This window comes from Geotrypetes seraphini, chromosome 10, assembly GCF_902459505.1.
Source record: "Geotrypetes seraphini chromosome 10, aGeoSer1.1, whole genome shotgun sequence".
NCBI classification, from domain to species: Eukaryota; Metazoa; Chordata; class Amphibia; order Gymnophiona; family Dermophiidae; genus Geotrypetes; species Geotrypetes seraphini.
This window is the reverse complement of record NC_047093.1, coordinates 136,303,420-136,591,777: the sequence shown is the minus strand read 5'-3', so window position 1 is coordinate 136,591,777 and position 288,358 is coordinate 136,303,420. Positions and strand designations below refer to the sequence as shown.

Below are 288,358 nucleotides of genomic sequence, written 5' to 3'. Positions count from 1 at the left end.
TTTGCATTTTGTAAATATTTCATATATTAATGCTCACCTTGTCCTGCCTGCAGGTTGGTTTTGGGCCTGTGGAACGCGGAATTATATTCCTGCTAATTTAACACATAATACCCAATGCTGCTTAAGTAGATTGGTCCCAGCATTAGTAAATAAACAGCAATTGATTAATCCCACGATTGCTAGAGCAAGACGCTCTGTCTCTTTAACCTCTGATAGTTATGCTTTAAATGATCAGTGTGATAGTAATGTTAATCTGCTCTCAAAAGCTGAAATTATCTCTTTGACAATCTCTTTAGTTGGTGTACCTGGATTAGCATTATATAATCAAAAAACCTTATCACAATTAGCTTGTGCAGTAGCTAAGGACATTAATCAACCTCACACGCACTAAACTTGCTAAATCAAGAACAAAATGAACTATGGACAGCTGTGTTAGACAACAGAGCCACTATAGGCTATCTATTACTATTACACCATCACGTCTGCGAAACCATTAAAAATATGTGCTGTTTCAACCTGTCCAATTACAGCATCCGTGTACACGACCAAATTCAACAACTATATGAATTGGCCTCTGATATGCGTCAAGACATCTTACCTCAGTGGTGGAATGCTTTCTGGGCATGGCTCCCATCTGGCCAGTGGATCCGGGTTATTCTGCAATATCTCCTCATTGGAGTAGGTCTCTTGATTTCTCTTTGTTGTTTTATGCAATGCATGCCTGCATTGTTTAACTTGCTCATAAATCCATTGTATGGTCGCTTTCGCAAATTATCCCGAGAAGATTTGCCTTACCTCCGTAAAGCCCTTAAAATAGTAAAATAAGGGGAAATGAAGGGATGCAGTTCTGAACCAGGGTAAGGTCATTCTGAACCAGGGCAAGGCTAGCACACAGGCAAGGTCAGCACACTGATCTAGGCCCTGTGTAAGGATCTAATGCCTTGTGTGAGGATCTGAGGCCCTGTGGAAGTATGAATCCTTTCCCTCTCCCCTCCTGCCATGTTGACATTCTAAAAGCAAGGAAAATGTTTGCACCTTGCTGAGGCATTCCCCTCTCCCTTCTTGTCACATATTAACCTGACCCAAGTCTACCCTTATCTTATTCCTTATCTTGTTTAGTATTCCTTATATGGGCGACAATCAGACCCTGCCTAAGTGCAAAAGCAGGCCCTGAGTTTAAGGCTAATCCCGAGAGGCTTAAGGAGCATGCATTATAATCTTTGGACTGTCACATGCTATAGTAAGATTTTAGACATATCAGAAGTGTACACATTGGGAATCACTTTATTGTAACTGTTATGATGTATTCAGATGTCACGTGAGATAGTAAGCCCGAGGTTATAATGCCGTTGTACAGATCCATGGGAAGACCTCATCTGGAATACTGTGTTCAATTCTGGAGACCACATTATCAAAAAGATGTGCTGAGAGTTGAGTTGGTACAGCGAATGGCCACCAGGATGGTCTCAGGACTCAAGGATCTCCCGTATGAGGAACGGCTAGTTAAGTTGCAGCTATACTCACTCGAGGAACGCAGAGAGAGGGGAGACATGATCGAGACGTTCAAATATGTCACGGGCCATATCGAGGTGGAAGAAGATCTCTTTTAACTTAAAGGACCCACGGCAACAAGAGGGCATCCGTTGAAAATCAGGGGTGGGATATTTCATGGCGACACCAGAAAATATTTCTTTACCGAAAGGGTGGTTGATCGCTGGAATAATCTTCCACTACAGGTAATTGAGGCCAGCAGCGTGCCAGATTTTAAGAAAAGATGGGATTGGCATGTGGAATCTCTTCTTAAAGGAAGTTAGGGGGTGGGTCATTAGTGTGGGCAGACTAGATGGTCCGTGGCCCTTTTCTGCCGTCATTTTCTATGTTTCTAATCCACACTGTATATGCATGATGAAATTGTAACCTTGTAAAGCATTAGCTAAGTATTTAAGGGAGCTAATATTTTCAATAAAAGGGTGAGAGACTATCCATTAGTGCGCCTCATCCAGATCTGAGCCTTGTGTGAAGCCTCATTCCTACAGTTAACATACAAGAAAACATTCTAAAGAACATTAAAGATTTTATTAGCACTAATGTGTGAAACTAACTGAAAAAATGCCTGGAAAACAAGGAAGTCTGCAAATGACCTTAAAATGATACAAAAAAAAAGTAAGGAGAAATTCCAAATAAATGAAGGAAAAAATTGGGTAATAGCAAGGAAATTAAGTGGGGATTCAGCGGGTAGAAGCATGGTGACATAGGGTATAAGTGTTTAAACTACATAGTTTAGACATTGTAAGCCTGTGTAAAAAGCCATGGGGCTCATAATCGAAAGAGAAAAACGTCCAAAAACCGGCCTGTCGGCACTTGGACAAAATACGCCCAAGTGCCGATAATAAAACATGCCAATAATAAAAACCCACCTAAAGTGACCAGATAAGCACTGCAAACATAATACAGACCCCCCCACACTACCCTAGTGATCACCGACCCTCCCATAAAAATATTAATCACAACTTGAAAATTGTGCCTCCAGAATATCACCTGGCAGCCTGGCATAGGAAAGCCTAGTTGTGCTGCACAGAAGTGTCTTAAGCCATCTTGGGGGTGGGTTAGGGACCAATGGAGAGGAGGACCCATGCCCATAAGCCCCTGTAATGACTGCACTGATATTGAAACATGTGCACTCCCCTATATACCCCCAAAACCCTTTTTTAGTGGAATTTAAGTGGCTCCTGCAGCCATAAGGGCTATTGGGGTGGTAGATAAGTGGGTCTAGGGGATTCTGGAGGTGTTTTTTTGGGGGGGGCTCACCATAATCTATAAGGGAGCTGTAGTGAGGAGAAGACATGGCACCCTTTTTGTGAAGTTCACATCAGTGCCCTGTAAGGTACCCCCACTATTTAGGTGCCATGTCTGTGTGTTCAGTCCATCACTTTGTAGACCCCTCCCATGTCCAACAGGGCTTGTTCTAGGTTTGGACGAAAAGTTGGACAAAAATGTAGTATTAAGATGGACGATTTAGCGACTTGGACAATCAGATCGACAGGATGTATACTTAGACGATTTTTGAAACGAAAAAAAATATGGACGTATTTTTTGAAAATCTGTTTTTTACTTTGGATGACTTGCGACTTAGATGAAAATGGACTTAAACGGTTCCTTTCGATTATGCCCCTCCATATATTTAACTCAGCTTTGAAATTCTTAAAAGAAAGGTTCCTAAATATGGCGATAAAACAAAGATACTTACCTATAGCAATTGTTGGCCAAGAACATAAAGAAAGAGCTATGTGAACTATGGTGGCAAAGAAGATGGTGCCACTGGTGATAAGCAGTGTTCTTCCCAGAAATTTTTTCCAGCCATGTGGCATGAAAAAGTAGCCGGGTGGGGTGGAGCGAGATGGGGAAATTTAGTGGTGCTGAAAATTAAATGTGTACTATTTTTATTAGTTAATTATTATTATTTTCCAATGCTCAATATGACTTCCTTTTTTTAAGGTTTGACACTTATGCCAGAATATTTTTACTAAATTTAAGAAGTATCCAATTCTAGAAGTGAATAATTAGATATTTGCCCTCTTTCAAATGGTATAGAGGTTTAAAAAAGGGAAATGCGTTAATGAAGTCAGATTCAATCTAGCCATTTATTTCTGCATGAATTTAAATAGCTAAAAAAAAGATAAATATAGCTCATCCAGTCATACAGGAAAAGGCTCTACAGCACCTCTAATAATGTTTTGATCACTAGGTTCCTTCCTGAGGTCTCAATGAGGATATGTTTTTCTTTCTTACTTTATCAAGCATTGTAACTTTTCCCTATTTTTCCCTCACGATTCACGTTAGTTTAACCCACAATGTCAATGTCATTTTGTACGTCAGCACCTGATACTTATTTGTAACCTTTTATTATATTGTACATCGCTTAGCAAATTAAATAAGCGGTTTATTAAATACAAATAAAAACTTGAGAAACTTGAAACTTGATGCAATCCCCACTTCCAGGCCTCTTCCACATAATTTATGGAGAGGTGTTACTGAACTTTGAAGGAGACCTATATGATTGCACTACAGCAAAATAAAAAAGTAGCAGATAAAGATCAAAGTGGGAGCTAGGGCAAAATAGTTTAGGTAAAGATGCAGGTAATAATTAGCAATGTATTAAAAATATTTTATTTTTATTTGCTTATAATGTCATTTGAAAGCTGTTTGATGTTAATACAACTTTAATTTAATTCTTTATAGTGGGGGGGGGGAACAACACCTACATCAACAGTAAAGTTAGAATAGGGTCATTAAATCCAGTGGCGTACCTAGTATATATGACAGTCAGTACTGATCATTTTTTTAACAACTCCCTCCTCTATATAAAAAGTTCTTTTTAGTAATAATCCATGAGTCACACACAAGGGTACACCTAGGAAAAGGCAGCATCTTAAACACTGCAGTGAGCACTAGAACACCAACACATGCATTGTAAAACTAAACAAGCCAGATCCTACAGTCAATTGATCCTGTATAGTCGATACTAATAGAAAGCCATGTCCTTTTCATACACACCAAACACAAATACACCCTCGCCCAATATGGAATAATCACAAACTAAAAATAGCAAGAGCAGCAAGTTGTAAGCTTCCCTCTGTCGCGGACCTTTCTCCCGCCTTAGCCTGTAGCGAACTCATGATCCGGGGCACTAATGGTAACACTGTGCGTGCCAGCTTCCCTTCTCTTCCCTCTCCCCCCTCCCTGGGACATAACTTCCAGTTTCAGAGGGAAGAGAAAGGAAGCCAGCACACACAGTTTTACTGTTAGAGCCCTGGAGCATGGGTTTAAATCACTTGCTGGGGTTAAAAAAAAAAAGTCAGGCAGGATTAAAACACTGAACTTTCGGCAGCGATTCAGGCTGTGCTTAGTCAGCCCGGGAAATCCCCAAGCCGGTGAGAGGGTTTTTTAAAAAAAAATATTGAGCAGCAGAGGCAACAGGATTCCCGACCGAGATGACAGCCGGGCAGTTACCTAAATTAGCCGGGCACTCAGCCCGGCTAAATGGTGCTAGGGAGAACACTGGATAAGTGATGCATGTGAAAAGGGAAGTAAATACCCAATGGTGTCAGCATAAAGGGAATGTGTGTAGAAATTGAACCAAATCCAGATGTTGATAAGAGGTGTTTTATAATCTTAAGCATCGATGGAAGTAAATATCAAACTTGGTGTAATTAAAACGAGTGTGGCGTTGGAAAACTATGTGAAAAATGAACGTGTCATGCGCGGAAGATGAAAAGTGTGGGGAATGTGAGATGGGAAATGATAAGGGGTGGGAACCCGAAGGGTAGAAAGTGCATGAAGTGATAAAAGTACTTGAAGGAATGACAGCTACTAAGAGAAATGTGATAACGTGTGCAGCGTGTGAGGGACATTGATAAAATTGTGTTGTTTCTGAAAACAATTCTGTTGTATCAAATATATATATATGAATAGGAAGCTGGTGAATAAGTAGCAAAGTAAAAATATGATGAGGTGACCCAACATGGCATTGGAACATGAATGTGAGAAAACATAGAGGGTATAAAAACAGTCAGATTTTACCTTATAAAAACCTATGCGGAAATGCTGATCAATGTTGCCTCCGCATGCCTTCCCGGTTTTTCAGACAATGTTTTTTACCCATTATTTTAGATATTTTAATTAGCGTTATCACTAATCGTGATGTTTTTTGCCACACTCGTTTTAATTACACCAAGTCTGTTCCATTTTAACCCTTGTTTGTCTTTTCCCTTTTTTAGCTGTTATGTCTCTCTTCATAATTATTTTTTCATAATTATTCATTCTCTTTTATCTTTAAGAATTTTTAGTTATTTTAAACAACCATGTTGTCCGCCACATGACTCTACTTGTGATACATTGGACACTTCGGTATGACCCAGGTATGTACCATGTACCATGCCTCTATTGCCTCTTATGTGCCTCTTCCCCAGCTTTTCATCAACAACTTCTCACCCTATCCCGTTGTCCCATATTCACAGCTTTTCACAATTCCAGTATCCACCCACATCCATGCTTCCTCAATGGTTCTGATGGGCTTCCTCCCTAGTTCATTGCCCAGCAATATTTTCACTTCACTTTGTTTTTCTCGTTTTCACAGCAATCCTATAATTTTGATATTTACTTCCATCCACGCTTCCATCATCTTTTTTACATCTAGATTTGGTTCAATTTCTACACTCTAATCCACCAGGCCAGCTGAAAGCTAGTTGTCTGGCCGCCCCAATACGTAGGAACTATCCATTCCAATCCCGCTGGATAAAAGGGGTATAGCAGGCCCAAGTACCCAAATGATCTATTGGGCTATACCAGTACCTGGAAACCTCAGCAAGTACCGCCAAGGGACCCACATCGGAAGTCCATCGTCCACTGGCCTGAAGGGCTGTAGCTGGCCATCCTGTGACGCTGAAACCCCCTCCAACTCCACAACTGATGATCACATCTCAACAGGCACCGCGCAGAAGAGACAGCGACAGGCCTCAACTCTGCCACATAGTTCGTGGACACATTGTGTTACATACCTACCATATTAATCCCTAACAAAGCAGCTCCCCTAAATTATAAAATATGCACACCAAAGTGGTGCCTACAGCCATTCCAGTCCCACTGGAAAGGAATGAACCACGCAGCCGCAATCCACAAAGACCCAGTGCATCCCCATGAGATAAAATGAAATGCAACTGCCCCAACCAAATTGAGGTAACGCCCCAGTGAGCCATGCACCTAAAATTCCCCATACACCAGAAATGAGCACTAGACAAAGAACCGCACCAGCGCAAACCCCATCCAAAGACCCCCGAGGCCCACCATGACAGCTAGGGCCAGAGGGTCAGCAAGGACCTCCCCCTCTGGGTTGAGCAACCTTTCCATCAACTCTTCTCGAAACCCCTCAACCCTCCCTACTGAGCGCCCATGAAACCGAGCAGGGTCTGCCAACCCAGCGCTCACATCGGGGTCTGCCCAAAATAAACCACCTGGCCAGAACTCGGTCCTACCCCAGAAAACCACAGAACCACCCGGGTCAGAGAAACTGCTGATCTGCCCGGTCCTGCCCCAGAGAAACTGCTGAATCTCCAGGTCCTGTCCCAGGGAAACCACAGCACCACCCAGTCCTGCCCCCAGGGAAACTACAGAATAGTTTGGTCCTACCCAAAGAGACACCGCAGCACCCCCTAACCCTAGAACAGCCCCCCAGTTCTGTGACTGGCCAGCAAGGGCGTGACACTGGATCAGTGACATCATGGCAGCAGCCACCTTAACCTCTTCGACCAAGCACCGGAGCCTAGTGGCACCATCCATCGCTACCACCTTGTCAAGCAAACTGCACACCACATACCATGGTGACATCACAAAGAAGGGATGCCCTACTAACCGCAAGACCTGAAACTGTGAGGCTATAAGTGGAATACCACAAAGTAGTGTCCACTTCCATAATAGCCAAGAAAGAGTGAAAATGAGGACGCCTAGATAAGCAAACACCACCAGAAGAACCTGCCCACATGCACCCCTGAGCCTCGCTATGCCAGCTAGAGCCCAAGGGCCGCCCTTAGCTTCCCCGTCACCATGTGGAGCCCCCAGCCCTATGCTAGCGCACCAAAGAAACCCCCAAACCTACTCCAGCATTATCACAGACCCTCCCAGTTTTGTCCTCCCCAGGGAGAACACAACCCCCCCTGGTCTCTGCTCCCCAGGGAGACTACAGAACCACCCAGTCATGCCCCCCAGGGAGACTTCAGAACATCCCAGGTTCCACCTCCCCAGGGGGACCGCAGAACTACCCAGACCTGCCCCCCATGGAGAACACAGAACCCTCCAATCTTGCCCCCCCAAGAGACTGCAAGACTAGGCCCTATTAGATCCACCTTCGCTGCCACAGAACAGCCCCCATGTCCTGCGGCCAGCTGGCAAAAGGGCATGCCATCAAACTAGTGGCACCATGGCAGTAGCCACCCTGCCACCACCAATTCCAGTTCTAGAGGCAAAAAATGGCATCATCCACAGCAACCACCATGTCTGCCATCTGCCGACACATGCTACTCCACCCAGGATCACTGGTACCAGCGGCTCTGAACGCTCCTGGGTGTCACCTGGGACCTGCCACCAAGGTCTCTGCAACTGAACTTGAAAGAAAAATAGCAAGAATAGCAGCATCAGGCCAGCAGCGCCCTAGGCCAATACCAGAAAACGTGCATCACTTGGAAACCCGTGACCCCCCGTGCCCCCTGCCCCCTTCCACCCCATCTGCACCCCCACTCCCTTGTCAGACCTAGAGCACAGCCTACCTTGTGCCAAGTCTCTGTCCATCGGCTGACTATGTACGACCAAACCTCCCCCCTGCTCTGATAACTGCAGTTCAATCCCCTAACTGGAACTTGGAACTCAGGATAAGGCTCCTTCAGACTCCTGTCCAACTCTACCATCCAATGACTTGCACCTCTTCCAGTCTGTGCACAGGCCAGCCCTCCGGAGCTTCCAGGCATTCCCGGCTCCACAAAATCCAGTCTGGTCCTGTAGTGGAGGAGACACTGGAACCGATGCCATATCACAAAAGCATAGGGTATAAACCTTGCAAAGTTGCCTCCGAGGACAGAGGAGAACCCTGTGACAAGGAGGCTTGAGTCATTATAACCCATCCCATAATACCTTGCATCCTTTTTCAGCCAGTCGGCGGGAAGCGGAGTTCTCTCACACTTCCTGCTGCCCCTAACCTTCGGTACCCCTCCCAGCAGCCCTGCAGAGCTGACTCCCCAATGGCGACCATCCAGCCCATTGTTGAGGTCACCCATCGAGACCAGCTCTCGGGCTTTTTCTTCTTCAATAGCAGCAGAGCAGAAGTGAGGTACTGAGGCAGCCATAGCCCACAAAATATGGGCTGTCACACGGCATTGAAGAGTCAGCCCAGCACGAGCATACGTGAAGGAGACACAGTCCGCCAACCAAGTTTATTTATTTACTAGGGATTAACTACTTTTAATGAAGAGACTACAATAAATAGGGTGACCAGGTTACCCATTGCAGAAGGGAGACTTCTCGATCAGCCCTGGTTTTAAAACTGTCCTAAAGCAGTGTGGGATATGTAGTCCATGATTCTATCCATTGAAATCAGGTCCCATAATGCACCAGGATGAGGTTGGCAGATATCCAGGACAGGCCAAAAAAAGTCTCCCTTCTGGAATGAGTAAACTGGTCACCCTAACCATAAGACAGTATGAAAATACTTACCGTATATCAACACTGAAATGCAGTATCAGTATATTACTTTAAAAATGCCTAATAAGCACACATCAGAAGATTCAAATAACTTAGATACGATGCTAATGCTTACAGCTAATCATATACCGAGAAGCCAAGTGCAGATGTTAGATGGGGACATGGTAGGTGGTACAGAGTGCATTGGGATAAACAGATGGGAGGCTAAACTCTCACACAAGTAAAATGCAAAAAACATATCACCAAAGAAAATATGTGTTTATGAGTTTTGCAAATTTTTAAAATAAATTTACAAATTGTGAACCATCTTTGTAAGAAGCTTTTGTGTCTATTCCGCCACAAGTGCAGTGGTGACAAAAATTCAGAAGTAATGATTTTCTGGGATGCAAAAACAGGCAAAACTGCATATGGAAAATGAGTTGGTGGTCAGGTTTTCACAAATAGACACTAGACGTCTATGCGATGAAGCTGATGATTCTAAAGTTTCATGCAAATGGTTGCTATCTAACTCTTTTCTAGGTAGCTAGAGCTGACTTTTGCAAAATGGCAGAAAGTTCACAGGAAACCCCTTATATTGCCGATTACCTGAAAACCGAAGGAAAAAGGCAGTTTACAGTGTAATGGGAGTTCCCTCCCTCACACCCAACTTGAGTGCGAATACTTCACAGTTTACTGGGGCAGTTTCCCCCCTAAACCCCCATTCACAGCAGTAACAGGAACACTTTTTATCCGGCGTGCAGAAGATCTGCGCGGGATTGTAGGTGCGTCAATATTCCGCACAGTTTCATTACGGATACAGCATGGTGATGTCATACAAATGCATGCATATGTGTGATGTCATCATGTCACATCTCCATATGCACAGAAGCCCTTCCGACAGAGCTCTGAGCAAGAGAAGAGGTTGGCGGCAGGGCTGAGGCATGACTTGGGTGGAACAGGGCAGGACTGGGTTGAACTGGGTGAGCCTAGGGACTGGGGTTATGGGTCCAAATTTTATATTAGTAAAATCTGGTAACCCTAAGCCTGCGGAGACAGCACAAACTATGTTGCTGCTGCCACACAGGAGACGAGGCACACCAGGAAGGGGAGTTACTGGGCTGTAGGCAGGAAAGGTTAGTGCATCAGTGGCTGAAAACTGTTGACACAACTGCACAGATTTACTATATGTGCTTTAGATTTAACTGGATATTCAGGTACACGATTCACTGGTTATGTGCAGTAAAGGGACAGGTGTAATAGTCTGTGTGGAACCCTAGTCCCTTCTGGATAGTCCTGGGGCATTGGCCAAGCTCTTTGGGATGGGTACCAGGATGTATTAAACAGAGATCTCAGTTTCTGATTGTCAAGCTTAGTACAGGCCAGGGATGGGTTAAATCCCTATAGGTCATGGGGTTTAAGCCACCACCTCTCCCTCTCTATGCACTCATTCCAGAAATGATTTTAAATTTATAATCTTTTACTAGAACAACTTCAGCAAACAACAAAGTCTATACTCGAAGGTAATAGATCAAGATACTTTGTTTTCCCTGTTAGTGTTTCATTGGGATAAACCCAGAATATGGTTCATGTAAGACAGGGTTGTCCTTGAGGGCTGCAATCCAGTCAGGTTTTCAAGATTTCCCAAAAGAATTTGCATGACATCTGTATGCACTTCCATTGTACTTCCATTGTACTTCCATTGTATGCAAATAGATTTCATGCATATTCATTTGGGAAATTCTGAAAACCCGACTTGCTGAGGGCCAAAGTTTGACGCCCATAATGTAAGAGTTAATCCTCAATGTGCAGCTATTAACAAGAGTCCAAATAGTCCTTCATTCTCCACCAATCCCATCCAACCTGACAAGGCAATCCAGGGCTGCATCAGGCAAGCATCCCACTTGAATTCTCCCCAGCTGCCTGGATGACTCACGACCGAACCTCCCTGTGTGCTCTTTCTCACACAGAGGAGCAGTTTTCCTCACCCAACTCTGTTCCTGAACAGGTCTCCCCATGTACCACCCTCAGGAGGCTCATTCTCCTACTCCCAAAGCTTTCACTGAAACTCTGCTTAACCACCAGGAGCTGTTTTTCCTTTTTCTTCAGCCCCCGATTTAAAAGCCAGTCTGGGATAAGCCCCTTCTCTCTGGCAGAGGGTTCAGGCCACCAAAGACCTCCTGGTCCCTGTTACAGCTACTTTTATCCCTCATTTTTCCTCCCCCAGTATCATTTTACTATCAGTCATTTACAATAACCTAAATTCTCTAACATAACATAACCGACTTAATGCATGATTTGCTGTCAAATCATATCTATCCAGTAGGTTCACTTTTCCAGACAAACATTGCTCCTCCCCTTCTTCTCAGGCATAGCCTAACCAGTCTCAGTAATAGGGGTTACCATAAAACTCCAGAGAAAGGAGGACAGATTCAGATAGCCAGGTTTAACTGAGGTTGTAGGTTCAAGCCCTGCACTGCTCCTTGTGACCCTGGGCAAGTCACTCAATCCTTCATTGCCCCAGGATGTTAGATAGATTTTGAGCCCACCGGGACAGATAGGGATAAATGACTGACTACCTCAATGTAAACTGCTTAGACAATTGATAGGTGGTATATAAATAACTAAAACAAACAATGGAAGAAAGGAGGATGGATCGAAACATCTGGATTTTATTTCCATTGAAAGCAAAGGAAGTAAAACCCAGATGTCTCAATCCATCCGCCTTTTTTGGAGCCATAAGGTAACCTTAGAACAGGATGACTAATACATGCTGCTCATGCCAACCCCACAGCCTTCCTTCTGATGTAACTTCCTGTTCTGAATAGGTGGAGTATGTCAGAAGGAAGTCTGGGACTATTGTGTTCCTACCTTGGTAATCCAACATCTTCTGTTGCAGAGCAAATCGATCCCCCTTTTTACCATCCTGCACCCCAATTTTTTTTTATCTCTAACAACAAGGCTTTGTAATAAGTAATACAAATCTGCTTGCTACAGACTTATTCAGCAGGTCTAAGCTCAATGAATAAATCCAATGAGGCCATCACTCCATCAATAAATTAAGTCCTTCTACCTATACAGAGGGTTGAGGCAGCTGCTCTAACCACTAGGCCACTCCTCCGCTCAAGCCACTCGTCCTACAATCTGAACATTGATTCTAAGTTTTGGAAGAGATAATTGAACAAGGGTCAGGCTGTTTTTATACCTCCACCACTGCCTGCACTGGGGACCTGAATTCTGTCATTTTTCTTTCTCCCTCATTCTCTTCATCCCTCTTTATTAACTTCCATGCCTTTTCCACTGGCAATGCTATGAGGGGTCACAGGTCAACCCTTTATTGGCTAAGGACCCACCAAGGCAAATCAGCAGTGGCTGCCTTTCTCCCCTCTCTGCCACATCTGGATCTAGCATTCACCCATCTTGCTGACCCATTGTCCAGCAACTCCTCCCTCTTCCTGGTGTTTCAGGGGCAATGATGCACATCAGCTGCCTACGCCAATCCTGAAGACTTCCCTCCGCTATGCCCTGCCCTCACCGATGTCACTTCCTCTTTTCTTTCTGCCAGGATGTGGCAGCCTGCATAGGGTTACCAGATGGCTGCTTTTACCCGTACATGTCCTCTTTTTTAGGTGTCCGGACGCCTTTCAAAACCAGGCATTTTGTCCGGGTTTTAAAAAGCTTCCAGCTGAGGGCCACAGTAGGAGGGATCTGTGCATGTATGGGGTGACGCATTAAAACCACACGGGACATTGCATGCCGTCTAAAAACTATTACTCTTAGTGCTTAGATGGGGGGGGGGAACCCCCCCACTAAACTGAAAGCTGCCGATTACCTGAAAACCGAAGGAAAATGGCAGTTTACAGTGTAATAGGAGTTCCCTCCCACACACCCAACTTCAGTGTGAATCAGAGAATGACACGGTGACAAAATTCATCACCGTTCCCGTCCCCACGGATAACCGCGGGAAACCATCTTCATGTCATTCGTTAACGAAAGAGGGAAGAATCAGAGTATGAATGGCCACAACCACTGACCCGCAAGCTTTGCTTTGAAGAATGCTGGTGTAGAAGGATCGAGGTTGAAATAGACACTAGAAAATGACATGGGATTATTTCCTGCGGTTATCCACGGGGACGGTGATGAATTTTGTCACCATGTCATTCTCTAGTGTGAATACTTAACAGTTTACTGGGGCAGTTTCCCCCCTAGACCCCCATTCACAGCTGTAACAGGAACACTTTTTATCCGGCGTGCAGAAGACCTGCGCGGGATTGTAGGTGCGTCAATATTCCGCACAGTTTCATTACGGATACAGCATGGTGATGTCATACAAATGCATGCATATGTGTGATGTCATCATATCACATCTCCATATGCACAGAAGCCCTTCCGACAGAGCTCTGAGCAAGAGAAGAGGTTGGCGGCAGGGCTGAGGCATGACTTGGGTGGAACAGGGCAGGACTGGGTTGAACTGGGTGAGCCTAGGGGCTGGGGCTATGGGTCCAGATTTTATATTAGTAAAATCTGGTAACCCTAAGCCTGCGGGGACAGCACAAACTATGTTGCTGCTGCCACACAGGAGACGAGGCACACCAGGAAGGGGAGTTACTGGGCTGTAGGCAGGAAAGGGTGGCAGCAAAAGCCAGATCCAGTAGCAGCAGAAGAGGAGGTAAGATGCAGGATAAAGTGTATGTAGCTGTGGCATCAAGGGATGTGGTGGTAGTTGGAAAAGGCCCATATAACATACAGTAACTATGGGTCAACTCAAAATAACAGATCTGACCAAAATCTCAATAACTGTGCAGGGTGAAAGGCTATTTCATCTTTTTCTGTTATCGTTATGTTATTACATTATATCCTACACCAGAATTCCAATCAAATTAATATTTGTTTCTAGATTATATTTAAAAGAAACAACCTATATTTCCATAGTAAATGCAGGTGACAGGAACAGATATCTCTCAAGGCTTGACCTCCGAGCAGTAAGGCACAGCACAGACCACCTGGTACTCCCAGAGGTGTTGGAGCTCAGCTAGAAATAGAGCAGTCACCTCACCATCAGCATCATAATTTCTCTGTCTTTCTTCATTCTCTTTTGCTGTAAATGCATTTTCTATTTAGCATTCAAATATTCAATCAGAGCAGACCATCAGGAACCACAAAGCATCCCCTGCTATGCCCAACGAGGACATTTGGAGGAGGAAGAGCGACCATTTTCACAGAAGATGTTTCATAACGTTAAAGATGGAAGCTCAACTGGTTCTGATGTTGATGTTTTGTGACATCCTGTGGAAGACGGCCGAGTGTCAGTGCACAATTCAGAGCTTCAAAACACGAAGACCACTACGTGGATTCCATAGGGATGGAGACATCATGATTGGGGATCTCATAACAACACAGAACTATCATACAATTTTAATTCCATCCTACACAAATTACCCCACTACATCTGATATTTTCAGGTAAGTATCATCATGGATGAGCTCCAGTCTATGATATGCTCGTATGTTTTATATTGCTTGATTAAGGCATGAGCTACAGATGTAACTAACTCATGTCACAGGGATCTTTGAATGAAAAAGAAGATTTCAAAGCTATAAACACTGTTTTTTTCCATGTTATGCCTAGTATGAGTGATGGGAGAATGAGGGTAATATGGGTACAAGAGAGGTCAGCATTCAGGGGGACTATTGCAGAAGGGATTCGATTGTATATGCCCCTCCATGCTTCTCTTCTCTTATCCTCACTTCTTTTTCTCTCTTTCTACATTTATTTCCCTCTCTTCTCTCCTCTCATCTCACTGCCTCTTCCCTTCATTTTTAATCTTTCCCTTTCCTTACCCCCTTCTTTCATCTCTCCCATTTCCTCCTGCCCTCCCTCTATGTATCTTTTCTTATCTCTGCAGTCTGGGACGTATCTCAACCTGCACTAGAAATGAATTTCTAGCTGTTCTAACAGGGGGTCTGGTTATATTTTAATTAGTGAGGTCAGAGAACTTTAACTGGTACTTCCAACCATTCCACTTCCTTAGTAAACCTCCTCTAGCTCCTGCATAATCATGGCTGCGGAGTTTATGGATGGGCAAAAAAATAGAGGTGCTAGGGTCCAGTGTTTAGGGCTGTATGCATTTCTGCTAAACCTTGAGCACTGTTTCTAACCTTAATAGCATTTTGTATCTTTTATTTTGATGCTATTTGTTTTATATTATCTGTTATTTATTGTCCTTAAAGTTTTTCATCATTGAAGTATTATGACTTCCTGGCTTTTGTGTTTGCGGTGGAGGAGATTAACAACAGCTCGGAGCTCTTACCCAACCTCACTCTGGGATTCCATATTGATGACTCTTACAACAACTTATTATTAATGTATAGAGCTACTGTAAGAATATTTACAGGAATGGACTTGGGGGTCCCAAACTACAGCTGCAAAACATCTGGTCCACTGGCTGCTGTCATTGAAGGTCTTCCACCTGAGCATTCGATTGAGTTTTACCGCCTCTCCAGTGCATACCACTACCCACAGGTCAGGGAGCATCTTTGATTTCACTTCCTATCCTTTCCTTAAAAAATATCAATCTTCAACCAATTGAATCCAAGGACCTCTTTTACAAAGCTGTGCAGGCGAGTGCCTCGCAGAAAATGATCCGATAACTATTCAATTCCTATAGGATTTTGAGCATTTACTGTGCCATCCCGCACTGTCAGGCTTTGTAAAAGGGGGTCCAGATTATTAACCACTCAACTATAGCTGTGACAAAATGCAGAATTCAAATAATGAGGTAGAAACAAACACTTCTAAAATAAAACTACAAAGAAGTAATTAATGGAGCAGATATTAAGCCATCAAAGCCCTTGGCTGGAATCCAGTGTTCAAATCCTATTTGCCCTCCTGATATTACTTGTGACTCTCAGTAACTCACTTCACTCTTTAAGTCCAATATAACTAAAATGTATGGTGTATTGCTTGAACTCATGCTAGAACTTTTTAATACACTTAGTGAATTGACATATGTTATGTCATAGGTTAAGATGCATTTAATCAATTCAGCAAATGCTAAGAGACCCTTTTACAAAGCGGTGGTGTATTTACCTCAGCAGCATCATTACCGTGGCTTTCTAAATTTGTTAAGGTATGTTAAGGATCCAAATGTATGCTAACAAATACACATTCTTGACCTGTATAATTTGAGGCTATCAGGTGTAGGAGTCCCTTAAACCAGTGTTTTTCAACCGCTGTTCCGCGGCACACTAGTGTGCCGCGAGATGTTGCCTGGTGTGCCGCAGGGCCGCCAGCTCGCCAAGGCAAAGTGAGTCGATCACCCAGGACTCACTTTGTCTTGGCGATCTAATCTATCGAGCCGATAAGTCTTCTTCTCCCCGACGTCAATTCTGCAGTCGGAGAGGAAGTTCGGGCCAGCCAATCGCTGCCTGGCTGGGCGGAACTTCCTCTCCGATTGCAGAATTGACGTCAGGGAGAGCATGCGTCGGCGTCGGCTTTGGGGCCTGTTATACATTGGTGGGTCCTGTTCCCCGATGGCAGCGGCAGTGGCAGTGGCTTGGGGAATGGCAGGGAGAAAGAAAGAAAGGGGGCAGGCAGGGAAACAGAAGGAAAGAAGAGAAACAGAAAAAAAGAAAGAAAGGTCAGGGAGAGAGGAAGAAAAAGTTGGGGGAGGGAATGAGGTGTGGAGGAGAGAAAGCATACAGGCTGATAGAAGGGAAGAAAGATTGGATGCACAGTCAGAAGAAGAAAGTGCAACCAGAAATCACTAGACAAGGTAGGAAAAATGATTTTATTTTAAATTTAGCAAAGTGGAGGCAGTATTACCACAGTTTTCAAAGGAATTTGCCCAAATAACTTAATAGTTAACTGGGTAAATTCCCAGAGATGAAAACTTCCCTTCACTTACTATGCACAGTTCTGAATTTATATCTGCTGTCTATATTTTACAATATGGTCCCCTTTTACTAAACCGCAATAGTGGTTTTTAGCGCAGGGAGCCTATGAGCGTCAAGAGCAGCGCTGGGCATTCAGCGCAGCTCCCTGCGCTAAAAACTGCTATTGTGGTTTAATAAAAAGGATGGAGGGTATATTTGTCTATTTTTGTATGCTATAAAAACCAAATACAGAGAGAGACTGAGAGCTGTTGACGAAGAGCTACGTGTGTGTCTTTCTTCGATTCCAGCCAGAATATCAGCTTTGTGTTCAGCCAAACAGGCCCAGGTTTCGCACTGAATAAAGTATTTTATAATTTTTCACTATTCTGTTTACTTAATATTTTATAATAAAGTAATTATAAAATACTTTCTTTGTGCTTATTTGATTCCTATTCAAGAGAATTACTTTATATATAGTCAATATAGGCACAGAGTTAAATTTTTTAACATTTTCTAATGGTGGTGTGCCTCGTGATTTTTTTCATGAAACAAGTGTGCCTTTGCCCAAAAAAGGTTGAAAAACACTGCCTTAAACCTAACTTAGTCTACTACCTGTCGGAGATGAATATCTGGGGCCATCATTTCACCAGTGCACCAAAACACCATTTCATCTTCTCCATTTGTCAACTTGTAGCTCTGGTTGTCAGTTTCAAGAAATCCTTGTAAAATGCTTGCTAACGCATCGATTGTTTTGAAATTGTTCTCAAAGGACTTCTTCAGGAGCCGTATGAGATAGACAGGGAGAAATAGAGGAAACATTGAGACAGTATAATTTAAGTTCAAGAATTAGAAAATATCCCTGAAACTGAAATTATTATTATTTTTCTGACTCTGCTTTACTACTACTACTACTACCTATCACTTATATAAGCTGAAAGGAATATGCAGCGCCAGTGGCGTACCAAGGGGGGGGCGGGAGGGGCGGTCCGCCCCGGGTGCCAGCCCTGAAGGGGTGCTCCCGGCTTTGCCGTTCAGTCCCCCCACACCCCCGAAGGACCGCTCGCCCCACTGACCTTCCTGCACCATCTGTGAAGCAGCAAGCAGCAGGATCGCGAGGTCAGCTATCCCTGAGCTGCTTGGGCGCTGCTTCCTGCGCCGCGGTCCCGCCCCTCCTCTGACGTCAGAGGAGGGGCGGGAACGCGGCGCAGGAAGCAGCGCCTAAGCAGCGCAGGGATAGCTGACGTCGCAATCCTGCTGCGGCTGCTTCATAGGTGGTGCAGGAAGGTCAGTGGGTCGAGCAGTCCTTCGGGGGTGATGGTGGTGGTGGGGACTGAACAGCAAGGCCGGGAGCATAGGTAGTGCTGCTTCATAGGTGGTGCGGGGAGGCCAGGGGGGCGAGCGGTCCTTCGGGGTGGGGCAGGTGGGCAGGCAGGCATTCAAGGGGGAGGGGGGTGACAGGCAGGCAGGCCTTCAAGGGGGGGGGGACAGGCCTTCGGGGGGGGGTGCAGACCTTCAAGGGGGAGGGACAGGCCTTCAAGGGGGGGGCAGGCAGGCCTTCAAGGGGGTCAGGTCTACAAGGGGGGACAGGCCTACAAGGGGTGGGCAGGCCTACAAGGGGGTGGGACAGGCCTTCAGGGGGGTGCAGGCATTCAGGGGGGGTACAGGACTTCGGGGGGGTGCAGGCCTTCAAGGGGGGGACAGGCAGGCAGGCCTTCAAGGGGGGGACAGGCCTACAAGGGGGGACAGGCCTACAAGGGCACCCCCTTCAGGGGGGTGCAGGCCTTCGGGGGGGGTGCAGACCTTCAAGGGGGGTGCAGACCTTCAAGGGGGGAGACAGGCAGGCAGGTCTTCAAGGTGGGGGGACAGGCCTACAAGGGGGAGGGACAGGCCTTCAAGGGGGGGACAGGCCTACAAGGGGGTGGGACAGGCCTTCAAAGGGGGTGCAGGCCTTCAAAGGGGGACAGGCAGACCTTTAAGGGGGGACAGGCCTTTGGGGGGGTGCAGGCATTCAGGGGGGGTACAGGACTTCGGGGGGGGGTGCAGGCCTTCAAGGGGGGGACAGGCCTTCAAGGGGGGGACAGGCAGGCAGGCCTTCAAGGGGGGGACAGGCCTACAAGGGGGGGACAGGCCTACAAGGGCACCCCCTTCAGGGGGGTGCAGGCCTTCGGGGGGGGGTGCAGACCTTCAAGGGGGGGGACAGGCAGGCAGGTCTTCAAGGTGGGCCTACAAGGGGGAGGGACAGGCCTTCAAGGGGGGGACAGGCCTACAAGGGGGTGGGACAGGCCTTCAAAGGGGGTGCAGGCCTTCAAAGGGGACAGGCAGACCTTTAAGGGGGGACAGGCCTTTGGGGGGGACTTTGGTTTAGAAGTACACGGAGGGAAGGGGGTGTTCAAAGAGACGTGCATATGCCAAACTTTGGGGGGGGGATGAAGAAATAATGGTTCTGAAAATAGAGGAGAGGGAGAGAAATGATGGACCATGGGATTTAGGGAGGGAAGGAACTGAAAGGGAGAGAAATTGGACACAAGGGATGGTCTGGAGGAGGGATAGAGATACTGGATAGGAGGGTAATTGGGAAAAGAAAGAGAGAGATGGTTGACTCTGGGGTGGTGGGGAAGGAGGGAGAGATGCCGGATGAAAGGGTAGTTAAGAAAAGGTGGATCTGTGGAGGGAGATGAAAAAAAGGAAAGATACCAGACTTCCTGGGGAGGGAAGGGAAATGGAAAGGGAGGACAGAGTTGGCAGATGGATGGTTAGCACGCAGAAAGAAGAAAGAAGGAGACCCTGGCAAGCAAGTTATCAGAAGAAAACCAGAGCCTTGGACCAACAAGATTTGAAATATAACCAGACAACAAAAGGTAGAAAAATTAATTTTATTTTCTGTTTTGTGATTATAATATGTCAGATTTGAAATGTGTATCCTGACAGAGCTGGTGTTGGACTGCAAACGTGAGCTAGGATTTAACAGAGAGAGGAAAAGTCCTTTTTGTTTCTTTATTTTATTTACACCACAGCGCCAGTGTGGTTAGGAGAAGCCAAAGGGGGTGAAAAAGCTATAAAACCCACCAGGAGTTTTGAAAAAAAATCACCCAACTGGGCAGGAAAATCAAATTGAAAAACCAATTCAATAGGCTGAATCGAATCGAAATTTTTTTTCCTGAATCTGGCAGCATTAGTTTGCGCTACTGTCTTAGACTTTAGGACCTGGGATTGGGGAGAGATGGCATCCTCAGTACTTTATAATGCAAGTGAAACGAGGATTTGGTCAGACTTTTGAAGGGTCTGCAGAAAAAAAATATTGTATAGGCTGGGGACATGAAACAGCAGGAAATGGGAACTTTTCTTCCTTCTATTTTTGTGAATGGAAAGGCTGAGGATGTCAGAGAGTTCAGTTAAAATATGTGCTTTATAAGAAAATATAATAATGTGTTTTATAAAGTTTATAGCATAGCTGGCCTACCCAGTGAGGTATTTCTAGTGGTGGTGGTGGCAGCGTGTCAATGTGTTGAGAGGAAGAGGTGGTCTGGGAAATTCTGCTGAGCAAACTCCGGGCCCATTTCCACCCCCCAGTTAGTCTACTCCACTCAATTGGTTCACACACTGAGTGGGTCTTTGGGTGTTGTGTTGGGATCTCTTCCAGTGGTTTATCAGTATCTCCTTCTGGTCCAAGGAAGGAAACTTTGTTTTCCTTAGCATTGACCTACAGAATATGTTTGTAACAGCGCTGCTTGTGTGGCATTAGGCTATGTAGTGATCGAAAGAAAAAAAACAGACCTTTGCACATTTTTGCACTATATGGTGGGTGTATGAGGAGATTCACATTTCCTGCACAGCTAAGTCCATGTGAAGTTACCTTGTGCTGTATTTGACATCTAGCAAGGTCTCTGTTTGAAAGGAAAGATCTAAACTTAAAAATGAAGTGGCCAGAAGTTATGGTAAAAGCAGATAGTGTAGCTGGTTTTAAGAAAGATTTGGACAAATTCCTGGAGGAAAAGTCCATAATCTGTTATTAAGACATGGGGGAAGTGTCTGCTTGCCCTGGATCGGTAGCATGGAATGTTGCTACTCTTTGGGTTTTGACCAAGTATTAGTGACCTGGATTGGCTACCATGAGAATGGGCTACTGGGCATGATGGATCATTGGTCTGACCCAGTTAGGCTATTCTTATGTTATGTTCTCATCTGTAGGGGCCTTTGTTTTCACTTCTTATTTTAATGTATTTTTTTTCTGGGAACTTATCAGTGTTTTTTATAACGGGAACAAAAATGGAAGAGAATTAATGTGTGTGGGATGAGGGGGTAACTAATTTCTTCAGCTAAATAATTCAATCCACTTCAAACAGACATAGGAGAACTCGCGTACCATTCACACACCCTCCAACCAAAAACGTCAAAAGAAAAAAACTGTTCGACAACCTCCTAGCCATTCGAGCTGCAACACTCGACCCCCAACTCTACAACCAATTGACATCGACCACATATTGCAAAACCTTCAAAAAGAAATAAAAACCCTACTATTCAAAAAACACATAAAACCAAACTAACACAATCAGAACTGTCCCAAGCATCACCTGCAACTACTCCATATGTACTTCTGATGTCATGACAATTCAGACATAATTTATGTTATGTTATGTTATGTTTGGAATATAAGAAAATTTTCACTGCCTGTTTCTATTCTGACCATTTATTCCGTTTCATGGTCATTACAAAAAATATTTTTTACATGGGGGGGGGGGGTGTCAAAAAATGATGGGCCCCGGGTGCCACATACCCTAGGTACGCCACTGTGCAGCGCTGTACATTTTGCCATTTATAGAGCTTGGAAGAGCTTACAATCTAACTGGACAGACAGAAATGACATGTAAGGTTGGAGGTGCAGAACCTAAGGTGAGAGGAATTAGGAGTCAAAAGCACTCTCAAAGAGGTGGGCTTTTAACTGGGCCTTGAACGCTGTCAGAGTCAAATCCCGCCATAGGGAATCAGGCAGCTTATTCCAAGCATATGGTGCAGCAAGGTAGAAGGGACAGAGTTTGGAGTTGGCAGCTGAAGAGAAGGGAACAGTTTGGAGGGACTTACCAGCTGAGTGGAGCTCATGGGGAGGAGGGACCATAGGGGGAGATAAGTGAAGAGAGATAGTAAGTGGCTGCTGAGTGAGTGCATTAGTAGGTCAGCTTAACCAACGGTTTTCACTTGTGGCAGAAATCATAATTTTGTAAATTAGTTCAGAACATAAGAATTGCCACTACTGGATCAGACTAATATGTTCTGGCCCATCAGGAACTTATCTAACCTTTTCTTGAATCCCTGAAGGGTGCTTTCCTCTATAACAGCCTCTGAAAGAACATTCCAGATTTCTACCACTCTCTGGGTGAAGAAGAACTTTCTTACATTTGTATGGAATCTATCCCCTTTTAACTTTAAAGAGTGCACTCTTGTTTTCTTTACCTCAGAGAGGATGAACAATCTCTCTTTCTTTACTAAGTCAATTCCCTTCAATATCTTGAATGTTTTGATCATGTCCCCTCTCAATCTCCTCTTTTCAAGGGAGAAGAGGCCCAGTTTCTCTAGCTCTCATTGTACGGCAATTCCTCCAGTCCCTTAATCATTTTTGTTGCTCTCCTCTGGACCCTTTCAAGCAGTACAATGTCCTTCTTCATGTACAACGACTAGTGTTGGACGCAGTATTCCAGGTGGGGGCATACCATGGCTTGGTACAGCGGCATGATAACCTTCTCAGATCTGTTTATGGAATATGTAATCCCAAACTAACCCCTCCCCCTTTTTACAAAACTGTACTGTGGTTTTTAGCAATGGTGGTAACAGCTCTGACGCTCATAGAATTCTGAGCATCAGAGCTGCTACCACCACGGCTGGCGCTAAAAAACGCTTCACTGTTTTGTAAAAGGGGGGATAAAATAGAAATACATAGACAAAGGTTAAATTGAACCAGCAAGAAGCTGGACTCTGCATACAATGTAACACCACAGAAACAGTGACACATGTCTCCTAAAGCAATAAATAAATAAATAGAAAATTTTTGTTCTACCTTTGTCTTCTCTGGTTTCTGATTTCCTCATCTTCTTGTTATTCTCTTCCTTCCATCCACTGTCTGCCGTCTCTCTGCCCCTATATGGCATCTTCTCTCCTTCTATGCCCCTTCCAGAAACTGTATGCCTCCCCCTTCCAGCTCTCCTTTCACCCCCATTGGTCCGGCATCTCTCTCCTCTCCTTCCCTCTCCCACACCTCTCCTCTGCAATCCCTTTCCCTTTTTTCCCTCATTTTCCTTTTCAATTTATTTTCTGCATCTGTCTAGATTACGTTCTTACTACCCTCTCATCAATTTCCTTTTTTACTGTCTACCTACAGCTTGCGTACTCTTTCTCTCACCCCCTCCAGTATTTCACTAACTCAATCCTTTTCCTCCTATCATGTGGCCTCCTTTTATTTAGCCCCTCTTCCATCATGTGCCTTCTTTCACTGCCTTCCATCTAGTACCTTCTTCTTTCTCTGTCCACTTCCATCCAGCATCTACTCCCCTCTTTCTCTCATCTCCATTTCCTTCCTGCATTTGCTCCCTTATCTCTCCCATCTGCACTTCATCCAGCATAGGCTCCCCCTCTATCCTCCACACTACCATCCAATGTCTGCCATTTCTCTCTCTATCCACCCCTCTTTAATTAGCATCTACTCATTTTCTTTCCCTCCAATCCATTTCCATCCAGGATCCTTTCCCATTATGCCTCTCTCCCCTTTCCCTGCATACCAGTTCCATCAGTACCACCCTTCCATACCACCCTGTCCCCTTTCTCTCCCTCCACCACTCTTCCATACCAGCAGTCCTGCTCCCTTCGCTCCCTTCATGCAGCAAGGCCCCGCAATAACTGTAGCTGTTGGCTGCCAGTCCACCCCACTCTGATGTACTTGCTCTGGAGCAGAGTCAGTAGCCATGCTAAGGTGCAGGAAAGTCCCGCGATGAATACATCTGCCAGCTCTGCTGCGGAAGAAAAAAAGTTACGTTGGAGGGAGTGAACCCGGCAGATGCAGAGATTTGCTGCAAGGTCCTGTGATGACTGCATCTGCCAGGCCCACCCCCTCTGACGTAACTTACTACTTCCGGAGCAGAGCCGGCAGACATACTCATCACGGGACCTTCCTGCACCTCAGCGCAGCTGCCAACTCTGCTCCAGGGCAAGTACATCAGAGGGGGTGCACCGGCAGCCGCTGAGGTGCAGGTCTTTTTCAACAGTAGGGCAGGATGTTCCGGACCTGGATAGCTATGCATCCCCCTAGGGTTTGCACCAGGGGTTGTCTGCCCCTCCCCCCGGTACGCCACTGCCTGGAAGTTAAACTACTGGACCAGAGCCCTCGATGTCTCTCTTTTAATCCTTCCTAATCCTTGGAAAGAGAAAAGTTACTCCCCCAGCTTCAGTTCAGTGAGGATGTGGGTATCTGCTATGCCAAATCTAAACTTATAAGCTTGCAGCATAATTTGGGTAATGTCCCATGGAGGCATGTACGTATCCACAATTGGGATAATTCTATAATAGGATGACTGATAAAGGCCCTGGTAATGGCACCTATTTTAAGCCGGTTCTATAAATAAAAGTACATTTACATACGGATTGTATAAAAAATGTAAAAAATTACAAGTGTAAATTTTTGCGTGCAATTTAATGAATAATGAGCCAATTAACACTGAGAATTGGCCTTTTAACATACAGTTACTGCTGCTAATTGGTAGCAATTAAACTGTACATGTGTAAATGTAGACTCGGGATTCACACCTATATTTTACATGCAAACCCAAAAAGAGAGTACAGAAATGGGAGAGTCATTGGCAGATGGGGGCGTTTCTTTAAGTTGTCCAGGTAGTTATAAAATAGGGCTGGATCTGCGCCTAGTTAAGGCACAAGCATTTGCATGACATTTTAGTTCGTATAAATGTCCAAGCCTAAATGTAGTCACATTTCCTTGGCATTAAGGGCTATATTCTGCAAATGGTACTGTAAGTTATATTATTACAATTATCACAGCTCTAATATACTTATAAACCACACAGTAAAATCAATTACTTAAATTAAAGTGAAGTGCTCAGACCTTATAACAGTGCTTTAGTGATATCACTAAAATGAGGTTAACAAGGGGACCATCATCGCCTTCACTGTCCCCTGACCACCCAAATTCAATATATGTTGTACTTATCTTTGCAGGGTGGTTGATGGTATAGAGTTAATCCTCATAATTAGTGAAGTGCCTAAATCGTGTGTTGAAAAGATTAAAATGAGTCGCTGTAAGCCATTCTCTCTATAATCCCAGTCCCCTACTGAATCAATACTTCTCACAAACTTATTGTTGGCTCACCAGGACTAGACTAATCCAAAGCGATGGGAAAACTGAACCACCGAGCTCAGGACGCAAATTTTATACTTGGACTAACAGGAAAGGCTTCACCTAACCGAACCGGAAATGAGGTCAAACGAGAGGACAGAATCATCGCACCTAAACCAACAACCATTCAATGTCAGAGTTTAAACCCTCCGGGGCCAAAGTTCGCCAATTGTAAATAAAACGTTGTTCTTTATGGATTAATAATTTAGAAATATCCCCCTCAAATTGTTCTATGTATATTGCACTGTATATTGCAAATCCTTCAGAGCATGAGATTCACTCAACCAATGAGAAATTAGAGAGGTGGAGAGTCGTCCAGTGCGAATATTACTCAAATGCTCTATGATTCGAGTTTTAATCCTAAGGCTGGTTTGCCCAATATAAATTTTTCTGCATGGGCATTGGATATAATAGATTACTCCCATAGAATCGCAATTTGTGTTTGTATTTAATTTAAAATACCGCCCTCCTGAAAAAGGTATTTCTACTTGTGTGACGTCCAGAACATAACTGCACACTCGACACTTACCACATGGTTGATGGGGCAACCGGGTTACCGATCTGATGCCAACTCTATTATGCTTTAATTTTTCTCCCAAATTGGGAGCCCTTGAAAACGCAAATTTAGGTCTATGATTTAATGACGGGTGATATTGGAGTATTGGCCAAAACCTCAAAATAATTTGTTTAATAGCATTGCTGTTACATGTATAAGGCATCACACACACCGTATCCTGTTCAGTATTATTATCATTTTCCTTTAACATCAATCATGGTCGGTGGCAGTTTTCCGCTCTCTTCCAGGCTCTCCTTATGACTCTCCCAGGGTACCCACGATCCTTAAATTTTTCATACAACTCTTTAGCTTGCTTATCGAAATCTGCTTCCTCAGAACAGATCCTTCTCAGTGTCCCTCCCTGACGAAGAAGCGAAATCCGGGTCGGGGGGACTGGGATTATAGAGAGAATGGCTTACAGCGACTCATTTTAATCTTTTCAACACACGATTTAGGCACTTCACTAATTATGAGGATTAACTCTATACCATCAACCACCCTGCAAAGATAAGTACAACATATATTGAATTTGGGTGGTCAGGGGACAGTGAAGGCGATGATGGTCCCCTTGTTAACCTCATTTTAGTGATATCACTAAAGCACTGGTTATAAGGTCTGAGCACTTCACTTTAATTTAAGTAATTGATTTTACTGTGTGTTTATAAGTATATTAGAGCTGTGATAATTGTAATAGTTGAAGTTTTTCATCACAGGATATAGATATTTTCCCTATTAATTAGGTTATACTGTAAGTTATATGCCTTGAGTATGCTTATAGTGCTTAATGTAATTGTTGAATTGGCTTTAATTTGTTATTGACCACATCATATAAAACAAAATAAAAACTCATTAAAAATTAAGTAGGCACTGGAATCACACCTACAGCATGGTAGCTAGAGGCACCTAAGATCAAAGTAGGTGTGGTAACCAGTGGCTGCTAACCTGGTCAGTAGAATGTTATATTAAATTCAGTTTCTGTACCTAGGAGTATAATGTGGCCCTTATCTCTTGTCTATACACTCCAAAATCCAGTGTTAAACTAGTTTCATTTATATTATTTTTTACATTACATCTGTTAATTAACACATTCATGTAACAGAGTAGCAAGACAGATCACATGGTCTTTGCTAAGAGCTGACTGTTAGAAAAACAACTTGCAGTATTTCCTCCTTTTATCACAAAATTAATATCTACACATTTTCCTTTCTAACATTGCAAAGCTCATACTTTATTGTAGTTTACAACCATAAATCTCTATTTTCTTTACTTATATAAGCTTTAATCTTAATTTGGTTTATTCTAAATTATACCAGCATAATCCTTCAGTTGTTATATTTAATTCTTTGGTAAGAACTGTCTTTTTAATTCAGCAGGAGACATCGGAGCAGAGTGCACTGTGAGCATTTCGTTTTATTCTTTGAAAAACAGCAGGGGAAGGCTAAAACACTCGCAGGCAGTGTGGGGTAGGTGAGAGGTAGCTCCGCCCACCCCCAGCGCGTCACCAGGACCGCGACTCGGCTCCCCCTTAAAGGGGAGAGCGCCAACGGCACGCAGCCGTTCGGCGCGCGGTGAAGGCGAGCGGCAAAGGCGCTCGCCTTAGCGAGAGCGCCTTTGCGAAGACGCCTTAAGAAAGAGCCATGAAGCAAGGACAACAAATTAATCTAATTAATTAATCCCAAAACTACGTAGCAATCTGTCATACAACTCAGATGGTTGGTTGGAACAAAGGGAGGACAACTATTTGGTAAGAGGACTCGCTGGAACAGAGGGTTAGCATATACATCGCTCATATAGCACAGGCAGCTCGGAGGAGGAACAGGTTATGAGCACCTACGGAAATCAGAAGATGAGTTTTCCAGTCTTCTGCACCAGGTGCAGTATGTATGAGTACCTCCCCTCGGGGACTATGGCATACATTTGCAGCCGGTGCAGGGAGCTGGAAAGCCTGAAACAGCAAGTCTGGATGCTGGAGGGAACGGTGAAGGAGCTAGAAGAACTTCTCATCAATAAAGAGGAACATCGCACGCAGGAGAGGTTGATTGTGGAGTCCAGCACTAGTGATATGATTGAAGAATTGGAGAGATACATCGAAGATGCCCACCAGCAGATTGTGGAGACCCCGGGGCTTGAGATCTGCGACCAAACATCCCAGGAGGGTGGGAAAATAGAAGTAGAAAATGGCACCAATCCAATCAGCACAGATGAAAGATCATCTGAGAATGTGACACAGAAGAAAGAGGATATGACTTACGCCGAGGATACAGACTTAAGACCCCCGAGGAACCTCCAACTAAACAAGATTGGGATAATAGTCGGAGATTCTATAATAAGAAATGTGGACAGCCACATTGCAGGAGGAAGGGAGGATAGAGTGGTCACCTGCCTGCCTGGAGCAAGAGTAAAGGATGTGGCCAGCAGGATTACCAGGATTATAGATGGAGCAGGAGGAAAGGATACTGCAGTGCTTATCCATGTGGGAACCAACGATATATGCAGACGGAAGTATGACAGGGAAGTAATGAAGGATCAGCTTCGCTCACTTGGAAGGCAGTTGAAGGTCAGGGAGGTGAAGGTGGCTTTCTCGGAAATCCTTCCAGTACCGAGAGCGGATGCAATGAGACAGGACGAACTGAGAGCTGTGAACGCCTGGATGAGGCATTGGTGTGAAGAGGAGGGTTTCGACTTCATGCGAAACTGGACAACATTTTGGGGAAGAAGCAGGTTCTATAGAAGGGACGGACTACACCTCGCCAAACAGGGAGCGAGAGTCCTGGCTGAGAACATAAAGAAGTCCATTGAGAAGGCTTTAAACTGAAGATCAGGGGAGAGCCGACAGTCGACAATCGGTCGATGGCCCGGACACCAGGATATCCTGAGGAGGCAACTTCAAGCAACCACACTGATATAGGGCAAAAACATGAGGATACTACAAGAGCCGATGAAAAAGATCAAATGGATACAATAAAGGGTGGGAGAACCACTAAATCCAGTAAATTAGGACGAACAGAAATTGAATGTATGTACACGAATGCCAGAAGCTTAGGAAATAAAATGGGCGAGCTGGAAGAATTAGCAGGAAGAAAACAACTGGCTATCATAGGAATAACTGAAACATGGTGGAATGAGGAGAATGAATGGGACACGGCCTTGAAAGGATATAAACTCTACAGAAGAGATAGGATTGGACAAAAAGGGGGAGGTATTGCCCTCTATGTCCATGAAGATATAGAGTCTGTTAGAGAAGGTGAGACTGAAGCAAATGGTAAACTAGAGTCACTCTGGATAAAGATTCCTGGACAAAAGGAAGCAGACATACAAATTGGACTTTATTATCGACCCCCGGGACAGACTGAGGAAACAGATCAAGAAAAGATGGAAGAAATTAGTCGTAGATGTAAATCGGGAAATACGACGATCATGGGAGACTTCAACTTCCCGGGGATCAACTGGAAATTGGCAACGTCAAACAGCGGCAGGGAGTTAAAATTCCTTGAAATGTTAGGAGATTGCTTCCTTGAACAAATGGTAGGAGAACCGACAAGAGGAAATGCAATCCTGGACTTGGTCATAAATGGCATTGCTGGAAGGGCAGCAGATGTAGAAGTTACGGCCCCGCTAGGGACAAGTGATCACAATATGATCAATTTTACCATTGGCATCGGAAAGGAGAAACCAATTAAGACTGGAACCACGGCCTTTAACTTCAAAAGAGGAAATTACGACAGCATGAGAACTATGGTTAGAAAGCGTCTCAAAAAGGGAAAAGCGGACATCCAAACAGTTGATCAAGCATGGTCTCTACTGAAAAACACCATCACAGAAGCACAGAATCTTCACATACCAAAGATAAACAAAGGAAGGCGAAAAAAGAACAAAGGAGAACCAGCTTGGTTATCCAAAGAGGTGAAAGATGCAGTGAGGGAGAAGAGGTACTCATTTAAAAAATGGAAACGAGAAAAAAACGACGGAAGCCTGGAACTGTCACAAAATCGACCAAAAAAAGGGTCATAAAGTGGTTAGAGACGCCAAAAAAGTCTATGAGGAAAAGATAGCGCAAGAAGCCAAAAACTTCAAGCCTTTTTTTAGATATATAAAAGGTAAGAAACCAGCAAGAGAGGCAGTGGGCCCTCTCGACGACCAGGGAAGGAAAGGGTCAATTAAAGAGGACAAACAGGTTGCCGATAGGTTAAATTCATTCTTTGCCTCAGTCTTCACAAATGAGGACATGTCAATAGTGCCAACCACAGGGAAGATATTCACCGGGGGCATAGAGGAAAGCCTCACAACAGTAAATGTGACGTTGGACATGATATACTTTCAGATTGACAAACTAAAAAGCGACAAATCCCCTGGACCGGATGAAATTCACCCAAGAGTATTAAAGGAACTTAAGGTGGAAATTGGCGAATTATTACAATCCGTAGCTAACATGTCTATTAGAACTGGGCAAATACCAGAAGACTGGAGGATAGCAAATGTCATCCCAATTTTCAAAAAAGGATCAAGAGGGGATCCAGGAAACTACCGACCTGTGAGCCTCACATCGGTTCCAGGGAAGATAATTGAAACACTAATAAAAGATAATATTGTACAACACTTGGAGGATCACAATCTAATAAGGGCTAGTCAACACGGCTTCAGAAAAGGGAAGTCATGTTTGACAAATTTACTACAATTCTTTGAAGTAGTGAACAAACAAATGGACAGTGGAGATCCTGTGGATATAATTTACTTGGACTTCCAGAAAGCGTTTAACAAGGTCCCACATGCAAGGCTTATGAAGAAACTAATAAGCCATGGAATAGGGGGTGAAGTGCACAGATGGATAGGCAAATGGCTAGAAAACAGAAGGCAGAGGGTAAGCATAAATGGGAAATTTTCGGACTGGGAGAAAGTGACCAGCGGTGTGCCCCAGGGCTCGGTTCTTGGGCCTATCTTGTTCAACATTTTTATAAACGACCTAGAAGAGGAAACAACATGCAATATAATAAAGTTTGCAGATGATACAAAACTATGTCGAGCGGTTGTATCTCAAAGGGACTGCGAGGACCTCTAGAAAGATCTGAACCAGCTGGAAACGTGGGCGACAAATTGGCAGATGAACTTTAACATAAACAAATGTAAGGTGATGCATCTGGGAAAGAAAAACAAAGAACACGAGTATAAGATGTTGGGGGTGATATTAGCAAAATGCGAACAGGAAAGGGATCTGGGGGTACTGATTGACAGTACCTTAAAACCATCAGTACAATGTGCGGCGGCGGCGAAGAAAGCAAACAGGATGTTAGGCATAATTAAGAAAGGGATCACGAGCAGATCGGAAGATGTCATAATGCCACTTTATAGAACAATGGTCAGACCGCACTTAGAATATTGTGTCCAACACTGGTCTCCATACCTCAAGAGGGATATAACTCTGTTGGAGAAAGTGCAGAGGCGAGCCACAAAACTTGTCAAAGGGATGGAGCATTTGAGCTACAAAGAACGACTCAGGAAACTGGGACTGTTTACCCTCGAGAAGAGAAGACTGAGAGGGGATTTGATAGAGACTTTCAAAATATTAAAAGGATTTGATAAAATAGACCAGGAAGCAGCATTGCTAACATATTCAGAGGTGACACGGACAAGAGGTCATAGCCTGAAACTGTGTGGCAGCAGGTTCAGGACAAATGTCAGGAAGTTCTGCTTCACACAGCGAGTGGTGGGTGCTTGGAATGCACTCCCGGAGGAGGTTGTGGCAGAGACTACGGTACTGGGATTCAAGCGCAAGTTGGATGCACACCTTCTTGCATATCATATTGAGGGATACGGTAAAGTCGGGTCTCCAAAAAAGAGTACCTAAATGGGCCGCCGCGTGTGCGGAGCACCGGACTGGATGGACCTCGGTCTGATCCGGTGGAGGCATTTCTTATGTTCTTATGTTAAATCACCACATCTACATAGCAAGATTATTTTCTTATTTTTAATTTTTAATCTATCATGTTCTGCCAATGTATACTTTACTAAATATAAATTCTGCACACAACTGTAGTTTATAAACTTTTAATATTAGATAGCAGAAGTAATTGAAGGGACACACATCATTTGTCTTGTAGTTTTCCTTAAACTGTGTTTGAAGCTGTAAACCCAGACACTGTTTGTTTTTCCTTCTCTTGCTGATATACTACAAGGCCATTTTATGTTTGAGAGATGTGTTTTCTTATCCTGTTGTGAAGTGAAATCAATTGTCTTAACAGCTGTATTTGTAAGAAGCTTTAGATAAAGAAAGTGTCTGCTAAGCAAAGCGCCTTTTAGACTTTAGCCTTTAGATAGTAAGATGCTTGTTATTTTTTTAAAAGTTTCATGTGACCTGTTACCATATATGGTTTATACTGACGACATTGACCCATGTAAAATGATATAAAAAGGGTTGTAGAATTGACAATAAACTGGACATGTTTTGGAGATAATGGGGGTCTTGTTGTTTCTAAGATATTGTCCCCAGATGCATCTGACTTACAAACGACAGAGTGTGTGAGGCACTAATTGGGACCAAATCCTTTTCAGTAATCTTCACAGTATTTTCTGTTCTTCTTGTTTTTCATATTGTCCTTCTGACCTGTTATATGAAACAACCTGTTATTCACTACTGACTTTCTTGTCTGTCAAGCATTGTGGAAAAATATCTTAAAGAACATCTGGACCTTGCTTCCCTTTTAGCCAATGGTACTAGCAATGTTTTTTTTTAATGAAACCTTTCCTGTCAACATTTACTTACTTCTGTAGAACCTGTTTTCATAGAGACTAAAATCAGGCCTTTCTTCATAATAGCTGGCTATATGTTTCATTAACACAATGATCATATGATTTTTTTAAATTCTGAGTCATTTCTTATTCATAGCCTTGAGCAGCTTCTGTATATTTTTTCCAACATCATTACAACTTGGTATAAATTTAACTCAACAACCTTTTAAATCCTATGGTATAGGCTTAGGTATGATAAAGACGTGCCAAATCTATTCCATCACTCCATTGTTCCATATTTTCTTGTAATTTCATTTTTCCCATATAATTTTAAAATGTTATCCTGTTTCTGCCTTTGTGTTACCATTTCACACCATTCCAGTGCAATTCTCCATTTTTAGCATGTTTCGCCTCACTGATACTCACAAACACATCTGGAAGCTCACAAAACCTCATCCGTGGCTAGGGGCGGAGATAGCCTTAGGTGCCGCCAGGACTAATTCTCAAAGAATCTTAGGCAATGGTAATGTAGGCCTTTAATAGCCTAGCCTGCATTACCAGTACCTAAGGGCTCATTTTACAAAGCCGTGCTATTGGTTTTATTGCACGTACTGGATTAGCGCGCGCTAGCTGGAAATCTACCGCTTGCTCAAAAGGAGGCGGTAGCGGCTAGCGCACGTGGCAATTTAGAGCGCGCTATTCCACGCGCTGTCAACTAGCGCGGCTTTGTATAAGGAGCCCTAAGTTTTTTCATAGGCGTCAGTAGCCATGATTCTGTTAATGATGCTAAGCATGATTGACACACGACCAGTGCTGTTTTTCTAGGTACTGGTCAATTTAGGCACCATTTCTAGAAACCATGTAATTATTATAGAGTAATGCTGAGCATTTTTTTAAGCGCTGATTTTATAGATACCATATGTGGAATTTACTCCTTAAGGTGCCGTCACTTACACTGGCCTAGATGTTAGCATTTTCTTATATAAATTATAGAAGTTTATAATTTCCACATGTGCCTGTGCATCCTGCCCAAATGGTTTATTAAATGGGTCTAACACTAGTTTTTAATTTGTATCACCTTAATTACTTCATTGAGGTATTGGCGGTATACAAATAAAAATTGTATTGTATTGTCTACTATACAGATTGGATTTGATGTTATAATTTCCCATACAGAATATAAACTGTTTCATTGTGATGGAATAAAATTTCTATTATTTTATCTTTGGTTGATGTGTAACGTTCCTAAACCACTTTTATTTATCCTGCCCAAATTTTCCACACACAGTCCCACCGACAACAATCTTCTATAAGTTTTCATTTCCTTGCATAAATTAGTAGAATGCCCTTTCTGCCTTCAACTAGGTGACTCTTTAGAGAATTAGCCACAATGGGCTAGATTCACTAACCCTCCAAACCGTATGTGATCCGTTTCTGTTTGCATGCTTGCAAATGGGAACAATCATTAACACGCCCCCTACCCACAACCAGGATCACTAGAGAGCAGCCTCCTGTCACTGCTGTCAGAGCTCAGCCTCGATCTCTCCTGCCTGCCCTGCTCTGCCCCAATCTCTCTTGCCTGCTCGCTGGACTCTCCTGCTCTCTGCCGCCATTCCCTGCAGTGCAAGCCCGTGGTTTTAAAGCGGGCCTGCACTGTGGGTACAGCGGCAGAGAGCAGGAAAGTCTGGAGAGCAGGCAAGAGAGATCAAGGAAGGGCAGGCAGGAGAGCCTACGCTAGCCCCACCCACCGGCCCAACACCCCCCCACACCCCGATCCCTCCTGTCTGCCCTGCCCCGATTTCTCTTGCCTGTTCGCTGGACTCGTCTTGCTCTCTGCCACTGTTTTCTGCAGTGCAAGCCCATGGCTTTAAAGCAGGTCTGCACTGCAAGGAACAATGGTAGAGAGCAGGAGAGTCCCGCGAGCAGGCAAGAGAGATCGGGATAGAGCAGGGCAAGCAGGAGAGCCTACACTAGCCCCACCCACCGGCCCGACACACTTTGGGACAAGGCTCCCTCCATGTTCAGAAGCAGGAGGGGTGCCTGGACCCTCCTGCTCCTAGGCCAATCTTCAGGAGCAGGAGGAAAGTCCTCCCGCTCCTGCTCCTCCATTCGGCCACCGCCCAATAGCGGCCTTAGGCCCCGCCCCGGTGCATCATCTGATGCACAGGGAGAGGACTAAGGCACTGATTGGCTGAGGCACCTCAGGCTCCTCCCAGGACTTTCCTCCTTCTCTCGAAGATTGCCCACCCTATGATCTCTGTTGCTCCAGTGATCTGTTCTGTGCTGGCTCATAGAAAAAAAAAATTCCGTTTTACAGGCTTCCTTTCTTGTGCAAGGCTAATGTTTTGTTTTTTTTCAGAAGATTAGCAAGTTGTAAATTCTCACTGTGCTTCTTTGTCACTGACCTTAAGGAATGCAATTCTGTTTTACTCTTTCTGACTTAAAGCAACATAAGAACATAAGTACATAAGAACATAAGTAGTCGCCTCCGCCGGGGCAGACCAGAGGTCCATCCCGCCCAGCGGTCCGCTCACGCGGCGGCCCATCAGGCATATTGCCTGAGCAGCGGTCCCTGACTAATTTTATACCTACCTCTACACTTATCTCTAAACCTTCCACTGCTCTTATCCGTACCCCTCAATCCCTTTTTCCTCCAGAAACCTATCCAGGTCTTCCTTGAAACCCTGTACTGTGCTATTTCCTATCACGGCCTCCGGAAGGGTGTTCCATGTGTCCACCACCCTCTGTGTGAAAAAGAATTTCCTTGCGTTTGTTCTAAACCTGTCCCCCTTCAATTTCATCGAGTGTCCCCTTGTTCTTGTGGTTTCTTTCAAATTGAAAAATCTGTCCTTGTCAACCTTTTCGATGCCCCTCAGGATCTTGAAGGTCTCTATCATATCTCCTCTGAGTCTCCGCTTTTCCAGGGAGAACAGCCCCAGCTTCTTCAGTCTGTCAGTGTATATAAGGTTTTCCATACCCTTAATCAGTTTAGTTGCTCTTCTCTGGACTCCCTCAAGCATTGCCATGTCCTTTTTGAGGTACGGTGACCAGTACTGTACACAGTATTCCAGATGCGGGCGCACCATAGCCCGGTACAGTGGCAGGATGACTTCCTTCGTTCTGGTCGAGATACCCTTCTTAATGATACCTAACATTTGGTTTGCTTTCCTCGAGGCTGTGGCGCACTGTGCCGACACCTTCAATGTCGTGTCTACCATCACTCCCAGGTCTCTTTCCAGCTTACTGACCCCTAGCATTGATCCCCCCATTTTGTAAGTGAACATCGGGTTCCTTCTCCCTATATGCATGACCTTGCATTTCCCTACGTTGAAGCTCATTTGCCACTTTTTCGCCCATTCTTCCAGTGTCGTAAGATCCCTTTGGAGATCCTTGCAATCTACCGTGGTTTCAACCTTGCTGAATAGTTTGGTGTCATCTGCGAATTTGATGACCTCACATTTTGTTCCCGCCTCCAGGTCGTCAATGAATATGTTAAACAGGAGCGGTCCCAGCACTGACCCTTGAGGAACCCCGCTCGTGACCCCTTGCCAGTCCGAGTAGTGGCCCTTTACACCAACCCTCTGCTTCCTGTCTGCCAGCCAGTTTTTGATCCATCGGTGGACCTCCCCTCGCAACTCGTGATTCCATAGCTTCCTGAGCAACCGCTCATGTGGTACCTTATCGAAGGCTTTCTGGAAGTCCAGGTAAATTATGTCTATGGGTTCACCTTTGTCCACCTGGCTATTTACCCCCTCGAAGAAGTACAACAAGTTTGTGAGGCACGACCTACCCTTGCAGAACCCATGCTGGCTCGACCTTAGCTGTCCATTTTTTTCGATATGATCATTTCTCTAATTTGCAGTCTGAATTAAATAAAGCACAAACGCACCTTTGGTTACCAGACCAGTTCCTGGTAGAATTTACTTACACTATCAGGGTCCGTGCATGAATGCTTTTGCCCCTTCCCCCAGATTCCCCGGATTGGGCTTCATGCACCCCCTATTGTGCTTCTCTGAAATCACTCACTCCCGTTTTCATTAAGCAGTACCCAACCTCCAGGGAAAAGGAGAGAGTCATGATTCCACTGATTGCTTCTTTTCTTTCCTCCGGTATTATTAAAACCACCATCTCTTCCTACAATACGCCCACCAATCCTGTTGTCAAAGCTGATGGCACCCTCGTTTCATCCAAGACCTTAGGGCTGTTAATGGTTTGGCGATTCCCATTGCACCCATTGTCCCTGATGTTCCTTCCCTCCTCTCTTCCATTCCACCTGCAGCCACTGTTTTTTTTTGGCATTGACATGAAGAATTTTTTTTTTCAGTCCCTGTTGATGAGGTTACCCAGCCTCTTTTTGCATTTACATTTAAGCAACAGCAATACACTTGGTGTAGAATGCCCCAGGGCTAAGTTGACTCCCCTGTGGTGTTCTCCATTGTCCTTCAAGCTACTCTGCAGCCATGGACTGCCCCTCATGGTTCTGTCCTCATCCAGTATGTGGATGACCTCCTTCTATGTTCCATAACTCAGGAGACCTGTCAGGCTGATAGTTTAGACCTTTTACAATGGTTGTCTGTGTGTGGTCACAAGGTGTCACGAAAGAAACTGCAATGGTGTAAATCTGAGGTGGAATACCTGGGTTTTGTCCTGTCTCATGGTCAGAGGAAAATTAGCACTTCTTGCATTGCTGCTGTTCTGGGTCTGCCCCGCCCAGCCACCAAGAAGGACATGCTTACTTTTCTTGGTATGATTGGTTACTGCTGCCAATGGATTCTATGACCAGATTCTGAGACAGACCCTGGGTTCTGAAATGACTGATCTTATCAGATGGACTAAAGAAATGTTGGATGCTTTTGGACATTTGAAATGTGCTTTGGTTTCAAGCCCAGGCCTGGGTCTTCCTGATTATGACCAAATGTTTCATCTCTTTGCTCGAGATAATTGTGAACCCATGATGGGTATCCTGGAACAGGATCATGGTGGTAAATTACACCCTGTTGTCTTTTTTTCTAAAGTCACTCCTGTTCAAGTTCAAGGCATGTCTGCCTGCTTGAGAGCCCTGGCTGCATGTGCTATGGTGGTAGAGATGGCTACTCCTCTGACCCTTGGTCACCCCACTACCCTTCACACTTCTCACAATGTCCAAGCCCTCCTTCGCAACATTCATACCAGCATATGTCTGCTCAGCGCCTTAGTGGTTATGAGGTTATCCTTCTTTCTAATCCTAATCTCACCATCAGATATTCTGCCCCGACTTACGGCCCCGCCTTCCTTTTAAATGGGCTTCTGGGTCTCAAGGGTGAACAGGATTCCCTTCCTCCTGATCATTCCTGTGTCTCTCTGATACATCAAGATACTTCCCCCCGCCCTGACTTGTCCTCCACCCCTCTCCCTGATGCTTCCTCTATGGTTCCTGCTCATGCCCTAATGACAACACCTTCCACACAGGATATGCTGTGGTTGAACTCCCTGACATTATCCATGAGGCCTCTTCCTTCCCCTATCCCTCGGCCCAGGCTGCTGAACTCATTGCCCTTACTCGCGCCTGTCACCTTTTCTCTGGTTAACGCGTTAACATTTACACTGACTCCAAATATGCCTTTGGTGTTGTACACAACCACGGTGTTATCTGGCAACGTTGTGGCTCTGTGGCAGCCGATGGTAAGCCCATTTTCCATTCTTCCCTTGTTTCGGACCTTCTCTCTGCCTCACTCCTGCCTGCTGCAGTTGCTATCCTTCATTGTCGTGCACACACTGGTCTCAGACTGAAGTTGCCAGAGGTAATGCTCTGGCCGACCGCGCTGCTAAACAAGCTGCTTTGAACCCCCCTCCCTCCACTGTTCTTCTTCCTCTTCTTTCCCCTCCTGTTTTCCCCCTTCCTCTTTTTTCTCAGCTTCAGTCCTTTGTTACCCCCTCTGAACTTGATGTCTGGCGTCTGGCAGGTGCCCAAAGCCGCCCTTCGGACGGACTTTGGTGCAAAGAGGGGAAACCCTGTATACCAGTCACTAGCTCCCCCTTATTCATTGCCCAATATCATGGCATTGGTCACCGCAGTGCTCGCTCGACATTTCAACTTCTTGCCAGTGATTTTTTCATTCTTGACCTTCGCTCCCTGATACAGACATATATAGCTCGATGTCTAACTTGTCTCCGCGCTAATCCTAACATACCCCATAGAGCACCACACCAGCACTTTACTTACCCCACTTCTCCTTTTACACACTTACAGATTGACTTTACTCATATTCCTCATGCCACCAGGACCCGCCAGGATTACGCCCTTGTTATTGTTGACATGTTCTCCCGATGGCCTGAAGTTTTTCCCAGTACAAATGAAACTGCTCAGACTGTGGTGAACATTTTACTTTGCGAAATCATCCCTAGGTGGGGATGTCCCACACACATCAACTCAGACAATGGTCCTGCTTTCACTGCCAGAGCATGCAAAGATTTAGCTACCGCACTCCACAATGAGTTGAAATTTCATCTCCCATATCACCCACAGAGTTCTGGTATTGTCGAACGCATGAACAGGACTATTAAAGACAAAATCAGGAAAGCCACAGCTGGCACGTTTGTGAATTGGAAAAAATTCCTTCCTATTGTTTTAGCTGAAATTAGGATGCAGCCTCACTGCACCACTGGCTACTCTCCCTTTGAAATTTTCATGAGCCGAGAGAAGTTTTCCATGAACTGGCTCATGAAAAGCAGCAATAGCACTGAGGTGGACTCTGATGGAAGTAGACTTGAGACCAGAGTTAGACAAAGAGAGAAGATAATCTAACAAAGGCTCCACTGCAAGGGAAGTGGGATCATGATGATGAAGAAGATACCAGGAAGAAAACCGTGTCCACTTCTGATGGTAACATTGCAGAGTGGCCGGTTTCCTGGAAGCATCCAGAATAGAACGAACGGGCTGAGACAGAAGAGGATCAGTGGAAGTCAGCCCGAGAGATACCAAGCTGTCAGGTGCAGAGACTGGAGGTTGGTATGCAGAAGGGTCTCCTGATGCTGTGTAAGTAGAGAAGGAAACAGTGGAAGAAGAATAGGCTCCCTGGAACTGAGTTGAAGTAGAAGGGAGAACCAATGTTGCCTGGGCCACCGTGGAGCAATCAGAATCATGGTGGCTCGTTCCCTCTGGAGCTTGAACAAGGTTCGTAACATGAGAGGCAGAGGAGGGAAAGCATACAGGAACAGATTGGACCAATCCAGAAGAAATGCATCCGCTGCCAGACGGTGAGGAGAGTAGAATCTGGAGCAGAAGTGGGGCAGCTGATGATTGTGAGGAGCTGCAAAGAGGTCTACCTGAGGAGTGCCCCATTGAGCGAAAATGGACTGGAGAGTTAAAGGATCGAGAGTCCATTCGTGGGGCTGGAGAATTCTGCTGAGATTGTCCGCTAAGGAATTCTGCTCTCCCTGAATGTAGATAGCCTTCAGGAATAATTGGTGATCTGTCGCCCAAGCCCAAATCTTCTGGGCTTCCTGGCACAAGAGGCGAGAGCCTGTCCCACCCTGTTTGTTGATGTAGTACATCGCAACTTGATTGTCTGTGCACAGTAGCAGAACTTGAGGAAAGAGGAGATGGAAAGCCTTGAGGGCATAAAACATCGCTCTGAGTTCCAGGAAATTGATGTGATGCTTCTTTTCCTGGGCTGTCCAAAGGCCCTGGGTTTGGAACTCGTTCAAATGAGCTCCCCATGCATAAGGGGAGGCGTCGGTGGTGATGACTAGTTGATGAGGAGGTAAATGGAACAGAAGACCTCTGGAGAGATTTGAGGATATCAACCACCATTGTAGAGACTGACGAAGAGATGATGTCACAAATATGTGCCGTGAGCAAGGATCCGCCGATTGGGACCACTGGGTAGCTAGGGTCCACTGAGGGGTGCGCAGGTGAAGTCGTGCGAAGGGTGTGACATGAACTGTCGAGGCCATGTGACCCAAGAGTATCATCATTTGCTTGGCAGAGATGGAACGTTGTGGAAGCACCTGCTGACAGAGATATTGAAGAGCTTGAAGGCGGTTGGATGGCAGGAACGCTCTCATGACGACTGTGTCCAGGATCGCTCCTATGAATTGAAGTCTCTGAGTGGGGATGAGAGGAGATTTGGGTAGATTGATCTCGAACCCCAGAAGTTGTAGAAATAGGATGGTCTGGTTGGTGGCAAGGAGCACCGTCTGAGAGGAAGTGGCCTTGATCAACCAGTCGTCCAGGTAAGGAAATACCTGAAGGTGATGAGAGCGTAGAAAAGCAGCCACCACAATCAGGCATTTGGTGAACACTCTTGGGGAGGAGGCAAGACCGAAGGGTAGCACCTTGTATTGGTAATGACAGTGATTGATCATGAAGCGGAGGTACTGTCTGGAGGCCAGATTGACCGGTATGTGAGTATATGCCTCTTTGAGATCAAGGGAGCATAGCCAGTCGCCTTGAGTGAGAAGAGGGTAAAGGGTGGCCAAAGAGAGCATTCTGAATTTTTTTTATTGGAACTAGAAAATAACGGGAGTAGAATCCCTGCCCCTTTTGATCTAGAGGAACTTCCTCTATGGCGTTCAGAAGGAGGAGGGATTGAACTTCTTGAAGAAGGAGTGAAGACTGAGGAGTGTTCAAAGCAGACTCTCTTGGCAGACTTTGGGCAGGCAGCGTCTGAAAGTTGAAAGAGTAGCCGTGGCGGATGATGTTGAGGACCCATTGATCCGAGGTGATGATCTCCCAACGGCTGATGTAAAAAGTAAGACGTCCTCCTATGGGTCTGGGAAGATGGGCAGATGGTGGAATACTGGCTATGCCCTGGAGAACCACGTCAAAAGGGTTGGGTAGACTTTTGTGGTGGAGGAGGCTTCACCTGTTGCTGCTGTGCTGGCATAGAAGGTTGCCTTTGTTGTTGGCGCTGACGTCTAGGCTGTTGATGAGCTGGTGGTAAAGGACGAGCCACATAGCGGTGTTGGTAGGCCGATTGTTGCCGAAAAGGCCGGGCAGGTGGAGTCTTCTTCTTGGTTTTCAGGAGAGTATCCCACCTGGTCTCATGGGCAGACAGCTTTTGCGTAGTGGAGTCCATGGATTCTCCAAAAAGCTCATCGCCTAAGCATGGAGCGTTAGCTAGGCGATCCTGGTGGTTAACATCTAGCTCTGAGACTCTGAGCCATGCCAAACGACGCATGGCAACAGACATGGCCATGGCTCTAGAAGTCAACTCAAATGTGTCATAGATTGACCGGACCATGAACTTCCGCAGTTGGAGAAGAGAGGAAGAACAGTGGCGAAAGGCAGATTTCTTACGGTCAGGGAGGTACTTTTCAAAAGCAGTCAGATCTTGAATGAGATGCTTTAAATAAAAGGAAAAATGAAAAGCATAATTCCCTGACCTGTTAGCCAACATCGCATTTTGATATAAGTGTTTGCCAAATTTATCCATGGCCTTTCCTTCTCTGCCAGGAGGGACTGAGGCATACACACTAGCTCCTGCTGACTTTTTAAGTGTGGATTCCATCAAAAGAGACTCATGTGGAAGTTGAGGTTTGTCGAAGCCAGGAATGGGGATGACCTTATACAAGGAGTCCAATTTGCGAGGAGCTCCTGGGATGGTCAGAGGCGTCTCCAGATTTTTATAAAAAGTCTCCCTCAAGATATCGTGGAGGGGGAGTTTAAGAAATTCCCTTGGAGGCTGGTCAAAATCCAGTGCATCAAGGAACGCTTTGGATTTCTTGGACTCAGCCTCCAAGGGAATAGAAAGAGATTCACACATCTCTTTTAAGAAAGAAGTAAAAGATGTGGAATCTGGTTTAGAGGAGGGATCTACAACAGACTGATCCTCTTCCCCAGACGAACACTCACCCTCAGAAAGAAGAGGCTCTTCGGAGTCACCCCACAGATCAGGATCCCTAATTTGGGAGCTGCGATCCCGAGACTCCGGTGTGGACTGTTCAAGGTGCCGGGTTTTGTGCACCGACTGGCCCGACCTGAAAGAAGCGGTACCGGGAGATGTGACAGGCTGCATCGGAGCCGAGGTTTGGACAGCCTGATGTAAAGCTCTCGGTTCCGGTGCCAGAACTGGCATGGATACCGAGTGTACCGGTACCGACAAAGTGGATGCGGACAATAGAGGTTGCTCCACTGTCGGTACCGGTGGCTCAGACCAGACTGGAAGGTTCGGTGCCAATAGAGCAGGAAGGAGCTGTTGCAACTGCTCTTTAAGTTGCACCTGTAGGATGGCAGCAATTCGCTCGTCCAGCGAAGGCACCGGTACCGCTTTTTTCTTCTGCGGTACCTGTGGTGCCGCTCAACGCCCCGAGGATGAGGAGCCCGATGTCGAGGGACTCACCTCAATCGGGGCGGAGCGCTTCCGCGGGCGCCTCGAGGTCGGCAGGACTGGGCTCGCTGCTACTGAGACCGGAGGACGCTCCAGCGGGGAAGGCTTCTTAGCCGGCTTACCTGAGGGTTGCGACACCAGCGCGGTGTCGCGCGGTGTCGACGAGGTGGGTGCCGACTGAGACGGGGCCGATGTCGGTGCCGGTGCCGCAGAATCAGACATATCAGCACCAAACAATAACCGTTGTTGGATTTGACGGTTTTTTAGAGTCCGTTTTTTTAAGGTGGCACAGCGGGTGCAGGTAGAAGCCCGATGGTCTGGACCCAGACACTGTAAGCACCAGTTGTGCGGGTCGGTTAGTGAGATGGGCCGTGCACTCCGCTGGCACTTCTTAAACCCGGGTTGGGGGGGCATGAACGTGAAAGCGGCTTCTGCCAAATCGAAGGCCGAGGCCTCGATGGTGGCAACAGGCCCCGCCGGGGCGAACCGAAAAAAGAAAAGTTTTGGGTTTTTTTTTTTTTTAATTCAAAGAAAGAACAAAATAAAAAAAGGAAATAAAATTTCCTGAAGGGTTTACGCGAGCGGGAAGGCGATAGAAAAAAATCCTTTCAACAGCCGTTGAAAGACGCGTCTTCTTAGCTCCGCGGAAACTAAGAAACTGGGGATCGCGCGCCTCCGTCTGGCGGGAAGGCACTCGCGCGTGCGCAGTGCGGCCTGCTAGAACTTTCCAAGTTCTTAGAGTGCAATCACTCTAAAATTGTCCGTACCGGGGCTCCGTCGGTGCCGTCACCCATCAGTCAAGAATATGCTGCCTGCTTATCCTGGGATAAACTATCCTTTGGTATAATTCCAGCAGTGTGCACGTGGCCACCTTCACTTTTGAATATTGTGACATTGTGGACTGTTCATCAATTGATGTCACATGGCTGTGCCATTGGTCCTCTGAGATTCCTAAAACTAAAGACATATACATATGTGTTACTGACTCATGCTGGGGGGATAAGTGTGCATCCTGGGAAGCGGTAGGGTGGAACACTGGTACTAACTGGGCTTATAAACCAGAAAGTGCTCAGAAAAGAGTGGACCAAAATGGTAAATCTCTGCTTAGCCGTATGACCCTTCGTAAGGTTGGAAACTTATAGGAAAAGTACGCCTGAACAAATTATTAAGCTTTCTCTTACCATTGAAAACCCTAGACCTACTGATGATGGTATGTACGTTATGGGCATGTGGTCTAAAGGTGGGTCTAGCTATCTGCCCCGCCAGTTTTTCTTACGGAATCTATCTACCTCCACTCATCCTCTCCCGCCATTTTGTGGGGCCCCTAAAAATACTAATCCACTAGCCCCCAAATTAAATAAACTTACTGACATGATGGCTATTGCCAACCCCACCTTTGAAGATACTATGGCTGTTGAGGTAGGTTTTCAGAACGTAACCTTTGGTTAGAATGGATGAAATTCACTGCTGATCAATATAATAAGAGTAATTGTTATATATGTGCTCAAGCTAGACCCTATTTAGGAACTGTACCTCTGGACCTCCCTCCTGGTATCCAACCATGCTTTATTGGGTTATTTACCAATACCTCCTCTAATTTTACCAAACCCCTTGTGCGCTGTGGCGTTCCAAATACCCTTTGCTGCCTGGACAGAAAAAGCTTGACATAGCCGTTACCATCTATAGGGGTAATTACACATGTCATGTTTCTAATCTGACACAGGGTAGATTTTTAGGCAATTTTCCCCCTGGTTATTGTTCTGTCTTGGATTATAGGTATGCCTCACTGTTGCAGCATCAGATTTTCACCCTAGGTGATATTTACTGGCTCTTTGGAGACCTTCTGCTCCATGTTAGACTGCCCAGCCAGTGGATAGGCCAGTGCACTTTAGCTAAGGTTATCATGCCCCTGCATATCCTCTCTGAAGGACATCCTTCCTATTCACATGGTTCCCCTTCTCCTTTGCCTCGACATAAACGTGATCTCCTTGGTAGTTTTGATCCGCATGTATATATAGATGCCATAGGGGTCCCAAGAGGGGTCCCAGTTGAATTCAAGGCCCGAGACCAGGTTAAGGCTGGGTTTGAGTCCCTTATTAACCTTATTACTATCAATAAGAATGTTGATTGGATTAATTACATTTATTATAATCAGCAACGCTTCGTGAATTACTCTAGGGACGCCTTGCAAGGTATTGCTGATCAATTAGGCCCCACTTCTCAGATGGCTTTCCAAAACCGCATGGCCCTGGATATGATCCTTGCTGAGAAGGGGGGGGGTCTGTAAAATTCTCCCCAGTACTTTATCCTGTTGCACCTTTATTCTTGACAATACAGGTTCCACGTGTAAAGTTACTATGGCCATTAAAAAATTAGAAGACCTCTCTGCTGAACTTAAACATAATTCTGGTTTATCTAATCCCTGGGATCAGTATTTTAGTTGAATGCAGGGGTGGATAAAAGATCTTCTTGTTATAATCTTTATTTTTATCTGCATTTCTTGTTGCTTATGTAATTTTTAGACTTTTCCTGTGTTGTTTGACTCATATCATAGCTCCTAAACCCCCTCCTCAAGAGACATATCTAGAATTTTCATGACGTAAGAGGGGATTGAAGGGACACACTTATATCTTGTAAAGTGTTTGTACTGGGAAACACAGACACAGTTTGTGTTGATTCTGCTTCTATGTTCTGAGACAAGGTTATTTAATTTTGTTAATAAAGTTAGCTGCTTGGGACAATGGAGGTTCGACCTCCCACAGCTATGCTCTGGTTGAGAGAGATAAAGGAAGCTTTAGATAAGACACTGTTGCAAAGACAGCACCTTTTGATCTTAGACAATGAAGCACATATGCTGTTTACCCACCCTACCCCCCTTTCTTGTGTTGATTACTTCTTTGAAGTTTATATATCCTGTGAAAGGGACTGCCTCCAGATATCTGAAAGAGCAACAGAGTGTATGCAAGGTGGTTTCGGGATCAAGAAACAGACCCCGTTCGTTTCAGAAACTATCACCCATCATTAGTCTCTTTTATTGTTCTTTTGTTTCATTGACTTTAAGAAAAAGAAACAACTCACTCTCCCTGAGATTTCAGTTCAGCTCTTCTACTAGTGTTCCAACCGACTGTCATCTCACACTTTTTCTTCCTCCTTTTCTTTATTTATTAACTGCAGGCTCACAAAGTGTGGTACATGGGGCATTGGAGGGATTAACCTCCTCTTCTACAAAGCCGCGCAGTAACAGCCCCGAAGCCCATAAAGATTTAAAGGGTTTCAGGGCTGTTGCCGTATGGCTTTGTAGAAGAGGGGGTACATGACTTGCTCATAGTCTTAAGGAGGATCCTGGGATCAAACTCAAAACAAAATATGGAAAAGTGAGGCTCAATGTATATCACACACAAAATAAATTTCACTTGTGGAATTACAGGCATAAATCTTCAAAATTGGTAAATCAAATCTTCAACCGCTTTGTGTGAATATAAAGGAAAACAAATAGAATGTGAACAAGGGGAAAAGCTTCATGGCATGGCTCGGGACTCAAGTGTCCTCACAAACCTTATCATAAGAACATAAGAAGAACATAAGAAGTTGCCCCCACTGAGTCAGACCAGAGGTCCATCTTGCCCAGCGGTCCGCTCTCGCGGCGGCCCATCAGGCCTAGTGCCTGAACAGTGGTCCCTGATTAATTTTGTAACTTACCTCTAATCCCATCCCTATAATCTACCTTTACTCTTATCTGTACCCCTCAATCCCTTTGTCTTCCAAGTACCTATCCAAAGCTTCTTTGAAGCCCTGTAGCGTGCTCTTGTTTATCACATCCTCTGGTAGCACGTTCCATGTATCCACCACCCTCTGTGTGAAAAAGAACTTCCTGGCGTTTGTTCTAAACCTCTCCCCTTTCAATTTCTCTGAGTGCCCCCTTGTACTTATTGATCCCCTTAATTTGAAAAATCTGTCAGTGTCTATTTTTTCTATGCCCTTCATGATCTTGAAGGTTTCTATCATGTCTCCTCTAAGTCTCCGCTTTTCCAGGGAGAAAAGCCCTAGCTTTTTCAGTCTGTCAGTATATGAGAGGTCCTCCATGCCCTTTATTAGCTTAGTTGCTCTTCATTGGCCTAAAAACCCTTGTTGTATTTAACGTGCAAAACTCAAACGTGCCTTAATTTACTTATACCTAAATATTAACTTCACTTGATGTTTTTAGAACTTCAATCAGGAAGTCAGCCTTATCAGTTCAGAACGTGTGTGTTGCACGAGTTGAAAGCCTGTGTTTGCCCTGAAGCAGCTTTTTTGAAGGGAAACGCTGGCCGTCATTGCAGTGGCGTACCTAGCATATGTGACACCCAGGGCCCATCATTTTTTGACACACATACCGATCTATACTAAAAATATGATTTTTAGTAACAATCCACATTTCGCACAAGAGTGTACCTAAGAAAAAGCAGCATCTAAAACACTGCAGTGAGCACTAGAACACGAACACATACATTGTAAAACTAAACAAGCCAGATCCTGCAGTCAATTGATTCTGTACAGTCAATGCCTACAGAAAACTATGTCCTTTTTATACACACAGACCAGAGATACACCCTCCCCAATATGGATAATCACAAACTAAAAATAGAAATATGTAGACAAAAGTTAAACTAAACCGCAAAAAAAAAAAAACCAGACTCTATATACAATGCAACACCACAGAGACAGTGACATGTTCCCTAATACAAAGACAATAGATGTAAATTTGAAAAAACTGATACATAATAATCACCACTTTACAAATTAACAAATAAAAATAAAACAAATAATGAGAAATAAGAAAATACCTTTTTATTGGACTAATCCATTTTTCAATTAGCTTTCAGAGGCCAAATCTTTCTTCTGAACAGTACAGTATACTGCTGTTATGGTATCCTGTCCTGAGGAAAGGGGTTTAGTCCAAAAAATTGCCTTATTTCCATTTCCTATTTATAAACTTTTATCAATACAGTTACAATACTACTTGATTCTAAGTAAAGCAACAAAAAACCTTTCTACCTTTTGTCATTTCTGCTTTAATCATCTTCTCTTTGCTCTCTTCTTTCTATACAGCGCTTGTCCTCTCTCCCTTCCATGCAACATCTGCCCTCTCTTTGCCCCTTCCACCCAGCTTCTGCCCTCCCTCTCTAACCCTTCCATCTACTGCCCACACTCTCTCTGCCCCTTCCATCTACTGTCCACTCTCTCTCTCTTCCATATGGCATCTTTCCTCTTTCTATGTCCCTTCAATAAACTGTATATCCGGGGTCCCTTCTCTCCTTTGCACATGATTCATTTCAGCTTCACCGCCTCTCCATTTTTCTGTCTCAACACTCTCCCCTATGCTTTGGCATCTCTCTCTTTCTCTTCTTCTTTCCTTCCTTACTTCCTACTCCACACCATGATGTGGTATCTCTATCTCTTTCCCTTCCCTCCCCCATGCCATGGCATCTCTTCCTCCCCCTCTATGGTCTAGTATCTCCTTTCCTTTTTTTTCTTTTCCCTCCCTCCCATGGACTTGGCATCTCTGGTTCCTCTCCCTTGTCTTCCTTCTCCCTCCTTCCCTCTCTCTCCCCAATTGGGTGCTGCAGCAGCAGCATTTCTCCCCCCTTGCCTTTGCAGCATTTCTCCCCCCCTTGCCTGTGCAGTATTTCTACTAGAGAATGACACGGTGGCGGTTTACCCGCGGCCACCGCATTTTAGCCGCGGGTCACCCGCCGAAAACGGGGAAGAAAACTAGCAGTCACTGCGGCGACGGGGACAAGGCCATTCACCGCCCGTGGGGCGGTGAATGGTCTTGTCCCCGCAGTGAGGCATGAGGGATCACGCGGTCCCCGCAGCTCACACCCGCCTGCCCAATCGATTCTAGTGTTTAGCCAGCTCTCTCCCTTCTCCTCACCTTAGTTTGTAGATTTTCTTTTTTGGCGACCTGCACGCTATCAGAGAGCCGTGCACCCGCTGCTGCTCAGTTTCGATCTTCTGCTCTGACGCAACCGGAAACAGGAAGTTGCAGCAGAGCAGAAGATTGAACACTGAGCAGCCGCGCGTGCGCGGCTCTTTGGGAAAGCGTGCAGGTCGCCGAAAAAGAAAACCTATAAACTAAGGTGAGGAGAAGGGAGAGAGCTGGCTAAACACTAGGATCGATTGGGCAGGCAGGTAGTGGCTGCGGGGACCGTGCGATCGCTAGTGTTCCCAGCTCATTTGGAAGGAGGGAGTGAAAGGGAAAAGGATTCTGGGCCAAGGGGATGAAGTCGGAAAGAAAAACCCACAGCAGGAAAGAAAGGGAAGGACTGGCAGGTGAGCCAGATGCTAGAAGCAGGGGGGGGGGAAGAAAGAGGGAAAAAAGCTAGATGGGGTTGAAAAGAAGAGACACACTGGTATGGAAGAGGAAGATAGGGGAAATCTGGACACAGGAAGGTAACAGAAAGAGGGGAAATTATGTGCATGGGGCATAGGGACAGAGACATAAAGGGGACATGCCATGGGGATGGTATATGGACACAGAGGGGGCAATGACAGATACATAGGGGAGATATTAGAAATGGAGAAAATAGGAGCACAGAAGCGAGATGGTTTGTGGGGATGGGACAGGGACCGAGCTTGCAGGCTCCAGTGGCTTGCACAAATTACATTGTAACGTGCCATGAAAATAAGAGGAAGGAAGGTAGATAGGCCACGCGAGAGGAGCTGAAGGGTAGTAGAAAGGAACAGATGGTAAAGGAGGGAGGGAAGGGTGGTGGTGGAAAGGAATAGAACAGACATTGAAGGAGGGTGGAGAGGAACAGACCCCCAAGGGAAATGTGGAAGACAGAGTGGGAAGAAGACAGATGCCAGACTATGCGGGAGCGGAGGGAAGAAGATGGGTGCTAGACCAATTGGGGGGGGGGTTAAGGGAGAGGCACAGTAACAGCAAATGGAAGACGCAGAGAGAAGACACACAGTGGATGGAAGGAATTGAATGAGAAGATGTGGAAAGCAGAAACCAGACAACAAAGGTAGAAAAAAAAATTATATTTATTTATTTATTTTTTGCTTTAGGATAAAATAGTATATTAGTTGTGTTGATAAAAATTTATAAACAAAGCCCTGCCAGCTGAACATCTCTTTCTCTAGTTCAGCAGCAGGAACTTTGATTTATAAGAAAGGAATAAGCTAAATATTACAGTACTAAGGCTTATATGGATGCAGCGGGGACGGTGACGGAGCAGTGAATGGGATGGCAGTGGCGGTGACGGGGCGGTGAAGGGAACGGCGGTGACGGGGCGGTGCAGAGGATGGTGGGCCGGTGACGGGGCGGTGACGGGGACAGATTTTTTCCCCGTGTCATTCTCTAATTTCTACCCTCACCCTTCCCTGTGCAGCAGCAACATTTCTATGCCCCCCCCTTTTGCTGTGCAGCAGTAACATTTCTACGCCCCACCCCTTTCCCTGTGCAGCAACAATATTTCCCTGCCCAGCATTTCTGGCTGGTTCCCCTGCTCAAAGCCGTGGGCATCTACACCTCCGCGATCCGCAGCTGTGTCAGAAGCCTTCTCTCTGACATCGTGATGTCAGAGGGAACACTTCTGATGCAGCCGTGGATCGCGTGAGGAGCCTATGCCCGAGGCTTTGAGCAGGGGAGCTGGCCAGAAGCTGTACAACGCCGGAGTGAGTACCCGCGGACACCCCTGTTTACTGCCGCTGCTGCTGGTTAAGGAAAGCAGCAGTGGCAGAATAGGGAGGGTGGTCAGCTGTGTACCTCCTTGGGGAGTGCACCCAGGGCAGACCTCCCCCCTTCCCTCTCTTGGTATGCCACTGCATCATTGGCACACAGATTTTTAAAATAAAACTTCTGACTTGAAAAGAACGCTGACTTGAGGATTGATGTTAAAATTTAATTATATATAAATTAAGACACATTTGAGTTTTGCATGTTAAACAAGGGTTTTTTATGCTAACGAGGAGGCACTGAAAAGGTTTGTGAGGACACTTGAGTCCCGAGCCGTGCCCTGAGGCTTTTTCCCTTGTCCGCATTCTATTTATTTTCATTTACAGTATATTCACACAAAGTGGTTGAAGATTTGATCTACTAATTTTGAAGATTTATGCCTTTACTTCTACAAGTGAAATTTATTTTGTTTGTGATATCAAACTCATAACCTCAGGGTACTGAGGCAGCAGCTCTAACCACTAGGCCACACTCCCACTTAACAGTTTAAACATCTAAATATTTGACAAGTGAATGTAACGTACTTTCACATGACAAAGATGGTGATGAATTCAATCTTTTATTTTTCAGCAGATCAGTTACAAATCCGTGAATCTTTTCATGACTGACACGGTTAAGTTTCCAAATTTCTACCAGACTGTCCCCAGTGAGATATACCTTTGCGCTGGGATAGTCAGGTTACTGAAGCATTTTGGCTGGACATGGGTTGGTATCCTTGTACTTCATGATGAAAACAGCATGAAGGCTGTGCAGATCCTGAGAGAAGGGATTCAGCAAAGTGGAGGTTGCATTGAATTCTTCGAAATCATCACAGAACCTACAACTTCGAATATATTAGGTGAACTGGTGAGCAATTATCATGTTTACAACATCATCCGATCATCTTCAACTAAAGTGATTATTTTCTATTGTAACAGAAGTTTTAAGGACCCTGGAAAATTTTTAAACAATAGAAGAGCATCTGGAAAGATATGGATCACCATTGCTGAAAGGGGATTTACCCTGCCCTCACACTATGGTGATGGGAAAAACAGCTTAGCTTTCACTTTGGGGAAAAAGAATATTCCAAACTTTTATAAATTTGTCCGCGAGGTGAATCTTTCCCGGCTTCCAGAAAATTCATTTACAGAGACATGGTGGAAGGAACTGTGTAACAAACAGTGCCCCAAGAGCATCCAAAGATCATGCGGCAGTAATGAAACATCTAGCCCTCTCGATCACTGTGATATCATAAACTTTGGGAGCAGCTATAGCGTATACAATGCTGTGTACGCCCTGGCACATGCACTGCACGCCATGGTCACTTCTAATTCTGGAAATACCACCCTATGGAATGGAGAAAGGGAGAGATTTTGGGAGTTTTTGCCATGGAAGGTAATTTGATTTAGGGCCACATTTATCAAACAAATTAGTATAGACCGGCACAGCAAATGCACCAAAACCCGTAGGGATTTAAAGGGCTTTGGTACACTTGCTATGTGGCTTCATAAAAGAGGCCCTTGATTTGATTTAATATATTTATATAGCACTGCTCCAACATTAGAGGCTGTGTATTCTTTATACATACATAATTAAAAATCAGCAATAAAATTACTAACACGGACAAAGATTAACAGCTTAATTTGTTAAATATTATCTCCCTTTTTACAAAACCACAAAAGTGGTTTTTAGCGTCGACCAGTGCCCTGAATGCTATGCGCTTCTCTGACACTCAGAGTGCCATGAGCATTGGCACAGCGCTCAGCATTCAGCAGTCCATAAGCCATTACTAAAATGGATGTGGGGAAATCCACTTATTATTCCTAGGATAAGCAGCATAATCTGTTTGGATTCATACCAGTATTTGGGACCTGGGTTGGCCACTGTTGGAAACAGGCTACTGGCCTCGTTGGACCTCCAGTCTGTCCCAGTAATGTTAACTTTTATGTTCTTATGGGGTTTTTTTTATCATTTTTATAAATGATATTGCTGAAGGACTGTCGGGAAAAATTTGCCTCTTTGCGGATGATACCAAAATCTGCAATAGAGGAGACACCTCGGATGGTGTGAATAACATGAAGAAAGACCTGGCAAAGCTTGAAGAATGGTCTGAAATTTGGCAGTTAAAATTGAATGCTAAGAAATGCAAGGTTATGCATTTGGGCTGCAAAAACCCGAGGGAATGGTACAGTTTAGGGGGTGAAGAACTTATGTGCATGAAAGAAGAGTGGGACTTGAGTGCGATTGTATGTGATGATCTTAAGGTGGCCAAACAGGTTGAAAAGGTGACGACAACAGCTAGAAGAATGCTAGGGTGCATAGGGATAGGTATGGCCAGTAGGAAAAAGGAGGCATTGATGCCCCTGTATAAGACTTTGGGGGAGACCTCATTTAGAATATTATGTATAATTCTGCACCTTCAAAGAGCTATAAAAAGGATGGAGTCGGTCCAGAGGAAGGTCTACTAAAATGGTGCGTGGTCTTCGTCATAAGAAGTATGGGGACAGACTTAAAGATCTCAATATGTATACTTTGGAGGAAAGGCGGGTGAGGGGAGATATGATAGAGATCTTTAAATCCCAAACAATTCCAAAAAATGTCACTCACCAGTGATTGCTGCATGGGTTTTACTGTCATTACTCTTTTTGATCTGGAGCGATGTTTAAATACCTACGTGGTGTAAATGTGCATGAGTCGAGGCTCTTTCATTTGAAAGGAAGCTCTGGAATGAGAGGGCATAGGATGAAGTTAAAAGGTGATAGGCTCAGGAGTAATCTAAGGATATACTTTATTACAGAAAGGGTGGTAGATGCGTGGAACAGTGGTGACAGAGACTGTGTCTGAAATCAAGAAAGCCTGGGATGGGGGCATGGCTTTACGATCATGGCGACCAGACCGTACTGACTGAGTGCTCTCCAAGACGGCAGACTGAATCTATATCAAACACCTTCACACAGCGATAAAAATCACATAAATTTTGAGGTATCTTACCATCTTAATATGTCACTTTCTAAGAATAGCAAGGGAGAACCATCTACCTCCGCACTACCGAGTGGAAAGTGACCTAAGCACGAGGTGCCGTCTCCTGAAAAACCACCAAAAACTATCGATTCCTAGCTGGATCTTTTGATCGTGGAGATGTGGGCTTTTAAAAATATAATGACACAACAAGAGGAAGAATCACAATTAATCCATATGGAAATAGAAGCCTTAAATGCACAATTCACTGATGCCAGACATCGTCTCGATGAACTTGAAAACTTTAAAGCGGCACATGCTCAAAATGTCACCCTTATCCCTACTAACTAAATTATTACCAACTATATTAACTTCTTACATATATAAAAGACTTAGATTCTTTATTATTTTAAATAATTAAAAAATATATATATATTATCATATGATGTTATAAGTGCTCAGTCTTGTATATCCTACATGGAATCCAAAGTAAGTTATCACAGGACCATCATTGCGCTTATACGTCCTATTTTTGGTATGCTGTTATTATCCCAAATGAGCGACCCATCACATTTTCTCTATTATAATTCACTATAATCAGTGATTATAAAATGGTCAGTCTTCATGTATATATAGGAAATATAGCACTTATCTTTATTATAGTCGAGGGTCCTGGTGTTGGTACCACGAGCTAATTTTTTTGAAAGATTTTCTTCTTGATTGGTGAAGTAAAGTGACTATGCCATTCAAATCAAAGTGCAATAGTGCCATGCTGCTCCTCTACCCAGTCCTGAGTTTCGCCCTATTGGCTTCATCAGGAGGAGTGAAATGCTGTAAAAATATGCATGATTAAAATCTATATAAAACAACCCAATCTTATAAATAGCACTTATATTTCTCTTCTTACTCTAACATTATTTAAATAGAATTGAATATCTTATTATAATATTCTCTTAATACAAACTTGAATCGGCAGTCTTCGGGATTACAGAGAAACATTTTCGGGTCATGGCAGAGCTCCGATTTCCATTTTCTTTTTACTTTTTTGTAACCTACCCACTGTCTGTCCCAATAATCAAAAGTTAATCTTAATCTTTTATATCTTAAAAGTTGTTAAATCCGTCACCACCAATCATGTTGGCGTTCTCTCTTCTTAATTGCATCTTCTATTAACCGATACAAAATGGCGGATGCATGTTACAGAAGTGGGTTATATTGCTAAACGTGAAATCTCATTGGATAACCCTTCTGTATCTCAACATTTGAAATAAAGATTCCTGATTCGCTTATCCACTTGTAGGAGGGATCTTAATCTAAACCCATTGGATATCTGTGTTTAAACCTCCTGGTTCTAATGTGCCCCATTGGTAAATGAAATGCTGTTCCTTTCGCAAGAGATACATACTTATATCACCACTCTTAAATTCTTGTATGTGCAGTAGGACTGTAACCTTTAATTCTTCTTCTGTGTGTTTATTATTGATCCAATGCTCTGTTAAAGGTGCCTGCATTTTCCCCGTGTGGATGCAATTTAAATGTTCTGCTACCCAAATTTTAATTTTGCGTTTTCTATGTCCAATATAGTATAATCCACAGGGGCAAACGATACAGTATATGACTGCTTGCATATTGCAGTCTGTTTTACCTCTGATGTAAAAGTTTTTCTTTGTTTTTGGTATTATCAATGACTGATTCTGATATACATTGATGCAGTACTTGCAGTAACCACATGCTTGATGTCCTCCACTGTCCTCATTTATATTTTGTGTTTTACATTTATTCTGTTTTAGTATTTCACCTAAGTTTTTACCCCTTGTGTAAGCAAACTTTGGATATTCTTGAAGTTGGGGAAATATTGATAAGATCGACCAATGTCTTTGAATGATCTTACTTAAAGTTCTTGATTGTTTAGAATAAGGTAATAGACATACCGTATCTTTATTCTGTTTTTGATTATGATATCCCTAAACATGAGCGGGATATTGCCGCGCTGAAAACTGATTTGGAAGACCTCTCTAACAGAAGTAGGCGTAGCAACATAAGAATTTTGGGAATACCAGAATCTGCTGAAGGTTCAAATACTATTGCTTTTCTCACTGATCTACTGCCTACACTTCTGGATCTAAAGTTTGATATTCCACTGGAGCAAGAAAGAGCACACCATGTCCCTTCAAGACTCTCTTCACATCAGAAAACACCTAGGCCTATAGTAGCCAAGGTATAGAGATACCAACATGCATTATAACTCCTTACCACTGGATAAGAAAAGAAACATCTACTCTTCCAAGGCAAGAAAATCCTTATTGTTCCTGATCTCGCTAAGTCGACGGCAGCCCATAGGAAATTGTTCTTATAACGACAGGATCTGAAGGACATTGGAGCCAGATTTGGTCTCTTATATCTGGCTAAAATGCTAGTTACCCACAATAACAAAACTGCCACATATCTTGAACCAGCAGAACTTCAACAATATACTAAATCAATCAAAATGCAATAGTATATCTCTGTTTTAATAATCTGAAAATTTCTCTCCATAGCTGTGTAGGGCACATGAAATTCTTGTTCCATTTTACCTCTGCCAGTCTCTGGAGGTGCCAATTGGCGTGATGGTCTGCCTATGAAGGTTTTCAAACCCACCCAGATTTTTTCTTCTGATTAAAATGCCATCTCTCTTGCACTGTTTGCCTTTTTCTGAGGTGACATTTTGGTTTTCTTATTAGTTCAGAAAGTTTCAGTGCTTTTTGTATCACACATATCAGGTACTATCAATTTCCTTCCTTTTTGCTAGAATGCTTGCTATGATGCTTATTGAAACTATACTGCCTTTTAATTCATATGACTATTCTTCATAGTAACATAGTAGATGACAGCAGATAAAGACCTGAATGGTCGATCCAATCTGCCCAACCTGATTCAATTTAATTTTTTTTTTTTTTTCTTCTTAGCTATTTCTGGGCAAGAATCCAAAGCTTTACACGGTACTGTGCTTGGGTTCCAACTGCCGAAATCTCTGTTAAGACTTACTCCAGCCCATCTACACCCTCCCAGCCATTGAAGCCCTCCCTAGCCCATCCTCCACCAAACGGCCTTACACAGACACAGACCGTGCAAGTCTGCCCAGTACAGGCCTAGTTCAATATTTAATATTATTTTCTGATTCTAAATCTTCTGTGTTCATCCCTCAATTTTATCATATTTTACAGAATGTTCTATTAAATTATCCATATATCCCAATTATACTAGGTGGAGATCATAATCAACCATTGGACCTAATTTTAGATAAAACTTCTACTTGTAGAACATCCAAATCTAAGACCTTGGAAGAAATCAAAACTCTCATGATAAACTACAATCTAATCGATCCCTGGAGAACCTTAAAACCAACTGGCCGTGAATATACATACTTCTCAGCCCCACATAACACTTACGCCAGATTGGATTATTTTTTAATTTCTTCATACTTATTGCCCTCCATTCTTCACACTATTAATAACCCCATTCTCATATCGGACCACGCACCAGTTTCACTATATATTAAAATATCCCAATGTATCGCAAATCAAACATACCTGGAGACTTAATAATATCATACTAACTGATGAAATCACTAATCAAAAACTTTGCTCCTTTACAACGGAATTTTTTCGTATCAATTCAGATCCTCACTTATCTCAGGCTACAATTTGGGAATCATATAAAGCCTCACTGAGAGGGGAAGTAATAAGTTTAATGGCCTTAAAGATCTTGAATCTGAGATACTAAACATTGAAACCAAATATATATATAATCCAACTGACATGGGACTCCGCATACAACTTATAAAAAAGAAATACGAATACAATACACTCACTTTTAGATTGGATAACAAAGATATTTTTATTCTAAAATCAGGACACTATATTGGTGGAAATAAAATGGGGCATTCATTAGCACAATATTTAAAAGGAGAAAGGAGAGGTTTCATTTTTCTTCCATTAAGAATTCACTCAATCAACCCTTGCTTGATCAAGCTGATAGCTCGGAATTTGAAAAATTTTATTCTCAATTATTTCAATCAGAATCCAGATCCTTGATAAGCGACATATCCAATTATTTAAACAACATCTCTCACCCAACAATACCACCCCATCTCAAAAAAGAATTAGAATTACCAATCTCTTCTCAAGAAATACTAACAACAATATCTACACTTGCTTCTAACAAAACTCCTGGGCCAGATGGCATTACAAATGAATTCTATAAAACTTATTCCTCCCAATTATTCCCTCACATATTACAATACTATAACTATATTCATTTACACCTGGAAATGCAATGCAATTTTGCAGAAGCTAATATAGTAATATTTCCTAAACCAGACATAGATCCTACCCAGGTTGGAAACTATAGACCGATATCCCTACTTAATTTGGACTATAAAATCCTTGCAAAGATCCTTGCTAACCGAATAAATAAAGTGATTGAACTTCTAATATTACCAGATCAAGTAGGATTTATCAAACATCGATATATTGGAGATAATCTTAGAATACTGCATAATGTTTGTGGCTTTGCCAAGACCATCTCAGAGCCTATAGTGGGGCTCGCCATAGATGCTGAAAAAACATTTGATAGGGTTGAATGGGAGTTCCTACTGAAGGTTCTGAGATAGTTTAACTTTGGAGACAATTTTGTATCTTGGATACATACATTATACTGGCACCCATCATCTAGAATCTTGATAAATGATTCTCTTACTGGATCAATCATATTGAAACGTGGAACACAGAGCTGTCCTCTATCCCCATTATTATTTAATCTTTCTTTAGAACATTTAATATCGGCCATTAGACAATCTAATCAAATACAAGGCATCGTTTCCTTCTCTGGAGAACTCAAGATTGCAGCTTATGCTGACGATATTATGGTATTCCTCAAGAACCTATCATCATCTCTTTCCGCCTTTATTCCCCTAACCGAACTATATTCCTCACATTCTGGATACAAAGTTAACTGGGGAAAATCAGTATTTATTCCCTCTTAATGATCTAGTATCCCGTTCAGATATTGATGCATTTCAATTCTCCTGGTCCACCTCTCCAATAAAATATTTGGGTACATATGTACATAAAGATTTTGATGTAACCATGGAAACCAATATTACCAAATTGAAAAAATTAGTTATACAAATATCTAAATGGTCACCTTTATATATTACTTGGTGGGGCCATGTTTCAGCAATCAAAATGACATTTGCACCTCAAATCATATATAAACTTACCATGCTTCCTAGCCTATGTAATCAATATATCGCTAGATAGATCAAAAATTATCTGCCTTTTTATGGCAACATAAAAAACAAAAATAGCACTAGATAAATTAAAAGCTACTAAATTCCAGGGTGGGGTAACCTACCTAATTTTTACAAATATCATTTGGCTTCCCTAGCTAAATATGGCTCCTATTGGATAACTCATGATCCCTCTAAAAGTTCCAAATCTACTCCTTCTTGGCTAAACTTGGAAGTTTCATTAAATAATCCAGTACCTATCAATGTTCTGCCTACCATGTTCTACATACCACCCCATCTCAAACACCTCAATCTTTTTACTGCAACTCTATCTCCCTTAAGAATTCTAGACAGTATAGCTACCAAACGTTTCACTCACAAAAGTATGGCTCTGTGGAATAAGCCTATGCTAAAATATAACAAACGCTGCTTAAACTGGAAATATTGGAAAGTAAATGGTATCTGCAAGTTAAAAATTTATTTCATGATTCTGAATTGTTATCCTTTCCAAATTTTTGCCTTCAATTCCCTGCCTTATCCTCGAAACGGAATCAATGGGCAACTCTTACCTCACTGCTTGCTAATATACAATTTTCAGAGGTCTCCTGTTTAATGCAATGGAGTAATTTAATTACATCTACAGGTAAAGCCATATCATTCTACTATAAAATGTTCAGAGATTCCCAATTTTACCTTTCTATTGACATTGTTAATAAGCGGTCACAAGATCTCGACATACAACTCACAGATAAAGAATGGACTAAATTATGGTCTAAAATTAATAGACCATTACTATCTGCTAGCATGTCCCAATCTCTATTATTTTTAATGTGCCGTCTGGACACCTTATAAGATGAAAAAAGCAAAATTAATATCAGACGTTGTTCAAAATCCCAAGGTACGCTCCCACATATGTTCTTTTCATGTCCCATGATCCAACCTTTCTGGATGTAAATATGGTCTTTCATATGTTCCATTTCAAATTGTACTGCAGATTTATCTTTTGATATTATTATAATGCGTTCCTTGCATCCTTGCTTTAATCTTTGTACATGCGATCTAACATTAATTGATATAATAATATCTTTTGCTATTCAACAAATTCTCTGCAATGGAAATCTGCATCTTTACTGAATTACACCTTTTGGTGGAACTCCATATGCCTCTTTAAACGATTTGAACAACATGCTGCAGATAAATTGGACTACGGACAGATGACTCCTAATCGTATTAATATTTGGAAACCCATTGACATTTACTTAGTCTATTTGATCAATTCGCTTGTTTCCTGACAGTTGCTACATCTACCTCGATATGTGTATATCTTTTGATGTTGTTTACCTTCCTGAACTGTGTTTATTTGTTACTTCCTTTATATAAATAATTCAATAAATAGATTGAACTTAAAAAAAAAAAAAGAAAGCCTGGGATAGGCATGTGGGATCTCTTAGAGAGAGGAAGAGATAATGGTTACTGCGGATGGGTAGACTGGATGGGTCTTTTGGCCTTTATCCGCCATCATGTTTCTATGTTTATTAAGTGCAAAATTGTTTTTCCCGTTGTGTGAATAATAGAAATATGAACCAAACAGGTGATTGAACTAAAGACAAACCAAACTAAAAATGTTCATAGGGCACATCCCTCAAATTTCTATAGAGCAAGAAATTAAATAATGTGTGTACGGAAACATGTCACTGTTTTCATGTTGCTTCTAAAGGAAACCCATTCTTAAAATCAAGTTGAGATTGTATGTGCTTGAATTTAGTAATATATCCCTCCACTAAAATTAATTTGCTTTTCCATTAGCTTCATCGTTATCTGAAGAACCTCCACTTTAAGAATGTTCTGGGTGAAGAAATCTTTTTTGATGAGAACAGTGAACTCACCATTGGTTATGATATTATAAAAATCTTCACCCTACCCAATGATACACGGAGAAATGATATAGTTGGACATTATAACCCTTATGCTGCACCGGGGAAGGATTTTACCATTAATGAGAAGGCGATCATGTGGGAGGAGCCATTTTCACAGGTCAGATTTGAGTAACACAAAAACAAGATGGAAGACACTAAACCACACTCATATCGTGCATGTGGTTACAAATAGAGGACCTGTTTTACAAAGCCATGGTAGAGGTTTATACCGTGGCCCAGGGTGTTAAATGCTCTAATGATGCTCCAATGCTCAAAGGATTACTATTAGTGTCAGATCATTTAGCACTGCGCTAGAAACTTCTCCCATGGTTTAGTAAAAAGGAGGGGGGGCTATATATAACAATACCAAGGCTGCTTTTTACCTAAATTTAGGCATCTAAGTTGGGCCTCTCTTTTCAGCCACATTTAGAAGCCTAACATTTCTACTGCAAACTCAATTAAATTTAAGCACTTTAACTTAGTAGTTGTATGTAGGCCAAAACATTTCATTTTGAAAAAAATATATTTTATGGTTTATTCATTTTTCCTTTTATTCAGGTGTTTTAAAAACTTTTCTCATGTGTTGAGCAATGTCATCAGTAGTACAAACTATCATTCAAATAATGTACCCAGTCATTCAAACTGTACACACAACTGCTTAGTGCTGCCCTCCAATGGCAAAAGGAAGTAAGTGTCAATCTCATATTTTGAGAAAACCAGGGAAAACATATGTCGAACTCCTGTAAGTAGTTTATGTTTTCAGGTAAACTTTCACAACAAGGATCCTATAGAGCATTTAGTTCAAGAAGGAGTTGTGGCGCAGCGGCGACAAGCAGGGATTAGTGGTGGTGAGCAGGGAGCAGCGGTGGTGTCAGGCAGGCGGGTGGGGAGCGGCGGCGGGGGACAGATGGCAGTGAATCCACATACCCCCAACGAGCGGGACATTTAAAGGGACATTTAAAAAGATATGATGGGGTAGGTGGGGGTGTTTAAAAAAGTTATCTTCGCTGCATAAGATGCACCAACATTTCCACCTACTTCTGGGTGGAAAAAAGTGTGTCTTATGGAGCGAAAAATACAGTAAATGAATAATTATTTTGGCTTATTTGTGTATATTGTTACGGCATTCCAGGACTATAGTTTTATTTTTTATATTGTTATATATGTATTTTCTTAATCCCACTCTACCCACATATAGGTGTCACCTGCAGGGTGTGGTGCACAGTTGGGTCTAATAGGTTTTAGGGTGGGTCTTGGAGGGCTCACCATACAATATAAGGAGGCTCTGGTGAGATGTGTACCTTGGACTTTATGTGAAATTCACTACAGTACTCCCTAGAGTGCCTTACTGCTCTGCTGAGTTGTTAGTGTGGCTAGTCCATTAAAATTGCTAGACTTTCCTACATACCAATGGCTTGTTAGGTGTATTTTTTGCTTTGGATGTTCTTTTTTTGAAAATGGTTCAAAAAGATAGATGCACTGAACACGAACGCATCCATTTTTGGGGAAAAAACAACAACCCCAAGATAGACATTTTGAAGTTTTGGAAAATGGGCATCTTTGGTACTAGATATATGTACAGTACATCTTTCACAAAACATATGAACTCAGATTTAGATGTAATATCGAAAATGTCCCTCCATGTAATTGCTTCCTTTTGCCACCAGAGGTCACTATTTGCACTTTTAACAACAGTACCGTGTTTCCCCACATATAGGCCTCACCCATGTATAGGCTGCAGAAAAGAGCGGCCTATGTTTAAAAATCAGAAGATAAGCCACCCATGGTATTAGCCATGGCTTATCTTCTGGTACCTCCCCTGCCTTTTCCATTCATTCCCCCCCCCCCCCAACCTTTTCGAAAGTAATAAACAATAGTATGCACTAATTGAGCCAGGGCCGATGATTAGGTAGTGGGGAAACAGGGCAAGTGCCCTGGGCCTTATAGCTCTAAGGGGGCCCCATGGACCAAAATGTACTTCCCTTTTCCCCACCTGGTTTTAAAGCTCCCACTCTCACTTTTTTAAAATGTAAAAGGGTTGCTGGCATGGTCTATTCTCTAGCAGTGATGGCGGCTTCCTTGGTGTTATTCTCCCAAGTGGATACAGGAAGTTGATTTGGAGGGGGAGCAGACCATAGCAGAGGAAGAGCACCAAGGAAGCTGCCAGCAGCACTAGAAAATCACTGCCACTCTAGAGACTTCTTTCATTTTAAAAAGTGAGTGGAGCTTGAGAACATGGTGGTGTGAGACGGCAAGGACATCCTGGTCCACTGGGCCACCTAGAGCAGTTTATTTTTAAATGAAGGGAGTGATGCTAGATGACAGGGTATTTGGTGGACCCAGGGGGATGGGAAGGGGGAAGAAGGAGGAGGAGGAAAGGGAAGATGCTGGATGAGAGAGCATTTTGTGGATGGTGAAATCAGGGGAGGGGGCAGGGATGAGAGGAATTGGGGTCCGGCAAGTCTAACACTTGTCCTGGGTCCCAGCAAGTCTAACACTGGCCGTGAATTGAGCAATCATATATACTTCTTCGTAGCACATGTTTAACTGTTGATTAAATCAGTCTATAGAGGAGACCAATGCAGTGTATAAAGACTCAAGACCACCAGGCAAACATGTAAGTGGACATACAGTATATTGATAATGTGTTCCACTGTTTGGTGAATCACCTCTGAAGTCCCAATGTCCTTCAACGTTATTCTTCATTTCCGCCACCATTTGACTGAAATTATTTTACCCATGACCACAAATGTTGTGGACATTCAAAAACAGATGGTCAGGTTGTCAACTTCTCAGATCTTGTGCAAACCCAGAGTTGCATCTGTTAGTAGTCAACCATCTCTTGCACCACAGACCATCTACAGTGAGGTCTAAGTCTGGAAGATGAGCTCAGGTTGGATTTCTCAACAACCGGCACCTTGTAAAAACCAGGAATTTCTTGTTCTGGTGCCCCAATGATGAATGTCTAGTGGCCCAATATTACTCATCATAGGCGCTGGAATGGGATAGGCAACAAGGGCCATGGTCTCCCCAACAATCGATGGTTGACAGTTGGTGCTTGCCCTCCCAAACATTTCCCGATGTAATTTATATCATTGGGCAGCCACCACGCAGCATCAACGAGCAGGCCTGCCCCGGAACTCTTTATTCTAATTCTGGCCTGCTCATTGATGCTGCATGGCAACTGCCCTGAAGATTTAAAGTACAATGCCGGGAGGAGGTAGAAGGTGGAGTTGGGTGCAGGTGATGGCCGTTCCTAGCAGTCTTCCACTGGGGCTAGGGCGGAGTTCCTGGGCCTCCCCAAACCAAAAACCATTCTGCTACCTATGCTCATCATCGGTTATTACTGAATCTTGATGATCACAAAGGCCAGTAGTGGTCTGTACTGGGATTGCTGCTTTTTAACGTATTTATCAATGATCTGGAGAACATAAGAACATAAGAATAGCCTTACTGGGTCAGACCAATGGTCCATCAAGCCCAGTAACCCGTTCTCACGGTGGCCAATTCAGGTCCCTACTACCTGACCAAAACCCAAGGTGTAGCAATATTCTATGCTACCAATATAGGGCAAGCAGTGGCTTCCACCATGTCTTCCTCAATAACAGACTATGGACTTTTCCTCCAGGAACTTGTCCAAACCTTTTTTAAAACTAGCTCCTCTATCTGCTCTTACCACATCCTCTGGCAATGCGTTCCAGAGTTTAACTATTCTCTGAGTGAAAAAAATTTCCTCTAATTGGTTTTAAAAGTATTTTCTTGTAACTTCATTGAGTGTCCCCTAGTCTTTGTAATTTTTGACGGAGTGAAAAATCGATCCACTTGTACCCGTTCTACTCCACTCAGGATTTTGTAGACTTCAATCATATCTCCCCTCAGCTGTCTCTTTTCCAAGCTGAAGAGCCCTGACTGTTTTAGTCTTTCCTCATATGAGAGGAGTTCCATCCCCTTTACCATCTTGGTCGCTCTTCTTTGAATCTTTTCTAGTGCCACTATATCTTTCTTGAGATAAGGAGACCAGAATTGAACACAATACTTTAGATGAGGTCACACCATGGTGCGATACAGTGGCATTATAACATTATTTCCCCCTCTTTTACAAAGCCACACTTGCGGCTGCCATGGGGCAACAGCCCCGAAGCCCTTTAAATCTCTATGGGCTTCGGGGCCATTATCGCAGCGCCCTGTGCTAAACAGCTTCGTAAAAAAGGCCCTTAGTCTTGTTAACCATCCCTTTTTTAATAATTCCTAGCATCCTGTTTGCTTTTTTGGCTGCTGCCACACATTGGACAAAAAAATTTCATCGTATTGGCTACGATGACACCCAGATCCTTTTCTTGGGCGCTAATCCCCAAGGTGGACCCTAGCATCTGGTAACTGTGATTCAGGTTATTCTTCCCAACGTGCATCACTTTGCATTTGTCCACATTAAATTTCATCTGCCATTTGGATGCCCAGTCTTCCAGTTTCCTACGGTCCGCCTACAATTTTTCACAATCCGCATGCGTTTTAACAACTTTGAACAGTTTAGTGTCATCTGCAAATTTAATCACCTCACTCGTCGTTCCAATTTCCAGATCATTTATAAATAAGTTAAATAGCACCAGTCCAAGTACAGACCCCTGCGGCACTCCACTGTTTACTCTCCTCCATTGAGAAAAATGGCCATCGCTCTATGGTATGACCTCACTTCAAAAAATGTGTGCAGTTCTGGTCACCATATCTCAAAAAAGATATAGCAGAATTAGAAAAGCTACAAAGAAGGGTGACAAAAATGATAAAAGGGATGGGATGACTTCCTATGAGGAAAGACTGAAGCAGCTAGGGCTTTGCAGCTTGGAAAAGAGATGGCTCAGGGGTGATATGATAGAGGTCTATAAAATACTGAGTGGAGTGGAAAGTATAGATGTGAATCACTTGTTCCTAAAATACTAGGACTATGAGGCTTGCGATGAAGCTACTAAACTACAAATCAGAGAAAATATTTCTTCACTGAACATGTATTTAAACTCTGGAATTCATTGCCAGAGAATGTGGAGAAGGCAATTAGTTTAGCAGGGTTTAAAAGATGGACTTAGGAAAATCCACTGCTTATTCCAAGGATAAGCAGCATAAAATCTGGTTTTCTCCTTGGGATCTTGGCAGGTATTTGTGATCGAGGCTTGCCACTGCTGGAAACAAGATACTGGACTTGATGGACCTTCAGTCTGTCCCAGTATGGCTATTCTTATGCTCCTTTGTGAGCCACATATAGGACAATCAAGTCATTGTGACATCACTGGTGAGGTTGGCTGTTAGGCATTGGTGGATTGAGGCATTATGACATCACAAGCTCAGCTCTGGAACGTTGCTGTACTTTGGGATTCTGCCAGGTTCTTGGGACCTGAGTTGGCCACTGTTGGAAACAGGATGTTGGTCTTGATGGACCTTAGGTCTGTCCCAGTATGGCAGTTCTTATGTGAGCCAAGAATAGGACTATCAAACCATTGTGACATCACAAGCTCAGCTCTGGAACGTTGCTGTACTTTAGGATTCTGCCAGGTTCTTGGGACCTGAGTTGGCCACTGTTGGAAACAGGATGTTGGTCTTGATGGACCTTAGGTCTATCCCAGTACGGCAGTTCTTATGTGAGCCAAGAATAGGACAATCAAACCATTGTGACATCACAAGCTCAGCTCTGGAACGTTGCTGTACTTTGGGATTCTGCCAGGTTCTTGGGACCTGAGTTGGCCACTGTTGGAAACAGGATGTTGGTCTTGATGGACCTTAGGTCTGTCCCAGTAAGGCAATTCTTATGTGAGCCAAGAATAGGACAATCAAACCATTGTGACATCACAATCTCAGCTCTTTGTGTTTCTGCCTGGTACTTGGGACTCACTGTTCTGGCACAGTAACAGACTGCTAGAATGCTCATTCAGCATTCATGGTCTTCACAGATGCATCTCAGTTTATTCCCGCCAATTTAGAAACACTAGTAACATAGTAGATGACAGATAAGAGCTGCTTGGTCCATAGAGTATGCCAAATATATGAATGTGATTTATAAAAATGTTGCACATGTACTATATATTTCCGTAAATAATAGTGTAATGAGGGTGTAGTGTTTAGAGCTACAGCCTCAGCACCTTGAGGTTGTAGGTTCAAATCCCACGCTGCTCCTTGTGATCCTGGGCAAGTCACTTAATCCCTCATTGACCCAGGTACATTAGATAGATTGTGAGCCCAGCAGGATAGGGAAAATGCTTGAAGTACCTTGTATACAAAGTGCTTTGAGTGTGGTGAAAAAACTAAAAGTTCAGTTTTGCCCGTTTTCAGGACACAAACCATTGACGTTTATGGTTTATTCTGTTGTTGATACTGTGTACACGATGTTATTTTGTAACCCATTCTGAGCTCCTGTGGAAGAATGAGCTAAAAAATGGAATAAATATACTGCTTCTTCCTTTGAGTGGGTCAATGCGGTTTACGATAAAAATATCCACTTAAAAGAAAGGATAGGACAGATCCACATCCACTCCAAACTAACTAAAAGCATCTTGGCCTGGATTCTGTATTGGAGGCCACCTTAAAAGAATGTTTTCCATCTCATCACTATTTAAATTGCTTAATGTGAATTGTGGTAGATATATCGCAGGTCGCGTTAGGACTCAAACTGATGCTAAAATAACCCCAAGATTCCCAAACCCCCTGGTGGCTACTTTGATCATTCCTGGTGCTCCAGTATAGTCGCAGGGGAGGGGGGCTGTGGGAGGGGCAGCAAGAAGCAATGCCCCATCGCTCTTGGTCTCTCTGGCACTTCTAAGAATATGCCACCCACAGCTCATATTGGCTCATATTTAGAGAGAAATGTAATGCTGCATTTGAAAAGTCACCACCCAGGGTTACTTCCAGTTATTCAGATTTTTTTTCTCAATCCTCAGACACGTCCGCAGTCCAGATGCAGCCCGAGTTGCCTTCCTGGGTTCAGGAAATTAACCAAGGAAGGAGAGCCCGTCTGCTGCTATGACTGTATCCGCTGCCCAGAGGGAGAGGTCTCCAACCAAACTGGTGAGTGATATCATTATAATGTGACATGGCCTTGGCCACTGATTATTCAGTACTGGGTCAATATTCAGCCTTGACAGTCAATAGTTGGTTGTTTTTTTAAACACTGGCTGCCATGACTATAAAATCCAGATATTTAAGGCTGGCATCCAGATAACTGAGTACAAAATTAGATGTACAGTATATTATAAAAACCAGTTTTATCCAACCTATGGTTACCATATGGCTCCAGAAAAAAAGAGGATGGATTTAGTCATCTGGGTTTTACTTCCACTGAAAGCATGTCTCAATCTATCCTCCTTTTTCTGGAATCATATGGTAACCCTAGTCCAACCTAAGGCCTGTAGTCCAAAACCCCACCCTCCAAAAGCTACATAGAACCTAGAAACATGTTGGGAGACAAAGGCCAAATGCCCATCCGGTCTGCACATCCACAGCATCCACTATTTCCTCCTCTCTGTAAGAGATCACACATCCCTTTTCCATGTTTTCTTGAATTCAGACATAGTCTTTATCTCCACCACCTCTATCCAGAGACTATTCCACACATCTACAACCATTTCTGTAAAAAAAACTATTTCCTTAAATTACGCCTGAGCCTATTACCTCTTAACTTCATCCCGTGTCTTTCACTCTGGAGTTTCCTTTCAAATGAAAGAGACTCACCTCTTGCACATTTATGTCACATGGGTATTTAAACATCTCTATCCTATCTCCCTGGCCTTATGAAGATCAGCAGAATTCTGTTTTCCCTGAGGCAGCTCAGCTCTCTGCAAGCTTGGAGATGCATAGACATAGAAACATAGAATATGACAGCAGAAAAGGGCTGTAGCCCATCAAGTCTGCCCACGTTAATGACCCACCCCCAGACTTCACCCGGCTAGAGATCCCACATACATATCCCATTTCTTTTTGAAATCGAGCACGCTGCTGGCGTTAATCACCTGCAATGGAAGTTCATTCCAATGATCGACTACCCTTTCGGTGAAGAAATACTTCCTGGCGTCGCCATGAAATTGCCCACCTTTGATTTTCAGCGGATGACCTCTTGTGGTTGAAGGTCCTTTAAGAAAGAATATATCGTCTTCCACCTCGATGCGGCCCGTGATATATTTAAAAGTCTCAATCATGTCCCCCCTCTCTCTACGTTCCTCGAGCGAGTATAGTTGCATGGTGCCAAAAGTTTGAATTGGTCTTGTGGTTTCAACTCTCACTAGACTTGAAGTTACAAGACAGCAGAGTCACAGGGGGAAGCAGGAATACCACTGGGCTTCTGCTGCTGGAGCCAGGGAAGGGGAAAGAACATAGTAGATTTACTGGGTCAGGCCAATGGTCCATCAAGCCCAGTAGCCCGTTCTCACAGTGGCCAATCCAGGTCCCTAGTACCTGGCCAAAACCCAAGGAGTAGCAACATTCCATACTACTGATCCAGGGAAAGCACTGGTTTCCACATGTCTTTCTCAATAACAAACTATGGACTTTTCCTCCAGGAAATTGTCGAAACCTATCTGCTCTTATCATAACCTCTGGAAACGCATTCCAGAGCTTAACTATTCTCTGAGTGAAAAAAAAATTTCTTCTTATTGGTTTTAAAAGTATTTCCCTGTCACTTCATCGAATGACCCCCTAGTCTTTGTAATTTTTGGTGGAGTGAAAAATTGATCCACTTCTACCCGTTCTACTCCATTCGAGATTTGGTAGACTTTAATAATCTCTCCCCTCAGCCGTCTCTTTTCCAAGCTGGTTCAACTGGTTGAATGCTGGTGGGGAGGCAGCTATATGAGTGAGTGAGAGAGATTGGGTGAAGGCTGAGGACAGTTCTCAGAGAGTGTGTGATTCTCAAAAATGACAGAGTGAGTTCATGTAACTATGCATGATGTGGCTCTATGAATATCGTGCTGCTAGATGTATGAAGTACTGTAAAGATTATTTGCAGGTACTTACCGTATTTTTCGCTCCATAAGACACACCTGACCATAAGACATACTCTAGATTTAGAGGAGGAAAACAAGAAAAAAAGCATTCTGAACCAAATTCTCCCTGCCAGGCTCTGCACTCAACTCCATACTTTTTGCCAAACTCTGTACCCTGTCTCCCCTCTGGTGATCTAGTGGTAGGCTGGGATAGAGCACAGGGCAGGCAGGGACAGGGCAGGCAGGACATATGAGGCATATGAGAACCCATCAGAGGACCAACGCAGCAACCTCCAATTTACTCTGAGAGTACACAGGAAAGGGACTTGGGGTAATGGTGGACATGACAATGAAGCCGACAGCACAGTGCGCAGCGGCCGCTAAGAAAGCAAATAGAATGCTAGGTATAATCAAGAAGGGTATCACAACCAGGACGAAAGAAGTTATCCTGCCGTTGTATCGGGCGATGGTGCGCCCACATCTGGAATACTGTGTCCAATATTGGTCGCCGTACCTCAAGAAGGATATGGCGATACTCGAGAGGGTTCAGAGGAGAGCGACACGTCTGATAAAAGGGATGGAAAACCTTCCATGCGCTGAGATATTGGAGAAACTGGGTCTCTTTTCCCTGGAGAAGAGGAGACTTAGAGGGGATATGATAGAGACTTATAAGATCATGAAGGGCATAGAGAGAGTAGAGAAGGAAAGGTTCTTCAAACTGTCAAATAATAAAAGAACAAGTTGAAAGGGGACAGATCCAGAACAAATGCTAGGAAGTTCTTCTTTACCCAACGTTTGGTGGACACCTGGAATGCGCTTCCAGAGAATGTAATAGGGCAGAGTACGGTACTGGGATTTAAGAAAGGATTGGACAGTTTCCTGCTGGAAAAGAGGATAGAAGGGTATAAATAGAGGATTTCTGCACAGGTCCGGGACCTGTTGGGCCGCCGCGTGAGCGGACTGCTGGGCATGATGGACCTCAGGTCTGACCCAGCAGAGGCATTGCTTATGTTCTTATGTTCTTATGTACTCCTCCACTCTTATGTTCTTATGTTCTTATGTACTCCTCCACTCAGAAAGAAAAAGGTTGGACAAGCCTGATATAAACTATGAGTGAACCCAGTATTCCATGCTACTTAACTGGGTGGGAGAGGCTCTGACATGGTTAAGCAGAATTCTGACGCAGGACCTACGGCAGTTGGAACAGTGGTCATCAACTTGGCAGCTAAGCTTCAATGCTAAAAAATGTAAAGTAATGCACCTAGGCAAAAAAAACCCATACAGAACTTACACACTAAATGGTGAAACCCTGTCCAGTACCACGATAGAACGTGATTTAGGAGTGATCATTAGCGATGATATGAAGGCTGCAAATCAGGTGGAGAAGGCTTCGTCCAAAGCAAGACAAATGATGGGCTGCATCCGTAGGGGTTTTGTCAGCAGAAAACCTGAAGTCATAATGCCACTGTACAGATCCATGGTGAGACCTCATCTCGAGTATTGTGTTCAATTCTGGAGACCACACTACCGGAAAGATGTGTTGAGAATTGAATCGGTTCAGCGAATGGCTACCAGGATGGTCTTGGGGCTCAGGGATCTCACATATGAAGAAAGACTAAAAAAACTGCGGATGTACTCGCTGGAGGAGCGAAGAGAGAGGGGGGACATGATTGAGACCTTTAAGTATATCACGGGGCGTATAGAGATGAAAGATGATATCTTCAGTCTTACAGGGCCCTCGATAACCAGAGGACACTCGCTGAAAATCAGGGGAGGGAAATTTCAGGGTGATGCTAGAAAGTACTTCTTCACCGAAAGGGTGGTCGATCATTGGAACGAGCTGCCTCAGCAGGTGATTGAGGCCAACAGCGTGTCAGATTTTAAGAGAAAATGGGATATTCACATGGGATCAATAGGGGAGTAAAAGTCAGGGAGTGGGTCATTGGTATGGGCAGACTCGATGGGCTATAGCCCTTTTCTGCCGTCAATTTCTATGTTTCTATGTTTCTATCTCATATTCCGCCAAGTTGCTTCACTGGCTCCCCATCCGTTTCTGCACACAGTTCAAACTTCTGCAGCTCCTCAGTTCCTCTCCTCTCTTATCTCTGTCTTCAATCTGCCCTGAGAACTCTGATCATCAGACAAGTCTCTCTTGGCAGTACCCTTCTCCTCCACAGCCAACTGCTGACTCCGTCCCTTTTACCTTGCTGTACTATATGTCTGGATCTTCTTGCCTGACTCAGTGCAACAGGCTCCATCTCTGGCAGTATCCAAATCCAGGCCAAAAGCCTACCTACATTGGAAAAAATTCTGATTTAATATTTTAAAAAAAGCATTTTGGTGCTTTGGAAGCTCTGCGCCATTAAGAAGTACTTTGATGAAGCCTCTTTTCGCTTCTTAACTCAGTCTTCCAGTTTAAGTATTCTTGACTACTGCAACATCATATATTTGGGTGCTTTTAAGAAAATTCTCAAAAAAAGTAGAGAGTAGTTCAGAATACGGCTGTTTGCCTTATTTTTGGTTTAAAAAAAATGGGAGCATATTACTCCATTCTATCAAAAGCTTCATTGGCTGCCATTGGAATCCAGAGTCTTATTTAAGTTCTCATGTATCTGCTACAAAACAGTATTTGCCATGCTACCAGGCTATCTTACCCCTCATTTTACCCTGAGCTACATTAATAAGAGCTCTCGAAGAGTACACTTGTTTGCATATCCCTCAGTAAAATCCTGTCATTACAAAAGGTCCATCAACAGAACCTTTTCTTTTCAGGTGGCCACACTGAATACATGGCTTGCCGAAACTGCGTTAGAAGCTTCCTTTTATCTTGATTTTAGAAAGCAAATAAAACCCCAATTATTTAACAGACTGGCATCCTAATGTATCTTATTACTTACTTAATAATTTTTTTCTTATTATAAATTGGTTGGATCTTCCCATTGAAAGCTTTGAACTTTGCTGAAATTTTTAGATGATTTCAATTTTATATATCTATTTATTTGTATTGTATGTGTTATGATCGATTGATATGAACTGCCTAGAACTCCCGGGTATGGCGGTTAAAAAAATAAACTATTATTCTTACCTTTTTTGAAACTGCATTTAGGTCCTTGTAAAATATCCGTTTTTGCTGGACATTCCCTACATAGTCCCTCACCTTATTCACCTCATCAGTCACCCTAATTGAGCAGGATACTTAGATCCACCCTTTTGTCCTGAGTGTCTGTCATAATTAGATTGTAAGCTCTATCAGGCAGAGATTGTCTCTTGCCTGTTTAATGTACAGTGCCGCTTGCGTCTAGAACCACTATATAAATAATAAATTGCTGTTGTTGTTCTTGGATTTACAGTAATGCATAGGAAATACACATATATGGGGTTTACATCAGTTCAAAGGCAAGTGCTTGTGTTACTCAGGGTTTTACACAAAGGACTTCGAATAAGATTACCAAACATTGGTTCAATAAACCACAGACACATGGCCACAGACACATGGCCTGTTCCACTTTTGGCCCCGCCCTGTTCTGCTTCTAGCCCATCCCCATTCCAACCCCAACCCCAGCCTCACAAAGCCTCCTCTCGTCTTCCCCGACAACCTTCGGCCATGTAGGGTGGGCCTGGAGCATACGTGGATGAGTGTGACATCATCTGCACATGCTCACAGCCCTCCAGATGTGTCCGGAGCTCGTCGGGGTTTTCCAAAACCTAGACAAACTGCTAGGTTTTAGAAAGTCCATTTGGGCACCTGCACAGTCATCTAAAAAGAGGACATGTCAGGTTTTCCTAGAAATCTGGTAACCCTAACTTGGGGTGTATTTCTCCTTAATCTCCCATGGCCTATTTCCACTTACAAAATAAAAAAAAGGAAAAATTGCAACCTCACATGCATGTATAGATTGGTAAAATGACACTTCTAAATGTGGATGTTGTACCATTTACGAGAGGAAGATATATGCTGGTAAATATATAAGAACAGCCATACAGGGTCAGATCAGTGGTCCATCTAGCCCAGTTACCTGTTTCCATCAGTGGCCAATCCAGGTCAAAAGTACCTGGTAGGAACCCAAATAGTAGCAACTTTCCATCCAGAATCCCCAAAGAGCAGAATGATTCCAGAATCTCCAAATAGTAGCAACACTCTATGCGGAATCCACAGAGTAGAAAGATTCCAGAATCCCCAGATAGTAGCAACATTCCATGTGAAATCCCCAAAGAGTAGAAAGATTCCAGAATCCCCAAATAGTCACAACATTCCATGCGGAATCCCCAAATAATAGCAACATTCCATGTGGAATCCTCAAATAGTAGCAACATTCCATATGGAATCCCCACAGAGAAGAAAGATTCCAGAATTCCCAAATAGTAGCTACATTCCATGTGGAATCCCCAAATAGTAGCAACACTTCATGCCGAAGCCTCAAAGGGTAGAAAGATTCTGGAATCCCCAAATAGTAGCAACATTCCATAGGGAATCCCCAAAGTAGTAACAACACTCTATGTGGAATCCTCAAAGGGTAGAAGGATTCCAGAATCCCCAAATAGTTGCAACATTCCATAGGGAATCCCCAAAGAGTAGAAAGATTTCAGAATCCCCTTATAGTAGCAACATTCCATGTAAAATCCCCAAAGAGTAGCAACACTCCATGCAGAATCCTCAAAGGGTAGAAAGATTCCGGAATCCCCAAATAGTAGCAACATTCCATGCTACCAATACAGGGCAAGCAATGGCTTCCCCAATGTCTGTCTCCTGCAGAGTTTTCTATAAAACCCTCATAGAGTTGAGCATGTCCTGATCTATCTGTCTCAGCTGTGATCTCAGTGGTCTATTTAAAATGGACCTTCCCATGTCTTAGTGGACCACTCTGTCTAATCGAAAAACATGAGCTGGATACTGCCAACAAAATTCTACCTCCCTGGTGTAAGAGATTTGGAGTCTGTTAAAACCAAACGTTTCAGGCACAAGCACTTCTAACAGATAATGCAGAATAAGATTTGTAGGAAACTCATTGTTACTTGTTTAATGTTTGTTACTGTCTGCTAAAAACTGATTTTGAAATATCCTTTAATATGAGGGAAAAGTGTTCATTTGCAATCCTGTAACTGATGTTATTTATGAGATAATGAGACAATATTTTTCATTCACAGATATGGATAGCTGTACAACATGCCCAGAGGACCAATGGTCCAATTCCGACAGAGACACCTGCATCCCCAAAATTATAACCTTCCTATCCTATGAAGAGCCTTTGGGCATAGCTTTGACTCTTATCAGCATTGTCTTTTTTTTAATCACTGCTGTCATTCTGAGTTTCTTTATTTATTACCGAGACACTCCCATAGTCAGAGCCAACAACCGGAACCTCAGCTATATTCTCCTTATGTCCCTCATGCTCTCCTTCCTCTGCACCTTGGTATTCATTGGACGTCCTGAAAAAGTGACTTGTCTTCTCCGACAGACTGTTTTTGCAATCATTTTTTCCATTTCTCTCTCATCCATACTAGCAAAAACTATCACTGTGGTCATAGCCTTCCAAGCCACCAAACCTGGAAGCAAGCTCCGGAAATGGATGGGTTCCAGGATCTCTAACTCTATAATTGTTTTCTGCTTCCTTATACAAACCCTCTTGTGTGTTGTCTGGTTGTCCACTGCTCCCCCATTCCCGTATTTTAATATGAGATCAGAAATTGGATTAATATTAATTGAGTGTAATGAAGGGTCAATAGTTGCATTTTACTGTGTTCTGGGTTACCTGGGATTTCTGGCTGGTGTCAGCTTCATCGTGGCTTTCCTAGCAAGAAATCTACCTGACAGTTTCAATGAGGCCAAGTACATTACCTTCAGCATGCTGGTGTTCTGCAGCGTCTGGATCTCCTTCATCCCAACATATTTGAGCACCAAGGGCAAGTACATGGTGGCAGTGGAGATATTTACTATTCTGGCCTCTAGTGCTGGATTGCTGGGCTGTATCTTTATGCCCAAGTGCTACATTATTCTGCTGAAACCTGAGAAGAACAGCAGGAAATATCTAACAAAAAACTAGAATGATTAGTATTTGTACAAATGATGTTTCATCTCAACATTTCCCTATTATTCAACACAGTTCCTTGGGGCATTCAGTTCTATTCTCTGTTTCCTGTCTTTAGCTAGTTTGCAATTAACAACAGGGCACCGCCATGCATTCCAATACTCTATTTTCCTAAGGAGTCTCTCATAAGGGACTTTGACAAGTCATGAAATCACCATTTTCCTTCTAGGGGCTCCTTTTACTAAGGTGCGCTAGCGTTTTTAGTGCATGCTAAAGATTAGCGCATGCTAACCATGCGCTAAATGAAAAATATTAACGCAAGCTCTATGGAGGTGTTAGCATTTAGCATATGCGGTATTGTAGCATGCACGAAGTGTGCACTAAAACTGCTAGCGCACCTTAGTAAAAGGAGCCCTAAGTGTTGCTCATGTCTATATTTTCAAAATGGCTGCCCCCAAAGCACATGGTGGCAAGTCTACAAGCACTCAAAACAACCTTATTCTAAATCTATTATATTTAACAAAAGGTTCTATTCATTTCTCAGCAATCTAGATAAGAAAGGGTCTTCATATCTATTATCATACAATAAAACATTCTAAAGAACTTTATAGATTTTATTAGCATGAATGTGTGAAACAAATTGAAAAAAATGCCTGGAAAACAAGGAAGTCTGGAAATGACCTTAAAATCCAGTAGTACATCGAATATTATTTAAACAATGTTTACTCATCTTTAAAGCTTTAGAACATAAAACCCCAGCCTTTATATTTAGACTTTTGATACCTTATACTACCTCTAGATCTCTTAGATCTCAAGACCAACACCTATTAGCAATTCCTTCACTAAAAGTTATTAACACAAGGCGTAACACAATCTTTTCTATAACAGCCCCTCAATCTTGGAACAACCTTCCACTGTACCTAAGACAAGAAAAAAACCTGGCAAAATTTAAGTCTGAACTTAAAAGTTTTCTATTTATAGATGCCTTTAATGATTAAATTCTTCGCATTCTTAATCTAATTACTAGGTCAATTGTCTTCGTCTCCCTTCCTAATGTTTTTCCCTTGAATTAACGATTTTAATACTGAATGTAACCATTAAATAATTTTCCTTTTGTTTCATTATAGTTTGTAGAAATACCCTATAAATGTACTGTAATTTGTATATATAAGATTATCATTTTTTAATTTAATAATTGTAAGTATGTTACCAAAAATTTTATTTACTTGTACATCGCCTTGAATTTTGAATAGGCGATAAATCAAAATACTTAATAAACTTGAAACTTGAAACTTGAAATGATATCTAAAAAAAGTGAGAGAAAGGAACTTCAAATAATAAGTTATGAGAGAGGTTCTATCAAACCTATAAAATAATATTAATCGCACTAAGGGAAAATGAAGGAGAAAATTGGGTAAGATCATGGAAATTAAGTGGGGATTTAGGGAGTAGAAGCATGGTGACACAGGGTATTTGTCATAAAACTAGTTTAGGCATTGTAAGCTTGTGTAAAAAGCTACGTTTTTACCTCAGCTTTGAAAGTCTTAAAATAAAAGGTACTATGTGTGGTGATAAAACAAAGATACTTACCTGTAGCAGTTGTTGTCCACGGACAGCATGCATATATTCTCACATATGGGTGATGTCATCCATGGAGCCTGATGCTGACACTGCCAAGTGTACTGTCACTTTAAATTTCTGAGGTATTTCCCCCATCATGCATATAAGAATAAAGAATAATAATAATAATAATAATATGCAAGTGCATTCCTGCCTGACGTCAATGCATGGGATCATCAGTACAGTAAAAAAGATAAGAAGACAACTAGGGGAGGCGAGCAGGTTGTGAGAATTTACTGTACTAGTGCCCCGTCTATCTTTTTTCCTTTCCTTCTTTTTCTCTCTCTCCCTGCCCCGTCTATCTTATTTTATTTCTTTCTCTTTCCCTGCCCCGTCTATTTTTCTTTCTTTCTTTTTTTTCTCTCTCCCGCTGTCTTTCTTTCTGTCTGTCTCTCTCAGTGCCCAGACCCTCACTGAAGCCGCTTTCCAGCTGTGCCAGCTAAGAGATCCCTTGCCCTTTCCTCAATCTAGCTGTGGCCAGCTGCCCGCACACACCTGCCCAGCTACACAACAGGCAAACGCGTCCTGTCTCCCCTCTGAACCCCGTTCGCTCACCCTTGGTGCTGGATTGCCGCCTGATGTTTAAACCCATTACATTAACGGGTGCTAGAACAGATGTTTGTCTATCTGTCTGTCTTTCTTTCTTTTTCTCTCTCCCTGCCCCATCTATCTTTTTTCTTTATTTCTCTCTCTCTCTCTCCCTGCCCTGTCTATCTTTCTTTCTTTCTATTTCTCTCTCTCCCGCTGTCTGTCTTTCTTTCTCTCTCTCTCTCTCCCTGCCCAGACCCTCACTGAAGCCACCTTCCAGCTGTGCCAGCTAAGGGATCCCTTGCCCTTTCCTCAATCCAGCTATGGCTTCCACTTTCCAGTGGCTATCCCATGTCTCTCTTTTCACGAACCCAGGCCCCAACTCCTAATCAGGCATCTTTTTCATTCCCCACCCAAATATCAGTAGCAGCGGCAGCAATCCTGACTCACAAACCCAAAGCAGCAGTGGCAGCGCTGTCAACAGACTGTTTGCGGCCATCCCTGACAGGGCCTTTCTTCTACCACATCCAAAGTGATGTGGCATAGGAAAGGCCCTGAAGGGCTTGCTGCGTACAGCCTGTTTACAGCGCTGCCACTGCTGCTTTGGGTAAGGAATGGGGGGTTGGCGGGTCAGGACTGCTGCCACTGCGTTGATCTTCCCTAGTCGGCGATTTCTCCCTGCTCGGCAGCTTCCCTGGGCCGCATTGGCCGAAAAAAATGTTTCTGGGGCCGCGCAAACGCTGCAGCAAGACAGAGGAGGGAGCCGGCAAGATGGTAAACACCCGGGGGCAGCAGAGGAAAACGCTGCATCGCCCTCAACCGGGGCTGCACAAAATACTTCACGGGGCCGCAGGTTGGACACCCTTGCTCTAGGGAATTGCCGCTGTGGTGTGTGCCACTTCAAACTCCGTGCCTCTGCATGCGCATAAAACTGCCGCACACAAAATGCCACAGGCTCCTTCTACTGCGCATGCGGGGCCATGGAGCTACATATCACAGAGGCAGGGATCACAGAGGTAGGAATGCGCATGCGCGCTTAGGGTTTTATTATTATTGATACCTGCTGTGCTCAGAGAACACCTGCTACAGGTAAGTATCTTTGCTTTCTCTAAGCATAAGCAGGCTTTATATTCTCACAAATTGGACTCCCTAGCTGCCAGGATCTTCAGGAGAGTTTAAATACTGAATAAATATGAGCCTGGTGTAATGAAAGAGGACTGGAGGGAAAGATGTCTCCAAGGAAGTGAATAGATTTTGCAGAACTGCTCATTCAAATCGACTGGCTCTTCTGGAATTCTGTTCCAAACATTAATGGGATATAAATGTATGTACTGAGCGCTGGGGGACTGCTTTATAGATTTCTTCAATCGAAGCAGAGTAGAAGTGAGTAGCTGTTAGATGACACACGGCCTTGAAGAGTCAGCTCAGCCTGAGCATACGTGAAGGAGACACAGTCTGCCAACCAAGTTTATTTATTAGGAATTATTATGAACTGCCTAAGACAGTCCACAGCAAGTACAATTCACCATAAAACTTAGAGAGAAAGAGATAATGGTTACTATGCCTCTTTGCGGATGATACGAAAATCTGCAATAGAGTAGACACGCCAGATGGTGTGAATAACATGAAAAAAGACCTGGCGAAGCATTGAAGAATGGTCTGAAATTTGGCAGCTAAAATTTAATGCTAAGAAATGCAAGGTCATGCATTTGGGCTGCAAGAACCCGAGGGGCTGGTACAGATTAGGGAGTGAAGAGCTTATGTGCACGACAGAAGAGCGGGACTTGGGTGTGATCGTACGTGATGGTTTTAAGGTGGCCAAACAGGTTGAAAAAGTGATGGCAAAAGCTAGAAGGATGCTAGGGTGCATAGGGAGAGGTATGGCTAGTAGGAAAAAGGTAAATAAGAAAAATAATTTGCTGCATTCGCATATGATCCACTCAAGGCAAATTAGTTGAGATGTCTATCACTAAGGGCCTGTTATACAAAGCCGTGCGGCAACAGCCCTGAAGTGGTTAAATCTCTCTCGGCTTCGGGGCCGTTACCGTGCAGCAGCTGCTAGCACGGCTTTGTAAAAAGGGCCCTAAATGAAGGAGTAAGTAACTGTGCTTTATCCCAGGACAAGCAGGCAGCTATTCTTGACTGATGGGTGACCTCCAAGCTAACAAAAAGAGGGATGGAGGGAAGGTTGGCCATCATGAAAACAAATTTTGCAAAACAGATTGGCCGAAGTGTCCATCCCGTCTGGAGAAAGCATCCAGACAATAATGAGATGTAAAAGTGTGAACTGAGGACCAAGTAGCAGCCTTGCAGATTTCCTCAATAGGAGTGGAACGGAGGAAAGCTACAGATGCTGCCATAGCTCGGACTTTATGGGCCGTGACAGAACCTTCCAGTGTCAGTCCGGTCTGAGCATAACAAAATGAAATGCACGCTGCCAGCCAATTAGACAACGTACGTTTAGAAACAGGACGTCCCAATTTATTTGGATCAAAGGACAGAAAGAGTTGGGGAACTGATCTGTGGGGTTTCGTACGCTCTAGATAGTAAGCTAGAGCCCTCTTACAGATTTGAGAGTTGAGTTGGTTCAGCGAATGGCCACCAGGATGGTCTCAGGACTCAAGGATCTCCCGTATGAGGAACGGCTAGTTAAGTTGCAGCTATACTCACTCGAGGAACGCAGAGAGAGGGGAGACATGATCGAGACGTTCAAATATGTCACGGGCCGTATCGAGGTGGAAGAAGATCTCTTTTAACTTAAAGGACCCACGGCAACAAGAGGGCATCCGTTGAAAATCAGGGGTGGGATATTTCATGGCGACACCAGAAAATATTTCTTTACCGAAAGGGTGGTTGATCGCTGGAATAATCTTCCACTACAGGTAATTGAGGCCAGCAGCGTGCCAGATTTTAAGAAAAGATGGTATTGGCATGTGGAATCTCTTCTTAAAGGAAGTTAGGGGGTGGGTCATTAGTGTGGGCAGACTAGATGGTCCGTGGCCCTTTTCTGCCGTCATTTTCTATGTTTCTAATCCACACTGTATATGCATGATGAAATTGTAACCTTGTAAAGCATTAGCTAAGTATTTAAGGGAGCTAATATTTTCAATAAAAGGGTGAGAGACTATCCATTAGTGCGCCTCATCCAGATCTGAGCCTTGTGTGAAGCCTCATTCCTACAGTTAACATACAAGAAAACATTCTAAAGAACATTAAAGATTTTATTAGCACTAATGTGTGAAACTAACTGAAAAAATGCCTGGAAAACAAGGAAGTCTGGAAATGACCTTAAAATGATACAAAAAAAAAGTAAGGAGAAATTCCAAATAAATGAAGGAAAAAATTGGGTAATAGCAAGGAAATTAAGTGGGGATTCAGCGGGTAGAAGCATGGTGACATAGGGTATAAGTGTTTAAACTACATAGTCGATGGCACGGACGACAGGATGCCCCGATGTAGGAACAATGGGCTACTACTCATACACAGGAGAGGACGATCTCACAGCAAATAAGGAAGACAAGGCAGGAAGGGACAACTCAGACATAGGAGAGGAAGACCGCACAACAAACAAGGGAAACAACACTGGAGCGGTTAAGGATACCGTGAAAGTAACAGTAAGGACAGCAAAGAGTAGAAAGTCCATAAAAGTAACACGAAGAGAACTCAAATGTATGTATACGAATGCTAGAAGTCTAGGAAACAAAATGGGGGAACTAGAGACAATAGCAAGAAATGATAAGTTGGAAATCATTGGCATAACAGAAACATGGTGGAATGAAGAAAACAAATGGGACACAGTACTTCAGGGATACAAACTATATAGAAGAGATCGAGTAGGGCAGAAAGGTGGAGGTATTGCCCTATATGTGCAGGAAGGAGTAGAATCTGTTGAAGTGGCTACGATGGAAACGAAAGAGAAGCTAGAGTCCCTCTGGGTCAAGATTCCTGGACAAAACAGTGCAGCCACGAAAATTGGCCTTTTTTATCGTCCCCCGAGACAGGCGGATGAAACTGACTTAGAAATGATAGAGGAAATCAAACGAGAATGCAAGACGGGCAATGTAATAATATTGGGAGACTTCAATTTCCCGAGGATAGACTGGAAACTAGGAACCTCCAACTGCGGCAAGGAGGCCAAGTTCCTGGAGGCGATAGGGGATTGCTTCCTGGAACAAATGGTGAAAGAGCCGACAAGAGGCAACGTCACCCTGGACTTGGTGCTAAATGGCCTCACGGGACCGACAAAAGAAGTAGAAGTTACGGTACCGCTGGGGACGAGCGATCACAATGTGATCATCTTTAAGCTTGACATCGGGAATAGAAAAAGTGCCAAAACCTTAACCAAAACCTTTAACTTTAAAAAGGGCAAATACGATCGCATGAGAGCCATGGTGAAACAACGACTCAAGAAAAAGGTGGATAAAATTGAAACAGTAGACCAGGCATGGTCCCTACTGAAAAGTACTATCACAGAAGCACAAAACCTACACATTCCGAGGATCTCCAAGGAAAGGAGAACAAAAGGTAAGGGAGAACCGGCATGGCTTACCAGACAGGTGAAGGAAGCCATAAAAGAAAAGAAGGACTCTTTCAAAAAATGGAAACACATCAAAACGACCGAAGCATGGAAAAAACATAAAGACGAACAGAAGAAATGTCACAAGGCGGTGAGGGATGCCAAAAAGGACTATGAAGAAAAAATAGCGCAAGAGGCCAAGAACTTCAAGCCCTTCTTTAGATACGTGAAAGGGAAAAAACCCGCAAAAGAGGCGGTGGGACCCCTGGACGACCAGGGAAGAAAAGGGTACATTAAGGAAGATAAACAAATTGCAGACAAACTAAATTCCTTCTTTGCGTCTGTCTTTACGGAGGAGGATACTGCAAAAATACCAGAGGCAATGAAAGTGTTTAATGGAGTAATAGAAGACAGCCTCACCACAGTTGAAGTGGAGTTGGACCAGATATACTACCAGATCGACAAACTTAAAAGTGACAAATCCCCTGGACCGGATGGAATTCATCCGAGAGTCTTAAAGGAATTGAAGATTGAAATCGGAGAGTTATTGCAAAAACTCACCAATCTGACAATCAGAACTGGAACAGATACCAGACTGACTGGAAGATAGCGAACTGTCACGCCAATTTTCAAAAAAGGATCGAGAGGAGAACCGGGCAACTACAGACCTGTGAGCCTTACGTCTGTCCCTGGAAAGATGGTTGAAGCACTGATCAAGGATAGCATAGTCCGGCACCTAGATACACACGACTTGCTGAAACCCAGTCAACATGGGTTCAGGAAAGGGAAATCATGTTTAACGAATTTGCTTCAATTTTTTGAGACCGTGAACAAGCAAATTGATAGTGGAATGCCGGTGGACATAATTTATTTGGACTTCCAGAAAGCATTCGACAAGTTCCGCATGAAAGACTTCTCAGGAAACTACAAAGCCATGGAATAGAGGGAGATATACAAAGGTGGATAGGCAAATGGCTGGAAAACAGGAAGCAGAGAGTGGGCATAAATGGGAAGTTCTCAGACTGGGAGAAAGTGACTACTGGTGTGCCCCAGGGCTCGGTACTTGGGCCGATTCTATTTAATATTTATATCAATGACCTTGAAGACGGAATATCCAGTGAGATCATTAAGTTTGCAGACGACACAAAGCTATGCCGGGAAATCAGATCGCAGGTAGATAGCGAGGAACTCCAGAGCGACTTGTATCAGCTAGAGAAATGGGCAGAGCAATGGCAGATGAAGTTCAACGTGGAGAAATGCAAAGTAATGCATTTAGGTAGTAAGAATAAGGAATATGAGTATAGAATGTCAGGAGCAACTCTGGGTAAGAGCGAACAAGAAAGGGACCTGGGTGTACTGATAGATAGGACCCTGAAGCCGTCGGCACAATGTGCGGCAGCGGCAAAGAAAGCAAACAGAATGTTGGGCATGATAAAGAAAGGAATCACGAGTAGATCGGAGAAAGTCATAATGCCGCTTTATAGAGCAATGGTCAGACCACACTTGGAATACTGTGTACAACATTGGTCTCCCAACCTAAAGAAGGATATAAAACTGCTGGAGAGGGTGCAGAGACGAGCAACGAAACTAATAAGAGGTATGGAGAAATTGGAATATGAGGAACGACTCAAGAAACTGGGATTGTTCTCCCTTGAGAAGAGGAGGCTGCGAGGGGACATGATAGAGACGTTCAAAATACTGAAAGACATCGATAAAATAGAGCAGAAAAACAAATTATTTACATTGTCCAATGTGACACGGACAAGAGGACATGGTTTGAAGCTAAGGGGTGACAAGTCCAGGACAAATGTCAGGAAGTTCTGCTTTACGCAGCGAGTGGTGGACGCATGGAATGCTCTTCCACAGGAGGTTATTAAGGAATCCACTGTGCTAGGATTCAAAGGCAAATTAGATGCACATCTCCTTATGAGAGGCATAGAGGGATATGGGTGATTAGAACAATCAGGTGTATACCTGACTGGGCCTCCGCGTGTGCGGATCGCCGGACTCGATGGACCATGGGTCTGATCCGGAGATGGCAGTTCTTATGTTCTTATGTTCTTATTGTAAGCCTGTGTAAAAAGCCATGGGGCTCATAATCGAAAGAGAAAAACGTCCAAAAACCGGCCTGTCGGCACTTGGACAAAATACGCCCAAGTGCCGATAATAAAACATGCCAATAATAAAAACCCACCTAAAGTGACCAGATAAGCACTGCAAACATAATACAGACCCCCCCACACTACCCTAGTGATCACCGACCCTCCCATAAAAATATTAATCACAACTTGAAAATTGTGCCTCCAGAATATCACCTGGCAGCCTGGCATAGGAAAGCCTAGTTGTGCTGCACAGAAGTGTCTTAAGCCATCTTGGGGGTGGGTTAGGGACCAATGGAGAGGAGGACCCATGCCCATAAGCCCCTGCAATGACTGCACTGATATTGAAACATGTGCACTCCCCTATATACCCCCAAAACCCTTTTTTAGTGGAATTTAAGTGGCTCCTGCAGCCATAAGGGCTATTGGGGTGGTAGATAAGTGGGTCTAGGGGATTCTGGAGGTGTTTTTTTGGGGGGGCTCACCATAATCTATAAGGGAGCTGTAGTGAGGAGAAGACATGGCACCCTTTTTGTGAAGTTCACATCAGTGCCCTGTAAGGTACCCCCACTATTTAGGTGCCATGTCTGTGTGTTCAGTCCATCACTTTGTAGACCCCTCCCATGTCCAACAGGGCTTGTTCTAGGTTTGGACGAAAAGTTGGACAAAAATGTAGTATTAAGATGGACGATTTAGCGACTTGGACAATCAGATCGACAGGATGTATACTTAGACGATTTTTGAAACGAAAAAAAATATGGACGTATTTTTTGAAAATCTGTTTTTTACTTTGGATGACTTGCGACTTAGATGAAAATGGACTTAAACGGTTCCTTTCGATTATGCCCCTCCATATATTTAACTCAGCTTTGAAATTCTTAAAAGAAAGGTTCCTAAATATGGCGATAAAACAAAGATACTTACCTATAGCAATTGTTGGCCAAGAACATAAAGAAAGAGCTATGTGAACTATGGTGGCAAAGAAGATGGTGCCACTGGTGATAAGCAGTGTTCTTCCCAGAAATTTTTTCCAGCCATGTGGCATGAAAAAGTAGCCGGGTGGGGTGGAGCGAGATGGGGAAATTTAGTGGTGCTGAAAATTAAATGTGTACTATTTTTATTAGTTAATTATTATTATTTTCCAATGCTCAATATGACTTCCTTTTTTTAAGGTTTGACACTTATGCCAGAATATTTTTACTAAATTTAAGAAGTATCCAATTCTAGAAGTGAATAATTAGATATTTGCCCTCTTTCAAATGGTATAGAGGTTTAAAAAAGGGAAATGCGTTAATGAAGTCAGATTCAATCTAGCCATTTATTTCTGCATGAATTTAAATAGCTAAAAAAAAGATAAATATAGCTCATCCAGTCATACAGGAAAAGGCTCTACAGCACCTCTAATAATGTTTTGATCACTAGGTTCCTTCCTGAGGTCTCAATGAGGATATGTTTTTCTTTCTTACTTTATCAAGCATTGTAACTTTTCCCTATTTTTCCCTCACGATTCACGTTAGTTTAACCCACAATGTCAATGTCATTTTGTACGTCAGCACCTGATACTTATTTGTAACCTTTTATTATATTGTACATCGCTTAGCAAATTAAATAAGCGGTTTATTAAATACAAATAAAAACTTGAGAAACTTGAAACTTGATGCAATCCCCACTTCCAGGCCTCTTCCACATAATTTATGGAGAGGTGTTACTGAACTTTGAAGGAGACCTATATGATTGCACTACAGCAAAATAAAAAAGTAGCAGATAAAGATCAAAGTGGGAGCTAGGGCAAAATAGTTTAGGTAAAGATGCAGGTAATAATTAGCAATGTATTAAAATATTTTATTTTTATTTGCTTATAATGTCATTTGAAAGCTGTTTGATGTTAATACAACTTTAATTTAATTCTTTATAGTGGGGGGGGGGAACAACACCTACATCAACAGTAAAGTTAGAATAGGGTCATTAAATCCAGTGGCATACCTAGTATATATGACAGTCAGTGCTGATCATTTTTTTAACAACTCCCTCCTCTATATAAAAAGTTCTTTTTAGTAATAATCCATGAGTCACACACAAGGGTACACCTAGGAAAAGGCAGCATCTTAAACACTGCAGTGAGCACTAGAACACCAACACATGCATTGTAAAACTAAACAAGCCAGATCCTACAGTCAATTGATCCTGTATAGTCGATACTAATAGAAAGCCATGTCCTTTTCATACACACCAAACACAAATACACCCTCGCCCAATATGGAATAATCACAAACTAAAAATAGCAAGAGCAGCAAGTTGTAAGCTTCCCTCTGTCGCGGACCTTTCTCCCGCCTTAGCCTGTAGCGAACTCATGATCCGGGGCACTAATGGTAACACTGTGCGTGCCAGCTTCCCTTCTCTTCCCTCTCCCCCCTCCCTGGGACATAACTTCCAGTTTCAGAGGGAAGAGAAAGGAAGCCAGCACACACAGTTTTACTGTTAGAGCCCTGGAGCATGGGTTTAAATCACTTGCTGGGGTTAAAAAAAAAAAGTCAGGCAGGATTAAAACACTGAACTTTCGGCAGCGATTCAGGCTGTGCTTAGTCAGCCCGGGAAATCCCCAAGCCGGTGAGAGGGTTTTTTTAAAAAAAATATTTAGCAGCAGAGGCAACAGGATTCCCGACCGAGATGACAGCCGGGCAGTTACCTAAATTAGCCGGGCACTCAGCCCAGCTAAATGGTGCTAGGGAGAACACTAGATAAGTGATGCATGTGAAAAGGGAAGTGAATACCCAATGGTGTCAGCATAAAGGGAATGTGTCTAGAAATTGAACCAAATCCAGATGTTGATAAGAGGTGTTTTATAATCTTAAGTGTCGATGGAAGTAAATATCAAACTTGGTGTAATTAAAACGAGTGTGGCGTTGGAAAACTATGTGAAAAATGAACGTGTCATGCGCGGAAGATGAAAAGTGTGGGGAATGTGAGATGGGAAATGATAAGGGGTGGGAACCCGAAGGGTAGAAAGTGCATGAAGTGATAAAAGTACTTGAAGGAATGACAGCACCTGCTACTAAGAGCAATGTGATAATGTGTGCAGCGTGTGAGGGACATTGGTAAAATTGTGTTGTTTGTGAAAACAATTATGTTGTATCAAATATATATATATACATGAATAGGAAGCTGGTGAATAAGTAGCAAAGTAAAAATGTGATGAGGTGACCCAACATGGCATTGGAACATGAATGTGAGAAAACATAGAGGGTATAAAAACAGAAAGATGCACCTTATAAAAACCTATGCGGAAATGTTGCCTCCGCATGCCTTCCCGGTTTTTCAGACAATGTTTTAATCGTGATGTTTTTTGCCACACTCGTTTTAATTACACCAAGTCTGTTCCATTTTAACCCTTGTTTGTCTTTTCCCTTTTTTAGCTGTTATGTCTCTCTTCATAATTATTTTTCATAATTATTCATTCTCTTTTATCTTTAAGAATTTTTAGTTATTTTAAACAACCATGTTGTCCGCCACATGACTCTACTTGTGATACATTGGACACTTCGGTATGACCCAGGTATGTACCATGTACCATGCCTCTATTGCCTCTTATGTGCCTCTTCCCCAGCTTTTCATCAACAACTTCTCACCCTATCCCGTTGTCCCATATTCACAGCTTTTCACAATTCCAGTATCCACCCACATCCATGCTTCCTCAATGGTTCTGATGGGCTTCCTCCCTAGTTCATTGCCCAGCAATATTTTCACTTCACTTTGTTTTTCTCGTTTTCACAGCAATCCTATAAATTTGATATTTACCTCCATCCACGCTTCCATCATCTTTTTTACATCTGGATTTGGTTCAATTTCTGCACACTAATCCACCAGGCTAACTGAAAGCTAGTTGTCTGGCCGCCCCAATACGTAGGAACTATCCATCCCAATCCCGCTGGATAAAAGGGGTATAGCAGGCCCAAGCACCCAAATGATCTATTGGGCTATACCAGTACCTGGAAACCTCAGGAAGTGCCGCCAAGGGACCCCCATCGTAAGCCCATCGTCCACAACTGAAGATCACATCTCACCAGGCACCGTGCAGAAGAGACAGCGACAGGCCTCATCTCTGCCACATAGTTCGTGAACACATCGTGTTACATACCTACCATATTAATCCCTAACAAAGCAGTTCCCCTAAATTATAAAATATGCACACCAAAGTGGTGCATACAGCCATTCTTTTCCCACTGGAAAGGAATGATCCACGCAGCCGCAATCCACAAAGACCCAGTGCATCCCCATGAGATAAAATGAAATGCAACTGCCCCAACCAACATGGGGGTAACGCCCCAGTGAACCATGCACCTAAAATCCCCCATACACCAGAAATGAGGACTAGACAAAGAACTGCACCAGCGCAAACCCCATCCAAAGACCCCCGAGCCCACCATGACAGCTAGGGCCAGAGGGTCAGCAAGGACCTCCCCCTCTGGGTTGAGCAACCATTCCATCAACTCTCCTCGAAACTCCTCAACCCTACCTACCGAGTGCCCGTGAAACTGAGCAGGGACTGCCAACCCAGTGCTTGCATCGGGGTCTGCCCAAAATAAGCCATCTGTCCATAACTCGGTCCTACCCCAGAAAACCACAGAACCACCCGGGTCAGAGAAACTGCTGATCTACCCGGTCCTGCCCCAGAGAAACTGCTGAATCTCCGGTCCTGTCCCAGGGAAACCACAGCACCACCCAGTCCTGCCCCCAGGGAAACCACAGAATAGTCTGATCCTACCCAAAGAGACATCGCAGCACCCCCTAATCTTCCAGGCCTGCTACCAACCAAGCCATATTCGCCGTCTCAGAACAGCCCCCCAGTTCTGTGACTTGTCAGCAAGGGCGTGCCACTGGACCAGTGACATCATGGCAGCAGCCACCCTAACCTCTTCGACCAAGCACCGGAAGCCTAGTGGCACCATCCACCGCTACCACCTTGTCAACCAAACTGCACCCCACCATACCATGGTGACACCACAAAGAAGGGATGCCCCACTAACTACAAGACCTGAAACTGTGAGGCTATAAGTGGAACACCACAAAATATGTCCACTTCCATAATAGCCAAGAAAGAGCGAAAATGAGGACGCCAAGATAAGCAAACACCACCAGAAGAATCTGCCCACATGCACCCCTGAGCCTCGCTATGCCAGCTAGGGCCCAAGGGCTGCCCTTAGCTTCCCCGTCACCATGTGGAGCCCCCAGCCCTATGCTAGCGCACCGAAGAAACCCCCAAACCTACTCCAGCATTATCACAGACCCTCCCAGTTTTGTCCTCCCCAGGGAGAACACAACCCCCCCTGGTCTCTGCTCCCCAGGGAGACTGCAGAACCACCCAGTCATGCCCTCCAGGGAGACTGCAGAACATCCCAGGTTCCACCTCCCCAGGGGGACCGCAGAACTACCCAGACCTGCTCCCCATGGAGAACACAGAACCCTCCAATCTTGCCCCCCCAAGAGACTGCAGGACCAGGCCCTATTAGAGCCACCTTTGCTGCCACAGAACAGCCCCCACGTCCTGCGGCCAGCTGGCAAAAGGGCATGCCATCAAACTAGTGGCACCATGGCAATAGCCACCCTGCCACCACCAATCCCAGTGCTAGAGGCAAAAAATGGCATCATCCACAGCAACCACCATGTCTGCCATCTGCCGACACATGCTACTCCACCCAGGATCACTGGTACCAGCAGCTCTGAACGCTCCTGGGTGTCACCTGGGACCTGTCCCCAAGGTCTCTACTGAACCTGAAAGAAAAATAGCAAGAATAGCAGCAACAGGCCAGCTGCGCCCTAGGCCAATACCAGATAACGTGCATCAGTTGGAAACCCGTGACCCCCCACCCCCAGACTATCCCCTGCCCCCTGCCCCCTTCCAACCCATCTGCACTCCCACTCCCTTGTCAGACCTAGAGCACAGGCCTACATTGTGCCAAGTCTCTGTCCATCGGCTGACTATGTATGACCAAATCTCCCCCCTGCTTTGATAACTGCAGTTCAATCCCCTAACTGGAACTTGGAACTCGGGATAAGGCTCCTTCAGACTCCTGTCCAACTCTACCATCCGATGAGTTGCACATCTTCCAGTATGCGCACAAGCCAGCCCCCGGGGCTTCCAGGCATTCCCGGCTCCACAAAATCCAATCTGGTCCTATAGCAGAGAAGACACTGGAACCAATGCCGGATCACAAAAGCATTGGGTATAAACCTTGCAAAGTTGCCTCCGAGGACAGAGGAGAACCCTGTGACAAGGAGGCTTGAGTCATTATACCCCATCCCATAATACCTTACATTCTTTTTCAGCCAATCCATTTCCTTTTTCAGCCAGTCGGCGGGAAGCGGAGTTCTCTCACACTTCCTGCTGCCCCTAACCTTCGCTACCCCTCCCAGCAGCCCTGCAGAGCTGACTCCCCATGGGCGACCATCCAGCCCATTGTTGAGGTCACCCATCGAGACCACTCTCGGGCTTTTTCTTCTTCAATAGCAGCAGAGCAGAAGTGAGGTACTGAGGCAGCCATAGCCCACAAAATGTGGGCTGTCACACGGCATTGAAGAGTCAGCCCAGCACGAGCATACATGAAGGAGACACAGTCCGCCAAACAAATTTATTTATTTACTAGGAATTAACTACTTTAATGAAGAGACTACAATGAATAGGGTGACCTGGTTGCCCATTCCAGAAGGGAGACTTCTCGATCAGCCCTGGTTTTAAAACTATGTCCTAAAGCAGTGTGGGATATGTAGTCCATGATTCTACCCATTGAAATCAGGTCCCATAATGCACCAGGATGAAGTTGGCAGATATCCAGGACAGGCCAAAAAAGTCTCCCTTCTGGAATGGGTAAACTGGTCACCCTAACCATGAAACAGTTTAAAAAAATATACTTATATCAACACTGAAATGCAGTGTCAGTATATTACTTTAAAAATGCCTAATAAGCACACATCAGAAGATTCAAATAACTTAGATACGATGCTAATGCTTACAGCTAATCATATACCGAGAAGCCAAGTGCAGATGTTAGATGGGGACATGGTAGGTGGTACAGAGTGCATTGGGATAAACAGATGGGAGGCTAAACTCTCACACAAGTAAAATGCAAAAAACACATCACCAAAGAAAATATGTGTTTATGAGCTCTGCAAATTTTTAAAATAAATTTACAAATTGTGAACCATCTTTGTAAGAAGCTTTTGTGCCTATTCCGCCACAAGTGCAGTGGTGACAAAAATTCAGAAGTAATGATTTTCTGGGATGCAAAAACAGGCAAAACTGCATATGGAAAATGAGTTGGTGGTCAGGTTTTCACAAATAGACACTAGACATCTATGCGATGAAGCTGATGATTCTAAAGTTTCATGCAAATGTTTGCTATCTAACTCTTTTCTAGGTAGCTAGAGCTGACTTTTGCAAAATGGCAGAAAGCTCACAGGAAACCCCTTTGGTTAGTGCATCAGTGGCTGAAAACTGTTGATACAACTGCACAGATTTACTGTATGTGCTTTAGATTTAACTGGATATTCAGGTACACGATTCACTGGTTATGTGCAGTAAAGGGACAGGTGTAATAGTCTGTGTGGAACCCTAGTCCCTTCTGGATAGTCCTGGGGCATTGGCCAAGCTCTTTGGGATGGGTACCAGGATATATTAAACAGAGATCTCAGTTTCTGATTGTCAAGCTTAGTACAGGCCAGGGATGGGTTAAATCCCTATAGGTCATGGGGTTTAAGCCACCACCTCTCCCTCTCTATGCACTCATTCCAGAAATGATTTTAAATTTATAATCTTTTACTAGAACAACTTCAGCAAACAACAAAGTCTATACTCGAAGGTAATAGATCAAGATACTTTGTTTTCCCTGTTAGTGTTTCATTGGGATAAACCCAGAATATGGTTCATGTAAGACAGGGTTGTCCTTGAGGGCTGCAATCCAGTCAGGTTTTCAAGATTTCCCAAAAGAATTTGCATGACATCTGTATGCATGCACTACTTCCATTCCATATTCATTTGGGAAATTCTGAAAACCCGACTTGCTGAGGGCCAAGGTTTGACGCCCATAATGTAAGAGTTAATCCTCAATGTGCAGCTATTAACAAGAGTCCAAATAGTCCTTCATTCTCCACCAATCCCATCCAACCTGACAAGGCAATCCAGGGCTGCATCAGGCAAGCATCCCACTTGAATTCTCCCCAGCTGCCTGGATGACTCACGACCGAACCTCCCTGTGTGCTCTTTCTCACACAGAGGAGCAGTTTTCCTCACCCAACTCTGTTCCTGAACAGGTCTCCCCATGTACCACCCTCAGGAGGCTCATTCTCCTACTCCCAAAGCTTTCACTGAAACTCTGCTTAACCACCAGGAGCTGTTTTTCCTCAGCCCCCGATTTAAATACCAGTCTGGGATAAGCCCCTTCTCTCTGGCAGAGGGTTCAGGCCACCAAAGATCTCCTGGTCCCTATTACAGCTACTTTTATCCCTCATTTTTCCTCCCCCAGTATCATTTTACTATCAGTCATTTACAATAACCTAAATTCTCTAACATAACATAACCAACTTACTGCATGATTTGCTGTCAATCATATCTATCTAGTAGGTTCACTTTTCCAGACAAACATTGCTCCTCCCCTTCTTCTCAGGCATAGCCTAACCAGTCTCAGTAATAGGGGTTACCATAAAACTCCAGAGAAAGGAGGACAGATTCAGATAGCCAGGTTTAACTGAGGTTGTAGGTTCAAGCCCTGCACTGCTCCTTGTGAGCCTGGGCAAGTCACTCAATCCTTCATTGCCCCAGGATGTTAGATAGATTTTGAGCCCACCGGGACAGATAGGGATAAATGACTGACTACCTCAATGTAAACTGCTTAGACAATTGATAGGTGGTATATAAATAACTAAAACAAACAATGGAAGAAAGGAGGATGGATCGAAACATCTGGATTTTATTTCCATTGAAAGCAAAGGAAGTAAAACCCAGATGTCTCAATCCATCCGCCTTTTTTGGAGCCATAAGGTAACCTTAGAACAGGATGACTAATACATGCTGCTCATGCCAACCCCACAGCCTTCCTTCTGATGTAACTTCCTGTTCTGAATAGGTGGAGTATGTCAGAAGGAAGTCTGGGACTATTGTGTTCCTACCTTGGTAATCCAACATCTTCTGTTGCAGAGCAAATCGATCCCCCTTTTTACCATCCTGCACCCCAATTTTTTTTTATCTCTAACAACAAGGCTTTGTAATAAGTAATACAAATCTGCTTGCTACAGACTTATTCAGCAGGTCTAAGCTCAATGAATAAATCCAATGAGGCCATCACTCCATCAATAAATTAAGTCCTTCTACCTATACAGAGGGTTGAGGCAGCTGCTCTAACCACTAGGCCACTCCTCCGCTCAAGCCACTCGTCCTACAATCTGAACATTGATTCTAAGTTTTGGAAGAGATAATTGAACAAGGGTCAGGCTGTTTTTATACCTCCACCACTGCCTGCACTGGGACCTGAATTCTGTCATTTTTCTTTCTCCCTCATTCTCTTCATCCCTCTTTATTAACTTCCATGCCTTTTCCACTGGCAATGCTATGAGGGGTCACAGGTCAACCCTTTATTGGCTAAGGGCCCACCAAGACAAATCAGCAGTGGCTGCCTTTCTCCCCTCTCTGCCACATCTGGATCCAGCATTCACCCATCTTGCTGACCCATTGCCAAGCAACTCCTTCCTCTTCCTGGTGTTTCGGGGGCAATGATTCACATCAGCTGCCTACACCAACCCTGAAGATTTCCCTCCGCTATGCCCTGCCCTCACCGATGTCACTTCCTCTTTTCTTTCTGCCAGGATGTGGCAGCCTGCATAGGGTTACCAGATGGCTGCTTTTACCCGTTCATGTCCTCTTTTTTTAGGTGTCCAGACGCCTTTCAAAACCAGGCACTTTGTCCGGGTTTTAAAAAGCTTCCAGCTGAGGACCACAGTGGGAGGGATCTGTGCATGCAAGGGGTGATGCATTAAAACCACACGGGACATTGCATGCCGCCTAAAAACTGTTACTCTTGGTGCTCAGGGGGGTGGGGGGGTAACCCCCCCCACTAAACTGAGAAATGTTCACGTTCATGTTGGGGGGAACCCCCTCCACTATACTGAAAGCTGCCGATTACAATGGCAGTTTACAGTGTAATGGGAGTTCCCTCCCTCACACCCAACTTGAGTGCGAATACTTAACAGTTTACTGGGGCAGTTTCCCCCCTAAACCCCCATTCACAGCAGTAACAGAAACACTTTTTATCCGGCGCGCAGAAGTCCTGCGCGGGATTGTAGGTGCGTCAATATTCCGCACAGTTTCATTAAGGATACAGCACGGTGATGTCGCATAAATGCATGCATACGTGTGATGTCATCATGTCACGTCTCCATATGCACAGAAGCCCTTCCGACAGAGCTCTGAGCAAGAGAAGAGGTTGGCGGCAGGGCTGAGGCATGACTTGGGTGGAACAGGGCAGGACTGGGTTGAACTGGGTGAGCCTAGGGACTGGGGTTATATTAGTAAAATCTGGTAACCCTAAGCCTGCGGGGACAGCACAAACTATGTTGCTGCTGCCACACAGTAGACGAGGCGCACCAGGAAGGGGAGTTACTGGGCTGTAGGCAGGAAAGGGTGGCAGCAAAAGCCAGATCCAGTAGCAGCAGAAGAGGAGGTAAGATGCAGGATAAAGTGTATGTAGCTGTGGCATCAAGGGATGTGATGAAAGTTGGAAAAGGCCCATATAACATACAGTAACTATGGGCCAACTCAAAATAACAGATCTGACCAAAATCTCAATAACTGTGCAGGGTGAAAGGCTATTTCATCTTTTTCTGTTATTGTTATGTTATTATATTATATCCTACACCAGAATTCCAATCAAATTAATATTTGTCTCTAGTTAATGAAGGCACAAGATCCATAAGATTATATTTAAAAGAAACAACCTATATTTCCTTAGTAAATGCAGGTGACAGGAACAGATATCCCTCAAGGCTTGACCTCCGAGCAGTAAGGCACAGCACAGACCACCTGGTACACCCAGAGGTGTTGGAGCTCAGCTAGAAATAGAGCAGTCACCTCACCATCAGCATCATAATTTCTCTGTCTTTCTTCATTCTCTTTTGCTGTAAATGCATTTTCTATTTTTCATTCAAATATTCAATCAGAGCAGACCATCAGGAACCACAAAGCATCCCCTGCTATGCCCAACGAGGACATTTGGAGGAGGAAGAGCGACCATTTTCACAGAAGCTGTTTCATAACGTTAAAGATGGAAGCTCAAATAGTTCTGATGTTGATGTTTTGTGACATCCTGTGGAAGACGGCCGAGTGTCAGTGCACAATTCAGAGCTTCAAAACACCAAGACCACTACGTGGATTCCATAGGGATGGAGACATCATGATTGGGGGACTCATAACAACACAGGAATATAATACAATTTTTACTCCATCCTACAGCTATTACCCATCTATATCTGATTTTTTCAGGTAAGTATCATCATGGATGAGCTGCAGTCTATGATATGCTCGCAGGTTTTATATTGCTTGATCAAGGCATGAGCTACAGATGTAACTAACTCATGTCACAGGGATATTTGAATGCAAAAGATTTCAAAGCTATAAACACTTACTGTTTATTTTTCCATGTTATGCCTATTATGAGTGATGGGAGAATGAGGGTAATATGGGTACAAGAGAGATCAGCATTCAGGGGAACTATTACAGAAGGGTTTCGACTGTATATGCCCCTCCCTGCTTCTCTTCTCCTATCCTCTCTTCTTTTTCTCTCTTCCTACACTTATTTCCCTCTCTTCTCTCCTCTCATCTCACTGCCTCTTCCCTTCATTTTTAATCTTTCCCTTTCCTTACCCCCTTCTTTCATCTCTCCCATTTCCTCCTGCCCTCCCTCTATGTATCTTTTCTTATCTCTGCAGTCTGGGACTTATCTCAACCTGCACTAGATATGAATTTCTAGCTGTTCTAACAGGGGTCTGGTGTTATTTTAATTAGTGAGGTCAGGGAACTTTGACCGGTACTTCCAACCATGCCATCTTTCTCCGATACCACTTCCTTAGTAAACCTCCTCTAGCTCCTGCATAATCATGGGTGCAGAGTTTATGGATGGGCAAAGAAACAGAGGTGCTAGGGTCCAGTCTTTAGGGATGTATGCATTTCTGCTAAACCTTGAGCACTGTTTCTAACCTTAATAGCATTTTCTATCTTTTATTTTGATGCTAATTTTTCATATTATCTGTCACTTATTGTCCTTAAAGTCTTTCATCATTGAAGTATTATGACTTCCTGGCTTTTGTGTTTGCGGTGGAGGAGATTAACAACAGCTCAGAGCTTTTACCCAACCTCACACTGGGATTCCATATTGATGACTCTTACGACAACTTATTATTAATGTGTAGAGCTACTGTAGGAATATTTACAGGAATGGACACAGGGGTCCCAAACTACAGCTGCAAAACATCTGGTCCACTGGCTGCTGTCATTGAAGGTCTTCCACCTGAGCATTCGAGTGAGTTTTACCGCATCTCCAGTCCATACCACTACCCACAGGTCAGGGAGCATCTTTGATTTCACTTCCTATCCTCTTCTAGAGCCTTTCCTTAGAGAATATCAATCTTCAACCAATTGAAACTAAGGCCCTCTTTTACAAAGCTGTATAGATGAGTGCCTCACTGCAAATGATCTGATGGCCATTCAATTACTATAGGAGTCTCAGCATTTACTGTGCCAACCCACACTCTCAGGCTTTGTAAAAGGGGGCCCAGGTTATTAACCACTCAACTATAGCTGTGACAAAATGCAGAATTCAAATAATGAGGTAGAAACAAACACTTCTACAATAAAACTACAAGAATGTAATTAATGGGGTAGATAGTAAGCCATCAAAGCCCTTGGCTGGAATCCAGTGTTCAAGTCCTATTTGCCCTCCTGATATTACTTGTGACTCTCAGTAACTCACTTCACTCTTTAAGTCCAATATAACTAAAATGTATGGTGTATTGCTTTAACTCGTGGGTTAATGTATGTTAGGACTTTTTAATACATGCTTAATGAATTGACATATGTTATGTCAGAGGTTAAGATGCATTTAGTCAATTCAGCAAGTACTAAGGGGCCCTTTCACAAAGCAGTGGTGTATTTACCTCAGCGGCATCATTACCGTGGCTTTCTAAATTTGTTAAGGTATGTTAAGAATCCAAATGTATGCTAACAAATACACCTTCTTGACCTGTATAATTTGAGGCTATCAGGTGTAGGAGTCCCTTAAACCTAACTTAGTCTACTACCTGTCGGAGATGAATATCTGGGGCCATCATTTCAACAGTGCACCAAAACACCATTTCATCTTCTCCATTTGTCAACTTTTAGCTCTGGTAGTCAGTTTCAAGAAATCCTTGTAAAATGCTTGCTAACGCATGAATTGTTTTGAAATTGTTCTCAAAGGACTTCTTCAGGAGCCGTATGAGATAGAGTATATGAGTCTGTCAGTATATGAGAGGTCCTCCATGCCCTTTATTAGCTTAGTTGCTCTTCATTGGCCTAAAAACCCTTGTTGTATTTAACGTGCAAAACTCAAACGTGCCTTAATTTACTTATACCTAAATATTAACTTCACTTGATGTTTTTAGAACTTCAATCAGGAAGTCAGCCTTATAAGTTCAGAACGTGTGTGTTGCACGAGTTGAAAGCCTGTGTTTGCCCTGAAGCAGCTTTTTTGGAGGGAAACGCTGGCCGTCATTGCAGTGGCATACCTAGCATATGTGACACCCAGGGCCCATCATTTTTTGACACACATACCGATCTATACTAAAAATATGATTTTTAGTAACAATTCACATTTCGCACAACAAGAGTGTACCTAAGAAAAAGCAGCATCTAAAACACTGCAGTGAGCACTAGAACACCAACACATACATTGTAAAACTAAACAAGCCAGATCCTGCAGTCAATTGATTCTGTACAGTCAATGCCTACAGAAAACTATGTCCTTTTTATACACACAGACCAGAGATACACCCTCCCCAATATGGATAATCACAAACTAAAAATAGAAATATGTAGACAAAAGTTAAACTAAACCGCAAAAAAAAAAAACCCAGACTCTATATACAATGCAACACCACAGAGACAGTGACATGTTCCCTAATACAAAGACAATAGATGTAAATTTGAAAAAACTGATACATAATAATCACCACTTTACAAATTAACAAATAAAAATAAAACAAATAATGAGAAATAAGAAAATACCTTTTTATTGGACTAATCCATTTTTCAATTAGCTTTCAGAGGCCAAATCTTTCTTCTGAACAGTACAGTATACTGCTGTTATGGTATCCTGTCCTGAGGAAAGGGGTTTAGTCCAAAAAATGGCCTTATTTCCATTTCCTATTTATAAACTTTTATCAATACAGTTACAATACTACTTGATTCTAAGTAAAGCAACAAAAAACCTTTCTACCTTTTGTCATTTCTGCTTTAATCATCTTCTCTTTGCTCTCTTCTTTCTATACAGCGCTTGTCCTCTCTCCCTTCCATGCAACATCTGCCCTCTCTTTGCCCCTTCCACCCAGCTTCTGCCCTCCCTCTCTAACCCTTCCATCTACTGCCCACACTCTCTCTGCCCCTTCCATCTACTGTCCACTCTCTCTTCCATATGGCATCTTTCCTCTTTCTATGTCCCTTCAATAAACTGTATATCCGGGGTCCCTTCTCTCCTTTGCACATGATTCATTTCAGCTTCACCGCCTCTCCATTTTTCTGTCTCAACACTCTCCCCTATGCTTTGGCATCTCTCTCTTTCTCTTCTTCTTTCCTTCCTTACTTCCCACTCCACACCATGGTGTGGTATCTCTATCTCTTTCCCTTCCCTCCCCCATGCCATGGCATCTCTTCCTCCCCCTCTATGGTCTAGTATCTCCTTTCCTTTTTTTTTCTTTTCCCTCCCTCCCATGGACTTGGCATCTCTGGTTCCTCTCCCTTGTCTTCCTTCCCCCTCCTTCCCTCTCTCTCCCCAATTGGGTGCTGCAGCAGCAGCATTTCTCCCCCCTTGCCTTTGCAGCATTTCTCTCCCCCCCTTGCCTGTGCAGTATTTCTACCCTCACCCTTCCCTGTGCAGCAGCAACATTTCTATGCCCCCCCTTTTGCTGTGCAGCAGTAACATTTCTACGCCCCACCCCTTTCCCTGTGCAGCAACAATATTTCCCTGCCCAGCATTTCTGGCTGGTTCCCCTGCTCAAAGCCGAGGGCGTCTACACCTCCGCGATCCGCAGCTGTGTCAGAAGCCTTCTCTCTGACATCGTGATGTCAGAGGGAACACTTCTGATGCAGCCGTGGATCGCGTGAGGAGCCTATTCCCGAGGCTTTGAGCAGGGGAGCTGGCCAGAAGCTGTACAACGCCGGAGTGAGTACCCGCGGACACCCCTGTTTACTGCCGCTGCTGCTGGTTAAGGAAAGCAGCAGTGGCAGAATAGGGAGGGTGGCCAGCTGTGTACCTCCTTGGGGAGTGCACCCAGGGCAGACCTCCCCCCTTCCCTCTCTTGGTATGCCACTGCATCATTGGCACACAGATTTTTAAAATAAAACTTCTGACTTGAAAAGAACGCTGACTTGAGGATTGATGTTAAAATTTAATTATATATAAATTAAGACACATTTGAGTTTTGCATGTTAAACAAGGGTTTTTTATGCTAATGAGGAGGCACTGAAAAGGTTTGTGAGGACACTTGAGTCCTGAGCCGTGCCCTGAGGCTTTTTCCCTTGTCCGCATTCTATTTATTTTCATTTACAGTCTATTCACACAAAGTGGTTGAAGATTTGATCTACTAATTTTGAAGATTTATGCCTTTACTTTTACAAGTGAAATTTATTTTGTTTGTGATATCAAACTCATAACCTCAGGGTACTGAGGCAGCAGCTCTAAACACTAGGCCACACTTCCACTTAACAGTTTAAACATCTAAATATTTGACAAGTGAATGTAACGTACTTTCACATGACAAAGAAGGTGATGAATTCAATCTTTTATTTTTCAGCAGATCAGTTACAAATCCGGGAATCTTTTCATGACTGACAAGGTTAAGTTTCCAAATTTCTATCAAACTGTCCCCAGTGAGCTACACCTTTGCGCTGGGATAGTCAGGTTACTGAAGCATTTTGGCTGGACCTGGGTTGGTATCCTTGTACTTCATGATGAAAACAGCATGAAGGCTGTGCAGATCCTGAGAGAAGGGATTGAGCAAAGTGGAGGTTGCATTGAATTCATCGAAATCATCACAGAACTTATATCTTCGATTACGATAGATGAAATGTTTATCAATTATAATGTTTACGACATCATCCAATCATCTTCAACTAAAGTGATTATTTTCTATTGTAACAGAAATTTTAAGGACCCTGGAAAAATTTTTAACAAAAGAAGAGCATCTGGAAAGATATGGATCACCATTGCTGAAAGGGGATTTACCCTGCCCTCACACTATGGTGATGGGAAAAACAGCTTAGCTTTCACTTTGGGGAAAAAGAATATTCCAAACTTTTATAAATTTGTCCGTGAGGTGAATCTTTCCCGGCTTCCAGAAAATTCATTTACAGAGACATGGTGGAAGGAACTGTGTAACAAACAGTGCCCCAAGAGCATCCAAAGATCATGCGGCAGTAATGAAACATCTAGCCCTCTCGATCACTGTGATATCATAAACTTTGGGAGCAGCTATAGCGTATACAATGCTGTGTACGCCCTGGCACATGCACTGCACGCCATGGTCACTTCTAGTTCTGGAAATACCACCCTATGGAATGGAGAAAGGGAGAGATTTTGGGAGTTTTTGCCATGGAAGGTAATTTGATTTAGGGCCACTTTTATCAAACAAATTAGTATAGACCGGCACAGCAAATGCACCAAAACCCGTAGGGATTTAAAGGGCTTTGGTACACTTGCTATGTGACTTCATAAAAGAGGCCCTTGATTTGATTTAATATATTTATATAGCACTGCTCCAACATTAGAGGCTGTGTATTCTTTATACATACATAATTAAAAATCAGCAATAAAATTACTAACACAGGCAAAGATTAACAGCTTAATTTGTTAAATATTATCTCCCTTTTTACAAAACCGCAAAAGTGGTTTTTAGCGTCGACCAGTGCCCTGAATGCTATGCGCTTCTCTGACACTCAGAGTTCCCATGAGCAATGGCACAACGCTCAGCATTCAGCAGTTCATAAGCCATTACTAAAATGGATGTGGGGAAATCCACTTATTATTCCTAGGATAAGCAGCATAATCTGTTTGGATTCATACCAGTACTTGGGACCTGGGTTGGCCACTGTTGGAAACAGGCTACTGGCCTCGTTGGACCTCCAGTCTGTCCCAGTAATGTTAACTTTTATGTTCTTATGGGGGTTTTTTTTATCATTTTTATAAATGATATTGCTGAAGGACTGTCGGGAAAAATTTGCCTCTTTGCGGATGATACCAAAATCTGCAATAGAGGAGACACCTCGGATGGTGTGAATAACATGAAGAAAGACCTGGCAAAGCTTGAAGAATGGTCTGAAATTTGGCAGCTAAAATTTAATGCTAAGAAATGCAAGGTTATGCATTTGGGCTGCAAAAACCCGAGGGAATGGTACAGTTTAGGGGGTGAAGAACTTATGTGCATGAAAGAAGAGTGGGACTTGAGCGCGATTGTATGTGATGATCTTAAGGTGGCCAAACAGGTTGAAAAGGTGATGACAACAGCTAGAAGAATGCTAGGGTGCATAGGGATAGGTATGGCCAGTAGGAAAAAGGAGGTATTGATGCCCCTGTATAAGACTTTGGGGGAGACCTCATTTAGAATATTATGTATAATTCTGCACCTTCAAAGAGCTATAAAAAGGATGGAGTCGGTCCAGAGGAAGGTCTACTAAAATGGTGCGTGGTCTTCGTCATAAGAAGTATGGGGACAGACTTAAAGATCTCAATATGTATACTTTGGAGGAAAGGCGGGTGAGGGGAGATATGATAGAGATCTTTAAATCCCAAACAATTCCAAAAAATGTCACTCACCAGTGATTGCTGCATGGGTTTTACTGTCATTACTCTTTTTGATCTGGAGCGATGTTTAAATACCTACGTGATGTAAATGTGCATGAGTCGAGGCTCTTTCATTTGAAAGGAAGCTCTGGAATGAGAGGGCATAGGATGAAGTTAAAAGGTGATAGGCTCAGGAGTAATCAAAGGATATACTTTATTACAGAAAGGGTGGTAGATGCGTGAAACAGTGGTGACAGAGACTGTGTCTGAAATCAAGAAAGCCTGGGATGGGGGCATGGCTTTACGATCATGGCGACCAGACGTACTGACTGAGTGTTCTCCAAGACGGCAGACTGAATCTATATCAAACACCTTCACACAGCGATAAAAATCACATAAATTTTGAGGTATCTTACCATCTTAATATGTCACTTTCTAAGAATAGCAAGGGAGAACCATCTACCTCCGCACTACCGAGTGGAAAGTGACCTAAGCACGAGGTGCCGTCTCCTGAAAAACCACCAAAAACTATCGATTCCTAGCTGGATCTTTTGATCGTGGAGATGTGGGCTTTTAAAAATATAATGACACAACAAGAGGAAGAATCACAATTAATCCATATGGAAATAGAAGCCTTAAATGCACAATTCACTGATGCCAGACATCGTCTCGATGAACTTGAAAACTTTAAAGCAGCACATGCTCAAAATGTCACTCTTATCCCTACTAACTAAATTATTACCAACTATATTAACTTCTTACATATATAAAAGACTTAGATTCTTTATTATTTTAAATAATTAAAAAATATATATATATTATCATATGATGTTATAAGTGCTCAGTCTTGTATATCCTACATGGAATCCAAAGTAAGTTATCACAGGACCATCATTGCGCTTATACGTCCTATTTTTGGTATGTTGTTATTATCCCAAATGAGCGACCCATCACATTTTCTCTATTATAATTCACTATAATCAGTGATTATAAAATGGTCAGTCTTCATGTATATATAGGAAATATAGCACTTATCTTTATTATAGTCGAGGGTCCTGGTGTTGGTACCACGAGCTAATTTTTTTGAAAGATTTTCTTCTTGATTGGTGAAGTAAAGTGACTATGCCATTCAAATCAAAGTGCAATAGTGCTATGCTGCTCCTCTACCCAGTCCTGAGTTTCGCCCTATTGGCTTCATCAGGAGGAGTGAAATGCTGTAAAAATATGCATGATTAAAATCTATATAAAACAACCCAATCTTATAAATAGCACTTATATTTCTCTTCTTACTCTAACATTATTTAAATAGAATTGAATATCTTATTATAATATTCTCTTAATACAAACTTGAATCGGCAGTCTTCGGGATTACAGAGAAACATTTTCGGGTCATGGCAGAGCTCCGATTTCCATTTTCTTTTTACTTTTTTGTAACCTACCCACTGTCTGTCCCAATAATCAAAAGTTAATCTTAATCTTTTATATCTTAAGAGTTGTTAAATCCGTCACCAGCAATCATGTTGGCGTTCTCTCTTCTTAATTGCATCTTCTATTAACCGATACAAAATGGCGGATGCATGTTACAGAAGTGGGTTATATTGCTAAACGTGAAATCTCATTGGATAACCCTTCTGTATCTCAACATTTGAAATAAAGATTCCTGATTCGCTTATCCACTTGTAGGAGGGATCTTAATCTAAACCCATTGGATATCTGTGTTTAAACCTCCTGGTTCTAATGTGCCCCATTGGTAAATGAAATGCTGTTCCTTTCGCAAGAGATACATACTTATATCACCACTCTTAAATTCTTGTATGTGCAGTAGGACTGTAACCTTTAATTCTTCTTCTGTGTGTTTATTATTGATCCAATGCTCTGTTAAAGGTGCCTGCATTTTCCCCGTGTGGATGCAATTTAAATGTTCTGCTACCCAAATTTTAATTTTGCGTTTTCTATGTCCAATATAGTATAATCCACAGGGGCAAACGATACAGTATATGACTGCTTGCATATTGCAGTCTGTTTTACCTCTGATGTAAAAGTTTTTCTTTGTTTTTGGTATTATCAATGACTGATTCTGATATACATTGATGCAGTACTTGCAGTAACCACATGCTTGATGTCCTCCACTGTCCTCATTTATATTTTGTGTTTTACATTTATTCTGTTTTAGTATTTCACCTAAGTTTTTACCCCTTGTGTAAGCAAACTTTGGATATTCTTGAAGTTGGGGAAATATTGATAAGATCGACCAATGTCTTTGAATGATCTTACTTAAAGTTCTTGATTGTTTAGAATAAGGTAATAGACATACCGTATCTTTATTCTGTTTTTGATTATGATATCCCTAAACATGAGCGGGATATTGCCGCGCTGAAAACTGATTTGGAAGACCTCTCTAACAGAAGTAGGCGTAGCAACATAAGAATTTTGGGAATACCAGAATCTGCTGAAGGTTCAAATACTATTGCTTTTCTCACTGATCTACTGCCTACACTTCTGGATCTAAAGTTTGATATTCCACTGGAGCAAGAAAGAGCACACCATGTCCCTTCAAGACTCTCTTCACATCAGAAAACACCTAGGCCTATAGTAGCCAAGGTATAGAGATACCAACATGCATTATAACTCCTTACCACTGGATAAGAAAAGAAACATCTACTCTTCCAAGGCAAGAAAATCCTTATTGTTCCTGATCTCGCTAAGTCGACGGCAGCCCGTAGGAAATTGTTCTTATAACGACAGGATCTGAAGGACATTGGAGCCAGATTTGGTCTCTTATATCTGGCTAAAATGCTAGTTACCCACAATAACAAAACTGCCACATATCTTGAACCAGCAGAACTTCAACAATATACTAAATCAATCAAAATGCAATAGTATATCTCTGTTTTAATAATCTGAAAATTTCTCTCCATAGCTGTATAGGGCACATGAAATTCTTGTTCCATTTTACCTCTGCCAGTCTCTGGAGGTGCCAATTGGCGTGATGGTCTGCCTATGAAGGTTTTCAAACCCACCCAGATTTTTTCTTCTGATTAAAATGCCATCTCTCTTGCACTGTTTGCCTTTTTCTGAGGTGACATTTTGGTTTTCTTATTAGTTCAGAAAGTTTCAGTGCTTTTTGTATCACACATATCAGGTACTATTAATTTCCTTCCTTTTTGCTAGAATGCTTGCTATGATGCTTATTGAAACTATACTGCCTTTTAATTCATATGACTATTCTTCATAGTAACATAGTAGATGACAGCAGATAAAGACCTGAATGGTCGATCCAATCTGCCCAACCTGATTCAATTTAATTTTTTTTTTTTTTTTCTTCTTAGCTATTTCTGGGCAAGAATCCAAAGCTTTACCCGGTACTGTGCTTGGGTTCCAACTGCCGAAATCTCTGTTAAGACTTACTCCAGCCCATCTACACCCTCCCAGCCATTGAAGCCCTCCCTAGCCCATCCTCCACCAAACGGCCTTACACAGACACAGACCGTGCAAGTCTGCCCAGTACAGGCCTAGTTCAATATTTAATATTATTTTCTGATTCTAAATCTTCTGTGTTCATCCCTCAATTTTATCATATTTTACAGAATGTTCTATTAAATTATCCATATATCCCAATTATACTAGGTGGAGATCATAATCAACCATTGGACCTAATTTTAGATAAAACTTCTACTTGTAGAACATCCAAATCTAAGACCTTGGAAGAAATCAAAACTCTCATGATAAACTACAATCTAATCGATCCCTGGAGAACCTTAAAACCAACTGGCCGTGAATATACATACTTCTCAGCCCCACATAACACTTACGCCAGATTGGATTATTTTTTAATTTCTTCATACTTATTGCCCTCCATTCTTCACACTATTAATAACCCCATTCTCATATCGGACCACGCACCAGTTTCACTATATATTAAAATATCCCAATGTATCGCAAATCAAACATACCTGGAGACTTAATAATATCATACTAACTGATGAAATCACTAATCAAAAACTTTGCTCCTTTACAAAGGAATTTTTTCGTATCAATTCAGATCCTCACTTATCTCAGGCTACAATTTGGGAATCATATAAAGCCTCACTGAGAGGGGAAGTAATAAGTTTAATGGCCTTAAAGATCTTGAATCTGAGATACTAAACATTGAAACCAAATATATATATAATCCAACTGACATGGGACTCTGCATACAACTTATAAAAAAGAAATACGAATACAATACATTCGCTTCTAGATTGGATAACAAAGATATTTTTATTCTAAAATCAGGACACTATATTGGTGGAAATAAAATGGGGCATTCATTAGCACAATATTTAAAAGGAGAAAGGAGAGGTTTCATTTTTCTTCCATTAAGAATTCACTCAATCAACCCTTGCTTGATCAAGCTGATATCAGCTCGGAATTTGAAAAATTTTATTCTCAATTATTTCAATCAGAATCCAGATCCTTGATAAGCGACATATCCAATTATTTAAACAACATCTCTCACCCAACAATACCACCCCATCTCAAAAAAGAATTAGAATTACCAATCTCTTCTCAAGAAATACTAACAACAATATCTACACTTGCTTCTAACAAAACTCCTGGGCCAGATGGCATTACAAATGAATTCTATAAAACTTATTCCTCCCAATTATTCCCTCAAATATTACAATACTATAACTATATTCATTTACACCTGGAAATGCAATGCAATTTTGCAGAAGCTAATATAGTAATATTTCCTAAAGCAGACAGAGATCCTACCCAGGTTGGAAACTATAGACCGATATCCCTACTTAATTTGGACTATAAAATCCTTGCAAAGATCCTTGCTAACCGAATAAATAAAGTGATTGAACTTCTAATATTACCAGATCAAGTAGGATTTATCAAACATCGATATATTGGAGATAATCTTAGAATACTGCATAATGTTTGTGGCTTTGCCAAGACCATCTCAGAGCCTATAGTGGGGCTCGCCATAGATGCTGAAAAAACATTTGATAGGGTTGAATGGGAGTTCCTACTGAAGGTTCTGAGATAGTTTAACTTTGGAGACAATTTTGTATCTTGGATACATACATTATACTGGCACCCATCATCTAGAATCTTGATAAATGATTCTCTTACTGGATCAATCATATTGAAACGTGGAACACAGAGCTGTCCTCTATCCCCATTATTATTTAATCTTTCTTTAGAACATTTAATATCGGCCATTAGACAATCTAATCAAATACAAGGCATCGTTTCCTTCTCTGGAGAACTCAAGATTGCAGCTTATGCTGACAATATTATGGTATTCCTCAAGAACCTATCATCATCTCTTTCCGCCTTTATTCCCCTAACCGAACTATATTCCTCACATTCTGGATACAAAGTTAACTGGGGAAAATCAGTATTTATTCCCTCTTAATGATCTAGTATCCCGTTCAGATATTGATGCATTTCAATTCTCCTGGTCCACCTCTCCAATAAAATATTTGGGTACATATGTACATAAAGATTTTGATGTAACCATGGAAACCAATATTACCAAATTGAAAAAATTAGTTATACATTACATTACATTACATTACATTACATTAGGGATTTCTATTCCGCCATTACCTTGCGGTTCAAGGCGGATTACAAAAGGTTAATTTAAAAAACAGAGTTACAATGATTAGCTAGAGAGGTAAGTAGTAGATCTTAAGAGCATTTAGAGGTCGTGTTGTTATTGCTGCTTCAGGAATTTCTTGAAAAGTGTGGTTTTTATTTCTTTTCTGAACGTCCTATAGTCTGGGGTGGTCATCAGAAGGTTGGAGATCTGGTTGTCCAGCCTTGCGGCTTGAGTGGCTAGGAGGCCGTCGTGTAGTTTTGTTCTTTTTACTTCCTTGATTGGGGGGGGTATGAATGGGGAGTGCGTTTTTCTGTGTCTGGTACTGGGTGCTTGGATGAGGCGATTGTTCAGGTATGATGGGCTGTCTCCGTGTAGGGTTTTAAATAATATGCAGTAGAATTTGAATTGGATTCTTTCTTGGATTGGGAGCCAGTGTGAGTTGATGAAGGCTTCAGTGATGTGGTCATGTTTTTTCAATGAGTAGATGAGTCTCAAAGCTGTATTTTGGATTGTTTGGAGTTGTCTTATCGTAGTTGCAGTACATGGAAGGAAGAGTATGTTACAGTAGTCCAATATACCTAGTATTAGGGATTGTACTATAAGTTGGAATTGTGTTCTTTCAAAGTATTTTCGGACTTGTCTCAGATACAAATATCTAAATGGTCACCTTTATATATTACTTGGTGGGGCCATGTTTCAGCAATCAAAATGACATTTGCACCTCAAATCATATATAAACTTACCATGCTTCCTAGCCTATGTAATCAATATATCGCTAGATAGATCAAAAATTATCTGCCTTTTTATGGCAACATAAAAAACAAAAATAGCACTAGATAAATTAAAAGCTACTAAATTCCAGGGTGGGGTAACCTACCTGATTTTTACAAATATCATTTGGCTTCCCTAGCTAAATATGGCTCCTATTGGATAACTCATGATCCCTCTAAAAGTTCCAAATCTACTCCTTCTTGGCTAAACTTGGAAGTTTCATTAAATAATCCAGTACCTATCAATGCTCTGCCTACCATGTTCTACATACCACCCCATCTCAAACACCTCACTCTTTTTACTGCAACTCTATCTCCCTTAAGAATTCTAGACCGTATAGCTACCAAACGTTTCACTCACAAAAGTATGGCTCTGTGGAATAAGCCTATGCTAAAATATAACAAACGCTGCTTAAACTGGAAATATTGGAAAGTAAATGATATCTGCAAGTTAAAAATTTATTTCATGATTCTGAATTGTTATCCTTTCCAAATTTTTGCCTTCAATTCCCTGCCTTATCCTCGAAACGGAATCAATGGGCAACTCTTACCTCACTGCTTGCTAATATACAATTTTCAGAGGTCTCCTGTTTAATGCAATGGAGTAATTTAATTACATCTACAGGTAAAGCCATATCATTCTACTATAAAATGTTCAGAGATTCCCAATTTTGCCTTTCTATTGACATTGTTAATAAGCGGTCACAAGATCTCGACATACAACTCACAGATAAAGAATGGACTAAATTATGGTCTAAAATTACCGTAATAGACCATTACTATCTGCTAGCATGTCCCAATCTCTATTATTTTTAATGTGCCGTCTGGACACCTTATAAGATGAAAAAAGCAAAATTAATATCAGACGTTGTTCAAAATCCCAAGGTACGCTCCCACATATGTTCTTTTCATGTCCCATGATCCAACCTTTCTGGATGTAAATATGGTCTTTCATATGTTCCATTTCAAATTGTACTGCAGATTTATCTTTTGATATTATTATAATGCGTTCCTTACATCCTTGCTTTAATCTTTGTACATGCGATCTAACATTAATTGTACATGCGATCTAACATAATAATATCTTTTGCTATTCAACAAATTCTCTGCAATGGAAATCTGCATCTTTACTGAATTACACCTTTTGGTGGAACTCCATATGCCTCTTTAAACGATTTGAACAACATGCTGCAGATAAATTGGACTACGGACAGATGACTCCTAATCGTATTAATATTTGGAAACCCATTGACATTTACTTAGTCTATTTGATCAATTCGCTTGTTTCCTGACAGTTGCTACATCTACCTCGATATGTGTATACCTTTTGATGTTGTTTACCTTCCTGAACTGTGTTTATTTGTTACTTCCTTTATATAAATAATTCAATAAATAGATTGAACTTAAAAAAAAAAAAAAGAAAGCCTGGGATAGGCATGTGGGATCTCTTAGAGAGAGGAAGAGATAATGGTTACTGCGGATGGGTAGACTGGATGGGTCTTTTGGCCTTTATCCGCCATCATGTTTCTATGTTTATTAAGTGCAAAATTGTTTTTCCCGTTGTGTGAATAATAGAAATATGAACCAAACAGGTGATTGAACTAAAGACAAACCAAACTAAAAATATTCATAGGGCATATCCCTCAAATTTCTATAGAGCAGGAAATTAAATAATGTGTGTATGGAAACATGTCACTGTTTTCATGTTGCTTCTAAAGGAAACCCATTCTTAAAATCAAGTTGAGATTGTATGTGCTTGAATTTAGTAATATATCCCTCCACTAAAATTAATTTGCTTTTCCATTAGCTTCATCGTTATCTGAAGAACCTCCACTTTAAGAATGTTCTGGGTGAGGAAATCTTTTTTGATAAGAACAGTGAACTCACCATTGGTTATGATATTATAAAAATCTTCACCCTACCCAATGATACACGGAGAAATGATATAGTTGGACATTATAACCCTTATGCAGCACCGGGGAAGGATTTTACCATTAATGAGAAGGCGATCATGTGGGAGGAGCCATTTTCACAGGTCAGATTTGAGTAACACAAAAACAAGATGGAAGACACTAAACCACACTCATATCGTGCATGTGGTTACAAATAGAAGACCTGTTTTACAAAGCCATGGTAGAGGTTTATACCGTGGCCCAGGGTGTTAAATGCTCTAATGATGCTCCAATGCTCAAAGGATTACTATTAGTGTCAGATCATTTAGCACTGCGCTAGAAACTTCTCCCATGGTTTAGTAAAAAGGAGGGGGGCTATATATAACAATACCAAGGCTGCTTTTTACCTAAATTTAGGCATCTAAGTTGGGCCTCTCTTTTCAGCCACATTTAGAAGCCTAACATTTCTACTGCAAACTCAATTAAATTTAAGCACTTTAACTTAGTAGTTGTATGTAGGCCAAAACATTTCATTTTGAAAAAAATATATTTTATGGTTTATTCATTTTTCCTTTTATTCAGGTGTTTTAAAAACTTTTCTCATGTGTTGAGCAATGTCATCAGTAGTACAAACTATCATTCAAATAATGTACCCAGTCATTCAAACTGTACACACAACTGCTTAGTGCTGCCCTCCAATGGCAAAAGGAAGTAAGTGTCAATCTCATATTTTGAGAAAACCAGGGAAAACATATGTCGAACTCCTGTAAGTAGTTTATGTTTTCAGGTAAACTTTCACAACAAGGATCCTATAGAGCATTTAGTTCAAGAAGGAACAAATGCTTGTATAGCACTTGCTTCCCCAAGATCAGATATGCCAGGATAAAAATGGATCTCATTTTCTAAAAAGAAAATCATTAAAAGTGGCAGCCCATTCACAAACCAAGCTACAGAATGTACAACCGGACTGTGTATCACTTTGTTCTTTGATATCAGAAGGGAAAAGATCAGCTTCTCAATAGTACAAGCATTTAAAATTTAATATGTGTAAGGTACCAAAAGGAATACAGAGCACTTGGGAGTTTGACTTGGATAAAAATTAGGTGAAATACAATCAAAGTCAGTATGGTTTCAATCACAACATCATTGCATTCAGCTAGCCAGGGATTGTTTAGTTAATTTACTGTATTTTTCGCTCCATAAGACGTACATGATCATAAGTCGCACCCTAGATTTAGAGTAGGAAAACAAGAAAAAAACATTCAGAACCAAATTGTGTACTAATATATACCAGGCTCTGCACTCAGCCCCCCCCCCCCCCACTCCCTGTAAGGCTTTGCACCCTACCCCACACTCCTTGCCAGGCTCTGCACTCTGTCCCCCCTTTCTGCCAGGCTCTGCACCCTGTCTCCCCTTCCCTAACAGGCTCTGCACCCTGTTCTTTTCATTTTTCATATACACATAATACACACAGCAGATATAAATTCTCAGAACTGACACATTTTGATCACTAAATTGAAAATAAAATCATTTTTACTATCTTTGTTGTCTGATGATTCATGACTCTCGTTCCTTCCTTTCTTTCTTCCTTCCTTTCTTCACTCAGACCCAACAATTGTCCCTTTCTATTCCCTCCCATGTCCCGAGTCTGTGCCCCCTTCCCCTCACTGCCTTCCAGCCTTTGTCTTTCATCCTCCCTCTCTCCCTGCCATGTCAAAGCCTGCCTTCCTTCCTCCCTGTGGTGCCAATGCCTGCCTTCCTCCCTCCATGCAGCACCGAAGCCTTCCTACCCACCGCCGATTCCTCCTCCTCTGCCCCTGGTCCGCTGCCACCGCAGCTCGCCGCAACTCCAGGAAGGTAAGGTAAGGGCCAGCATGCAGCGATAGTACGCCGCTGGCCCACAAGCCTTCCCCCAATATCAGAACTGACGTCAGGGGAAGGCTTGTGGGCCAGCGGTGTGCAATTGCTGCATGCTGGCCCTTCCCTTACCTTCATGGAGTTGTGGCGCAGCGGCGGCAAGCAGGGATTAGCGGTGGTGAGCAGGGAGCAGCGGTGGTGTCAGGCAGGCGGGTGGGGAGCGGCGGCGGGGGACAGATGGCAGTGAATCCACATACCCCCAACGAGCGGGACATTTAAAGGGACATTTAAAAAGATATGATGGGGTAGGTGGGGGTGTTTAAAAAAGTTATCTTCGCTGCATAAGATGCACCAACATTTCCACCTACATCTTTCACAAAACATATGAACTCAGATTTAGATGTAATATCGAAAATGTCCCTCCATGTAATTGCTTCCTTTTGCCACCAGAGGTCACTATTTGCACTTTTAACAACAGTACCGTGTTTCCCCACATATAGGCCTCACCCATGTATAGGCTGCAGAAAAGAGCGGCCTATGTTTAAAAATCAGAAGATAAGCCACCCATGGTATTAGCCATGGCTTATCTTCTGGTACCTCCCCTGCCTTTTCCATTCATTCCCCCCCCCCCAACCCCGGTACCTTTTCGAAAGTAATAAACAATAGTATGCACTAATTGAGCCAGGGCCGATGATTAGGTAGTGGGGAAACAGGGCAAGTGCCCTGGGCCTTATAGCTCTAAGGGGGCCCCATGGACCAAAATGTCCTTCCCTTTTCCCCACCTGGTTTTAAAGCTCCCACTCTCACTTTTTTAAAATGTAAAAGGGTTGCTGGCATGGTCTATTCTCTAGTAGTGATGGCGGCTTCCTTGGTGTTATTCTCCCAAGTGGATACAGGAAGTTGATTTGGAGGGGGAGCAGACCATAGCAGAGGAAGAGCACCAAGGAAGCTGCCAGCAGCACTAGAAAATCACTGCCACTCTAGCGACTTCTTTCATTTTAAAAAGTGAGTGGAGCTTGAGAACATGGTGGTGTGAGACGGCAAGCACATCCTGGTCCACTGGGCCACCTAGAGCAGTTTATTTTTAAATGAAGGGAGTGATGCTAGATGACAGGGTATTTGGTGGACCCAGGGGGATGGAAAGGGGGAAGAAGGAGGAGGAGGAAAGGGAAGATGCTGGATGAGAGAGCATTTTGTGGATGGTGAAATCAGGGGAGGGGGGCAGGGATGAGAGGAATTGGGGTCCGGCAAGTCTAACACTTGTCCTGGGTCCCAGCAAGTCTAACACTGGCCGTGAATTGAGCAATCATATATACTTCTTCGTAGCACATGTTTAACTGTTGACTAAATCAGTCTATAGAGGAGACCAACGCAGTGTACAAAGACTCAAGACCACCAGGCAAACATGTAAGTGGACATACAGTATATTGATAATGTGTTCCATTGTTTGGTGAATCACCTCTGAAGTCCCAATGTCCTTCAACGTTATTCTTCATTTCCGCCACCATTTGACTGAAATTATTTTACCCATGACCACAAATGTTGTGGACATTCAAAAAACAGATGGTCAGGTTGTCAACTTCTCAGATCTTGTGCAAACCCAGAGTTGCATCTGTTAGTAGTCAACCATCTCTTGCACCACAGACCATCTACAGTGAGGTCTGAGTCTGGAAGATGAGCTCAGGTTGGATATCTCAACAACCGGCGCCTTGTAAAAACCAGGAATTTCTTGTTCTGGTGCCCCAATGATGAATGTCTAGTGGCCCAATATTACTCATCATAGGCGCTGGAATGGGGTAGGCAACAAGGGCCATGGTCTCCCCAACAATCGATGGTTGACAGTTGGTGCTTGCCCTCCCAAACATTTCCCGATGTAATTTATATCATTGGGCAGCCACCACGCAGCATCAACGAGCAGGCCTGCCCCGGAACTCTTTATTCTAATTCTGGCCTGCTCATTGATGCTGCATGGCAACTGCCCTGAAGATTTAAAGTACAATGCCGGGAGGAGGTAGAAGGTGGAGTTGGGTGCAGGTGATGGCCGTTCCTAGCAGTATTCCACTGGGGCTAGGGCGGAGTTCCTGGGCCTCCCCAAACCAAAAACCATTCTGCTAACTATGCTCATCATCGGTTATTACTGAATCTTGATGATCACAAAGGCCAGTAGTGGTCTGTACTGGGATTGCTGCTTTTTAACGTATTTATCAATGATCTGGAGAACATAAGAACATAAGAATAGCCTTATTGGGTCAGACCAATGGTCCATCAAGCCCAGTAGCCCGTTCTCACGGTGGCCAATTCAGGTCCCTACTACCTGACCAAAACCCAAGGTGTAGTAATATTCTATGCTACCAATATAGGGCAAGCAGTGGCTTCCACCATGTCTTCCTCAATAACAGACTATGGACTTTTCCTCCAGGAACTTGTCCAAACCTTTTTTAAAACTAGCTCCGCTATCTGCTCTTACCACATCCTCTGGCAATGCGTTCCAGAGTTTAACTATTCTCTGAGTGAAAAAAATTTCCTCTAATTGGTTTTAAAAGTATTTTCTTGTAACTTCATTGAGTGTCCCCTAGTCTTTGTAATTTTTGACGGAGTGAAAAATCGATCCACTTGTACCCGTTCTACTCCACTCAGGATTTTGTAGACTTCAATCATATCTCCCCTCAGCTGTCTCTTTTCCAAGCTGAAGAGCCCTAACTGTTTTAGTCTTTCCTCATATGAGAGGAGTTCCATCCCCTTTACCATCTTGGTCGCTCTTCTTTGAATCTTTTCTAGTGCCACTATATCTTTCTTGAGATAAGGAGACCAGAATTGAACACAATACTTTAGATGAGGTCACACCATGGTGCGATACAGGGGCATTATAACATTATTTCCCCCTCTTTTACAAAGCCATACTTGCGGCTGCCATGGGGCAACAGCCCCGAAGCCCTTTAAATCTCTATGGGCTTCAGGGCCATTATCGCAGCACCTGTGCTAAACAGCTTCGTAAAAGAGGCCCTTAGTCTTGTTAACCATCCTTTTTTAATAATTCCTAGCATCCTGTTTGCTTTTTTGGCTGCTGCCACACATTGGACAAAAAGATTTCATCGTATTGGCTACGATGACACCCAGATCCTTTTCTTGGGCGCTAATCCCCAAGGTGGACCCTAGCATCTGGTAACTGTGATTCAGGTTATTCTTCCCAACGTGCATCACTTTGCATTTGTCCACATTAAATTTCATCTGCCATTTGGATGCCCAGTCTTCCAGTTTCCTATGGTCCGCCTACAATTTTTCACAATCCGCATGCGTTTTAACAACTTTGAACAGTTTAGTGTCATCTGCAAATTTAATCACCTCACTCGTCGTTCCAATTTCCAGATCATTTATAAATAAGTTAAATAGCACCAGTCCAAGTACAGACCCCTGCGGCACTCCACTGTTTACTCTCCTCCATTGAGAAAAATGGCCATCGCTCTATGGTACGACCTCACTTCGAAAACTGTGTGCAGTTCTGGTCACCATATCTCAAAAAAGATATAGCAGAATTAGAAAAGCTACAAAGAAGGGTGACAAAAATGATAAAAGGGATGGGATGACTTCCTATGAGGAAAGACTGAAGCAGCTAGGGCTTTGCAGCTTGGAAAAGAGATGGCTCAGGGGTGATATGATAGAGGTCTATAAAATACTGAGTGGAGTGGAAAGTATAGATGTGAATCACTTGTTCCTAAAATACTAGGACTATGAGGCATACGATTAAGCTACTAAACTACAAATCAGAGAAAATATTTCTTCACTGAACACTGGAATTCATTGCCAGAGAATGTGGAGAAGGCAATTAGTTTAGCAGGGTTTAAAAGATGGACTTAGGAAAATCCACTGCTTATTCCAAGGATAAGCAGCATAAAATCTGGTTTTCTCCTTGGGATCTTGGCAGGTATTTGTGATCGAGGCTTGCCACTGCTGGAAACAAGATACTGGACTTGATGGACCTTCAGTCTGTCCCAGTATGGCTATTCTTATGCTCCTTTGTGAGCCACATATAGGACAATCAAGTCATTGTGACATCACTGGTGAGGTTGGCTGTTAGGCATTGGTGGACTGAGGCATTATGACATCACAAGCTCAGCTCTGGAACGTTGCTGTACTTTGGGATTCTGCCAGGTTCTTGGGACCTGAGTTGGCCACTGTTGGAAACAGGACGTTGGGCTTGATGGACCTTAGGTCTGTCCCAGTACGGCAATTCTTATGTGAGCCAAGAATAGGACAATCAAACCATTGTGACATCACAAGCTCAGCTCTGGAACGTTGCTGTACTTTGGGATTCTGCCAGGTTCTTGGGACCTGAGTTGGCCACTGTTGGAAACAGGATGTTGGTCTTGATGGACCTTAGGTCTGTCCCAGTACGGCAGTTCTTATGTGAGCCAAGAATAGGACTATCAAACCATTGTGACATCACAATCTCAGCTCTTTGTGTTTCTGCCTGGTACTTGGGACTCACTGTTCTGGCACAGTAACAGACTGCTAGAATGCTCATTCAGCATTCATGGTCTTCACAGATGCATCTCAGTTTATTCCCGCCAATTTAGAAATACTAGTAACATAGTAGATGACAGATAAGAGCTGCTTGGTCCATAGAGTATGCCAAATATATGAATGTGATTTATAAAAATGTTGCACATGTACTATATATTTCCGTAAATAATAGTGTAATGAGGGTGTAGTGTTTAGAGCTACAGCCTCAGCACCTTGAGGTTGTAGGTTCAAATCCCACGCTGCTCCTTGTGATCCTGGGCAAGTCACTTAATCCCTCATTGACCCAGGTACATTAGATAGATTGTGAGCCCAGCAGGATAGGGAAAATGCTTGAAGTACCTTGTATACAAAGTGCTTTGAGTGTGGTGATAAAACTAAAAGTTCAGTTTTGCCCGTTTTCAGGACACAAACCATTGACGTTTATGGTTTATTCTGTTGTTGATACTGTGGTACACGATGTTATTTTGTAACCCATTCTGAGCTCCTGTGGAAGAATGAGCTAAAAAATGGAATAAATATACTGCGTCTTCCTTTGAGTGGGTCAATGCGGTTTACGATAAAAATATCCACTTAAAAGAAAGGATAGGACAGATCCACATCCACTCCAAACTAACTAAAAGCATCTTGGCCTGGATTCTGTATTGGAGGCCACCTTAAAAGAATGTTTTCCATCTCATCACTATTTAAATTGCTTAATGTGAATTGTGGTAGATATATCGCAGGTCGCGTTAGGACTCAAACTGATGCTAAAATAACCCCAAGATTCCCAAACCCCCTGGTGGCTACTTTGATCATTCCTGGTGCTCCAGTATAGTCGCAGGGGAGGGGGGCTGTGGGAGGGGCAGCAAGAAGCAATGCCCCATCGCTCTTGGTCTCTCTGGCACGTCTAAGAATATGCCACCCACAGCTCATATTGGCTCATATTTAGAGAGAAATGTAATGCTGCATTTGAAAAAGTCATAACCCAGGGTTACTTCCAGTTATTCAGATTTTTTCTCAATCCTCAGACTCGTCCGCAGTCCAGATGCAGCCCGAGTTGCCTTCCTGGGTTCAGGAAATTAACCAAGGAAGGAGAGCCCGTCTGCTGCTATGACTGTATCCGCTGCCCAGAGGGAGAGGTCTCCAACCAAACTGGTGAGTGATATCATTATAATGTGACATGGCCTTGGCCACTGATTATTCAGTACTGGGTCAATATTCAGCCTTGACAGTCAATAGTTGGTTGTTTTTTTAAACACTGGCTGCCATGACTATAAAATCCAGATATTTAAGGCTGGCATCCAGATAACTGAGTACAAAATTAGATGTACAGTATATTATAAAAACCAGTTTTATCCAACCTATGGTTACCATATGGCTCCAGAAAAAAAGAGGATGGATTTAGTCATCTGGGTTTTACTTCCACTGAAAGCATGTCTCAATCTATCCTCCTTTTTCTGGAATCATATGGTAACCCTAGTCCAACCTATGGCCTGTAGTCCAAAACCCCACCCTCCAAAAGCTACATAGAACCTAGAAACATGTTGGGAGACAAAGGCCAAATGCCCATCCGGTCTGCACATCCACAGCATCCACTATTTCCTCCTCTCTGTAAGAGATCACACATCCCTTTTCCATGTTTTCTTGAATTCAGACATAGTCTTTATCTCCACCACCTCTATCCAGAGACTATTCCACACATCTACAACCATTTCTGTATAAAACTATTTCCTTAAATTACGCCTGAGCCTATTACCTCTTAACTTCATCCCGTGTCTTTCACTCTGGAGTTTCCTTTCAAATGAAAGAGACTCACCTCTTGCACATTTATGTCACATGGGTATTTAAACATCTCTATCGTATCTCCCTGGCCTTATGAAGGTCAGCAGATTTCTGTTTTCCCTGAGGCAGCTCAGCTCTCTGCAAGCTTGGAGATGCATGGTGCCAAAAGTTTGAATTGGTCTTGTGGTTTCAACTCTCACTAGACTTGAAGTTACAAGACAGCAGAGTCACAGGGGGAAGCAGGAATACCACTGGGCTTCTGCTGCTGGAGCCAGGGAAGGGGAAAGAACATAGTAGATTTACTGGGTCAGGCCAATGGTCCATCAAGCCCAGTAGCCCATTCTCACAGTGGCCAATCCAGGTCCCTAGTACCTGGCCAAAACCCAAGGAGTAGCAACATTCCATACTACTGATCCAGGGAAAGCACTGGTTTCCACATGTCTTTCTCAATAACAAACTATGGACTTTTCCTCCAGGAAATTGTCGAAACCTATCTGCTCTTATCATAACCTCTGGAAACGCATTCCAGAGCTTAACTATTCTCTGAGTGAAAAAAAATTTCTTCTTATTGGTTTTAAAAGTATTTCCCTGTCACTTCATCGAATGACCCCCTAGTCTTTGTAATTTTTGATGGAGTGAAAAATTGATCCACTTCTACCCGTTCTACTCCATTCGAGATTTGGTAGACTTTAATAATCTCTCCCCTCAGCCGTCTCTTTTCCAAGCTGGTTCAACTGATTGAATGCTGGTGGGGAGGCAGCTATATGAGTGAGTGAGAGAGATTGGGTGAAGGCTGAGGGCAGTTCTCAGAGAGTGTGTGATTCTCAAAAATGACAGAGTGAGTTCATGTAACTATGCATGATGTGGCTCTATGAATATCGTGCTGCTAGATATATGAAGTACTGTAAAGATTATTTGCAGGTACTTACCGTATTTTTCGCTCCATAAGACACACCTGACCATAAGACATACCCTAGATTTAGAGGAGGAAAACAAGAAAAAAAGCATTCTGAACCAAATTCTCCCTGCCAGGCTCTGCACTCAACTCCATACTTTTTGCCAAACTCTGTACCCTGTCTCCCCTCTGGTGATCTAGTGGTAGGCTGGGATATAGCACAGGGCAGGCAGGGACAGGGCAGGCAGGACATATGAGGCATATGAGAACCCATCAGAGGACCAACGCAGCAACCTCCAATTTACTCTGAGAGTACACAGGAAAGGGACTTGGGGTAATGGTGGACATGACAATGAAGCCGACGGCACAGTGCGCAGCGGCCGCTAAGAAAGCAAATAGAATGCTAGGTATAATCAAGAAGGGTATCACAACCAGGACGAAAGAAGTTATCCTGCCGTTGTATCGGGCGATGGTGCGCCCACATCTGGAATACTGTGTCCAATATTGGTCGCCGTACCTCAAGAAGGATATGGCGATACTCGAGAGGGTTCAGAGGAGAGCGACACGTCTGATAAAAGGGATGGAAAACCTTCCATGCGCTGAGATATTGGAGAAACTGGGTCTCTTTTCCCTGGAGAAGAGGAGACTTAGAGGGGATATGATAGAGACTTATAAGATCATGAAGGGCATAGAGAGAGTAGAGAAGGAAAGGTTCTTCAAACTGTCAAATAATAAAAGAACAAGTTGAAAGGGGACAGATCCAGAACAAATGCTAGGAAGTTCTTCTTTACCCAACGTTTGGTGGACACCTGGAATGCGCTTCCAGAGAATGTAATAGGGCAGAGTACGGTACTGGGATTTAAGAAAGGATTGGACAGTTTCCTGCTGGAAAAGAGGATAGAAGGGTATAAATAGAGGATTTCTGCACAGGTCCGGGACCTGTTGGGCCGCCGCGTGAGCGGACTGCTGGGCATGATGGACCTCAGGTCTGACCTAGCAGAGGCATTGCTTATGTTCTTATGTTCTTATGTTCTCTGAGGTTAAGCATGAAAAATGTTCTGGAACACTTTTTTCCCCAAATGCTATCATCTTTAGAAAAGAAAAAATATATATATATATATAAACACAGAATATCTTACCTTATCCCGTGGCCATAGGTTGGATGAGCGGATTTTGAAAGGACAGAACTCTACACCCTTTACGGTTCCACCTGGGTATTAAAAGTTAATTACCCACCTGGGTAATTGCAGGGCTCTTGAGGTCCTGGGCCCAGCTTTTGGGGTTTTTTTGGGGAGGGAGGGGAGCCTGTGGTCTAGTTCAGAGGTAGCCCATTCTGGGGGGAAGTCTTGATCCTCTGGCAGCATGATAGAAACAGCTGATACGCTGGCTGCCAGAAGGAAGAAGTAGGGCAGGCCCAATGTGAGCAGCGTAGTAAGCTGGCTTCCCTGAAGCCACGCCATTTGCTTTGTTGAGTTTCACCTGCCGGCAACAGAAAAGAAAGCTGAATGTACATGTGTATAAAGCCACGCATGCACAGAAGAAAGATGGATGCCCAACTGATGCGCCGGTAATACACACCAGTAATGGGCATGTGCCAAGGTGAGCCTACGGCCAGGAAGAGAAGGAGATAAAAGTGCCCACAAGGTCCAAAGAAGGGTGCAGAAAAAGGACAAAACAGTAGGGTGAGCTCACCCTTTTCTGTTTCGCCAAGTTCAAAGCGAAGTCTCCCTCCCCCCCCCCCCCCTCCTCTCCCCACAGGCCTCTTATCTCTGCGCAGCTCCTGCTCTCAGACTGCCACGATTACCCGTGAGTGCTTGTGGTGGTGGATGAGCCACAGGGACAGCGTCTGCATGCTCTGCTGTGAGTTGCTCAGCTCCAAGAGTTTCTTCTCTAGTGCCACCTCGGAGAAGGCCGACATCCCCAGATAGTGGAGCGAAAAACACTGATTGAGGACAGTCGCTGATATCCATCACCTTCACTGCCCTAACCATGGCCAGGCAACGGTCTCAAGCACCCGCAGCCCTTACTCCCTCCAGCGTGCATGCATGAGCCTCCAAAGTGATTAAAAACAAGTTGGGGTGTGTGGGGGGGGAGGGGTTGTGGGATTCGCTCCATAAGACGCACCCTTATTTCCACCCACTCTTTGGGGGGGGGGAAAGAAGTGCGTCTTATGGAGCAAAAAATACAGTATTCTATTTTTTTCGTACCTTGAGCAATGGAGTGTTAAGTGATTTGCCCAGGGTCACAAGGAGCTGAGGCGGGAATTGAACCCAGTTCCCTGTGATCAAAGTCTGATGCTCTAACCATTAATAACATAAGAATTGCTATACTGGGACAGACTGAAGGTCAATCAAGCCCAGCATCCTGTTTCCAACAGTGACCAACATAGGTCCCAGGCTACTCCTCCACTCAGAAAGAAAAAGGTTGGACAAGCCTGATATAAACTATGAGTGAACCCAGTATTCCATGCTACTTAACTGGGTGGGAGAGGCTCTGACATGGTTAAGCAGAATTCTGCAGCACATCTCATATTCCGCCAAGTTGCTTCACTGTTCAAACTTCTGCAGCTCCTCAGTACCTCTCCTCTCTTATCTCTGTCTTCAATCTGCCCTGAGAACTCTGATCATCAGACAAGTCTCTCTTGGCAGTACCCTTCTCCTCCACAGCCAACTGCTGACTCCGTCCCTTTTACCTTGCTGTACTATATGTCTGGATCTTCTTGCCTGACTCAGTGCAACAGGCTCCATCTCTGGCAGTATCCAAATCCAGGCCAAAAGCCTACCTACATTGGAAAAAATTCTGATTTAATATTTTAAAAAAGCATTTTGGTGCTTTGGAAGCTCTGCACCATTAAGAAGTACTTTGATGAAGCCTCTTTTCGCTTCTTAACTCAGTCTTCCAGTTTAAGTATTCTTGACTACTGCAACATCATATATTTGGGTGCTTTTAAGAAAATTCTCAAAAAAGTAGAGAGTAGTTCAGAATACGTCTGTTTGCCTTATTTTTGGTTTAAAAAAAATGGGAGCATATTACTCCATTCTATCAAAAGCTTCATTGGCTGCCATTGGAATCCAGAGTCTTATTTAAGTTCTCATGTATCTGCTACAAAACAGTATTTGCCATGCTACCAGGCTATCTTACCCCTCATTTTACCCTGAGCTACATTAATAAGAGCTCTCGAAGAGTACACTTGTTTGCATATCCCTCAGTAAAATCCTGTCATTACAAAAGGTCCATCAACAGAACCTTTTCTTTTCAGGTGGCCACACTGAATACATGGCTTGCCGAAACTGCGTTAGAAGCTTCCTTTTATCTTGATTTTAGAAAGCAAATAAAAACCCAATTATTTAACAGACTGGCATCCTAATGTATCTTATTACTTACTTAATAATTTTTTTCTTATTATAAATTGGTTGGATCTTCCCATTGAAAGCTTTGAACTTTGCTGAAATTTTTAGATGATTTCAATTTTATATATCTATTTATTTGTATTGTATGTGTTATGATCGATTGATATGAACTGCCTAGAACTCCCGGGTATGGCGGTTAAAAAAATAAACTATTATTCTTACCTTTTTTGAAACTGCATTTAGGTCCTTGTAAAATATCCGTTTTTGCTGGACATTCCCTACATAGTCCCTCACCTTATCCACCTCATCAGTCACCCTAATTGAGCAGGATACTTAGATCCACCCTTTTGTCCTGAGTGTCTGTCATAATTAGATTGTAAGCTCTATCAGGCAGGGACTGTCTCTTGCCTGTTTAATGTACAGTGCCGCATGCGTCTAGAACCACTATATAAATAATAAATTGCTGTTGTTGTTCTTGGATTTACAGTAATGCATAGGAAATACACATATATGGGGTTTACATCAGTTCAAAGGCAAGTGCTTGTGCTACTCAGGGTTTTACACAAAGGACTTCGAATAAGATTACCAAACATTGGTTCAATAAACCACAGACACATGGCCACAGACACATGGCCTGTTCCACTTTTGGCCCCGCCCTGTTCTGCTTCTAGCCCATCCCCATTCCACCCCAACCCCAGCCTCACAAAGCCTCCTCTCGTCTTCCCCGACAACCTCCGGCAATGTAGGGTGGGCCTGGAGCATACGTGGATGAGTGTGACATCATCTGCACATGCTCACAGGCCCTCCAGATGTGTCCGGAGCTCGTCAGGGTTTTCCAAAACCTAGACAAACTGCTAGGTTTTAGAAAGTCCATTTGGGCACCTGCACAGTCATCTAAAAAGAGGACATGTCAGGTTTTCCTAGAAATCTGGTAACCCTAACTTGGGGTGTATTACTCCTTAATCTCCCATGGCATATTTCCACTTACAAAATAAAAAAAAGGAAAAATTGCAACCTCACATGCATGTATAGATTGGTAAAATGACACTTCTAAATGTGGATGTTGTACCATTTACGAGAGGAAGATATATACTGGTAAATATATAAGAACAGCCATACAGGGTCAGATCAGTGGTCCGTCTAGCCCTGTTTCCATCAGTGGCCAATCCAGGTCAAAAGTACCTGGTAGGAACCCAAATAGTAGCAACTTTCCATCCAGAATCCCCAAAGAGCAGAATGATTCCAGAATCCCCAAATAGTAGCAACACTCTATGCGGAATCCCCAGAGTAGAAAGATTCCAGAATCCCTAGATAGTAGCAACATTCCATGTGAAATCCCCAAAGAGTAGAAAGATTCCAGAATCCCCAAATAATAGCAACATTCCATGTGGAATCCTCAAATAGTAGCAACATTCCATATGGAATCCCCACAGAGAAGAAAGATTCCAGAATTCCCAAATAGTAGCTACATTCCATGTGGAATCCCCAAATAGTAGCAACACTTCATGCCGAAGCCTCAAAGGGTAGAAAGATTCTGGAATCCCCAAATAGTAGCAACATTCCATAGGGAATCCCCAAAGTAGTAACAACACTATGTGGAATCCTCAAAGGGTAGAAGGATTCCAGAATCCCCAAATAGTTGCAACATTCCATAGGGAATCCCCCAAAGAGTAGAAAGATTCCAGAATCCCCAAATAGTCACAACATTCCATGCGGAATCCCCAAATAATAGCAACATTCCATGTGGAATCCTCAAATAGTAGCAACATTCCATATGGAATCCCCACAGAGAAGAAAGATTCCAGAATTCCCAAATAGTAGCTACATTCCATGTGGAATCCCCAAATAGTAGCAACACTTCATGCCGAAGCCTCAAAGGGTAGAAAGATTCTGGAATCCTCAAATAGTAGCAACATTCCATAGGGAATCCCCAAAGTAGTAACAACACTCTATGTGGAATCCTCAAAGGGTAGAAGGATTCCAGAATCCCCAAATAGTTGCAACATTCCATAGGGAATCCCCAAAGAGTAGAAAGATTTCAGAATCCCCTTATAGTAGCAACATTCCATGTAAAATCCCCAAAGAGTAGCAACACTCCATGCAGAATCCTCAAAGGGTAGAAAGATTCCGGAATCCCCAAATAGTAGCAACATTCCATGCTACCAATACAGGGCAAGCAATGGCTTCCCCAATGTCTGTCTCCTGCAGAGTTTTCTATAAAACCCTTATAGAGTTGAGCATGTCCTGATCTATCTGTCTCAGCTGTGATCTCAGTGGTCTATTTAAAATGGACCTTCCCATGTCTTAGTGGACCACTCTGTCTAATCGAAAAACATGAGCTGGATACTGCCAACAAAATTCTACCTCCCTGGTGTAAGAGATTTGGAGTCTGTTAAAACCAAACAAGCACTTCTAACAGATAATGCAGAATAAGATTTGTAGGAAACTCATTGTTACTTGTTTAATGTTTGTTACTGTCTGCTAAAAATTGATTTTGAAATATCCTTTAATATGAGGGAAAAGTGTTCATTTGCAATCCTGTAACTGATGTTATTTATGAGATAATGAGACAATATTTTTCATTCTCAGATATGGATAGCTGTACAACATGCCCAGAGGACCAATGGTCCAATTCCGACAGAGACACCTGCATCCCCAAAATTATAACCTTCCTATCCTATGAAGAGCCTTTGGGCATAGCTTTGACTCTTATCAGCATTGTCTTCTTTTTAATCACTGCTGTCATTCTGAGGATCTTTATTTATTACCGAGACACTCCCATAGTCAGAGCCAACAACCGGAACCTCAGCTATATTCTCCTTATGTCCCTCATGCTCTCCTTCCTCTGCACCTTGGTATTCATTGGACGTCCTGAAAAAGTGACTTGTCTTCTCCGACAGACTGTTTTTGCGATCATTTTTTCCATTTCTCTCTCATCCATACTAGCAAAAACTATCACTGTGGTCATAGCCTTCCAAGCCACCAAACCTGGAAGCAAGCTCCGGAAATGGATGGGTTCCAGGATCTCTAACTCTATAATTGTTTTCTGCTTCCTTATACAAACCCTCTTGTGTGTTGTCTGGTTGTCCACTGCTCCCCCATTCCCGTATTTTAATATGAGATCAGAAATTGGATTAATATTAATTGAATGTAATGAAGGGTCAATAGTTGCATTTTACTGTGTTCTGGGTTACCTGGGATTTCTGGCTGGTGTCAGCTTCATCGTAGCTTTTCTAGCAAGAAATCTACCTGACAGTTTCAATGAGGCCAAGTACATCACCTTCAGCATGCTGGTGTTCTGCAGCGTCTGGATCTCCTTCATCCCAACATATTTGAGCACCAAGGGCAAGTACATGGTGGCAGTGGAGATATTTACTATTCTGGCCTCTAGTGCTGGATTGCTGGGCTGTATCTTTATGCCCAAGTGCTACATTATTCTGCTGAAACCTGAGAAGAACAGCAGGAAATATCTAACAAAAAACTAGAATGATTAGTATTTGTACAAATGATGTATCATCTCAACATTTCCCTATTATTCAACACAGTTCCCTGGGACATTCAGTTCTATTCTCTGTTTCCTGTCTTTAGCTAGTTTGCAATTAACAACAGGGCACCGCCATGCATTCCAATACTCTATTTTCCTAAGGAGTCTCTCATAAGGGACTTTGACAAGTCATGAAATCACCATTTTCCTTCTAGGGGCTCTTTTTACTAAGGTGCGCTAGCGTTTTGCGCATGCTAACCATGCGCTAAATGAAAAATACTAACGCAAGCTCTATGGAGGTGTTAGCATTTAGCATATGCGGTATTGTAGCGTGCACGAAGTGTGCACTAAAACTGCTAGCGCACCTTATTAAAAGGAGCCCTAAGTGTTGCTCATGTCTACATTTTCAAAATGGCTGCCCCCAAAGCACATGGTGGCAAGTCTACAAGCACTCAAAACAACCTTATTCTAAATCTATTATATTTAACAAAAGGTTCTATTCATTTCTCAGCAATCTAGATAAGAAAGGGTCTTCATATCTATTATCATACAATAAAACATTCTAAAGAACTTTATAGATTTTATTAGCATGAATGTGTGAAACAAATTGAAAAAAATGCCTGGAAAACAAGGAAGTCTGGAAATGACCTTAAAATGATATCTAAAAAAAGTGAGAGAAAGGAACTTCAAATAATAAGTTATGAGAGAGGTTCTATCAAACCTATAAAATAATATTAATCGCACTAAGGGAAAATGAAGGAGAAAATTGGGTAAGATCATGGAAATTAAGTGGGGATTTAGGGAGTAGAAGCATGGTGACACAGGGTATTTGTCATAAAACTAGTTTAGGCATTGTAAGCTTGTGTAAAAAGCTACGTTTTTACCTCAGCTTTGAAAGTCTTAAAATAAAAGGTACTACGTGTGGTGATAAAACAAAGATACTTACCTGTAGCAGTTGTTGTCCACGGACAGCATGCATATATTCTCACATATGGGTGATGTCATCCATGGAGCCTGATGCTGACACTGCCAAGTGTACTGTCACTTTAAATTTCTGAGGTATTTCCCCCATCATGCATATGCAAGTGCATTCCTGCCTGACGTCAATGCATGGGATCATCAGTACAGTAAAAAAGATAAGAAGACAACTAGGGGAGGCGAGCAGGTTGTGAGAATTTACTGTACTAGTGCCCCGTCTATCTTTTTTCCTTTCCTTCTTTTTCTCTCTCTCCCTGCCCCGTCTATCTTATTTTCTTTCTTTCTCTTTCCCTGCCCTGTCTATTTTTCTTTCTTTCTTTTTTTCTCTCTCCCGCTGTCTTTCTTTCTGTCTGTCTCTCTCAGTGCCCAGACCCTCACTGAAGCCGCTTTCCAGCTGTGCCAGCTAAGAGATCCCTTGCCCTTTCCTCAATCTAGCTGTGGCCAGCTGCCCGCACACACCTGCCCAGCTACACAACAGGCAAACGCATCCTGTCTCCCTTCTGAACCCCGTTCGCTCACCCTTGGTGCTGGATTGCCGCCTGATGTTTAAATCCATTACATTAACGGGTGCTAGAACAGATGTTTGTCTATCTGTCTGTCTTTCTTTCTTTTTCTCTCTCCCTGCCCCATCTATCTTTTTTCTTTCTTTCTCTCTCTCTCTCTCCCTGCCCTGTCTATCTTTCTTTCTTTCTATTTCTCTCTCTCCCGCTGTCTGTCTTTCTTTCTCTCTCTCTCTCCCTGCCCAGACCCTCACTGAAGCCACCTTCCAGCTGTGCCAGCTAAGGGATCCCTTGCCCTTTCCTCAATCCAGCTATGGCTTCCACTTTCCAGTGGCTATCCCATGTCTCTCTTCTCACGAACCCAGGCCCCAACTCCTAATCAGGCATCTTTTTCCTTCCCCACCCAAATATCAGTAGCAGCGGCAGCAATCCTGACTCACCAACCCAAAGCAGCAGTGGCAGCGCTGTCAACAGACTGTTTGCGGCCATCCCTGACAGGGCCTTTCTTTTACCACATCCAAAGTGATGTGGCATAGGAAAGGCCCTGAAGGGCTTGCTGCGTACAGCCTGTTTACAGCGCTGCCACTGCTGCTTTGGGTAAGGAATGGGGGGTTGGCGGGTCAGGACTGCTGCCACTGCGTTGATCTTCCCTAGTCGGCGATTCCTCCCTGCTCGGCAGCTTCCCTGGGCCGCATTGGCCGAAAAAAATGTTTCTGGGGCCGCGCAAACGCTGCAGCAAGACCGAGGAGGGAGCCGGCAAGACGGTAAACACCCGGGGGCAGCAGAGGAAAACGCTGCATCGCCCTCAACCGGGGCTGCACAAAATACTTCACGGGGCCGCAGGTTGGACACCCTTGCTCTAGGGAATTGCCGCTGTGGTGTGTGCCACTTCAAACTCCGTGCCTCTGCATGCGCATAAAACTGCCGCACACAAAATGCCACAGGCTCCTTCTACTGCGCATGCGGGGCCATGGAGCTACATATCACAGAGGCAGGGATCACAGAGGTAGGAATGCGCATGCGCGCTTAGGGTTTTATTATTATTGATACCTGCTGTGCTCAGAGAACACCTGCTACAGGTAAGTATCTTTGCTTTCTCTAAGCATAAGCAGGCTTTATATTCTCACAAATTGGACTCCCTAGCTGCCAGGATCTTCAGGAGAGTTTAAATACTGAATAAATATGAGCCTGGTGTAATGAAAGAGGACTGGAGGGAAAGATGTCTCCAAGGAAGTGAATAGATTTTGCAGAACTGCTCACTCAAATCGACTGGCTCTTCTGGAATTCTGTTCCAAACATTAATGGGATATAAATGTATGTACTGAGCGCTGGGGGGCTGCTTTATAGATTTCTTCAATCGAAGCAGAGTAGAAGTGAGTAGCTGAGGCAGCCATAGCCAACACATTGTTAGATGACACACGGCCTTGAAGAGTCAGCTCAGCCTGAGAATACGTGAAGGAGACACAGTCTGCCAACCAAGTTTATTTATTAGGAATTATTATTAACTGCCTAAGGCAGTCCACAGCAAGTACAATTCACCATAAAACTTAGAGAGAAAGAGATAATGGTTACTATGCCTCTTTGCGGATGATACGAAAATCTGCAATAGAGTAGACACGCCAGATGGTGTGAATAACATGAAGAAAGACCTGGCGAAGCATTGAAGAATGGTCTGAAATTTGGCAGCTAAAATTTAATGTTAAGAAATGCAAGGTCATGCATTTGGGCTGCAAGAACCCGAGGGACTGGTACAGATTAGGGAGTGAAGAGCTTATGTGCACGACAGAAGAGCGGGACTTGGGTGTGATCGTACGTGATGGTTTTAAGGTGGCCAAACAGGTTGAAAAAGTGATGGCAAAAGCTAGAAGGATGCTAGGGTGCATAGGGAGAGGTATGGCTAGTAGGAAAAAGGTAAATAAGAAAAATAATTTGCTGCATTCGCATATGATCCACTCAAGGCAAATTAGTTGAGATGTCTATCACTAAGCGCCTGTTATACAAAGCCGTGCGGCAACAGCCCTGAAGTGGTTAAATCTCTCTCGGCTTCGGGGCAGTTACCGTGCAGCAGCTGCTAGCACGGCTTTGTAAAAAGGGCCCTAAATGAAGGAGAAAGTCTCAGAATACCACAAAAGGGGAATCATATAAGCTTTCACCCCTAATTTTAGTAGTTATGGTTCTCTTTCATTGACCAATCCTTCATTATCCTAACTACCCTTACGTTGTGTATTAAATAATTTATTTCCTTTATCAAAATGTTTTTTTAAACTTTGCAAAATCAAACTTCATATATGAAAAGTTTTTAAATAAGGAATTAATTTTAAAATTTTAAAATTTCTAAAAAGCTTTTTCACTTTTCTTTATTTGGAACCAACAATTAATCTATGGCGGGAAGACGACAACTAGTTAAATGTCGAAAAGTGCTAACTGCTAAGTCATAGTGCTAGACTTTTTCTAATTCCAAAGTCATATTACTAAACATTATTGCTGAGCACAATGCTATCATCAAATTATTGATTTTTCTAAAATGATGTTACTTATCTTGCCCTTCGCTTGTTAGCTTGCTAGCTTATATAGGCCCAGACTGCATACTATCAATACCTTGCCGCGGCATGATAACCTTCTCCGATCTGTTCGTGATCCCCTTCTTAATCATTCCTAGCATTCTGTTTGCCCTTTTTGCTGCCGCCACCACTTCTGTCTCCCCACTTCCATCATCTGCCTTTCTCCCCACTTCCATCATCTGCCCCTTCTCTCTCTTTCCCCCACTTCCTTCATCTGCCCTCTTCTCTCGCCCCTTCTCTCCACTTCCATCATCTGCCCCTTCTCTCTCTTCCCCCCCCCACTTCCATCATCTGCCCCCTTTTCTTTCCCCCTTCTCTCCACTTCCATCATCTGCCCCTTCTCTCTCTTTTCCCCATCCTTCCATCATCTGCCCCTTCTCTCTCTTTTCCCCATCCTTCCATCATCTGCCCCTTCTCTCTTTTTCCCCCCACTTCCATCATCTGCCCTCTTCTCTCTCCCCCTTCTCTCCATTTCCATCATCTGCCCGTTCTCTCTCTTCCCCCCTCCTTCCATCATCTTCCCTCTTCTCTCTCCCTACTTCCATTATCTGCACCTTCTCCCCACTTCCATCATCTGCCCCTTCTCTCTCTTTTCCCCCTTCCATCATCTGCCCTCTTTTCTCTCCCCTTCTCTCCACTTCCATCATCTGCCCCTTCTCTCTTTTTCCCCCCACTTCCATCATCTGCCCTCTTCTCTCTCCCCCTTCTTTCCACTTCCATCATCTGCCCTCTTCTCTCTCCCCACTTCCATCATCTGCCCCTTCTCCCCACTTCCATCATCTGCCCCTTCTCTCTCTTTCCCCTCACTCCATCATCTAACATAGTAACATAGTAGATGACGGCAGATAAAGACCTGAATGGTCCATCCAGTCTGCCCAACCTGATTCAATTTAAATTTTTTAATTTTTTCTTCTTAGCTATTTCTGGGCAAGAATCCAAAGCTTTACCCGGTACTGTGCTTGTTGGAAATGTTCCAACTGCTGAAATCTCTGTTAAGACTTACTCCAGCCCATCTACACCCTCCCAGCCATTGAAGCCCTCCCCAGCCCATCCTCCACCAAACGGCCATATACAGACACAGACCATGCAAGTCTGCCCAGTACTGGCCTTAGTTAAATACTTAATATTATTTTCTGATTCTAAATCCTCTGTGTTCATCCCACGCTTCCATCATCTGCCCTCTTCTCTCTCCCCACTTCCATCATCTGTCCCTTTCTCTCAATCTCTCCATCCACCACAGGCCCATATTTCTCCCTTCCTCACTTTTCCGATTTTGGCAACAAGATCAGCAAGACCCTCCCCTCCGTGACGGCACTCAGCAGCATTGGCGCTCCCCCCGTGACAGCACTCAAGTTCGGCCTCCTTTTCCCGGCATCAGCAGAACTTCAGATCGGCAACAGGTGCTTAGTCAAAAGTTTCCCTCTGACTGAACTGCCTGGGCAAAAACAGGAAGCTGAGTCAGGGGAAGCTTTTGACTGAGCATCTGTTGCTGATCTGAAGTTCTGCTGATGCTGGGAGAAGGAGGCCAAACTTGAGTGCTGTCGTGGGGAGAGCACCAATGCCGCTGAGTGCCATCGCGGAGGAGGGGTGCTGATGCCGCTGAGTGCCATCGCCAGGGGGAGGGTGCCAATGCCGCTGAGTGCCATCACCGTTGCAGCCCACGAATTTTCCGGACATGGCCGGCTGTGCACCCCCCCTAAGGCTGCACCCAGGGCGGACCGCCCCCCTTGGTACGCCACTACTGACTTGTAATGTTCCTCCATTGTATAAATAATGCCTTATGAAACAAGATGTATGTTGAATTCTAATAAACAATATTTTATTGGAAATATTTGTACAATTATCATTATTTCAGTATGCCTATGAGCAGGGTAGAACCAAGTCAAACCATTTTCTGGGAGTTCACCTTCCATTACTTCATCAGAGATGAGACCAACAAGTATTTAGAGCAAGTGAAAGGGACAAGGAAGAATGCCACCTTCATCGGGGTCAACGTGTGAAGGGAGGACTTTGGCAATGTAATGCCCAACACATGGAAAGGAGTTGTGGCAGACAAGACCTACCTGGAGAAGGCAATGAGCTATGCCTCAGGGCAAGCATTGTCTCAAGCATAAACCGCACCCTGGAATGATCTTGAAATTTGCTGTCCACATTACTGGCTTTGTTCTGGGCCTCACCGAGGAGCTCCTTCAAAGCCAAAGAGTCATCCTTCCTCAAGGAGAAGCCCACTTAGTCCATCTGATAACTTCTTTATTGAAGACAAAGCCATTATCAGGTGATAGAGTTTAGTGAGCTAGTTAAGAGCAGAGTGCACTTCCTGCAACAAGTTCTATATAAGCTATTAATGGAAACAGACCCAGAAGATCTAATTCAGATTTTTGGAAGGGTATCTGGCAATTCACAATTAGGTATGCTCCATGAAGGCTTGAAGCTTTTCATGACCCACTTTGTACTGAGTAATGTGCATGCAAACAGAAGTGCTGATGAAGCTAAGATGCTTACAGAGAGAATTGATGTGGCAGGGAAGGCATTACAAACAAAAGAATCAAGATTGAAACTCTAGATTTTCATTGAAGAACACTTTCTTTTTAAATGTAAATTTTAAAAAACCTATTGTACTACTTTCAACTACAGTAATGCTTGTAAAAAAGAGTATCTTTTCTGTGCTATTTAATAATGCATACAATTTTCTACCATTTGGATAGAAAATTTTGTATTACCATAATATGGTATAAAGATGCAATTGAATAGATGGTGCATTTCTAATAAAGCCATTGTAATTATTAAAGGGAATTTTTTTTAATATTCTGGTTACAGGACAGACAGATAAGTCAATTTCTCTCAGAAGCAATGTCTCCAAATGGGTCACTTTTGCATAGGATACGCAGTCCAATATCGTTGCTTGTGTGCTCTTTTGCAGAAGACTACACACTGTCAATGGCCTGTCTAGAAAATGGTAAATTGCATTTTAGGTGACTGCATATCCCTGGCTTTGGACGGGCCATGGGAGCGGGACTGGGGCGTAACAGGGTGGGGATGGGTGGACCTGGGGGGTGGGTCTAGGGGTCCAGATTTTACTAGAGTAAAATCTGGCAACTACTCTGACCATATCTCTTGGTACTTGAGGATCTTCTTTCTTTTCCTGCAGCTTATAGAGTTATCACTAAGGGCAAACACTGTGCTTATTAATGCCCATTTGGGGGTTTTCTCTTTAACCACTGTGTACAGTTTCTTTGCATCCAGCTTTTTACTGGTCTGAATGGGGATGACCCAGGTGATCATAACCTCTTCATTCTTGAGAATTCTCTTAGGGTTGTGGGTCCCCCAGTGCTTTTCCAGTCCAATGATGCCAAAGTTCCCAGCAGATGTGACATGTTATTTCATTGCATATCTTTACATTGAAAATTACTACCCTCAGCACCTTGCAGCCGTCTATGAATAGGGTAACTATTCCTAGCAGTTACATTTCTGTTTTTCCATTTTCTCACTCCTGTATTTGCTCCGGTAATCCACTGTCCTGGGTTGCAACTTTCCAATTTCTTATCCTTTGGTTTCAGTTCCCCTTTCCTTAAATGTGTCCAGTTTTGATTGATTTACATTTCCCACTCTGTTTCCATTAACCACCTGGGTTTTTTTTCCATGTTGGTGGGAGTGATATTGAAACTCTGCTCAGGTAGGGGATAAATGGTTCAGCCTTTATGCTAGACATTTGCCACAGGATGGCAGCACTGAGCATCTCTGCAGTACTGATTCCTGAAGCAATGGCGCCCTCCAGTGACCAGTGACTGGAATAACACCTGCAAACGACCAGTAGAGCAGAGGCAGAGCGAAACAGCAGATTTTGAACAGAAGTGAATGAGTGAATCCCTTTTTATTTGCCTTTTTAAATTTTTCTCCATTGGTTTGTTATTGAGATAAACTGCTTTGCTTTCCATAGTTGGGGAAGAGGCATTAAATGGTTTCAGCCTGTATGCTAGGCATATGCCACAGGAGGGCAGCACTGAGCATCTCTGCAGTTAAATATACTGATTCCTGAAGCAATGGCGCCCTCCAGTGACCAGTGACTGGAATAGCATTTGCAAACTACTAGTAGAGTGAAACAGGTCAGATTTTGAACAAAAGTGAATGAATCATGGGTGTCGGAACGGGGGGGCCAAAGGAGCCATGGCCTCCCCATAAATTGCCTGTCCTGTAGGTCAGGGGGTCAGGGGGTACATGGGCTGACCACTGCCCACAGCCACTGCTGCTCCCTGCCCACCGGCACCTTTTGCCGCCGTAACTGCTGGAAGGGAACGGCCAGGCGTGTGCAGTGAATGCATGCTGCCATCCCGCAAGCCTCTCCCCAGTGTCAATTCTAATGTCGGAGAGAAGGTCCCTGCATGCTACATGCGCCTGGTTCTTTCCTTCTTGGATTTGCTGCAGCAGTGGGTGGCGAGCGGCGGCAGACCATAAGGGGAGAGAAAGAATCTGCGGCAGGTAGGCCAGGCTTCGGCTTGGCAGGGAGGGAGAGAGGCAAACTGGCAGACTGGGGAGAAGGAAGAATCGGCGGTGGGTAGGCCAGTCTTCGGCTCAGGAGGTCCAGCACTCATGTCATCTCTCTTGCTTGCAACCTGAATCCCTTCCCTTCTATCTATCGTCTGGCATCTCTCTTCCTCTCTCTACAGTCTCGTCCTCTCTTCTTTTTCCCCCTTTCTAGCCTGGGTTTCTTTCTCATTCCTTTTCCCCTCTATTTGTGGGTATAACATCCATGTACCCTCCTATCCCCCCCCCCCACTCTACTTGCAATCCTAGATCTATGATCTATATCCCCTCCTCTTCCCCACATCACGAGCCTAGTATCTATGTTCCCTTCCCCCCAAAAAAATTGTGGTCTGGCTTCTCTTCGACTGACACCCTCCCTTGAAATCAGACATACCTGTAGGCCTCCCACAGCAGCAGCTGGCTTACAGAGGCAGCACTGTAAACTGGCAGCTTGTGGCCAGCCCACCATGGCCTTTCCTCTGCCACATCACTTCCTGTAGATGACTCGGCAGAGGGAAGGCCGTGGCAGGGCCGGCCACAAGCATTCACAGTGCTGCCTCTGCTGGCTGGCTGCTGCTGCTTCTTTGGAAGGTCCACAGGTATGTCTGATCTCACTGGTAAGGGGGGGGGGAGTTGGTCGGTTGGAAGGAGGGAAGGCCAGACTCATGCAGGGAAGATGGAGGGGATGGGGCAGAACAGAAGGTTTCTGCACAATTCTGTGCAGATGGGGAATTCTGTGCTGTGCAGTTAGTTGCACAGAATTCCACCAATAGTAACAAATATGGTAACCCTACCTTGATCCCTCTATCTAAAGTTACTTTCCCATAAAGTTTCTTGGACCCTCCTTCTTAACGTTTCCTATATAACTTGATCTTGGATAAATGTTTCTTTCATGTCCGATTATTGCAGTTCCTTTCCTTTATTCTCTGATATTGTATCTAATATGTAAACCATTTTATTCTGCTAGTTAGCTAACATGGTATATCACTGAAATAAATGAAATGAATAGGACACACTACTGTTGGTCTGGTTGTGTGCAAAATGTGGCTTCTTGGGAGTTCAGTTTTAGTTTGTAATTACTTATTCTATATTTCCCGAGGGTCTATCTACGTTCTACTCGCAGGTATTTTGCTAGCAATGAATGTCGACATCGGCGCATGCGTGGAGACCCTCCAGACGCAGCCCCGAGCTCGAGGAAGGAGACACGAGGTTCATGGGGGTGGGCAGTTCTGAGCACAATGGGGTGGGGCCAGGTGCCCTCTGTCATTTCAAAAAGGAAATATGATAACCCTACTACTAATCATTTCTAAAGTGTTACAAGATGTACACAGCACTGCACACATTATATGCAGGTACTTTGTCCCTAAAGGGCTCACAATCTATTGGGGGGGGGGATTGGGGGGTTATAACTGGAGCAATGGAAGGTTAAGTGACTTGCCCAAGGTCACAAGGAGCTACAGTGGAAATCAAACCCTGTTCCCAAGATCAAGGGCTCCTTTTACTAAGGGGTGCTAGCGTTTTTAGCGCACACAGCAGATTAGCGTGCACTAACCCCACGCTATGCGGCTAGAACTAACGCCAGCGCAATGCTGGCATTAGCGTCTAGCACGCACGTCATTGTAGCGCGCCCTATTCCACACGTTAATGCCCTAACGCAGCTTAGTAAAAGGAGCCTCAAATATTGTCGCCAAATCCTAAAAAACAATTTGTGTACTATACATCCAAAACAAATCACACAATTAAATTACGGTACCTAAATAGAACAAGAATTATATCAAAATTATAAGTTCATTTCTAAAAGCCAAAGAAAGTAGCTGCGACCAGTCCTGTGGTCCCCAGGTCAGATTTTGGGGCTAACCACAGTGAATATTCATGAGATAAATTTGCATATGACTGCCTTCATTGCATGCAAAACTATTATATAAATATTCATTGTGGATGTCCTGAAAGCCAGACCTGGAGTTGCCCACGCTCAACCCTTCCCCTTTCCAAGAATCCACAGCAGGAGTGGGCAAACACAGCCCTCAAGGACCACAACCCAGTCGGGCTTTCAAGATTTCCTTAATGAATATATGCATGAGCTTGATTTGCGCATCCTGCTTCCATTGTATACAAATAGATCTCATGCATATTCATTGTGGAAATCTTGAACATCACCCCACTGGGCTGTGACCCTGCACAGCAACTTCCACAGAAAGCAGGAAGACAAAGCCGAGGTGAGAGGGAAAACCAGGAACGGATTTCCTGGAGCCTGCCTGCTGCTGTTGTTCCCAAGCCTCACATTGAAATGGGTTTTTGTTTCCCATCATGAGCTCTTCCCTGTGACTCCTGCAAGGGGGGAGGGGGAGACTGGGAATTGGAACCATAGAAGTGATACCTGTTTTCTTCAACCAGCCCTGTGGGGTTGGTTGAGGGGGGAGAATAGAACAAGGGTCAGGCTGCTTTTCATCTCCACCACTGCCTCTACTGGGTACCTGGGTTCTCTCATTTTCCTTTCTCCCTCACCCTCTTCATCTTTCTTAATCAACTTCCACATCTCTTCTTGTGGAGTAACTACAGGTGGGTGGCCACACCCATTATTGTCTTAGGCCCATCCAAGATAAATCATCTTTCTCCCCTCTTATATCCAGCATTTACCTTACTTGTCAGTCTACAACCTAGCAACTCCCCCTCTCTCTCGACCTCCCCCTTCCTGGTGTACCTCATCGCCCTTGCAACAATGCGCATTCGCTGCCTCCACTGGCCCTGCTGACTTCCCTCTGCTGTGCCCTGCCTTTGCTAATGTCATTTCCTGTTTTCTGTATGGCAGGATGCAGCAGCCTGAGGGGCCAATGTAAGTAGCGGAAGCATGTAGCTGCTGCCGCCCAAGAGCTGAGGCACACCAGGAGGGAGGATTTCTGGGTCGTGGGCAGGAAAGGGTGGCAGCAAAAAGCCAGATCCAGGGGCACAAGGAAAGGAAACAAGATGCAGGATAAAGAGTGTTTTGCTGTGGTGGTAATTTGAGAAGGCCCACCCAAAATAACAGATCTGACCGGAATCTGAGATGCATCCACTCAAGAACGGTGCAGGGTGAATGGGCTGTTTCATCTTTTTCTTTATCATCATGTTATTACACTGTATTCTGAGCTAGCATTCCAATCATATTAATTTGGCTCTAGTTAATTAAGTCCCATAATCCATAAGATTATATTTAAAGGAAACAACCTATATTTTCATAGTAATTGCAGTTGTCAGGAGCAGATATTCCTTAAGGCTTGACCTCTGAGCAGTAAGGCACAGCAGAGACCACCTGGTACCCCCAGAGGTGTTGGAGCTCAGCTAGAAATAGATCGGTCACCTCACCATCAGCATCATAATTTCACTGTCTTTCTTCATTCTCCTTTGGGGCAAATGCAGAAGTCTACTTCCGTGCATTTTCTATTTCTCATTCAAATGCTCAGTCGGGTAGGATAGGACCACGAGAAACCATAAAGCATCTCCTGCCGTGTCCAAGGTTAACATTTAGAGGAGGAAGGATGAGCATTTCCACAGAAACTGTTTCTTAACGTTAAAGATGGAAGCTCAGCTAGTTCTGATGTTGATGCTCTCTGACATCCTATGGAAGACGGCCGAGTGTCAGTGCACACTTGAGATGTTCAAAACAGGTCAACCACATCGAGGATACCGTAGGGATGGAGACTTCATGATTGGGGGACTCATGACTACGCAAACCTTTCATCCACATCCTAGTATCCATCAATCCAACAAAGGTCACCACTACATAATAGTGTAAGTAGAACCATGGATGATCTATCTGCGATATACTTGCAGGTTTTATTTTGATTGATCACAGCATGAGTTACAGATGTAACTAACGTGTTATAAGGATCTTTGGATGCAAAAGTTTTCAAAGCTAAAACCACTTATATACTATGAGGTTAGAATGAGGGTAGTGTGGGTACAAAAGAGGTCTCTTCTTTTCCTTCCTACAATCATTCCCCTTTCTTCTCTTTTCTCATAAGAACATAAGACTAACCTTACTGGGTCAGACTAATGGTCCATCAAGCCTCATAGTGCACAATCCAGGTCACTAGTACCTGGCCAAAACCCAAAGAGTAGCAGCATTCCATGCTACCGATCCAGGGCAAGCAGAAGCTTCTCCCCATGTCTTAATAACAGACTAGGGGCTTTTCCTCCAGGAATTTGTCCAAACCTTTCTTAAAAACAGCTACGCTATCCACTCATACCACAACCTCTGGCAATGTGTTCCAGAGCTTAACTATTCTCCTATTGGTTTTAAAAGTATTTCCCTGCAATTTCATCGAGTGTCCCCCTAGTCTTTGTAATTTTTGACGGAGTGAAAAATGGATCCACTTGTACCCGTTCTACTCCACTCAGGATTTTGTAGAATTCAATCATAACTCCTTTGTTAAACTTTCCCCTTTTCTTATCCCCTCTTTTCATCTCTGCCATTTCCTCCTCCCCCACCCCTATGTATCTTTTCTTATTCCCTTGCAGTCTGGGTTGCATCTCCACATGCGTTGGATATGATTTTCTAGCTGTTCCAACAGCAGCCTGGTGTTATTTTCATTGGTGAGGTCAGGGAACATGAACTGGTATTACCAACCATGCCATCTCTCCCTGATACCACTCCCTCAATAAATCTCCGCTAGCTTTTGCATAGTTAGGGAGGTGCTAAGGTCCATTGATTAAGGCTGTGTGCATTTATCTGGCTGGCTGAAGAATAGAAGAAAATATAGGCAAAGGAGAGAGAGGGATAAAAAAAAGCATTTAATTTCTGTATCTTTTATTTTGATGTTAATGTTTTACATTATCTGTCATTTATTGTCCTTAAAGTCCTGCACTATTGAGCTATATCAACTTGCTGGCTTTTGTGTCTGCAGTGGAGGAGATTAACAACAGCTCGGAGCTCTTACCCAACCTCACACTGGGATTCCACGTATATGAACCTTACAACAATTTATTATTAATGTATAGAGCTGCTATGAGTATATTTACAGGAATGGACACCGGGGTCCCAAACTACAGCTGCAAAAGATCTGGTCTAATGGCTGCTGTCATTGAAGGTCTTCCATCTGAGCTATCGAGTGATTTTTCCAGGCTGTCCAGTATATACCACTACGCACAGGTCAGGGAGCATCTTTGATTTCACTCATAACCTCTTCTACAACCTTTCCTTAAAAAACATCAACCTTCAGCCAATTGAAACCAAGACCCCCTTATACAAAGCCGCACAGGCAAATGATCCGATACCCATTCAATTCCTATAGGAGTCAGAACATTTACTGTGCCATCCTGCACTATCGGGCTTTGTAAAAGGAAGCCTAAATTATTGACCACTCAGCTACAGCTGTGACAAAATGCAGAATTCAGTTGTGAGGTAGATACAAACACTTCTACAAAACTACATGAACGTAAAGAATTAATGGGGCAGATATTACACTTCGTTAGAGATTTCTATTCCACCATTACCTTGCGGTTCAAGGCAGATTACAAAAGAGTTATAGAAGAAAGGTTACAAAGTAATATCGCAGGTCATTTCTTGTGAAGGTAAAGAGTAGATCAGATAGTATCGGTGAGTTAGGGAGAAGATATTAAGTCATTAAAGCAGTGGGCTGGAAGCCAGTGTTCAAATCCTTCATAAGATGCCCTTGTGATATTACTTGTGACTCTCAGTAACTCACTTCATCCTCCAATATCACTCATGCAAATTTTAAGTCCAGTGTAACTATGATTTATGGTGTATTACTTTAACTCATGGTTTAATACTCGTATGTTAGAACTTTTTAATACATGTTTAATGAACTGATAGATGTTATGTCAGAGGTTACGATGGATCAAGTCAATTCTGCAAGTACTAAAGGACCATTTACAAAGCTGCGGTACATTTAACGCTGCACCATCACTTCCAAAGCTTTGTAAAAGGGGCCCTAAGTTTGTTAAAGTATGAGGCATATTCAATAATTTAACTACCTCAGTAGGAAAGAAAAAAGTTTTCAAAAAATGTTTGCTTTATTTTTCAAAATAGTCCCCTGATAGCTCCATACACTTTTCCTGCAATGACTTTAAGCCCTTTGAAAAGAATTCTTCTGTTTGACCTTCAACCCAGGATGTCACCGCTTCCTTGACAGCTTCAACACTTGAAATCCACTGTCCACAAAGAGATTTCTTCAAAACTCGCAACAGGAAATAATCCGAGGGAGCCAGGTTAAGACTGTAGGGTGGATGGTTCTTGGATGGCAGCCTATGATTGTCAGGACATGTGCACTGGCGCATTGTTGTGAAAAAGCAGCACACCTGCTTTGAGCTTTCCTTGTCTTTTCTTCTTGATTCACTTCCGCAAAGCGATCATTGTGTTGGTATAACTCTCTCCAGTTATGATTGTTTTGTGTGGCATGAACTCCAGAAGCAAAAGTCCTTCATCATCCCAGAAGACAGTTGCCATGACTTTGTCTGCAGATTTTTCTGTCTTGAACTTTTTTGGGGGTGGGGGGGGATGACTTGTGCTTCCATTGCATTAACTCCATTTTGGACACAGGATTTCTGTGATAGACCCAAGTCTCATCTCCAGTCACCAAATGATGACAAATATTCACTTGGTCTTCATGGAGCATCTTCAAGTTCTCCTGACAGCACTGGAGTCTCATGGCCTTCTGACATAGCGTCAGCATTCTTAGAACCCATCTTGCACTAACCATGGACATGCCCAACTTTTCATGAATTATTTTCCAAACTGTACCTGCCAAGATGCCCATTTTTTCAACTATTCACAAAACCTTAATTCTAATCTAATCTAATCAGGATTCTTAATCGCACTTATCCAGTACAGGTTCAAGGTAATTTACAAGCTAAGAGGCCCATGCAGCTTCATAGGGAAAAGGTTGCATCATGTCATTGAGTAAGGTTACGCTGTTACAATAGGGGAAAATCTTACAACACATTGTAAAGGTAGGTTATATTGTTGCAAGAGGGGAAGTAATTACATCACATTGAGGAAGATTGTTACATTGTCATTGAGAGAGGGCAGAGTCACTGAACTGAAAGGAATTTATCGAATAGGTATGTTGTCAGTCTTTTCCTAAAGGTGAGATAATTTTATTCTTATGGATGTTGGAAGGGTGTTCCAGGTTCTTGAAGCGATGTACGTGAAAAGAGTGTTGAATGTTCTTCTGCATTTCACTCCCTTGGATGAAGGGATGATCAGCTGATGGGTGTTGTTGATCCTGGTTGAGGCGAAGAGGGAGCTGGCGAACAAGTGGGTTATTTGCTCCGGTGAGTTGATGCTTAATGTATGGTGTTCAGTGCAGATATCATGAAAACCTGACTGGCAAGGGGGTACTCCAGGACCAAGTTGAGAAACACTTAAGTCGAGCAGAGTCTCAACCCACTTGCCTAGAGCATCTCATCTTTTGCACTGGAATATCTCCTTCTATTTCATTTTAGAAATGATAGAAAATACAATAAGCACTCATTGAAGAAAACTACAAAGTCCACAGCAAGGAAAAGAAAAAGAAACCCATTAGCTTACAAACCACCATCCCACCCCACACCCCTTACTAAGCCGCAATAGAGGTTTCTACTGACCCGGAGCACTAAATGTTCAGATGCTGCTCCGATGCGCATAGAATTCCTATGAGCATTGGAGCAGCATCTTAGCATTTAGCAGTCTGAGCTACGGTAGTAAAAAGAAAAGGGGGAACAGGGGGAAAAAATTACCAATGATTGAAACCAGTCAATTCTTGGCAAATTAACAAAGACCTGATGGTCCAACATTAGCTTCCACATCTACTGTAATATGACTCTTTCTACCTGATCTGGTTCAAAGAATACATATTTGGTATTTGACAATGTAATTAAGCATTTAGAGGGAAACTTGAGAAAGAAATTCGCACCCATCATTATTCTCTTTTTAATGTAGTTTTATTTGATTGACTTTAAGAAAAAGAAGCAACCAGAATAAGACATGGAAAACAATATTTTCTGGGGGACAGAAGAGAACAAGATGGCGTCGGAGCAAGTCACATAGGAAGAAGCTCCTGTTTTGCCAGCAGAATAACTGAAATGTTCTATCTGTTTTTTCTTGGTTACCTCTTTCTAAAGATGCCGAAGCATAAAGGAAAACAGAGAAGAGATCTTCCTTCGTCTTCTGCCACTTTACTAATGTGCCAAACAGCAATAACATCCTATAATGTGGCAGTTGGATCGGGTATTTCTGCTGATCAAGAGCGGGGGTCAACCTCGATCTTGGACAGCGATACTGAGCCCTGCTGGTCTGGGAGTTCCCCCACGTCCCGGGAGGATGTCTGGGATGCCAACGACGCTACAGGAAGAGACAGGGATGTTTACTCTGTCAGCGCCACTTGACTCACCCCTGACTCCAAAGGAAGTTTCATTTTCACAGGGATTTTGACATCAAGAGCTAGCAAGTGGGGGACATGATTCACAGAGAGCTAATCGAGCTGAAATGAATCCTCAAGAACAATTGGAGGGAGTCTCCCCAAATGTATTGCCTTCTACTCTCCTTAGCCCAGTGAAGAAACCCATGATGATAGATATGGAGGCAATCTGGGGAGATATTTAGAGTCTTCATAAGAACATAAGAATTACCGCAGCTGGGTTAGACCAATGTTCCATTGTGCCCAGCAGTCTGCTCACACAGCGGCCCCCAGGTCAAAGACCAGTGCTCTAAATGAGTCCAGCCTCACCTGCGTATGTTCCAGTTTAGCAGGAACTTGTCCAGCTTTGTCTTGAATCCCTGGAGGGTGTTTTCCCATATAACAGACTCCAGAAGAGTATTGCAGTTTTCTACCACTCTCTGGATGAAGAAGAACTTCCTTACGTTTATATGGAATCTATCCCCTTTCAACTTTAGAGAATGCCCTCTCATTCTCCTTACATTGGAGAGGGTGAACAATCTGCCTTTATCTTCTAAGTCTATTCCCTTCAGCATTTTGAATATTTCGATCGTGTTCCCTCTCAGTCTCCTCTTTTCAAGGGAGAAGAGGCCCAGTTTCTCCAGTCTCTCACTGTAAGGCAACTCCTCCAGGCTCTTAACCATTTTAGTCGCTCTTCTTTGGACCCTTTCGAGTAGTACCATGTCCTTCATCATGTATGGCGACCAGTGCTGGACGCAGTACTCCAGGTGGGGTGCACCATGGCCTGGTACAGCAGCATTATAACTTTCTCCGATCTGTTCGTGATCCCCTTCTTTATCATTCCTAGCATTCTGTTTGCTCTTTTTGCTGCTGCCATGCATTGCACAGACTGCTTTATCGACTTGTCAATCAGAACTCCCAAGTCTCTTTCCTGGGAGGTCTCTCCAAGTACCATCCCTGGACATCCTGTATTCGTGCATGAGATTTTTGTTACCGATATGCATCACTTTACACTTATCCACTTTGAACCTCATTTGCCATGTTGATGTCCATTCCTCAAGCCTGATTATGTCACGTTGCAGATCTTCGCAATCCCCCTGTGTCTTCACTACTCTGAATAACTTTGTATCGTCCGCAAATTTAATCACTTCACTTGTCGTACTAATGTCTAGATCATTTATAAAGATGTTGAAGAGCACGGGTCCAAGCACCAAGCCCTGCAGCACCCCACTGGTGACGCTTTTCCAGTCCGAGTATTGTCCATTACCCCCACTCTCTGTTTCCTATGCTCCAGCCAGTTTTTAAAACACATGAGTATTTCACCCTCGATTCCATGACTTGCAATTTTTCCGAAGTAGTCATTCATGTGGAACCTTGTCGAACGCCTTCTGAAAATCCAGATATACAATGTCAACTAGTTCACCCTTGTCTATCTGCCTGTTTACTCCCTTGAAGAAGTGCTGCAAGTTCATCAAACAAGATCTGTCTTTGCTGAAACCATGCTGGCTGGTCCTCATCAGACCGTGTCCATCAAGGTGATCAATGATGCAGTCCTTTATCAGCGACTCTACAATCTTTCCCCGTACCGAGGTCAGACTCACCGGTCTGTAGTTTCCTGGATACATCTGGTGAAAGTGCAGGCGAAAATGTAAAAAAGGGAGAGAAAATTTTTTTCAGATATATTAGTGAAAGGAGGAAGATGAAAAATGGAATTGCTACACTAAAAGATGCTGGGAACTGATATGTGGAGAGTAATGAGAAAAAAGCAAACTTGCTAAACAAATACTTCTGTTCTGTGTTCACAGAAGATAATCCTGGAGAAGGACCATGATTGTCTGGCAAAGTTAGATGAGAAAATGGAGTAGATTCTGCACCGTTCACGGAGGAAAGTGTTTATGAACAACTTCAAAAACTGAAGGTGGACAAAGCGATGGGATCAGACAGGATCCATCCCAGGATACTGAGGGAGCTCAGAGAGGTTCTGGTGGGTCCTAAAAAAGACTTGTTCAACACATTTCTGGAGACAGGAGTGGTTCCTGGGGATTGAAGAACATAAGAATAGCCTTAATGGGTCAGACTAATGGTCCATCAAGCCCAGTAGCCCATTCTCATGGTGGACAATCCAGGTCACTAGTACCTGGCCAAAACCCAAGGAGTAGCAATATTCCATGCTACCGATCTAGGACAAGCTTCCCCCCATGTCTTTCTCACTAACAGACTACGGACTTTTCCTCCAGGAAATTGTCCAAACCTTTCTTAAAACCAGCTATTGATGTGGTCCCTATTCACAAAAGTGGTCACAGAGATGAAGAAGGAAACTACAGGCTGGTGAGCCTCACTTTGGTTGTTGGAAAAATAATGGAAATGTTGCTGAGAGAAAGAAAGCAAAAATTAATCAAGCAAAAATGGAATACTTTTCAAAACTAATTGATAAAGCAAGAAACCCCTCCGCTCTTTATTCCATCCTAAAAGCAATAAATCCTAATACCAAACGGCAGGATCATACAAATAGCAACCTGCCAACCGCCCAAGAACTTGCAAACTATTTTATAGACAAAATCAACTCCATCAGGAAAAATCTCCTTTTACAACCAAATCCAAATCCTGCTTCTGAGCAAATCAATTCATTTTCACTGTCTTCAAAATGTTCTCAATTCAACCTTCCCTGTCTAGGGGAGATAGAATCCCTTATTAAGTCTATTAATATCAAGGGCTCTCAAACAGGAACTATTCCACCTTTCATTCTTAAACAATATTTCTCTATCTTTGGTCCATTCATTCTTGCACTAATTACTAAAAGCCTTCAATACAGTTCTATGCCCATAACCTAGAAGAAATCCATTATTCATCCCATCATTAAAGATCATAACATTAGCCCCAAGGTTAATTCAAACTATAGACCAATCGCCAATCTCCCCTTCCTAGCGAAGCTAACTGAGAAGGTGGTCTTTAATCAACTATCTGAATTTATTGAAAAAAACTAATATTTTGCACCCAAATCAAACTGGCTTTAGGCAGCATTATTCTACTGAACATTCTCTAATAGGCATGTCTACTTCAATACTTTACTTTTTAGATCATCATAAATCTGTTCTTCTTATTTCTCTTGACCTCTCATCAGCTTTCGATACAATTGACCACAGCCTTCTTTTAGAAAGACTACAGTCCATTGGTATCACTGATCAGGTTCTCTCTTGGTTTAGATCCTACTTTACCAATCGTTCATCAACCATAGCCTTTAATAATAGCATATCAGAACAATTTTCAGTCACATATGGCATCCCCCAAGGGTCTATTCTCTCTCCGTTGCTGTTTAACATTTTTTTTAGCTCCACTAATGACCCTTTGCCAATCCATTGGCTTTAATGTTTTTGCATATGCTGATGATATTCAACTTATACACCAACTAGACTCCAATAATTCTTCTGAAATAATAGCTATTAATAAGAAACTAGAACTGATTCACCAATGGCTTGAGACTAATTGATTAGCCTTCAATGTTAACAAATCTAATGTCATGTTTCTCCCTTGGAAAGATGATCACAAGCTTTCGTTTCCTATTACTATTAAAGGTTCTACCTTGCAATCAACTAGTACCATTAAGATCCTTGGAGTTACTTTCGATAGCAAGTTTACCTTCCACGAACATATTAGTAGTATTGTTAGATCCACATTCTATAGATTACGGCAAATTCACTCTGTTTCCAAATTCCTTTACCCAAAATCTCTAAATATACTAATTCACTCGCTGGTGATTTCAAAATTAGATTACTGTAATGCGTTATTCAAAGGAATTGCTCTAAAAGAAATGCGTTGTCTACAGATCATACAAAATGCCTCAATTAAACTCATAAAGAACGCAAAAAAATTTGATCACATGACTCCGTTACTTAAGGAAGCGCATTGGCTTCCAGTTGCTCACCGAATAACGTACAAACTAAATCTACTAACTTTTAAATCTCTTCTATACAAATCACCTTCTTTTATTTATAGAGTATTGATTCCCTATATTCCCTCTAGATCACTTAGATCTATTGACCAGCATCTTTTGACAGTTCCTTCTCTTAAATCTATAAATACACGGTGACATTCTATTTTTTCTGTTACAGCCCCTCAAACGGAAATCTACTTCCAATTTATATACGAGAAGAATCAGGTTTGGAGAGATTTAAGAGCGAACTAAAATGCTTTCTTTTTAAAGATGCATTTGATAGCTAATATAATTAAAATGTAGGACTAGATTAGGGTTTTCTACTAAGCCCTATGCTTTAAACTTTCTGTTTTTTATTTCTTCCCCCTCCTTAATGTTGTTTTGCCCTTATATGTTTCCTTTACTATTTTTTAAAATTGTATTTCTTTACCTACTCCCTTCCTTCTGTATCATTAATTTGTCTTGTCAGTCGTATTTACATTGTCTGTTTCTCTTCAACTATTGTAATTTAATATTTTATACTTTGTACATCGCTTAGAATGTTAATAAGCGATTAATCAAATATTTAATAAACTTGGAAACTTGGAAAACTTGGATAGTGAACTTCCTAGAATCTAATGGGTTACAGGATCTGAGGCATCATGGCTTTACTAAAGGTAAATCTTGTCAAACAAACCTGATTGAATTTTTTGATTAGGTGACCGGAGAGCTGGATCGAGGACATATGCTAGATGTAATTTATTTAGATTTCAGCAAAGCCTTTGACACGGTTCCTCATAGGAGGCTCTTGAACAAACTTGAAGGGCTGAAGTTAGGACCCAAAGTGGTGAACTGGATTAGAAACTGGCTGTCAGACAGACGCCAGAGGGTGGTAGTTAATGGAAGTCACTTGGAGGAAGGAAAGGTGAGTAGTGGAGACCCTCAGGGTTCGATGCTGGGGCTAATCCTGTTCAATATGTTTGTGAGTGACATCACTGAAGGGTTAGAAGATAAAGTTTGCCTTTTTGCGGATGATACCAAGATTTGTAACAGAGTATACCCCAAGGAGGGAGTGGAAAACATGAAAAAGGATCTACAAAAGTTAGAGGAATGGTCTAATATCTGGCACCTAAAATTCAATGCAAAGTAATGCAGAGTAATGCATTTGGGTATTACTAATCTGAAGGAAACGTATATGCTGGGAGGTGAGAGGCTGATATGCTTGAATGGGGAGAGGGACCTTGGGGTGATAGTGTCCGAAGAGCAAAAGGCAAAAAAAAAGACAGTGTGACAAGGTGGTGTCTACTGCCAGAAGGATGCTGGTCTGTATAAAGAGAGGCGTAATCAGTAGAAGAAAGAAGTTGTTGATGCCCCTGTACAAGTCATTGGTGAGGCCCTACTTGGAATATTGTGTTCAGTTTTGGAGACCGTATCTGGTGAAGGACATAAGAAGACTTGAAGCCTTCCAGATGACATTTTTGTTAAGAACATAAGAACTGCCATCTCCGGATCAGACCTTCGGTCCATCAAGTCCGGCGATCCGCACACGCGGAGGCCCTGCCAGGTGTACACCTGGCGTAATTTATAGTCCACCATATCTTTATATGCCTCTCTTAAGGAGATATGCATCTAGTTTGCTCTTGAAGCCTAGGACGGTCAATTCCGCAATAATCTCCTCTGGGAGGGCATTCCAGGTGTCAACCACTCTCTGAGTGAAGCAGAACTTCCTGACATTAGTCCCCCCTTAGCTTCATTACATGTCCTCTAGTCCGTGTCAAATTGGACAGTGTAAATAATCTTCTCTGCTCTATTTTGTCGATTCCTTTCAGTATTTTGAAGGTCTCGATCATATCCCCACGCTGTCTCCTTTTCTCAAGGGAGAACAATCCTAGTGTTATAAGTCTATCCTCATATTCCAGTCTCTCCATACCCTTGACCAGTTTTGTTGCTCGTCTCTGCACCCTCTCCAGCAGTTTTATATCCTTCTTTAGGTAGGGAGACCAATGTTGAACGCAGTATTCCAAGTGTGGTCTGACCATTGCCCTATAAAGCGGCATTATAACTTTCTCCGATCTACTCGAGATTCCTTTCTTTATCATGCCCAACATTCTATTTGCCTTCTTTGCCGCTGCCGCGCATTGTGCCGACGGCTTCAGGGTTCTGTCTATCAGTACACCCAGATCCTTTTCTTGTTCACTCTTCCCCAGAGTTGCACCTGACATTGTATACTCGTATTCCTTATTTTTATTGCCTAAATGCATTACCTTGCATTTCTCCACATTGAACTTCACATGTTTCTAACCGACACAAGTCGCTCTGGAGTTCCTCTCTATCCTCCTGCGATCTGATTTCCCGGCATAGTTTTGTATCGTCTGCAAACTTGATGATCTCACTGGATGTTCCTTCCTCTAGGTCGTTGATATAAATATTAAAAAGGATCGGCCCAAGTACCGAGCCCTGGGGTACACCACTAGTCACTTTCTCCCAGTCGGAGAACTTCCCATTTATGCCCACTCTCTGCTTTCGGTTTTCCAGCCATTTGCCTATCCATCTTTGTATATCTCCCTCTATGCCATGGCTTTGTAGTTTCCTGAGAAGTCTTTCGTGTTCTCCTTGAAACAGATTCAAACCTCACTAACCTCGGTGTTAATATAATAGAATGTATAACAAAACTTCAGTCATGGGCCCTTACTGTACAAATGAAGTCGAATGAGTCTAAAACAAAATTACTCTGGCTATGCCCAAAATTAGATCAGCTACCTTTGTTTATTCTACTGCCTTCAGGATCTTCACTACCGATTGAATTCTCAAGTAAATTCTTGGGTGTCATTCTTGGGTGTCATCTTAATTCTCTGTTGAAAAAATGTTTTCTTAGTCTCCATATGTTGATGAAAGTGAGATCCTGCTTCCATCAACAATATTTTTCTGTTCTTGTACAATCAATCATTCTTTCGAGGTTGGATTATTGTAATGCAGTCTTCTTAAGTCTGACTAAGAAAAGTCTTCAAAGACTTCAGTTGATCCAGAATATTGCGGCTAGGCTGATCTTTACAAAAAGTAAATTTGATCATGTTTCTCTGCTTTTGCTAAAACCTCATTGGCTTCCAATTATTTCTAGAGTCTATTTCAAATGTAGTTGCCTTACATTTAAGATCTTGAATGGCATTTTTCCTTCCTTCCTTCCTCTATTTTGGAATGCAATAAGATCTGAGATTACCAGACCTACTCAAAAATTCAAATTATCCTTTCCTACTCTGAAAGGCGTCATCTATACTGGAAAACTAGGGAAGTCTCTTCTTTCAAAATTACTGAGCTCTGGAATAATTTTCCTGTCCAGTTGTGTGATCTGGGCTCTCTCCAATTATTGTGAAAACATCTGAAAACTTGACTTTTTTCAAAATTGTGATCTTCATTTCCCTCTATGTTATCCCTATCCCTATTGCATTTCTTTTTCTTATTTTCTGTAAACCCTGTCGAGCTCTATTTTTATAGAAAAGATATGGTATATAAGCTTAAGGTTTAGTTTAGTTTAGATAGGAGGTTTGCACCAATAGATATATGAGGAGAGACTGGAAGTCCTGAATATGTTTTAGCACTGTTAATATGTATGCATGTAATTTTGTAAACTGCATAGTATTTATGCGGTATATCAATTTTTAAATAAACAAATAATAAATGTACAGTATACCTTAGAGGAAAGGGGAGCTATGATTCAGTTGTTCAAATACTTGAAAGGTATTAATGTAGAACAAAATCTTTTCCAGAGAAAGGAAAATGATAAAACCAGAGGACATAATTTAAGGTTGAGGGGTGGTAGACTCAAGAGCAATGTAAGGATATTCTTCTTTACGGAGAGGGTGGTAGATGCCTGGAATGCGCTCCTGAGAGAGGTGGTAGAGATGAAGATGGTGACGGAGTTCAAAAAAACGTGGGATGAACACAGAGGATCTAGAATCAGAAAATAATAGTAAATATTGAAGAACTGAGGCCAGTACTGGGCAGACTTGCATAGTCTGTGTCTGTATATGGCCGTTTGGTTGAGGATGGGCTGGGAAGGCATCAATGGCTGTGAGGCTGGAGGGAGCTTTGACGGATACTTCAGTAGTTGGAACCTAAGAACAGTACTGGGCAGAGCTTTGGATTCTTGCCCAGAAATAGCTATGAAGAAAATGGTTTTTTTTAATTGAATCAGGTTGGGCATTCTGGATGGACCATTTGAGTTTTTATCTGCCATCATCTACTATGTTACTATGTAAATAGATATATTTTTTATGATCCAGATCAATTACAATACTTCTTGGAGGGCAAAGCAGCCTCAGTGGTCCCCACTGATATCACCAACCATTCCATTTAATATGTGATCTAACTGAGCTCTGTAATAGTGCAAAGAATGTTATATGTTTTTCCTAAACTCAACTTGAAGTGCTTGTTACTCTTCTGCACTACAATTATACTGGAAGAGTTCTGTATATTAATGTTTGTTATTTCCACATTAGATGATTGCTCTTTTTTTTTTTTTTTTGCTCATCAAAGTTGTATCCTTTGATGTATATAAAATTATGAACAAAAAAAAAAAAAAATTTTCTCTCCACAGCTCCCTTGTACTCTGCTCGCTCTCCCTGAGAGTTCAATACAGCTGTTCCAGATGACTTTGTCCTATCGCACTTCTTTTTCTCCTCTCTTATTTATTAAGTGCTCTTTTCACGAAGAAATCCACCCAAAGCAGTTTACGATACATTTTCTCTATCTGTCCTGGCAGACTCACAATCAAAGGGTGATACATGGATGGCTTAAGTGACTTATTCAGAGTCACAAGGAGGAGCCTAGGATCAAACTCACAACCTCAGGGTGCTGAGACAGCTGCTCTAACCACTAGGCCACACCTCAACTAAACAGTATAATTATCTTCTAAATAACTGATAAGTGAATGAAATGAACTTTAACACGAGAAAGATAGTGATGAATTCAATCTTTTATCTTTCAGCAGGTCAGTTACACCTCAGGGAATCTTCTCATGAGTGACAAGGTTAAGTTTCCTAATTTCTACCGGACTGTCCCCAGTGATCTACATCTTTGCGCTGGGATAGTCAGGTTACTGAAGCATTTTGGCTGGACCTGGGTTGGTATCGTTGCATCTGATGATGAAAACAGCATGAGGGCTGTGCAGATCCTGAGAGAAGGGATTGAGAAGAGTGGAGGCTGCATCGAATTCATTAAAACCTTCGGACACTCTAGTTCTATGCTGCTTGAAAATGCCGACAATATTTTCCAAAGCATCCAAAAATCTTCAACTAAAGTAATTATTTTCTATTGTTCTAAAGATTTAATGGAGCTTATAAAACGCACAAAAATCTGGAAAGCATTTGGAAAGATTTGGATCACCATTGCTGAGTGGGAATTTATCTTGGCCCCAGTCTATGGTGATAGGAAAAACACCTTAGCTTTTACTGTGGGAAAGAAGAATATTCCAGGCTTTTATAAATATGTCCATAACGTGAATCTTACTCGGTTTCTAAATAATCCATTTACATATGTGTGGTGGCAGAACCCGTGTAACAAACTGTGCTCCAAGAGCATCCAAAGATCCTGCAGTGGTAAAAAAACATCTGCCCATTTTGAACATTGTGACATCATAAACTCTGAGAGCAACTATAATGTATACAATGCTGTGTACGCCCTGGCACATGCACTGCATGCCATGGTCACATCTAGTTCTGGAAATACCACCCTATGGAATGGAGAAAGGAAGAGATTTTTGCATTCTTTGCCATGGAAGGTAATTTGATTTAGGTCTTCCTTTATCAGGCAAATTAACCTGGGCTGGCACGGCCAAAGCACCGAAGCCCATAGGGAAGCTTGTGTGGCTTTATAAAAGAGACCCTTAATTTGATTTGATTTAATATATTTATGTACCACTGCTCCAGCATTTGAGGCAGCATACACTTAGCTCCAATTGGCGTTAATCAGCATGGTAATTGACCGCATTGTTTGAAACCAATTAAAAAGTGATTGAAAAAGGACACCGTAATCATACATTATTAAAAACTGCTAACACAGACAAAGCTTAAACAGCGTTAGTCTGCTAAACAATATACCTGCTAGTTATTATATCTCAAAAATTGGCCATTCCACATCATCATACACATTGGAGCTAACCAATGAGATCACCACAAAGCTAGCCAACCCCATTCTCAACCTTGAAATGGATAAGCTTTCTGGAAAAGCAGGGATTTTAGGCCAATTTTAAAAGCTTCATATCCTGTTCTAACCTTAAATTGGTAACATAATCCATAACTTCGAACCCATGATGTAAAATATCATAGCCCTATAGTCTTCCAACCTCACCATTTTAAAAGAAGGAACATTCAACAATGTTGTTCCTGCCAACCTTGAAGCTCTTGATGGTTGATATAGATGTAATTTAGTAGCCAGGACTACTGAAGTTAAACTATTCAGTACTTTAAATACCATGAATAAGGTCTTATACCAAATTCTGAACTCAATGGGTAGCCAATGTAGTTGTTTCAAAATTGGGGTCATAAGTTCCCAACAAGAACATCATCCCATTTTCCGTGCTGCTGTAATTTGGGTTTCCTGCATTGTCTTCAACATATTTTTTGGAACACTCACACATTATATTTAACGCCAAAAAAATACGACCACGTCTCCCCCCCTCCTGCGTAAAGCACACTGGCTGCCTGTAGAACGCAGGATTAGTTACAAAATTATATTACTTACATTTAAGACACGCCAAAGTAACCAACCAGATTTTATCAATAGTCTATTAATTCCCCATCTAAAACACTTCATTCTACGACACAAAACCTTCTTGCGATTCCATCCTTAAAGTAAATTAACACAATAAGATCAAATAACTTTGCAGTGGCTGCACCATCACTCTGGGATTCTATTCCTAATTACATTCGTGAAGAAGCATCTCTGATTCATATTAAAACAAAGTTTAAAATATTTCTGTTTCAAAATGCGTTCAATTGCCCTTGTAAGGGCTAAACACATGCTGACTGCAGAAGGCATTTTCTTTTCCCTCCCTCTCATTTTTTCCTTAATTTTTCTTAAAAAAATATTGCAATTCCTCCCCTTTTCCCACTTGTTTCTGTTTGTCATTGTTTAAACTTATTATGTAGGCTTTATTTAGTTAAATGCTTACCCCTATTTTATATGACGAAAGCTGTATTTTTATTGTACACCACTCAGAAGTTTGATTGAGCAGTATAAGAAATTTTAAATAAACTTGAAACTTGATCCTATGTTAGAGGAATGCTATTTTCAGAAACATGGGCTTCTTAAAGAAGATGGCTTTGAACTTTTGTAGCCCAATATTATGCCTGCAGCGATCTGTGTTTTGCTGACTTTCCAACAGCATTAAATCTGGAAATTCAATGCTGGGCCATGTTTGAGTGCCTGCATTTCATTTTTGGGTTTGTAGTGCCGGTTAGGAAGCGTCTAAAAACACACCTGTTCCGGAAGTATCTAGACCACAGTCCTTCAACCGCCGGTCCGCAGAAAATTTCTGCCGTTCCACGCAGGGCCGGTGAGATCAAGTCGGCAGTTAAATTTCCTGCCGACTGCGGTTCCTCCCAACTGCGGTTCCTGCTGACTGCTGTTCCTCCCAGCCTCAGGCGATCAAGACAGGCTGCCAACCTCGGGGCCTTCCCTCTGTGAGTCTCGCCTGTTCAGAAACAGGAAGTTGAAACAAAATAGGCGGGACTCAGAGAGTGAAGGTCCCGATGTCGGCAGCCTGTCTTGATTGCCGCCCTGCCGAGTTGCTGAAGAGGGCCGCGGGGAAATTGTGATTAGAACAGAGAGAGCTGCAGATTCAGGTGCAGGTGGAGGGAGATGGTCAGCGTGTGCGAGCAAGATCCTGGGGAGCCTTCACAGTGGCTGTCTCCCCTCCCACCAGCTCTCCTACTTGCCAGGGCAGTGATTTACCAGCAACTTCCTGCAGGCAAGTACTGAGAGCTGCTGGAAGGGGAGGAAGTCACTGTAGGAGGCTGGGAAGCTGCTGGATAAAGGGAGAGCTGTTACTGGACTTGGAGAGACTTAGAAGGAGAGATGCTGCTGGGAGGGGAGGAGGGAAAGGGATGGGAAGAGAGTTAATGTTGGATAGAGGGAGGAGGGAAGGGAGAAGACGGAGAGATGCTGCTGGGAGGGGAGGAGGGAAAGGGATGGGAAGAGAGTTAATTTTGGATAGAGGGAGGAGGGAAGGGAGAAGGAAAAAAAGGAAGGAGGGAAAGGAGAAAGAAAAAAGGAAGGAAGCAGCTGGCAGGGAGATTACAGAAGGGGAAGGGGCAGGATGGAATGGAGAGATCAGATGAGGGAAAGGGGAGAGAGAGAATGAGAAAGTAGAGAGACATTGATGCTGGAGAGGGGGACAGCAGAGAAATGAGAGAGGGATAAAGATGCTATATCTGGTGTAGGAGAGATCAAAATGAAGAAGGCAGTGAAGCTGGAATGAATGATGTAAAAAGGAGAGAGGAGGAACAGGCTGGATGGATAGGGAAGAGGGGCATAGAAAGAAGTCAGATACATATGGAAGGGGGAGAGGGCAGACATTGGATGGAACGGATAGATGCTGGAAGGAAAAGAGTGAAAAGAAGATGAAAGCAGAAACCAGAGACAACAAAAGGTAGAAAAAAAATAATTTTATTTCTATTTTGTCATTAGAATATATCAGATTTGAAATATATATCCTGCTAGAGACATAACTGGAGACTGCAGTATTCTGTTAGCATGATATTTCTATGTAGCATTCTATAATAACTTGGCTTGCTCAGTTTTCTTGATAGTAGAGGGGATATATGTGAAGGGGAGGAGAGACAGGGGTTTTATTGGTCCGTGCTCTGTATATTTGTATTTATAAAATCACAATTGTTCAGAATATTGTTTCTTTTTATACTTTAATAAAATACGTTCAATATAAAATCATAATTGCGGCTTGTGCAGATGGGATCAGATGGTTTGCGGGGACCGAGCTCACGGAGATGGGGCGTAAATGGGGTTTTTAAATTTTAGTCCTAGTAGTTTGCCGGTCCACAAAATAATTCTTTTATTTCTTCCGGTCCACGGGTGTAAAAAGGTTGAAGAACACTGATCTAGACAGCTGACCCGTTCTTCTCTTCCCCTTCTATAATGGTTCTCTCACCCAACCTCCCTCTTGCTTTCTCTTCCCTTAAGTTCTCTCAATTTGTACTTTTATTGTTCTTTTGTAAACCGCATAGAACTTCACGGTACTGCGGTATATAAACTGTTATTATTATTATTATTATTATTAAATGCAATATTCAGCTCTCAACCAGCCATGAGGCTCCGCATAAAGAGAGAATTGACTTTTATGTGGTCCTACTTGTGCAGCTAACTTTACTGGTTAAATGCTCGATGTCGGCACTTACCTGGCCAAGTGCCAACTCTGCCCCTGGAACACCCCCCAAAATACCCAGTTTTTTGTTTTTAATTTTCAAATACATATACAATTCCACAAGAAAATAAAAGCACATGGATAACACTATAATGCTATAGACAAAATTATAACATTACAAATAACCCATCAAGCCCTCATTAAGAGAGAAGTTGTTACCTCACAAATTTAAGAAAAACAATGAAGAAAACAACAAGCTTAATTTATTCTATAACAAGCTCAGCAAAGATTGCATATATCAGGCCTCTTACCCTCCAACAAATAATGGAATTGTAAAACACTTCCAGGTAGTCTACTTCATAGGATTGTTGAATGTCCCTGTCTACAAAACTTCTGGACCGACGTATGGTCCGTTATCCAAATAATTTTTAATCTTCAGTCTGACTTCTCTCCTACTATAGCCATATTGATATCAGAGGCTCCTTTTGCTCATTTTGTGATCTCTTCCAGCCTCCCATCTCCCATAACACCCAGATTTGAGTTTGCTGCAAGCTGGACATTTTCAGTGGGACTAACAAGTTAATTGCTGCTGAAAATTAGTGGTTAGTCCTAAAGGGGGAAATTTAACTAATCAGGAGCCATTTCTGGTTGGTTAAGGGGCTCATTTTCAAAACAAAAAAATGGCCAAAAAGTGTCCTAACCAGCAGATATATATATTTCTTGCAGAAAAGGGTGTGGTGTATATAATCAAAAGGGAAAAAAAATCCATCCGAGTCCATTAGTCATTGAAATGAAGGAGTTCCATGAGCTGGAAAGAAAAACGCTGTAAATTAGACTTGCTTTAAAAGCAACTAGCTGAAGCCCAAACCTGTCTTTGGATCCAGTTGTAAGTTCCACTGAGCTGGAGATGGAAGAGGTGGAATTCCTAGCCTATGAAAGTGTGGAGAGTTGCTCAGTGTTCTGTTTGTTTCCTTGCCCCTGTCTGAATCTTTTGACCCTCACATTCCTGCCTTGCCTCCTCTATGTCTCACCTCTGATAGCTCCCAAATCATACCCATCCCTTGCTGTGTATCTCGTCGCCTTACCCCCGCCAAACCCTCACTGTCTCCAGACCTCCGCACCTCCCATTCAAACCCCTGTCTGCTTCTTTTCTGTCTCTCATGGTTGGTCTGTCTATCCACTCCCAAACTGTCACTGTGGTTTTTGTCGCTGGGGTGTGTGTGAAGTCTGTTGGCTGTTGCTGACAAAGTGGGTGCTGGTGCTGGGTTTCACTGGTGCAGTAGGTAAAGGAATGCACAGAGGTGTTCCAGGGTTTCATGGGTTGCATCTGTGGTGTTGGGACACTTGCATGTCACCAGGAACTCAAAAGACAGCAGTGGACTATGATACAGACTATTTTAATAACGAAAGAAAGTGTTTACTTTTGAACAATCCACGTATCGCTTATCCAAAATAACTTTGAACTTGGAAGGAAGAATACTACACAGGGTCCCCACTTTCTCCCACACTTTTTAATGTGGATCTCTCCTCATTGAGCCATTCATTGAACAACTTGGGTTTAAAGCTGTTCAGCTACGCTGACGATATTACGATAGTCATTCCATGCTGTGCAGCTTTATCCAAAAGTACTCAACTCATTGAGCCCTTATTGAATCAGATGGATTCTTGGATGCAGGAATTTAAACTGAAATTGAATCGACATAACTAAATTCTTTTTTGTTTCTTCACAGAAGATCCCCCTATGAACTAACTATTAAGATCAATTCAATGTCACACACTATAAGCCCAACTATTCAAATATTGGGAGTTGTTCTTGATCAACGCTTGACTATGAAGAATCAGATTGATGCTGAGGTTCAAAAAGGATACTATACTTGATGGAAATTACGTACCATCAGATCTTATTTCAAAATATTAGTTCAATCGCTTCTTTTGAGTATACTCGATTACTGTAATATTGTTTATATGATGAGTACTAAGAAAAACCTGGCTTGACTGGCCTTAGTTCAGAATACGATGGTAAGATTAATATACGGTTTGAGGAAATTAAACTAAAACTAAACTAAACCTTAGGTTTGTATACCGCGCCATCTCCACAAGCGTAGAGCTTGGCACGGTTTACAGGGTTAGGTTGAAAAGGAGCTACAATGAAGGGTTATAGGAAAGGAGCTAGGAAGATAAAGAACCAAAGAGCGGGAAGTGTTAGATTTTTGAAAAGAGCCAAGTTTTCAAGTGTTTGCGGAAGGATTGGAGGGAACTTGAAACTCTGAGCGGGGATGTGAGGTTATTCCAGAACTATGATCATGTGACACCTTATTACTGTGAGTTGCATTGGCTTCCCATTGAAGCCTTGGTGATGTTTATATTATAAATTCACCTTTGGAGTTGCTCCGTTATATTTTGCCGACAGGTTCCTCGTAGTATCATACAAGAATAGAAGAAAATCTCATGCCCTCTTTATATTTGCAAATAGACCAAAACACAAAAGACCCCCCTCAAATAATATCATCATATAACATTTAAAGGCTTTTAAATATTTAAATGTGCTCATAAGCTCTTCAGCAAGACGCCTCAGCAGCGGTACAACGTCGCTGGAAAGGTGCTTGAATTTTAATCATAACACATTGCATGGAGCAAGGATTCTTGCTTCTACTGGAGTGGCAAATGTTATGGCTCTACAAATGCTGTTTAACAGTAGACCACTTATCTGAAAAGGTCAGTTCACGGCTCTTTATATTTCCGGCAGCTAAGGGCTGTAAAAGTAAGAAATATCAAGAGCACACTCTTTCATATAAAGCAGCTTATTACGATAAAGATTTCCGTCCACTGCAACTTCAATCTAGCTCTTATGAACATTTTAGAAAACTATTGAAAACCTTTCTGGTTTTTAAATTTCTGACTAATTAGATCCTTTGCATTCTTCACATTATAACGTGTTTTCTTAACATAATTTTTTGTTAACCGCATCGAACTCATGGTTATGCGGTCTAAAAATCTGCTGTTATGTTATGTTACACGAGGGAGATTGCCTTGAAGCAACCTATACTGGTGAAGAATGAATTTGTGTCGGCAGAGCTTAACTCCCCCCTCCCCCTCCCGATATGAATACAGATAAGTGCTTGTTTTCTATTTTAAAAATATTGCATTTTGAAAAATTAATAAGTTTTTGATACTGTGCTGTTTGGTATGGCAATGAGAGCAAAAAGTCAGATTTCTACAAATAATAACAAATTATTACTTATAATGACTGGGGTTGCTATTCAACAAATTACGTATAATTGGAAAAATTGGAGTAGATTAAATTATAATATCTGGTGGAATTCCTTATGTCAGGTTTATAAAATGGAGAGATTTATAGCAATACAGAGTGGTTCTTTCAGGAAATTTCAAGATGTGTGGGAGCCATTTACAAAGTATTGTACCGATTAGATGAATTTTATTTATTATTTATTTGTTTATTTTCCCCTTAAATTTACAAGTTTGATTGTGAGGGGGGAGGGCAGGGTAAATTTATGTTACATATTATATAAGGTATTGATTATATGATAAGAAAGGGTGGGAAGGGTGGGAGTTAAGAACATATCATTTGTACCAATGATGATTATTAAGTGATATAATTATTGTTAAATTGTTTGAATATATTGTTACACTTATTGTAAATTTGAAAATGAATAAAGAATTTGGAAAAAAAAAAAGTTTTTGATAAAGTTGAAAATTTTTTTAACGACAAAAAAAACTTTTTTTCTACTCTGGACTAATGAAGGGATCTGGTGAAAGTAACTCCCATGGACATTATGCTGAGAGAGTCACCTCTGATAGTCTTTAGGAGTTAATAAAAGTGTTCCTATAGAGTTATTTTGGATAAGCGATACTGTGGATTAATACAAATGATAGCTTAGCTCCTAAGACTTTTCCAGTCAAGTGCCCCGAACCTGTTTTACCTTTGAACAATGGCAAGATGGCACTATGGGATATGTACAGCTGGGAGTCCTGGGGAGACAAGGCCTGATGGAGGACGGGGCTAGGATGCCCTGGGAATGATTTGGTTCACCATGTTCTCCACAGGCTTCAGGTACACAGTGTCCATTTGGGTGAAAAGCTCCATGAAGGGGTGGCCATATGCTCACCCATTGCCAAAGTGTAAGGGAAGCATTTAAACTCTATAAGTATTTCTATGTGATACCTTTTAAACTAACCTTTTAACTGTCTCCCAACTGGGGGCAGGGCTGGGGTGCAGAACGGGGCATGACACAGGTGGAACGGGACGGAATTGAGCAGGCCTTTGGGAAAATCTGGTATCCTACTCCTGCCTGGAGTCTCCTGTATTCTTTTGCTCTCTGGCCTGCTGAATACAGAGTAAATGTTAGTCTCTGTAATGGTCTGTAATGGTACCTGCTGGTTGGTACCTCACTGGATGACATACTGAGATGGTAATAGTTCCATATACACTTCATGTATAAATCACCCATCATTGTATATACTGTAGTTTGTTTCCCTTCCCTCACATCCAATGTCCACCATTGCTATAAGTATGTAAATATGTAGATATAATGCACCTGTCTCTTCCAAAGCTCTCTGCCATGTTGGTTGGGGCAAGGAAGCATGCTGAACAGAGAGCAAACTCTAGTCTAGGCACTGCCTATGCACACCTGCTGGTTGGCATCTGATGGGTTGCTCATGTGAGACAACTGTACTTTGAGGACCTGTAAGCAGTCTTCCAAATGAGTGTGGGTCAGCAGTGTGAAAGGGCTTTAGGGGGCTGGAATCCAGATGCAGGCTGTATAGGGAAATGTATAGGGAAATGGTTAGCTTAGGTGAAATGTGGCCAACATTGGAATATGTGAACCCCTACCTGGGGACGTATAGGGAACCTCTACCAGGAACATATAGGGAAATGGTTAGCATAGGTGAAATGTGGCCATCGGTATATGTGAACCCCTACCTGGGGACGTATAAGGAACCCTTACCAGGAACATAAAGGGAAATGGTTAGCTTAGGTGAAATGTGGCCATCAGTATATGTGAACCCCTATCTGGGGACGTATAGGGAACCCCTACCAGGAACATATAGGGAAATGGTTAGCTTAGGTGAAATGTGGCCAACATTGGAATATGTGAACCCCTACCTGGGGCCAGCATGTTTATATAGGGAGTTTGGTAAGGGACACCTGTGATGGGAACTTGATGGCAGACTCAGCAAGGAGCTGGATTGGTGGATCGGCATGCCAGGTTTCCACCACTGCTTATGACATACATGATGTAGCCCCAGCCTTCCCTCAGACCAACTCTGGTGACATCATTGGTATAGGATAATAAGCAGATTATGAGCCCCCAGTGGACAGATGGAGAGGAAATCTATGATGAAATTCAAAACAATGTGGGATGAACCCAGAGGATCGCTAATTAGAATATGATTGAGCAAACTTTCACAGTCCAAATCTAGCAAAGGAGATGATTTAGATAGGCTGGAGTGAGCTTCAACTGCAACTCCAGTAGTTCGAACTTGGAACCTAAAGACAGTACTGGGTAGTCTGCTAAGGTCTATGGCCCAGAAATAACAAAGGAAAAATACATTTTAATTTAATCGTGAAATTGTAATATATGTGATTACAGGGCAGACTGGATGGACCATTCAGGTCTTTATCTGCCATCATTTACTATGTTACTAGATTACAATGCTGATGTAAGTGGGTGGTCTGCCCCATACTATGCCCCACAATCCTGTTTCTGTAACCTGCTTTGTCTTCCCATTTCCAGGTAACTATTGCTACAAAGGATAACCTGCTTTTGTTCATTTCACTTTCACAACCTTCTCTTATTCTCTGTAGGGATACAGCCTGAGCTTTGACTGCAGGGCAAAGTGTAGACTTTCCCCAGTGGAGTCCAGAGTAGAGAGTTGCGCGGGGACAGAAATGCCGCCCGTCCCTGCCAGGATCCTCCTCATCCCCGCCCGTCCCTGCCAGGATCCTCCTCATCCCCACCCGTCCCCGTCAGGATCCTCTCTGTCCCCACCCATCCCCACAAGGAATTACCTCCATCCCCGCCCGTCCCCATAAAAAGCAACAATTGCTTCTGACAGGATCATCAATTCCACAGTTTCTTTTGTGTTTGCGCTGCTGTTTTCATTGTGGAATCTCTTTGGTGGAACCCTTTTTTGTTTTCTGTTCAGGTAATTAACTTATAAACCCCCCTCTTTTACTAAGGCTGACGTGTCCATTATATTATATGGGCGAACCCATCTTCCAAAGCCTTCCATCCCCGTGGGAGTCTCATTGGCTAGAGGGGGGTCCCCGTGGGAGTCCCGTGGGCCAGAGGGGGGTCCCCATGGGAGTCCCGTGGGTTAGGGGGGATTCCCGCTGGATTCCCGTGATTGCCGTTCCTGTGCAGACCTCTAGTCCATAGGCCAACTATTAGGCAGCCTTGTGCAAAATTGCTTTCCACATTGATTTTAATGAAGCGAATAATGGAAAGGTTTTAAGTCAAAAGATGAGCCAAGTTGAAAATGTTTACAGTACACATCCATCACATTTCTATAGGGCAGGAAACTGAATACAAATTGGCCAACTTATCTAGTACAGTTTTTTCTATAGTTAAATTTTGGAAATGACAAGTAAAGGAACAAATGTCACTGTTTTCATGTTGCTTAAAAAGGAAATCTTTTCATAAAATCAGGAGCAGATTGTATGTGCTTGAAGTTAGCAATGTATCCCAGCAATTATTTTCCACTAACAAAATAAATTTGCTTTTCCATTAGCTTCATCGTTATCTGAAGAACCTCCACTTTAAGAACGTTCTGGGTGAGGAAATCTTTTTTGATGAGAATGGTGATCTCGCCATTGGATATGATATTATGTATGTGATCTTTCTAGTCAATGGTACCAAGAGTAATGAAATAGTTGGCAGTTATAACCCGTATGCTCCACCGGGGAAGAATTTTACCATCAATGAGAAGGCGATCATGTGGGAGGAGCCATTTAAAGAGGTCAGATTTGAGTAACACAAAAAACAAGATGGCAGACACTGAACCACACACATATAATGCTTGTAGTTACAAATATATAGCAGTATTAAGGCTGATATTTATAGAAAAAAATTATTACCCAAATTCAGCCACCTAAGTTAGGCTTCTATTTTCAGCCAAAACTAGGAGCTTAACTTTTCAAGTTCAAACTCAACTAAAATTTAAGCACCTAAAACTTAGTAGGTATAGGTAGGCCAAAACATTCCAGTTTGAAAAAATCTCCTGTGTGATTTGCATAAGAACATAAAAGTAGTCTCTAAGTTTTGTGCAGAGGGGTGCAGCAGACAAGCTCCCAAAATGTAAAGTTGCATCCTCCACAATGCACCAGATCCTGGGTTCAATAGCCTCATAGAAGGATCAGCAGGAAGTGAAATTAATGACAGTGACAGCCAAAAGTGGTTGCTTGGTACTAACACACAGAAAATATTCTATGGTAGAGATTTATAAGTTCAGAGTTACAGTTAGATTCAGAGAACATAAGAACATAAGAATTGCCGCTGCTGGGTCAGACCAGTGGTCCATCGTTCCCAGCAGTCCGCTCACGCGGCGGCCCTCTGGTCATAGACCAGCACCCTAACCAAAACTAGCCCTACCAGCGCACGTTCTTGTTCAGCAGGAACTTGTCTAACTTTGTCTTGAATCCCTGGAGGGTGTTTTCCCCTATAATAGCCTCCGGAAGAGCGTTCCAGCTTTCTACCACTCTCTGGGTGAAGAAGAACTTCCTTACGTTTGTACAGAATCTATCCCCTTTTAACTTTAGAGAGTGCCCTCTCGTTCTCTCTTCAGTACCTTTTTATGTTCTGTTCCAGTAGGAACTTATCCAACCTTGTCTTGAATCCCTGGAGGGTGTTTTCCCCTATAACAGCCTCCGGAAGAACGTTCCAGTTTTCTACCACTCTCTGGGTGAAGAAGAACTTCCTTACGTTTGTACAGAATCTATCCCCTTTTAACTTTAGAGAGTGCCCTCTCGTTCTCCCTACCTTGGAGAGGGTGAACAACCTGTCCTTATCTACTAAGTCTATCCCCTTCAGACTGCTTCTGTGGGTGTAAATGAGAGAGAGAGGACGGTATGCCTGCATGAATGTGTGTGTGTCTCAGGTCTATATGATGGGTGTATAGGCAGAAATAGACAGAGAATTCAGCAAGGAAGGAAGTTGTCAGAAGGTCCAGAGAGAGAGAGAGCAAGAGAGGGAAGGGGAGGCTTTTTTATAGGTTGGAATCTTATTCTAAAAAAATAGAATCTATTGTGGTTAAGTATCCAATACCCATATCTTTCTGTAAACTGTTTGAAACAATGGTAAATAAGGTGTGTGGGGTATGAAAGACTGGAAGAGAAAAGAGAGAAACTGTCCCTCATAGACTGGAGTTTCCAGTATCTCTCTGTGGCAATGGCTTTTGATGGACAAAAATATCTGTGCCAGAACATGCAGCTGGGGCTATTCTCTAACTTAAGCGCAAGACCTTAGCACATCTGTTGAACCTCAGGGCTGTGTCATGGTCTTTTGTTACTCTTAAACACTGATTTAGATGTAATTCAGGACATTCTGAGGCCTGTCTATAGGGACATCACCAAGATCAGAAAAGTTTGATGTAATATCCCATAGGCCTTTGCTGACATTGGTTAGGCCAACAGAAAATAGAGGAAGGAGTGGCTTAGTGGTTAGAGCTACAGCCTCAGCACCCTGAGCTTGTGGGTTCAAATCCTATGCTGCTCTTTGTGACCCTGGGCAAGTCACTCCATTGCCCCAGGTACATTAGATAGAGTATGAGCCAACCTATGGTTACCATATGGCTCCAGAAAAAGGAGGACGGATTGAGACATCCGGGTTTTACTTTCATTGGTTTCAATAGAAGTAAAGCCTAGATTAACATACATAGTAAATGACGGCAGATAAAGACCATAATGATCCATCCAGTCTGCCCATAAGTTATATCCATTAAACTAAACTAAACCTTAGGTTTATATACCGCACCATCTCCAGGGTTGTGGAGCTCGGCACGGTTTACAGGAGTTGTAATGAGAAAGGAACTACAAGGAGTTGTAATAAGATAGGAACTACAAGGAAAGGGCTAGATGAGGAACAGAGGAAAGAAGGAAGTTAGAGGGCTAAGATGTCAAATGAGGAGGGAAGTGTTAGATTTTTGAGAATAACCAGGTTTTCAGATGTTTACGGAAGGGTTGGAGAGCACTCAGGTTCCGAAGGGGGGAGGTAAGGTTATTCCAGAGCTCGGTGAGTCTGAAGTGGAGGGAAGTTCCCAATATTCCTGGGAGGGAAATGCCTTTTAGTGAGGGGAAGGATAGCTTCAATTTTTGGGTGGGTCTGGTGGTATTAGGATTTGAGGAGTTCCAAGAAAGCGGAATTAATGGAGGGAGGATGCCATGGACGATCTTGAAAGTTAGGCAGATGCATTTGAAATGGACTCTGGGAATTATCGGAAGCCAGTGAAGCTTGAGAAGGAGCGGTGAGACATGATCGTATTTACTTTTTGCAAAGATAAGCTTGGCTGCGGCATTTTGAATCAGTTGGAGTCTGCGAAGGTTTTTCTTTGTTAGGCTTATGAAGGTAGAATTGCAATAGTCCAGTCTGGATAGGATGATGGATTGGACAAGAACAGCAAAATGATTTTGGTGAAAACAAGATCTTACTTTCCTCAGCATGTGAAGGCTGAAATAACATTTTTTTTACCAGGGAGTTGAGGTGGTCATTGAAGGACAGTGTAGAATCGATAATGACACCCAGGACCTTGCTGGATAATTTGAGCTGCAGAGTGGAGCCAGAGGACAGTGGGATTGAGGTGGGTAGCTGAGCTAAGTTAAAAAAACATGATTAGCTTAACTTGTCTCTTCATTGATATTTCTGGGCCATAGACTGTCTCTCTATCTGTCCTCCTTACTTCCATTGCTTTCAGAAGTAAAACCCGGATGTCTCAATCCATCCTCCTTTTTCTGGAGCCATATGGTAACCCTAACCAGGACAGGGAAAAATGCTTGAGTACCTGATTGTGAAACCGCTTAGATAACCTTGATAGGCAGTACATAGGAGTGCCTAAAATAAATAAATAAAATGCTTAAAGCTATGACATAGTCATACTGGGACAGACTGAACGTTCATCAAACCCAGTATCCTGTTCCCAACAGTGGCCAACCCAGGTCCCAAGCACCAGGCAGAAACCCAAAGAGTAGCAACATTCCAGAGCTGAGATTGTGATGTCATAATGCCTCATTCCACTAATGCCTAAGAGCCAACCTCATCAGTGATATCACAATGGCTTGATGGTCCGATACTTGGCTCATATAAGAACATAAGAATTGCCATACTGGGACAGCCCAAAGATCCATCAAGCCCAGGTCACAAATACTTGGCAAGATCCCAAAGAGTAATACAGATTTTATACTGTTTATCCAAGGAATAAGCAGTGGGCTTTCCCAAGCCATCTCAATAATGGCTTATGGTCTTTGGTTTTAGGAAATTATCCAAACATTTTTAAAATCCTGCTAAACTAAGGGCTCCTTTTACTGAAGTGCGCTAGCATTTTTAGCACACGCTAACCATGTGCTAAACCAGTGGTTCCCAAACCCTGTCCTGGGTGACCCCCCAGCCAGTCGGGTTTTCAAGATATCCCTAATGAATATGCATGAGAGAGATTCGCATACCTGTCGCTTTCCATTATATGCAAATCTCTCTCATGCATATTCATTAGGGATATCTTGAAAACCCGACTGGCTGGGGGTCCCCCAGGACAGGGTTTGGGAACCACTGTGCTAAACGAAAAATACTAATGTAAGCTCTAAGGAGGCATTAGCTTTTAGTGTGTGTGGTATTGTGGCAAAGGAGCCCTAACTGTTTTCACCACATTCTCTGCAACAAATTTGATTTCTTTTCTTTATTCAGCTTTTTTTTAAAAAAACTTTTTTTCATGTCTTGGGCATGTCATCAATAGTGCACAGTGTCGCTCAAATAATGCACCCTGTCACTCAGACTGTGCACACTACTGCTCACTGTTGCCCTCCAGTGGCAAAAGAAAGCATCTGCCAAATCTCATATTTTGAGAAATCCAGGGGAAACATATTTTGAACTCCATTAAGTAGTTGGTGTTGCCAGATAAACTTTCACAAAAAGGACCCTATACAGCATTTAGTTCAAGCAGGGATGCACACATGTATAGCACTTGCTTCCTCAAAGGCAGATGTACCAGGAATAGAGAATGACATGGGGACAAATTTTTCCCTGGCCCCCCACAGGAACTCATTTTCCCATCCCCGCGAGTTCTTTTCCTGTCTCTGCCCCATTCCTGCAAGCTCCGTCCTCATCAGCACAGGCCTCAAACACTTTTAAAATCATAAGTGCGACCAAGATGGTTAAGGGGTTGGAGGAGTTGCGTACAGTGAAAGATTCGAGAAATTGGGCCTTTTCTCCCTCGAACAGAGGATATTGAGAGGGGATATGATCGAAACATTCAAGGTACTCAAGGGAATAGACTTAGTAGATAAGGACAGGTTGTTCACCCTCTACAAGGTAGGGAGAACCAGAGGGCACTCTCCAAAATTGAAAGGGGATAGATTCCGTACGAACTTAAGGAAGTTCTTCTTCACCCAGAGAGTGGTAGAAAACTGGAACGCTCTTCCGGAGTCAGTCATAGGGGAAAACACCCTCCAGGGATTCAAGACAAAGTTAGACAAGTTGCTGCTGAACCAGAACGTACGCAGATAGGGCTAGTCTCAGTTAGGGCGCTGGTCTTTGACCAGAGGGCCGCCACGTGAGCGGTCTGCTGGGCATGACGGACCACTGGTCTGACCCAGCAGCGGCAACTCTTATGTTCTTATAAGTGTTCAAGGCTTGTGTGGTTAAGACAGAGCTTATAGGAATGGGAAAGGGACAGGGACTGTGACAAATCTCGTGGGGACAGGACGGTGAAATTGACTTATTGTGGGGATGGGAAAAAATTGCCCCCATGTCATTCTCTAGCCAGGAACCCAATTTTAGTAAAAAAAAAATGGAGCTCATTTAAAAAAAAAAAAAACATTCAAAAAGTGACCTAAAGGAGCAGATGGGCATTTCTCTCGCCGAACTCTTCCAAGTCACTATTTTTGAAACCTGTTTTCTAGACAGATTTCTGTGCTGTTCATCTGCAGTTTGTCTAGATCTCAAGAGGGTATGGTGTGAGCATGATTAGCTGGAGAAACAAAGGAGCAAAGAAGACCAGAACTTCAAAATGAAGCTTTAACCCTTTCAGGACCAAGGGACATATTTGTCCCATAACTTTAAAATCCTATAAATTTTGATTGGGATAGTCTACAGTTCTAAATTTGATATGTACGGATTCCATAGAATACTGCCTTTATGTAAACAAACTGGTTCCGACATTCATTCATTAGCGTCGTTGCCAGATTGACGAGAAGATTCACTTGCCACACTGTCCATAAGCCAGAAGTTTGATTTTTTAAATAAAAATAATGATATTTCACAAAAAAAAAAATCAATTTTTTGGCATCTGCAAGCCCTTTTTACCATAAAAATGTCGTCAAAACCACAAAAATTGGCCTACGATCCTTATGGTCCTGAAAGGGTTAATGTCACCAATAGAAAGAGGAACAAGAAAAATTGAGCCAGCATAGACTGAGTTTTGGCTACAAAGCTTGCATCAGAAATCCTCAGGTTGTCCACTCAACAATTAGACAATAAAAATTAGCTAAAGTAGCAATCTATTTCAATGAAATCTCACATCCAAAAGTGAGTGTTAGATCGATCAGTACCCCTTGATGAATTCTCCCCTTAAGCGGCTACGTATGTGTCAGCTGGCTCGAAAATAACCAGATATTCAAATCCGAAGCCCAAAGAGGGCTTGGATTTGAATGTAGGCATGGATACTGACTCTTAAGTGGACAGAATTGCCTCATATTTAGAGAGAGATATCATGCTGCATTTGAAAAGTCACAACTCAGGGTTACTTCAAGTTATTCAGATTTTTTTCCTCAATCCTCAGACACGTCCGCAGTCCAGATGCAGCCCGAGTTGCCTTCCAGGGTTCAGGAAACTAACCAAGGAAGGAAAGCCCATCTGCTGCTATGACTGTATCCGCTGCCCAGAGGGAGAGGTCTCCAACCAAACTGGTGAGTGATATCATTATAATGTGACATGCCCCTGAATATTCATTACTGGGTCAATATTCAGCCTTGAAAGTCAATGTTTATTTTAAATGCTGGCTGCCATAACTACAAAATCCAGATATTCAGGGCTGGCTATCCAAATAACATTTAGTACACAGATGTGTATTGTATAAATTATTGGTCCAATATTCAGTGCTACTTAACTGGGTGGAAGAGGCTCTGACGTGGTTAAGCAGCATTGATGGGTTTATACCCGGATTTTCAGTGACACAAAGGAAATACACAGATGATTACGGTACCGAAGTGGTTCACAGAATTCCTCTCCACCAGAGCCTATGAGGTGAGACAGGACGACGACAGATTACAAACCTGGAAGGCTACCTGCGGTGTCCCACAAGGCTCACCACTGTCCCCTTCACAGTTTAATATACAGGCAGTCCCCGGGTTAAGAACGAGTTCTGTTTTTTAAACCATTCTGAAATTGAATTTGTATGTAACTCAGATCCTATACAGTACACAGTCTATAAAAACATTAAACATGAAAGAAACAGTCCTCAAAACAAAGTACTGTCGTTTAAATAGAAAGAAAAGATAGGAGGTTTACACTTACTTTTGTTCTTCATCTGTCCCACTGTTCCCTCTCCACCACCATATCCAACATTTCTCCCCCTCATCTCTCTCTATCCCATGCATCTGTACCTCACACCTCTCCCACCAATATTTCTTTCTCCCTCCCTATGTCCAACAATTCATTGCTTTCTTTATTTCCCCGTGTGCACCATCTCTCTTTCCCTGTCACTCAGACCCATGCCCAATAATTCTCCCTTTCTATTCCCTCCCAACCTCAGCTTCTCTTTCCTTCACTCCCTCCATTCTGTGGTCCCAAGTTCATGCTCCCTCCCTCATGTCTTCCTTCCATCCTTTGTCCGAAGTTTGTGCTCCCTCCCTTCTGTGTCCCAACGCAACCCTGCTTCTCCCTTCCTGTACCAACGTGCCTCCTCTTTTTCCTTCCTGCCCTAACGCGACCCTCCTCCTGTGTCCCAACACACCCCTCATCGTCTTTTTCTCCATTCTGCTCCCAAATTTGTGCCTCCCTCCCTCCCACGGGTGTTTGCCTCCTCTGGCCGGCTGAGGCTCCCTCCTCCCAGTTGCACTTCTCTTTGCAAAGCCACGAGCAGCAGTTCCTACAAATTAGCCTTCTCCCCTTCACTCATACGTAGGAAGAAGCTGCATGAATCAACATTCACATACCAGGGATCCAAGATATGGAATGGTCTCCCTCTCCACCTAAGACAACAATGCCAGTATTACATCTTCAGAAAGCCCCACCTTTTCTCCTTGGACCTATAACAAAATCTCAGGGGCCTAACTTCTATCCTTCATTCAATGTTCATGTCCTCAATTCTTAATCTTGTAAACCGCATTGAATCCTAGCTGAAATTTCAACAGCAGAAACCAGTTTTACACAAAGGATTTAGGGCATTCTTCTCCTTAATCCGCTATGGTATATTTCCACCTACAAAATAAAGAAAATGGAAAATTTCAGCCTCACTCTAAATTTAGTGGCACATGCATGTATAGATTTGTAAAATGATATGGTGCCATTTACATGAGGCACTTGGTAAATTAAGAGGCACTCATAAGAGCAACCATATAGGGTCAGACCAATGGTCCATCTAGTCCAGTTTCTTCTTTCCAACAGTGGCCAATTAAGGTCACAAGAAACCCAAACAGTAGCAACATTCCAAGCTACCGATCCAGGGCAAGCAGTGGTTTCCCCCATGTCTGTCTCCTTCAAAGCTTTCTGTAAAAACCCTGATAGAATGGAGTATGTTCTGATCTGACTGTCTCAGCTGTGCTCTCATTGTTCTATGTAAAATGGACCCTCACAGGTCCTAGTAGAATACACTATCAGGCTCATAATCAAAACACTGAAATGTCCATAAACCCACTTAAGTCGGCACTTGGACGTCCTAATAGCCAGGACGCCCATGTACCGATAATCAAAACCAACTTTCTGGATGTCCAGCAGGACTTCCAAGGTGCTGAACGTCCACAGCCCAAAGGGAGGTGTGTTATGGGCGGGCTTAAACCTGGATGTCCAGCAGCAATAATCAAAGCTTTCCAAGGACGTCCAAGGCAGAACTTACTTAGACCTGTTTTGCATGCCTCTAAGTGCCCCAAAGGTGACCAAACTAACAAGATGGCCACTGGAGGGTTTAAGACATGAACCCCATTTCTCCCCCAGTGATCACAACTCCCTACCACCACCCATGGAAGGAAAAAGAAACCAGTAGGCTTCCCAAAACGCTGATGGCAGCAGGGGAATCCCGATCAGCTGAGCCAGTTTTGGGGCTCCTGCCAGCTCAACTGATGGGGATTTCCCCCTGCCAAGAACAGGTGAACTGATATGGAGATTTCACTCTCCCTCCTTCCCTCACAGCCAACAATTCCCCAGCCCCCTCCACAGAGAGCCCCATCTTATACCCCATTCCCAACACCCCCGAACATCCCCACATACTCCTGATTTCCCTCTCACACATCCCTGTACCTTCAGTAGAAAAATTGACAGGAGGGTTGCCCACTCCCTGCTGCTGCCAAGTCCCACTCCAAATCATGGCACACCCAAACCCATGGCACCCCATGTTTGTTACAGTATGCTAAAAATTAATTTTAAAATATGCTTTAATATAAGGGAAATGTGTTCATTTGCAATCCTGTAACTGATGTTATTTTTGAGATAACGAGACAATATTTTTCATTCTCAGATATGGATACCTGTAGAACATGCCCAGAGGACCAATGGTCCAATTTGAACAGAGACGCCTGCATCCCCAAAATTATAACCTTCCTATCCTATGAAGAGCCTTTGGGCATAACTTTGACTCTTATCAGCATTGTCTTCTTTTCAAACACTGCTGTCATTCTGGGGATCTTTATTTATTACCGAGACACTCCCATAGTGAAAGCCAACAACCGGAACCTCAGCTATATTCTCCTTATCTCCCTCATGCTCTCCTTCCTCTGCACCTTGGTTTTCATTGGACGACCTGAAAAAGTGACTTGTCTTCTCCGACAGACTGTTTTTGCGATCACTTTTTCCATCTCTCTCTCCTCCATACTAGCAAAAACTATCACTGTAGTCATAGCCTTCCAAGCCACCAAACCTGGAAGCAAGCTCAGGAAATGGATGAGTTCCAAGGTCTCTAACTCTATCATTCTTTTCTGTTTCCTTATACAAACACTCTTGTGTGTTATCTGGTTATTCACAGCTCCCCCATTCCCATATCTTAATATGAGATCAGAAATTGGATTAATATTAATTGAATGTAATGAAGGATCAATAGTTGCATTTTACTGTGTTCTGGGTTACCTGGGATTTCTGGCTGGTGTCAGCTTCATCGTAGCTTTCCTAGCAAGAAATCTACCTGACAGTTTCAATGAGGCCAAGTACATCACCTTCAGTATGCTGGTCTTCTGCAGCGTCTGGGTCTCCTTCATCCCGACATACCTGAGCACTAAGGGCAAGTATACAGTGGCAGTGGAGATATTTGCTATTCTGGCCTCTAGTGCTGGATTGCTGGGCTGTATCTTTATGCCCAAGTGCTACATTATTCTGCTAAAACCTGATAGGAACAGCAGGAAATACCTAACAAAATACTAGAATGATTAGTATTTGTAGAAATGATGGATCATCTCAACATTTCCCCATTATTCAACACAGATCCCAGTGCAGACCCTTGGGGCACTCCACTAGTGACCCTTCTCCATGTAGATAATTACCCATTCAGTTCTACTCTGTTTTCTTTCTTTAGCTAGTTTGCAATTAACAACAGGATACTGAACTGCATTCCAATACTCTGATTTTCTAAAGAGTCAATCTTAAGGTGCTTTGGCAAATCATAAAATCAACATTTCTACTTCTAAGTACTGCTCACCTCTATATGTTCAAAATGGCTGCCCCACTTTACATGGTGGCAAGTCTAGAAGCACTCCAGCACAACCTTATTCTGAATCTATCATATTTAACAAATGATTCTGTTGTTTTCTCAGCAATTTAGATAAAAAAGGGCCTTCATACCTGTTAACATACAAGAAATCATTCTAAAGAACATTAAAGATTTTATTAGCACGAATGTGTGAAACAAATTGAAAAAAATGTCTGCAAATGATCTTAAAATGAACTAATCGAATCCCCCACAAAGACAAGAAGTCATGCTGGTACAGTTTGAATATTTATTTATTTATTTGGAAACTTGTTATAACGCTAGGGTTGCTAGATGTCCGTGAAAACCCGGACATGTCCTGGGTGGGCTTTTCAAAACCTGGCATTTGTCCAGGATTTGGAAAGCCCCGATGAGCTCCAGCCACATATGGAGGGCCTCTAAGCATGTGTGGATTATGTAATATATATCCGCCCATGCTCCAGACCCTCCAGACGAGACCAGAGCTCATTGGAGAAGAGAGGAGGCTTGCTGGGGGTGGGGGGGGGCTAGGGCTGGAACTGGGCAGGGGAGAAGACAGAATAGGGCTGGGGCGGAATGGGACGTAGCTTGAGGCAGAACTGGACGGGGCTGGAGACGGAATCGGGCAGGGCTGGGCTGGAGGAGGAATGGGGTGGGGTTATGTGTCTGGGGTTTTCATTTATAAAATATGGTAACCCTATAGAATGCTCAATCTGACTAATTTAGGTATTATAAGTCTGTGTAAAATACCATGTTTTTACCTCAGCTATTAAATTCTTAAAAGAAAGGTTACTAAGTGCTCCTTTTACTAAGGTGTGTTAGAGCCTTAACTCGCGGAATAGCATTGAGCTGGCGTTATTCTAGAAGTGTACCGCGTGGTAATTTTGTGCATGCGCTAAAAATGCTAGCGCACCTTAGTAAAAGGAGCCCTAAGTGTGGTTTGTGGGAGACAGCTCTAGGTAGCTAGTGATTAAAAAAAAAAAAAAAATAGATACTTACCTGTACCAGTTGTTCTCTGAAGACAAGCAGGCATTATATTCTCACATATGGGACTCCCTAGCTGCCAGGATCATTACTTTAGGACAGTGATTCCCAACCCTGTCCTGGAGGAACACCAGGCCAATCGGGTTTTCAGGCTAGCCCTAATGAATATGCATGAGAGAGATTTGCATATGATGGAAGTGATAGGCATGCAAATTTGCTTCATGCATATTCATTAGGGCTAGCCTGAAAACCCAATTGGCCTGGTGTTCCTCCAGGACAGGGTTGGGAACCACTGCTTTAGGAGAATTTAAATATTAAATAAATATGAGCCTGGCGTAGTGAAAGAGGACTGGAGGGAAAGTTGTCTCTCAGGAAGTGAATAGATTTTGCAGAACTGCTTGTTCAAACCGATTCTTTTAGAATTATTTTTCCAACCGTTAATGGGAGACACGTGTATGGACTGAGCATCGGGTAGCCGCTTGTAGATTTTTCAATAGAAGCAGAGCGGATGTGAGGTACTGGGGCCGCCATAGCCCGCACACTGTGGGCTGTCACACATCCTTGAAAGGCCTAGACCAGTGATTCCCAACCCTGTCCTGGAGGAACACCAGGCCAATCGGGTTTTCAGGCTAGCCCTAATGAATATGCATGAGAGAGATTTGCATATGATGGAAGTGATAGGCATGCAAATTTGCTTCATGCATATTCATTAGGGCTAGCCTGAAAACCCGTTTGGCCTGGTGTTCCTCCAGGACAGGGTTGGGAACCACTGGCCTAGACAACACAGATATAGTGAAAATCCAATAAGAAAAATGTACAACTCTTTCACACAAATGATGCAAGGTAGAAACAAACCACTCATACAGAGGCCAGAACTCTAAACCCAGAGGAGGAAAAAGCCTCAGGCAACAATCCCTCCCACTATCTACAAAAGTGGATCTAAGGCAGGGGTAGGGAACTCCGGTCCTCGAGAGCCGTATTCCAGTCGGGTTTTCAGGATTTCCTCAATGAATATGCATGAGATCTATTTGCATGCACTGCTTTCAATGCATTTTCATTGGGGAAATCCTGAAAACCCAACTGGAATACGGCTCTCAGGACCGGAGTTCCCTACCCCCCTGATCTAAGGTGTTCAAGCTAAACCAGAAATCTCAAAGTCCCTCCTTGAGGGCTGCAATCCAGTCGGGTTTTCAGGATTTCCCCAATGAATATGCATTGAAAGCAGTGCAGGCACATAGATCTCATGCATATTCATTTGGAAATCCTGAAAACCTGACTGCATTGCGGCCCTCAAGGAGGGACTTTGAGACCCCTGGGCTAAACCCTCTGGAATTTCAAAACAGGCTCTGTGCAGTGCAAAAGAGAGCTTAAAGTGTCATAGATAGATGAAAAAATCAACTTATCTCATGGAGACAATCGGTACACCAACGCTGGCCAGCGTTTCATAAATTTGCTACCTCAGGGTGTGACAAGACAGATGGGACTCAGACAGTGTATCTCCATGCACTCAAAGATCCGTGAAGAGTCAGCCCAACCTGAGCATACGTGAAGGGAAATATAGGCCGCCAACCAAGTTTATGTATTTATTGGGATTTATTAACCACCTTTATGAAAAGATTCACCCAAGGCAGTATACAGCAAGTACAATTCAATATAAAACTTACAATTTTGTTAACAGCATTGCAGTAGTAAAAAGACCAATAGATGCAAATACAATGAGTGAGGTAAACTCAAAATCAGCAAATTGAAACTTAATAATACGAGTACCGTGAATAGGGTGGCCAGGTTACCCATTCCAGAAGGGAGGCTTTATGACCGGTCCTGGTTTTAAAATTACATCCCAGAGCATTGTGGGATTTGTAGTCCATGATTCTACCCCATTGCAATCAGTGCTGCAGATCTCATAATGCACCCGGGTGAGGTTGGCAGAAACCCAGGACTGGCCAAAAAGGCTCCCTTCTGGAATGGGTAACCTGGTCATGAAACAGTTACAAAAAATATACTTATAATGCACTGAAATTCAAATAAGAGAGATGTAAATACAGTGTCAGTATAATGCTTAAGAAACACCAAATAAGCACCTAATTAGGGGAGATGTGAATCGTTTGTTCATTCTTTCCAAAAATACTAGGACTAAGGGACATGTGATGAAGCTACTAAGTCGTAGATTTAAAACAAACTAGAGAAAATATTTCTTCATACAACGTGTAATTAAACTCTGGAATTTGTTGCCAGAGAATGTGGTGAATCAGTTATCTTAGCAGGGTTTTAAAAAGGTCTGGATAATTTCCTAAAAGAGAAGTCCATAGTCCATTATTGAGATGGCTTGGGGAAATCCATCGTTTATTCCTAGGATAAGCAGCATAAAATCTATTTTACTATTTGAGATCTAGCTAGGTATTTGGGACCTGGGTTGGAAACAAGATGCTGGGCTATGGTCTGTCTCAGTATGGCAATTTTATGTTCTTATGTGAGCCAAGTATAAGACAATCATGCCATTGTGACATCATCGGTGAGGTTAGCTCTTAGGCTTTGGTGGAATGAGGCATTATGGCATCACAATCTCAGCTCTGGAATCTTACTAATCTTTGGGTTTCTGCCTGGTACTTGGGACCTGGGTTGGCCACTGTTGGAAACAGGATACTGGCTCGATGGACCTTCGGTCTGTCCCAGTACAGCAGCTCTTATGTTTTTATGTGAGCCAAGTATAAGACAGTCGAGCCATTGTGACATCACTGATGAGGTTGACTCTTAGACATTGGTGGAATGAGGCATTATGACATCACAATCTCAGCTCTGGAATGTTGCTACTCCTTGGGTTTCTGCCTGGTACTTGGGACCTGGGTTGGCCACTGTTGGAAACACGATACTGGCTCGATGGACCTTCGGTCTGTCCCAGTACAGCAGCTCTTATGTTTTTATGTGAGCCAAGTATAGGACAATCGAGCCATTGTGACATCACTGATGAGGTTGACTCTTAGACATTGGTGGAATGAATAATAATAATAATAATAATAACTTTATTTTTGTATACCGCCATACCCAGGGAGTTCTAGGCGGTTCACATCAATTAAACAAAACTTAATAAGAAATTACAATAAACTATCTTTACAAGTAAAGAAGGTATTGGAACAAAATTAACAAGAAATTACAGTTGATCATGGTTACAGTTGATCATAATTACAGGCAATGTGGTGATAAAGATGGGCATGCGAGGGGGGGGAATGAGTAGGTCATTGGAGTTAGTGAGATGGGGGAGATCTAAAAGAGGGGGGAGGGGACCGGGCGAGTTGGGTCGTTTGAGGGAGGGGAGAGAGAAATGGAAGAGATGGGATTAGGGATATTGAGCGTGGAATAAATGCGTTTTGAGTGTTTTTCGGAAATCAAGGTAGGAGTGGGCCTTGAGCAGAATTTGGGCTAGCCAAGTGTTCTGTTTGGCTGCCTGGAAGGCGAAGGTTTTGTCGAAGAACCTTTTGAGGTGACAAAGTTTTAGGGAGGGGAAGGCGAAAAGATTGATTCTGCGGGAGTTCTTTTTGTTGCAGTTCAGGATGAAATGAGGGGTGAGGTAGCTCGGAGATAGCCCAAAGACAGTTTTGTAACAGAAGTACGCGAACTTGAATAGGATTCTAGATTCAAGGGGTAGCCAATGTAGTTTGTGGTAAAAAGGGGTGATGTGGTCCCATTTGTTTAAGCCAAATATAAGGCGAACGGCGGTGTTCTGGATAAGTTTCAGTCTCCTGATGGTTTTCTTCGTGGAGGCCAGATAAATGATGTTGCAGTAGTCTAGGATGCTGAGAATGGAGGATTGAGTCAACAGGTGGAATGAGGTGTCGTCGAAGTATTTTTTTATGGTGCGTAGTTTCCAAAGAACTGAAATGCATTTCCTGACTGTAATATCATTATTATTATTAATGTTATCAGATGTACACTGCTATACTCTCTAATTCGTTGTACGAGATATACACTGCTATACTCTTTAATTCGCTGTACGTAAAGTTTCTCTTGATTGTATTTACAGTTTCTTTTATTGTAAACCGCCTAGAAGTCGCAAGATTGTTGGCGGTATATAAGAATAAAGTTATTATTATTATTATTATTATTATATCAGTATGTTTTCCAGGGATAGATGTTTGTCTAGGGTGACTCTCAATACTTTTAAGGTTTGTTCGATGGGGAAGGCCATACCTTTCACTTGGATTGTAGTGTCTTTGATTTTGTCATTGGGGGTAGCTAGGAAGAATTTGGTTTTGTCAGGATTTAATTTTAGTCTGTGGGATAGCATCCAGAGTTCTATCTGATGAGGCATTATGACATCACAATCTCAGCTCTGGAATGTTGCTACTCCTTGGGTTTCTGCCTGGTACTTGGGACCTGGGTTAGCCACTGTTGGAAACAGGATACTGGGCTTGATGGACCTTCGGTCTGTCCCAGTACAGCAGCTCTTATGTTTTTATGTGAGCCAAGTATAAGACAGTCGAGCCATTGTGACATTACTGATGAGGTTGACTCTTAGACATTGGTGGAATGAGGCATTATGACATCACAATCTCAGCTCTGGAATGTTGCTACTCCTTGGGTTTCTGCTTGGTACTTGGGACCTGGGTTGGCCACTGTTGGAAACACGATACTGGCTCGATGGACCTTCGGTCTGTCCCAGTATGGCAATTCTTATGTTCTTATGATGTGCTTTGTTCTATGTATTACCATATCAACAAAATACTTAAGGGAAAAATCTTCTCTACCGAGGTGATAATTAAATATCTCAGTCACTGCTCATCTCAATAAATCAATAACATAACAAAAACAAAAAAATCACACCAAATATTGAAATGCTTTAAAGCGAACGCTCAGAACCCACAACCAAAACTCTAGTGATAATTCACGGAGCAAGATTATTTATTCATCAATTTTCCATACCGTTCTCCCAAGGGCAGCTCAGAACAGTTTACATGGATTTATTCAGGTCCTCAAGCATTTTTCCCTGTCTGTCCCAGTGGGCTCACAATCTATCTAATGTACCTGGGACAATGGGGGGGATTAAGTGACTTGCCCAGGATCACAAGGAACAACTTGGGTTTGAACCCACAACCTCAGGGTGCTGAGGTTGTAGCTTTAACCACTGCGCCACACAGCTTGTTCACCACCTCCGCCACCTGCTGTCACAGAAACTGGTGTTTCCAAGTTTCAAGTGTATTCGTTTTTAATATACCGACCGTCAACTAGTATCTAGCCGGTTTACAATAAAATATTAAAGATACAAAGAAAAAAATAGTAGTGCTTATAAAGTAAAATGGTAGAAGTGTGCAATGAATGACATCGACAGGACATACTTGAGGTTGAGGATGAAAGAGAGGGGAGGGGTAACGTTACATAATAGATGAGAAGAAAAAGAGGGAAAAAGGATGAATGAAAATGGAGGGAGAGGATGAAACATTAGGAAGGGGATCGCTTCATTGAAGCGGTTGGTTGAAAGAAAAAGAAATAATTCAAGAGCAGTGGATATGATATGATTCAGACGTTCAAATACTTGAAGGGTATTAACGTAGAACAAAATCTTTTCCAGAGAAAGGAAAATGGTAAAACCAGAGGACATAATTTGAGGTTGAGGGGTGGTAGATTCAGGGGCAATGTTAGGAAATTCTACTTTACGGAGAGGGGGGTGGATGCCTGGAATGCGCTCCCGAGAGAGGTGGTGGAGAGTAAAACTATGACTGAGTTCAAAGAAGCGTGGGATGAACACAGAATATTTAGAATCAGAAAATAATATTAAATATTGAACTAAGGCCAGTTACTGGGCAGACTTGCACGGTCTGTGTCTGTATATGGCCGTTTGGTGGAGGATGGGCTGGGGAGGGCTTCAATGGCTGGGAGGGTGTAGATGGGCTGGAGTAAGTCTTAACAGAGATTTCGGCAGTTGGAACCCAAGCACAGTACAGGGTAAAGCTTTGGATTCTTGCCCAGAAATAGCTAAGAAGAAAAAAATTTAAATTGAATCAGGTTGGGCAGACTGGATGGACCATTCGGGTCTTTATCTGCCGTCATCTACTATGAAAGCATCTTGAAATAAGAAAGTCTTCAAGCTTTAAACATGATGTTACTTATGTGACATGCAGGATGGTGACATTGCTGCTCCGTAACTGCTCCGGGTCCATCCTTATGTTACTACAAAACTGCTGCTGTCATACTCTTCCCAAAAAATTATCACTAGAGTTTTGGTTGTGGGTCTGAGCGTTCACTTAAGTTTAAAACATTTCAATATTTGGTGTGATTTTTTTGTTTTCATATCGATTTATTGAGGTAAACAGTGACTGAGCTATGTATGACCATGCCATATTCATATTCTAATCTAATCTAAGGCTTGGCTTTATATACCTTGTCATCATTCCAAGAAAGCTCAACTCGGTTTACAATAATTAACTTAACAAATAAAAACCATAAAAACTAAGACTACATTTGGGGAAATTAACTTTCAAAGTGTTTAGCAAATAAAGTAGTTTTTAAAGATTTGCGAAAAAAAATTGAAGTGGGCCAGAACTCCTTAAACGAAACGGAAGATCATTGCAAAGTTGAGAAAACTTAAAGATCAGAGATTGACTAGAAATCGTGACTCCTTTAATCCCTTTTTTTGGAAGGAAGAGACCATTTTTGTTGGTTACCTCTTGCAAAAGAAAGTCCGTAAGCATTCCAAGATAAAAGGAAGGAGAGGAGTAAAGATAATAATAATAATAATTTTATTTCTTATATACCGCTGTACCGTGAGGTTCTAAGCGGTTTACAGTAGAAACAGAAGAAATGCAATAAGTGAGATTAATTAAGATGAAGAGAAAGTACTTAGAGTTCCCTGACTGTCCCAAAGGCTCACATTCTTGCTAAAGTACTTGAGAAAAATAAATTAGTTAGGTTATAAACATAGAGTAGAAGAAGGTAGGAAAACAGTTCATAGGAAAATTAATTTCGAATACATTATATATTGTTCAAGGCGGAATACAAATTATAGAAATTACCAAAAGATACCATATAGGATTTTAAAAACAACACAAGCACATTTAAATTGAACTCTAAAATAAACTGGGAGCCAATGGAGACTCTGGAGCAATAGAGTCACGTGATCAAATTTACGTTTCCCATAGATCAATTTTGCAGCAGTATTTTTACCACGGTTTGTTAACTTTGTTTTGCCATCTATATCTGAAAGTGTGGCACAGTGGTTAAAGCAGCAGCCTCAGCAACCTGAGGCTCCTTGTGACCCTGGGCTGGTCGCCTCATTCCCTCCCCATTGTCCCAGGTACATTAGCTAAATTGTGAACCCACCGGGACAGACAGGGAAAAATGCTTGAGTACCTGAATAAATCCATGTAAACCATTCTGAGCTCCCCTGGGAGAATGGTATAGAAAATTGAATAAATCAATAGTGTGAAAAGCTTCAGCCTCAGAGAACCAGAGCTGGTACTGTGACATCATAAAGCCTCATTCCACCAATGCCTAAGAGCCAACCTCATCCATGATGTCACAATGGCTTGATTGTCTGTAGTAAAAAACTGTTTCATAAGACTAAGGATGACCCGATCTCTGGCAAACATTCTAGACCCTCAATCTCTCAATGTTCTAATATATTCTCTTATCATATTTAAGCTCGATTACTGTAATGCATTGTATAAGGGTATCTATCAAAAAGATATCTTGACGTCTACAATTGATACAAAACACGGCCATAAAAATTATTACAAACAAAAAGAAATTCAACCATGTCACTCCACCACTACAAGCAGCTCACTGGTTGCCAATTCCACACCGTATCATATATAAAATAGCTATTCTTTCTTTCAAGGTTCAAACCACCATAGAACCAGCCTTTATCCATAAACTTCTTATTTCACTTGAACCTTTAAGAGCTTTAAGATCCTCTTCTCAACATCTACTTCATACACCATCCTTGAAAATTATTAGCACACGTCGATTGGTTACAGCCAGGGTTAATCTATAATCTTTACTCCCTAGCTTCCCCACTGTGGTTTACCTTCTATGTATTATTTACTCTTAATTTGTAGTTACATTACATTACATTACATTACATTAGTGATTTCTATTCCGCCTGTGCCTTGCGGTTCTAAGCAGATTACAGTTAAAAGAGATCTGGACATTACCGAGAGAATTACATAACAACGGTTCAAGTAAATTACATATTATGGTATAGAAATACAAATTAGAAGATATCTGGATTTTTTGATAGAATAACATAGCAGGATTCAAGTAGTTACAGGGTACCATGGAAAAACAGTATAGGTAACTGAAGAAAGATACCTAACATTGAAGGAATAGGTTAAATGGATACCTATGGGAGATGCTTATTTAGGAGTCTGAATATTTTTGGTAGGTGAGGTTCGAGGGGTTGACTAATGTGTTATTTACTGGGGAGAGTGAATGTGCGATTGGGGGAGGGAATAGTAAGTAAGGACGTGTTTTTTGAAAAGAAATGTTTTGATTTCTTTTCGAAACACTTTGATGTCTGTTGTTTTGATCATCAGTTTGGTGATGGTGGGGTCAATTTTCGCTGCCTGTGTCGCTAGAAGGCTGTCGTAAAGTTTCTTACGTTGGGTACCATTATGAGGGGGGAAGGTGAAAAGGTTCTGGGTTCTTCTTGATCTGTGTAATCGGTAGCGGTAAAGGCGGTTGTTTAGGTAACTGGGGGCAATACCATGGGTTATTTTGAATAGTAGGCAATAGAGTTTGAATTGAGTTCTTGCTTTTATCGGAAGCCAGTGAGAGCCTACATAGGCGGGGGTTTCGTGGTCAAATTTGCTAAGCGAGTAAATGAGTCTGATGGCTGTGTTCTGAACGGTCTGTAGTTGTTTTATCATATTGTTTGGGCAAGGTAGGTAGAGGCTGTTGGAGTAATCTAAGGAGCTGAGTATGAGGGATTGTACAATGATCTTGAAGTGTTCTTTGGAAAAGAATTTTCTTATTTTCTTAGGTTTCGCATGGTGAAGAATGCTTTTTGTATGGTTTTGTGTATTTGTGTTTGCATTGTGCAGCCTCTGTCTAGGTGTGTTCCCAGAATTTTGAGAGTATTCTGTATTGGATATTTGATTGTGTTTACATCTAGTTCTGTTAGGGATGGCTTTTGTTCCTTCTCTAGTAGTAGGAATTTGGTTTTCTCCGCATTCAGTTTTAACTTGTGGTTCATCATCCATTTTTCTACAGTTTCCAGTGTTGTATTCAGGCGTCCATTGGAGATGGGGTCTTGGATGTCGAAGGGGAGGAGGATGGTTATGTCATCCGCGTTGCTGAAAGATGTAATGTTTAGGGCATCTAGGGCAGTGCCTAGTGATGCTATGAAAAGATTGAATAGTATGGGCGATAGAGGGGATCCTTGTGGAACTCCGCAGGGGTTTGTCCAAGGGTCGGATAAAAGATCATTTGACTTGATCTTGTTTTGAGGAATCCTTGGAACCAGTGGAGAACTTTACCTGATATTCCTATGGCATCTAGTATCTGGAGTAGTATGTTATGGTCTACTAAGTCGAATGCTGCTGAAAGATCGAGTTGGATGATTAGTAACTTGTTTCCTTTGCTGAGGTGTGCTGTGATTGGCTCTGAATCCAGATTGAGTAGGGTGTAGAATGTGGTGGTCTTCTAGGTAATTGGAGAGATATTGTGCTACTAGACCCTCTATGAGTTTGACGTATAGAGGTATAGAAGCGATTGGTCTATAATTTGTTGGGTTATCTATTGGGCCTTTGGCGTCTTTTAGTATTGGGGTGATGAAGATTTTCCTATTGTTCCTAGTTGGTCATGTATTATTTTGTGAGTACTGTATTTATTCGTTTACTGTCTCCCCCTTTTTAATTATAAATTGTAAAACACTTAGAAGTTTTGATTTGCGTTTTATCAAAATTTTAATAAACTTGGAATCTTGGCTCACTTTTTTAACAACATTTTGATTTCTAGAGTGTTGCAGTGGTTAAAACGTAGACAGACAAGGGAAAATGTTTGAATACCTGAATAAATTAATCCCCCTGGGGGAACAGTATAGTAAATGGATTGAATAAATTATAATGTTCTGTGACCTCACAATGCTGGTGTAACGAGCCTTAGCTTAGAGGGAGAGGGGGAGATATTGAATGGGCCATTTGGCCTTTATCTCCCATCATGTTTCTACAATGAATATGCAAGAGATTAATTTGCATATGATGAAGGCCTCTTGTATTCCCATCTCTCTCATGCATATTTCATTGTGGTAACCCTAAAAACCTGACTGGCTAGGCGTGCCTCCCAGAGAATATTACTGCTACTTATGATTCCTAAAGTGCTACGAGATGTACACAGCACTGTACACACTATATGCAGGTATTTTCTCTGTCCCTAGAGGGCTCACAGTCTAAGGTGTTTTTTTCTATGCCTGGGGTAATGAAAGGTTAAGTGACTTGCCCAAGGTCACAAGGAGCTACAGTGGAAATCAAACCCTGTTCCCCAAAATCAAAAAAACAATCTGTGTACTAACTATCCATAACAAATCACAATATTAAATTACCTTAACTGAACAAGAATTTTATCAAAATAATAAGTTAATTTCTGAAAACCAAATAAAGCAGTTGTGGCCAGGTCAGATTTTGGGGCTAACCCATAGTGAATATTCATGAGATAAATTTGCATGTGACTGCCTTCAACTGCATGCAAAACTATTATATAAATATTCGTTGTGGATATCCTGAAAGCCAGACCTGGAGTTGCCCACGCTCAACCCTTCCCCTTTCTAAGAATCCACAGCAGGAGTGGGCAAACACAGCCGTCAAGGACCACAACCCAGTCGGGCTTTCAAGATTTCCTTAATGACTATATGCATGAGCTTGATTTGCGCATCCTTCTTCCATTGTATACAAATAGATCTCATGCATCTTCATGGTGGAAATCTTGAACATCACCCCACTGGGCTGTGACCCTGCACAGCAACTTCCACAGAAAGCAGGAAGACAAAGCCGAGGCGAGAGGGAAAACCAGGAACGGATTCCCTGGAGCCTGCTTGCTGCTGTCGTTCCCGGACCTCACATTGCAATGGGCTTTTGTTTCCCGTCGTGAGCTCTTCCCTGTGACTCCTGCAAGGGGGGGGCGGAAGGAACCGGGAAGGAACCTGGGAAGTGGTGCCTGTTTCCTGCAACCAGCCCTGTGGGGTTGGTTGGGGGGGACTGCAGGTTTCACCGCTTTCCCCCCTCCTTTGCAGGTAGGGGCTTTTCTCTTATTCTGTGTCTAAGGGGGAAATGCATTATCCATGAGAGGCTACTGCTGCATTGCTAAAGCTTTGTTAGCTGGTTTTAAGCATGGAGCATACTTAAAGAAAGGCTTCTGGTCTCAGACTTTTTTTTTTTTACCTTGTGAGAGATCACACAAGCCTGGTGACTGAAGAGGAAGCAAGCAGAGGTGCTTTCTTTGAAGCTAGCCCAGAGGCAGGCCGAGACAGCCAGGGAAAGGTCTGCTTTTCATCCTCTGAGAAGTGGCTACCGAGGGTCTCCAGCTGCTTCACTTAGTGAGCTAGCAGTTGGAAGCTGTTCCCTCAGTATTATCAAGCCTCATGCTTTAGAAAAAGATCTTTTGCTGTATCTCTGGCTTTATTAAGACTATTATTATGTACCTTTATCCTTTTAAACTTAAAGGAAATAAGGTGATACCTTTTTATGGACTAACTTAAATGCATCTTTTTGATTAGCTTTCGAAGGTAACCCTTCTTGCTCAAGTCAGAAATAAGCAAATGCTAACAAATATCAGTTTATTTATTCAATTTTCTATATACCATTCTCTCAGGGGAGCTCAGAACGGTTTACATGAATTTATTCAGGTCCTTAATCATTTTTCTCTGTCTGTCCTGGCGGGCTCACAATCTGATGTGCCTGGGGGCGATGGGGTGATTAAGTGACTTGCCCAAGGTCACAAGGAGCAGCATGGGTTTGAACCCACAACCTCAGGGTGTTCAGGTTATAGCTTTAACCACTGCGCCACTCCAGAAATCAAAAGGTAGTAAAAGTGAGCCAAGCATAGGACAATCAAGCCATTGTGACATCACTGATGAGGTTGGCTCTTAGGCATTGGCGGAATGAGGCATTATGATGTCACAATGCCAGCTCTCGTTATCAGAGGCTGAAACTCTTCACACTATTTATTTATTCCATTTTCTATACTGTTCTCCCAGGGGAGCTCAAAATGGTTTACATGAATTTATTCAGGAGTTTTTCCCTGTCTGTCATGGCGACTTCACAATCTATCTAATGTACCTGGGACAATGGGGGGATTAAGTGACTTGCTCAAGGTCACAAGGAGCAGTGTGGGTTTGAACCCACAACCTCAGAGGCTGTAACTGTAACCCTTGCTCACCTTCCGATGTGTAGATCATTCAGTGGAAAAAGTGTAAAGAAGGTTTGCTTCATTGGAGAAACAAGCCAGATGCTAAAGATTAGGATCAATCATAGATTTCATATGAAACATTGCGGTGCCGGCCAGGATATATCACCTCTGTCAGACAAACACTTCAAAAAAACCAGAGCGCTGCATCAGTGATTTTGTGGTGAGAATACTAAAAGGAAAATTTAACCCTTTCAGGACCAAGGGACATATTTGTCCCATAACTTTAAAATCCTATAAATTTTGATTGGGATAGTCTACAGTTCTAAATTTGATATGTACGGATTCCATATGATACTGCCTTTATGTAAACAAACTGGTTCCGACATTCATTCATTAGCGTCGTTGCCAGATTGACGAGAAGATTCACTTGCCACACTTTCCATAAGCCAGAAGTGTGATTTTTTTTAAATAAAAATAATGATATTTCACCAAAAAAAATCAATTTTTTGGCATCTGCAAGCCCTTTTTACCATAAAAATGTCGTCAAAACCACAAAAATTGGCCTACGATCCTTATGGTCCTGAAAGGGTTAAGCCAATCCAGGAATGTAAGACCTTTGAAATCAAAAATGATAAAATATTTTGACACCCACCACACAGGACTTAACAAAGATCTTGGTTTTCTAGCTCGGTATTGTACTAACCATAAAATTATACTGCTCTGTCACCTTCTTATATATCACCCATCCTTATCTCTCTGTCTCTCACCCACCCACTCCTTCCTGTTTCCTGTGAGATTGTATTGGAATGATTTAATGTTAGGTATACTGATATTTGTATAATTTGCTTATTTCTGATTGAAGAAGATGGATTATCTTCAAAAGCTAATCAAAAAAAATGCATTGTTAGTTCAATAAAAAAAGGTAAAATTTCATGGACTTAACAAAAAAAGGGTATTTCTTTTATATGTTGTTCTATCTAATATAATAAAACAGTAAGCCGTGCATGCGCACTTCCTATGCGTGCGTCCGTTTTCCGTGAGCTGTAGCTACGAAGTGCGCATGCGCGGCTTACGGTCTGGCCTCACGCGAGAGCAAGACAAGTGCGCATGCGCGCCCTTCCCTGCTCTACACCTGCGGAGCGGCGGCTGCCACACGCTAGCACCCCCTGCTTTCTCCGTCGCCAGCGGCGTGACAGTTTTCAAAGAGGCGCGGGATTCTTTCTACGCGGAACCACCAGCCGTTAAAGCTCCTGGCGCTGACTCCCGACTCCAGCCTCCAATAGATGGCTGCTTCCCATTGGATCCGGCCGCTGGCAGGTCTCGCACGCAGCAGCCAATGGGTGCCAAACACGGGTGGGGCAGCACCAGAGGGGGCAATCAGGAGAGACGAGCATCAGAGGGTGGAGGAGAGGCAAGGTAGAAGAAGAAAATCGGAGAGGAGGAGAGAAGCAGAGAGAGAGGACAAAGAGGAGGGGATGGTGAAGGAGGAAGAGAACAGAAAAGAAAAGGAAAGCATAAGAGGAGCATTAGAGAGGGAGAGGAGAGGACAGTTAGCCAGCCTGAGAAACTCCCTAACCCCTTATGCTGCTGCACAGGGAAATGGGGAAAAATGACAGACAGACAGCGGGAGGGAGAAAGAAAGAAAGAAAGACACAGGGGCAGGGAGAGGGACAGAAAGACAGGCAGAGAAAGGGGGCCAGAGAGAGAGTCAGCGGGAGAAGGAAAGGGGGCTGCTTTGGGGGGACGGGTGTGCTGGGGACAGACAGCTTTGCTCTGGGGGGGAAGACAGAAGGGGCCATGGAGAGACAGGGAGAGGGATAGGGGGCTGCTTTGGGGGGAGGGGTGTGCTGGGGGGAGACAGAAGGGGCCATGGAGAGATAGGGAAAGGGGGCTGCTTTGGGGGGAGGTGTGCTGGGGGCAGACAGCTTTGCTCGGGGGGGGAGGGGGAGACAGAAGGATACAGACAGCGGCCAAGGAGAGAGAGATAAAGAAACACAGACAGACAAGACACATCTATTCTAGCACCCGTTAATGTAACGGGCTTAAAGACTAGTTTCTATATATTATCTTTAAAAAGTGGACTAACACGGCTACCATGCCATTTTACTTTTGATAAGGTTTTGAAAGCTGCAAAAAATTAAGAGAATTAGGGGATGCTGCTATAATGATTGGCATCGGAACATCATCCTCTACTGTCCTCCAAACCCATACTAGGGTTTTTTTTTTTTTGAAGATGAAGGGAAAGCACTGTATATTTATCAGAGCTCTGTATATGCATCTGATACAAGTAATGTAATGTAATGTAATTTATTTCTTATATACCGCTCCATCCGTTAGGTTCTAAGCGGTTTACAGAAAATATACATTAAGATTAGAAATAAGAAAGGTACTTGAAAAATTCCCTTACTGTCCCGAAGGCTCACAATCTAACTAAAGTACCTGGAGGGTAATAGAGAAGTGAAAAGTAGAGTTAGAGGAAAAATAAAAATAAAATAAACATTTTAACAAGACAGCATTGATCTAAATACTTTGGAAGGTAGAAGAGAGGAGAGAAAGGAATAGAAGCAGAAGGGGGAGCCGTTGAACAGTAGAATTCTGCAGCATCCACTATCTCCTCCTCTCCCTATTGGCTAAGGCTCTTAACATTTGCATATCTTCTTCCCATTGGCTAAGGCTCTTTGCCTGCATTGTGATGTCATAGAGCTTTATGGTTATAGAAACCTAGAAACATGATGGCAGATGAAGGCCAAATGGTCCATGTAATGTAATGTAATGTAATTTATTTCTTATATACCGCTACATCCGTTAGGTTCTAAGCGGTTTACAGAAAATATACATTAAGATTAGAAATAAGAAAGGTACTTGGAAAATTCCCTTACTGTCCCGAAGGCTCACAATATAACTAAAGTACCTGGAGGGTAATAGAGAAGTGAAAAGTAGAGTTAGAGGAAAAATAAAAATAAAATAAACATTTTAACAAGACAGCATTGATCTAAATACTTTGGAAGGTAGAAGAGAGGAGAGAAAGGAATAGAAGCAGAAGGGGGAGCCGTTGAACAGTAGAATGCTGGAGAAATTTAAATGATAGAAATAGAACAAAACAAAGACAAAAGGCAAAACAATAGATAAGATGAAAGATAAATCATAAGCTGGAAATAAAAATAAAATAAAACTTTGTCTTCAATCCACGGTTTCAGCGTCAGTGATGAAGTGGAGCAAGTAAGTTTAGGAGGAGCGATTGACGTTTCCAGAAAGGGCTTCTTCAGGGAAGAGACTTGGCAGACAGTCCCAGGATGCCTATGTCTCCTCCCCTGCGATGTTCTCCCATCCATGCATTCCCTCCCAGACACACTGCCCGTGCCCCAGCCGCTCCAAGGAGGCTGCCCCAGATGAGGCCCACGGTGAATGCAGGATTCTCTCCTCTGCGGGAAAGTAGAACTATCAGAAAGAGCAACTCGATAAATAATAACAATATGAGTTCTAGAGCGTCACTGTTTAACAATCTGTGGAGCGCGTAAACTGTGATTTATATAATGTTAATTAATTACATAGAAAATAGCGAGAAGACCTCAGTGTGGACTGATAAGTCAAACGAACGCTGTTATTAATCCGATACAAGCAGAGCACAAATACAGCACAAATGGCTGAAGAACAGAGCCTCATTAGAGCCTCAAGCGTGTGTCTCACTTAGGTATGAATACAGCACAGATAGCGGCTGCCTATCATGAGTCAATCACGCATCGGCATCCCTAAAGAGAATCATGTCCACATTGCTGAACAGACGCCTTAAATGTAGGACTATATTTAAGGCGGCTGTCTCGTGCCTACGGAGACGCGCGACACATGCCTACAAAAAAAAAATAGTGCGTCCTAATTGGCTGAGAGACGGCGGGACACATGTTTGCAGAGTCAGGCCCTGTTGGTCTGATAAATAAATAAGGTTTTTTAAAAAAAACAAAAAAAAAACCAACTCTGTTTTGAATGACCTCTTTCTTCTCATTTCTTCACAGGCTTCTAGTTCAAGACTAGGCCCCAGTGTTTCTGACTGGCCATTTTCTTGGTGTCTGACCATGAAAAAATTTCCAGAGAAGCACAAGATGCCTGTTCACATCCCCCAGAAGGTAGATGTTAAGCCAGATGTAGCTTCTGTAGACAGGGTTACCAGATTCCTTCATTAAAGAAAGAGGACATCTGGCCCTGCCCCATTCTGTACCCAATCACACCTTACCCCACCCCCACACAAACCTCAACTCTTCTTCCCTGCGCTCAGGGCTGCATCTGGAGGGCCTCCGAGCATTCTTGGAAGCCTTCCAGACACAGCCTTGAGCACAGGGCCTTCCAAAACGCTGACAAAACGCTGGGTTTTGGAAATCCATCCGGGCACCCAGACTAGGGTTACTGGACGTCCGGATTTCCTCGGACATGACCTCTTTTTAGAGGGCATGACCGAGCATCCGGATGGCTTTACAAAACTCGGCGCTTTGTCTGGGTTTTGAAAAACTTCATCTTTGGGACCGCGTCAGGAGGGCATCTGCACGGATGCCCTCCCGACTGACGAGAACAGGTTGAGGGAGCAGGACTGGGGCGTGATATGGGCGGAATGAGGTGCAACTGGGTGGGGCTGGGGGCAGGGCTATGAGTTTGGATTTTATTTACCTAAAATCTGGTAACCCTACATGTAGGCATGCTAACTCAATGCCTGTCATTAACATAGCATAAGTGGGCCCAGGACTGGTGTTAGGGGGGTTCACAAACAGGGCACTTGTCGATTGCCTCACAGCTCCAGGGGGCTCCTGTGGGCCAGGATGTCCTTCCCTTCTGCCTACCTAGTTCCAGTGCCTCCCTCATCTATAAAAATACAAGGAGGTTGCCGGCGTGGCATCAGTTTTATAGTGCTGCCCATGACCTCCCTGGTGCCATTCTTTTGCCACAGTCTGTACACGCACACACATCCCCCCCAAAAGTGGGGGTGAGCTTCAGAACCAGGTGGGGAGAAGGGAAAGACATCCTGACCTGTGTGCGCCCCCTAGAGCATCTGATTTTAAAAGGAAGGGTGGGATGTTGGATGGGAGGTCATTTGATGGGCTCGGGGGTGGTGGGAAAGAAGGGAGAAATTCTGGATGGGAGGGTATTTGGTGGAATGGGAAAATCAGGGGAGGGGGCACGGAGGAGAGGAATTGAAGGGGCCCCCTCCATGATTTATGCCCTGGGCCCCAGCCTGTCTAACACCAGCCCTGAGTGGGCATGCCTAAATAAAAAATTAAATAAATGGTGGCACGTTGCTGCCATCTTCTACTATTTTGCTAATATTCTGTACTGGAATCTTGGCGCCAAGATGCCGTCACAGAATTTAGCGTTCAGCGAGCAGCACCGAAGCGCTGTGTTAGAGACTATCAGTCGGTGCCACAGTTTAACCATGTGTGCGTTTTTTGTGTTTTCCACCGTAGCCCATGATTACGTTCAACGCCGTCGCGGCCTACTTCTCGGAGGCAGTATGGGAAGCGCTGGAGGAGTGGCAGAAGGAGCTGTATCGGAGCGTTGTACAGGAAATCCACGGGGCCCTCCTTTCACTGGGTGAGGGTATCAAAAGAACTGCCATACTGGGTCAGACTAAAGATCAGTCAAGAACAGTATCCTGCTTCTTATGGTGGTCAATTTAGGTCACAGGTACCTGGTGGGATACCATACTGTTTTACCCCCAGGCTTATGCAATGGCTCCCCTCCCTAAATCTGTATCAAATATTTTAGTGTTCCCAAGTTGGACCTAGCGTACCCCCTTTCCAATCAGGTTTACAGAATATCCATAATGAAAACATATAAAAGAGATTTGCATACAATGGAGGCAGTATATGCAAATCAATCTCAGGCGTATTCATTGTGGATATCCTGAAAACCTGACTGGAAAGTACTCCAGGACTGGCTTGGGAAATGCTGAACTATTGCACACAATGAGAATTCTAGTTAGATTGTGAGCCCATTGGGACAGAGAGGAAAATTACTTAAAGTACCTGCTTAGACTTTTAGTCATTGTATAAGTAAAATTTTATATTGTTTTGTAAACCGCTTTGAAGCCAGTGTGGTGATTTATAAACTGCATTAAATTAAATTAAATCTTGCTAAGTGCTAACCTCTAAGGGTTGGATTCTGTAACTGGCACCCAAGTCAGTGGCTGACTTAAAAGCGGCTGCCGATCGATCGTCTGTCAATCATTTTAGGGCAAATAACTTATAAGGTGTCACCCAAAGTGGCTCAAAGGATTCAACCTATTATATATGCCAAAACATACCACTTATTAGGGACAGTGCACCTGCTACCATCAGCTATTATAGTGTCTTATAAGAACTAAACTCAGCCCAAGATGGCGATCTGAGACAGGACGCGCTGAGCTGCGTGTCCCAGGATTGTGCTTCTTTCAATTTCCTTAACGGTAATTACTTACCGCGATGCCGAAGAGACGGGGCCGGAGTGCCGCTTCTGCCTCGCGGCGTCCTGGAGCCCCGGGTCTCGGGAATATTCAGGATTTACTGCGGCGCATGCAGGAGGTCGCAGGGACGTCGGATGGCGGCCCGCTGACAACACAGGGAGGCGAAACCAACGTGGATGTTCCTGGGCCCGACACCACACTGAGCCCCGACGTTAGGGCACCGCCCCCGCAACCCCAGACGACCAGCTCTCCCAGGGGCGGGGAAACCCCGGATTCACTGGTTTTTTCCTCTCCAGAGGCAAGGGAAGATTTACTGGAGAGTTTGGAGACTGGGGCCCACTTTTCCAGGGCCCCTATGGAGGTACCTGGGGGAATATCATCTCAACATGAGGGGGAAGGGCTGAAGACACCCCCCGAAGGACTTCAGAACGGTGAGCACTCTACATTTACACAAACCTCAATTGAATTGATTAAACCTGCAGAAGTGACTTTAGACTCTATCTGGGACTTATTGGCTGGTTTTGTTAAAAAAATTACTCCTACACTTCAACAAATTGAAGGGAAAATTAAGGAACATGATAAAGAATTGAAGGAGACGTACATAGATGGATCAGAAACTGGTTGGCGGGTAGGAAACAGAGGGTAGGGGTGAAGGGCCACTACTCGGACTGGATGGGGGTCACGAGTGGTGTTCCGCAGGGCTCAGTGCTCGGGCCGCTGCTATTTAATATATTCATAAATGATCTAGAAACAGGCACGAAGTGTGAGATAATAAAATTTGCGGACGATACAAAACTATTTAGTGGAGCTGGGACTAAAGAGGAATGCGAAGAATTGCAAAGGGACTTGAACAAATTGGGGGAATGGGCGGCGAGATGGCAGATGAAGTTCAACGTTGAGAAATGTAAAGTATTGCATGTTGGAAACAGAAACCCGAGGTACAACTATACGATGGGAGGGATATTATTGAATAAGAGCAACCAAGAAAGGGACTTGGGGGTAATGGTGGACATGACAATGAAGCCGACGGCACAGTGCGCAACAGCCGCTAAGAAAGCAAATAGAATGCTAGGCATAATCAAGAAGGGTATTACAACGAGGACAAAAGAAGTTATCCTGCCATTGTATCGGGCGATGGTGCGCCCGCATCTGGAATACTGCGTCCAATATTGGTCTCCGTACCTTAGGAAGGATATGGCGTTACTCGAGAGGGTTCAGAGGAGAGCGACACGCTTGATAAAAGGGATGGAAAACCTCTCATACGCTGAGAGATTGGAGAAACTGGGTCTCTTTTCCCTGGAGAAGAGGAGACTTAGAGGGGATATGATAGAGACTTATAAGATCATGAAGGGCATAGAGAGAGTAGAGAAGGACAGATTCTTCAAACTTTCGAAAAATAAAAGAACAAGAGGACACTTGGAAAAGTTGAAAGGGGACAGATTTAAAACGAATGCTAGGAAGTTCTTCTTTACCCAACGAGTGGTGGACACCTGGAATGCGCTTCCAGAGGGAGTAATAGGGCAGAGTACAGTACAGGGGTTTAAGAAAGGATTGGACAATTTCCTGCTGGAAAAGGGGATAGAGGGGTATAAATAGAGGATTACTGCACAGGTCCTGGACCTGTTGGGCCGCCGCGTGAGCGGACTGCTGGGCATGATGGACCTCAGGTCTGACCCAGCAGAGGCATTGCTTATGTTCTTATGTTCTTATGATTTAAGAAAAGAAACAAATACTTCTAATTTATCTGTTCTAAAAATGGAAAAAGAAATTGTATCACTGAAACAAGTTCAAGAGGCATTAGTTAAAGATAATATTAACCTAAGGAAGAAGACTGAAATGCTTGAGAACAATTCACGCAGTAATAACTTAAGGTTAATTAACTTTCCAAGACTTGAGTTAGTAACACCTAGAGAAATGCTTAAGAGATATCTAGTAGAGAACTTAGAGATACCCGAAGATTCATTACCACCATTTTCACGGGTTTATTATTTGCCTGATAAAGAACAAAATCAACAACTAAAAGAAAAACCTTCAGATTAAAGAACTTCCAAATATATCACAGATTTTAGAAACATCTGAGAAGGATCTAGCATCACCAGCCACCACTTATTACTTTAGCTTTGTCAATTGATAAAACTTGGTTGTTAAAACTTTTCTTTAAAAATAGACAAAAAAGCTTTCTTGGTTATAAAATACAAATGTTCCCAGATTTGGCACGGGAGACGCAAAGGCGTCGCCGTGAATTTCTTCTTTTGAAACCTGGGGTTTTATCTTTGGGAGCAACCTTTTATTTGAGACATCCGTGTAAATGTATTGTATATCACCGTACTCTTAAATATGTGTTTTTTGAACCATCACAATTGACAAATTTCGTGGCTATGTCTCGCCTGAATGTTAACAATCTTTGAGCCCTATATTTAGGATATTGTGACCTCATCTCAGTGCTATAGTTCTCAGCTTCTTTTACAATTTTCTTTTTAGATAATTTCGCCAATTTTCAATAATTCTTGGATCCTAATTGTGGACTTGAGCATAAATAGTATATTTGTTTAATTTAAGATTTATATTGCTTTGTATTTGATATCTATCCTATTCTTGCTTTCTGTACAAGTGTAATACTTGAAATTTAAGTTGAAAATAATAAATAAATAATAATTAAAAAAAAAAAGAACTAAACTCAGGAAAAGGCCTCAGAATCGGAGCCTACGCACAGTCTGTGATCAAGACTGTGCGTAGGCTCCGATTCTGAGGCCTTTTCCTGAGTTTAGTTCTTATAAGACACTATAATAGCTGATGGTAGCAGGTGCACTGTCCCTAATAAGTGGTATGTTTTGGCATATATAATAGGTTGAATCATTTTAGGGCACCAGTTACAGAATCGCAGCTTTGGGGAGCCCTGTTGCTCCTCTGATGGGAGAGGGAGAAATCCCCTGCCACAATCAGCTGAGCGGCCGTGGCAGGGAACCCACGAGCCCCCACCTCATCTGTCCACAGGGGTGCCGGTAGGAGGGATTGGGCATCCCTCCCACTGGCGATTGTTGTGGGGGAGGGGAGGGTGCCAGCAGGAGGGAGTGGGCATCCTGCCGTGAGCAGTGTGGGGAGGATCGGAGGTTCTCTGTTGCGGCCGCTCAGTCAATCTTCACAGGGGAATTCTCCCCTCCTCCATCAGCTGAGCCCCAGGGACTCCCTAAAGCTGTGAGTCTATAACAGGTGCCCTAGAATGATTGACAGGCAATCCAACTTGGGTGTCGGTTACAGAATTGTGGCTTTGGGAAGTCCCTGCCACTCAGCTGTTGGGGGGGGGGGTGTGGAAATTCCCCTGCTGGGATCGGCTGCTGCAGTCTAGCGGCAAACATAAGTGGCTGAAACGTAGGCCAGGATTTTCCGGGCCTACATTTCAGCCACCTATCTTGGCGTGAATTGCGGCTGGGCCACGCCTACTGTGGCGTTCCATAGCTTAAAGCAATTCCAGCGGCTATTTCAGCTGCCTTTTATTTAGGTGTCAGCAAGCGCTTCAACACTGCCGTTTCTGACTGCATTTTTCAATTACTTAGACATCAGCAGGGCGCCTACTGACGCTTAAATTTACTGACGCTGGTTATAGAATTTCCCCCCTAGTGTGTAACCGAAAAGGGGCAAGTGCAGGTTAGGGGCATTTGCTAAAGATGCGAGTAGTATTATAGAGTTCGAGAGATCCGCCCCCTAATTTCCACTCCAGGATTTATAGCAACTTTCAACTGTTGTAAATCCTTGCACCCAAAGTTGGGGCATGCGCTGTCTTGTAAGCCCGCCCAACTCAAGTTTCCAAGTTTAATATGTATTTGATTAATCGCTTATATCGACTTCTAAGCGATGTACAAAAGATAAAAATATTGAGTTACAATAATCAAAGGGGAACAAATTATATAAATACTAGCTGATGCCCCGGCGTTGCACGGGTATTTAATTATAGCAATAACACTGTAAATGGATTCAAATAAAGATACTTTATAGTGGTGAATGAAAATATTTTTTTACAGCTTTATAAAAAGTACAATATTCAAATTATAATGTGAAATATTTGACAAAATGAATACAATACAACTAACACAAAAATTGAATATAAACAACATTTTTAGTTTCACCTCCAGGAGCAAGAACATATACATTCTTGGGTGAACCCACCCTTCCCACGTGTGCAGGTGGGCCGCGAGACCCCCAGAACATATCATCCCAGGTAGTGAGGGATCTGCATACCAAGTTTCGTTCAAATCGGTCAAGCCGTTTTTGCGTGATCGCGGCACATACACACATACATACATACATACATCCGATTTTATATATTTAGATGACTGACAGGACAAAATTCATTGATACAGAAGGAAGGGGTAGGTGCAGAAATACAATTTAAAAATAGTAAAGAAAACATATAAGGGAAAAACGTTAGGGAAGGGAAGAGCAATAAGCGTCAGAGAATTTAGAAACCGGGGCTCAATCAAAGCACCTGATATAAACCTAATGTCTGGTTAGCGAACCAAACATGGTTTATTAGGGTGTCAGGTCAAAAGCGCGCCGGGATAAAGGCGCACCCAGACAATTGAGCGCAGCGCGCGCCACCGCGCCGCTCTAAATTACTGTTTTTAGCGCTCCGATGGGGGTGCGTGGGGGGGAACCCCCCCCACTTTACTTAATAGAGATCGCGCCGCGTTGTGGGGGGGTGGGGGGGGTTGTAACCCCCCACATTTTACTGAAAACTTCACTTTTTCCCTGTTTTTAGGGAAAAAGTTCAGTTTACAGTAAAATGTGGAGGGTTACAACCCCCAAACCCCCCACAACGCCGGCGCGATGTCTATTAAGTAAACTGGGGGGGGCTCCCCAACAAAAACCCCCGTCGGAGCCCCTAAAAACTGTAATTTAGAGCGGCGCGGCGGCGTGCGCTTTTGTCTTTCGCGCCGTTGTCTATGAACCGTTTATTAGTTGTCAAATGCCTCTTTAAAAAGAAAGCATTTTAGATTGCTCTTAAATCTATCCAAGTTCAGTTCTTCTCGCAAGTGAATTGGGAGTAGATTCCATATTTGGGGGGCAGTAACGGAAAAAATAGTTTGGCGCCATGTATTAATAGTTTTTAGGGAGGGGACGGTCAGGAGATGCTGTTCAGTGGAACTGAGAGATCTAAGGGAAGAGTGGGGAGTCGATAGTCTATGAATAAAAGCAGGCGCTTTATAAAGAAGGGATTTGAAAGTCAGTAAACATTACCATTTACAGAATAGCACGGCACTCTTTTTTTTTGGGGGGGGGGTGACACCATTTACCAAATTTAGTCCTTAATGTTCTATATTCTCCCCCCCTTTTTTTTTTTCAAATCCAGGCTACGCTATCATTCACCCTGATGTTTTGTTAAGGATTAAAGGGCAGGAAGATCCCTACAAGGATGAAAGGAGCAAAACCTATAAAGAGCAGATGACATGTAAGTGCATTTGGTTTAAAAGTTCATAGACTTTCCTGAGAAGCTTTAGAGGCTCTGGCCCTGATTTTACAAAAGACGCTCCTAGATCGGTATGCCTAGCTCAGTGGTTCCCAACCCTGTCCTGGAGGACCACCAGGCAAATCGGGTTTTTGGGATAGCCTTAATGAATATGCATGGAGCAGATTTGCATACCGAGTTAGACGCCGTTTATAGAATCTGGCCCTCAATTTTTTTTATATTGACTCTGGATATTTCATAAGTGGGTAAAGTTAGATGAATATATGTCAGTTATTCCATAAGAGGATTATTGAATGCTGTCCTTTTCTGTATTGTATTGGCCCATTAGTTTTGGTTTTATGCTGTATTTTTGGGTTAAAATTAATAAAATGATTTAAAGAAAAATTAAAAAGTTAATAGACTTCCTAGCCCATCTCTATGCACAGTGAACTTTAAATAAAACAAAACAACCCTTGATGTGGACTCGCAGAATTAATGAGTTTTGATTCTTTTAGTCTGTGATATTACTTTTCTGTTTCCGTATGATCGTTTACAATGGAGTTTAAATTTTCAATTAAAAAAATTACAATACGAAACAAAACACGTGTAGCCCAGGCTTGCTTCCGTCAGGCAGAGCAGTTATTGGAGAAGCCCTGGGCAATAAGCTTGCCAGGTTTGGTTTCTGTGGTTACGCAGCCAGATATAGTCCATTTTCTAAGGCACATGATGAAGCTCCTGCTTCTGCTGTAGCAGCCAGTGGTTCCTCCGTGTGATTACTGGTATCTTTGTTTCAAGTTAACCAGTCAGTTTCACTTTTGGTGTTTTGAAAGGCAGAAGGTGGTCAAGGCTTGGGGTGCCTTCATAGACCAGATGTCTGTAGTGTTTTCCACTGTTTTCATGTGGTTTGAGGACGATAAGAAGGGGGAAATATAATCTAAAGCAACAGTAGCCTGCTGGATTAAGGAGGCTACAGTAACTACATATATTTTACAGGGCCATCCAGTGGCCCTGGAGTTGAAGGCACATTCTTCTAGAGATCAAGCATGCTTGTGAGTGGAATGCAGTCTCTTACCACAGCAGGAGATTTGCAGGGCAGCCACTTTGTTATCGCTGCATGCATTCCTATGGCATTACCAGTTCAAGGTACAGACCCTTTTGGGGCTAGCAACCTTGTCTGGTACCCAGCCTCGATAGGTACTGCTTTGGTATGTCCCAAACATCTGAACTAGTCAGGAAGGATGATGAAGGAGAAATTAAATCTAACCTGCTATTTTTCTTTCCTTGAGTCCCCCAAACTAGTCCAGAACCCATTCATAATCTGAGGAGTCTGTGTGGAATGTTGGTGCAGAGCATTATTGAGTTGGTTGGTTGGTCGAATGTGGACGGTTATAGAAGTTAAATTAATTTGTTTCTTGTTCCCTAGTTTATGGGGGAGAGGGGGTTTCTTTGCTTTGGTTAATGAAATACTGATTAGTAGAGTCTATGTAGGACACTTATCTGATGTCAGTAGTCCTCAATCTCCACTTGCTGGCAGGAGAGCACAAACTTTAGTGTCTGTTCTGGTCTGGAGGGATTCAAGGAAAGATAATTATCAGGTAAGATATGAATGAGTAAAAATAAATTTGCAGCATAAGAACTTTAATAAGAACTGTGTGGGATCAGACACGTTGTTTCACAAGTTCAGTATCTTGTCTTTGATGGTGACCAGTTTGTGTTATTTGGAAGTATCTGGAAGATCTGTTAGGAAGATACATTCTGTGTTGCTCAGAAGTTAGAGATGGAAATGTCCACATTTGTCAAGCTAATAATTCATGAATAGGCGTCGGAACGGGGGGAGGCCGCAGGGGCCATGGCCTCCCCAAAGATTGGTGGTCTCTTGTTTGGGCCCGCCCTCCCACCCACTTCTTGTGTTGTACTTTTAAATCTTAGGGCAGCTGCTGCTTAGCGTCGATGAGCAGGCCTGCCCTGGAGCACTTCATTCTATTTCAGGGGGCAAGCCTGCTCACACTGACACTTCATGGTGGCTGCCCAAAGATTTAAAACTACAGCACAGGGAGGAGGTGGGTGTGGAATGGGGAGCTGGGGAGAAGCTGCGCTGTAGGATTCTGCTGGGGCTAGGGCCTTCCCCCAAACTAAGCAGTGTTCCACTGCCTATGAATTCATGGACTTATTTTCCAGAAACCTGACCAAATGTGTCATCACAGAGAGAGGTAGCCACCAAAAGGGGTTGTTCTTACATTTGTGACCTTATGAACTGAGCATTGGTTTGTGGATATATTAAAAATTGGATTTTCACTGTTTCCACAGCAGACTCTTCGGACCTGACCCCTGACCTTTTATTGCGCGTTAAGGTGGAGGATGAGACCTGTATGAGTGACCAGCTGGACCCAGCCAGAGATAAGGAAACCATGAACCTCAGCAAAGGTGAGTGAGAATGAACCCGCAGGCTGTCTAGCAGGTCCCCTGAATCACTCGAGTGAGGGCGTGCAAGTCTAAACCGACTTGGAATCCCCCCCCCCCCGCCATAATTCACTTTGGCCCAAATTCTGGACGTTGGATGCCTAGATCGGTGCACCTAGCAATCTAGGTGCCTAACTTAAATTTTTTTTTTTAAATTGGCTTAATCGGTGCTAATAACCATTAAAAAAAAATTTTATTTAACTAAAATCTGCTAACCCTAGCCCAAATATCCGATTGAATGTATATCTTTATGCAAAACCATCTCGAAGTCTACGCTCAGCTCAATTAAGGGAACTGGCTGCTCCTACTCTTAAGTAAGTGAGGTTATATGTAACCAGAGTGGGATCATTTTCTTGTGCCGATCCGGACGCTTGGAATCATATTCCCTTTTACATTAGAAAGCAAAAGGATGTAACTGTTTTTAAGAAGATAATGAAGAGACATCTCTTTTGCGAAATGAAATATGGGTGCTTACCTTGGGTGATATGTGGATAAAATTTATATGTGTCTGTATTTATGGCTGTTTTTGAAATACTTTCTGTGACTGTATTACTGTAACCCACCTTGTTAAAGGGTTTTTAGGCACCCAAACTCGGTAAAAAAAACAACGCTGTTTAAACGATGTTTTGAACTGAGTTTCAAGGCGCCTATCGCCACTTAAAAAAAATTGGCACTGGAATCGCACCTCCGTTGGGCGCTTTAGGCTGCTGAACGCCACTGTAGGCTTGGCTAACAAAAGTGGCCTTAGGCGGCCTACGAAGGCACGAAGGCACGATTCACATCAAAGAAAGGCACTGGAAAAGTAGGCCTGCAAAACCCTGGCCAACATTTCCGTCGCCTACCTTTGCCGGAGGCGCAATTCCGTAACCGGTGCCGTGGTGTGATTGACATGTGATTGGCGGCCGCCAACAATGCTGCCGGTTAGAGAATCTGGGCCTTAGGCTATACGTGGTATATAAATACTAAAAATAAGTTTAAAAAAAACAAATAAATTTGGTGTGTAACTTTTGCGCTACGGCAGAAGTTACACACCAAAATAGTGATGAAATGGCAGCTACAGCGTTAATAAGTGCATTTAAGCGATATTCTGTAACTGGCGCTTATAGTAAGAGCTCTAGCACATAACTGGAAGACAAGGAAGTTCATGAGAGAAGGCCACGGGAAGATCATGGGAGTTCCAATCATTCCGATGTGAACGCAACTGTCAGAATTCTATAAGAACATTCCAAAAAAATCGCTGGATATTTTCAAAAAGACATATCTTTATTTCAGATTTATAGTCAAGTTTTTCTAATTCAAAGACCTCAGCGACACCACTCAAGACTCGATAAAGCTCTCGTTGCCAGTTACAAGACGTCCGGATTTCACTGGATATGTCCTCCTTTGAGGACATGTCCGGGAGTCCGGACAGCTTTTCAAAACCCGACACTCATATGTGTGCGTGACGTTTTCACCTTGCTTGTGCGGACGCTCTCCTGCCCAATGAGAGCAGGCAGTGGGGGGGGGGGCTGGGTTGGGGGGGGGCTAAGGCGGGGCTGGCGCATAACGGAGCAGGGATGGGTGGAACTGGGTGGACCCGGGAGCGGGATCCAGATTTTCCGTTTGGAAAATTTGGTAACCCTAGCTTTACGTGTCTAATCGTCATCGGTCTTTACTATAATTTCAAAAAAACTTTCTTAGATATTTTCTTAACTGCTTTTATAAATAGGTTTTCAAATAAATTAACTTCTTCATTTCCTTTATATAATATTCTATCAAATGAACTTAGTCCAAACAGCTTGCTCTTGCCGTCCGTTTGGAATTTTAGGGGTACCGTCTATCCCAGTGTTCTTCAACCACTGGTCCATGGACCAGTGCCGGTCCACAGAAATTTCCTGCCGTTCCACAGGGCCAGCAAGTGCATCAGGCCCAAAACAGTGTTCTTCAACCGCCGGTCCACGGTGCGATCGATGCGGCGTTATCTTTGAGCCAGCTCGCTCTTCCTAACTGATTCAGTGCACAAAGCCATGGGCAGTGGCTCCTACGGGCATCCTGCGCTTGAACCGGAAGCCTTCTCTCTGACGTTGCAACGTCAGAGGAAAGGCTTCCAGATGAAGCACGGGACGTGCAAGGTGCAATTAGTACTATTATGGAGGCGGTGTCTGGGGTGGAGATTGGTTAGAGATGGGCGGGGTCTGCTCCACAACATAGCCCAGTGTTCTTCAACTGCTGGTCCACAGAATAATTCTTTTATTTCTGCCAGTCCATAGATGTAAAAAGGTTGAAAAACACTGGTCTTTCCAACATGTTTCGCATATGCTTTTTCAAGGATCTCCCCCTATAAAAAGAATAAACTATTGTTCAATGCTAGTTCTGTCATCCAACATTTATTGTAACCACATAGTTTTAAAGTTACCTCTATAGGAGGGTGGGCAGTAATCTAGAAAAGTATTGAATTTTAAAGAACAACGTGATTTGGACATCGGTATGACGAGTGAGGTGATTAAATTTGCGAATGATACGAAGTTATTCAGAGTAGTGAAGACAAAGGGGGAATGCGAAGATCTGCAACGTGACATAATCAAGCTCAAGAAATGGGCAGCGACATGGCAAATGAGGTTCAACGTGGATAAGTGTAAAATGATGCATGTCGGTAACAAAAATCTCATGCACGAATACAGGATGGCCGGGACGGTACTTGGAGAGACCTCTGAAGAAAGAGACTTGGGAGTTCTGATAGACAAGTTGATGAAGCCGTCTGCGCAATGCGCAGCAGTGGCGAAAAGGGCGAACAGAATGTTAGGAATGATAAAGAAGGGGATCACCAACAGATCGGAGAAAGTTATCATGCTGCTGTACCAGGCCATGGTGTGTCCTCACCTGGAGTACTGCGTCCAGCACTGGTCACAATACATGAAGAAGGACACGGTACTAGTCGAAAGGGTCCAAAGAAGAGCGACTAAGATGGTTAAGGGGCTGGAGGAGTTGCCGTACAGTGAAAGATTAGAGAAACTGGGCCTTTTCTCCCTCGAACAGAGGAGATTGAGATGGGACATGATCGAAACATTCAAGGTACTGAAGGGAATAGACTTAGTAGATAAAGACAGGTTATTCACCCTCTTCAAGGTACGGAGAACGAGAGGGCACTCTCTCAAGTTGAAAGGGGATAGATTCCGTACGAACATAAGGAAGTTCTTCTTCACCCAGAGAGTGGTAGAAAACTGGAACGCTCTTCCGGAGTCAGTCATAGGGGAAAACACCCTCCAGGGATTCAAGACAAAGTTAGACAAGTTCCTGCTAAACTGGAACGTATGCAGGTGAGTCTAGACTCATTTAAAGCACTGGTCTTTGACCTGGGGGCCACCACATGAGCGGACTGGTTTGCATGATGGACCACTGGTCTGACCCAGCAGCGGCAATTCTTATGTTATTATGGGTTTAATGCAGAATTATAATGTACATCTCTGCTTTGGATCTATCAAGATTTGTATTGGGGGGGGGAGGAGATATCAGCTGATAGGTTAATTTAAAAGTAACAACATGCAGTTGCCATTTTGGATTAGAGAAGAGAGGGGTATGAATGGCGTCTGTAGCAGAAAATAGAGGTTACTTTTAAACTATGTGGTTACAATAAATGTTGGGTGATAGAACTAGCTTTGAACAATAGTTTAGCAACCTTTGAGTATATTTATGTGATCTTGGAACAGATTACTGTACAGTATTTTATATTCCTGTGCCTCAAGTATAGTTCTATGACTGACTGTGTATTTCTCAACACCAGCTTCTGGTATCCAGACATCAGACCCTTTGTTGCCCCTGGAGCAGGTGAAAGAGTCCTGTTTTGGTGGAAGAGATGGATCGAATCATCCCAGCACAGGTAAGCAGGCCCCTGACCCCTGCTTCCCCCAACTCCACTCTCCAAGACCAATACAGAAAGTTGCGCATTAGAAGTCTGTGCTAAAGAATATCTAACACACACAAAAAATTCACCCAGTGCTATAAGTACATCATAATTAAACTCTGGAATTTGGTGCCAGAAAATATGGTAAAAGCAGTTAGATTAGCAAGGTTTAAAAAAGATTTGGATAAATTACTACAAGAAAAGTCCATGAACTACATTGGAAACAGTGGATAAATGGATGATAGATCACAAGTTGAAGCTGAACTCTGACAAAACCAAATTCTTATTACTAGAGAAAGACAAAAAACCATCCCTAACAGAACTGGAAGTAAACTCAATCAAGTACCCTATACAGAACTCCCTCAAAATCCTAGGAATACACTTAGACAGATGCTGTACAATGCAAACACAAATCCAAAAAATCACCCAAAAAGCATTCTTCACAATGCGAAATTTAAGAAAAATCAGAAAATTCTTTAAAAAAGACCAATTCAGGATCATTGTCCAATCCATGGTACTAAGTATCGTCGACTATTGCAACAGCCTCTACCTACCCTGCCCGACCAACACAATAAAAAAACTACAGACCATCCAGAACACAGCCCTCAGACTCATATACTCACTCAGCAAATACGACCACATTACCAATGCATACCTAGAATCTCACTGGCCACCAATAAAAGCAAGAACACAATTCAAACTCTACTGTCTCATCTTCAAAGTAACCCATGGCACGGCACCCAGTTACCTAAATAACCGTTTTCACTACTACCACCCACCAAGAAAAAGGAGAACACAGAACCTCTTCACCTATCCACCACTCAACGGTACCTGCCGTAAGAAACTCTACGACAACCTCCTGGGGACACAGGCAGCCAAAATAGACTCTGACATCTCTAAATTACTGACCAAAACAACAGACATAAAAGAGTTCCGCAAAGAAATAAAAACACTACTGTTCAAAAAATATCTCCCATCACTCTAACCACCGCCCAATGAGTTCCCATTCAACGACTTTGGAATCACTCATCCATATCATCTCTTTGTCTGTGATCAAGAATGTACTGTAACTCTCCTACACTACACCCGACTTAACTGATCGAGTTGACATGTATTACCTCTGCAAAATGCATTATCCTCTGCTATATGTATATATATATATATATACGACCATGTTAGCCCCTACTACACCAAACTCCATTGGCTCCCAGTAGAGGCAAGGATCATCTTTAAGTTCGCCTGCCTCTGTTTCAAACTCTAACAGGATCTTCCCCAATCTACTTGTCTGAGCACCTTGAAATAGCAGGCCCCTCTCGCACATGAAACGCCCACCTATTCACCTTTCCCTCCCTAAAAGGCTCTACAAGAGATTCATTGATAGAACCCTAGTATTCCAAGCGGGCAAATGGAACAATTGCCTTACCGCCCTCATCTCCAACTCCCCACCCTACCACCTGTTCAGGAAGTCACTAAAAACCTACCTCTTCGACAAATTCCGCTAACGCTGCCTTCCCCCCTTCCCTGCACCCTCCTGACCTCGACATGCCTCCATTCCCTCTGACTACGCCCCCCTCCCAAGCCACCATGGCCTCTCTTTCTCAAGCTCTGTTTTATCTAATTGCCCTGCCTTTTCATAGCCTCATATTTAACATCACTGTAAATGTACCACCGCTTTAACATGGAACATCGCTGTATACGTACAGTCTCTTCTTTAGTATATGCCTTTTTATTACTGCTATTTATGTAACATCTTTGTAAATGTAATAACACTGTAATATGTATCATCGCTGTAAATGTACAGTCTCTTCTATTGTTAACCGCATTGAACTTCCATGGTATTGCGGGATACAAGAATAAAGTTATTATTATTATTATTATTATTATCTTCTGTGAAATTGTAATATCATAACTCTTCACTGTTCCTGTAACTTACTCCTATCCTGAAATGTAATTCTACTGGAATGTCCCAGATATTTTCTATATTGTAATCCGCCTAGAACCGCAAGGCACAGGCGGAATAGAAATCCGTAATGTAATGTAATGTAATTATTAAGATAGACTTGGGAAAATCCACTGCTTTTTTCCTAGAATAAGCAGCATAAAATTTGTTTGTACCTTGCCTGATTCAGTACGAAAACATTAAGGTAGGCAGTAAAGAATGACACAAGGAAAAAATTTGTCCCCGTCACCGCCTCGTCCCCGCGACCACCGTCACTGTCACCGCCCCATCCCCTCAACCACTGCCCCTGCAACTACTGTTCCCGCAGCATCCATACAAGCCTCAGTACTGCAATATTTATTCAAGTTTCAAGTTTATTTGAAATATTTGATATGATCGCAATATCCAAATCCAATGCGATTTACAAAGATTAAAAATAAAAAAATAAAAACTCCAACAAACAGGACACTAAAAACAATTATGACATAAAGATGCAGTTGAGGGGGGGGTTAAAAAAAATTGGAGTAAATACAATGGGTAAAGAGACAAAAGGTTAGGGAACGTTACCCACTTAATTTCTACTTAGCAGTGTTCCTTGTCCAGATATATTCCAGAGTAAGGTCATGTGATTTTAATTGGGTCAGTTAAAGGCGTCCTTAAACAGCCAACTTTTTAGTAGGCCTTTGAACTTGTTAAGTAATTTTTCTTCTCTTATGTTGAAAGGAAGCAAGTTCCAAATTTAGCTTATTCCTTCCTTATAAATCAAAGTTCTGGCTGCTGAACTAGAGAAAGAGATGTTCAGTTGGCAGGGCTTTGTTTATACATTTTTATCAACACAACTAATATATTACTTTATCCTAAAGCAAAAATAAAATAAAATTTTTTAAAAAAAATTTTCTACCTTTGTTGTCTGGTTTCTGCTTTCCTCATCTTCTCATTCAATTCCTTCCATCCACTGTCTGTCTTCTCTCTGCGTCTTCCATGTGCTCTGTTACTGTGCCAATCCCTTTACCCCCCCCCCAAAAAAAAATTGGTCTGGCACCCATCTTCTTCCCTCTGCTCCCCCCATAGTCTGGAATCTCTGTCTTCTTCCCTTCAACGTCTTTGCCCCACTCTCTGTCTTCCCCATTTCCCTTCAGCGTCTTCTCCCCACTCTGTCTTCCCCATTTCCCTTCAGCGTCTTCTCCCCACTTTCTGTCTTCCCCATTTCCCTTCAGCATCTTCTCCCCACTCTGTCTTCCCCATTTCCCTTCAGCGTCTTCTCCCCACTCTGTTCCCCATTTCCCTTCCAGCGTCTTCTCCCCACTCTCTGTTCCACATTTCCCTTCCAGCACCCTTCCCACTTTCTTCCACATTTCCCTTCAGCGTCTGTTCCTCCACACCCCCTTCAGCGTCTGTTCCATTCCTTTCCACCACCTCCCTTCCCTCTCACCACCCCCCTTCAGCACCCTTCACACGGTCTGAGCATTTCCCTCCCTCCCCCTTACCTTCGTGGCACATTAGTGTAATTTGTGCAGGCCACCAGAGCCTGCCTGAAGTCGCACGAGTCTGTGGGCGGAAGCTTCTCTTCTGACATCAGGCTTGATGCACATCACCTATTCTAGTGCATATTTATGAAGTACAATTCTAGAATCTCTTCGTGGCACACCATTGTGCCGTGGCCCCCAGTTTGAGAGAAACTGCCACGAGGAATGATATTTTGTAGCAGTCCTATTTTGATGGTTATGAAGTAGTCCTAGGTTTTTGCTGTGCATACTGTATATTTAAAACCTGCAGTCCTTTTCCCAGCCTTCCTCATAGCGTTTTATTTCTCTCTTCTTCAGCGGATCATCCAATTATCACCTCTGTCTTCTCGCTGAGCAGGACGGAGGAGGAATCGTCCTATCCCAGGAGCTGGCAGCGGTTGGAGCAGAAATGCAGCACAGGCACCCCCTCAACTGGTACATCTTGGCCTGAGAGCTATAGGACATTAAGGGGCTGATACTGGAAAGGGCGCCGTAAGCTTGGTGGCAGTAGGCGCCCTACAGCCGCCTAACTTAATTGGTTTAATCGATGCACTAATTGCGCCAATTTAAAAACAATTAAAATCCTGCTAAAAGAAATGGAGGTGCCTATAAAATAGGCACTGGGATCGCGTCTACAGAGGCACCTCGCGCGATGCCTAAGTTCAATGTAGATGCGATTTGGACTGGAAATGATCTTAGGCGCTGTTAGGAATGATTCTTCCATCAAAGGTGGGTGCCGGTAATGTAGGCCATTAAAACCCTGGCCTACATTACTGGCGCCTACCTTTAACGGGGGCTGCGATTCTGAAAATGGCACCGTCACGTGATTGACAGGCGATCAATACTGGTTTAGTGCCGATTATGACACTGCTTGCAGAATCTGGCCCTATGAGAACATAAGAATTGCCATCCTGGGACAGACCAAATAATAATAATAATAATTTATTTCTTGTATACTGCCAAACCAGTAAAAGGTTCTAGCCAGTTCACAGCAAGATAAGGCTGAACATCCAGCCGATTTACAATACAAGAAAAGCTATTTCTTGAAGATACATAATGCCTAAAGATTAAAAGCATTAACATTAGAACACTTAAGTTACAAATTCATCAAATAGTTGTGTTTTTAGTAATTTTCTAAAATTATAGTAAGATGGTGGACTTTACGTGTAGGCTTGTTTGAGTAATTTAAGGAGAAATGGGAAACAAGGTAGCCTGGAAGCCTATTGAAAACTGATTTGAAGCAGATACATGAAAATTTGAATAAAACTCTGGCCTCTATTAGTAACCAATGTAATTTTTGGTAATAGGGAGTAACATGTTCCCATTTTTTCAAACCAAAAATCAATCGAACAGCAGTGTTTTGAACCACTCTCAATTTTTTCAAAATTTTCTTATAGGCACCCAAGTAAATTATAATTGCAATAGTCAAGGATACTCAATATCGATGACTGAACCAACACACGAAAGGAGACTGTATCAAAATATTTCTTAATTGTTCGTAGTTTCCAGAGAGCTGAGAAACATTTCCTGAGTAACAAATCTGTCTGCTGTTCTAAAGTAAGATGTCGATCTAAAGCCACTCCTAGTATTTTTAAGGACTGTTTTACAGGATAGGCCAGGCCATTAAAATGTATCATTGATACTTTAATCTTGTCAGTAGGACTGGCTAAAAAGAGTTTAGTCTTTTCAGGATTCAATTTCAATTTGAAATCAATCATCCAAAATTCAATCTTTTTTAAGATGGTTGCTATAGAATTTGTTAACTCTACTGTCAGACACGTGAACGGAACGACTATAGTGATATCATCAGCATACATACAGAACCTAAGATTTAAGCTTTGCAAAAGGTTACCCAATGAAGCTAGGTCCATCAAGCTCAGTATCCTGTTTCCAACGGTGGCCAGTCCAGGTCCCAAGTACCTGGCAGAAACCCAAAGAGCTGAGACTATGTGATGTCATAATGCCTCATTCCACCAGTGCCTAAGATCCAACCTCATAGAAACATAGAAACATAGAAATAGACGGCAGATAAGGGCCCACGGCCCATCCAGTCTGCCCACCTTAATGTCCCTCCCCTACCTTTGCCCTGTGAATAGATCCCATGTGCCGATCCCATTTGGCCTTAAAATTAGGCACGCTGCTGGCCTCAATCACCTGTAGTGGAAGACTATTCCAGCGATCAACCACTCTTTCAGTGAAAAAGAATTTCCTGGTGTCACCTCGTAGTTTCCCGCCCCTGATTTTCAACGGATGCCCTCTTGTTGTCGTGGGACCCTTGAAAAAGAAGATATCTTCCTCCGCCTCGATGCGGCCCGTAAGATACTTGAACGTCTCGATCATGTCTCCCCTCTCTCTGCGCTCCTCGAGCGAGTATAGCTGTAATTTGTCAAGCCGTTTTTCATATGGTAGATCCTTGAGTCCCGAGACCATCCGGGTGGCCATTCTTTGCACCGACTCCAGTCTCAGCACATCCTTGCGATAATGCAGCCTCCAGAATTGCACACAGTATTCCAGGTGGGGCCTCACCATGGATCTATACAATGGCATAATGACTTCCGCCTTACGACTGACGAAACCCCTTCGTATGCAGCCCATGATTTGTCTTGCCTTGGACGAAGCCTGCTCCACTTGATTGGCAGACTTCATGTCCTCACTGACGATTACCCCCAAGTCTCGTTCTGCTACCGTTTTTGCTAGGATCTCGCCATTAAGGGTATAAGACTTGCATGGATTCTGGCTGCCCAGGTGCATAACTTTGCATTTTTTGGCATTGAAGTTGAGTTGCCATGTCCTAGACCATCGCTCCAGTAGGAATAGGTCGTGCATCATGTTGTCGGGCACTGAATCTTCGTCTGTTGTGCATTTGCCCACTACATTACTCAGTTTGGCGTCATCGGCGAATAATGTTATTTTACCTCGAAGCCCTTCTGCCAAGTCTCTTATAAAGATGTTGAATAGGATTGGGCCCAAGACTGAGCCCTGTGGTACTCCACTAATCACCTCCGTCATTTCGGAGGGGGTGCCGTTCACCACCACCCTTTGGAGCCTACCTCCAAGCCAGCTCCCAACCCATTTCGTCAATGTGTTACCTAATCCTATAGAACTCATCTTGCTCAGTAACCTGCGGTGTGGTACGCTATCGAATGCTTTGCTAAAGTCCAGGTACACGATGTCCAGGGACTCCCCAATATCCAGCTTCCCCGTCACCCAGTCAAAGAAGCTGATCAGGTTGGATTGGCAGGATCTCCCCTTAGTAAATCCATGTTGTCGGGGATCCCGTAGATTCTCCTCATCCAGGATCTTATCTAATTGGTGTTTGATTAGAGTTTCCATTAGTTTGCTCACTATCGATGTTAGACTCACTGTTCTGTAGTTTGCTGTCTCCATCTTTGAGCCTTTCTTGTGGAGTGGAATGACCTTAGCCGTCCTCCAGTCCAACGGGACGCTGCCTGTACTAAGGGAGAGGTTGAAGAGCGCGGACAATGGCTCCGCCAAGACATCACTCAGCTCCCTAAGCACCCTGGGGTGCAAGTTGTCCGGCCCCATTGCTTTGTTAACCTTGAGCTTTGACAGCTCACCGTAGACACTGCTGGGCGTAAACTCAAAGTCACTAAACGGGTCAACTCATCAGTGATGTCACAATGGCTTCATTGTTCTATACTTTGGCTCAGATAAAAACAGACACACTGGGCCAGACTGAAGGTCCATCATGCCCAGTATCCTACTTCCAACAGTGGCCAACCCGGGTCCCAAATACCTAGCTAGATCTCAAGTAATAGATTTTATGCTGCTTATCCTAGAAACAAGCAGTGGATTTCCCCAAGCCATCTCAATAATACCTGTGGACATCTCTTGTAGGAAATTATCCAAGCCTACTACTACTACTGCTATTTCTAAAGGGTTACCAGACACACGCAGCGCTGTACATTAAACACGTTAAGAGGCGGCCCCTGCTCAAAACAGCTTACAATCTAATTATGACAGACACAGAGAACAAAAATGAATGTATACATGATACTTAGGTGAGAATTACAAGGGACTTAAGAGGTGGAGGGGGTAGGGTAGTAAGAGGGAATGACAACTGATTCTATAAACAGCCTAACTCTTAGGCACCACTCGGAATGGTTGTCAATCAACCATTAGGCGCCATTTATAGAATCGCGCCCAGCAGCGCCTAACTCAGCTTGGGCTTTGGTAGGCTTCCTGTTGTTGGCGCCTCCCAACACCTAAGTCACACCACACCTATTCTGTGCCCCTAACCATGCTTACTTTTGAGATTGGTATTGGTAAGCACCGCTGTGAGTTCTGCATGGATCTCTTAATTAAGTTTATTGGGGCGCTTTTAACGGTCAATTGCCCTGCCAATCAATTTTGAGTTCCGCGTGGAATTCGGCTAGTTGTCCCCAACCTAGGCGCCAAGTGACCAGTGCCGCCGAATAACACCGCAGACCACCCCTGTACTTCCCAGCTAATGACGGGCTGGTCCCTATCTAGAGCCTGGGTGGAGCAGGGACTTAACTGGGATGGCAAAAAGACTGTCCTGGGTTGCCCCTCCCCCACCCACTCCTTCCCTGGCCCCTCCTTTCTGCGCGCGTGCTCCCCTTCCCATCTCCCGTACCTCTTGAGCATTCCAGGAGCGAGCCGCAACCCCATCCTGCTGCTCGCACCAGCATCAGCTCTTCTTCCGATGTCACTTCTTAGGTGCGGGTCCAGGAAGTGACATCAGAGGAAGCGCCAACGCTGAGGTAAGCAGCAGGATGGGGTTGCTGCTTGTGCCGGGAATGTTCAAGAGGTACGGGGGAGCGGGAAGGGGGTAGAGAGGACGGATTCCCGGGGCAAACTGCCCCCTCTCCTTTACTACACCACTGGTCCGGCCTTTAGGAGCCAAGTTAACCAGGGAGCAGTCTGAACTTTGTCTGGTGCCCACTTCTGGTGCCCACTTCTGGGTCCTACTGCTATTCCACGTCAATGAACAACTCACCATTACTGAGATAAGTAATCACAAATCAAAAGAATGATAAGAAATGCACAATATCTTCTGATGATATTAAATGCACAATATCTAAAAGAATACTTAAAATAAGTAGACCGGTGAGGATTTCACCACTTGAATCTCCCCATTGAAACACCTTGGTGGGACGGAGGAGTGGTGGTTCTGAGGTCTTAAAGAACTGCTTAAACTGTTTAGTAAACCAAGAAAGGGGAAATTGAAAGACAGATCAACTAGCACCTTAGAAAAAGTATACATAAGTAGCACTTCTGGAATGTGGCATCAGCTTTACAGGATACACCAACAAATGCATGGACAATGGCGCCCCGTCAATCGTGTCCCATCCAATACGCGCAATGACAAGTACGCGCATGAAAATGGTGCCCCATCAATTGCACTAGTGTTAGGGTAAGGTTTAGATGAGGATTATGGGAACCCTTTAGGGTTCCCATAATCTTCTTCTAAACCTTACCTTAACGCTAGATACCAAGTGAATATTTTAAGTGTAGTGAGGTGGTTTCCCCCACCCCTGCTGTATGGAAATGCATTTGTTAGGGCGCAATTGTCGTGTGTGCATTTGATTTGCATGCAATTGTTGGGGCGCAATAGACGTCCACGCATTTGATGGGTCACCGCTTTGCAGACACCTCTTGACCCCTCCATCCTACTCATCCCCCCACCCCCAACATGAACAAGGACTGACTGATCTCCCACCCCTGTAAGAGGAAGGTTAATGGTTTAGATTTTTTTTGTTTTTTTTTTTTTTTACTCCATCAAAACTTACAAGGACTAGGGGGGACACTCGACATTACAGGGAGATACTTTTAAAACCAACAGGAGGAAAAAAAAATTCACTCAGAGAATAGTTAAGTTCTGGAACGCGTTCCCAGAGGTTGTGGTAAGAGCGGTTCATGTAGCTGGTTTTAAGAAAGGTTTGGACAAGATCATGGAGGAAAAAGTCCATAGCCTTCTGTTGAGACAGACAAGGGGGAAGCCACTACTTGCCCTTAGATTGGTAACATGGAATGTTGCTACTATTTGGGTTTCTGCCAGGTACTTGTGACCTGGATTGGCCACCGTTAGAAAATAGGATACTGGGCAAGATGGACCATTGGTCTAACCCAGTATAGCAGGACAGGACAATCAAGCCATTGTGACATCACTGATGAGGTTGGCTCTTAGGCATTGGTGGAATGAGGCATTATGACATCACAATCTCAACTCTGGAATGTTGCTAATCTTTGGGTTTCTGCCAGGTTCTTGTGACCTGGATTGGCCACCGTTAGAAAATAGGATACTGGGCAAGATGGACCATTGGTCTAACCCAGTATAGCAGGACAGGGCAATCAAGCCATTGTGACATCACTGATGAGGTTGGCTCTTAGGCATTGGTGGAATGAGGCATTATGACATCACAATCTCAACTCTGGAATGTTGCTAATCTTTGGGTTTCTGCCAGGTTCTTGTGACCTGGATTGGCCACCGTTAGAAAATAGGATACTGGGCAAGATGGACCATTGGTCTAACCCAGTATAGCAGGACAGGGCAATCAAGCCATTGTGACATCACTGATGAGGTTGGCTCTTAGGCATTGGTGGAATGAGGCATTATGACATCACAATCTCAACTCTGGAATGTTGCTAATCTTTGGGTTTCTGCCAGGTTCTTGTGACCTGGATTGGCCACCGTTAGAAAATAGGATACTGGGCAAGATGGACCATTGGTCTAACCCAGTATAGCAGGACAGGGCAATCAAGCCATTGTGACTTCACTGATGAGGTTGGCTCTTAGGCATTGGTGGAATGAGGCATTATGACATCACAATCTCAACTCTGGAATGTTGCTAATCTTTGGGTTTCTGCCAGGTTCTTGTGACCTGGATTGACCACTGTTGGAAACAGTCTAGGCTAGTTGGACAATCGGTCTGATCTAGTATGGCTAATCTTATGTACATATAACACCTTTCTATGACACAACCAAAAGTGGTTGACATATTATATATAGATACTTTTTCTGTCCCTGGTGAGCTCACAATCTAAGTTTTGTGCCTGGGTCATTGGAGGGTTAAGTGGCGTGCCCCCGAGAAGGGCCACAGTGTGAATTGAACCAAGTTCCTCCAGTTCTCAACCCCACTGCACTACCCAATTAGGCTACGCCTCCATTCTACATCCATAAACTTCAGTGACCTTCTCTTGCCCACATCATTCCCCCTCAGTGGTTTCTGTTTCCTATCATTCTCGTTCCTCTCTGTAAGTTTCAGTGGATTCGCTCGCCTTCAGAAACTTTGTAGGTCCTCTTCTAACTATGTAACTCATCTTCATACACTACAATGGCTTTCCCTTCCTTTCCCAGGTTACTCACTTTCACAGAATTGTTATCCTCCTCCCAGCCTATGGTTACCAGATGTTTTATTGAAACAAAGGAGGACATGTGGCCCCTCTCCATTTCACCCCGTCCCCCCCCCCCAACACCAGCCCCACACATACCTTCTCTCTTCAGGGCCGCACAGATGCCCTCCAGATGCAGCCCCGAGCTCAACACTTTTCAAAACCTGTCCATTTTCACTCTTTAAATATCTATATAAGTGCTTTGTAGAAATCATAATATTGCTTTTTCTTTCATTTGTATTTGTTCTTTGAATACTTAATAGCATGTTTTAATTTCTAATCCAACAGAGAATGGAGTCAAGACAAGCATTACAGAGAAGAAGTTTCCAGAAGACCCTGTTCCATCACTGGGTGTTGTCTCTACAGTGCATTCCACCATAAGTGGTCTAGGAGAGGGGCCGAAATCCAGCTCCCAGGGTGGCGAGAAGTGCTGGAAGGCAGAGCAACCTCTACAGAGCTTTTACCTTAGTGAGGCATCAGCCATCTGGCCTGAGCCGGAGAAGACTTTTAACAGCTGTCCAGGCTCTTCTCCCCAGGATGAACAGGCCCTGGGGAAAATCCTGGGCCCAGATAGCCAGCGCCTCAGAAGCTTTGGAGGGAGCACAGAGCTCAAGATTGAAGCGGGGAGGAGGCCATTTCAATTGACTGCATGTGAGAAGAACCTTCACCAAAACCCAGAGCTGAAGGGCCACTTGAGAGGCACCTCGGAGGACATACCATACAGGTGTGCTGAATGTGGGAAGGTTTACACCCACAGGTTGGATCTTAAGGCCCATGAGAGCACCCATGCGACTGATGGATTGCACACATGCAATGATTACAGGAAAAGCTTTGGCCAGGGTGCAGACTTCAGGGTGCACGAGAAGTTCCATGTGACGCAGAAGCCCTACAAATGTGCTCATTGTGGAAAGGCTTTCTGCCAGGGTGCGGACCTTAAAACCCACCTAGGTGTCCACGCAGCAGAGAAGCTATATCGATGTGCCGAATGTGGGAAAGGCTTCAGCCATAGCCTAGACCTCAAAGTCCACGAAAGGATCCATGCGGCAGAGAGGCCATACAAATGCGGCCTGTGCGAGAAGAGTTTTGGGGAGATGGCCAGCCTCCTCCAGCACAAGCGGAACCATGCGGGAGACCTCCAGCACCTCCCACCGTCACTGCAGCAGGCCAAGACATACAAATTCATTGAGTACCGAAAGGCCTTTGCACCAAGGGCCACCCACCCCAAGCCCCTCCGGGCCCCAATGGGAGACCGGCCCTTTCCCTGTAATGTCTGCGGGAAGACCTTTGGCAAGAAGCATAACCTCAAGGTGCATGAGCGGACGCACACCGGGGAGAGACCATATGGTTGTATAGAATGTGGAAAAAGGTTCATCCATAAGCACCATCTGATAAAACACTACCGAGTCCACAGGGCCTGACCTCAGGGGTGAACATTAAGGGGCATGCACGTGACATGGAGAAATGTGCGTTTGGTGCTACTCATACGAACCTCCATTACTGTGATAGACCTTCGCCCCTCTCCCCCTCCCAGATCATAGGAACTGGTTAACATCAAGACAGGACATTTCAATATAACTTGAACTGACGAGAAAATCAGCCAACAATTAGGTCACAGACAAGGGTCCAAATAGGGAGGTCATCTGAATTGTCAAAGATCTGTACTGTATATCTTCTTCCTTCTATCTTTTTGAAGCAGATGGATTTTCCACAATAATTCACTATGCCTGAGTTCACACATTCCCTTTTCACCCTCCAATAACACTTAATGCCTAGATAGGGGGAATTGCCTTGTTCCCTGTGACTCCATGCTGAACTACTGGTTAATACAATTCCAACACTCCACTGAAGCACAGAAATAGTAGAGAGCTCAGCCTAAGGCTCTTTCCCTCAACCCACCCCAGGTCAGGGCCTGTCCTGAGAGTCGCTTCCTACCCACAAGGCATCGATTCACTAGGCACCTGCTGCGGAGGGCTGCAGACATAGTTGGGGGGGGGAAGTCGGCCTGTTTGTTCCCATCCTCAGCACAGATACCCTTCTGTGTGCGTGCTAGGCTTTGCACACAGAAGCGGGTGAGGGCCGGGATGATACTATAGTTCATCACATACCGTACTCACAGATCTCCCTCTGTGCCCGATCAGACGAGGCTTTTTGGGGTGAGAACAGCGTAATTACATCGGTGAACTTGTTTGTCCTGTGCTTGCCACGGACACTGTATAATTGAGAAACAATAGCGTCAGAATAAATAAATGTTTGTCTTCTGTTTTATCAGTTTTAGAAATATATATACAGGATGGTCTACTCATGGCAGAAGAATGGGGAGGGAGGACAGCACTGGATAACTCTAACCAACCGAGGTCGATGTTCAGGTCATGGGCACCAGTTCACCAGATGTGCAGATTTAACCGGACACGTCCTCATTTTAGAGGACTATCCGGGTGTTCAGACAGATTTTGAAAACTTGGCAGTTTGTCTGGCTTTTGGAAGGCCCCGGCCTTGCCAGAGCTCGGGGCCGTGTTTGGAGGGCCTCTGAGCATGGTAGAAAACGGTTCATAGACAACCCAGCAATAGACAAAGGCGCGCGCCGACGACTGAGCGCAAGACGGAGGCGCGCGCCGAAGAAAATTAGTTTTTAGGGGCTCCAACGGAGGTTTTTGTTGGGGAGCCCCCCCCAGTTTACTTTAATAGAGATCACGCCGGCGTTGTGGGGGGTTTGGGGGGAAAAACAGGGAAAAAGTGAAGTTTTCAGCAAAATGTGGGGGGTTACAATCCCCCAAAACGCCCCCACAATGCGGCGCGATCTCTATTAAGTAAAGTGGGGGGGTTCCCCCCCACGCCCCCCCCATCGGAGTCCTAAAAACAGTAATTTTCTGCGGCGCGCACCTCCACGCTGCGCTCAATTGTCTGCGCGCGCCTTTGTCCCGGCGCGCTTTTGACCTGACACCGTAGAAAACTGGAACGCTCTTCTGGAATCTGTCATAGGGGATTCAAGACAAAGTTAGACAAGTTCCTGCTGAACAAGAGCTTGCGCTGGTAGGGCTAGTCTCAGTTAGGGCGCTGGTCTTTGACCAGAGGGCCGCCGCGTGAGCGGACTGCTGGGCATGATGGACCACTGGTCTGACCCAGCAGTGGAAATTCTTATGTTTTTTTATGCATCCGCACGAGCTCGGAGGCCCTGCAGACGCGACCCTGAGCTCAGGGAAGGAGATGAGATGCGGTCTGTGGGAGGCGGGGCTGAGAGTGGAAGAGGGCGGGGCTAAGGGTGGGGCCACACAACCTCTTTTTGACTTATACAAATATGGTAATGCTATGTGAATGCTCTAAACTAAAACTTAGTTTTCTAGACCGAGTCATCAACCAAGAGGAGCTCAACTCGGTTTACAATAATGTAAAACATAATACATAAATTTGACAAGAAAAAGTAGACTGAAACAGTTAATTTCCCAAATGTTTAGCAAACAAAAAAGTTTTCAGAACTTTCTGGAATAAGCAAAAGAACCTAAACTTCTTAACGTAAGCGGTAAAGCATTCCAGAATTTGGTTAATTTAAAAGCAAAGGAATAACTAAATCTCTTAAAGGTTCTGTTTTTACCACTAGATCAGGGGTGTCAAATGTATGTCCTCAAGGGCCGCAATCCAGTCGGGTTTTCAGGATTTCCACAATGACTATGCATGATTTGTATTAGCATACAATGAAAGTATTGCATACAAATAGATCTCATGCATAGTCATTGAGGAAATCCTGAAAACCCGAATGGATTGCAGCCCTCGAGGACCGACATTTGACACCCCTGCTCTAGATACTTGAGCTCCCCCAGCATCAGATCAGCCCTTAGCATTCCCTCCTCAGCCTTTCTTTGCAGCTGCCTTAGGTCAGGGCTACTCATTTCTGCTCCTCAAGGTCCACAGGCTCACCAGGTTTTCAGGATATCCACAATGTCTACGCATGAGAGAGATTTGCATATATTGCCTTCTTGGTATGCAAATCTCTTTCATGCATAGTCATTGTGGATATCCTAAAATCTGGCCTGCTCAGGAGGCATACGATCAAGCTACTACATAGTAGATTTACAACAAAGCGGAGAAAATATTTCTTCACTCAATGTGTAATTAAACTCTGGAATTCGTTGCTGGATAATGTGGTGAAAGCAATTAGCTTAGCAGGGTTTAAATAAAGGTTTGGCTAATCTCCTAAAAAAGAAGTTCAAGGGCCATTATTGAGATAGCTTGGGGAAATCCACTGCTTATTCCTAGGATAAGCAGCATAAAATTTGTTTTACTACTTGGAATCTAGCTAGGTACTTGGGACCTGGGTTGACCACTGTAGGAAACAGGATACTGGGCTTGACGGACTAACGACCCAACCCAGTATGGACATTCTTATGTGAGCCAAGTATAGGACAATCAAGCAATTGTGACATCACTGTTGAGGATTGGCTCTTAGGCATTGGTGGAATGAGGCATTATTACATCACAATCTAAGCTCTGGAATGTTGCTACTCTTTGGGTTTCTGCCTGGTACTTGGGACCTGGGTTGGCCACTGTTGGAAACAGGATACTGGGCTTGATGGACCTTTGGTCTGTCCCAGTACGGCAGCTCTTATGTGAGCCAAGTAAAGGACAATCAAGCAATTGTGACATCACTGTTGAGGATTGGCTCTTTGGCATTGGTGGAATGAGGCATTATGACATCACAATCTCAGCTCTGGAATGTTGCTACTTTTTGGGTTTCTGCCTGGTACTTGGGACCTGGGTTGGCCACTGTTGGAAACAGGATACTGCCCTTGATGGACCTTCAATCTGTCCCAGTATAGTAATTTTTATGTTCTTAAGCAGATTGGATACTGGAGATGCTTAAGCACCTGGAGTACCCACAAAGCTGGTGTATACACCTGTGGTTTCTGAATTATCAAAACACCTGGGAGTGGTTGGGAAGGAGGAGGAATGAGGAACGTAGCTTTTCATCCTTTCTCTGGATCAGGCATTTGAGTATGGGATTCAATTTGAGGCACCAACTTCTCATGAAGGATTTTCAGATGTTAGAAAAGAGAAGTGGGAGGGACCTCATGCACATTTACACCATGTAGGTAAACGTCTGTCATATCTCCCCTCTTCTGCCTTTCCTCCAAAGTATACAGATTGAGATCTTTAAGCCTGTCCCCATACGCCTTATGACGACAACCACGTGCCAGTTTAGTAGCCTTCCTCTGGACCAACTCCATCCTTTTTATATCGTTTTGAAGGTCTCCAGAACTGTACACAATATTCTGAGGTCTCACCAGAATCTTATACAGGGGCATCAATGCCTCCTTTTTCCTATTAGCCATTCCTCTCCCTATGCAACCTAGCATCCTTCTCGTTTTCGCCATCGCCTTTTCAACCTGTGCTGCAGACCAAAACCGCAGAGCTACGTTTTCCCATGATCCTCCAAAGGCATCATTAAGCAGGTGGGTTTTCACAGATGACATGAACAGACTTTACAAAACTATAGTAAAAATTGAAACAGACAAAAACAGAAACTGATGCCTATCATCTGTGCTAACGCAGCTGTCAAATGATGCTCGGTCAATTATTTTAGGTGCTAATTGGAGGAGTAACTCCCAAATGCCTTCATATAATGAGAGGTTTAGAGCTGTTTTTTTCACAAGCAACTAATCCCTTTCTAACAGCCCTGCAGTAACAAAATGAGCAGTCCCTAGAAACCGCAAAATGGATTTTTGCCAGGGATGGAAGGAGAGATTACATCTTTCCTTTATTTCCCCCAGGCCAGGCCAGACCTGTGTGCTCTTCTCTGCAGATCTGATCTGGCCACATTAGGCCAGGTTGAGCTGGTGGCCAGCCTTTGCTAAGAAGGAAAAACCTCACGTGCAATTTTGGTCACAGCATCTTAAAAATGATATAGTGGAATTTGAAAACCGTACAGAGAAGGGAGACAAACATGAGTGAGGAAAGGCTACAGACGCTTTTTGGAGGACTGTCCAGACTTTCCCAAAACCCGGCAGTTTGTCTGGGTTTTAGAAAGCCCCGAGCTCTGGCCGTATCTGGAGAACCTTCAATAACCAAGCGCAGATATCACACACATCTGTGCATGCTGCAGGCCATCCAGACGCAGACTGGAAGTCGGCAAAAAAGAGGCTTTTTGGAGGCAGGGCTGGAGGCGGAATGGGGTGTGTTGGAGTCAGAACAAGGCGGGGCTGGGGGCAGAAGGGGGTGGAGCCATGTGTCCAGGTTTCTTTGTTCTGAAATATGGTAACCATAACTAGGGCTCTTTGGTTTTATGACCAAGCACCCTACAAACCAGGAAAGCAACACCCATACCAGAACCCATATCAAGACTACACCAGATATAGTCAATCTTCTCTCCAAACCATATACTATAATCATACGCCAACAAGAAAGCAAACCATGTTATCGGTGTCGTGAACCCTAATGAAGCAATGTAATCCCTAGATATGACCAGGCTCTTCCAAACTGTAAATCACATTGAGCTCCTTCTGGGGCATATTAGCGATCCATAAATGCTAATGTAATGTGGCAGAAGAACGGAACAGGTAGAAATCAAGGCCCAGATTCTCTAAATGGCACCGCTGTCGGCGCCGCCAGTCATGTGTCAATCGCGACAGCGTCATTTAGAGAATCGCATCTCCGGCAAAGGTAGGCACTGGAAGTGAAGGCCAGGGTTTGACGTGAATGGCGCCTAACGCCACTTCCAGTGTTAGCTATGCCCTCGGTGGTGTTAGGGGCCTTTGGGGGTGCAATTTAAGTGCTGGTTTTTTTAGTAGTATTTTAAATAGTGTGTCCTTCTTAACTTAAGACACCAGTAGGGCACCTAAGTTAAGGGCCAGATTAAGAACATAAGAATAGCCTTACTGGGTCAGACCAATGGTCCATCAAGCCCTGTAGCCTGTTCTCACAGTGGGCAATCCAGGTCACTAGTACCTGGCCAAAACCCAAGGAGTAGCAATATTCCATGCTATCGATACAGGGCAGAAAAATACTGAAGGGGTAGCAAACTCAACCGCTATGTTGTTACTGTTGAGTGACTAAAGACAGTTGCTTGAATTGAGGAAAAGTCACTTCATGAAAAATATTCATAAATGTTAATTCAATAGTTGTCAACAGTGGGAAGAAATTACGTTTTGACGGCATAAGTAAATCGCATTTTATGCTTTATGAGCTTTCACCTCCAGTTTAACTGCGTTTGTTTGTCGGTTCCCTGACGCAGGACCGAAACGTGGCACGTCGGAACCAGCTACTTTTCAAAGCTAAGTTCAAACAAATCTGTTTTTATATCTTAGATTTGGATAAAAGGCTAAGCATAGCTGTAGTAGCTAGCAACATAACAGTTAACGAGAGTTTTTCACCTGGAGCAAATTTATCTTGAAAACTGCAATGATTGGGTGGTGAGGCGGAACATATTGCCTTTATGTCTCTGAGCAGAGTTCTGTTAGATAAATAAATTGACAACTATTGAATTAACATTTATGAATATTTTTCATGAAGTGACTTTTCCTCAGATCAATACAGGGCAAGCAGTGGCTTCCCCCGTGTCTTTCTTAATAACAGACTATAAGAAGTGCCTAAATCACTGATTTAAGTGCCTAACTTAATTGGAAAAATGGATATAATAACTTTAATTATAAGCTTCAACAAGTTTAGAATTGAGAAATAAATTTTTAATTAGCTGATAGGCGCCTGTCCTATTCTACAAATGGTAGGCGCCTATCACATGGTGCTTAGCAGTGCCCAACACCTAAGTGGGTGTGTTTAAGGGGTAAAGCAGCATTTAGACATAATTCTGTAAAGAACTTAGGCGCTGGTAATGTAGGCCTCTAAAACCCTGGCCTTACATTACAGCCGCCTAGGATTCTGTTAATGGCGCTCAAGCGTGACTGGAGACAAGCAGCGAAGCTACTGAGTAGAAAATTTACAAGTTGGAGAAAATATTTCTTCAGTCAGCGCTTAAATAAACTCTGGAATTCATTTGCTAGAGAATGTGGCAAAAGCAGTTAGTTTAGCAGGGATTAAAGAAGGTTTGGACACGTTCCTAAAAGAAAAGTCCATAAGCCATATTAAGAAGGGCTTGAGAAAATAGATTTTTTTCTGGGATAAGTAGCATATGTCTGTCTGTTCTTTTCTTAGTATCCTGCCTTTCAGTGGGTACAAACAATGCAGTTCACAATATTAAAATCAAGTAGGAAAGGAACAATAAATTAATATCACATAAAATCTGTTTTACTCCTGGGATCCTGCCAGGTACTTATTCTTATGTGAACCAAGTATAAGACAATCAAGCCACTGTGACATCACTGATGATGTTGGCTCTTAGGCATTGGTGGAATGAGACATTATGATGCAGAATACCAGCTCTGGTTATCAGAGAAAGGAATTTTTCACATTATTTATTTATTCAATTTTTCATATCATTTTCCCAGGGGAGCTCAGAACGGTTCGGGTACCCAAGCATTTTTCTATGTCTGTCCTGCTGGCTCACAATCTAGCTAATGTACCTGGGACACTGGTGGGATTAAGTGACTTGCCCAGGGTCACAAGGAGCAGCGTGGGTTTGAACCCACAACTTCAGGGTGCTGAGGCTGGAGCTTTGACCACTGTGCCACACTCTCCCCTTAAAAGTGATAGTTAGGGGCCCATGACCCTTTTTGCCCAGGGACCCAAATCACCATTAATCTTTTGAGATCCTTCTAGCTTCTTAGGAGCTGGATTGGCCACTGTTGGAAACAGGGTTCTGGGCTTGATGGATCTTCAGTCTGACTTGCCCAGTAATGCTTATTTTTATGCAAAGGGGGCTACTAGCCCACTCGATCAGAGTACTTGTGAGTGGGGATAGATTCTGTCTTCCAAAGGCTACTGGTACAAGAGCTGCTCTTGCCTTTCCTGCACTAGGTTTACCAGATTTTGTCCCAAAAAGAAAGAGGACCGCATGGCCCCGTCTCGTTCCACCCCCGGCCCCCATGCCGTTCCAACGCCAACCCTAGCACCACACAAACCCCCGTCTCTTCGGGGCCGCATTTGGAGGGCATCTGCACATGCTCGGAAGCGATGCAATGACGTCATATGCGCACATGTGTATGACATCATTGCATCGCATCCGTAAATGCGCAGATGCCCTATAGACGCGGCCCTGAGCTAGATGGTTTTCAAAACCCCGACAAACTGCCAGGTTATAAAAACCCATCCGGATGCCTGGACAGTTCTCTAAAAAGGACATGTCCGTTTAAATCCGGAATCTGGTAACCCTATATTGCACCCCTTTTCAGCCTGAGTAGGAAAGGTCTAAGGCAGGGGTAGGGAACTCCGGTCCTCGAGAGCCGTATTCCAGTCGGGTTTTCAGGATTTCCCCAATGAATGTGCATGAGATCTATTTGCATGCACTGCTTTCAATGCATATTTATTGGGGAAATCCTGCAAACCCGACTGGAATACGGCTCTCGAGGACCGGAGTTCCCTACCCCTGGTCTAAGGGCTCAACACCTTAGGCGTAGGAGTTCTGAGAACTATCACGGCTTCATCCCACCTGGCCTGAGTCCGAAACTGGGTATATCCAGATACGGCATGGACGATAAGGAAGGGGAAATTTGGACTTGTCTGTTGGATTTCCTTCCCTTGAGTCGTCCAGATCAGTCCAGAACCACCTATGGAAGTCCTGGCAGTCAAGGGTTCTTGGTCTGATGAACTCAGAAAGGTTAACAAAGAGTAGGCTGTAGCCTGCTCTGACGGCAGCTATTTCCTTGGTGTATGAAATTCTTATTCCTCAGTTAGTGACTGTGAACTGATGATTTTGACTGCACCAGGTTTGGCTTTGGAGATGAATTAAAAAACGTAAGAATTGCTTTCAGAAGTCTTACCTTTGATATAAGGGGAGCAAAGTCATCTCAAAACTGCTTTTCTTTAGCTCCATCTGCTGGCAGGGGGGGACATAAACACTCATTCAGACTATTTTGGCAGGACTCAAGGAAAGTAGATTAACAGGTAAGTCCTAATTTCCCCTTTCCAGGCAAAGCTTACTTAATTTATTTTTACTTAGCCCAGGTGCTTCTGGCTCCGCCTCGTCTTTCTGCAGGTTCACTGCCCTCTCCACAGCTGTGGGTGGGTATTCAAAGGGAAAAAAAACTCTCAATTTCTATATCCAAGGTACTACAACTTGGTAAATTCTCCCAAAAGTCTTACAGGGCAAAATTTACTCTCCCAACTGAAGCATCTACAGGAGGTGGGAGCTAATCTGGACATATCTAAAGCAGGCAGGAAATGATGGAACTACAATCAGAAGGAAACCAGCTGTTCCACCATCCTCCCCACCATCTCCAAATGCCGCAGCACAGTATAAAAAATCCACCATGGCATCACTGTGTCGATGCACCTTCGGCGTCAAAAACTCATCGCCTCCATGGCTTCATTTTCTCAAAGATGGGAGTGGGTAGCCAAGAGCACCAATGCGTCACCGGTAAGTGGGCCACAAGGTGTGATTTCACTTTTGTTAGCAATAAAGTGAGGGAAAAAAAAGACAGATGCATTATAGGAGACATTTGGGAATAAAAGCAGATTTGTTTCAGCCTGACCTAGGGTGAAGTGGCTGAACCTAAGGTACCCCCTCAATTCAGAGCACATGCAAATCAAGTTGCTACCCTATACACCAGCGTCTCTCAAACTATGTGCCATAGCACAGTGATGTGCCCTGAAGAGATTCCGGGCGTGCCACGAGAAATTCCAGAATTTTACTTTATAGTTAAAAATTCCCTTCATAAGTATACACCAAAATAGATGACAATGTACGTCGCCTACGCTAGAGTCTGTCAATTTTATGAGCATCTGTGCACGTAAGGATATAACCGCCCAGACAAGCATCATTCTTTGATGTGATTGGTCCTTGAAAACTAACGGCAAGTAATTTTAGTTTTATTTTTTTATGCAATCAAGGCTTTGTGACCATTTGGATCTTCGGAAACTTGGATTTTCAGCTCCGACAGACATTAAATTTTAAAAAAAGAGAACGACTGAAGATGGTGGATGATGAAATGCATGTTTGCTTGTCAACTATCGAGCCGCGCTTTGAGTTAATTTGCACTCAAAAACAAGCCCATTGATCGAATTGATTAGCAATTGTATTTTATCTACTTTAGTTTTATCGTTGTTACAATTAGCCATACATAGTGTAAAGAATTTTAAATAAATAACTCTCAAATTTATCCCTTCTTTTACAAAACCACGCTAGCATTTTTAGCCTGGTCGCGGCAGTGACAGCTCTGATGCTCATAGAATTCCTATGAGCGCCATTGCTGTTACTGCCGCAGCCAGCACTTAAAACTGCGCTACAGTAAAAAAAAGGGGGGGGGGGTTTAATTTTTTGTTAATTTTGCAATTTTATAATTTCAATGATAGCGTGCCACGAAAAACATTTGCTCCATTTGTAAAAAGGGGGGGGGAGGGTTAATTTTTTGTTGGTTTCGCAATTTTATAATTTCAGTTATAACGTGCCACGAAAAACATTTGCTCCGTTTAGTGTGCCGGAGCCAAAAAAAAAAGTTTGAAAGACACTGCTGTACTCCTTATGACCAGCGGGGGAGAGGGAGCCGAAGGCAATACCACTGAAATCCCAGTGTGCCAACTACCCCAGAGCCAGCCCTATAAACGGGTTCATAGACAACTCGGCGAAAGACAAAGGCGCGCGCCGACAACTGAGCGCAAGACGGAGGCGCTCGCTGAAGAAAATTACAGTTTTTAGGGGCTCCGACGGGGGGTTTTGTTGGGGAGCCCCCCCCAGTTTACTTAATAGAGATCGCGCCGGCGTTGTGGGGGGTTTGTAACCCTCCACATTTTACTGTAAACTTAACTTTTTCCCTAAAACCAGGGAAAAAGTGAAGTTTTCAGTAAAATGTGGGGGGTTACAACCCCCCACAACGCGGCACGACCTCGATTAAGTAAAGTGGGGGAGTTTCCCCCCCCCCCCGTCGGAGCCGTAAAAACAGTAATTTTCTGCGGTGCGCGCCTCCGCGCTGCGCTCAATTGTCTGCGCGCGCCTTTGTCCCGGCACGCTTTTGACCTGACACCCTATAAACGTGCCCCCAAAGCATCTCTTGTTAACCTAGCTATAAACCATGTATTCTACAGAAGGTCATGTGTATTTGTACCTGTGCCATGGCAGACAACTGTCCAACAGGCCAAGTAACCTAGGTAACAGTTTTGATACTGCCCTCGCCAAGATTATCTTTCCAGAGCAATGCCCAGTCCCTTCCATCCCCAGATCAGCTCATTACAAACCCTTGTTTCGTTCTGTGGTTGACCCGATGAAGGTATCCTAGATCTTGAGCTTGCTAGCTGCAAATACATTAGGGTTAAAGTTCTTTTTAAAAAATATACAGGTATATATAAAATACTAAAAAAGCCACAGCTCTATAACATGGTAAACAGCTAGAGCCAACATCACTGGAATGATACTGGAACTGTTCTATCCTTTCCACAATGGGAGCAAATTAAATCACTGTCCTCCCCCACCTCCCCCCCCCCCACAAGGAAAACTGGTAGGAGAACTTCTCAGAAGGATTTTCATTTAAAAAATCCAGGGTATCGAAAAGAGCCAAACCCATCTCATCCCTGGCCGCAGAGAACATGATCCAACTTTTCGATGGGGTAGGCAAGGACAGGACAAGCCAGGGCTGGTTTTCCCTCTCTCTGCTACCGCACCCAGGGTCTGGAAAGGTCACGTCTACTTTTTCATGTGAGAGATACTAGAGGTAAAGCCAACAACAGCGCCGCTTTCGTGTTTCTTTAGATTGCTATTTCACCGCAGGTCAACATGAAGAATTTTATTCAATCCTGGTTTTGCTTCTCCCCGTTGAACGCACAAATTTGAAGTTCGTTAAGTAGGGTGAAATCTATCACAAAATTAGATCCATAGATGTGATGGGGGCAGAACCACGAGTGATCTGCCTGTTCGTTGACCTGGGGTGAAGCATCAACCCTAAGGCCGTTCCCCAGGGAGACTTTCCCTGTTCGTCCTTCATGTTGCCTGTATCCTTCTATCCCCTGCTCTCAAAACAACCAGTTGCCCATCTGTTCTGTAGGTGGATCACCTCAGCACACCCTGGCTCCAACACGAGGCACTGGTGAACTGGTGGAGATTGTGTGCCCGCTTGAAGCTGTCCAACCAGCCATTGGAGGCCTTGAACTCTGTCACCCCCAGCTGTTCGGCCAGTTCCAGGGCCTTCCGTTTCACCACTGCACCTGAGAGGGCGACATTCTCAGCTCGCACCATGCAGATCCAGTCCCATACCATAGTGTTCAGTCGCTCATTTTCGGTGCGCCGGCGGCGTCGAACCCGGTCTCCGCTGGCGTCATTGAGGTACTCCGTCAGCAGCTCCTCCTTCCGCTTGACGATCTGGCCAATCTGAGTCTTGCTGACGCCAAACTGGACAGCCAGCTCCCGCATGGACACCTTGCGCTTCTCGTACTCCTGCAGCACCAGGATCTTGTCGCGCAGTTTCAGCTCCATGCGCTTGGAGGCCGCTTGCCGCGGCGGCAGCCTTGCCTGCAGCGCTGAAGTGCCCTTCCTCGAGGCGTCAGCCACTGTACAAAAGGAGAAAAAGGACAAAGTAGGTAATCAGCGTCTCACAATTTACACAGTCCATTGGTTTGAAAGGTCAGAGATCTGTTGATGACAAATTTTTTCTCAGAGGGGGTGAAGGGGGAGATTTAAAAATATCACCGCAGAGCGGTTTAAGTCATGCCAGACTATATACAGCAGATCTAGACCTATTTCTTACAGATTCTTCCAGAAGGCTGACAGAGTTAGTGCCAGACAAAAGACAGAGGCAGAGAGAGTCATACACATAGGCAGAGACAGTCAAATACAGGCACAGAATGGTTAAAAGTTCTACTAGATCAGGTCAACTAACTACTGTAGAGAGTCACAAAGAAGACAGTCCCTGCTCGAAAGAGCTTACAATTTAAACAGACAAGAGAGACAAACTTGCCCCTCCCCCTTTTACAAAAGCGTGGCTTTTAGCGCCGGCTGCGGTGGTAACAGCTCCGACACTCATAGGCTGGTAAATTAAAGGTATATTAAAAAAAATTATAATATAAATGCCTTTTGGAATTTGATTTGGCCCCAAATTAACAAATTACTAGAAAATCACGTAGGACTCTCATATGATACCATATTATTTGGTACTGCAATGAGAACTCAGAGTCCGATTTCAGCAAATAATAACAAACTACTATTAATATTGATATGGGCAGAGATAAGAGACAGGCACAAGGAGAGAGATACACATACAGAAAAATAAAGGAACGCACAGAAAGAGACAGAGGACACAAGATCGGCACCTGCTGAGCACATCTGCACGCAATCTCTGCCAGCCTCTCCCACCACACCACGAGACCAAATTCCAGGAAAAGCAAACCAAAGGGATTTTCAGTTTCCCAAGATGAGAAGCATCTGCGAGGCAACTCTGTAAAAACGGGCAGGTTGGGGATGAGCATGCCTTGATCATGCACAGGCCGCTCTAATTAGAAGAAGCGTCCCAATCCTATAAACTAGCGCATAACTGCGAAGGGAGCGCACACATGGTGCCAAGCGACATGGGCAATTTACAGAATATTCTAGGTTGCGCACGTTCATGGCACACCTAGGCTCGCCCACTTACACCAGTCACTGACCTGGCGTATGCGATCGCATCTAACGTCTTGGTGCGTCAAAGCAGGTTAACACTAGTATTCTATATCAGTGTATTTCGACCTTTTTACACCCGTGGACCGGCAGAAATAAAAGAATTATTTTGTGGACCGGCAAACTACTAGGACTAAAATTTAAAAACCCCGTTTCCGCGAACTCGGTTATCGCAGTAACTATAGAAAAATAGACAAATATAGTGCAAAATATAGACAGCAGATATAAATTCTCAAAACTGACACGTTTTGATCACTAAATTGAAAATAAAATCATTTTTCCTACCTTTGCTGTCTGGTGATTTCATGAGTCTCTGGTTGTGTTTCCTTCTGTCTGTGTATCCTTTCTTTCATTTCTTTCTTTCTGCACTCAGGCCCAACAATTGTCCCTTTCTATTCCCTCCCTCTTTCCTTCCTATGTCCTTAGTGCCCCCAGTGCCTCCTTCCTATGTCTTTAGCCCCCAGTGCCTCCTTCCCATGTCTTTAGTGCCCCCAGTGCTTCCTTCCCATGTCTTTAATGCCCCCAGTGCCTACTTCCCTTGTCTTTAGTGCCCCCAGTGCCTCCTTCCCATGTCTTTAGTGCCCCCAGTGCCTCCTTCCCATGTCCCTCTCACTGCCTTCACACTTTGTCCCATCCCTTCCCCCTGAAGCCAGCATGCCTGCCTGTCTACCTCTCTCCCTCCCTCCCCGGCCAAAGCCAGCCTGCTTGCCTGCCTACCTTCTTCCCTCCCCGCGCAAAAAAAAAAGACTCCCTCCTTCCTTTCCCCGGGTCGGCTGCTATCTTACCGCCCTGCTGTTGCTACTGCTAAAGCCGACAGGAAGTCTTCTTTCCGACGACAATTCTGACATCGGAGAGGACATTATGGGCAAGCCAGGCAGCGATTGGCTTGCCCAGAACGTCCTCTCCGACGGACATCGGAAAGAAGACTTCCTGTCAGCTTTAGCAGCAGCAGGGCAGTAAGATAGCAGCCTTTAATCTTGCCGGCCCTGTGCGGACCGGCAGAAATTTCCAGCAGACCGGCATCGGTCCGCGGATTGGCGGTTGAAGAACAGTGTTTTATATCGTCGTGCCTCACTGTGGCACCCAATTTGAGGTGGCAAGTTATAGATTCACTTCCCTGATGTTCACTTATGGGGTGAAAAACAATCAGAACAAAAAACATCTTTTTTTTTTTTTTTTTTTTAAATTGCAGACCCACAGACGGGCGGTCAAAACAACCCTTCTTACTGTTTGGAGGAATTCCTTACTAGTAAAGGCTTGCTGAGGCACTTCTTGCCTTCCGAGTTGCATCTGGTCTGGAGATGTGGCCTTTCCTGCTGTTTATTTTCTTGGGGTACCTCCGGTTGAGCGGACGGTCGAGCTGTAGTTAATTGAATTTCCAAAACACGTAACACCAAAAAAAACCACAACAGACGGAAGAACAAATTAGATCATTTGAAACAAGTAGGCAAGCATGCAGAGCATGTTTCATGGAATGCTCTCCAATCTCTCTGCGTGCAGCATGTTAGATTTATGTATTTAAAAAATTTATGGTTTGCTTATAACTAAGCAGATTGCAAAATTACATACAAAATAATAAAACATAAACTAAAACTACAAAACAAATCAATACAAAACCGTTAAAATTGCTGCTTGTTCACTTTCACCAAACACAATAACACCAATTCTTAAAATGCCACTACAAAGAAGTTTTCAATAATTTCTTAAAACTCTGTAAACTTTTATTCATCCTCAATCATCCAGCCACATTATTCCATAAATTCACTCCCGCTACTGAAATGACTATGGCCTGAGTGGACTAGAACGGGTACAAGTGGATCGATTTTTCACTCCATCAAAAATTAGAAAGACTAGGGAGACACTCGATGAAGTTACAAGGAAATACTTTTAAAACCAATAGGAGGAAATATTTTTTTCACTCAGAGAATAGTTAAGCACTGGAACGCGTTGCCAGAGGTTGTGGTACGAGCGGATAGCGTAGCTGGTTTTAAGAAAGGTTTGGACTGCTTGCCCTGGATCCGTAGCATGGAATGGTGCTACTCTTTGGATTTTAGCCAGATAGAAGTAACCTGGATTGGTCTCCCTGAGAACGAGCTACTGGGCAGTAAGGCTATTCTTATACGAGCATATTTTATTTTCTGCAACCCATCCACAGAAAAGACATATTGTATTTACTGATCTCAAAGATCAATATGGTTGGTGCAATGTTAGTGCTTGAGACTAATACCATGGTATCTTTTGATGGATGGCCTGAAAAATCAAAACCAGCACCCTGAATACTACAAAGTTTTATTTTATTTTTCTTTCCAGCTTATGATTTATCTTTAATCTTATCTATTGTTTTGCCTTTTGTCTTTGTTTTGTTCTATTTCTATCATTTAAATTTCTCCAGAATTCTACTGTTCAACGGCTCCCCCTTCTGCTTCTATTCCTTTCTCTCCTCTCTTCTACCTTCCAAAGTATTTAGATCAATGTTTATTTTATTTTTATTTTTCCTCTAACTCTACTTTTCACTTCTCTATTACCCTCCAGGTACTTTAGTTAGATTGTGAGCCTTCGGGACAGTAAGGGAATTTTCCAAGTACCTTTCTTATTTCTAATCTTAATGTATATTTTCTGTAAACCGCTTAGAACCTAACGGATGTAGCGGTATATAAGAAATAAATTACATTACATTACATTACATAAGATTTAATTGGCAGCCGGTGCAGCTGACGCAAAAATGAAGTCACATGCTCAAATTTTCCAACAGCAGCGTTTTGAACCACTTACAAAGGTCTATACCTAGTTGATGATAGAGCGTTGCAGTAGTCTAAACACTGCAATACTTTGTACTTCGCAGTGAAACTCGTACAACAAAAGCCTCTTCACCGCAACACTTTCCAGCCTTTCCTCACCTGTACCGGGGGCACCGAGACTCTCTGCCAAGTTCTGCTGGCCAGCTGGGGACGGGTCCTTCTCCCATTTCATCAACTGGGGCAGGTCGGGTTCAACTGCGGGCGAACCTGGCACGAGAAACACCAGCAGACAGGTCTGAAAGCAGGCCACTGACAACTTCTCTCAACCAATCAGCGAGCATTTTGGCTTTATGATGCAAGCTGCTGAGGTCAGAAACATTTAAAATAAATAAATGCACATAAAAATGTGTAATGTCATCAGCATAAACCCAAGGAATCAGACACTTGTGCAGTTTTACACTAAAGCAAGCCTAAGACTATACTCATGTGCTAGAGAGGTGAGAGATGCCTTACTCACAAAATGAAGGATTGCTGGTCCTGTCCTTGCCATTGGTGTCGTACTGCACTACAGGATGTGGCCTCTCATCCCCTTTAAATCTCCAGCAATTCTCCTGCTTGGTGCATGGATTGTTTTCTGCTAAAATCACCCCCGCCCCCACCTCCCCCAAAAAAAAAAAATTATACAAGACAGATTCTTTTTCTCTGACCTGGCAGCTTTTTCCTTCTCCTTTGAGATTCCAACTAGAAAATGGCACGGGGAAAAATTCTGTCCCCGTCACAGCCTCGTCCCTGGACCACCATCCCCTTCACCGCTCCGTCCCTTTCACTGCCTCGTCCCCATCACCGCCCCATCCCCGTCGCATCCATACAAGCCTCAGTACTGCAATATTTAGCTTATTCCTTCCTTATAAATCAAAGTTCTGGCTGCTGAACTAGAGACAGAGATGTTCAGCTGGGAGGGCTTTGTTTATAAATTTTTATCAACACAACTAATAAACTACTTTATCCTAAAGCAAAAAAAAAATTTTATTTCTACCTTTGTTGTCTGGTTTCTGCTTTCCTCATCTTCTCATTCAATTCCTTCCATCCATTGTCTGTCTTCTCTCAGCGTCTTCCATTTCCTCTGTTACTGTGCCTCTCCCTTCACCCCCCCCCCCCAATTGGTCTGGCACCCATCTTTTTCCCTCTGCTCCCCCATAGTCTGGCATCTCTGTCTTCTGCCCACTCTTGTTTTCCCCAAAGAAGACAAATAGAATGTTGGGCATGATAAAGAAAGGAATCTCGAGTAGATCGGAGAAAGTTATAATGCCGCTTTATAGGGCAATGGTCAGACCACACTTGGAATACTGCGTCCAACATTGGTCTCCCTACCTAAAGAAGGATATAAAACTGCTGGAGAGGGTGCAGAGACGAGCAACAAAACTGGTGAAGGGTATGGAAAAACTGGAATACGAGGACAGACTTATAACACTAGGATTGTTCTCCCTTGAGAAAAGGAGACTGCGTGGGGATATGATCGAGACCTTCAAAATACTGAAAGGAATCGACAAAATAGAGCAGAGAAGATTATTTACATTGTCCAATTTGACACGGACTAGAGGACATGTAATGAAGCTAAGGGGGGACAGGTTCAGGACTAATGTCAGGAAGTTCTGCTTCACTCAGAGAGTGGTTGACACCTGGAATGCCCTCCCAGATGAGATTATTGCGGAATCGACCGTCCTAGGCTTCAAGAGCAAACTAGATGCATATCTCCTTAAGAGAGGCATGTAAGGATATGGTGGACTATAAATTACGACAGGTGTACACCTGGCAGGGCCTCCGCGTGTGCGGATCGCCGGACTTGATGGACCGAAGGTCTGATCCGGAGATGGCATTTCTTATGTTCTTATGTTCTTATTTCCCTTCCAGCACCTTCTCCCCATCACCACCCTTCCCTTTCGCCATCTCACCACCCTTCAGCACCCCCTCGCATGGCCCGAGAATCCCCCTCCCCCTTACCTTCGCGGTGCATTAGTAAAGTAAGTTGCTCAAGCCGGCCGAGCCTGCCTGCCTGCATTCGCGTGTGTGTGAGCGGAAGCTTCTCCAGAGAAGCTTACGCCCATACACATGCGAATGCAGGCAGGCAGGCTCGGCCGGCTTGAGCAACTTACTTTACTAACGCGCCGCGAAGGTAAGGGGGAGGGAGGGAAATAAATTTGGTAGGTAGGAAGGAGGGAGGGGGGCCGCGCGTGATTGGTGATCGCGCGCGTTCCCTCTCTTAACTGCGGGGACAAGGCCACTCACCGTTCCTATTGATAATGTGTGTACTGTCATCACTTTGTATTACTTCATGTATGTTATTACATAATCATATGTATATACTATCATGATTTGAACAGTTAAATGGTAAGTCTGTTAATTTATATCATAATATTAATAAAATCTGTTAAAAAAAAAAGAATTAGATGACACAATTGGATATTATGTGTCATTGGTTACTTGTTTGGTTGTGGGCTTTATGTTTATTTTTGGCGCTCCTTTTCTCTGCATTTATGTATAAATTGTAAGCCGCCATGACCTTTTGCATTGGCAAGGTATCACGTGATTAATTAACATGGAAGAACAACTTGTGGATTCCTAACAGTCTTCTCCTTTTGCCCTGAGAACAGCTTGGAGACCACACAGGAACTTAAGAGCTCACCCTCCCTCAGCTCCCACCTACCCCACTTTTCCTTACCTATATGGGAACTAGAAAGGCTCTTGTTGCCTTCCTCTTTCTCCAATATCTGCTCTTCGTCTGAAAACATAACATTCTCCTGCTTGATCCAAAGGGACAGTTTGGGATCAAACACTGGGCAGCCTGGAACAAAGAACACACAGGAGGCAGGCCCGTCAGCTTTAACTGATTCGCCAAAAGACTGAGCCCTCCCAAATAAATCCACAGCATTATCGGTATGATACATGGAGAGCTCAGAAGAAAGCAACAGTTCAAGGAATGAAGCATTGCAAGGCGTTTCGTAGAGCTCTGGATCACTGAGGGGGGGGAAACTGAGGCAATCCCAGTACTTTCTCCCTCCTCACATTGCATTTATTCCACTTGAAGTTTCCTGGTTCTCTTTGTGGTTTTAGACGTATAAAATCCTATAGAACCCTTCCAGTCAACCAACAATCCCCCACTTCTGAGTACAAGTTTCAAGTCTCTTGTTTTCTTGATATCCCGCAAATCACATAGTAACTAAGTTGCAGGGAAATACTTTTAAAACCAATAGGAAGAAATATTTTTTTTCACTCAGAGAACAGTTAAGCTCTGGAACACATTGCCAGAAGTTGTGGTAAGAGCGGATAGCGTAGCTGGTTTCAAGAAAGGTTTGGATAATTTCCTGGAGGAAAAGTTCTGTTATTAAGTCTGTTACTAAGAAAGGCATGGAGGAAGCCACTTCTTGCCCTGGATCGGTGGCATGGAATGTTGCTACTCTTTGGGTTTTGGCCAGGTACTAGGGACCTGGATTGGCCACAGTGAGAATGGGCTACTGGGCTTGGTGGACCATTAGTCTGACCCAGTATGGCTATTCTTATGTGAGCCAAGTCTAGGACAATCAAGCCATTGTGACATCACTGATGAGGTTGGCTCTTAGGCGTTGGTGGAATGAGGCATTATGACATCACAATCTCAGCTCTGGAATGTTGCTACTCTTTGGGTTTCTGCCTGGTACTTGGGACCTGGATTGGCTACTGTTGGAAACAAGATACTGGACTTCATGGACCATTGGTCTGACCCAGTAAGGCATGTTCTTATAACTTACAATAAAATTTATAAATAACAGAAAAAAAAAATATATATATATATATATATTTAATTTAAAAAAAGTAACATACAACATGTAAGGTCAAGCAGATGGTCTAGTTGCTCGTCAATGTTATCGTGTATTACAAAATTTTTAAAGTTCAGGTGCCTATGAGAACGTATCTCTAAATAAAAAACGTTTTAAGGTCTCTCTTAAAATTATTAAGTGAGGTTTGAAGTCTTAGATTGATAGGAAGCAAATTCCATAATTTGAAAATGGAATGTCGAATCTTGCTTGCTCTTTGAGATTCTGGAATCTTGCTACTCTTTGGGGATTCAGAGGGAACGTTGCTACTCTTTGGGGTTCCAGAATTTTGCTTGCTCTTTGAGTTTCTGGAATCCTGCTACTTTTTGAGGATTCCACATGGAACGTTGCTACTCTTTGAGGTTCCAGAATCTTGCTTGCTCTTTGAGATTCTGGAATCTTGCTACTCTTTGGGGGTTCCGCATGGGATGTTGTTACTCTTTGGAGTTCCGGAATCTTGCTTGCTCTTTGAGATTCTGGAATCCTGCTACTCCTTGGGGATTCCACATGGAACGTTGCTACTCTTTAGGGTTCCGGAATCTTGCTTGCTCTTTGAGATTCTGGAATCTTGCTACTCTTTGGGGGTTCTGCATGGGATGTTGCTACTCTTTGGGGTTCCGGAATCTTGCTTGCTCTTTGAGATTCTGGAATCCTGCTACTCTTTGGGGATTCCACATGGAACGTTGCTACTCTTTAGGGTTCCGGAATCTTGCTTGCTCTTTGAGATTCTGGAATCTTGCTACTCTTTGGGGGTTCTGCATGGGATGTTGCTACTCTTTGGGGTTCCGGAATCTTGCTTGCTCTTTGAGAGTCTGGAATCCTGCTACTCTTTGGGGATTCCACATGGAACGTTGCTACTCTTTAGGGTTCCGGAATCTTGCTTGCTCTTTGAGATTCTGGAATGTTGTTACCCAGAAAGGCTATTCTTATGTTCTCATTTTAATTATCTGATCCCTGTACATTCCTCGTTTTCCATTTTCTTGTTCCTGTCTGTCTTTTATTTCTCTTGCCTCTATGGGCCAGATTCTACAAAAGTCACTGAAACATAGGCAGTGGTAGCTGCCCTATCACCACCTAACTTGATTGGTTTAATTGGATTTAAGTGACATGATAACTGGTTGCACCATTAAACACAATTAAATTCTCATTTTTAAAAAAAAGCCACCGCTACACGGTCTCCAGGACTAGCAGCGCTTTGTGATGCCGAAGTCCAGAAGTGGGCATGGTACTAGACTTTGGTGTAACTATGCGCCGCTGGCCGCGATTCAGGAAGGACCCTGGGCACGGGAAATGTAGGCCTTTAAAACTATGGCCTATGTTTCTGGAGCCTAGGGTCCTTGGGAGCTTCAATTCACTGATTGAAATGGCAGGTGCCCGTTTTGTAGGCCACTGAAAGACACTGGCAAGACCTCATTTAAAATACTGTGTACAATTCTGGAGGCACCTTCAAAAAGATATAAAAAGGATGGAGTCGGTCCAGAGGAAGGCCACTAAAATGGTATGTGGTCTTCGTGATACGGCGTATGGGGACAGAGAATCTGTACACTTTGGAGGAAAGGCGGGAGAGGGGAGATATGATAGAAACGTTTAAATACCTATGTGGCATAAATGCAAATAAGGAGGCAGTGGCGTAATAAGGGACGTCGGAGCTGTTACTGCCGCGGTTGGCACTAAAATTCTTGCTATGGTTTTGTAAAGGGGAGTGTAAATGTGGCGTGGCATATAGGAAGCATCACACTTTCTCAGTCTTCCTTACTAGCAAGAGGAGTAGGACCGTTGGCGTTGGCCAAGGAGAACCAAAGCATCTCCTGGCAACCTTTTGGCAGAATTCTGGATGGAAGGGGCTGCCAATTCCACGACTTTCTGCATTAACTGGTTGGTTGCCTACTTGCAATCCAAACAGAAGGTTACCTTTTGCCGGAGGCTCTGGGGCTAGACCTGCTCGGGAGATTTCACACTTACCTGAGTCCTGCTGGGTCCACGGACATGCCGTATCCTCTCGTTCGATTCGGAGATAAATGTCCGGTTTCACAGATGGATAACTGGTAGCTAAACCCCCCCCCCCCCAAAAAAAAAAAAAAAGATAAAAAAAATGAAATATCTTCTTTTAAATACGGTAGGTTTAAAACAAAAACTGACAGTGGGGGTCATTACTAAGCTGCCGTACGCTTACCACATGTTAAAAATTATTTATTTATTTATTGGGATTTATTAACCACCTTTTTGTGAAGAGATTCACCCAAAGCGGTTTACAATTCACTGAATAGTAATCGGGTACTTTTAAGTATTCTTCCTGTCTGTCCCTACACGCTCACAATCTAACTTTGGTACCTGGGGTAACAGAGGGATTAAGTGACTTGCCCAGAGTCTGGGGAGCCAGGTGGGGTCGAACTCACAACTTCAGGGTGCCGAGACAGCAACTCCTACCACTAGGCCACTCCTCCACTGCTGCAGGGCACACTCAGGCCTCCCATGGTACTGTCAGGATCGGCACATGCTGGGGGTGGAGAATGGGCGGGCTATGTTAATTGGTTCAGCGCCTAGGCGATGCTGCATGCTGATTAGCACGAGAGCCCTTACTGCTAGTAAATCCAGTAAAGGCTGGATTCTCTAATCAGCGTCGTTGTCAGCGGCCACCTATCGCATATCAATCATGCGACAATGCCGGTTAATACAGAATCGCACCTCCGACGAAAGGTAGGTGCCGGAAATATAGGCCAGGGTTTTCCAGGCATACATATCCGGCACCTACCTTTGATGTGAATCATGCCTCCTTAGGCGACTTAAGATGCCTAATGCCACTTCCGGGTTTGGCCATGTCTACAGTGATGTTAGGCAGCCTAAAATGGAAGTGTGATTCCAGTGCCGAATTTTAAAGTACCAGTAGGTGACTTGAAACTCCATTAAAAACATCTTTTAAACTAGAGAGTTGCACGGGGACAGAAATCCCACCCATCCCCGCCAGGATCCTCTCCGTCCCCACCCATCCCCCTCAGGATCCTCTCCGTCCCCACCCGTCCCCCTCAGGATCCTCTCTGTTCCCACCCATCCCCGTCAGGATCCTCTCCATTCCCACCCGTCCCAGTCAGGATCCTTTCCGTCCCCACCCATCCCCGCAAGGAATTACCTCCATCCCCGCGTGTCCCCATAAAAAGCAGCAATTACTTCTGACAGGATCATCAATTCCACAGTTTCTTTTGTGCTTGTGCTGCTGTTTTCCTTGTGGAATCTCTTTGATGGAACCTTTTTTTTGTTTTCTGTTCAGGTAATTAACTTATAAACCCCCTCTTTTACTAAGGCTGACGTGTCCATTATATTATATGGACGAACCCCGCTTCCAAAGCCTTCCATCCCTGTGGGAGTCCCGTGGGCCAGAGGGGGGTCCCCATGGGAGTCCCGTGGGTTAGGGGGGATTCCCGCGGGACCCCCGTGGGATTCCCGCAATCCCTGTTCCCATGCAGACCTCTAATTTAAACAGCATATAGTACTGAGCTCGAGTATCTAGAGAATCCGGGCCTAAGGGTTTACGTGCTACCAGCCATTATTAAGAAAAATAGAAAAAGCTGCCTTTACCAGCAGCGCTAAAAGTGGTGTCGCGCAGAGCTAATGAGTGGTGGTATGGGAGGCGTTTGTCATTTAGGCTCACTTGAAGTGGGACTGGGCTTGTTACGGTCCCTTCTCCGCCACGCCTCCGTCTTCTCCTTAACTCGAAGCAAAGTGCTGCGATTCACAATGGTGTAACCTGGGATCAAGGCCGATGGAAGGACAGAAACAGAGAGAAGGAAGGAAAAAAAGGGAGACAAAAAATAAATGGCCCTTGTGATCTCGCTTCTGTAGTTTATCATTTTGGCATATTTTTTTTTTCTAATTTTATGTTATTTTAACTTGTATTTTATATTATTTTTTACTTATTGCTTATTTTGAATTTTTATAATTTTACTTTTCTTTAGTTGATGGAGTTCCTTTCCTTCTGTTTTATGTTATGTAGACCGCTATAATGTACCGAAGAGCAATCTGTAAATACAAATTAAACATAAACATTGTGGAACACCAGGACAAGCTGTGGGCCAAGAGTTTCGTAGAGGTTGGGATGGTACAACACCAGTGAAACAGGAACAGAAATTTGCTTTGTCTTGTAGTTTCAAGTTTATTTAAAATTTGATTGATCACCTAATCATACATAAAGCTATCTGAAGTGAATTACTCTAATCTAGAGAGTTGCACGGGGACAGAAATCCCATCCATCCCCGCCCGTCCCCGCCAGGATCCTCTCCGTCCCCACCCATCCCCCTCAGGATCCTCTCCGTCCCCACCCGTCCCCCTCAGGATCCTCTCTGTTCCCACCCATCCCCGTCAGGATCCTCTCCATTCCCACCCGTCCCCGCCAGGATCCTCTCCGTCCCCACCCATCCCCGTCAGGATCCTTTCCGTCCCCACCCATCCCCGCAAGGAATTACCTCCATCCCCGCGCGTCCCCATAAAAAGCAGCAATTACTTCTGACAGGATCATCAATTCCACAGTTTCTTTTGTGCTTGTGCTGCTGTTTTCCTTGTGGAATCTCTTTGGTGGAACCTTTTTTTTGTTTTCTGTTCAGGTAATTAACTTATAAACCCCCTCTTTTACTAAGGCTGACGTGTCCATTATATTATATGGACGAACCCTGCTTCCAAAGCCTTCCATCCCCGTGGGAGTCCCGTTGGCTAGAGGGGGGTCCCCGTGGGAGTCCCGTGGGCCAGAGGGGATCCCCGTGGGAGTCCCGTGGGTTAGGGGGGGATTCCCGTAGGATCCCCGCAGGACCCGCAGGATTCCCGCGATCCCCGTTCCCGTGCGGACCTCTACTCTAATCCTGTGGAATCTTACCCTGCCGCCTGGCCTGAGATAACAATGAATAACGAATGACAAATCCTATCAGGCATGAATGAATCATTTTTAACAACAAAAGAAAAACAAAATTGAAAAGGAAAGGAAAAAAAAAAAAGACGACACTCAAAATACTAGCCCTGTCTCCCAAAATACCCTCCAGAGGCAGTGGCTCACTTCGTCAAGCCTGGAAAATAACCCTTCAAAATAGTATACGTGACCCTTGAAACTTTCTTTAAAATATACAATAAAGCCGAATGCAAAAAAACCTGCTAAATAGTAGTGTTTAGAGCAGCTGTTTTTTTTCTCTCTTCTTTGTATTTTGGTGAAACTAAGGGGTCTTTTATTAAGGTGCGCAAACCGATTTAGCGCCACGATAAATGCAAAGATGCCCACAGGAATATAACGGATGTCTTAGCATTATAGCGTGCGCAAAACCCCTTAGTTTTACCATTGTTACAATTACCCGTACACAACTTAAAGAACTTTAAATAAATAAGGCCCTCCTTTACAAAGCCGCAAAGCTCTTACCACCACAGCTGGCGCTAAAGACGCTAGCACGGCTTTGTAAAAGGAGCCCTTAGTGTGCCGTGGAAAACTTTTGTTCCATTTAGTGTGCCATAAGAACACAAGAATTGCCGCTGCTGGGTCAGACCAGTGGTCCATCCTGCCCAGCACTCCGCTCACGTGGCGGCCCCCAGGTCAAAGACCAGGGCTCTAAATGAGTCCAGCCTCACCTGCATATGTCCAGCTTAGTCTTGAAACCCTGGAGAGTGTTTTCCCGTACAACAGACTTCAGAAGAGCGTTCCAGCTCTCCACCACTCTCTGGGTGAAGAAGAACTTCCTTACATTTGGAATCTATCCCCTTTCAACTTTAGAGAGTGCCCTCTCATTCTCCCTACCTTGGAGAGTGTGAACAATCTGTCTTTCTCTACTAAGTCTATTCTCTTCAGTATTTTGAATGTTTCGATCATGTCTCCTCTCAGTCTCCTCTTTTCAAGGGAGAAGAGACCTAGTTTCTCCAATCTCTCACTGTACGGCAACTCCTCCAGCCCCTTAACCATCTTAGTCGCTCTTCTCTGGAACCTCTCGAGTAGTACCATGTCCTTCTTCATGTACGGCGACCAGTGCTGGACGCAGTACTCCAGGTGAGGGCGCATCATGGCCCGGTACAGCAGCATGATAACCTTCTCCAATCTGTTCGTGATCCCCTTCTTTATCATTCCTAGTATTCTGTTCACTCTTTTTGCACATTGTGAAGATGGCTTCATCGACTTGTCGATCAGAACTCCCAAGTCTCTTTCCTGGGAGGTCTCTCCAAGTACCGCCCCAGACATCCTGTATTCGTGCGTGAGATTTTTGTTACCGACATGCATCACTTTGCACTTATCCACGTTGAACCTCATTTGCCATGTCGATGCCCATTTCTCGAGCTTGATTATGTCACTTTGTAGATCTTTGCAATCCCCCTGTGTCTTCACTACTCTGAATAACTTCGTATTGTCCGCAAATTTAACACTCTCACTCGTCGTACCAATGTCCAGATCGTTTATAAAGATGTTGAAGAGCACAGGTCCAAGCACTGAGCCCTACGGCACCTCGCTGGAGACACTCTTCCAGTCTGAGTACTGTCCATTTACCCCCACTCTCTAAGAACATAAGAAGTGCCTCTGCTGGGTCAGACCAGAGGTCCATCGTGCCCAGCAGTCCGCTCACGCGGCAGCCCAACAGGTCCAGGACCTGTGTAGTAGTCCTCTATCTATACCCTTCTATCTCCTTAGCCTTCAGAAAATTGTCCAATCCCTTCTTGAACCCTAATACCGTACTCTGTCCTATCACGCCCTCTAGAAGCGCATTCCAGGTGTCCACCACCCGTTGGGTGAAGAAAAACTTCCTAGCATTGGTTTTGAATCTGTCCCTTTTCAACTTTTCCAAATGCCCTCTCGTTCTTGTAATTTTCGAGAGTTTGAAGAATCTGTCCTTCTCTACTTTCTCTATGCCCTTCATGATCTTATAGGTCTCAATCAAGTCCCCTCTAAGTCTTCTCTTCTCCAGGGATAAGAGCCCCAGTTTTTCCAGTCTCTCGGTGTATGAAAGGTTTTCCATACCCTTTATCAAACATGTCACTCTCCTCTGAACCTTCTCAAGTATCGCCATATCCTTCTTAAGGTACGGCGACCAATATTGGACGCAGTACTCCAGATGCGGACGCACCATTGCCCTATACAACGGCAGGATAGCTTCTTTCATTCTGGTTGTAATACCCTTCTTGATTATACCTAGCATTCTATTTGCTCTCTTGGCGGCCGCTGCACACTGTGCCGATGGCTTCATTGTTATGTCCACTATTACCCCCAAGTCCCTTTCTTGGGTACTGTCACTCAATAGTATCCCTCCCATCGTATAGCTGTACCTCGGGTTTTTGCTTCCTACATGCAAAACTTTACATTTCTCTACATTGAACTTCATCTGCCATCTCATCGCCCACTCCCCTAGCTCGTTCAGGTCCCTTTGTAATTCTTCGCAGTCCTCTTTAGTCCGAGCACCACTAAATAGTTTGGTGTCGTCTACAAATTTTATTATTTCGCACTTCGTCCCTGTTTCTATATCATTTATAAATATATTGAATAGCAGCGGTCCAAGCACCGACCCCTGCGGAACACCACTCGTGACCCTCCTCCAGTCCGAGTAGTGGCCCTTCACTCCCACCCTCTGCTTCCTACCCACCAACCAATTTCTGATCCATCTGTGTACGTCTCCTTCCACCCCATGGATTTTCAGTTTCCGAAGTAGGCGTTCATGGGGTACCTTGTCAAAGGCTTTTTGGAAATCTAAATATACGATGTCTATGGGGTCCCCTTTGTCCATCCGTTTGTTAATTCCTTCAAAAAAGTGCAGTAAGTTCGTTAGGCACGATCTCCCCTTGCAGAAGCCATGTTGGCTTGTGATTAGAAGTTTATTTCTTTCAAAATGCTCATCGATTCTGTCTTTTATCAGCGCTTCCGCCATTTTCCCCATAACCGAGGTCAGACTCACTGGTCTGTAATTCCCTGGGTCACCTCTTGATCCCTTTTTAAAGATGGGCGTAACATTTCTATCTTCCAATCCTCCAGGATCACTCCTGTTTTCAAGGATAGATTGCAAACTTGTTGTAGTAGTTCCACTATTTCCTCCTTAAGTTCTTTCAGAACCCTTGGGTGTATTCCGTCCGGGCCCGGCGATTTGTCAGTTTTTAATTTTTCTAGCTGCCTGTCTTCAAGGCTTATTTCCATGGATGTTAGTTTATCTGTTTGGTCTCCTTTGAAGATTTGCTCAGGTTCCGGTATGTTGGATGTTTCCTCTTTTGTTTCCTATGCTCCAGCCAGTTTTTAATTCACATGAGTACTTCACCCTTGATTCCACGGCTTGCAATTTTCCGAAGTACCGTAGTCGTTCATGTGGAACCTTGTCGAACACCCTCTGAAAATCTAGATATACAAAGTCGACCGGGTCACCCTTGTCTATCCATCTGTTTACTCCCTCAAAGAAGTGCAGCAAGTTCGTCAGGCAAGATCTGCCTTTGCTGAAACCGGAGCTAAAAAAGTTTGAGAGACACTGAGATATACTAAAGATAGCCTGGCTTATTGTCTTCAAAGTTTGAAAAGAAATTCTTACAGTTGGCCAAAAGCATCTCCAAGAAGCTGGCCCACTCACCTAACCTGTGCAAGGTTTACACTCTTACAGCATACGAGGTACCTCTAGCAGGTGGGTTCAGAGGAGAGACAGAAAAGGTGGGAGGTATATTAGGGAAGTATAGCTATTTCTACTACAGCCAAAATAATTTGTCTCAGGCTCCACCTGCTGGTCATCAGTGAAGCTGTACCGATCTTCAAAGGTACTAAAGAAAGGTGGTTTACCTAGAGCAACGAGGGTCCCATGAATCTCCCTCATCACGTTCTTGTACAGTTCCTTCTGCCAGTCCGTGAGGATCTCCCACTCCTCAGAAGAGAAATAGACTGCCACATCATGGAAAATAACCGAGGCCTGGAAGGGAGGAAGAAGATGATGGAGGGGTCATTAATTTGAGGCTTCAGAGCGGGCCGACACCTCATGATGTTTCTTGCATCAAGGAGTAACTACCCAGCATTTTTGTTTCCTTAATTTTACAGTTTTACCCCTCTTTCCCCCCTTCCAATAAAACGTCTAGTCATTATGGGGGAAATTCTAGAAACAGTGCTCAAAAATGGAAAAATGGGCACAAAAGAAAAATCGGGGCTAATGATTATTCTATAAAGGGTGCATGCCTTTCATAGATTTACGCACAGAGCTGATCCCCAAGCCTAACCTTGTGTGCCTGCACTGGCTTAGTAAGGAGGGGTGGGGGGCGCCAAATTACTTCCAGGTCACGGGGCTAGGAAGTGACATTAGAGGGAAAGCCAACACCGGCGCAAGCAGCAGACAAACTCCGGGTGCCTCCCTCCCTCACTACGCCTGTGTACTAGACTTATGCCTGTTGTCAGTGCTGGTGCCCAAGTTAGGCACTCTGAGGCAGTATCCTCTAACAACACACGTAACTTCTTGGAATGCCCCTGATGTGCCCATGATGCCCCCTCTTCCGAGTTCTGTACTACTAGTCAGGCGCCATGCCTTAAAGAATAGCGCACACATCCAGACGCACATGCAAATTTTAATGAGTACCAAGTAGCTTCAGGGATTGGTTGTTAGCGCCCAATCAGTGGTGTAGCGAGGAAAGCCGACAGCCAGAATTGTCACACTGTGCGCCCCCCATGCGCCGTTCACCGCCTCCCCAACATCGCTGCGTTACTCCCCCGACATACACTGCTTCCACAAAATTACTGTGTCGCACCCTCCCCTCATACCACTTTCACTTCTTCGCCGGCAGCGAATAGGCTGGAATAGCCACTGCTCGCAATGGCTGAGGACTCCTTCTGATGTCACTTCCTGGCCCAGGGCACAGGAAATGATGTCAAAAGAGGGACGTGGCTGGTGTGAGCAACATGTTAGACAACCTGCTCGCTGGTTGCAAAGTTATAAAGAGGTACGGCGGGGGAGAAGTGATGATGTCAGGGCAATGGGGACATGCAGGGGGGTGAAGAGGAAAGGCACCCGGGGAAGTCTGCCCTCCCCCCTCCCTTTTACTGTGCCACTGTGTCCATTTTATTAATTGTAAACTGCCTAGATATTCTTTTGTGATAGATGGTATATCAAGATAGTAATAAACTTGGAAACTATTTCTGAGATGATAGATAAGTGTTCCCTCTAAGCGGGCGGGTGTTGTGAGCAAACTTTTTTCACTGTGAGCTAAAAATATCGGGCGCCAGCAAGTTATGAGCCAAATAAATATGTTGTCAAAGTTGCTGATACATGAGGACGAGGTATTCAAAGGAATTTTAGGCCTACACGCTAAATTAAATAACGTTAAATAATATTTTTAAGAACACAGAAATTGTAGGGATGAAATGATATCTTAATAAATGTTTTACAACAAATGTAGTTATGTCTGTTACATCCATATGTGTAAACTGTAAATTAAAAACAGTCCAGAAGACAATACGTTTGATGCTTTCAATTTCTAGACCAGTGTTTTTCAACCTTTTTTGGGCAAAGGCACACTTGTTTCATGAAAAAAATCACGAGGCACACCACCATTAGAAAATGTTAAAAAATTTAACTCTCTGCCTATATTGACTATATATAAAGTAATTCTCTTGAATAGGAATCAAATAAACACAAAGAAAGTATTTTATAATTACTTTATTATGAAATAAAAATTATAAAAATTATAAAATACTTTATTCAGTGCAAAACCTGGGCCTGTTTGGCTGAACACAAAGCTGATATTCTGGCTGGAATGGAAGAAAGACACACACGTAGCTCTTCGTCAACAGCTCTCAGTCTCTCTCTGTATTTGGTTTTTATAGCATACAAAAATAGACAAATATACCCTCCATCCTTTTTATTAAACCACAATAGCAGTTTTTAGCGCAGGGAGCTGCGCTGAATGCCCAGCACTGCTCTTGACGCTCATAGGCTCCCTGCGCTAAAAACCACTATTGCGGTTTAGTAAAAGGGGACCATATTGTAAAATATAGACAGCAGATATAAATTCAGAACTGTGCATAGTAAGTAAAGGGAAGTTTTCATCTCTGGGAATTTACCCAGTTAACTATTAAGTTATTTGGGCAAATTCCTTTGAAAACTGTGGTAATACTGCCTCCACTTTGCTAAATTTAAAATAAAATCATTTTTCCTACCTTGTCTGGTGATTTCTGGTTGCACTTTCTTCTTCTGACTGTGCATCCAATCTTTCTTCCCTTCTATCAGCCTGTATGCTTTCTCTCCTCCACACCTCATTCCCTCCCCCAACTTTTTCTTCCTCTCTCCCTGACCTTTCTTTCTTTTTTTCTGTTTCTCTTCTTTCCTTCTGTTTCCCTGCCTGCCCCCTTTCTTTCTTTCTCCCAGCCTCCTGTCCAGCAGTAACTCTCTTCCCTTCCTCCCCTCCCAGCAGCATCTCTCCGTCTCCCTCTCCAGTAGCAGCTGTCTCTTTTTTTTCCTTGCCCAGCAGCTTCCCAGATTCCTTTCCCTCCTCCCCTCCCAGAAGCATCTCTCCGTCTCCTTCTCCCTCTCCAGTAGCAGCTGTCCCTTTTTTTCCTAGCCCAGCAGCTTCCCAGATTCCTTTCCCTCCTCCCCTCCCAGAAGCATCTCTCCTTCTTCTCCTTCTCCAGTAGCAGCTGTCCCTTTTTTTTCCTTGCCCAGCAGCTTCCCAGATTCCTTTCCCTCCTCCCCTCCCAGAAGCATCTCTCCTTCTTCTCCTTATCCAGTAGCAGCTGTCCCTTTTTTTCCTTGCCCAGCAGCTTCCCAGATTCCTTTCCCTCCTCCCCTCCCAGAAGCATCTCTCCTTCTTCTCCCTCTCCAGTAGCAGCTGTCCCTTTTTTTCCTTGCCCAGCAGCTTCCCAGATTCCTTTCCCTCCTCCCCTCCCAGAAGCATCTCTCCTTCTTCTCCCTCTCCAGTAGCAGCTGTCCCTTTTTTTTCCTGGCCCAGCAGCTTCCCAGATTCCTTTCCCTCCTCCCCTCCCAGAAGCATCTCTCCTTCTCCCTTTCCAGTAGCAGCTGTCCCTTTTTTCCCCTGCCCAGCAGCTTCCCAGACTGATAGTGGTTTTCTCCCCTCCCAGCAGCTCTTCTTACTTCCCAGCGCAGCGATTCACGAAGGCAGCCTCGGGTCCTTTGTTGTGTCGCGCCGCCTCTGAGGAAAGAGGAAGTTGCATCATCAGAGGCAGCCGCGACTCAGCAAAAGCCCCGAGGCTGCCTTCGTGAATCGCTGCGCTGGGAAGTAAAGGAGAGCTGCAGAGAGGGGAGAAAGCCACTGTCGGAGGCTCCCCAAGATCTCTCCGGCCCAGCGCACGCTTCCGATGCTGATCTTGCAGAAGTTCAAATGAGTCAATCTTGCCGGTCCTGCGCTGTGACGAGAAACTTGTGCGCTGCGACCTAATATTTTGTGCGCCAGCGCACGCCAGCGCAGCTTAGCGGGAACATTCCTCCCATATTTTATATTTGGACCATACTTTTTGAAACATAGATAACCGATTTCTTCGTATGGCAGTTAGCTTAGACATATTACAGACAAATTTTATCTTATCATGAACTATCTTAATTGACGGTAATTCTTTTTTCTTCCAATATGCAGCTGTCATTACCAATCCAATCCATTTCCTTTGATATATTGGTATTACTGATGTAACCATTTTTAGCAAACAAAGTTCCTTTAGTCTTATATATATATCTGAAGCCCCCAACACCTCAAATGCAAAATTGTTTACCTGATCCCCCAAAATTTGCGCCTTAGGGCAAGTCCACCAAATATGGATAAATGAACCTTGAAATCCACACAATCTCCAACATTGGTCTGTGCCCTTATCAAATATAGCTTATAAACGTACAGGAGTATAGTACCATTGATATAGCATTTTGTAACCATTCTCCACCATATATTCCTGGTACTATCGGCGCTATCTCTGACATCACATTCGGGACCTGCGCCTACAAATGACATCAAAGAAAGCGCCGAAGCCAGTTCATGGCTGCTCTCGCCGAAGACAAAAAGATACGGGAATGGGTGGGTGCGCGCATGTGGCAGGGTGGCAGGCAGGAGAGGGGCACCGCTCACCCCTGTTACGCCACTAGCAAAAGACGTTTACATTTAGGTTATAGAATTAAAGCGGGGTGGGCAACAAGGTCCTCGAGGGCCACAACCCAATCGGGCATTCAAGATTTCCGCAATGAATATACATGAGATCTATCTGCGTGCAATGGAAGCGGTGATTCTAGGGGAGGCTAGTCTGACAACTCGCCCAAGTGGTCTTTTAAGTGCTATAATTTTCCTGTTCTCCCTCTTTCTGTAATTATTTTGATTTTCTCTTCCCTCTTTCAGTACGTAGGTTATTGATAGGTTTGTAGACCGCTATGATGCATTTGCCTTTGCGATATATCAAAAATAATAAACATAAATTTTTGCCCCTAAGGGTACTCTTTTAACCCCCTCCCCATCGATAAAATCTAGTGAATGAATTAGCAGGTAGGATTTCCTGTCACTACTTCAAGTCTCGCCCTCAGCTTACCAGGTCTGAAATGGGGGCAGCCATTTTGTTTTCTCAGATTCCTTTGGTTCTTCCAGCCAAGGCCTGTGGCGATGTAATCTGCAATTGTGCAGAAGGTTAAGAATTATCCTAGCATGAGGAAAACTTCCTTCCTTTCCTAGGGGGGGGGAAGGAAAAAAAAAAGAATTATTTGGCATTGAACACACAACATTCCCTTCAAATCTAAACTAAAAACATTTCTCTTTTTTTTTTTTTTTTTTTTTAGTCAAGGTTTGTTTATTAAAGTTTTGAATTTTACAAAGCATGGAAAAGAACAGTCACATGCAGTAAACTACAATAAATATGCTCTACAGAGAACAAATAATCATGCAAGTTACATGAGTAAATAACAGGTGCGTAAGCATGAATCCATAAGGTTAACAGAAGCATATTTAAACCTTAAAATAAGAGAACAGTCCATTCTGCATGGGTAAGCATGAATCAAAAGGGAATACAAAATAAGGGGAGCGGGAAAAAAGGTAGAAAAAAGGAGATATAATGAGAGTAGATCATTCAAGGAGTATTGGAATGGAGATAAGATTTCAATAAACCCATTTCAGTTGAAATTGTGAAAATCTGTTGGAAGATTTAGCCAAATAAGCTTCAGTTCTGTACGTGAGACATACAAGGTTCCACCACTGCGAGTGAGAGGCCTTGGATAAATCCTTCCAACAAGTAAGCAGAACCTTTAAAGCCAAGGAAAACATTTATCTTTAAAGACATCTACTCATTTTGACTTTCTTCTTTCCAATAAGAGCCCTAACACCTTCTATGCAGTCGGCATTATAGAATTGAAATGCTTCTTTTGAAGCGACCTCTACCCTATCCTAGTGTGCTAAGCCCCTCCCTTTTATGATTTTATTTTCTCATTGTATTTAATCTCTTACCATTTCCCACTTAATCCTTTTGGCACCAGTAAGTCTGCATGTTCTGACACCCCCTCTATTTTTTATTTTTAACTTTTAATTTTATTTTTAATAATATTTGATCATTGTAAACCATTTAGGTATGTTTTTGATAAACGGTATATCAAAGATTAAATAAACTTGGATCAAGTGCCGAGCAAAAGGGAGTATGGCCTAGTCCAGGGGTAGGCAATTCCGGTCCTCGAGAGCCGGAGCCAGGTCAGGTTTTCAGGCTATCCACAATAAATATGCATGAGATAGATTTGCAGTCTCAAGGAGGCAGTGCATGCAAATCCATCTCATACATATTTATTGCGGATATCCTGAAAACCTGACCTGGCTCCGGCTCTCGAGGACCGGAATTGCCTACCCCTGGCCTAGTCAGTCGCTTCTTTCTAAAACGGTGGTTCCCAACCCTGCCCTGGAGGACATACATGATTAAAAATATCAAACGGTCTTGGATGCATAACATAAAAAACATAATGTATAAAAGCAAAACATAATTAATAATATCATAAACATGTGTACTGTAGACCAAGGTTACATACAAAACCGTCAAAATCAAAATGATTGCAAACATATCCAATAGATGGCGCTGAAGTACTGCAACACCTAAAATAAATGCTATTGGAGAAAATTACCAGTGTAATAAATAAAACATTCATATGTTATGCATCCAAGACCGTTTGATATTTTTAATCATGTATGTATTATTAGTGTACTTAAGTTTATCTTTTGATTTTAATTTTTTTGGGGGGAGAGAGAAAAGTGGGGTCTGGGTGAACAGGGTAATTCTTTTTTGAGGCCGGCAGTACCTTTCTGTATTATGATTGCTCCACTGTCTATACCATTGTGATGTTTACTGCTGTTTGATTTTAATTTTTATTGATCTGTATTTGTGAAATCTATATGTATCTTTTAGATTGACACATTTGTCCCTGAGGAAGGCTTTTTTCATTTGAAGCCGAAACGCGGATCATGTTGGGTCCAGCGGCAAAGGAAACGGACTTTGTATTTATACATGCAATAATGTTTTAACATATAATTATATTTAATAAACCTCGTTGTTTCTAAGGCTGATGTGTACAGGCCCTTCCCCACTTGCTTCTGGTGTTTGACATGGGGCTGTTCTCCTTTTTTTTGCAAATTTTATCATGAGACAACAGCAAACAGAAAATCCAACACAACTGCAGTGAAGTATCGAGTGGAAGAACAAAAACAGAAACTGCAGTGACGTACAGGACGTCAAGTCTTTAATAAAAACAATCAAAAAAACATAAAACAGTTTGTTTCCAAAAGGACTGATGAGACCAGACCTGACACGGTCCGTGTTTAGAAGAAACACTTCTTCCTCAGGGGTCTTAACGTGTATCAAAACAAGAGAACCTGATGCATCGCGCCGTTTTTATTCAGTTGTTATCCATCAGGTTCTCTTGTTTTGACATGTTAGGACCCCTGAGGAAGAAGTGTTTCTTCGAAACACGGACCGTGTCAGGTCCAGACTCATCAGTCCTTTTGGAAACAAACTGTTTTATGTTTTCTTGATTGTTTATTAAAGACTTGATGTCCTGTACATCACTGCTGTTTCTGTTTTTGTTCTTCCACTCAAATTTTATCATGAGCCACAGTCGGAAACACATAAGACACCCCTATAATACAAGTGCTCAAGAGGCGTGCTTTTTGTTCCACAACCTCCTCCCCCCCCAAAAAAAAAAAAAAAAAAAACCCAAAAACCTTCTATAATTTAAGTGAATCTTGTAAAAAAAAATTTCCCCCATGAGCCACATGCCAGAGATGCGCTTTTCACAGTACTGACACTCCCGGAACAAATCACTGATTTTTGGTTGCCAATGCCGCGCTTGGAGAATCACTCGGCGATGGCAAAGAATCACCCAGCGTGCTCGTTTAAATACTGATAAGTCCATATGCATGGCAGAATCGGAGACTGCTAGGAAGCTCGGAAAAGGCCGCAGTACGCCATTTTTGCTAAGCTGCCGCAAGAATACATGCAAGCTAAGCTGGCTGGTTCCTAGCTCCCTTATCCCAGGGTGGGGGGTACACACATTTAAAATATAAATTGTTGACTTCTGATAGTAAGAGAGGGATTTGTAGGACCCACTTTAGCTATAGATCCTCTGTGCTAGGGAGAAAACAGATCCCTCCCCCTTTTTTCTTCCCAGCCCTCCCCTGATTTCTGGGACCCTCAAAGGCGCCATGAGAAAATCGGCTGGTGATCCTGTTCCAGGGCAGGGGTGGAAAGAGGAGAACCAGCACCGTTCACAAACCCAGATCCCAGCCAGCGGCTCTGCACAGAACATCACCAAAGGCCGCCGGGGCAGCTATCTTGGGTGCCACCGCGCCTGCGCGAGAAACAGAGCATCGGTGGTGTCTTTTCCAGCAAAGGAGCCATCTTGTTGCATGTCAAGTCAATTAAGGTGGGGGCGGTCTAGACTAGATTATGCCCCTCCCCAGCCTGACCTGTGAAAGCCTGTGACTTAGCCCCCGGTTCTCTTTCATCAGAAGCCACAAAGCGCAACGTAGGGAACCAAGTTCACAAATCAGGGCTGGCTCCCAATAGTGACTTGAACTTGAGTGTCCCACTTACTCTGCGCATGATCAGAGCTGCCTAGTTCCAGCTCAGTGACTGGCCAGTCCTGGTTTTGAACTCCCGTCCCAAAGCATTGTGGGATTTGTAGTCCCAGATACTAATAGACATCAGTGCTCCAAGTCTCATACTGCGACATGAAGCTATGGGGGGGGCAGGGGGAGGGAGGGTCAGAAATCCAGGACTGTCCCATAATCTCCATGAACCAATGCAGTCAGCGGCTATTAAAAGGCTCTGAGGGCTTCCAGGGAGGAGGAGAAACAAGCTTGGGCCCCAGTGCATCTTGGGACTTTTACCTTAGTCTTCCGGAGTGGGGGAGTCTGAGCAATCCCATGTGAAGCCAGGGAGGGGAAGAAAAGAGGAGTCAGCTCCTAACAGCACTTCACCCATCTGCTCAGCGGCCCCTCCCCTTCCTTATTAAACATCCACTATTGCATGCAGGAAGTTGTAGTTCACGTTGTTTTTTTAATGACCCGACTCCTCCCCACCCTGTTAAATTGGAACTACAACTCCCTGTATGCAACGGAGGCACATCCGGTTTGGTTGACCTGGGGTCAGGTGGAAAGGGGTGTCTGCTTCTACTGAGCATGCTCGTACACAGAGGACCGGCACTGAGATTCCTCTCATGCCGGGAGTTGTAGTTCTAATGGACTTGGGTAGAGAACCGACCAATAAAAACTATTTGAACTACAACTCCCGACATGACTTGAGCTCCCCCTCCAATCAGGAAGCTGCTAGAGGATCATGCAGGGAGTTGTAGTTTCATTTTCCTTCTATAGCTAAGCAATAAACCTATCTGAACTACAATTCCCTGCATGCAATAGAGGCACATTCTGTCTGATTGATCAGGGGTCAGGTGAAAGGAGGCGTCTGCTTCTAATGAGCATGCTCGGGAACTGTCATGCCGAGAGTTGTAGTTCTGATGGACTTGGGGGGGCAGGACCCAACCAATAAAAACAGCCTGAACTACAACTCCCGGCATGACATGTGCGCCCGTCTCCACTTAGGAAGCTGCTATGTAGAGGTGGTGCCTGGGGGGGGATTTGCCTTCATTGCATGCAGGGAGTTGTAGTTTCATTTCCCTTAGAAAGTTAATCAATAAAAGCCAATCTGAACTACAACTCCCTGCAAGCAATGAAGGCAAATGCTGGGGTCAGGTAGCCACCCTTTCATTGTTGTTTTCTAATGGATTTGGGGTAGGTGGGGGTCTTCTTCTATAGAGGAAAGCTAGTGAGATCAGCTGCTGTCTTTGAGCATGCTGAGTAGAGAGGAGGGACTGCTGTCTTTAGGAGTTGTGCAACCTAGAGAAGTGAAATCTGAAATTAACAAAACCTTGCATTATATTTAGCTAAGACAGGAGTGGGGCTTCCCTTGAATTTTGCAGGCTCACCCACTTTGTGCTGGGGCTCTATGACTTGGAATGCGCAGAGAGAGTGGATGTACTTTCCTGGTGTATCCAGGTCTTGCAAAGCTGTCCCAGATTTCAGACTGCCTTCTCAGCCCCAAAGCAAGGAAAGGGTTCAGGTGAGTACCGACTCCTGCATCTTGAGCTGGTTGGCATCCAGAGGAGGTGAGATTGATCAGATTCCTAGACGCTGGAGAGTGGTGGCTGACAATGCCAGTGGAGACTCCCAGTTAGGGCTGGGGCTGCAAATACCAGAAAGTATTCCAGCTAATATGGGGAAGATGCATTGATCAATGAAAAGAAATGAAAAGGCTTTATTTTGTATGCTTCCCTAGTCCACAGCAGAAGATGACAGCAGCGTGACCCTTCTTCACCCAGCGTGCCCTCAACCACCTTCAACTGCGAAAGAGAAGACGCAGGAGATCATGTCTGAGACGGTTTTGGCCAAGGTATGACACTTCTCCACTTTGTATAGTAACACAGTGTTTGATCTGCAGTGGCAGCCACAGCAAAATGTGGATGCGGATCCAGCCCTACATTCTCATTTACATAAAAACATTTTTTTAAAAAAATTAGATAGCTTATGCAGCCGAGTTCCCATTTAATTGAATAAGTGAGAAAGGCTTGCATGTCTGTGTTATTTCTGTGTGTATCTTTGACCTGGTGGGGAGCGGAGTGGGGCAATTTGAAATGGACGTGTTTTCTATGGCCTTTACGGAATGATCTTACATCCTTTTGTTTGTCATCGTTATCTTCTCCCCACCTTAGTTTGCAGTTGGCAGCTGTGATAATGTAGAGAACAAAGAGGAAGGAGACCTAATATTTTATCATTTATTTATTTATTTTCAATACCGTTCTCCCAGGAGACCTCAGAACGGTTTACGTGACTATATTCAGGCACTCAAGCATTTTCCCTATCTGGGCTCACAATCTATCTAATGTACCTGGGGCAATAGGGGGATTAAGTGTCTTGCCCAGGGTTACAAGGAGCAGCGTGGGTTTGAACCCACAACCCCACTGTAGCTGTAGGCTGTAGCTTTAACCCCTGCGCCACACTCTCCCATAAATATGTTTTTCTTCACTACCTTTCTGCTGTGCCTCTGAGGGGCTGTATACAGAGGATAGCACAGCACCGAGAGGCCGAGGAAGTTGTGGGTACAGCCGCAAGCAGATGTCCACTTCCACCGTGAGCTTAGTACCGTGGCAGGCAGCAAGCTAAGATCTTGGGCATGCAGAATTTGTGTGCAAATTGGGGGAGGGAAGGGGAGGGGAGCCTGCCAGATGCATGCCCCAAAAAGGTTTCCGGCAAGCGCTGCTTCTTGCGTTAATGTTGGAACAAAAACGGAAGTGTCGGCGCCCGTTCTGCACACAAATGGCAGCCTCGCAGTCATTTTTCTTGCACGCGAAATGACTTGCCACGGCTGATTTAGTTATGCGCTGAAGACGTGCCGACGCTTCAGTGTTGTTCCAACATGCCCGCAAGCTCTGACATCTCCCGCAGTCTCTTAAATTTGCAGGCACTTCTTTCTTGTCGTAGAAGACAAAACCTGACAGTTACATCTTCAAAGCTGGCATCAAGTCTGCTCTGCCAACCTTTGTCCACCTCCCGGCACCTGGCAAAAATATTTCTCGCGTCCACACAACAAAAGCCACCGTCTCCTTGTACGCATGGCCTGGAATGTTTAATGGCCTCGTTACAATGCGTTCTAGTGCAATGTGTGGCTACCTGTGCTCAGTATCGGAGAGGGTGGGAGCCAGCAGGCCTTGAGCATGCGCAGGGCCTAGGGCGCGGCTTTTTTTGCCAGCATCAGTTGGAAGTTGGAACTGCAGTGCCGATAACTACAGGTGGTAGAGGGGATGGAGCCTTGGAGGACAAAATGCCAGCAACCACAAGGAGTGGAGGAAGACATTTTTGCCATCAAGTGCGGGGGGAAGTTACTTTACACTTAAATAGAAACACTTCCGGTTTATATTCAAGTTAAATTTTCTCTCTTTTTTGGGAGGGGGAAGGGGTGTTATCTCAGGTTTTTTATAATAGGGGTCCTTTTATCAAGGCGCACTACGGGGGATAGCACGTTGGACATTTCATCACGCGCTAACCCCCGCGGCAAGCCAAAAAACTAACGCCTCGTCAGTGGAGGCGTTAGCGACTAGCACGGCAGGCGGTTTAAATAGCCTCGATAAAAGGACCCCTTAGTAAAAGAGGGGATGATTTTTGTTCATATCAAACTTTTAGAAGAATGTTCAAAACTCATCTATTTGTCAAATTTTATAGAATAAGTATTTTGTAATTGAAATATGTCATTCCCTGTGCATGTACAGTTCTTGCGTCTTGTTAACCACATCGAGCTGAGAGGTTTTGCAATATGTAAATGTAATGTAATGTAATTTATTTCTTATATACCGCTACATCCGTTAGGTTCTAAGCGGTTTACAGAAAATATACATTAAGATTAGAAATAAGAAAGGTACTTGAAAAATTCCCTTACTGTCCCGAAGGCTCACAATCTAACTAAAGTACCTGGAGGGTAATAGAGAAGTGAAAAGTAGAGTTAGAGGAAAAATAAAAATAAAATAAACATTTTAACAAGACAGCATTGATCTAAATACTTTGGAAGGTAGAAGAGAGGAGAGAAAGGAATAGAAGCAGAAGGGGGAGCCGTTGAACAGTAGAATTCTGGAGAAATTTAAATGATAGAAATAGAACAAAACAAAGACAAAAGGCAAAACAATAGATAAGATGAAAGATAAATCATAAGCTGGAAAGAAAAATAAAATAAAACTTTGTCTTCAATCCACGGTTTCAGCGTCAGTGATGAAGTGGAGCAAGTAAGTTTAGGAGGAGCGATTGACGTTTCCAGAAAGGGCTTCTTCAGGGAAGAGACTTGGCAGACAGTCCCAGGATGCCTATGTCTCCTCCCCTGCGATGTTCTCCCATCCATGCATTCCCTCCCAGACACACTGCCCGTGCCCCAGCCGCTCCAAGGAGGCTGCCCCAGATGAGGCCCACGGTGAATGCAGGATTCTCTCCTCTGCGGGAAAGCCGCCCGGATCCGACAGTCGATCTTCTTAGCGGATTGCATGGGGGGAAGAGTTTACACTCTTGGTAGGATCGGGTCTGTGTGCTCTCGGTGGTTGTGGCTGGTCTCGTTGCTGCTTAGGTGTAAAAGCAGTTGATCTCCTACAAAATGGTTTGTTATGTTATGTTATATTTCCTTTTATTTTCTTAGCTCTTGGCTCTTACTACCTGTATGGTTGTGGACAAACACGATTGGTTATTTTTCTTTTTTTTGTTCTTCTGTCACGTATTTTTTCCTTATTTTGTCACAAGTGATTTGAAAATCAGAAAAACAAATTTATGAGAAGATCTGCAACATTATTTTTTTGAAAGAAATAAAGAACAGTGTTCTGATTTAAAAAGGAGCGGAGATGCCTTGTTCATCTGAATGTATCCACGGTCTCCCCTTGCAGGTCCCTCCGGTGATTTTCCACAATGTGGCAGCCTACTTCTCCGAGGACGACTGGGAGGCACTGGAGGACTGGCGGAAGGAGATGTACAGAAACGCTATGAGGGAGATCCATAGGGCCCTTGTCTCGCTGGGTGAGGATTACACTTTTCCCCTCCATTTTTACTCTGAGAGTCTGTACAGGCTCAAGGCGGAGAGGTCCCAGTCCAGATCAACTCCGTTCCCTTTTTTTCCTGCCACCCCTCGCTGACCGGGTGTCACAAACCTCTTGCTTTTTTGCTTAACTGTTTGCTCTCTCTTCCTCCTTCCTCCCCCGATTTTACTGCTAACTTTCCAGAATAGGATCGGTGTACTGCATTCTGCAAAATTCACGAGTTGTGCCCATGGACGATATTTCTGGACAGTTTTCAGCCAGCCAGGGACTTTTTCTTTATTATTTTAAATCGGTTGAGTGGACCAGTTTGTAGGCAGGGCATGTAACCAGCCTAACTTGGGGAGATAGACCGTCATATCATGCTGGTTCAAATCCTACCCTCTCCCCACAATGGACAGAATTAAACAAATGAAATGGAGAATGATTAAAGGAGAGAAGTTAGCTAGTTGGTATGGCTTTTAGTGATAACCAGTTAAATCAAGGGTTCTCAACCCAGTCTTTGGGCCATACCCAGCCAATCAAGATTTTAGAATTCCCACAATGAATATACATGAGATAAATTTGCATGCACTGGTTCCATCATATGCAAATCTGTGGCATACATATTACCTAAGAACAAAAGAATAGCCTTACTGGTCATCTAGCCCAGTTGCCCTCACGGTGGTCAAAACCCAAGGAGTAGCAATATTCCATGCTACCGATCCAGGGCAAGCAGTGGCTTCCCCCATGTCTTTCTCAATAACAGACTATGGACTTTTATTGTGGGGTATCCTGAAAACAAGCCTGGCTGGGCGTGTCCCGAGGCTTCGGTTGAGAACCCCCGAGTTAAATTAAAACACCTAAAATTTGTGAATTCCGGGCTTAAATCTGAGGTTGAGTGAAGGGGGATAAAAAACTCAGTTGCAGCTTCCTCAGCTCTGCAGCGGCCAAAACAAGCAAATAACCTTTCTCGGAATGAAAAACGTGTAGCTCACGTCCAGGGTCTAGTTTTGGTGGGCAGGAGGGCTAATGGTATGCTCAGGCAAGAAGTTGTGAGTGATTATTTTCATGCCTGCATGGAAGATAAACTTGAAAATTAAGCTGTAAATGTGGTCTTATACGCTCTGCTCGGCAGCGTGGGCCAAGAGCTTTCTAAAAATCCAGGTATACTACATCACTTATCTTCATGTTTATTCATACCTTCACAAAAATGTAGCAGACTGAGGCAAGATTTCTCTTAACTAAATCCATGTTGACTTTTCCTCATTAAATCACTTCTATCTACATGTTCAATAATATTCTTCTTTATAATAGTTTTCCTATTTTGCTCAACTGCTATCAGGCATCACATTTATTAAAATATTATTAGTTGGTCACCCTCCAATCATCGGTTACTGTAGATGATTTTAACGATAGGGTCCAAATTACTAATAGTAGATCTGCCATTTCATTTTTTAGTTCTTTGAGTGCCATCCGTACCAGGTGGTTTGCTACTCTTTAATTTGTCAATTCGCACTGTCCCAAGCTTTGTGACGTCTAGGGCTCATTTTATTTTAACAGGCTATGGGATCGTGAACAAGGAGGTTTTGTTCCAGATTACACAAGAGGACAAGCTGTTTTTCAGGGACCCCGGAGCCTCAAAAATAAGGGAAGACATCAATGGCTGTGCTGCCAGTAAGCAAAGTTTGTGTTCAAGCTGGTGGTGGAAGAAGCTTCATATAGCCGGAAGATTACTATTATGTACATATTATTCACAGCTTTCTGCTTCCAGTCTGGGTTCCATCAGGTAGTCATCCTGCCAGGCCTCTCCTCTGCGTAGTACAGATGCCCCTGTATAGGTAGTATATTTAGCATAAAAATCACTTTGTCACAATTTCACAGTCCCTTCCTCTGTTTTTTTGCTTTTGGAGCAGGACATGTCAAGATGCATTGACACTACCCAGTTTTTCTTCCCATAATGCCTCTGCTTTATATGCTACCAACTGTTTGCAGGGGAGGCACTGTTATCCCCTCCCCCCCCACCCCTGCAGGTATTTTACTGTACCTTGGTCTCGCAGCTTTACAGGATACAGGAAGGATGGGTTTGGGGGAGAGACGGGGATGAGCACAGTGCACGGATGCCGTTTTCCTGAACTGAGGCCTTTCCTTGCAGGTTCTCCTGCTGTCCAGCCCGACATCCTGCTGCGAATTAAGAGGGAGGAGGAAGAACTTCAGGAGCTCAAAAAAAGTCCCCCTGCAAGTGAGCCTTCGGTTGGGGGGAAGGGAAAGAGGATCATTTGGGAGGGGGGAGCCACACCAGGTACCCACTCACTAAACTGTTAGGGGAGCCTTAAACTTTCCTATGGGCAATAGTGATATTTCTATAACACTGCTACAGAGAACATAAAACTTTGAAGGTTAAACAGCTTGTAGAAGGTCAGATGGTGAGTGCATTTCATGCCAGAGCAGTCTGTACCTATGTGCCGGGGTGGTAACGATGGGGAGGATATCTCCTGGGGCACACAGCGCACTTGGAAACGTGTTATTTCCCGGGCAAGGTTTATGAGTGGGTTGTGACCATTTCTCTCCCCATGCCTTCAGTGAAAGCTAAGCTTGTGCGCCTCTCGTGATAGGTGACCGGTTCTTCGATGCCAGCATGTCGCTGTGGATAAAGGAGGTGGACGAACCCTACGTGAGTGACGGGGAAGAGTCTGATGGAGGAGAGGATGATGGTGATTTCCCTGCAGGTGAGAGCTCGTTCCAGCTTGCTGATGGTGCACTGGCTGTTATTTTAACCCCTGTTGTGAATATCTGCAAGTTTTTGCTGGATCATGCAGACTCAAACTAGCCAGGAAATACCAGGCTGTGTTTTCTCTTCTTTCTCCCCTCCTACGTGTTTCTGCTACCTTCTTTTTCTGCCAACCTATCTCTCTGTTTTTCCTTCCTTTATTTCTCTCCGCCTTCAAAAAACATGTGTGTAAGCATGCAGACTTTTTTTTTTTTTTTTTTTAATTGCCAGTGGCCTCTGAGGATCACACTGAAGCGAGCATGTATGAATGGGGATAATCTCAGTTGCATGTTCCTCGGCCGTTGTGCCCTGCAGTGGCCGACACAAGCAAATAACTTTTCTCAGAATGGGAAACCTGCGTTTCACGTCCAGGGTCCTGGAGGGCAGGAAGGCTAATTAGTGCACTTGGGCAAGAAACTATGAGGGACTTTTTCATGCCATGCAAGCAGCAAAACTTGAAGATGAAGCCGTAAATCTAAGCGTGTGTTTGTAAAAAAGTTCAACGTAAGTTCTTGGGGCTTCGCTCCTGAAAATGTCAGGTGCTGTCTTGGGCGGAGGGAGGTCTGCCATTTAATTCTCTATCGGAGAATTCTATAAGCTCATGCCTGGGGATTTGCGCATCAAAAGCGCCTTTAATTGGCAGTTTTGCGCATAAGTGCACCACATGCTATTTTGTGATGTAGCGCCTACAGCAGGGGTGCCCAATACATCAATCGTGTTCGACCGGTAGATCGGGAAGGCAACTCGAGTCCATCGCGGAGCCCATCCTGGGCTCCGTGATAGACTCGTATTGCCGTCCCGATACACCGGGCCGATCAGCCTTTCTCTCACCGACATCCCCCACTGCCGCCCCAAGCTCTCCCTGCAGAAGCGTTGAACCGACCAGCATTCCTCTCCCCGACGTCAATTCTGACGTCAGAGAGCGGAATGCTGGTCAGCGTGATGCTTCTGCAGGGAGAGCTTGGGGCGGCGGTGGCTTGGGGGCCTGTTCTCCGATGGTGGTGGCAAACCTAGTGGCTTGGAGGGAGGGCATAGAGAAAGAAAGAAAGGGGAAAGGCAGGAAGACAGAAAGAAGGGGGTGCAGGGAAACAAAGAAAGAAGGGAAACAGAAAGAAAGGATGAACAGGGAGAAAGAAAGGGGGCTTGGAGAGAGAGAAAGAAAGGGAGGCAGGGAGACAAAGAAGGGAGACAAAGAAAGAAGGGAAACAGAAAGAAAGGGGGAACAGGGAGAAAGAAAGAAAAAGTTGGGGGATGGGATGAGGTTTGGAGTAGAGGAAACATATAGGAGGCTGAAAGAAGGGAAGAAATATTGGATGCACAGTCAGAAGAAGAAAGTGCAACCAGAGACTCATGAAATCGCCAGACAACAAAGGTAGGAAAAATGATTTTATTTTCAATTTAGTGATCAAAATGTGTCCGTTTTGAGAATTTATATCTGCTGTCTATATTTTGCACTTTGGCCCCCCTTTTACTAAAACCGCAGTAGCAGATTTTAGTGCAGGGAGCCTATGAGCGTCGAGAGCAGCATGGGGCATTCAGCGCAACTCGCTGAGCTAAAAACTGCTATCGCGGTTTAGTAAAAAGGGAGGGGGTATATTTGTCTATTTTTGTTTGGTTGTTACGGAGGTGACATTGCAGAGTCATCTGTCTTGACCTCTTAAAAAAAAAAACAGGCTATGAATGATAATTAACATTTTCTCTGCCTTTCAGTATGCTTTGTTGGTTTTTTTTTAATTTTATTGTTGGTAGATCATTTTGACTTGATCATTTTAAAAGTAGCTCGCAAGCCTAAAAAGTATGGGCACCCCTGGCCTAATGCCTTAGCGCAAAACTCCAAGGTAAATGTGGAAGGAACATGCGTGGGACTGTGGACGTGGTACCAAGTAACACAATTGCACAAGTCCCTTGGCGCGCTTAAGTGTAGCCTTTTGCATCTGCCGTTGGCACGCCTAAGTTGTGGCACGCCAATGCGGGCTTCGCTCGCGTTCTGTAATCAGAGTTGGCGCTGAGGCCTAAATTCCGTAAACGACTCAAATTTGAGCGCCAAAACAAAAATAAATAAATAAGCGCCGCGTGCCTTTCTATAAACGGCGCTCCCAAGTTGGCTGCCGTTTATAAAATAAACACGTAGCACCAGGACCTGCGCCTAATTTTGTACGTGAGGATTTTACCCCCCAAATGAACCTTAGGTATAAATCCCGGTGTGTAGTTTAGGCGCGGATTCCCGGAATGCGGCACACGTTTTTTTTCTGCGTGCGCCTCTCGTGGCCACGCCCTCTTTTCAGTTGCGCATTCGGGGACGGATTCTGCAAACGGCGACAGCAATGGCGGCCTCCTAAAAAAAATGCCGCCGTTCGCATGTCAGTCAACGCTATGGCGCCGTTTTTCAGAATCGCACCTACCATCAAGCATAGATGCCGGTAATGTAGGCTAGGGTTTTGAAGGCCTACGTTCCCGGCGCCTAATAGCACCTAAGGTTATTTCTGGCGTGAACTGCGTCTGCTGTGAGCTTAGGCGCTGTTAGGTGCCTCTATAGACGCAGCTACAGTGTCCAATTTTAAAAATTGGTTTTAAACAAAGTGGTCAATTACCGCGCCAGTGAACACCAGTTAAAACGATTAAGTTAGGCAGTGATAGGGCACCGTTTAGAGAATTTGCTCCTCAATGTATGCGTGCGATGCACATGTTTAGTGAACGCCCCCGACCCGTCCATCAAATTGCCCCCTAGGTGTTCGGATTTCCTCTTGGCACGAATTCTTTCTTCGCTCGGTTCCCGTTGCCCTATAGATCCCCCACACCTCCCTCCGCCTTCCTCCTCGTGCAGAGGGACGGGACAGGTTGCGTCTGTACTGTCACCCGTTCACTGTCGATTTGCTTTGTTTAAAAACTGCAGACACCACTATGCTGATAAAGGTGGAGGAAGAGGAAGATCTCTCTTACGGCAAATGCCAGGCGGCGGTGGAGAAGGAAAAAGAGTTAAAACCTCGGACTGGTGAGTTCCGGGGGGGCGGGGATGACAGAAGGAGGGGATTCCTGCCCTCACCCTCTAGCAGCCTTTGCTGATCATGCAGTGATGTCACCTTTCTATGTGTGAAGTCTTTTACAGATGTTTGGTTACGTATTCGGTCCGCAGCGGTCAGCGGATTTTAAGCCACTTAATGGCTGCGGGCTGAGTTAACCCTGGATTTTCAATGCCAGGCCATGTCCAAGCTCAAGCATTGAATATCTGGCTATGTGCAGTCACATGAACGTTAACGGGCCAATTTTTTCAGACCGGTGTGTAGTTAACTCAGCAGATGAAGTTAAAATAGTCTTTTAGCTGCCTTGACACTTCTCCCTCCGTATTCGCTGTGATAGGGGATTAACAGACTCGCGAATACACAAAAACCACAAATAACTTTTTCATATGTTATTCAATGTTTTCTATTAAAAACCATCATGGATATGGTGGAACCGCGAATAAAATGGTGGGAGACCAGGCCTGTTCCTGAAGGAGAGCCAAAACACGGTGAAGAAAGTGCTGGGAATCGGCAATTTACTCTGTAAATGCTTGGAATCACTGATTTCTCTACGCAAGCTGATGTAATTTGGGGGGGAAGGAGCCAGCAAGCTAAAAACCGTGAATAATCGAAACCGCGATTGCTGAAACCGCAAATACGGAGGGAGAAGTGAACATTATCTACTTACTTAGCTGGTTGGCAGACTGAATCACAGCTGTCTGTTTAAGTTCTGGCTCTGGCACTGCCCTCATACCACCCCACCCCCGACCAGACAGCGCCTGGGCAGTCACGGGCAATCTTCAGTTTAATCAGGCAGGAGCCTCTCCTGCCGGATCTAGGACAATTCAGCGTGGACAGTTCAGTGCGGCTGTTTCATCAAGGCCATTGTAATGGGGAACGCTTACCTTGCTGAAGCTGCTAGGTTTGAAAGAGAGGGGGGGGGAATCCCCTGCCCCTTTGGCGCTGCTTTCCTTTCCCTTCATCCACCCATGGTTTTCTTCTCCTGGCTCTGCATCTGGCGACTTCAAGGTTTGAAAGGGGGAGGGAGGGGCGCATCATCACAGATCAATCAGACGCTTTGGAAGACTTCCGGGGTGAAAGGTTGACCTTGAGAGGGTGTCTTAATATTAAGAGATGAAGCAGTCCACGCTGAAAGGGCTTTGATGAAATGGCTGCAGTGAATTGTCCCGTGCCGAACTGGCCGCACTAAGATGGCCGTGCCGAATCGTCCCATTCCCCTCCTTCCTGGTTAACCATTTTGAATATTGGCTATGTTGCCGCCACCCTCTGCCCTAATCTCCGCTCTGCAGACCCAAGGTCTCTGGTGCCGCACTAGTGCCAGCAATGAGTGGTACTGTGATACAGATGCCCTTACCCCGCCCCCCACTTGCAAAATCTGAGACCAAACCCTGGAATCAAAATTCGGCGGAGCGTTGTCCCTGTCGCTCTGGGTGTTTGCAGCCCTGCGATGAATCGTTTCCTATCACTGTGCCTTGGCGGATTCACACTGTAAACGGGCCTCTGATGCTCTAGGACAAGCTTCCTTATTATCCTCTTGTCTCTGATCACCCGGCTGTGAAAACACACCATCAGCAGATGTTTGCTTAATATGTTCATTAAAGCGACAGCACTTAGCTTGAGCCGTTGCAACATGGCTCCCTCCGGAATGCGTGACCATGAATTCGGTCCATAGGTATAGCCAGCCCTCATCTATCCACCCTCCTGAACAGAATTAATCTTCGTGCACGTCCTCCTCTTCTCTCTTCCTCTCCAGTTCTCTCTAGCCTAGTGGCACAGTAAGGGTGATCGGCGTCCGAGGTGGGTGGCCACGCCTCCTTCCCTTTCCCCTTATCTTTTTAACTTCTCCAGCACGAGCAACATGCCCACGTGGGTGTCGGCTCGCCCTTTGACATCACTTCTGGGGCGCGGGTTCCGGCCGTGACATCAGACACCGCGCCGATGCAGACGCGGGCAGCAACCTCGTGCCGGGGAAGTAAAAATAGATACGGGGGGAGGGAAGGCAAGGGGGGGTGCACGTGGCAAGGAGAGGAGGCGCCCAGAGTGGATGCCTCCCTCGCCCTCCCCCCCCCTGTACTATGCCACTTGTCTAGCCCTCTGTATCTCTTCTTTTTCCTCTCTCAGGTTCTCTATTCCCCACTCGTACTGCCTTCTTGAAACTTGATCTTCCTCTATTTCAATCACCAAGGGGAAGGAAGAGGCCAACATTTCCTAGCTGCATCCTTGAGCTACCTGGGATGGTGGGTAGCTGTTGTTTTCTGGGGGGTAGGTGGGTGAAGGGGTGTTGGGGGTTGGGGAAGAGCTCAGTACTGGACAACACCGTAGAGCGGGACACACCCAACCAAGCAGGTTTTCAGGCTATCCACAATGAATACGCACGAGAGAAATTTTGCACGCAGTGTATGCAGATCTGTTGAAAACCTGGCTGGCTAGGTGTGTCCAGAGGACTGGCTTAAAAAAGCGCCATCCACACTGAAGGGAAGAAGGGTCTGCCCATAACATCGGTCCCAAATCCACGCATTTATGTACGTATCTTGATGTTTTCAACTATTTGTTCAGGCTGCACATCTGCAGCTCAGGGGTAATCAGGTGAGGTTAAATTACTGATACACGGTAAGGTAAAATAATCTAGGAGGAGTTTGCTGGAAGTGCAGACAGAGCTTAGCAAACATTAATAGTATAGCGGTTGCTGGTTTTTTTTAACCTTTCCCCCAAGGGTAGCTTTGTCCTTTATCCCAGTTGTGATTGTGCCAAATACACTAACTCTCCTTTTGATCTCCTTTCCATATTAAGCAGCGGAGGAGGAGGTAAAGCTCACCAGAACCACAACAGACAAGCTCAGCCAGACTGCCGTGCAGAATTTGACCTCATCACAGCTGACCAAATGCCGCAGTGTCTTCCCACTCCAGAGGAAGACCTTCAAGTGTACGGAGTGTGGCAAGAGCTTTAAGAGTTTCCACTCCTTGACCGTTCATTGGCGGATTCACACTGGGGAGAGACCTTACAAGTGTTCAGAATGCGGGAAGGGCTTCAGCCACAGCTCCAATTTGGTCCAGCACCAGCGCATTCACACGGGCGAGCGACCTTACATGTGCAGTGTGTGCGGGAAGAGCTTCACCATGAACTCCCACCTAGTTACACACCAGCGGCTGCACACAGGGGAACGGCCCTACATCTGTGAGGTATGTGGTAAGTGCTTCACCATGAAGTCGCACTTAATTACCCATCAACGACTGCACACTGGTGAGAGGCCGTATAAGTGCAATCAGTGTCAACAGTGCTATCGCAAAACCTCAGACCTGGTGCGCCATCAACGTATCCATACAGGCGAGAAGCCCTACCACTGCAGTGAGTGTGAAAAGCGCTTCAATAACCTCCAGTGCCTCAAGATCCACCAGCGGGGCCACCGGGGCGAGAAGGAGTTCCAGTGCACCCAGTGCAAGAAGAACTTCCTTCAAAATTCAGACCTGGCACGCCACCAGCAGACCCACTCCGGGGAGAGACCCTTCCAGTGTCTGGAGTGCGAAAAAAACTTTTACCAGAAGTCGGCTCTGGCGCGTCACCAGAAGATCCACTTGGCCGAGCGGGAGCACGAGTGCGCGCAGTGTGAGAAGAAGTTCACGCTTAAGTCCGGCCTGGTCCGGCATCTGAAAATTCATGCTAGGAGGGCAAAGACAGATGATATCTATCAAGCTTACCCTCCTTAGGCAGAGGCATGTAGCTGCAAACTTTAAGGTGTCCCCTTTCTTGGGGAGTGGAGGGTGGAAAGTGCAGGGAAGGAGGATTCCCGTCCACTAGAATAAAATGCATTCTAAGAATGACGGAGTTGGAAGGCTGCAAATCGTCTTGGTCATATCTTGTTCTACATTTTCTCAACAATTGAATTACCTAAATGGCTACTGCAGATCAAGATGTTAAAAAGTGAAATAAATCCCAGTCCTCCATTCACTCTAGACTTGACCAACAAGCATTTTTACCTGGTTATGCAAGATGAAATCATAGTTTACATTTTATTTTGGTTTGCGTCTCTGTTTTTTGTTTATATTTAGTTCATTGCTTAGATGTGTTCTCTACTTCCGTCTTAGCCATACACACTACATACATGAACAGAGATTTTTTTTTTTAAAGATCTATCTGTAATTGCATCAGACTTTTTTGTCATAGGGCATTTTTGTGGACTACTCTACATGACACCGTCAGGGACTGGGCTCTCCTTATATAAGCCCGCTTTCACCAAATGGCGTTGTGGGCATTGCCAAGGGTTCTGGTCTTGATGCAAATTGAAGTGTCTCTTTGTCTGGCCTAGGATTGAGGTTGACACTGGAGCAAGGGGAGGGGCAAAAGAGAATCTGCATCGTTGCTATCCTTAATCGATAATGGAGACGACTCAGAAGTTCTCCGTGATATGGTACAATTGTCTTCTGTTCAAAACAGACGACAATTGTTTTCAGTAATTAATCCCCATGGTAATAAATCTATGAGGAAAAGTAGGGTGTGTGACAGCAGTTTGCTGAGGTAAAAAAAAGGGGGAGAACCAAAGAGGCCAACCAATGTATTTAAATCTCTTCAGGTTGTTAAATATCCACAATGAAAAAGAAATGAAAATTGGAGAGGTCAGACTCATCTCAGCCATGTTTCAGTGTGGATGCCTATAGAAGGAGATCAATGTTCTAGTTTGAGTTCTAACATGGAGAACAATTCAAGCTCATGGAAGACAGCAAGTGTTATTGCCATCATCTTGTGCTGGTCTTGCAGCAAGAAAGTTGAGACTTTGGGGGTTGCCGTATCTTTTCAAGGCAAAAATCTTTTGCTGGCTTTAGAGATTACACTAACCTTCCATTAAGTGGAGAACATTGGACTCCTACTGCAGGCATCCATGCCTAAACACGGCCGTGTTGGCTTGACTTCTCCAGTTGTGAGTTCTTTTTCATTGTAGATATTTAATAATCTGAAGAGATTTAAATACAGCGGTTGGACTCTTTGGTTCCTTTTTTTGGCCTCGTTGCTGTGGAATCTCCATTAATCCAGAGTTGACATCAGTCTAGACCAGGGTGGTCTAATGTTGGTCCTCAAGGCGTGCACTCCAGTCAGGTTTTCAGGATTTAACGAATGAATTTGAAAAAGATCTATTTGCATGCAATGTTTCCATTATATACAAATAGATCTCATGCATATTGTGATCCTGCTCAGGCTGAAGCTACCTGGGGGGGGGGGGGGGGATGACCTGTCTCATAGAACAATTGGTTCAAAATAGGCTGATGTCCTCATTGCCTCCCAAAGCACACTGAGGGCTAGATGCTTTAAGAAGATCGGTAAGACCATGTGGTTCTGCATCAATCCGATTTTGTAGCCGATTCAGAAAGAGCTATTGATGCACTAAAAGGTTTGCTTTGACAAGCATTGAAGTGACCGGATGACGGCGTTTGATAGTAAATGGGGATGGCCTTGATACAACCCGAGGAGCGAAACATGTCGATAAGACTCCCCAGCTGACAGAGCTACAAATAAAAGCCGTAACTTAAGAGATAATTGTCTTTTAGTTTAAGAATTTTAAATACTTTAAATAAGATTTTAAAAACATAATAAAATAGTCATTAAAATATTAATGAATGGATTGATTATGACTTACGCAGTTTTTTGAGAAGATATAAAGGATTACTGCATCACTATCGGTTGATCCAGGAATAGTTGAAAATTGTTAAGTGATCATTTAGGATCTCATACTATTTATGGTGATAGTATTATAGAATGGAGGCACATTTACACCTGCCACAGACATATTGGAAGTAGTCATGGCTAAATGTCATCTTTAAATGCCAACGTAGGCGAGTGTTCTGTTATGGAATATGGGTACCCAGATGCACTTATAAAATTCGTACTTAACCAAGGGTTAACCTTACATATCACACTTATCCAGTACAGATTCAAGGGTTCTATGAAGATCACCCCCCAAAATTTGGGCGTGATATCGAGATGTGTGCACAACTTAACTGGTTAATGAGCCAATTAAGGGCAAGAATTGGATACAATTTGTATATGCATCTGGCTACATACCATTCTATAATACTGGGTGCCCAAATTGCCACGGTAGGGCCATGGAAGGGTTGGGGCATTCCAAAACTACCAATGTATAACTTCACTCTCAATATGGCTGCCATGACCCACTCGCCCTTCCCTCATGTGTACAAGGAGAGCAGGTTACAAAGATATTAAAAACACGATGACTTACCTTAATAGTAATAAATTAGAATTTAATTTTTACCCTACCTTTCTGAAATTAGAACAAAATTACAGTTCTATTAATTTCATTCTCAAAGAGGGGTACACATGATTTTCAAAGAGCATTGACATTCAAAGTTGACCTTGAAGACTGGATTCCTGCAAATCAGGTAGGGTATGAGGGAAAAATTGTGTGGTAATATATTGTGCCTCACAAGAGCCATCTCCAGAAGTGATGTTTTCAGGGATATTGGCTCTCTGAAAATTGTCTTGCGCTTACCCAGTGAAAAATATGCGTGGGGGAACCAAGGTAGGACACGTGCATAGGGCGCGCCACAGCTTTTGAGTTTGATCATATCTCAGTTATGTTGAACACAAAGATAAAAACATGTGAGGCCCGCCAGCCCCGCAAACTTTGCCTGTATCTGGACTGCTGGATACTCACCTCCAGATAAATTACGTTGATAAGATCACAAACTTCTCAGGGCCAGATTCTACAAAAGGTGGTGGTATCGGCGGCCACCTAAAAAAAATGGCCGCCGATCACATATCAGTTACAAACCGGTCCCCACCCTCACTGCTGGGTGAAACTAAAATGTAAACGGGTGAATTTCAAATGACTCAGCATTGCAAATAGCATATAGGTCACCCTCTTGAATTGTTACACTCCCCTCATGATGACTTAACCTGGCCCTTGATTTTAAACTGTGTTTTAGTTAGAGTGATTCTTCAAACAAAATCTTAGCTGAAATAACTTGAATAACTGATGCGCATCAGTTATTCAAGTTATTTCAGCTATTTTTTAAGAATCACTCTAACTAAAACACAGTTTAAATAATATAACACATTTATTTGAATCACGAAAGACTGTGTGCTATGATTGACCAAGAAAGCTGCATTTAGAGACTTGACCCCGCTTGTGGTTTCTCTACCGAGAAAGGTTCTGAGCACGTTAAGTCATCGTGAGGGGAGTGTAACAATTCAAGAGGGTGACCTATGTGCTATTTGCAGTCACAAACCGGTGCCATTTGTAGAATCGCAGCTTCGTGAAAGGTAGGTTCCAGAAATGTAGGCCAGGGTTTTGAAGGGCTACGTTTCTGGCGCCTACCTTTCACATGAATCACGGCTATGGAAGTGCTTAACGACACCTAACACCGTTTCCAGCATTAGCCATGCCTACAATAGCGTTAGACGCCATAAAGCGCCTCCATAGCTGCAATGTGGGTGTTTTTTTTTGTGACAAGTCAAAAGCGCGCGCCGACAACCCAGCGCAGACAACTGAGCGCAAGGCGGAAGCACGCCAAAGAAAAACAATATTTTAAAGGGCTCCGATGGGGGGCGTGGGGGGGAACCCCCCCCCCCCCACTTTACTTGACAGAGATCGCGACGGGGTTGTAACCCCCCACATTATACTGAAAACTTCACTTTATCCCTAAAAAAGAGGGGAAAAGTTAAGTTTCCAGTAAATGAGGGGGGTTACAACCCCCCCAAACCTCCCACAACACCGGCACGATCTCTATTAAGTAAAGTGGGGGGGGGGGTTCTCCTTAAAATACTGTTTTTCTTCGGCGCGCTTCTGCCTTGCGCTCAGTTGTCTGCGCTGGGTTGTCGTCGCGCGCTTTTGTCTATGAACCTTTTTTTTAGGTGCCAATAGGTGCCTACATTTTTTAAATAAATATTATTAGTATATATGGTCTCTAAAGGTATATCTTCATGGATACTTTCTAAAGTTTATAAACCTCATTAGTGTCGGCTGCATGAAAACAAACTTTCTTCCATACAGACGAGTGGCACGCTGAGATTGATAGTGCAATTTTCTTTATTAACTCGTGTAGTATAAATAGTCATACTCATCTCAGTCTACGCGGGTGGGGACAGCACTCCAACATAGAAACTATGTTTCACCCTAATCGGGCTTTCTCAAGGAAAGTCCCCCTTATGCCATACAGCTCATGCTCCCCGCGCTAAATTGTTCAGTCAGCTACCGGGGAGCATGAGCTGTATGGCATAAGGGGGACTTTCCTTGAGAAAGCCCGATTAGTGCGAAACGTAGTTTCTATGTCAGCGTGCTGTCCCCACCCGCGTAGACTGAGATGACTATGACTATTTATACTACGTGAGTTAATAAAGAAAATTGCGCTATCAATCTCAGCGTGTCACTCGTCTGTATGGAAGAAAGTTTGTTTTCATGCAGCCGACACTAATGAGGTTTATAAACTTTAGAAAGTATCCATGAAGATATACCTTTAGAGACCATATATACCAGTGGTCTCAAACACGCGGCCCGGGGGCCACCTGCGGCCCGCCAGGTACTATTTTGAGGCCCTCGGTATGTTTATCATAATCACAAAAGTAAAATAAAACAATTTCTTGATCATACGTCTCTTTAGCTATAAATTACAATATTATTATTAAAACTTAGCCAAAAGGAAAGATTTGTAAACTATAAAGAGTTTTACCTCATGCAAAATTGACATTAACTGTTTTTTTTCTGAGGCCCTCCAAGTATCTACAAATCCAAAATGTGGCCCTGCAAAGGGTTTGAGTTTGAGACCACTGATATATACTAATAATATTTATCGAAACACTGGGTCTCTTGACATACTATTTGGAGTTATTTGGCCTGTACTATACATTTTTTTAATGGCATTATGTACTTAAAGGGTGTTTTTATTAAGGTGCACTTACCAATTTAGTGCATGCTAAAGATTAGCACGCGTTAAATGCTAAGATGCCCATAGGAATATAATGGATGTCTTAGCATTTAGCGTGCGCTAAATCAGTTATCACACCTTAATAAAAGGACTCCTAAGTTAAGCACCCTGGCACTGAATTTCAGCTGGCACCCGCATAGCTATTGCAGGGCTCTATAGAGCCCTGGAAACACCCTCCTGACAAACTCGCCACTGCCTCTTCAGGAAAATGGCTGCCAGCACTGAAAATCCAGGGCTAATTTAGGGGTCCTTTTATGTAGATGTGCTAACCAATTTAGCACACGCTAAATGCTAAGATGTCCATACAAATATAACGGATGTCTTAGAATTTATTGCGCGCTAAATCGTTTAGCGCACCTTCATAAAAGGACCCCTTAAACGGCCATATTTTCATTCCTCCAGTGGTCATCCGGTCAGTTTAGGCACCGTTTTAGCCCTTGCTTTAAAAACAGGTCTAGCTCAAGACGTCCAAATTGTGCCTTAGACATTTTGTAAAATGTTTGATTAATTATCACTGTATAATGTCTATGTGCTAAGCCCACCCTAATCCCACCCAAAACACAATTCATACATGCCTCCTTAAGGTTTAGATGCACTGTATGCTAGGTATAATCAAGAAGGGTATTACAACCAGAACGAAAGAAGTTATCCTGCCGCTGTACCGGGCAATGGTGCGTCCGCATCTTGAGTACTGCGTCCAGTATTGGTCACCGTACATTAAGAAGGATATGGCGTTACTCGAGAGAGTTCAGAGGAGAGCGACACGAATGATTAAGGGGATGGAAAGCCTTTCATACGCTGAGAGATTGGAAAAACTGGGACTCTTTTCTCTGGAAAAGAGAAGATTAAGAGGGGATATGATAGAGACTTACAAGATCATGAAGGGCATAGAGAGAGTGGAGAGGGACAGATTCTTCAAACTTTCGAATAATAAAAGAACAAGAGGGCATTCGGAAAAGTTGAAAGGGGACAGATTCAAAACGAATGCTAGGAAGTTCTTCTTTACCCAACGTGTGGTGGACACCTGGAATGCGCATCCAGAGGACGTTATAGGGCAGAGTAAGGTACTGGGGTTTAAGAAAGGATTGGACAATTTCCTGCTGGAAAAGGGGATAGAGGGGTATAGATAGAGGTTTACTGCACAGGTCCTGGACCTGTTGGGCTGCCACGTGAGCGGACTGCTGGGCGCGATGGACCTCAGGTCTGACCCAGCGGAGGCATTGCTTATGTTCTTATGTTCACTGGAGACAAAACGATCAGAAAGACACCAGTTTCAAAAATGCCCACTGTTTGCCATTATTGGGGGAAAAACAATCCAAATTACAATGTCCAAAATGCCAGCAGAGCAGTGGAACACCCTAGGGAGTTATCATAACTGGTGTAATATGTTCACACCGAGTTATTCCGTGCACTATACTGCTCGCAGTATATTTTGAGTAGACTGAAGAGACCTCAAATACTTCCTGGTCACCCCTGCCAACAATGATTTACAGCAATCAAAATATGGTATAATAGTACTCTGAATGAGAGATTGTGAATGCAAATTTATCTTGTGGTTCTCTTGAAAATCAAGCTGGCTGGGTGTGCCCCAAGGACTCGTCGAGAACCAGGGTAGTAGATCAACAGAGAAGTAACCACAATGTTAATTTAATGTAATGCTTGTCCAATGCAACGTGTGAGTTACACATCGATACATCAGCTGTAATGAAAGCATAGATGCGTATTACATCCAAGGAAGATTTTTTTTGTTCATTGAGTTTACAATTACGAAAGTGGGCACACAAAAGGTTTGGGGGTGGAATTAGGAGACAGCAGGTTTTATGTAGATGAATGCAGTAGAGTGGACAAGGATAGACCACGTACTAAACGCCCGTGGTTCTAAAAGCATCTAAAAGCCTCAAAACTCAAAATGATTGCACCCTTATAAAGGTTTTTTTAGACACTACATCAATGATTAATATCAATCAGCATGCTGACATTGCTCTCAATTATTTGCCATAAAGACTCTGACAATAAGACGTAAGAAAATGTAAGATACTTTGTGAGGAGACACAGGCGACACAAGCAAATTTCTAGCCTTTATAACTGAGATAAAATGGACAGTACGAACAACATCAGTGACAGATATTCCAAAACTATAAACAATGCTTCATAACTACTTTATGAAGGGGATTAAGAGCTTGGTGATTCATCTTTACGAGTCTTAAGGGGGGCATTTCCATCCCCAAAGAACCTCATAGCTAATTAAGTTTCTCAGAAACCAGCTAACTTTATCAGTGTGAGGGAGCAGGTCTGCAGGAGGTTAATTAAATCTCAAAGGAAGGGCAGTTGTGTACATCCACACTCATGCCCTATCTATCCCACAAGTTAAAAAAAAATTGAGCTCCTCTTGGGTTCTTGGGTAGAGAATAGGAATTGGAAAAACTTTGAGAAGATGAGAAAATTTTGAGAAATTTCTTGAAGACCCTTAAGGACACAAAGAACGTTATACTGGGTTCTTCTGGGATGCCTTTCGAAAAGAAGTCAAAAGTATTGTATCAAATTAGAAAGAAATTATTGGAATAATCAAAGTTATCATTAACCTGGCCCTTGAATCGTTACTTCCTCTATGTCTTCTCTACCTCCAATATTCCTTCCTATCATGCCTAACCCCATGTCCTCTCACCCCAGTAATAACCATCACCCTGCCCCCTACTGTCATTCCTCACCCCATGTCCCCTACATCCCAATAAATAATTACTCTGTCCATTCTATAACTCCTCATCCCATATCCCCTCCAGTAATAGCCATCGACTACACCCCATCAAAATCATCACCCTGCCCCCTCCTATCACTCCTCACCCCAAGTCCTCCTCACCCCAGTAATAAGAATCACCCTGCCCCTCTTATCACTCCTTATCCTTCATTCAAAGTATTAACCATCACTCTATCCCTCCTATCACTCCTCACCACCACTCCTATCACTCCAGTAATAACCACCATGCCCCCTCCTCCATCACTTTGTCTTCTCCTATCATTCATTATTGTATATGACTCAAGGAATAGTTAAATGTCTGATAAATAACTTTTCTGTGCAGTCAGTACAGAGGATAAAGCAAAACAGGTACCAACAGTTAGCTGTTTGCTGCCAAAATGCCCCCATCAAGCATAGAAGGACAAAGTCATCTTAGTCTTCCAAGTAGCTAGACATGAAAACAGACATGGGAGAAGCCACCACTTGCCCAGGATTGGTAGCATCGAATGTTGCTACTATTTGGGTTTTTCCAGTGACTGGACTAGATGGACCATTGGTCTGACCAGTAAGGCTATCTTATGTTCTGATGTAGTATGGGGTGAATAGCTAGTGCCATATGCAGGTGAAAGAACGTAATGTGTTGTTTATCAACCAATGTAACGATGCTACTGACTTCCAAATAGTTGGATTATTTCAGGGGTACTCGTATCTGAAAAAAAACAAGAGACTGTGTAATAAACTCTAGAATTCATTGTCAGAGAATGTGGAAAAAAAGAAGTTGGCTTAGCAGGATTTAAAAAAAGGTCTGAACACGTTCTTTAAAGAAAAGTCCACAAGCCATTATGAAGATGGACTTGGGGAAATCCACTGCTTTTTTCTAGGATAAGCAGCATAAAATCTGTTTCACTCTTTTGATATCTTGCCAGGTACTTGTGACCTTGATTGGCCACTGTTGGAAACAGGATACTGGGCTGGATTGACCATTATAGCAATACTTATGTTTTGATTATCTGATCCCAGGCTTGTGTCCATAATGTTGTTGGATTCAGACAGTGAAATAACAGATGTGACAATTTGCCATCATCAATTGCACAGAACTAACACATATTAGATGGTTTGTCCAGAGAAGTCCCAGTTCTATAAAGAGTGTCCCAGAGACACATCCTTCAAGGGATCAGGCATCTGCTTGATTCTTCTCTGACAAGAATGTTTTGCCTTGGGCTACAGATGAAATGTTATTATGTTTGTTAGTCGGTGTTACAGTCAGATTAATATTTGCATGTTTGGTCATAAAGGCATAGATTCTGTCAGGTTAGTTAAAAATAAACCCATAATTAAGACTAAGTACACAAGAGGAGCAGGTTGTCCTTAGGGCTGAGCCTCTGAGAAGCAAGGTCCTCTAAAGGCTACAGGACATCCTTAAAAGCATTGACTCAACATCATCAGTGTTATGCTTTCAAAAGTCCTTTCTTCACGTACTTTGCATCCATGTAGGAGTCTACTCATACAAAGAGAGAGATTGTTTGATCAATGGCTAATATTCTTTGATTCACAAATGAAACTGTGGTTGGGTGAAGCTTCCAAGACCCTTGCAACATCTCTCCCACTTCTTATCAAGACCAAGAACCAGAAGAGAAAGAGAAATACTCTTATAGGACTCAAAATTTCCTAACAGAAAACATGCTAACCCACGTATTTCTGTTTTTATTACTGCTTAGCAATTCTATGTGGAATACCGACGAGCGCAACTGTAGACGGAGAATGGTTTTCACATTACCGGGATACCACAGGCGAGGAGATATTTTAATAGGAGGCATTGTAGCGACCAATTTTTTTCAAGTATCCAAGCCGTTATCTTTCAAATCTTCTCCAATTTTGAAAGGAAAAGAGAGGTAGGTAGCATCATGATTTAACTCCTTTGTGAGATCCACTTTGAGCGTTGAATTACAGACACGTGCAAAGGGGCATTTTCAATAGGATATCTAAGTCCGACTTTGGAGCACCCTAAGGGATACTGTTTTGAACTTCACATTAAGGGTGAACTTCACATTCAGGTATACAACTCACCATAACCCCCATACATTATATGATGAGTCCTTCAAAACTCCCCCAGAATCTATTGTACCCACCTGTCTACCACCCAAATAGCCCTTATACCTGCAGTTGTCACCTATATGGCAATACAGTGGGGTTTTGGTGTACTAGTTAGGATGGCATATGGGCTTCGGTCCCCTTCACTGGTCCATTATTTTCAATTGGCCTTCTTAAATTGATAGAACTTGAATTCAGTACTTCAATCTGCATTATCCTCTATCTTATATTAAAGATTAAGTATTTTGTATTAGAGATGTATAGTATTCAGTTCATTTTTGTTTTGTCTTTTGTATTTTTAAATGGAGTTATTTTCATTACTTTGAATTATGTTGTTAACCGCTTTGATCCTATTTGGCATATTGAGCGGTACATATAGATTTTTAATAAACATAAACTACACATGAGATATACTATATCTGCACATATGTATGGAAGCTTATCTCATGCATGTTCATCCTGGATAGCCAGATCCAGAAAGCTAAGGATGTGCAAGCCAGAAATTTTCTAGTTTAGCTTTCTGTGTTGTATGTGGGGCTTAAAAATAGGTGGTGGTGGCGTTTTTTTCAGGGTCAGTGTGCTGTATTGCTCTATGGATGCATCCTATCTCACCAAAGTGTGAACTGACCACCAGGCTACGCCAGAAACCTCCTTCCAGCTCTACTTGGACTGGCCATAGTATCCGTAGCTGTCAAAGAGACAGATATGGACTGTTTCATTCAGATGTTTGGGGAGATGGTGGAGTATGTGAGGGACATTTTTTTTCATCTGTCCAGTGGTCTTCTGGTCAGTTTAGGTACCTTTTTGGCCCTTATTTGTTTTAAAAACCATTATAGCCCAAAATGTCCGAGTTGTGCCCTGGGCGTTTTGTAAAATGTTTGATTAGCGCTGTAAAATGACCATGTGCTAAGTCTGCCCAAAACACGCCTCTAACATTCCCGCTTAAGATGTAGACGCACTGGAGACAAACTACCAGAAAGACAAAAGTGGTCACTTGGAGGTTTTACATAACATAAGAACATAAGAATTGTCGCTGTTGGGTCAGACCAGTGGTCCATCGTGCCCAGCAGTCTGCTCACGCGACGGCCCTCTGGTCAAAGACCATCACACTAACTCAGACTAGCCCTACCTGCGTACGTTCCGGTTCAGCAGGAACTTGTCTAACTTTGTCTTGAATCCCTGGAAGGTGTTTTCCCCTATGACAGACTCCGGAAGAGCGTTCCAGTTTTCCACCACTCTCTGGGTGAAGAAGAACATCCTTACGTTTGTACGGAATCTATCCCCTTTCAATTTTAGAGAGTGCCCTCTCGTTCTCCCTACCTTGGAGAGGGTGAACAACCTGTCCTTATCTACTAAGTCTATTCCCTTCAGTACCTTGAATGTTTCGATCATGTCCCCTCTCAATCTCCTCTGTTCGAGGGAGAAGAGGCCCAGTTTCTCTAATCTATCATTGACGGCAACTCCTACAGCTCCTTAACATAAGAACATATGAATTGCCGCTGCTGAGTCAGACCAGTGGTCCATCGTGCCCAGCAGTCCGCTCCCGTGGCAGCCCTTAGGTCAAAGACCAGTGACCTATTAGAGTCTAGCCTTACCTGCGTATGTTCTGTTCCAGCAGGAACTTATCCAACCTTGTCTTGAATCCCTGGAGGGTGTTTTCCCCTATGACAGACTCCGGAAGAGCGTTCCAGCTTTCTACCACTCCCTGCCACTGCCTTACATTTGAAGAAGAACTTCCTTACATTTGTACAGAATCTATCCCCTTTCAATTTTAGAGAGTGCCCTCTCGTTCTCCCTACCTTGGAGAGGGTGAACAACCTGTCCTTATCTACTAAGTCTATTCCCTTATCTACTAAGTCTATTCCCTTTTGACTAGTAAGATGTCCAATGGCCAGTTTATTCTGTCTTTTGGACATCTAGGTTTTTAGAAAATGAGCTCCAAGTTAAACCTGTAACAAGGATACTGTCAATGTAAGAAGCCTTCTTTGAACTCCATAGTTCTCATTCATTACATTATGGGACATAGATGTAAAGGTGTAATATCTTCTTCTACAAAGTTAGTCTATCCCCTACAATACGTGGAGGACAATTCTTTAACAGAGTAACCAGGTAGGATATCACATAACCCATGTGATATGTCTGTTTCATAATGGCATAATGCACTAATTAAACCCCCACCCACCATTCACCAAAACTGTAGCACGGTTTTTAGCACCATCTGCGGCGATAACAGCTCTGACGCATATAGGAATTCTATGAGTTGTTACCGCTGCAGCCGGCGCTAAAAACCGCTATACGGTTTTGTAAAAAAGGGGGGGGGGATAAGGGAGCATTTTAAAATATAACTGTGCCCTATTCAACATCAAAACCTTTAGGATACCCTATTTGAATTTTTATACGAACATGAAAAATATTATATATTGCTAAATATTGTATGCTCAGTGCTCCATGCTTACAGAAAGAAAACAGAATTAATATTTAACACTGAGTATGGAAGAAGACATGTTTTAATGAACCGGGTTGTCCTATTATCCTTTTTTGATCACATCATCCACAGAATGCAGTAAACAAGTCCTGGATAGCCCCGATGATTAGAAAACAGATGGATATGAGTACACTAGGTCTCTGATGCATGCAAATTCAGCATATGCAAATTTACATGAGAATACCAAGATGAGTTTGGCAAGCCACGAGTTACGCAGGTAGGGGCTGGTTCTGTATAGGACGCCAGTTTGGCGGCAGCCTAAGAAGCAACTGAGAAATGCACACTGGCGTCCTATACAGAATCGCGTCTTTCTAAAAGAGCAAATGCCATACCCTCCGTGCTTAAACTCGCCCAAGGCCACTTCTGGGCAAAACCACGCACAACCTCAGCCTTGAGCAAGCGTAAGTGTCCCTGCGTGTCTCCCTGTACCCATGATAAATGCTTACAGTGTAGGAATACTTCCTCGGATAATTTTTTTTTTAAAAATGTGCATCCCGATTAGCAATCAAGATGCCTGCTTGCAGAATCAAGCCCTTAGAGCTCCTTTTACTAAATGGTACTACAGGTTTTTAGCACGGGCCAGCAAGGTAAATGTCCCAACATTTATAGGACTTCTACGAGTGTCAGAGTATTTAATTCACCAGCCCACGCTAAAAAGGTCTAGCGCCGTTTAGTAAAACCCAGCATTAATTAGTCATCCCACTGAGGAGCAGCGTTTTACGTTTGTTTTATTGATTTTTTTCAGTTTACAATAAAATAACCGTTACAATAAATTTGTATATGACAGTTGAAATAAAGGATCTCAATATATAATAGAGACACATGAAATAAGAATGAACATTTTTCCAGCCTAAACAACGATAAAGTTTTGCCCATCCCACTCATCCCTTTCTCTCTCAGTGATTATGAATTAATGGTTACACCTGTAGTATGATATAATAATTCAATGACATTATTTTAGTCATTAACCCCCTTTAGGTAATGTTATACCTACAAAAGACCCTTTGGAAATTACTCGTTCATTGAAGGAATTGGGAACTTGAATATTAATTCAACTACTAAGTTATTTAATTACAGAATTCTTCCAGTCCATTATTATAACTTCTTGGCCATGGTTGCTGCGGTGGAAGAGATTAACAACAGCTCAGAGCTTTTACCCAACTTCACACTAGGGTTCCATATTTACAATTCATACAACAATCCACTCCTAACATTTGCGGCCGCCGTGGATATGTTTTCAGGAAAGGACAAAGGAATCCTAAATTACAGCTGCGGAACCTCTGGGACACTAGCTGCGATCATTGAAGGCCTTCCGTCTGAGGAATCAGAGCATATGTCCAACCTGTTTCGGATGTACCACTACCCACAGGTAGGAGGCAGAGGCTTCTCTTTTATACTTGAATTGAGGCTTCTCTTTTATACTTGAACCTGTACTGGAAAAGTGTGATAAAGAAATTCACATTAGATTAGATACTTTACGTTCTAACAAATTACCTTTCATCAAGGTGACATGAATATTATCAGCAGACATTGAACACACCTGAATTATAGTAGAGAGCAATCTTGTGATGCCAGCACTCTGGATGATTCTTAGCTGAGGCAGCCATGGTTTGAAGAAATGCTGGCTGCCGTGGTTGTATATTGACTCTTTATTTTTTTTACCTTTTTGAGCTGAAGTCCCCAAGATTTATTTGAATTCAAAAATAGGAAAGTAAACAATTTATGTAAAATTCTGCATGCAAGGATAAATTCATTTTGCCAAATCTAATAATAATAATAATTTTATTCTTATATACCGCCATACCCGGCGAGTTCTAGGCGGTTTACATCAGTTAGATTAGGATCCGCGTTGACAAGCAGATTTACAACAATTTATCAGATTTATAACAAATTTTAACCGAACTTGACAGAGGATGAAGGGAGATTGTAGAAGATAGGGAAGAGAGAAGCTATTCCATATCGCACCAAATCATTACGTTTCAACTGTTTATTAAATTCTGTACGGAATCAAAAAAGTTAAATTCGCCACCTTAAAAACAACAATTACATTACCGTTTCTGTCAACAGATCAGCTTTCTCTCACAGAATCTTTTCATGAGCGATGCCAGTAAGTTTCCTTATTTCTACCGGACTGTCTCCAGTGAGCTGTCTCTTTGCGCCGCAATCATTAGGCTGTTGAAACATTTCGACTGGACCTGGGTTGGCATCATTGCGCCTGATGACGACAGCAGTGGGAAGGCCATCCAGACCTTGAAAGAAGGGATTACCCAGAATGGAGGCTGTGTTGCCTTCATCGAACTCTTCAGTTACACTAATTTCATACCCCAAAAAAGGATAGATGAAATAGAGAAGCAAATGAAGACATCAACAACCAACGTGATTATTATCTACAGTAGTTTGCATTATGTATTAGATCTATATAGCAGAACAAACTTTCTGAATCTATCCAGGAAGGTCTTGATCACTACAGCTGAATGGGAATTTGATCCAACCATCTTATTTAGTGAGGATCTGAAGAACAACACCTTGGCTTTCACTGCGCCAAATGGAGTTGTTCCAAGTTTTTTAAAATTTGTTCGTGAGGTAAACCCAGGCCAATTTCCAAGCAACAGTGAGACTAATGTTTGGTGGTGGGACTTGTGTCACCCGCTTTGCTCCCAGAACATTAAAAGAACCTGCACAGATTACACGGATTTTATGAGAATTGATATGCTACATTGTACCCAGAAATTTTTTGGAAGTAGCTACAGAGTTTTCAATGCTATATATGCTTTGGCACACGCCCTGCATGACATGGCCATAGAGGATTCCGGAAAGAAGACTGAGAATACAAAAAATCTGAATTCACAGGATAACTTGCATTGGAAGGTAACAGCCTTTTATTGATTTGAGTTTGGTATATAGCGAGCAAATAGGCAAATATCAGGCCTTGCGATATGTAATATGTGTGTATTAACTGGTTAATGGACATTAGTAAATGTGGGCTCCTGTGGCCTCCATGCTCCTCCCCAGTGAACACCCGTCTTGTAGTTACATGCTTTGCTGTGTGTACTTTATAAAATATCGCTGACCCTAGGCGGCCAAGTGTATGAAAAGGGAAATTTACAACAAGTTTAGCCAACTTCGTAGATGAAGGGGGCAGAATTACAACAAATTAATCGGATTTACAGCAGATTTGGTCAGACTTGAAGGAAGTGGGAAGGAGAAGCAGGGGGAGATAGGAGCTATCGTGAAGGAGAAGAGTCGGGTAAGGGGCCTTGAGATTATCTGAAGGGTCAGTTAAGGGTTTTGTTTGCTGAACTCATCAGTCTAGCATTCTATAAATTTCATGGTGTTCAAATAAGGCGCAAATCCTGCTATTCTGTAACGATGCGTGCCTCTTTTGTGAATGCTTCTGACCCATCCATGCCCCTCCTGTGGCCATGGCCTCTTTTGAGTTGCATGCAATCCAATGTAAGTGCCCATTGATACAGACGACCATGTAGCCTGATCATAAGTAGTGCAAATGAAGTGCTTGTTAGCTCCCATAATTAAGTCATTGATGCCCATTAATTAATTATTGTGGGTGCTGATTAGTGATGCCTAGTTTCGAGCATTCAAATTTGGACATCTATAGAATCTGAGGGCTAAGGAGGAATTCTACATTGGTTGCCCAAAGTCAAGTGGAGTTCCATGTAGCTTAAGTTGGCTGCCCGACTGTAGATGCAGGCAGTTCTGCCAGCCAAAAGCTAGTGTAAATAGTCATGTCTCAACATAGGTAGTTGGCCACGCAACTTATAGCATTCTATAACATGCTCGCTTAATGCCTGCTTGTGACCCCCAACTCTCCTATTCCTCTCCCATGGGAACAACCCATTTGCAGTTATGCAAGAGAACACTTAGGCATCCATTAATAAAATAGGACCTAAGTGCACTTTGGCTCTGATTCCATCAATGGCATCTAACTCCTAGGCGCCATTCAATATCTTTTCAATGAACCAATAGTGCCATAGGCACAGATAGGCGTTGAATCCTTCGGTGCATTGCCATTTAGGCCAGGGTTGTTGTTTTTTTGCCTAACTCAATCCACACCCAAACTCTGCTCCAAGACTGCACCTAACCACACCTATTCGCCAGTAGGTGCCTACCAAGTTAGGCGTCTACTTAACTGTAGGCATCTTTTATAGAAACAGGGCCTTTTTGCATAACTGATAGTGTACCCCTATTTTTGCACTCAAATGCCATTAACTTCCTGTTCTTGCGCTTACTGTTAGGCACCTAATCGTCACATACTTTTGGGCACACTATGTAGAATTCTCCCCCTAGCTTATATGTTTGGTCTGAATCTACCCCGTTATCGTACTTTAACTTTGAAAATGTATATACCTAATCGAGTTTTGAGGTCTGCCCGGAATTTTATTTGTCTTTTCCTGCATTGTGAAAAACACATTTCAAGGAGACATGTAAAGAGTCTTTCTTAATTGCAAGACCAATGATGTGGAATCAGTTGCCTTTAGCCATCAGTACAGACATTAGAACATTATTTGCAGGAAAAAGAATTTACCCTAGTCACAGACCATGCTGCCTTAAAGTGGCTAAATACTATGCGTAACAATAACACTCGTCTGACACGCTGGTATTAAGCTTTACAATAATTCAGGTATCATGTGATACATCACCCAGGAAAGCTTAATACCAACATAGATTCACCAGAGGCAGGTCATGCCAATCCAATCTTATAAGCTTCTTCGATTGGGTGACAGGAAAGCTAGACTCGGGAGACTCTCTGGACATAGTGTACTTGGATTTCAGTAAAGCTTTCGACAGTGTCCCACACCGTAGACTATTAAACAAGATGAAATCGCTGGGTTTGGGTGAGAAACTAACTGCATGGGTCAGTAATTGGCTGAGTGGAAGACTTCAGAGGGTGGTGGTCAACGGCACCCTCTCTGAGACATCGGAGGTGACTAGCGGAGTGCCGCAGGGCTCAGTCCTGGGACCATCCCTTTTCAACATATTCATAGGGGACTTGACCCGGGGGCTTCAGGGTAAAGTAGCACTGTTCGCCGACGATGCCAAACTGTGTAACATAGTAAGTGAAAGCAACCTCCAGGATAGTATGACACAAGATCTGATCATGTTGGAAAACTGGTCCTCCACATGGCAGCTAGGCTTCAACGCTAAAAAATGTAAGGTCATGCATCTCGGCAGCGGAAATCCATGCAGAACATACTCCTTGAATGGAGAAACGCTAGCTAGGACTTCAGAGGAACGGGACTTGGGGGTAATCATCAGTGCAGACATGAAGGCTGCCAAACAAGTAGAGAAGGCCTCATCAAAGGCAAGGCAAATGATGGGATGTATCAATAGAAGCTTCGTCAGCCGTAAACCTGAAGTCATAATGCCACTCTACAGAACCATGGTGAGACCCCATCTGGAATACTGTGTGCAATTCTGGAGGCCACATTACCGGAAAGATGTGCTTCGAGCTGAGTCGGTCCAGCGGATGGCCACTAGGATGGTCGCGGGGCTCAAAGGTCTCTCATACGAAGAAAGACTGGGCAAACTGCAGCTCTATACCCTAGAGGAGCGCAGGGAAAGGGGTGACATGATTGAGACATTTAAATACGTCACGGGTCGTGTCGAGGTGGAAAACGATATATTCTTTCCCAGGGGACCCTCGGTCACAAGAGGGCACCCGCTCAAACTCAGAGGAGGGAAATTTAGTGGTGACACCAGGAAGTATTTCTTCACAGAAAGGGTGGTAGATCACTGGAACAGACTTCCGGTGCAGGTGATAAAGGCCACCAGCGTGCTCGACTTTAAGACTAAATGGGACATCCACGTGGGATCCCTACGAGGGTCGAGTTAAGGAACTAGGTCATTAGCATTCAGACTTAATGGGGTGGGTCAATAGAGTGGGCAGACTTGATGGGCTGTAGCCCTTTTCTGCCGTCATCTTTCTATGTTTCCATGTTTCTATAGACATTCTTTCCAGAATACCTGAGAATACAGGACACCCTCAAAGTCTTCAGGATACCCATCCTTTAAGTAGGGGGGATTGTGACAAACCCGTAGCCAGCTCTGTCCCGGTAATGGATAAAAGCAGAGCACAGTCCCTGGTCAGGAGAGCTGACCAGGTTAAAAGTAAGGATATGGAATTGGCTGACTACCCCTCAGACAGTGAGGTAGAGGAGGAAAGTTATGAGCCTAAGAATATCCAGCAGAGAGTGTCATATCATAATAACTATACCAGGAAGCCTGATAGGACTTTTACTGAGAAGTGGAGTCCTAGTCCTGCAAGGTATGCACATTATCAGCTTAGGAGAAACCAGAGTTATTTCCCTAGGGATTTCCTGCCCAACCCCCCTGCTCCTAGGAGAGAGGGGTGGGTCTATGACACACGTAAAAGCAGAGCCCTGAATCACAGAAAAGGGAGCAGGAACAGAGGGGAAGCTGAGGAACCAAGGCAAAAGCACGACCAGCAGCAGTGCAAACAGGCAGATGAGAAGAGAAGTCTCCCTCCTCAGCCCCACAGTAGTGAGGAT

General features: G+C 43.5%; 7 protein-coding genes across 9 annotated transcripts in view; 6 read left to right on the top strand and 1 right to left on the bottom strand.

The window, feature by feature from the left end:
- The first annotated feature begins 14,466 nt into the window (after positions 1 to 14,466).
- On the top strand, positions 14,467 to 75,920 carry LOC117368629 (vomeronasal type-2 receptor 26-like). The gene is made up of 5 exons (XM_033962358.1): positions 14,467 to 14,684; positions 15,453 to 15,744; positions 60,813 to 61,040; positions 67,843 to 67,969; positions 75,025 to 75,920. The coding sequence occupies exons 1-5, from the start codon at positions 14,467 to 14,469 to the stop codon at positions 75,918 to 75,920; spliced, it is 1,761 nt and encodes a 586-aa protein (XP_033818249.1).
- Positions 75,921 to 96,103: 20,183 nt separating this feature from the next.
- On the top strand, positions 96,104 to 126,866 carry LOC117368628 (vomeronasal type-2 receptor 26-like). Its single transcript, XM_033962357.1, has 5 exons — positions 96,104 to 96,192; positions 96,978 to 97,269; positions 110,913 to 111,140; positions 118,383 to 118,509; positions 125,971 to 126,866. The coding sequence occupies exons 1-5, from the start codon at positions 96,104 to 96,106 to the stop codon at positions 126,864 to 126,866; spliced, it is 1,632 nt and encodes a 543-aa protein (XP_033818248.1).
- A 12,112-nt stretch (positions 126,867 to 138,978) lies between these two features.
- On the top strand, positions 138,979 to 173,879 carry LOC117368627 (vomeronasal type-2 receptor 26-like). The gene is made up of 7 exons (XM_033962355.1): positions 138,979 to 139,193; positions 140,262 to 140,553; positions 152,698 to 153,486; positions 162,914 to 162,973; positions 163,840 to 164,067; positions 170,092 to 170,218; positions 172,984 to 173,879. Exons 1-7 carry the CDS (start codon positions 138,979 to 138,981, stop codon positions 173,877 to 173,879), a joined length of 2,607 nt encoding a protein of 868 aa, XP_033818246.1.
- A 12,376-nt stretch (positions 173,880 to 186,255) lies between these two features.
- Positions 186,256 to 218,787, top strand: LOC117367702 (zinc finger protein 135-like). Its single transcript, XM_033960522.1, has 8 exons — positions 186,256 to 186,382; positions 191,508 to 191,618; positions 192,945 to 193,071; positions 199,269 to 199,367; positions 201,672 to 201,788; positions 205,585 to 205,680; positions 209,467 to 209,583; positions 216,814 to 218,787. Exons 2-8 carry the CDS (start codon positions 191,568 to 191,570, stop codon positions 217,941 to 217,943), a joined length of 1,737 nt encoding a protein of 578 aa, XP_033816413.1. The 5' UTR covers positions 186,256 to 186,382; positions 191,508 to 191,567; the 3' UTR covers positions 217,944 to 218,787.
- Positions 218,788 to 229,973: 11,186 nt separating this feature from the next.
- Positions 229,974 to 255,222, bottom strand: LOC117367704 (zinc finger protein 282-like). 2 transcript variants are annotated; one of them, XM_033960525.1, is made up of 9 exons: positions 255,096 to 255,222; positions 251,272 to 251,407; positions 246,553 to 246,679; positions 241,441 to 241,536; positions 239,757 to 239,843; positions 236,663 to 236,785; positions 234,103 to 234,210; positions 232,453 to 232,565; positions 229,974 to 230,103 (listed from the first exon to the last, which is right to left on the bottom strand). In XM_033960525.1, the coding sequence occupies exons 2-9, from the start codon at positions 251,293 to 251,295 to the stop codon at positions 230,020 to 230,022; spliced, it is 762 nt and encodes a 253-aa protein (XP_033816416.1). In that variant the 5' UTR covers positions 251,296 to 251,407; positions 255,096 to 255,222; the 3' UTR covers positions 229,974 to 230,019. The 2 variants fall into 2 exon arrangements, with proteins under 2 accessions (XP_033816416.1, XP_033816417.1); XM_033960526.1 differs by lacking the exon at positions 241,441 to 241,536.
- Positions 255,223 to 255,913: 691 nt separating this feature from the next.
- Positions 255,914 to 271,519, top strand: LOC117367703 (zinc finger protein 436-like). 2 transcript variants are annotated; one of them, XM_033960524.1, is made up of 9 exons: positions 255,914 to 255,956; positions 256,184 to 256,323; positions 256,540 to 256,653; positions 259,676 to 259,805; positions 261,365 to 261,478; positions 261,957 to 262,043; positions 262,417 to 262,530; positions 265,465 to 265,563; positions 268,385 to 271,519. In XM_033960524.1, exons 1-9 carry the CDS (start codon positions 255,944 to 255,946, stop codon positions 269,293 to 269,295), a joined length of 1,722 nt encoding a protein of 573 aa, XP_033816415.1. In that variant the 5' UTR covers positions 255,914 to 255,943; the 3' UTR covers positions 269,296 to 271,519. The 2 variants fall into 2 exon arrangements, with proteins under 2 accessions (XP_033816415.1, XP_033816414.1); XM_033960523.1 differs by having other exon boundaries at positions 255,915 to 255,956; positions 268,382 to 271,516.
- Positions 271,520 to 282,840: 11,321 nt separating this feature from the next.
- LOC117367368 (vomeronasal type-2 receptor 26-like) overlaps positions 282,841 to 288,358 on the top strand; it is a 15,637-nt gene continuing 10,119 nt past the window's right edge. Inside the window, exon 1 of the mRNA XM_033959815.1 lies at positions 282,841 to 283,200. Within this exon, the coding sequence (XP_033815706.1) occupies positions 282,943 to 283,200 (258 nt within the window). The 5' untranslated portion in view covers positions 282,841 to 282,942. The remainder of the gene's footprint in view (positions 283,201 to 288,358) is intronic.

Excerpts from the sequence above, each read along its gene's own strand:
- LOC117368627 (XM_033962355.1), top strand. The coding sequence starts at position 138,979 with ATGGAAGCTCAGCTAGTTCTGATGTTGATGCTCTCTGACATCCTATGG. Across the intron at positions 162,974-163,839 it reads TTTCCCCAGTGGAGTCCAGA|CTTCATCGTTATCTGAAGAA; the intron begins GTAGAGAGTTGC and ends CTTTTCCATTAG. Across the intron at positions 170,219-172,983 it reads AGAGGTCTCCAACCAAACTG|ATATGGATACCTGTAGAACA; the intron begins GTGAGTGATATC and ends TTTCATTCTCAG.
- LOC117368628 (XM_033962357.1), top strand. The coding sequence starts at position 96,104 with ATGATTGGGGGACTCATAACAACACAGGAATATAATACAATTTTTACT. Across the intron at positions 97,270-110,912 it reads GTCCATACCACTACCCACAG|CTTCATCGTTATCTGAAGAA; the intron begins GTCAGGGAGCAT and ends CTTTTCCATTAG. Across the intron at positions 118,510-125,970 it reads AGAGGTCTCCAACCAAACTG|ATATGGATAGCTGTACAACA; the intron begins GTGAGTGATATC and ends TTTCATTCTCAG.
- LOC117367702 (XM_033960522.1), top strand. The coding sequence starts at position 191,568 with ATGAAAAAATTTCCAGAGAAGCACAAGATGCCTGTTCACATCCCCCAG. Across the intron at positions 201,789-205,584 it reads AACCATGAACCTCAGCAAAG|CTTCTGGTATCCAGACATCA; the intron begins GTGAGTGAGAAT and ends TCTCAACACCAG. Across the intron at positions 209,584-216,813 it reads CACAGGCACCCCCTCAACTG|AGAATGGAGTCAAGACAAGC; the intron begins GTACATCTTGGC and ends CTAATCCAACAG.
- LOC117367703 (XM_033960523.1), top strand. Across the intron at positions 262,531-265,464 it reads TGATGGTGATTTCCCTGCAG|ACACCACTATGCTGATAAAG; the intron begins GTGAGAGCTCGT and ends TAAAAACTGCAG. Across the intron at positions 265,564-268,381 it reads AGAGTTAAAACCTCGGACTG|CAGCGGAGGAGGAGGTAAAG; the intron begins GTGAGTTCCGGG and ends TTCCATATTAAG.
- LOC117368629 (XM_033962358.1), top strand. The coding sequence starts at position 14,467 with ATGGAAGCTCAACTGGTTCTGATGTTGATGTTTTGTGACATCCTGTGG. Across the intron at positions 14,685-15,452 it reads ACTACATCTGATATTTTCAG|TTTTTCATCATTGAAGTATT; the intron begins GTAAGTATCATC and ends TTGTCCTTAAAG. Across the intron at positions 67,970-75,024 it reads AGAGGTCTCCAACCAAACTG|ATATGGATAGCTGTACAACA; the intron begins GTGAGTGATATC and ends TTTCATTCACAG.
- LOC117367704 (XM_033960525.1), bottom strand. The coding sequence starts at position 251,295 with ATGGCTGCCCCCATTTCAGACCTG. Across the intron at positions 246,680-251,271 it reads CTGCCCCCATTTCAGACCTG|GCCTCGGTTATTTTCCATGA; the intron begins GTAAGCTGAGGG and ends CCTCCCTTCCAG. Across the intron at positions 241,537-246,552 it reads TGGGACCCTCGTTGCTCTAG|GTTACACCATTGTGAATCGC; the intron begins GTAAACCACCTT and ends CCTTGATCCCAG.